Source organism: Hypomesus nipponensis, chromosome 9 (genome assembly GCF_054491055.1).
Source record: "Hypomesus nipponensis isolate SF chromosome 9, ASM5449105v1, whole genome shotgun sequence".
Taxonomy (NCBI): Eukaryota; Metazoa; Chordata; class Actinopteri; order Osmeriformes; family Osmeridae; genus Hypomesus; species Hypomesus nipponensis.
The window spans coordinates 11,809,281-12,035,354 of NC_140369.1; the positions used below are offsets into that span (position 1 = coordinate 11,809,281).

At 40.9% G+C, this 226,074-nt stretch overlaps 11 protein-coding genes and 1 long non-coding RNA gene across 21 annotated transcripts; 7 read left to right on the forward strand and 5 right to left on the reverse strand.

The window, feature by feature from the left end:
- Nucleotides 1–5,567: 5,567 nt before the first annotated feature.
- acot8 (acyl-CoA thioesterase 8) lies at nucleotides 5,568–7,785 on the forward strand. Its single transcript, XM_084705413.1, has 6 exons — nucleotides 5,568–5,758; nucleotides 6,215–6,351; nucleotides 6,450–6,675; nucleotides 6,763–6,920; nucleotides 7,072–7,263; nucleotides 7,354–7,785. The coding sequence occupies exons 1-6, from the start codon at nucleotides 5,595–5,597 to the stop codon at nucleotides 7,467–7,469; spliced, it is 993 nt and encodes a 330-aa protein (XP_084561539.1). The 5' UTR covers nucleotides 5,568–5,594; the 3' UTR covers nucleotides 7,470–7,785.
- An 824-nt stretch (nucleotides 7,786–8,609) lies between these two features.
- On the forward strand, nucleotides 8,610–12,229 carry ift52 (intraflagellar transport 52 homolog (Chlamydomonas)). The gene is made up of 15 exons (XM_084705604.1): nucleotides 8,610–8,739; nucleotides 8,837–8,958; nucleotides 9,264–9,413; nucleotides 9,497–9,584; nucleotides 9,664–9,793; nucleotides 9,916–9,991; nucleotides 10,104–10,175; nucleotides 10,281–10,407; nucleotides 10,505–10,588; nucleotides 10,739–10,807; nucleotides 10,885–11,039; nucleotides 11,149–11,236; nucleotides 11,512–11,620; nucleotides 11,732–11,877; nucleotides 11,961–12,229. Exons 3-15 carry the CDS (start codon nucleotides 9,295–9,297, stop codon nucleotides 12,003–12,005), a joined length of 1,308 nt encoding a protein of 435 aa, XP_084561730.1. The 5' UTR covers nucleotides 8,610–8,739; nucleotides 8,837–8,958; nucleotides 9,264–9,294; the 3' UTR covers nucleotides 12,006–12,229.
- Nucleotides 12,230–13,272: 1,043 nt separating this feature from the next.
- mybl2b (MYB proto-oncogene like 2b) lies at nucleotides 13,273–18,594 on the forward strand. 2 transcript variants are annotated; one of them, XM_084705602.1, is made up of 16 exons: nucleotides 13,273–13,543; nucleotides 13,723–13,772; nucleotides 14,446–14,542; nucleotides 14,628–14,699; nucleotides 14,788–14,880; nucleotides 14,980–15,200; nucleotides 15,387–15,519; nucleotides 15,602–15,664; nucleotides 15,823–16,032; nucleotides 16,174–16,446; nucleotides 16,524–16,666; nucleotides 16,781–16,880; nucleotides 16,988–17,098; nucleotides 17,250–17,366; nucleotides 17,460–17,591; nucleotides 17,692–18,594. In XM_084705602.1, the coding sequence occupies exons 2-16, from the start codon at nucleotides 13,753–13,755 to the stop codon at nucleotides 17,818–17,820; spliced, it is 1,914 nt and encodes a 637-aa protein (XP_084561728.1). In that variant the 5' UTR covers nucleotides 13,273–13,543; nucleotides 13,723–13,752; the 3' UTR covers nucleotides 17,821–18,594. The 2 variants fall into 2 exon arrangements, with proteins under 2 accessions (XP_084561728.1, XP_084561729.1); XM_084705603.1 differs by lacking the exon at nucleotides 13,273–13,543 and having other exon boundaries at nucleotides 13,550–13,772.
- Nucleotides 18,595–19,222: 628 nt separating this feature from the next.
- Nucleotides 19,223–25,733, forward strand: rpn2 (ribophorin II). Its single transcript, XM_084706153.1, has 17 exons — nucleotides 19,223–19,288; nucleotides 19,810–19,997; nucleotides 20,151–20,246; nucleotides 20,409–20,584; nucleotides 20,705–20,780; nucleotides 20,947–21,081; nucleotides 21,217–21,393; nucleotides 21,505–21,623; nucleotides 21,715–21,820; nucleotides 22,231–22,322; nucleotides 22,412–22,526; nucleotides 22,636–22,830; nucleotides 22,931–23,017; nucleotides 23,104–23,199; nucleotides 23,537–23,612; nucleotides 23,731–23,860; nucleotides 25,163–25,733. Exons 1-17 carry the CDS (start codon nucleotides 19,276–19,278, stop codon nucleotides 25,176–25,178), a joined length of 1,893 nt encoding a protein of 630 aa, XP_084562279.1. The 5' UTR covers nucleotides 19,223–19,275; the 3' UTR covers nucleotides 25,179–25,733.
- A 311-nt stretch (nucleotides 25,734–26,044) lies between these two features.
- Nucleotides 26,045–27,990, reverse strand: ghrh (growth hormone releasing hormone). The gene is made up of 5 exons (XM_084705562.1): nucleotides 27,908–27,990; nucleotides 26,670–26,771; nucleotides 26,418–26,522; nucleotides 26,157–26,279; nucleotides 26,045–26,078 (listed from the first exon to the last, which is right to left on the reverse strand). The coding sequence occupies exons 1-5, from the start codon at nucleotides 27,988–27,990 to the stop codon at nucleotides 26,045–26,047; spliced, it is 447 nt and encodes a 148-aa protein (XP_084561688.1).
- Nucleotides 27,991–28,750: 760 nt separating this feature from the next.
- Nucleotides 28,751–33,494, forward strand: cdk5rap1 (CDK5 regulatory subunit associated protein 1). Its single transcript, XM_084704151.1, has 13 exons — nucleotides 28,751–29,279; nucleotides 29,399–29,502; nucleotides 29,593–29,627; nucleotides 29,716–29,816; nucleotides 29,899–30,109; nucleotides 30,245–30,365; nucleotides 30,472–30,702; nucleotides 30,818–30,915; nucleotides 31,016–31,071; nucleotides 31,226–31,356; nucleotides 32,624–32,773; nucleotides 32,917–33,057; nucleotides 33,217–33,494. Exons 1-13 carry the CDS (start codon nucleotides 29,000–29,002, stop codon nucleotides 33,331–33,333), a joined length of 1,776 nt encoding a protein of 591 aa, XP_084560277.1. The 5' UTR covers nucleotides 28,751–28,999; the 3' UTR covers nucleotides 33,334–33,494.
- Nucleotides 33,478–37,721, reverse strand: LOC146272956 (bactericidal permeability-increasing protein-like). The gene is made up of 16 exons (XM_084704153.1): nucleotides 37,559–37,721; nucleotides 37,369–37,480; nucleotides 37,182–37,296; nucleotides 36,964–37,092; nucleotides 36,700–36,855; nucleotides 36,505–36,568; nucleotides 36,355–36,415; nucleotides 36,158–36,249; nucleotides 35,790–35,966; nucleotides 35,646–35,705; nucleotides 35,384–35,551; nucleotides 34,409–34,476; nucleotides 34,108–34,150; nucleotides 33,947–34,010; nucleotides 33,747–33,823; nucleotides 33,478–33,637 (listed from the first exon to the last, which is right to left on the reverse strand). The coding sequence occupies exons 2-16, from the start codon at nucleotides 37,463–37,465 to the stop codon at nucleotides 33,596–33,598; spliced, it is 1,413 nt and encodes a 470-aa protein (XP_084560279.1). The 5' UTR covers nucleotides 37,466–37,480; nucleotides 37,559–37,721; the 3' UTR covers nucleotides 33,478–33,595.
- Nucleotides 37,722–38,399: 678 nt separating this feature from the next.
- LOC146272957 (uncharacterized) lies at nucleotides 38,400–38,848 on the forward strand. Its single transcript, XR_014766446.1, has 3 exons — nucleotides 38,400–38,503; nucleotides 38,585–38,660; nucleotides 38,790–38,848. It is a non-coding gene; the product is annotated as an uncharacterized LOC146272957 (long non-coding RNA).
- Nucleotides 38,849–39,108: 260 nt separating this feature from the next.
- Nucleotides 39,109–45,760, reverse strand: LOC146272958 (bactericidal permeability-increasing protein-like). The gene is made up of 16 exons (XM_084704152.1): nucleotides 45,709–45,760; nucleotides 44,350–44,461; nucleotides 44,163–44,277; nucleotides 43,941–44,072; nucleotides 43,676–43,831; nucleotides 43,481–43,544; nucleotides 42,993–43,053; nucleotides 42,790–42,881; nucleotides 42,383–42,559; nucleotides 42,239–42,298; nucleotides 41,978–42,145; nucleotides 41,829–41,896; nucleotides 41,567–41,609; nucleotides 41,406–41,469; nucleotides 41,220–41,296; nucleotides 39,109–41,074 (listed from the first exon to the last, which is right to left on the reverse strand). The coding sequence occupies exons 2-16, from the start codon at nucleotides 44,444–44,446 to the stop codon at nucleotides 41,033–41,035; spliced, it is 1,416 nt and encodes a 471-aa protein (XP_084560278.1). The 5' UTR covers nucleotides 44,447–44,461; nucleotides 45,709–45,760; the 3' UTR covers nucleotides 39,109–41,032.
- A 6,920-nt stretch (nucleotides 45,761–52,680) lies between these two features.
- On the forward strand, nucleotides 52,681–97,611 carry LOC146272959 (uncharacterized). 9 transcript variants are annotated; one of them, XM_084704924.1, is made up of 27 exons: nucleotides 52,681–52,826; nucleotides 74,844–74,976; nucleotides 75,300–75,467; nucleotides 78,109–78,213; nucleotides 79,866–79,908; nucleotides 80,294–80,369; nucleotides 80,540–80,758; nucleotides 81,187–81,274; nucleotides 81,375–81,527; nucleotides 82,306–82,403; nucleotides 82,886–83,061; nucleotides 83,179–83,420; nucleotides 83,875–83,910; nucleotides 84,463–84,507; nucleotides 85,455–85,609; nucleotides 85,998–86,001; nucleotides 86,928–86,999; nucleotides 87,358–88,968; nucleotides 90,637–90,687; nucleotides 91,298–91,657; nucleotides 92,138–92,266; nucleotides 92,859–92,936; nucleotides 93,640–93,693; nucleotides 94,158–94,253; nucleotides 94,398–94,478; nucleotides 94,625–94,741; nucleotides 94,867–97,611. In XM_084704924.1, exons 2-27 carry the CDS (start codon nucleotides 74,938–74,940, stop codon nucleotides 94,870–94,872), a joined length of 4,302 nt encoding a protein of 1,433 aa, XP_084561050.1. In that variant the 5' UTR covers nucleotides 52,681–52,826; nucleotides 74,844–74,937; the 3' UTR covers nucleotides 94,873–97,611. The 9 variants fall into 9 exon arrangements, 8 of the variants coding, with proteins under 8 accessions (XP_084561050.1, XP_084561042.1, XP_084561046.1 ...); XR_014766574.1 differs by lacking the exons at nucleotides 83,875–83,910; nucleotides 84,463–84,507; nucleotides 85,998–86,001; nucleotides 86,928–86,999; nucleotides 91,298–91,657 and having other exon boundaries at nucleotides 85,455–85,598; nucleotides 94,867–94,948; nucleotides 95,763–97,611; XM_084704916.1 differs by lacking the exons at nucleotides 83,875–83,910; nucleotides 84,463–84,507; nucleotides 85,998–86,001; nucleotides 86,928–86,999; nucleotides 91,298–91,657 and having other exon boundaries at nucleotides 85,455–85,598.
- A 350-nt stretch (nucleotides 97,612–97,961) lies between these two features.
- cntn4 (contactin 4) lies at nucleotides 97,962–148,450 on the reverse strand. The gene is made up of 23 exons (XM_084705775.1): nucleotides 148,422–148,450; nucleotides 147,982–147,989; nucleotides 147,753–147,885; nucleotides 144,103–144,278; nucleotides 137,929–138,024; nucleotides 130,981–131,184; nucleotides 129,341–129,443; nucleotides 128,816–129,000; nucleotides 125,139–125,278; nucleotides 122,305–122,434; nucleotides 121,153–121,303; nucleotides 106,551–106,624; nucleotides 106,069–106,244; nucleotides 104,795–104,915; nucleotides 104,019–104,177; nucleotides 103,245–103,394; nucleotides 102,962–103,032; nucleotides 101,934–102,168; nucleotides 101,571–101,686; nucleotides 100,485–100,671; nucleotides 100,287–100,399; nucleotides 100,021–100,189; nucleotides 97,962–99,622 (listed from the first exon to the last, which is right to left on the reverse strand). Exons 1-23 carry the CDS (start codon nucleotides 148,448–148,450, stop codon nucleotides 99,531–99,533), a joined length of 3,018 nt encoding a protein of 1,005 aa, XP_084561901.1. The 3' UTR covers nucleotides 97,962–99,530.
- A 40,192-nt stretch (nucleotides 148,451–188,642) lies between these two features.
- On the reverse strand, nucleotides 188,643–207,802 carry cntn6 (contactin 6). Its single transcript, XM_084704686.1, has 22 exons — nucleotides 207,742–207,802; nucleotides 205,597–205,723; nucleotides 204,051–204,226; nucleotides 203,010–203,105; nucleotides 201,083–201,286; nucleotides 200,359–200,461; nucleotides 199,984–200,168; nucleotides 199,317–199,459; nucleotides 198,789–198,918; nucleotides 198,345–198,495; nucleotides 196,191–196,318; nucleotides 194,679–194,851; nucleotides 194,167–194,284; nucleotides 193,382–193,540; nucleotides 192,975–193,124; nucleotides 192,129–192,199; nucleotides 191,538–191,772; nucleotides 191,299–191,414; nucleotides 190,645–190,825; nucleotides 190,049–190,161; nucleotides 189,115–189,286; nucleotides 188,643–188,958 (listed from the first exon to the last, which is right to left on the reverse strand). The coding sequence occupies exons 1-22, from the start codon at nucleotides 207,800–207,802 to the stop codon at nucleotides 188,870–188,872; spliced, it is 3,081 nt and encodes a 1,026-aa protein (XP_084560812.1). The 3' UTR covers nucleotides 188,643–188,869.
- Nucleotides 207,803–226,074: the final 18,272 nt, after the last annotated feature.

A 226,074-nucleotide genomic window follows, 5' to 3' on the forward strand; every position in this document is an offset into this window, starting at 1 on the left:
GACTGGAAAAGCAGAATGTGGATGTCAAAGGGATCAGCCGGCTTCTCAGACATGTTCTTATAGGCAACATATTGGTTCTATTGAGCTCTGAAAAGATTTAGGTCAAAGCATGAAACAGCTATGAAAAATACATTATGAGTAAATGGCTGACGGCTCTTTTCAACTGTCCTCGCCAAGGAGCAGACGTGTCCACTCCCCCGTAAACCGGTAAAACCCTCCCTCTTCTTGCCGTCACGACACAAACACACTCAGACATGCACAAATACAATATGTATCTGGTCTATGAACACATGTCATTTGTATCTAGCAGATTTCTATTCTAACAAAACAATACAGAAACATTGGATTGTAGGATAATGGGATAGTAAATACGCACAGAAATGAATACATGTATGTATCCAGGCAAAAATTGAGGAAATCAAGGACACTGTGGATAAAACAAAGCCCAACACGGTGCACAGTATGTAGGCCATGAAACACAAACCAGTGATATCATTGTGAGACAAAATGCTATTTTTTGTGTGTGATGTGCCATTGAAGCATTTGTAACCATTAGTGCCCTAACAATAGTATTGATGCTCTACAGTCTAGTATTTTAACTGTCCTTCTCTGCAGCCTTATTTTGGGGGAATCTTGTGCTGTATGACTTTGCTGAAATTCTGCTGCCAGGCACTGAGAAAAGCAGGCTGCTTAATGAACTGTACGACTAGACTGGCTGTCTCAATTCATTCTTTTTATGTGCTCTCAAGCCTGCCTTTGCAAGCTGACCAATCTCTTATCCTTGATGCATAAGACTGGCTGTCCCCGTCCAATTCAGTCCTTAATCAGCACTGAAGCATGGTCTCCAGTCAACTAAACCAGCTTGGCCAATGGGAGTTACAGATGCCTTGTCATTTATGTGTCCGTTAATTTGATTGGAGGACAATTACATCATGGTTCCCCCTGTTTTTTGGTGTTGCTGTCTATGGTCCTGAAGTCAGTTGATTCCAGGGACAAGATTGGCTCAGAAACATGGGGTAGAGGACAAAAAGGTGGCCTTTCTTTAGTACTAAATGCTGAGCCACTGACTCTGCATTTAAAATCAATAACAAACACAAAACACAGGGGAAAACTCACAAAAAAAAGATCAGGTATTTATTAAAATCCTCTAAATAACCTGCACTATAAATAGCCCTGGTATGGTAGCATTATTGCTGCAATGCCCCACATAAATCACTTTCATTCTTCTCAAGCAAAGCTAATCAACACAGCTTTTAGATGTTCCTCATTTTTTAAGTATGTAATTTTTTCTCCGTAATTTTAATTTATTTACATATTTGCTCAAAATAACCTTCAAACAAAGGGGCATAATGAGCTACCAAGCTTTTCTTGTGAAAGGTGTTGAGAAAATAGACTAAACTCAAGAAGGAAGCTCTCATCTCATCTAAGATCTTTTACCCATCCCCAGCTATCCTCTGTTAAAATAAAATCACCCCTTAAACGTTTAAATTCAATTCAAACTAAAATTGGCTATTGATGCACATTTCTAACTTTAACAGCATAACATTTTACCACTGTTGCTGAACTAATGACAAAGACCATGGCTTCAGATTTCGTTCTCTTCTGATTTAAAATAAGTTGAGTTTTAGTGTCCAGAAGAAACTGGTCTGTGACGTACAAATGACCTTCAAAGCTTTAGGTCTACCTGACAGAAAATCCCAGATGCAGCAGATGCAGCAAGTGCCTACCTGCTCTAACCTCAGTTTTATTTATGCAACACCTCTGTCTGCCAGATTCTTGTGACTTAAGTCTTGTGAAACAGATTTCCATGCTTTACTCTTTTGACCTCACACATTTATCTCTCTCTCTCTCTCTCTCTCTCTCTCTCACTCTCTCTCTCTCTCTCTCACTCTTGGGGGACAGCTAATACGGTGGCCACTGTCACCGAGACTTTTTGTCTCTCTGACAGCTCCTATACACATGCCAACCATTTACTATTTTTGAGAACTTACTACAAATAGACGCACACGTTTTAACCAAGAAGATATAGGTTAGGTATTCACTCACTGTCCCTTTATGTAGGTCTATGTGGCCTGTTATAAATTGTAGATGTACAATTGATGGACACTGGGTCTCTGTCTCACCCCAGCTGTGTCAGCCTAGCCAGAGCTCCACAAGGCCAAAACTGTTAAGAAGATGATGACAGCAATGCTGACAGGGAGATGTCAGTTTGTCAGGAACACTAGTCTGTTAGGGACATTTACCCTCACAGCACAATTTCCCTGAAGCACCCATATGCACACATATATGGATGGTAAATACCATCTATACTTGAACATCATTTAGATGCACATATGTTTTCTCCATAGTCCTCTGTAGGTGCAATGTTTTGAGAAAATAACCCACTCGTTTAGCTGGAACCGGGGCTTAGCTTCTGCTCAGCTTCTCGGCTGAGCAGAAACACTGTCTCTCATCATCCTGTGGAAGATGTGGGAGGATACTGCCAGGTACCGTTTGCTATTCTCTTTGTGTTGCCTTCCCCTATAAATGCTCAGACTTAATCATAACCCTGAATATTCACTGCAGGAAAGGCACACCAGCTATATATAGGGCGTCTGATTAAGAAAACATGAAGCATGTCGATTCAAACACAAGGGGTCCTATAATCTCCCTCATCAGGCCCTCCTGCCTACACTGGAAGAGAGCAGGAAAAGGAGACAGAGCAAAAAGTGGCTTGAGGATCAATGAATGGAAGACGGATGGACAGAGTCCAGTAAGGGAGAGCCTTTGATGTGACAGCAGCATGTCAGATTAGAGCTTCAGGATCAGCTCACATGGGGACAGCTGAATTGACAACACACCCACAGACTCAGTCAATGCCTGAGGATTGTAACATCGTACTTCCATCATATAACACATATATAACCCTACATATAGCATCATAGTACACACACACTGACTGTCTACATTCCATGCTATGAAATAAATTAGTTTGGTACACAATCGGCTTAGTGAGACCGTTGATTCAGAGATGATTTTACTTAAATCAGGCCCTACAGAAAGAACATAATATGTTCTCATAATGGGTGAAAGTGAGCAACATGGAGGTTTGACATTGCAGTTGCCTCATTCTACGCATTGATCTGACGACATATGCATGTGAAGTTATTATGTCACAGCTGAATATTTACATTACAATGCTTTTCATTATTGCAGTATATTAATATTCCCAGGGAACTAACAGAGGTTATAGTTCTGCTCAAGTAGTACAAAGCAATTTTTGTACATTAAGACAATTATTTTTCAACAAGAAATATTAGTGACAATGGTATCTTCTTTGAGGACTCTCTCATGTCTCTTACTTAAGCCAATATTAAGAAAAACACTATTCTTCAAGTGCATGATCAAGTGGCAGGATCACAGCTGCAGTAAGGGGGCCAGGGGGATGAAAGGGTTAGCAGCAAGCAAAGGAGATGGAGAGATGGGAAGGGCAGGTTCTTACTGCTGCATTGCCCTTTTAGCTGGTCATGCCAGGGAAGAAGCCTGCTAACACTGGAAATATGCTGTGCTGCAATCAAGCTGTGCTCCTCAGAAGATGAGCATGCAGAATGGTAACCGATGACATGTGACTGGTCCAACCCATCTAAACTCCAGACTAATGAGTTACAGAAATTGAATAGTGTTACAAGCTTTTTATTTGTACATATGCAGCAACTGTGCAGTATCAGCTTCACAGTACAAATATTCACTGAGATATTTTTTCAATAACAGTATTGCTTTTCTGTTTGTTTTGGCTGGCACATGAGAAGCAGTATTACGGATCAATTTTCGAAGAAAAATCAAAACAGTAGCTGCTTATGGTCATGTATTGATCTTTTGGTTGCCCAGCACTCTCTTAACATTGGGGTTTGATTATTGCTTTAGCAACAATGTTAAAGAAGAAATAATAATGCCAAATTTGTAATCACTCTGCATAACCACTTTGCTCTCATGCAGAATATTACCATGGAAATGAAAAGCCAATGAACATGAACTCACATTGTGTAATGTTTACATGTTCAAAGTTGACATACTCAAGACTACATAGGACACAAGTGTAAAGGGGAAAGATTCACCACTGAAGTAGCCAGATAAACACTATCTCATCTTACAGTGGGGGTTCCAAGTGCTGGGCTCAGCCCTTTCTGTCACCATAGAAACAACTAAATACACAACGAGCACTGTCATCAGCTTCTCTTCACTACACTCAATTCAGTGTGATGACACATTTAAGGCACTCATTTGTCCATCAGAGTGTAATATGTTCTCAAGGGTGTGTTCTCAAAAAGGATGCAGGGCAGTGAGTGAGCATATGGTTGATGATTATGAAAGAAAAAATATAGACTTAACCTTCCGTTTCAGTAATGCAATATTGTCTGCAAATTATGTCAATCAATTGACTGAACACTGATGGGTTTTTTGTACACTCAAATTGAGAAATTAGTGGCACCATTTTTGCCAACTTTACAGAGCAAAAGACATGGGAGATGTACATTATGTTTTTCTTTGATAGTATAATCATTTTGCCTAATGTGTCATCTCAGGTTCATCTGAGATGCTATGCAGACCAGCATATGCAATCATTTCCATGTCGCTTCAGCCTGTATTATGTGTACAAAATAAATGTATGTCATTATTAACGATTTTTAGCTTTTTGCATCTATTTTTTTTTTTTTTTTTACGGGGGTGGCCTTTTCAGTGTGGTCAAGTGGTACACTACGTTTGATGCATGACAATCCGTGAACTAAGCGCGTGACAGCTATAACCCAGAAGAAACATAGCATTAATAGGCTAACACCAATTTCAGACAACATAAATTGAACAGTAATAATAGATCATTCAATGAGGTTTACCTGCTCTGTGCGCCTCACTGATACGAGCCTCCGTGATGATGCTTGGGTCACTTTGAGATCTACCCCTCTGCAACACACAATCCTCATCCGATGTAGCCATGTAGATATAATACAATTATTTCTAAATGAAATATTGATAACGTTTCCAGCGTCAGCCAAGGTTACGTGTATCCAGTAGTAGTACAGATTGAATTAGGTTGGACTGCTGCAGCTCATGGTACCCAAGAGGGAATGCTCGGGAAAACCCATTGGAAGTGCGCGCTCCTCTCTGCATTGGTGGTGTGCATTCAAAAGCGCGCTCACGAATTGTGTCGATGTATTGCGGACAGCTGCTTCATATTTAGCAATAGAAGCCCTTATAAGGTTGTTGGATGGCTCTATGTCGCCCGTGACTGTTGTTTTGTATTCCTACACATTTCTAATTTTTCAATCAAGACATGTTCTTTGTTCACTGATGATGCGTCAAACCACAAGGTTGATGGGGATTTGCTTTATCAGTTCCCGACCCAGTACAAAATGTTAATGACAAACATCCTTCTGCTATTTCATTTAAACCATTTTTGCCAATTAACCATTGAAGTAGTGATTGTCTTTCCAAGCACATTCAACTCACACTCCCAAACAGAAGGTGGCAATGATGCACCCCTTAGTTGAAATCTGACATAATTTCAACAATCAGAAGACATCAGAAGAAGTTCGAAAAGAACTTCACTGACTATAAACATGACTACGGACACAGAAAGCAAAGATTCAAAAAGTGATACAATTGCGACTAATATTGAAAATAGTATGATTGTTTCTGATGATGACAAAGTAACGCAAGATCTCAGAAGTGTGTTGGTCACTAGCGTTTTAAATTTGGAAAAGCTTGACACAGACCTTTACAGGTGCGTAAATAGCTAGCCAGCTAGGCTACCCACCTGTCGAGACTTCAGTAATAATACAGTAAGACCAAAGAGTAAAGAAGTCTTCTTCTTTCACTAATAGTAGGTCGCTAGAGCCAGAGCCATTTCTCTCTATGGCTCTGGCTAGAGCTAGCTTATTGACGTAGGTAGCTAGTATAGCTGCCCAAAACCCTACATGCATTTCAGTAGTCTTTGTTCAGTTTACAACCTTGATACCATGTGGAAATATACTGTGCGCATTTTTTGCTGTTAAATTCACTAGCTAGCTAACACTAGAGACACAATTAAGATCAGCAGATGAAATTCAAGGCATAACACCACTACACATCTTTACAGTAACAGGGTAGTTAAAGAAATTCATTCTGATACACTAAGTGTATCATATAAAAATGTAATTAAGTCTAACAATAACAATATACATGTGGGTATTATCTGCAGAGGAAAGCACCATTGGGTACCCCGCACCCTTCGTCTATTTGGGGGACAGATTATTGGTCAAGCCCTTGTGGCAGCTGCTGAATCTGTCAGTGAAAATGTCTTTGCACATTCCCTTCACTGCTACTTTGTACGAGCAGGTGAGGTTTCACCCTTACTTGATTACAGCTCATTTGAGCTCCCAATAATCATAAAGCAATTAGTAACACGGATCTGTAATTGTTTTGTGATTTTGTAGGAGACCCTAAGATTCCGGTGTTGTACCAGGTAGAACGTACACGAGATGGTCGAAGTTTCTCTGTGCGATCTGTGAAGGCAATCCAGCATGGGAAACCTATTTTGATCTGCCAGGCCTCCTTTCACATGCAACAGCCTAGTCCCGTAGAACACCAGTTTACCATGCCCACCGTTCCCCAGCCTGAAGAGTTGCTCACAATGGAGGAACTCATTCAGCATTACCTCAGGTAATGTATCATACTATTCACAAAGCCAGAGCTTTTCTTTTTTTAATGATTTGACAAAAAATAAAAGAGCTGAATGGTACTTTACAGTAATCCAGACCTGGCTGAGAATGCAAAACAAGGACTCAACAAACTATTGGCTGATGAGGTCCCAATTGAAATAAAACCTGTCAACCCACCAGACTTGTACCGACGTTTAGCCATGGAACCAAAGAAGCTGTTCTGGGTGCGGGCACGAGGACATATTGGTAAAATGGAGTTGGTGTTTGTGTGCGCTGTGCTGTGCATCCTAAATGTAATATGAGATGATGTCACCAAGCATCATGCAAGGGGAAACTGTGAAGGAGGTTTGGCTGACTTAATGAACACTGGACTCATATTGTTCTTATTTTTCTCTAGGTAAAGGCAACATGAAGCTGCACTGCTGTGTTGCTGCATATGTATCAGACTACTCTTTTCTGGGCACCGCACTGATGCCTTACCCACAACACAAGGCCCAGTTCTCTGCCTCTCTGGACCATGCCATGTGGTTCCATAGCACCTTCCGGGCAGATGAGTGGATGTTGTATGAGTGTGAGAGTCCATGGGCAGGTGGGTTTACAGTATGTTTACGTCAAGATCTGTCCATTGCTAAACTTTTCTTTCACAGATTGTCCTATAATAGAATGTTTTATCCTACAGGGGGCAGCAGAGGACTAGTTCAGGGACGTCTGTGGAGGAGAGATGGGGTGTTGGCTGCCTCCTGTGCACAGGAAGGGGTTCTACGAGTAAAATCAGCTCCACAGAGTCAACTCTGAGTTTTTAAGACAAGAACATTTTAATTGTAGATAATATTTATGCATTTCAGCTTGATAAAGTGATGTAATTTATAATAATGTAATAATTATAGTTTTGAGGACTAATTTTGACTGTGCTCGTAGTCACGCCAGTGGTAGCTGATGTATCATTCATGAGATTATGTAATTGGGTATATTGTAAGAGCTCTTCCATGCAAAATCCAGTAATCTTCAGACAAACACTGGTCCAAACGCTGGTCCTTATGTTATGTTGTCATTCTATTGTGTCTGAATTCTAATCCAGTAGGATTATCAATAAATAAAGAATTTATATTGAGGTTCTTCTAATACTCTTCAGTAAATGACAAAGTCCTTAGCAGTTAGGGCAGCACCAGAGAATGTCTAATATAGAGAGAACTGCCACTCTCGGGAAACTTCCGGGTTCTGAACTGGTTGAAGTTCCATGTGAGGGCGCTAACGAGCGAGTGCAGAATGAATGGAGGTCTATGGAGCGGTACCCCTCAAAATCCACTTTTCTCAGGATGTAATTTTTGTCTAGTTATTTGAATTCTGAATTCGAAAGGGGAGGCAAAAATAATACACACTGCTGGCTTTTAGATTGTTTTAAAGTTGCCTTTCTGTTCTAAAAAGCTTTTGAAAATGTCATTGACGTCATACACATCGTACGGCCAGAGCTACTGCTTTACGGCAAGCTCTGGTCACTTACTTTTTTCTCTCAGGGCATCGACAACACAGCTGACAGGTTAGGCTCTCCCTGTCAATACACATGCTAGAAAGAGTTTTGGCTTGCTAATGTTGTTGCTAATGTTGCTAATGCTCTGACATTCTGATTCCGCTTCGGATGCCATCAAGCGGGAGCTCTGGTCGTATCAGTCCTTCACTAACCAATCAGCATTCATTAGCAGAATGCTAGCGTTTTATGGGCAACAACGACTCACCCTGTAACAAATCAAAAGGACATAAGTAATCGTTCATTCAACTTTCGACCTATAATCCATGTTGAACATGCAAAAACTACAATCAAATCGGAGATTTCTCAACGACAATCAGGCGAAAGAGACAAATTTAGCCGTTTAGCTCCATAGACTCTCATTCAACATGCACTCGCTCGCGATCACCCCTAGTGGAACTTTGGTGGAACTGCAGCCAAATTCGGTACAATGGGGCTTAATAGGGAGTGGCAAGGCTCTCCTTAAACAGGCTCTGGCAGCACCGTGATTATAATGAAATATACTGCCTAATACATTTTCCACAAACGTCGTGATTTGAGGTGTTTCAAGTTCTTTATTTGTGTAAAATACATTGGACTAATAATTGTGGTCGATGTGTCCTTACTTGTACGTATTATAAATCTTTCAAATGTGTAGGCTAAACAACGGCGTAGAGTCTGTATTCGTACAAGACAGTTTCTACCGTTGCTATGGGAGAGAAATGTATACCCACAATGCACCCCAATGTGCTAGTGAACAGAAGCTAAGAATCTTCAGAGGTAATGTAGTTTAGTTAGCTAGCGCATTTTAAGCAAAACTAATGTATAACAATATCTGATAGTCTAAGAAAATCTCAATTTTAACGCAACACAACTGAGCCATATATTGTCCATGTTGCATCAAGTAGCATTAATTGTGTAGGCCAAATGTGCGCTGGCTAGCTATACTTTCTAGTTAGCCTAGCTAGTCTACTTAGCGTTATACAGTACATCACTCAGTAGTAGTAGCTATAGATAACCACGTAAAGTTAACCGACAACATAGGATTGTGCTGCTGTACAGTTATAGCCTTGTCTGTTTTCCAGGTTTAAATGTGGTAAAACAAATAAAGCGTAAATGGACAGTGAGCAGCGCAACAGTGTTGTTTTCAATGCATCCAAGAGAGAGTTGTTCACCATCAACAATGGATACAAGTCAGTGCAGAAGCGTCTGAGGGCGCAGTGGAAGATTCATAGGTAGGCACCATGTCCCTATTATATTGTTACTCTGGTGTGCTGCTGTTAAATCCGTTAAGCATTTCCCCTTTTATCATGTTAAGTATAAAGGAGGAGTTGTCTTTGGAGAAATTAAATGGTGTGAAGTTGTGGATCACGGCAGGACCAAGGGAAAAGTTCACAGCTTCCGAGGTAGGCTACCTGTTCCACTTAAACCATCAGTACAGTTATGTTTTCTCGTATGAGACACTGTATATCGATATAATTTCAGTTGGAGGTTCTTAAGCAATTCTTGGATGGAGGAGGAAATGTTCTTGTGATGCTTGGTGAAGGGGGGGAGATGAAGTATGACACTAATATTAACTTCCTGCTCGAAGAATTCGGGATACTGGTCAACAATGGTACGTATAGTATACTGGATAAAGTTAAACTGTTATTTATCCTAATAATCACCTCTTAATATTGTTTTTATTGAGGGTTGTAACAGCTGTATAATTTAATATTTCCTTTATAAATAATGCAGATGCTGTGGTAAGAAATGTATATTACAAGTATTTCCACCCAAAAGAAGCACTTGTGTCCAATGGTGTGCTTAACAGGTTAGTTACAACTAGCTATTGTTAATCTAGATGAAATACTAGGTTGTGTAACCAGTCACTTACAAAATATGGATGGATGTTTTCAGCCTTTCTGTAACTATGTTTTCTTTAGAGAGATCAGTCGGGCTGCAGGCAAAGTGGTAACTGGAGTCATTGATGATGAAAGTGCTGGCAACAATGCACAGTAAGTTCCCCTCCTATATATGATCATGCTCAAGTTTCTGTTCTGTTTGGGTTCAACTAATTCTACCCATTACACCCTTATAATAGTACTTGTGTCCTTGTACAGGGCTCTGACTTTTGTGTACCCATACGGCGCTACCCTGGCTGTGATGAAGCCTGCTGTTGCTGTTCTATCCACAGGCTCTGTGTGCTTTCCTCTCAACAGGCCTGTCCTGGCCTTCCATCAAGTCAAAGTGAGGACACAATCCAATTTGTCTTTCACTTCTGAACAGTAAGACTATAGTATACATTATTGTACATTAAAATTAAAATGTTTCTTTCATTATGAAGGAGGCGGGCAAGTTGGCAGTGCTGGGGTCCTGCCACATGTTCAGTGACCAGTACCTGGATAAGGAGGAGAACAGTAAAATAATGGTTAGTGCTGGTTAAGAAACATAGGAGTGCACACTTATAGATATAAAACTGGGATCCTTTTGAGGCTGATAAAACCTGAAATGTATCTGCTTTGCTCTATGCAAGTCTTTAGTATTATTTTTAATTCACAATGCTTTTTGCATCATGCAGGATGTGGTGTTCCAGTGGCTCATGACTGACAACATTCAACTGAACCAGATAGATGCAGAGGACCCTGAGGTACGCAGGCACACATTTGGAACGGCAGTTTTAGTATTTCCATTTCAATTAAACAGACCCTACTGTGGTTTGTCTAGATTACAGATTACACCATGCTACCAGACACTGGCTGCCTGTCAGAGAGACTCAGAGTGTGCTTGCAAGAGGGAGATGAAAACCCCAGAGACTTCACCTCCCTTTTCGATATGTCACTGCTCCAGTTATCCACAAACACTTTGCCCCAAGTAATTGGGTGAGAGACATTCACATACCACTTTGTGAATAAACCCAGTTTCATTCCATGTTTTCGAGAACAAACTACCAGTTGCAGACATGTTCTTGTGTGCTTCTCATCCCTGCAGTGCTTATAAGCAGCTGAATGTGAAACACGAGCCACTCCAGTTAATTCAGCCTCAGTTTGAGACTCCTCTTCCCCAGCTGCAGCCTGCTGTAAGTTCTACCTCTGCCTCCTAAGCTTAATTCCTAAATGAAAAAAGCCTGGGAGTAAATGTAAAAACAGTGTAAGTATCAGTGGTGTCATAAACAGGATGCATGTCTTTTTCAAATGCTGTCCAAACTGTCTCTTTTGCGAGATAGTCTGTTTACTGCCTAATTTGTTTGTGCAAGTATTCATCTCTCTACACTTCTTAAGTGATTTTAGATGTTCTTCAAACACTTGTAAGACTTGTTGATCTTTGTGTGCACATATTGGTTTCATTGAGCAGGTTTTCCCACCTGCATTCAGAGACCTTCCACCTCCAATGCTCGACTTGTTTGACCTTGACGAAACATTCTCCTCTGAGAAAGTGCGTTTGGCACAGCTCTCAAATAAATGTAAGTGTTTGACTGTCTTCCATCACATCCCATTTCTATAACGTGTTGTATTTGTCACAACACTTGATACAAACTAGCTATGTTAATAGACGATGTGTAATGTTCCCTTAGGCACAGATGATGACCTAGAGTTCTATGTGCGAAAATGTGGAGACATCCTGGGTGTGACTGCAAAGTTGGACAAAGAGCAGAGAGATGCCAAACATATTTTGGAGCACATCTTTTTCCAGGTTGTGGAGTTCAAGAAACTCAATCAGGCAAGTTAAACCAACGAAACAAAACTTAATGGTTGGTTTTACCAAGTTTAATTGTTTTAAAAATGGTTGTCCTTTCTTTACAGGAACATGATATTGACACAACAGAAACAAGATTCTCCCCATATTGATTGGCCACTTCAAGTCAGTGCGTTTTGTACAATGTATTTATTTCTAGATTTGTATTTACATCATTCCATTGAACTCGTTATATGAGAGTTGTGTTTGCAATCAATTTGTGTTTAAGACTACCATCTTATAAAAGGCCTTTCACATCTTTGTAAAGTATGTCATCATTACAGAAATGTACACATTTGTAATAAAAGTGATTATCTAATGAAAATATTCCAGACACATTATTTTCACAGTAAAAAAACTTTATTTGTCAAGTTAATTAAATGTTTATAAAATACAGTTCAGAGTGGCGGTCTTCTGGCTTGTCCCATGTCTGCAAAAGTTAAATAAAAACTTATATTGAAAGCCAATGGCAAAGCCCCAAAAGGGAGATATAAAAAGGGTACTATAGACAACTCAATTTGAGAACCATACCTTAGTTATTCCTGCAGTCACATGTCCGTTTTGTCTTTATTATCCACACAAGCAGGGCTGGAGGTTTGTTTCTGCCAACATTCCTCAGCTACTGGTGCAGACCCACATGATGTCTGGCTGGAACCCACAGAGTCCTCGCTCCATGACTTCTGATACTCATCTGTGCCATTAATGTGCTGTGATGTGCCAGACCATATCAGGGAGGGAAGTTCAGCGAGAGAGGTGGAAGCAGAGCCAGATATATATTTGGGACTCCAGGTGGATTCCAGTGTGCTAGACCCCAAGGTGAGTTGAGGGTTGTTGATGTCTGTTTTGATAAAAGAAAACTCCCAGGATACATTTGAAGCTGTGGAGCCAACACACAATTTGTCAGGTGAACTTGTTTTTTGGAGGAACATACAGGGAGTAGAGGACTGTGCAGGTATAGTTATCGGGGTTCGGGTTTCCTCCATCGACATTGTGTTCGTGTTGGATGCCTGAGAAGGTGACATAGTATTGAATGGATCACGGATGGTAGTTAATGAGGGTTTGGTCTCAGAGTATTCACACACGATTTCATGGGAAGGTATGGATACTGAACCCTCCAGTGATAGATCATACACAGATGAACTTTGATTAACACAGAAACCTCGGTCAAGTTCTGATGGCGATGCCAACTGAAAGCTGGATATATCTGTGAAATTAAAAATCAAACATTAAAACCCCATCATCGTGTAGTTTCGTAGTTGCTACAGAGGAAATTCATTTGAGTTTCTTACCAGCACTGACTAACTCCCTGTCCATATTTTCTGTGATTAGTTATTTCAATTAACACAGCTGATTTATGGAGCTTGCTAATGATCACACCTGTCAATAGGCGGCGTTGCCAATTAAATTACTCCTGATGTGACGCATGGTTGAAGAGGAGCATATTTGCGGAATGGAATTTAGCGAGGCGGGAGGGCATGAGACGGGAGGCTGTAGGCTGCAGCCATACACTCTTGAGGCTGCCACTGCTTACGCACTCTTACGTCATCACGGGACTCACTGCGAGACTGTGAGAAGAGAAGCGCGCGAGATAGAAACTTGAGCGGGGACTCTTAACAACAACGCAAGCTCCAGTCCAGATAGACAGAAGCTGGTTTGTACTTTGTAGCATCTTAAACGCATGCATGTTTTTTTTTATACAACCAGTCAGATAACAAACGTACTATTGGCGGTTTTGTTGTATTGAAGTTACATGCCAGGGGAAATATTTGTCTGACTAATTTAGTATTCAACTAGCTAGATTGCAAACGATATCATCATCGTCTCTTCCAGGTAAAACTGTATCACAGACTAGGGAGGGAAATGTCTTGGTGGTCGCGCGGGTAAGTTGATAGTCATGCCTTACGCTCTTTATTTCGCATCAACTAATTTGATTGTATTTATACAGTGGTTGGTGTCTAGATATTATGTTTAGTGTCTGCTGGCAGCAATCATTTAACTCGACTATTGGCTGGTTAGCTTGCTGGCTACATGTCTCAAGACTGCCGCCTTTTTAGCAAAGCTGTTGACTTGTAAAACTCAACTAGATGGCTTCTAATGTTGAATTTAATATTATTTTAGAAACATAGCAAGCTTAGTTCCATGTGCATATTGTCTGCAAAGCTAGCAAAATAATATAACTATTTAATAATAAGCCCACTTTGCATGGTTAGCCGGTTGAATAGCTCTAAACTGGCTAATACTAGCTCAACTTGAATGTAGTGACAAGCCCTAGCTTACTCGTCCAAATCCAGTTTTTCGTGCAGTCTAGGCAATCTAATGATGTGCTATAATTGTACATTGCTGTATCATACACACAGCTACAACATTGAATTGCCTAAAATGCAAATACAACTTAAGCCAAGTACTTTCCAAGTATTTTTCTTGTGATTGTTAATAAGTCATGTATGTATTTAGCAGCCTCTTTATCTAAAGCTACATATGGAGGGGGAATTGAATCTGCGTCTTGTTCTGCACTCGTGCTCTCCACTTAACCCGTTCATCTTCTCTGAACAGAGATGATGGGGAGGAAGCTATGTGTCAGGATACAGACTCTGATGTGGCAGAACAGAGAGACTATGGGAAAGTGAAGGTGAAATGGACACAGGAGGAGGTGAGTTTCAATAATATTTGCAATAGTTATTAGTTGTCCACGATCCACTAGCCAAACATTAAAATGTCTCTTGTGTTTTGCTCAGGATGATAATCTGAAAGCTTTAGTTCAAAGCCGGGGTCCAAATGACTGGAAATATATAGCCAGCTTTTTACCGGTGAGTTCCTCTAGTCCTTCTCTGCAATATCTTTTCAAAATTAAATTGCAACTGTTTTTTGTTAAAAAGCATATGTACTCCTTCTCAGAATCGCACAGAACATCAGTGTCAGCTCCGCTGGTTCAAAGTTCTGGATCCAGATCTGGTCAAAGGGCCTTGGACCAAAGAAGAAGATGACAAGGTGCTTTCCATTTGACCCATCATTTGTGCTAGCATCTATCTAGTCAGTTTTCCCAGTTATCCAGATGCATTGATAAACCTTCTGAATACTTCCACACAGGTCATCGAACTAGTGAACATGTATGGGAACAAGCAGTGGGCTATAGTGGCCAAACATCTTAAGGGCAGGCTAGGGAAACAGTGCAGAGAGCGCTGGCACAACCACCTCAACCCTGACGTGAAGAAGTCCTCTTGGACAGCCGAGGAAGACCTCATCATCTACAAGGCCCACTGCACACTGGGGAACCGCTGGGCTGAGATAGCCAAGCTGCTTCCAGGAAGGTAGATGCTTTAACTGGTGCTGGAGTATCACTCAAAATATGTTATCTTTGTTGTTGGTGCGATTAGAATGGGGCTTTGGGTTACAACATGTATATATTTGATGAATATACTCTGGTCCTATTGTTCCAACCCCAGACATATGACTTAGTCAGCTGTAATGTGAAAACTGAACACATATCTCTACAGAACCGATAATGCTGTGAAGAACCACTGGAACTCTACCATCAAGCGCAAAGTGGAGATGGGCTTCTATTCTGGGGTTGTGTGTCATCCTAAGGAACATGAAGAGTTCATTGCTTGTACCAGTAAAGACATACAGGTACGTTGATATTGCATGCATGTTGTCCTCACCAAAGACCACTGACAATTGTTGTCAAGTTTTTAATGCAAGCTATATACAGATGGATCACAGCAGTGACGGCTGCATGATGGACAGGGACTCGGGTCAAGAAACGACACTGCAGGTGAGAAGGCAGTCAGTGTGGACATAGTTGGAGTGTAACGTCTCCTGTTTGGCATTAAGTGTTATGTGATGGGCATTTGGGTCCAACATTTCAGCAAGGGCCTTACGTTTGTTGACCTGTACATTTCCAAATTGATTTGTTTTTCTCACGTCCAACAGGAGATTTCTGACTCAGCTGCTGTAACAGATTTGCCAAGAGAAGCAGGTTCCCTCAGGATTTTTTCTCCCCAGCAGTCAAAGGATGGAGGTGGCCCCAAAAGTGACTCTGATTCCACGGGAGAGATGAATACCACCTGGGTGGTGGATAGTTCAGGCTTCCTCTCTCCTACAGGCCCTGCCTTAAAGGAGGTCATGGATATGCTGGATGGGGTAAGAACTCTGAATACGATCATTCTTCAGCCTATAGGAAAGGCAATTGAATGTCATTTTAATTTGCATGTGGTACTTTCATACACGTGTTTGCAGACCCTCCATGATATTAAATACTCGATGTTTTCTGTTTCTCGTCAGGACCCGGATGTGTGGTGTAACCTGGCAGCCTTTGATCTCGCTGAGGAGAGTCAGAGCCCAGAGAGACACCAGTTCCGTTTGGAAGGTAGTGCACTTCAAGAGTTAAGTAAGGGAAATCGTGGAGAACTGATTCCTATCTCGCCTGGTGGTGTGACACCCCCCTCCATACTGACCCGCCGAAGTCGCCGTCGCATTGCCCTATCTCCTGACTCCACTAACTCCATGACCCCCAAAAACACACCGGTCAAGATCCTTCCCTTCTCTCCCTCACAGGTAACAGTTCTTAAAATACACTATAGAAGACAGTGAATTTTATTTTCTTCATTATCTAAAGACTGTGCATTTTTTAGTTCTTCAACATGTGGACCAAGCAAGACACCTTTGACCTGGAGAATCCGTCACTCACGTCCACACCAGTATGCAGTCAGAAGGCCACGGTTACTACACCATTGCACCGTGACAAGACTCCACTTACCCAGAAAGAGAACTCTGTGTACGTGTTCTCATTTGACCCATTAGTCCTCAAATTCCTCTTTATTATAGGGAACAAACTGTTTTCCTATTATTTCTTCTAATAATTTTATATAATAATATATTTTTGTACCAGGTTTGTCACACCGAACCATAAGTCTGATCTATACACTACTCCTCGAACTCCAACACCATTCAAAAATGCCATGGAAAAGTATGGTCCCTTGCAACCTTTGGTAGGTCCCTCTATACCATTGCCAGGATATCTGGAGGGTCAGAACATTTGACTGTGATATGTACACCTTCCTTCTGATGGTGTTTTTCTTTCTAATCGTGTCCCTAGCCCCAGACTCCTAATTTAGAAGAGGATTTGAAGGAGGTCCTTCTCAGAGAGGCTGGCATTACACTGACTGTGGTGGGTGACACACCCCCTGAGCAGAGACGGAAACAGGTGGTGAGTGACAACAGAAGCAAGTCCCCATCAAAATCAGGAGCATTATTTCTTTGCTTCGGATTGCAATTTAGGAAAAGATCACGGGCAACACAAATAACTTAACTTTTAGGTAATTCAATGTGATTGCTGTAACGCAGTTTCTCATATTTAGCATCGACCTCCAATGAAGAAAGTGCGCAAATCACTTGCCCTTGATGTCATTGGCTGCAATGAGACTCTCCCTGCCAGACACAAGTCCATACTGTTTGAGGCTAAACCCTGTGTTAAGGTACATAACGCACATTACACAAGTACTGTAATGCTACTAGTACTAGTATTTGTTATGCATGTTGATTTTGTGTCTCTTTTGTTGTTTTTCCAGGCAGAGTCCCTCTCTGACTCTCTAAACTCGTCATCGTTCTGCAGTAAGCGAGAGGAGAACGTGTTGGACCAGGGCTTCATTGTGGATCCCTCTGAGAGCAGCATGCATCCCAGTCCAGCTCCGCCAACCCCAGTAAGCATCAAGAGCCAATAAAGTGCCTTCTGCATTCGGATAGACATTTAGTATGTGGGATTTCATTATGATGCGTTCTTTTTTTTTTTTTCTCTCTCAGATGTCTCAGGCGTGGGAAGCTGTTGTGTGTGGACGGACTAAAGACCAGATTATAATGACAGAGAAAGCAAGACGCTACCTTAGCTCACTAAAGTCCCATGCACCCAACAGAGCCCTCATCTTATCCTGAGCCGATGGTCACTACTCTACACTACTGTGATGTTTCTGTTGTCTTAGAATGTGTTATAATCTTCACTTTAAAAAAAAAGTTTTAACATTTTGGATTTGTTAGAAAAAAAGTTCAAGAATGTATATAAATGTAGTACAACAGATGCTCAGCTGTGCTTCTGAATGTCTCAAAATTAGGCAACCTTCCCCTGATATTTAGATACCCTGATATTTAGAACAAAGTGGTTATAGTCAAAATGCGAATGTAAGACTTTTCACTCTGTTAACATTTGGAAAGGAAATTGAGGGCCATAAGAATAAGTCAACTATTGCTTACGTAGTTGTGCAAGTCTAGCTTTTCTTATAAAATGTGTTATTCGTTAAAACTTGATAATATTGTAACAGTTTATGTAGTACCACATGATTTAACTACCTGTTAAACTGATAATGAATGGGACTGAAAAGATAGGGGTTCTCCAATTCTCATCCTTTTCTATCACAAAACTTATAGTGCACATATGTTTTTTCACTCCTACAAATTATAGATTTAAGATACATTTTGAAATGATCTATGTATAGCAAGAACAGAATTAGTGACTGCTGGTCATATTTGTATAGTGTGATGTATATAATAATTATGGAGGGTCTGTCTATCAAAACTTAAATATCTAAGTTTTTTTTTATTCATGATTGATAAAATGTACAAAAATAAATAATTGTTCTCCATCCTTGCAAGGGTAAGTTATATGAATTCAAAGGACACATTACTGTACATGCATGATGCACATGTATTAAACAAATAACTTATTGTTTAGTGTAATTTTGTAGTTTCTTTGTTTCGTCAAACAGCTATCTGGAAATGACTGATTTGTTGGTTGTAGAATGATTAGGTGTGTTCACCTTCATGCTGCGCCTGCAGCCGGCTGACTCAAAGCAGCCAATGGCATGAAGTCGAACACACCTATTATCAGCAGAAGATGTTGGGGACCAATGAGAAACGAACACAGAGTCTGAAAGCGCCTTCCCATTTCTGATGACTGAATTTCCGGTAAAGAAGAACCCGGCAATGTTTGAAATAAAATACATTTTTTATTTTTGCACCATATAGCGAAGAAAGACTATCAAGCGAATATTCATCGAGTTGAATTGTGTACATAAGTCTATATCAACTACAAAGGTGCTCCAAATTTCCTTATTTACCAATGTTGGTTGATGTCAATTCAAAATCGTAGGGAAGTCAAATTTAAACGGTGAGGTTAGACATGACATTATGCCAAACCTTTAGAATAGTAAGCATTTTTATGTTGTTGTTTGTTTTAATCTTTGAGAATGAGAAATATGTATTAGAATATAATCAGGTTTCCATCATTGAGTAATAATGATAGTTTACGACTATTCCACCCCTCCCCTTCCCCACTGTATAGAACCCGGAAATCGTCGCCGGTTTTTGGTGACGCTGCATTAGAAACGGCAAGACATGGCACAGCATCGTAAGTATTTTTGTCTGGTAGGTTTTAAATATGAAATTGATCCGCTTCCAAGGAATGGTTTCTAGCAATAATTTTTTAAATAATATAATTCACACGTTAAGGACGAAAAAAATGCGTAAAAAAGACGTGCAGGCAGCTAGCAATGCAATGTAGCTTTAAAGCTAGCCAGTCTGCTAGTTCACGCTAACTATCTGTCAACCTCTGCTGCTGAAATGCCATCTATTGTAAAATAGTTTGCCCGTTATTTAGACAGGTACCTAATATAGAACGTTTATGCAGACGTGTCTGTTGAAAGGTAACGCTTGTAAGTGTACTCGTGTGTACCAGAGGTGTAGCCACTCATGACGTATAGCTTGCTAGTCAAAGTCAGTGATAAGCAGGGCAATTTTCCTCTACCAGACTAACGTTTAAAAACGAACATTTCCGAGTTGATTTGTCAAAGTAAGCCTGTGGTATACACCTGAGATTAACATGCATCGCCGATTATTTCATTTTATATGATACTGTTTCTGAATCAACAGGATTGTTCAGCTTGGTCTTTCTTACCCTGGCTCTTGGAGCCCAGGCTTTGACCCCATCCCATTATCTTTCTCGCTCTGATGTGGAGAGACTTCAAGCCCTAATGAGGCAGCCCTTTACGGATCTTGAATCTGCATACTACTCCATTGTTGGTCTTGGTAAACTTGGGTCTTCTATTGCTGATGAAAGTGTAAGTATAAAGAAGGTCAATGTTCTTATGCAGCTACAATTGCAATTGGTCTTCTTGTATACATTTTGTTTAGTGGGTAATACAATTATCACAAGGATGTCAACCTTGTTTTTTGTGGACAGTTGTAAATGTTTTTTTTGTTTTTTTTTGCAGGATGCCTGCCAGTTCTTGAAGTCCAAGCTTGACCCCACCAGTGTTGATTCCCTCTTCTTTGCTGCCGAGTCCAGTCAGGCTATTTCAGGATGTGAGGTAGCTGCAGATTGAGAGTTGTTTTTTAATGCATTTGAAACAATGTATCTTGTGTAAAAACAGTTTGAGCACTGGATTGCAGTCCCATTTCTCAGTTGTTCGTCTTATTGAATGCATCCAGTCTCAAAATGTACGTTTTATAATCTTCTCCCCTTGTTTCAGATTCCGGTGTCAAACGAGACTCGTGACCTTCTACTAGCAGCAGTCAGTGAAGACTCCAGTGTGACTCAGATCCATCGGGCTGTGAGTGCTATCAGTTCTCTGGGGCTGCCTCTTGCCTCACAGGAGGTTGTCAGTGCCCTTGCTGCCCGGATTACCAAGGAGGACAACGTTTTGGCGTGAGTACTTATGCTGAAGGTGGAGTGTTCCCCTCAATCTTTTAAACATGATCACCTGGAATGGCATGTTTATTCATTATGGGAGTTCTATTGGTTTATTTAGTGAATGTCTTTTGGCAGGATCACACAGGCTCTTCTGACCGCCGCTCGGCTCTCCCAGCAGGCAGAGCTTGGGGGGATCCTGGAGGAGATTGAGGTGAGTTTCACAATTCCATCAGGTTTGTCAGATCTAAGGATTCCCTATTTGTCTGTAAAGTATGCAGCTTCAGTGGATATATTTGATTAATTATTGTTATTATTATCATTATTGCATTTGTATTATACTTGCTTGCAAACAGGTTGTCCCTTACTTTCCCTTTCAGGATCTTGCTGCGCGCCTGGATGATTTGGGTGGAGTATATCTGCAGTTTGAGGAGGGACTTGAGGCAACTGCCTTGTTTGTGACTGCAGCCTATTCTCTGTCAGACCATGTGGACATGGAGCCCCCTTTGAAGGAGGTACACTATCACGTTGATGTCAGGAATAGGAAAGGGATGGAGATATCTCTTTGTGATTCAGTAATTTTAAAACAAAATGATGCACCTACCAAATGTATTATGCATTAACACTAATCAGATATAATGTCAACACAGGACCAGGTCATCCAGCTGGTGAACTCTGTTTTTAGCAAGAAGTCCTGGGATTCGCTGTCTGAAGCCTTCAGTGTTGCCAGTGCTGCTGTTGCCTTGTCCAACAACCGTTTCCATGTGCCAGTCATTGTCAGTGCCCAAGGGCCTGCGACTGTGTCTCACAGCCAGCCTACCCTCCAGGTACACCCCAGATAGTCTGTTCCTAGGCAATGTTTTTAGTATTATTGTTGTTTTTGCACCGCTATTGAAACCATGTCTATAACTGACTATGTATTTCTGTTTGATCCATAGCTTCTAGTTACTAATGTGCTTTCCCAGCCCCTGGCCTCAGCCAGTGTGGTGGTGGAGTCTGCTAATGCCCTGGCTTCCAAGAGCGTCATCCTCAGCCAGGCACCTTTCACCTTAAGAGAGTAAGCACTTTCCAGAAGAAAATGTATTTATTACGATTTTTGAGCAGTTTTTAAAGATGTGCTTTAATAATAATGTGGATCTGATTTGTAGTGGTGTTTTTGAGCTGAACTTCATGGCTAGCCAGCCAGCTAGTGGATATTACCAGTTCACTGTAGCTGTGACAGGGGACAGCAGATTTGTTGCCAATCAAGTTGAGGTAAGCTGGCTTGGCTGGTTTTGTAAACATTTTATAACTTAAATACAAGCTAATTTTGTTTTGGAGTTGGAGTGGAGTTATAGCATTAATTGACTGTTCTAACGTTAGCACAGTGAATCATTTGTTTCTTTGGCCTTTGGCTTTTGGGTTAACAGGTCATGATGAAGTCTTGATCCTGATGAAGACTATTAAACTATTATGTAGCTTTTATCCTTTTTGTAGCAAATTAGACATAGGAACGTTGGTAGTGGTCTAATGATTACCACAGATGAAGTCCATTAGATTCGGCAGCATGTCAGAATTTTAATCGCTATAAATGTGACAGTAATCACACCACTTTGTTGGAATTAGCATGTGAATGTTAAACCTGAACTGTTTTGTTAAATTTATCTCACCCATCTTCTTTTTAGATGAAAGTGAAGGTCTCTACTGAAGTTGCCATCACTAACATGGATTTGTCTGTGGTGGATAAGGACCAGAGCATTGGCACTAAGACAACCAGGTCAGTCTCCAGGCTATTTCCCCTGAAGACCATTTGTGTCCCAAACACCAAAATAGATGACTCGATGTTTGTTTGTTTTTCTCTTCCAGGGTGGAATACCCCTTCAAGGCCAAGACCTCCTTTACCGCTGATGGCCACCAGAACTTTGCCATGTCCTTCCAGTTAGTGGATGTCAACACTGGAGTGGAGCTCACCCCCCACCAGGTTTGTAGTTATCCTACTTCATCTTCATTTCAGTATAATGGAACAATTCTGTTTACCTTCCTTACCTTCCAGATTGGAGTCAGTAGTTTTCTTTCTCTTGACTCCTCAGACATTTGTCAGGCTGCACAATCCGAAAACAGGCCAAGAGGTTGTGTTTGTGGCAGAGCCAGACAGTAAGAACCTTTACAAGTTTGAGCTGGACACCGCAGAGAGAAAGTCTGAGTTTGACTCCATGTCTGGCACCTATGCTCTCCACCTCATGGTTGGAGATGCTACCCTGGAGAACCCCATTTTGTGGAGCGTGGTAAGTTTCTAGGATTGTATGGATTAACTATCAAATAAAATGATCTAAGTGTTCCTTTGCTTGTGAGTTCAGTATCAATAGAGGTTTCTGTTTTTGTAAGGCGGATGTAGTTCTCAAGTTTCTCGATGAGGAGGCTCCAGCCACCATCCAGTCTAAGACCCTGTATGTGCCAAAACCAGATATTCAGGTAAACAAGATAGTCGGTCAGAGACAGGTTTCACACTGGAACATCCCATTGTATAGACGTTGATTCATGTTCTTCTGCTGCTGCAGCATCTGTTCCGTGAACCAGAGAAGAAGCCTCCCACGGTGGTGTCCAACACCTTCACCGGCCTGATCCTGTCCCCGTTCCTCCTTCTGCTGGTGCTGGTGAGAGACACCCTCGGTTTACAATCAGTATTCTTTTCAGAAATGATTTTTATTTGTTTTTATTTGTATTTTTGTTTTTTGGATGTCGAGAATAGCTCTTTAAATGGGACCATGGATTTTCAGTAACAATGCATGTTTTGATTAAAAATAACAAAAGCAATGGTAAGTACAGAACATCTGTTAGTCACAAAGGGCATTTGAAGTGTTAAGTGATGGCCACACTCAGGAAGGCTCAGTTCATATCAGTGTTTTACAGTGAAAACCGTTGAGTTTTTATGACATCATGAGGCCTTTCATTTACAAATAGCATTCTCTTGTTCTCATCCTGTCTCTTCAGTGGTTGAAACTAGGGGCCAACATCTCCAACTTCAGCCTATCTCCCAGCTCAGTTCTTTTCCATATTGGCCATGCAGGTTGGTACTGAGGGTGGAGCCCTGCATTTGAAAAGGCACCGTGTGTCACATCATGCTTGTTTCCATGGTTCATTAAAAATGTGCTTTTAACCATCTCAACGATGTTGTTGCATTTCAGCCATGCTAGGTCTGATGTATGTCTACTGGACGCACCTCAACATGTTCCAGACTCTGAAGTACTTGGCCATCATCGGCAGTCTCACTTTCTTGGCTGGGAATCGCATGCTGGCCCAAAAAGCAGTAAAGAGGTAAGCCTTCTGTTAGCAGTACCTGACAACCAGATGGTTCCTAGAGAGCTGTTGACTGCAGAGAGGAAAATGCCCCTTTCTGGATGAGGACCATTGTGGTGCTATGGGTGGCCTCTTGGCAGTTCATGTCCCTGTGGTTGACTGGTGCCTCCATCGTTGTGGCACTTCAGAGGGCTCTGCCGGCCCTCAGTTATTCTCCAGAGGCCCATGTCTGTGCAGGGCTGCCAGAGGAGTGGAGACCCTGCTGCACAGCTCCAGTCTGACGGGCCCTCTAGTGGGTCTTACCAGTCAAATCTGTGTGGGTGAGGAGCTGAGTGGGCAAATCCCTCAAGGCCATCAATATGAAAAGCTCTTGATAGGCCAGAGAGGCAGACCATTCAGAGTGTGTCACTGCCTAAAGACGTCAGGGTGTGATCGCTCAGTTTCACTGTGGAGGTACCCTGCTTGCACTTTCCTGTCTGTTCTACACTGCCTTAGCCTTGTTCTGTACTTTATCACAAGTCAACATGATTATGTTGTGGGTGTGATTATAAGCAACGATGGAATAGTCTTGCTTATAGGTTTTCTTCTTGCTAAATTGTTTACACTTCAGCTAGCCACAGTCTCCTCTAGCTAGTGCCTGTCTCCTTAACCCTCCTTCCTCTCCCTGCTGTATTTCTGTCTTTACTCCTCTTTCAGGATTGCTGCAGAGCAAAGTAGTAGATTGGCAAAATATAGGAGCCTGCGGTAAAGGCCTCTATTCATATACAAAATGGCCAGTCGTCCGGGTTAAAGTAAGGGCTTCCCTATGGTTTGCATCTCAGTGCCTCCCCATTGGCCTGTCTAATGCATGACTTTGTGGTGGTGCTCATTCAAAGTGAACTTCCCCATGTGATACCGATTTTAAACCAGCCCCTTTCTCATCTCACCATCATCTGACCACATATAATCCACCTTTTACTTTCCTTACCTCCATGTTAGTCCTTTAACCTGCTCAGATGGAGGTGGATCATGATACTGGCCATACCGTATCATTGTGTTGTGCATGAAGTGATGTCACTGAATGATCCTCACGCCAACTACCCCATGCTTGGGCATTTCTCATAATCATCCTTGTTGTTAAACAGTCCATGTGAGTTTGATAGTCTGATTCTAGCATATTTAAACTGAAGATCTGAATCCTCACATGACTCTTATCCACTCTGAGATGATTCATGGATCCAGGATATATGGATGCATTTAATAGGCTTTTGTGTTAAGAAATCATTGCTTGCTTTTCTCTGTCTGATGACTGGAAAAAATAACAAGCCTTTTTTTTTGCAGAATTGAAAGTAAATGAAGACAAAACATAAAAGAAGATTGAAGATGCTTAAACATTTGTTTCCAAGAATTGAAGGACACAAAGTCAAAAGGGCATATTACGTGAATTCAGTTTTTTTTGTTTGTTAATGTGTTATCAGTGTGTCTTGAAATGTCAGAACTGAAGCTCACTGATATGACATTCTCTCACTGCAGGCTTTAAAGCTATCACTTCTTGCACTTCATCTTGTGATTTTTTTGACAGTGGGCTATGGTCGTTTTTATGGTTTCTTTATGGAATTTGGATGGATTGGGGTTTTTGTACATTCTTGTTTTCTATTTCTGAATGTCTGTCTCACCACTGAAGTTGGCACCCAGTTTTACAACATGTTTAAGTGCATTGAAAGTATCATTACTGGCATGGTCAACATCAAGAACCTTTCATGGAGCCATATAAGATTAGCTTGTACAAGTACTGAATTCAATGTTTTTCCCTTTGATAAAAACAATTCCATGTGGAGAAGAGAAGAACTGATGGTTAATTCCAGAAAATCAGATGTTTTGTAATGAAAGGAAATAAAGAAAATGAGAATTATTCTGTCACTTTCTTGAGTCTAATTCAACTACTGTATAAGCATGGGTCTTCATATCTTTGGATCTACAAAACAATAGCGTTTGTGAAATAAACACTTTGGGAAAAAAAGTTAATTGAAACACATTGACCCGTATAAAATCTCCTTGCTTTATTGTGAAAACATAGCACTTGCATAATGTCTTGAAAACAAGTATTGTATAATGTGGTAAACTGGATGTGTTTTTCATAGGCTTATAGGTGCTGTAAAGAAACTGTTGAGATGAATGGCAGGGATGCTCAGGGCCCCCTGTTCCCACAGACACACCTGCTGTTTATGCCCAGCCCTTGCTGACGCAACATAGAAGTCTGTAAAGAACAAACATAGATTTAGTCTCTTGTATGTCTTATGTCTTTTAAGTCTTATGCAATCAAAGTCAAAGTTACCTGGATTTCTTGACATTATGTTGTCCCCTAAAACTCTGTTGTCTTTGAATGGAAGTTAGATCATGTTTGTAGGTTCCCTCATAGATGTCAGATTGACGTTTTACATAGCTTTCTGTGTCCTCTCTGAGTTAAATAGATTAGAATGAATACACATAGTTACACATGTTTACAGCATATTCCTTGTGATACATAACTATAACCAACAAACATTTGTTTAAGATTAGACGACAATGACGTGTCGGTGTCTGTGGGACTATTTACCTAAGCCGTTTTCCCATGATTGTCTGAAGAAACTTTCGGGCAGAAATTTGACCCAGGACTTTCCTGTAGCTGTTTGTGAATATGGCATCAGCATGTCTTTCTGACCTGAACAATAGATAGTTATGAGCACATCAGGAACAAAGTGATCGAAACCAAAACATTTTTTATCAGAACTTTTAAATCAGATACTCTGCACAGCTTCTAGTAAGAACTGCAATAGTGAACAATAAGAGAACTGGCTGTGGCACTAACCTTATCTCAGATTGAGTAAGGGGGGTGTTGTCCACTTGCTCCTCTGGTATTTGATTTTCTATGGAGGAGGTCATCAGGATGGATGTGTCCCTCTGTCCAAACCTGGCAACATACAGCAAACCAACCATGACAACTATCTGTAAACTATCCATACCAAACCATTTGTTTTTAAAGTGATCAAATATGCAAAAATATGAAAACCACAAGATTCAATCTTTCAGATGCATCTCTGTTTTGTCATGAATTATCAAATGTGTTAATTACAGGGTCTGTCCGAGGTAGTGTCACTTCTAAAACAAATAATCACATGCCAGTATTTCAGATGTATTCAGGTCACATGAATGCCCAGTGCCTCATCTGCATAGTAATTCTCTGTTTCTTTGTCCGCTAAAGCTGTGATACTGTGCAAATGTTACACCTTTTAGTGACTAATACAGACAAGTTGACCCTTGTTAGCATAACAAGAGCACAGGGCACATTATGACAAGCAGAGTGACCCATGAGAAATATAATGCATCATATTCATAGACAGTTTTCTGGCCGTGGTGATTTCTTTCTCCCTCATGATAGCAGAGTCTTTGTCAAACACATCTCATGTTCATCAGTCTATTGTTATATGATCATTGCACACAACCATTGCTCATCAAGACAGAACATTCAATAATTAAAAACAGAGTATAGAGTGTAGGCTGCAGTTTACAAAAAAAGTGAAAGGTTGACCATTGTAAAAGTATAAACCATACTACTACTAATGCTTTCAAAAAATCTTGCAGCAATTTGACAAGATGCAAATAAAACATATATTTTTTGTCTGTTTCATAAAGATATGCAAATGAAAAAAAAAAAAACATATTGCTCTTAGTCAGTTTGTCAATTAGCTTTGTGCCTGAATAATAACTCACAAGGTTGCCATGAGGAACTCCGCAATTTCTACTGATTCACTGAATAATTTTTGATGCAGTTCATAGATGGTTTATAGATGATTGTTGTAGCTCTATTGACAATAATACTGACTGGGTTTTTCCACTGTTTCATTGATGTCCTTCAAGAACATAATTTAAGTCATTTTGGATATGTCAATATTAAGGTTTTATTGTAGCAGAACACAAAACCAAAATTCAAAGGCAACTTCAAAAATACATTGAAAAAATAATAATTTTCTGGAATTTCCCAAATTAGTTCACTATTTTCACATCAATTATGATTATCCAAAGTCCTGTGGAAGTCCTTTGACTTACCTTATTGATGGGTAGACTGGGGAGCCTGATAAAGACATGACCAGGCAGCAAAACACCAGCAGTGCAGCTCTTTCCATCATCATGGCAAGGTCTGGGGAAAGTGGACTGCAAGAAGAAATGACAGTGTTAAAATTACATTACAAAAAACGCTGAAACCACAGTTTGCCTCACTTGGCCTCATATCTTTGCAGTGGACATTGGGTTCCATAAAAGTACACAGAAAACACCCAGCAATAATGCTTTCATTCTGTCATCATAATTGGGTTTACCTTAAGAGTTTAATTATAAGTGTGACATACCCAACAATTGTCAAGCGTAGTATAAATGTACTAAATATGTTACCTGGATTAATCCTTTGTCTGAGTTTGAAAGCTTGTTACCTTGCTATCCTATCAATTCTTTGTGTAGGATTTTTTAATCATCTCTACCTTTGTAAAGTGTGAGGTTCCAACCACAGGACAAAGACTGGATTTCTAGCACTCTCCTCTGAATAAACCTTTTTAACCAAGCCAATAGTAGAGCACAGTGACATCATTTATGGTAATATTCCCTTTCTCTCTCTCTCATACACACTCTGTCGAAGTTGAGGTCAATTATCTCAGCACCCGCCTCTCTGATTACACAGTAATCTGAAAAGGAAAAAGAAAACTAATCATCACATCAACTGTAACTACATATATTTTAATTAATATTCAAACCATTAATTCAAACCATTTAAACATACTAAATATAGTTTACAACTAAAATAATGAATTGTTATATTTATGTGTGGTGTTTGTCCCAGGGAATGGAACGTTTTGGATGGAACGTTTCAAAGGGAAGTTTTTCTAGACGGACGCAAAACATGTTACGTACCAGAGGATAATTTGGACAAATGAAAGCTAAAGAAGTGTTATTTGTGTTTTAAATGTGCAGACTATAAAACATTAGAACATCTGATTGCCATGCTTCGCCATATGAACAATGAGAAGCCAAGGTTGTAGCGCTAGTTGTTGGTTGTGACTTGCTTACTGTTGTATTTAAGGGCAAGCTGCTGACTAGACACCAACACTACTTGCTTTTATCGATAGATAAATTAGTTGAATAACAAGGATGAAATGCACCACGGGATTAAGATTAATTGTACCATTTCTACAACATTGGTCACCTAAAGGTGACAAGGTTAATCACAGGTTTTGTTCAAAGTTAATTAGTATTCCGTCAAAAGAGAAAAGCAGGGTAGATCAATTCAAGACACAGTTATCTACTGGTCCAAGTTTTAAGGATTTTGTTAAAGGAGTTTCTGGCTACCCAAAGCCTGTTGGTGATTTTGATGACAGATATGAAGCAGACGGGCACGCCAATCAAGCCGAAAAGGGAAATTCAAGGAAAGGTGTGTGTGTTATCTTTTTTTCAGGGATGGGAAAATGTATTTTCAACAACAGTCTTCCCTCAGATTTCTAATTTGTTTGCATTTCTAATATAAAATGTTTGCTTTACACTGTATTACAGTGTGTTTTGAAACATATGGCTGTCAGATGAATGTAAATGACACAGAAATCGCCTGGTCCATATTGCAGAAAAAGGGTTATGAACGCACAAGTGATTTTACTGAGGTATGGAGCAACATTTAACTAAGTTAGATTAATGGGTACTAGTCAGCATTTTTCATTTTTGAGACTCATTGATTCTCTAATCTTTTCTAGGCTGATGTTATTCTCCTTGTGACATGCTCTATAAGGTAAATTACATATACTATGGGAAAAGAGTAGTGTGATTCTTAACCATTTTTAATGAGCATATCTTTTTTTGTTATACTGCATTTGCAGAGAGAAAGCTGAACAAACAATATGGAACAGACTACAGCAACTCACAGCCCTCAAGAAGAGACGGTCAAAGAGTCGCACACCAATGAAAATTGGGGTTTTAGGTATATAATCATTTACTTGTAAATTGATGCAGGTGAAACATTGGATGTCATAGTGTCTCTTTTCCTCTGTGTGTTTGGTCAGGTTGCATGGCAGAGAGGCTAAAAACGGAGCTACTGGAGAGGGAGAAGCTGGTGGATGTCCTCGCTGGCCCAGATGCATATCGAGACCTTCCCCGTCTCCTCTCTGTTGTCCATGGTGGCCAGCAGGCAAGCAACGTGCTGCTCTCTCTAGAGGAGACCTATGCTGACATCATGCCAATCCACCACACCCCTCAGGGATACAGTGCTTTTGTGTAAGTGTCACTCTCTGGCTGTCTCTGATGTAGACCTGCATACAACCTAGTCTGTAGGCCGTGTACTGTAAGATGATTTTTTAGATGAACCTTAACGTTTTCTTTCTTTCTTGGTCATAAAAAAAATGGTCATAGGTCTATCATGCGAGGATGTGATAACATGTGCAGTTACTGTATAGTCCCGTTTACACGAGGCAGAGAGAGGAGTCGACCAGTGGCCTCGATCTTAGAGGAAGTTCGCATCCTGTCTGATCAGGTTAGTTCCAGCCTCTCTCAGACCCATGTAATACTACAGCTGTAGCTGTCTCTATGTATCTCTCCTCTCTATGTCCCTCAGTGGATACGGTTGTGTTTTTTCTCAGGGAGTGAAGGAGGTGACACTGCTAGGTCAGAATGTCAACAGCTACAGGGACACATCGGAGGAGCAATTCTGTGGTCCGCAGCCGCAGCAGCTGAGTCGAGGATTCAGCACTGTGTACCGGACACGGAAGGGAGGCCTGCGCTTCGCTGACTTGCTTGACAGAGTGTCCCTGATCAACCCTGATATGAGAGTCCGGTTCACTTCCCCTCACCCCAAGGACTTCCCTGATGAGGTATGAGGAAGACCACAGGCTGTCTATGTTGGTTATACTGTCATTCTGTTCAGGGTGTCACCTGGTATGTGTTATCTCACAGTGTACTGGATGTTTCCTTGCTTCGTCTGAGCAGGTGTTACATCTGATTGAGGAGAGGGCAAACATCTGTAAACAGATTCATCTTCCTGCCCAGAGTGGCAGCAGCACAGTCCTACAGGCCATGCGCAGGGGGTAAGAGGTTGTCCATTTGTATGAAATTAATTAATTAAAAACTCATACTAAACTGTTTATTAAAGTGAACAGATGTGTGTGGCCATTTTTTAAATTACAGTTACACAAGAGAAACCTACCTGGAACTTGTAAAGAACATCCGGAAGATAATACCAGGTAGACACTGAGTAAGAGGTCTTGAGAATAGCTCACTAATCTAAACATGTCTGTGTCACAAGTTACATCCACTTTCAAGGTTATAAAGGCTGAATCAGTTGTACAGCCAGTCAAACAGGCTTATTGTTTTTCTCTATTTGTGTCTGGGTCCCAGGAGTGAGCCTTAGCAGTGACTTCATAGCAGGGTTCTGTGGTGAGACAGAGGAGGACCATCAGCAGACTTTGTCTCTACTCAGGGAGGTGGGCTACAATGTAGGATTCCTCTTCGCCTACAGCATGAGGAAGGTGAGCAGACTGATCTAAACCTCTCTCTTTACGGTTCTTATTAGCGATGCTTCTGCCTCTAACTGTTTTTTCCAATTGCTTAAGCACAATTTTGAAAACAGGGCTCACTTTGTCAAAACACAACACATGATTCACACAACTAGACCCACAAGTAGCAGAACACCTCCATTTTTTTTGCTAAATGAAACACTTGTTCAAAACGATACAATCATGTATAAAAAACAATTTCTGTCACCGTATGCCACACACATGGTTCATAAGATTGGACTCTGTTTGAACCAGTTACACACTGCTGTGCAAAATTGGAAATAATTTTACACTAACTATTCTTTTCTAATGATATAACCTGCTTGTCAGAGATATTGTTCCAGTAGAATATGTACAAGTACATAAATATGTTTCAAATTGAGTAGGCTACATACTGTAAACACAGCAAATACATTTGTGGAGACAAATGAAAGTACTCAGCAAATGAAATACAGTACATTGTTTCAATCAGGGACTGCGTGAATGTGTACAACGGACTGATGTAGTGCATATTGTAGGCTACATTTTACTGTACTGTAGACAGTAGAGAATAGTAGTTTTCACCTTCGCTCTTGTCAAAATGTCCAAATTACCGTTGCAACAGTGTATCTGCTGAGGTTGGGAGGAACTTTCTGTCCAGCCTCTCTCAATGTTGCCCCATGGTTCACAATGTGGTCAACCATGTTGTTCGAATTTCATTAGATACTCTAAATTTGGCCCTATTCTTCCACGACCTCAGGTCTACCTCTCCCTCTCCCTACCACTCTTCCTCCATGGACCCTCTCATCCTCCCTCTCCCTCTTTCTCTTTCTGCAACATTGGCTTCCATTTTTGATAAGGACAGGTACACTGACCTGTTGCCTTTTTATAGTGCTTACACCTGATTGGTATATTTACAGTTAAGAACTTTAGTGCTTTTACACCTGATGCTGTGTTTGATCCATTTGTTCACATTTGTGACATTTTACGTGGCAGTGTCTAAAAAAGGCAATTAAGTGACATAATCTTACATTTCTGTCTAATGTAGAAGTGTGTTTAGTGATTCGTAAAGCACTGTGTGTAGTATTTTGCAAATAGTGTGAGGATGAGAATGTGCTTATAGCTGTGCAGGTCTGGGCTTCTGTTTTGCTCCTTGAGAGTCAGGTTTCACTAACTGTGTGTTTGACATTTTTGTGTCTAAGCAATCGAAAACAAAAACTGTAACACTGACACGGATCTTGTGTTCTTGGGTCTCCCCTAGAAAACCCATGCATTCCACCGTCTTCAGGACGATGTCCAGGGGGAGGTGAAACAGAGGCGGTTGGAGGAGCTCATCCGTGTGTTCAGAGAAGAGGCTGTCAAGGTTAACACTGCCCTTATTGGCAGTACACAGCTCATCCTAGTGGAGGGAGTGAGTACTGCAACTGGATCTCACCTGCACTATTTGTTGTTCTGTACTGTATCTGATTTGGTATACCTGATCATGCTCTCTTTAGGTTTTATAACACACATGAATGAAATATTAGATTTTTATAACATGTTTCCTGTTTTCAGGAGAGTAAAAGGTCTGCCCAAGACCTGTGTGGGAGGAATGATGGGAATTTGAAGGTGATCTTCCCCAGGCAGGATGTGGCCATTCAACCAGCCAGCACTTCCACTGCTCCCATAACCCCTGGGGACTATGTCCTGGTCAAGGTATGATGTCCCAAGTTTCACATCAAGGCACCACTCTCATTTTTGTCAACTCATCTGAAAAGATCATTATTGAGTTTGAACTGAAATTAATTCAAATGATTCAGAAATATAAATTCAATAATAGTAATAGGGTGTTGTTCTGTTTTATTTTTTATACAGATTATATCAGCCAACTCCCAGAGTTTGCGAGGCCACGCTCTAAACCACACATCCTTGAGTGAGACTGAAAGATGTTTGTCTGACCCCTGTCATGATGGACAAATGGCTGCAGCTTGAAGCAGACATGCTCTAAGTCTTACCCTAACTCTAATGTTAACCAATGTCCTAATGTGCACATAATGGACTGTCAAAATGTGCTTTGATGAACTGTACCATGGTCACCTACTGAACTGAAAATGGTAGATAAATAATCTAAATAAATATTGATCGAAAACATTTATTGTGTTCAAAGAGGCATACATATGAACATACTGATTAAGTATTGGTTTTTCAAGATGAAATTGGGGCAATGAGGGCCTGTAATTTATTAAAATACCATTTATCCTGTGAACAGAACATCTGTCCCAATCAGCATATAGTCCTGGAGAGAGAAAAATACAATTCTTTGAAATGTACTACAGATATGTTTTTGACAGTAAATGGGTCATAAACTCAAAATACCAACACACACACACAGTATATCACTGTACCTTAAGGACCTGCAGCTGAGTGTTCACAAGGTTCATCTTTCCCAAGGATGGAAGTGGATACCCCCTCTCCAGTTGAACTAGAGAGATGAATATTAGATTATCCTGTGTCCAAAACTAAACTATACTGTACAGACAGTGGCATCACAGTACAAACCAGATTGTGAATTTGCAAACCCACAAAACCCACAAAACCCACTCACCATTAACGATGGGTATCACTGCCAACTTCAAGACAATCGTGAAGATGTTGTCCAGAGTTTTCACCTGTTTGATGAAAGATGACATAGCTCTTCACATCCAAATGTATGAATCTAGAATTACTTTAGGCTTGTTTTGGATGTCTGGCTTTATTGTTGTTTACCTGAAAGTCTCCCACATTACTTGTTCCCAGTGTCATCTGAATCCTGTGGAAAGTAAACATTTATTTTGTTTGTAAAGATTTGTTTTGTTTGTTGTTGTTTTTCACGTAACACAATCATACAAATGCATCCTTGCCCTCCTCCCATCCCCACAGCAGAGAGAAACAAGACAGAAAGAGAAAAATATATAAAACATCGAATACAAAAATATGTGGGGGAAACCGTGTGTGTTTGTGTGCATGTATGCATCCATAAGCTTTTAAGCACTTAATTTTAGCACTTGAATGGACTCTTAACACTCACTTGTTCAGGGTCAGAGTTCCTGCCAGTTTCATGCCTGTCACATACATTCGAGCACTGACACTGGCCTCCTGTGGAAACAAAATAACCTGATGAGTTCATTATAGTGCTGTCAAACGATTAAAATATTTAATTGCGATTAATCGCATTAATGTCATAGTTGGCTCGCGATTAATCATAATTAATTGCACAATTTAAAGTATTCTAAATGTCCCCTTTTTCATTTTAATGCTCTTATTTACATGGAAAAGTGGATCGGATTGCTTGGTGCAAATGTTTTTTTTTTTTTGAAAACAACAATTGGTGCGTTCGACTTCATGCAGCGCCGGCGTCGCCTGCTGCCCGGCTGACTTGAAGCAGCCAATGGCATTCTCAGCTTCAAGGCAGCCGTCTGAAGCCGGCTGTCGGCGCCGCTGGTGCTGCATGAAGTCGAATACACCTATCGCAATAGCCTGGCTTTAACGAGGGGGCGGAGAATTCGCATCAGCTGTGTGCTTGATGGTAATTCAGACTGGACGTGCTGATAAAGCGATGATAGCTCAGTTCACAACGACAAAACACACAGATCACTTTGGTCTTGTCAATGGAACCATTTGGCAACTTTTTTAAAGTTAACTTTCCATTCAGAATCTTATTGGCACCCATTTCGGCGTCTCGCGCTCGCCATCCAGTCAAAACGTAACGTTCGCCTCCTACTCTTTAGCCGGCTAGCAAGCCCAAACAAGTGTGCGGCGTGCCTGTTGTTTTGTTTCCGGTCTAGCTAGATCCGGTGTGGTGATGTAGTTTTTAATAACGTCAGTAGGCCTAGTTGTTGCAACCTTTACAACTGCATGTGAAAAAACTACAAAGTTTGCTCGGCCAAAAAGAACGTTAATCTCGCGATAAAGAATGCCGTTAATAACGCGTTAAACTGACAGCACTAGTTCATTACTATCAATGCTTGAGTGACTGCATTCCACCTCCTTGTCCGCAACTGACCATGTTCAGGACAAAGAGAGGGGACAGTGTGGTGTTGGGCTGGATGGCGTAGGCCGTCACAGTTCCAGTGGCCTGCAGTGTCACGTTGTTAGGTTCAAAAGTGATGATGGGCTCCTTTGCCGTCTTAACCAGCAGTTTCATCATCAGACCAGGAAAACGCTTTGCAATCTGAAAATAAAGAGCCACATTTCTACTGTAAGGAAAAGCTGGCAACCTCAGTCAGACACATTTGACTTCATGCCATCAAACTGAAGGAGATCACCTGTGGAATGAACACTCCAAACGTCCTCGTATTCAGCCGGATGGGAGAGATGGAGGGGATCTAGCAGAGGAAAAGTATGGTCACCTTTCACTGAATGAGTGCCCCTAAACATTAAATGATTAGAACGATGAGAATGAAGCTCACCATGTCATCCGTGACGTACAGACTGAGAGCTCCGGCTTTGTTGTACACAAAGCCAGCAGAGTTGGTAGTGAAGGAAGAAATCCCAATGTACAACATGTTGTTGATCTGAGGAGGCAGGGAGAATGGTGGGGCGGAGAAAGGAGGTTCCTGGTGGGCTCCAATGTTGTAAAACTCCCCCTTCATAGGAAGAAGGAGTATGTGACAAAGAGGAAGGAAGGAATAGATATTCAAACACGTCAGACAAACTGATTTGGTGTAATCTTGCAAAATACTATGTGTCTTATAAGCTGTCTGTATTTCTTTCCATCTAAACCAAATGGCACCTGCAATTCATGAATAAAGATTTATGGACAGAAAATATAGCTCACCTTTAAGCTGAAATCAATGCAGGATTTTGAAATAGCTGGTGATTCCACCATGGAATATTCAATCTCAGCATCCTTGTCCACTTTGGCTAGAACTGTAATATAAGACAAAATCCACATTATAAATGCAACCAGGACATCCATAGTAGTACAGCTAACATCATCATTTACAGTTGTTGGGGACTTTAACAATATTTTACCATTGAGAGTTTTCAGTTGAGGGTTCATGTCAGTAACAGCATCAGCCACCAGGGGGCAGATCTGGAATTAAAACATCACAACAATGGTGAAGTAGTAACAAGGCTCCAGAGGTAACATATCCTAAGACTGTCCATGAATACACACTACACCTGTTTCTGTATTGCATTGCGCAGGGCCTTGTTGATGTAGGAACGGAAGAGGTTGTACAGCCAGCTAGAAAACAGGAACCACAGCATTTTCAGAAGAAGAGAAACAATCAACTGAAACACATTACAGTAATTTTAGAGTGGTTTTACTTTCAAGTAGACAAGCCAAGACAGTATTTGCCTCTGAAGTGGATTTACCTGGCTCCGCCATGAAATTTGACTTTGGCGCTGCCCAGTTCTGTCACACAGTTGACACTGCTAACTGCAGGCCGACCTTTCTCATCGCTCTTGATGGCAATGCTTGTAGTAATGCTTAATCCATTAATTCCCAGGTCAAAAGAACCACTGTCTTTTCTGTGTTGTAAGAAAACTTGGGATGAGAACCATCTGCAACAATGTATGTCCCCCCCCCCCCCTCCCCCCCTAACTCTTGAGGTATAATTTCCCCTTACACACACTTACATGAACTTATATCGAACCCTCCAGTTACCATGAAGGTTGAGGAAGGCGTTTCCTATGGACAGGCTGACACCTGTTCCTGGCACCAGTCCCAGTCCAGACTCTGGTAATCCCAGACTCACTATCCGTATTCTGTAGCATGCAAGGGGACAACATCTATGTACTTTCCACGCTACTATAAAAATGAATGTATATTACAGCATCAGACTGTTTTTTCTTACCCGGTCAAACTGTACTTGACCTTGCCAATGGGAGACACTCTCTGTGACCCTGAGAGGTCTGGGACCGTGATAGTGTTGAGTTTTTCCTGTAGAGATGCCATGCCAATTTTTCTGCCTAGGAAAAGGAAAACGGAGGGTAAGAAACAGTCAAAACTGAATGACTTACCTTGATACTTATGAAACCTACCATATTCAAGGCCTTTCTCAGTGAGTTTCACCTTGACTCCAGGGTTGATAGCAAGTGTCAAGGGGAGGAGAGCCAAAAGAGTCAGCCATGCGGACATCTTCACTGCAGTCAACTCTAGACAGACACAATCAATATTGTACTCTTTGTTATGTTGTTAGGTTAATAATAACATAAATCAAAATAAACTTACTGTACTCCTGGAAAGATGAGTAACCTACAAGTATAAGGTGTGTCACTCGGCTTTTTCTTCAGAAGGATTTTAGTAAAATATAGAGTCGGAGACGTAATATCTTTAAAAGTCAACGTGGCTTGATGATTTATTCAGTAATGCAGCACTGGTTCAGGAAGACACAAAAAGCACTTACACACAAGTGACAACCCATTATATAGCCTGATATGAGGAAAATCTCCAGCCTTGCATAATATTGTTTCCCAATGTTCAAGATTTTCCATCTCACGTTGGCCAAGGCCTCTTACAGTTTTTCTCAGTTGTTCACACACAAAAAGCAAACATTTGGCACAATTGCATAACCTTCACTTCATGTACCAATTGCTCAACCCAATTTAGCACTACTTCACACTCCCTTATCTACTTTAGACTCTGACTTCCCTTCTTTACACTCAGATGTCAATAACACATCACCTTGTTGTCAAAACACTATACACAATGTTCAGTTGTTGCACACACTTCTCAAGTAAAATCTCAAAGCATCAACCTACAATACACCTATATTCAAATCTCTAAACATTCAGGTCAGTTGAGCAATTTGCAATCAGGACTGTAGCATAAAAGTGCCTTGAGCCTCTGTTTTGTTTGGTGAACAATGGAGAACATAGAACATATCGACAACCAGAGAAGGAGAGGGGTAAGAGTCAGAGGAGGAGGACAAGAAAGAGGGGGACAAGGAGGAGGAAGAGTAGGAGGTCAGAGAGAATGAAGAGGACAAGGAGAATAAGGAGGAGGAGGAGGAGAAAGAAGAAAGAGTACTGTCATCTCTAATGAGATTCGGGCCACTGTGGTAGACCATGTGCTCAACCATGGTGTGAGCATGAGGGAGGCTGGCCAGAGGGTCCAATCAAATCTCAGCCACTTCACAGTTGCTGCCATCATTAGAATCTTCAGGATGGAGAACAGGTACGAAATCTATTTGCCTTGTGTACTGTAATACTGCGTATCAATAGAATGAAGTGTGCTCACAGTATTTGTATTTTGCAGGACTGAAAGAGAACCACACCCTGGAGGAAGAACATGCACTTTCACAACCGAACATGAAACTGACATTATGAAAATGGTTTGTGAAAACAACCCTATCACACTCTGTAATCTAATATTGTTCCTTTTCTACAGTCTCACTGTAGCCCACTGTGTTGACCTATCTGTGTCCATACTATAACTTGCATTATCATGCTGTCTGTTTCAGTGGATCCAGGAGCATGACACAGCTAATGTGCTAATGTGAATACAAAAAATGTTTGCTGCATATGTGTGCTGTTTTAGGTTTGACTATGAAAAAATAAGGCTTTACACTGAGACATTTTACAAAAGGAGAAATGGCTCATCCTCCAGAATCATTGTCATTCATATGGTGTGTTCCATTTCTATAATTGTGTTTTAAATTTTGCACTACAGTGTGCTGTGAATGCTTGGTAGCGTACAGCAAATGCTTATTGTGTGTACTGTTATGAATGGTATATGTGTGTGTTAGGATAATTTCTTAAGTAATGCACAGAGTCGTCAAATTCAAAGAAAGTACAATAGTTTAATGCTTGCCAGCAAGGAGACAAAGTCTGATCGCAATACAAAGTTTGTATGTTAGCAACTTGTGCTAGCTAGCTATTTAAGCACAAGCGCTCTTTACAGTCATTGGTTAAGACAAAGTCATGCAAATGTTCCATGGCTCTTCTTCATTGGCTCCTTGCGTAGACCTGGCGAACATGTGTGCAGTTTTGAGAAAACCATTATTGTTCTGAGAAACGTGTGTTAACAATTGTGAAAACGGTAACAATTGTGAAACTGTATACCGACATGCGTGCTCACTCATTATGTACGCTCAAAACCTCAGACACTAGTTCACACCTTCTACTCATCCAATGTGTGCCCCTCCTGACTTACACTATCTGGCAAGGTATTCCAGAAGGCAGGGTTAGTAAAAACCCTGCGTTGGGTAATCCTAAAATGAGGCAACCTCTCTGGGTTTTCCGTTCCAGAAAGAGAGCTAACGAAAACATGTGGTCAGTCCATGGTAACTTAGGCCTACTCTGTGGACCTAACCTACTCGCTTGTTTCCCATGACAAACTCGGCATTTCTACCTATCCCACACAGTTGGCAGACATGGGGTGGCCAAACAACTAAAACTAATTCCCATATGGTTTGAAAGAAGATAGGAAACTGAACAGCGTATTAACATTAACCAAATAATGCCAATACTTTATTTGACTATGAGTTAAATGAGAGCAATTTGACCGTTCCCCAGGTCACGCCCCCTTAGTTATTGTTGTTACGTCCGACACAATGCCCGGAACTGTCAACCCAAAAGCTATGGCGAGGACGGGGATAAGCGACAGCTGTCAGTGTGAGTGAGGATTTTTGGAGTAATACCTTTGCGATATCTTCCAGATCCAGGCAGGAGGGACTGCAATATGCAGTGGAAGGATATATTCAAAATATTAAAGTTAGTAACGAAGGGGAAACAACAAAAATCGAAGCCAAAGCATACAGGTCTCAAGTAGCCTTGTCTGGCCAGGCACTTGAACAGCAAGCACAGGGTTGGGATACAGTACAGTACTCAGGAATAGGTTGCCTACTCACAACATTCTACGAAGATTCAAATAAAATACGATAATATTTTCAACATTGATACAGTATTTTGAGCTCCTGGCAACTTGCTGGCGTTCGTTGACTAGCTCAGATTGCAATTTTACAAACGTTAACATTAACATTTTGATTTTAACATTAACAAATTTGTTGGAGTCACTAGTTATGCACTAGTAGTGGTAATAATACTAGTTTACATGAACCATAACAGTTTGGGGATGTTCTCTCAAACATGGCTGTCAGATGAATGCTAACGACACAGAAAATCGCCTGGTCCAGAAAAAGGGGGAAGTTGATCTTCCCCAGGGAGGATGTGGCCATTCAACCAGCCAACACTTCCACTGCTCCCATAACCCCTGGGGTCTGTCCTGGTAAAGGTATGATTTCCCAAGTTTCACATCAAGGCAACACTCCCATTTTTGTAAAGGATTTAGAAATAGAAATTCAATAATAGTAATAGGGTGTTGTTCTGTTTTTTTAATACAGATTATATCATCCAAATCCCACAGTTTGTGGGCCACATTCTAAATGATTCCTCCTTGAGTGAGACTGAAAGATGTTTGTCTGACCCCTGTCATGATGGACACATTTCTGCAGCTTGAAGCAGACATGCTCTAGCTCTAACCAATGTCCTAGTGTGCACATAATGGACTGTCAAAATGTGCTATATAATGAACTGTACCATGGTCACCTACTGAACTGAAAATGATAGCTAAATTATCAAAATAAATATTTATAGAAAACATTTACTGTGTTCAAAGAGGCATACTTATGAACATACTGATTAAGTATTGGTTTTTCAAGATGAAATTGGGGCAATGAGGGCCTGTAATTTATTAAAATACCCTTTATCCTGTGAACAGAATATCTGTCCCAATCAGCATATAGTCCTGAAAAGAGAAAAATGAAATAATTTGAAATGTATTGTTTTAGACAGTAAATGGGCCATAAACTCAAAATACCAACACACACACACACACACACACACACACACACACACACACACACACACACACACACAGTATATCCCTGTACCTTAAGGACCTGCAGCTGAGTGTTCACAAGATTCATTTTCCCCAAGGATGGAAGTGGATACCCCCTCTCCAACCGAGCTAGAGAGACGAACACTAGATTATCCTGTGTTCAAAACTAAACTGTACAGACAGTGACATTACAGTACAAACCAGATTGTGGATTTGCAAACCCACAGAACGCACTCACCATTAACCTTGGGTATCACTGCCACTTTCAAGACCATCAAGAAAATGTTGTCCAGAGATTTCACCTGTTTGATGAAAAATGACATAGCTTTTCAAATTCAAATGTATGAATGCAGAATTACTTTAGGCTTGTTTTGGATGTCTGGTTTTATTGTTGTTTACCTGAAAGTCTCCCACATAACTTGTTCCCAGTGTCATCTGAATCCTGTGGAAAGTAAACATTTATTTTGTTTGTAAACATTTGTTTTGTTTGTTGTGACACATAATCATAATATTTGCCCTCCTCCCATCACCACAGCAGAGAGAAACAAGAAACAAAGAAAAAATGTATAAAACAAAATCAAATACAAAAATATGGGGAAAACAGTGTGTTTTGTGTGCATCCATAAGCTTTTAAGCACTTGAATGGACTCTTAACACTCACTTGTTCAGGGTCATAGCTCCAGCCAGTTTCACACCTGTCACGTACACTCGAGCACTGACACTGGCCTCCTGTGGAAACAAAATAACCTGATTAGTTCATTACTATCAGTGCTTGAGTGACTGCATTCCACCTCCTTGTCCACAACTGACCATGTTCAGGACAAAGAGAGGGGACAGTGTGGTGTTGGGCTGGATGGCGTAGGCCGTCACAGTTCCAGTGGCCTGCAGTGTCACGTTGTTAGGTTCAAAAGTGATGATGGGCTCCTTTGCCGTCTTAACCAGCAGTTTCATCATCAGACCAGGAAAACGCTTTGCAATCTGAAAACAGAGCCACATTTCTACTATAAGGAAAAAGCTGGCAACCTCAGTCAGACACATTTGACTTCATGCCATCAAATGGAAGGAGATCACCTGTGGAATGAATGCTCCAAACGTCCTCGTATTCAGCCGGATGGGAGAACTGGGGGGGATCTAGCAGAGGAAAAGTATGGTCACCTTTCACTGAATGAGTGCCCCTAAACATTAAATGATTAGAACAATGAAAATGAAGCTCACCATGTCATCCGTGACGTACAGACTGAGAGCTCCGGCTTTGTTGTACACAAAGCCAGCAGAGTTGGTAGTGAAGGAAGAAATCCCAATGTACAACATGTTGTTGATCTGAGGAGGCAGGGAGAATGGTGGGGCGGAGAAAGGAGGCTCCTGGTGGGCTCCAATGTTGTAAAACTCCCCCTTCATAGGAAGAAGGAGTATGTGACAAAGAGGAAGGGAGATAGAGAAAAAGATGGGAGAAGGAATAGATATTCAAACACGTCAGAAAAATAAACTAATATTTTGCTAAATACTATATGTAGTATACTTTAATACTGTGAAATACTACACACAATATGTATTTCTTTCCATCTAAACCAAATGGTATCTTCAATTCATGAATAAAAATGTATGGACAGAATATTACTCACCTTTAAGCCGAAATCAATGCAAGATTTTGAAATAGCTGGTGATTCCACCATGGAATATTCAATCTCAGCATACTTGTCCACTTTGGCTAGAACTGTAAAATAAGACAAAATCCACATTATAAATGCAACCAGGACATCCATAGTAGTACAGCTATCATCTTAATAATCATTCACAGTTGCTGGGGACTTTAACAATATTTTACCATTGAGAGTTTTCAGGTGGGGGTTCATGTCAGTAATAGCGTCAGCCACCAGGGGGCAGATCTGGAATGAAAACATCACAACAATGGGGAGGTAGTAACAAGGCACCAGAGGCATGGCAGGACTTACGGCTGTGGGGGCCCCTGGGCTTGAGTCATTTTCGGGCCCTACCTTCTATAGATGACTTTAAATAGAACTAAATGATATTTACACAAGCTATGTATTAGAGCAACACAACTCTGGATAAATTGAGAATACAATACAGATCACAATTATGAACAAACAACTAAACAAAATAACATAATTTATGTTAATTGCTGAAGTCTATTTAACATTTTAATTAATCTGAATTATTTTTTAAAACGTTTATGGGCGGGGCCCCAAACTGGGCGGGGCCCATTGGCTGGAGCTCAGACAAGCCCAATGGTAAGTCCGGCCTTGACCAGAGGTAACTACAAATCCTACGGCTATCCATGAAAACACACTTCACCTGTTTCTGTAGTGTGTTGCGCAGGGCCTTGTCAATGTAGGAACTGAAGAGGTTGTACAGCCAGCTAGAAAACAGGAACCACAGCATTTACAGAAGTAGAGAAACAATCAACTGAAACACATTACAGTAATTTAAGAGTGATTTTACTTTCAAGTAGACAAGCCAAGACAACATTTGCCTCTGAAGTGGATTTACCTGGCTCCGCCATGAAATTTGATGGTGGCGCTGCCCAGTTCTGTCACACAGTTGACACTGCTAACTGCAGGCCGACCTGTCTCATCGCTCTTGATGGCAATGCTTGTAGTAATGCTTAATCCATTTATTCCCAGGTCAAAAGAGCCACTGTCTTTTCTGTGTTGTAAGAAAATTGGGATGAGAACCATCTGCAACAATGTATGTACCCTCGCCCCCTTCCCCCTTTAACACTTGATGTATAATTTCCCCTTACACACACACTTACATGAACTTGAGATATCGAACCCTCCAGTTACCATGAAGGTTGAGGAAGGCGTTTCCTATGGACAGGCTGACACCTGTTCCTGGCACCAGTCCCAGCACAGACTTTGGTAATCCCAGATTCACAATCTGCATTCTGTAGCATGCAATAGGAAACCAATTTATGTACTTTCCACGCTGCTATAAAAATGAATGTATATCACAGCATCAGGCTGTTTTTTCTTACCCGGTCAAACTGTACTTGACCCTGCCAATGGGAGCCACTCTCTCTGACCCTGAGAGGTCTGGGACCCTGATAGTCTTGAGTTTTTTCTGTAGAGATGCCATGCCAATCTCTCTGCCTGGGAAGACAAAAACGGAGGGTAAGAAACAGTCAAAACTGAATTACTTACCCTAATACTTATGAAACCTACCATATTCAAGGCCTTTCTCGGTGAGTTTCACCTTGACTCCTGGGTTGATAGCAAGTGTCAAGGGGAGGAGAGCCAAAAGAGTCAGCCATGCGGACATCTTCACTGCAGTCAACTGTAGACGGACAACATCAAGTTGTTAGGCAAACAATAACATAAATCAAAATAAACTTACTGTCCTCATGGAGATACGTGTACAAGTATAAGGAGTGTCACTCGGCTTTATTAAACTCCTGTTCCTTAAGAATGACAAAGAGTATACGAAGAGAACCCAGCTAACACATGACTTTGCCGCAACGTTTGATCACCCGCGATATTACATTTCTGGCAACGTTGCCGCGACGTCGTACCTTAGTCGGCTGGATACGTTATTTTTCATCTGCCGATCATATACCGCTCATTTTGACTAGCTGCTTCCCTTGTTCCCTAAAATTGACCAATTAGTTTTGCCACACCATTTGCTACAAGAACAATCCTAAGAGGAAATTGTGGTGTGGACTAGTACTTCATTTTCTGTCGAACAGAGAACAGAAACATTCCTCTTGCACAATAAAAAAAAAATATATAAACTTTGAATGTGGCATAAATCACACCTATAAACGGAATATTTCTTGATTCTATTAGGTAAAGTTTTTCAGGTCAACAACTGTTTTACATGTTGAAAATCAACATGAATCAAAGGTTACTTTATTCTGTTGATGAGAGGTAAACCCATTCACAAACAGCAGTCTCAGTCTGTATGGTGGCCCTGGGGGATGGGACAGAAGGCCATATGATACCATCCGAACTTGATTCACTTTAGGCCCTTGAAAGAGCTGTGTGTCTGTCAGAGCTGAAGATAAAGCCACAAGACTCGTGATGAATTAGCCACTGAGCTACATTTTTATTAAATTATGCCAGGACTGTGAAAAGTGAAAAGAGCAAGGCGGAAGATTGACTTGTAACTTTGAATGTCTGAGTTGGATATCTTTATGGAAAGTTGGTTGTTTGTTTGTGCCAATTGCACATATTTTCTTTTTTGGTGTTCTCACAGAGAATACTAAAACAAACGAAACTAAAACAAAAGATTGTATGCCTACTCAAGTTGCAGCCTTTGCTGAGTAGCCTATCTAGTATTAATGTTCACCTTGTGACATAAGATTGTGACCCAAATATCTGCACTACTATTAGGTTGACTGATAAACCGCTTGAAAATCTTTTATGCAGCATTATATAGTATATTCCTATTAAACCCTTTACCATGTTCACAAATGTGCTACAATCAGTTTACTGCCTATTTTGTATTTCATATTCAAATTGTGTAAAACACACAACTCATACTGTATATTGGTTGAAAAAGAGTATTATATTAAAAGTACTTACCTTAAGCAGAAATCAAACAGAAGCAAATCTGTTCTCTCCTTCGGGTATAGCCTGCTGGCTAGCTGCAGGGCTGACTAAAACTAGTAAGACGTAAGAAGTAAGACACATGACCTTTAATTCAGTCTGCTGAACCAGGAAGAGCTAATAGATGGGGACCAACCAGACAATAGGGAAATGTGAGCCAAACAATTTACAACCAGATTCATGAGCTGGAATGTGTCCACTTTTGTTTTGCATTCCAGAAAGCAAGCAAAACTCAATGAATGTATATTTTGTGCCAATAATCAATCATCATATTTAGGGCCAATAGAGGCTGACTAAGTCCATTCATGTCTGTCAGATTTGATGTCTGTAATAAAGTTGAATGACTATGGTGTGTCGAAAATGTATGTACAAAATGCACAGATTTTTCTCAATAAAAACAAACAAAACTGTAGTTCTTAGGATGTCCTATAGATGACAGTATTGTAGTATGTGTTTTGTTGTACAAATTAACGTTCCATTTGTCATTACATTTACATTACATTTATGCATTAAGCAGATGCTTTTATCCAAAGCGACTTCCATAAGAGAGTTTTACAAAAGTGCATAGGTTACTGATCATAACAACGAAATACCCCAAACATTGCGGGGAGCCAAACATGAACCATACATTGTGAAACCAAATAAGTCTCAAAGGGAAGAACAATAAGAGCATGTAGTTAGACAAGTTACAATTAAACAGCAAGAACCTCAAAAGTGCAAGAGGGTACCTGTGGAAAAAGCAAGCAACAATAATATATTTCACAGCCACTACAATAATTTTAAGACAGTTACAACAAACCAAAAAGAGCAACAAGTCTCTCAATAAGAGTCATTGTGACCCTGGGGGAAACTAACATCAGGTCCAGCCAATCATTCCTAAGTGCCGTTGTACTCCCGGAACAAGTGCGTCTTGAGCCTTTTCTTGAAGGCGGGGAGACAGTCAGTGTCCCTGATGGAGGTGGGGAGTTTTTTTTACCATTGGGGGGCCAGACAGGAGAAGAGCTTGTGTTGGGACCGGGCGCTCTTGAGCGGTGGGACCACCAGACGGTTGTCGGAAGAAGACCGTAGGTGGCGGGTGGGGGTGTAAGGCTGGAGGAGAGACTTGGTGTAGTCGGGTGCAGTCCCATTCACCGATCGGAAAGTCAGTACCAGAGTCTTGAATCTGATACAGGCCGTGATGGGTTAATCCCACATTAGATTAATAAATACAGTGCCTTGGTCTTCTATCAATAATCATAACAGATGATCTTTAGAAATGGGACACAGGAAGTATTATTTGCAAACAAAACATTATTTGTGAGTTTGGACTTAATATCAGATTGTATAACATATTATTAGCTCCGTGTTCAAAATAGGACTGTTTACTGTTGTTGTTTACCATTGAGAGTTGTTGAATATTTGTAATATAGTTTAAATAACATACATTTAGGGTTGCTAGGGCAACGGATAGCCTTGGCTCAATCCAATGTGTATACCATATGCTTGATAATGAAAATTGAATTCTATAACAGCTGTTGCTCACTGTCCCTTTGTCATTGGATCCATTCATTATTTTCGATTAGCACACATATATTTGGATGGGCCTGCATGTGATAGGTTAAACAAACAAAATTGTTTTACCGATACAATAATACATAATGGTCATAGTGATTGTCTCTGTCTATATCTAAATAAGTAATCACGAAGATTCCTGGCGAAAATAAAGGGCATCTGCCTCCTTGGAAACCGGAAATTTGGGAATGGTTTGGCAGTTCTGTAATGGGGTGGCACAGATGGCACAAACTCCCTGTGGTCAAACTGCAGGGAGAATTAATTCATCTGTATTCTGTAGAGTGGCCCAAATATGTCCTTCCATACACAACTGGTGCACAACTTTCCTGAGAAGATGATGTTGACTTTGCAATGTATGGCAGAAAAGAAAAAAAAGCTGTATTCTGCATGGCTCTGAGGAGACTCTCAGCCTTGCCTTGCCTTCATCACTCTAAGCGTGTGAGCCGGGCAGTGCATCAGCCACAGGAGAGCTGCAGAGAATGGCAAACAGGCAGTAGTGGGCTGGTGGAAGAGCTGGAAGTGGCCGCACTTCACTTTCACTCTTTATGCCTGTCATAATATTGCACTAGTGTCTCTCCATCACACAACAACACAGTCAATCCATTGTAAGTTTTGTCACAGTTGGGAGCATGGCCTGTTGATGGAGAGTGTCCAAACCCAACAGGCCTGGGACCAGAGTAAAGCAGGGAACTTCCTCTCGTAAGTTGCCAAGTGTTTGTGGACTTCAGAACTGTGAGCTGAATTTATTTTCTCACAATATCTGTTCACATTATGCTGAGATACATCCCTCTGTAATACACATAATAACTTGAGGATCATGTCATTCATGCAAACATGTTTCGTGAGGTGTCCCTATATCAAGGCGCTTCTACGGCCTGTAGACCGAGGCTGGGTCTGAGCAGTGGGGATGGGCATCAATGCTCCAGTGTGTATGAGGCATAAAAGGAGCAATGTGCCCTGAGAGAAGGCCTGTCTGTGCCCCAGCTCCATGCAGCTGGAGGACTGGGCACAGCTCCACCAACCTGCTCCATGCCTTCACTGCATCTACTAACTGCCCCACTGCTACACCCACTACTGCAATTCAGCTACATCAAGGCTAATTTATCATATTGCTATCCTTGCAACCTTATAGCTTAATTGGGTATGGCATGTATGTGTGTGTTAATGCATGTGTTTATATTTTTTTACTGTAATCAGTACATTTAAAAAAGTATTTCAACATGTATATGTAGAAAGTATTGGGTGAATTTTCTTGCTCAAAGGAATATATAAAAAGTGTGATTGTCAGCAGAGAGAAGAACTGCTTCCTGGGCACTTTGAAGCCCTTCTACTATACATCTACAAAGCTGTACTGTATACGAAAACATCAAAGAACTGTCTATTCTGTTTCAATAAAAAAGGATCAGATTCTCTGGTCCTGATATCCTTCAAGTATTGTGTGTTTCTTGCCCAGCACAGCGAAGCACAGCCTACTTTCTTTATTTTGAGTAGATGTTGAAAACTGGAATGTGGTCTCCTCACAACGGTTGACCGTTCGCATGAATGAAGGAGAAAAGGACACGGTGTATTACCTTCTAAAATAGGTTAAATAAAGAATACCTGCTCAGAGCTCTGTCAGACAAGAAGTTGAATGTATATGTGATTGGTGACACCCAGTGCAACTTAAACCTGTACATATCACAGTTATACAGACAATATCTACTGGGAAATGCCTCGGGGAACCTCGGGGTGACCATGGATGACGAGCTCTCCCTCACAGGCCACATTGCTGCGGTCTCCTGGTCATGTACATTCACCCTCTACAACATCCGGAAGATCAGGAGATACCTGTCTGGCATTCCACCCAGCTGCTAGTCCAAGTCCACTTGTCCTCTCAAAGTTGGACTACTGCAACTCGCTGCTCGCCGGTCTCCCAGCATGCGCAACCCGCCCTCTCAAGAGGATTCAGAATGCGGCAACCAGTCTGGTCTTCAATCCACCCAGACCAAATGTTACCCAGCTCCTCATCTCCCTACACTGGCTTCCCATCACAGCCCGTATCAGATTTAAGACTCTGGTACTGACCTTCCGAGCAGTGAGTGGGACTGCACCCGACTACATCAAGTCTCTCCTCCAGCCTTACCCCCACCCGCCACCTACGGTCTTCTTCTGACAACTGTCTGGTGGTCCCACCGCTCAAGAGCGCCCAGTCCCAACACAAGCTCTTCTACTGTCTGGCCCCCCAATGGTAGAATCAACTCCCCACCTCCATTTGAGATACTGACTGTCTCCCCACCTTCAAGAAAAGGCTCAAAACGCACTTGTTCCGGGAGTACAACGGCACTTAGGAATGATTGGCTGGACCTGATGTTTCCTCCAGGATCCCAATGACTCTTATTGAGAGACTTGTTGCTCTTGTTGGTTTGTTTTAACTGTCTTAAAGTTATTGTACTCGCTGTGAAATACATTATTGTTGCTTGCTTTTTCTACAGGTACACTCTTGCACTTTTGAGGTTCTTTCTGTTAATTGTTAATTGTAACTTGTGTAATTACAAGCTCTTATTGTCTTTCCCTTTGGGACTTATTTGGTTTCACAATGTATGCTTCATGTTTGGCGACCCGCAATATTTGGGGCTATCTCGTTGTTATGATCAGTGACCGATGCACCTTTGTAAAACTCTCTCTTGGAAGTCGCTTTGAATAAAAGCGTCTGAAAAATACATAAATAAATGTAAATGTAAATGCAGGCTTCTCAAAAGGAAAGTATAGGAAAAATAGCTTGGATCATTTAAGCTATTTTGATTATGTAGTTAAATAAAAAGACCTGTTTTTATTTTACATGATAGCTCATAAAGAATAATCCTATCCATGTTCAACTCCCTGAACAGGAACAGGGATTATAAATGTTACAAATTAATGCTACAATATTTAAACAAGAGAACAGGGCCTGCAGCTGTCAGTTTAGAGCAGAACTTAATGACCCAGTGTGTGTGTTGTTGTTGTCATGGTCCAGATGTGGGCTGATACAGGCAGGGCACAAGGTTCAGCAGAATGCCATGGCTGATTTCCTGTGCAGCTGTGAGAGAGCAGCTCTGTCATGTGCAACCAGGCCGGACACACAGGGTGTGGTATAGCATGACAGGGTGTGCCCCCTATGACTCTGGTTCCTGTAATGGCCACCTGGGGCGTAGACTAAGGACCATGCCTTGGTAAATACTCTTCTCACTATAAAGCATCCAAAATACTCAAGACTCATGAGAGCTGTCACAGTCATCATGAAACAGACTGAGAGAGTCACGTTTTTTGTTTCATCTTCAGAGTTCCTGCTTGTCTGGGGAGAACATAATGTGGAGATTGAACCAATAAGGAGAAGAAAAGGATGTAGTCTGGCCTGAGGGAGTAGAGCCGAGTGTGTTTTGGGAGGGGTGATTTGAACCAGGGGTTCAGACATTGAGGAGACAGTATGCTAGAGTTTTCTTTTGAGTCTTTTCAAAACAGTGCAGATGATTTGGCATACCCATGCATGACATTTTACACCAGGCACTGTCAGTGAGTGACAAAATTACTTGTGGGTGGGATCTACTTTACATAAGCAGAGTAGCTTACGTCTTACACTAGTTTTACAGTTTGGATATTTCCTAAAGGTCACACAGTAGGTTTCTGCTGGATCAAGCAGTGTGCAGTACAGTGTGGAGTACTACACTCTCCTGTGTAATTTCATCTGAAGAATCATGATTACTTGAAAATCAATTCATTGTGATGTTCCTTATTATTATTATTAGCCACACTATTCAGTGATAGTGAGTTATTAACCCCTTCGAAATCCAATTTATATACTTCCAGTACGAAGAGAAACTTTGTGGAAATGTGGAACCAACTACTGCTTCCAAATCCTACCAGAATATTAAAATAATCTTCTGAAGGATCTCTCATGGATTATCTATCTAGTCTCATTTAGCGAGTCATCAGTTGACAGAGTATTGGCACAGTCTCAAGGAGATGCATTAAAGGTGTAATAACACAGAGGACAGTGTCTAATTTGAATTTATGTGGTTTCAGCACTTCTGTGCACCGCAGTGCGCCCACCTGCCTGCCAAATAGGTCCTTTCCTTCAGGCAGCATGAGTCCTGCTGCTTCCAGGCAGGAGGTCATTTCTAAGTGTGAAACTGATGACTGGAGGTCTGTGCTCCAGCCTGACCAGGGCTGCTGCTCTGGACTTCACCAGGAGTACAGAGAAAGAGAGTTATGTTGGTGACCTACAGAGAGCTGACTACACCATCTGAAGGAGTGGGCTGGTGGTCAAAGACATGTCAACATCTTGCGGCAATGATGAATGACAATACAAAATGGTATTGTTAGTCTGATCATTGACTGTGTTCCATGTCAATAGGGGAATAAACCACTTATTTGCATTTAAAGTGCATTTAAAATGAGAGATACACACTCATATTACAATCTACTATTCTTGTACTTGGTACAACATACAGTCCTACCAAGGAATATATACCTAGTATCTCTGTGTATGTGCACGTGTCATTATTTATGAAGATAATTTTGAAGTTATGATTGATTTGCTATAACAGTCTGCCGTACCAAAACAACATGCTCTATTGAGAACTAGGAGGCCCTTCAAAGCAGACAAATGTTGGCATAAAAGTATCAAATGAGTATAAAATGAGTTTCAGACATAACTTGATTTGAAAAGATCAAGAAAATACAAATTTATGGTAGGAAAACCAGAAGATAATGTTAGAAATCCTTTAGGGTTTGAATTTGATTATTTGTCCCAGAAAATAAAGTCACAGGTTATTCCTGACTGCAGCACTAAAAGAAACTGACAACAGTAGACTGGATTCAGTATTTTTCCACAGAGGAATTGCCTGAAGGTAAATACACTTTGTGAGGCAGCCTTATTAGCGAAAAGACCTGTGGTTCTAAAAACTCCAGTAGTAAATCATTACTTTATCTCTGGAAAACACACATAACACTGGAAATTGTATACTACCTTGTCTCACACTAGGCTGCAATGTCAGTTCAAATTAACGATCGATTAAAAAATATTCACATCATTTTAATTGATCTAATCATACATGACAGAAAACATTTCAGAATTGACCTAATATGCATACTCAATTGACAATGTATGAAGTCTTAACAAATATTTAGAGACCGGCCTTATCTTTTCTTAAGTGATGATAACAGGCTACTCGTCATGGGCTATTTTTAAAGAAGCTAACTCTCTGTACTTGTAGGCTCAAAGCAAGCAGTAACCAATGGTGAAACGTGTTAGTAAATAGGCTGGCTTGTTAAGAAGCGCTGAACAAAATCCATGGGATGCTTTGACTTCTTCGTCTATGTCCCTCCCTCTTTTACTCTCTCCTCATCGCCCTCCCCGGAATAGGCTAGTCATCTAAAGCTCGCAGCAACGCACTTACACGGATCCTTCAGATCAAGACGAAAAGACTGGGCTCGTGCAATTGGATTGATTAGTTCGTAGCGCGCAACGCCATCCTCACCTGGATGAGTGTTTGACAGAAAGGTAGGGAAGGAACCTTCGCCAGACGGTAAATTGTTTACGGTTTTATGTATTGTATTGTATGTGACAGTATAATGATTGTCTTTAAACGAATATGTGAGTGTATATGTATGGTGATTTCCTGTCTACCGAGTTTATACAATTCCCCCCACATATTATAGTCAACAAAGGAAGAATGTAGGTGTTTTTCTGTCAGTGATCAACATGCCAACACTCCCCGTTAATAAGATGCCTGTCGACATGACCGAACCTGATTTAAGCACTGCTAGTCGGACACTGTCACATGAACCCGCATTTGTTTACTGCAGCCTGTGCATTTGCGGCATGATTTAGCACAACGAATGAGAGAGACAGAGAGAGACAGAGAGAGAGAGAGAGAGAGAGAGAGAGAGAGAGAGAGAGAGAGAGAGAGAGAGAAAGAAAGAAAGAAAGAAAGAAAGAAAGAAAAAACAGAAATGTTAGGAGAAAACATCAAATTGAATGGCACCTAAAAGAACCCTGGTGCACAACTTGTAGTGGTGGCTGAATGTCCCTCACAATAACAAAGCCTATATGCTACTGTAAATGTCGACACACCAACCTCCACACAGTTCGGATAAACCGTCCCACTGAGTGTTATGAAAGCTGATAGCTGATGTAGAAACACACATTTATTGACTAATACCTATACCTTAAGCAACTCTTAATGCAAAGTGTAATGTATAGTGCAAAATACAATTCAGTCAGCAGGTGTATGGAGTTTCTATGGCAAAAGTTGACATGTCTAGTAAGTAGTTCCTTATCAATGTATCCTATATTCACCCCCCCCCCTCCCCTTACACTTGGACACAGAATGTCACAAACTATTATTTTCTAATAAATTGCAGTTTCACAGTATTCTGTTGGTTAACAAGTGTTTCATACCATCTCTTATGACAGCTATAGATCAATTTGTTTTTGTTCAATTGTGCAGTTGTCAAGGCCTGATTCGCCTCCGACACACCCAGTTTTCATAATACACAAATAAACTCTCTCTCTCTCTCTCTCTCTCTCTCTCTCTCTCTCTCTCTCTCTCTCTCTCTTTCACACACACACACACACACATTTTGCACTTTTGCATTTGCTGATACCTATCCCTGGATGGAGCTGCCTTCATCCAAAAGGTAGCCTAAACACACTAAAGAAAGGCTGTCGACAGAAACACATTGAGAGACAACATTAGCAGTGTCTGGTAGGAGTGGAATGAACATCCAGAGGTGGAGTGTGTGTGTGTGTTCTCTGCTTGTCTGCTCGCTGCTCTGGCAGGGCCATGTATGGAGGTGGTCTCACCTCTGGGCTGTTTAGCAAAGAGGCCTGTGGTTCTTTGACACGTGTAAATTCATCTGTCTATGTAAATATTTGTGGTTCACAGTTTAATTATGGTTCAGGTGGGCATCTCTTTGGAATACATATTACATCATGAGTGATGTCATGAATGCATTTTCCTCTGGCTCAGTCTCTCTTTATGCTGTTCAGTGGTGACCTCTTCATTGGAACTCTCCATGGTTACGGCTGCTAAAATTGGTCATACATCCTGGTGAACAACAGAGCCATTCAATGCTTGTATTCCAGGATACTTATTTCTAAGTGTCCTTTTAGATCCGTATTTGTCGGCAAGATTGTTTGAAATCTCAGTAAGACAGAACAATGATAATTAGCTACAAGAGTCTAGTCTTGTGTTTTGGTAACTTGATAATGTTCACATGCTCTTTCCCAAGCCATGTGGGTTGTTATGACATGGTGAATGATGCAACATAACCTCTGATACAGTAGTTTCATGTGTAATTAGATGATTTCTACGACACTGTGATTTAGCAATGAACAACATGCCCGTGAAAATTAACATGGCGTTTAAATGGTATAAAATGACAATCTGCTAAGAATAAAAAAGTATATTTGTCCAGCCTTGTAAAGCAGCTTGACTTGCATATTTGTTATGTGTACAGATGTTTAGCTTCACTTCACCCGTCTTCTTATTTAGGATTTGAATTGGGATTTGGCTGGCTGGGATTCTCACTCTATAGAGCTTTTCCTTCAAAACACAGACTGGCAGCCTTACTTGGTGGAGCTGTCAAGTAAGCGTAGTGGGGTTAACGGTGGACACACCCTCATGGCAGCTGTGCCAGGCTCACTGTGAGCATAACCTGATGCTCTCCTGACAGCATGCCTGTCCTCGTGCTCGCCCCGGTCTTCTCTTCTTTCCAAGTGTCATTCTGCTCTTCCTGCCTTTGAAATGCAGAGAAAACATCTGTGTCACACACAGGAGTCATGATATATACAGATGGTTGCATCATATACTGTTGCTGTTTGTTTGTGTGTGTCCATGTGTGGGTGTGTGTGGGGGTTAGGAGGCTTGAGGGGTTGCTGCTGGGATTTCATAACACAGCATGCCGCTTACCCTCATTTGCAATTCAAATGAATAAATAGGAGGCATCCGGTGTGGATGAAGCAGTCCATCTTTCTCTCTCTCTCTCTCTCTCTCTCTCTCTCTCTCTCTCTCTCTCTCTCTCTCTCTCTCTCTCTCTCTCTCTCTGTCCCTTTATTTGTCTTCTTCATGCCTTCAAGACTTCATGTCTTTCCCCCCCCCACCACCTTTCCCTCTGTGTTATTGGAGACAATCATCTCCTGAACACGGAAGATAACCTGTACATTACTCATCCTCAAAAATCGTATACCCAAAGGTTGCACCAACAGATGTCATTTAGCCTACAATGACAATGCACAACACCAGTACCACTGTAACTGCACACAAGAAATCTGGTTCATGAACAGTACAGAGGCTAGTGCAGACTGTGTTGAAATTAGAGGCTGTGCTTCAGCCAGTGCCTCTGCCAGTCTGTCATAGCTGCTGGCCCTTCTGGAATGTTCCCTGGCTGTCGGTGTTGTTGTAGCAGGGGGAATCTGCTCACGTCTCCGACAGCACTGCAGTGCCCTTTCCTAAAACCCAGGCCAGAGTCAGCCTCGCGTCCCTCACACACTCAGGTGTGGACTTTACACTTCTCTCTGAACTTGGCACGGTAAGCTCCAGAATGGGGGTTCTGATATGGTTGTTGAATGCGCATTATGTGCCTTGTGTCATTCTGAAGTCTTATTGTTTGGAATATGGTTCTCATTCTAGATGTGGGAGTTTGATCTGGTTTAGAGGACGAGCAGAAAGGTTTAGAGATTGGGAATATGATGGAGAAGGCAAGAAATGTAATAACGTATCCGTCTTCATAGAAAACAGCAATAAAACAAAAAAGTATCTGGTCTACAGAAAAACCAGAGAGATATTGCATTGTGCACACCCTTCTCAAAAAACTTGCTATGGGGCCACATACAGACTCATTAGATGTATTGTGGTTGGAGCTTATCCCTTGTGTTCCCCCATGGAACTGGACCTTTTAGTGTTTGTAAACATTTTGAAAGATTGGTATGAAGAATCAGTCGGCGGCATCTCTGTGGCTGACATCCCCACCCCTGACCCAGGGCCTGTGTGCTGTCTGGCCCTGCTTCATGTCCTCTCCTCACCCCTGACCCAGGGCCTGTGTGCTGTCTGGCCCTGCTTCATGTCCTCTCCTCACCCCGGTGTGGCCCTTTCCACTCTTCAGGACTTCTCATGTGCTCACGGTTGTATTTACGTTCCATGTTCTTTGTCAAAAAGCGTAGGGATTTCATCTATTTTATTTTCCTTTGCGCTTACAGCGCGATGTTGGAGCGTCCTGTGTGATGTGGGAAGTGTCACTTTGTCCTTCTGAAGGGGAACCAGGGAGTGCTGGCCAGCCTCAGTTGCAGCTCTGCCTGATTCCAGTGAGTCAGCAGGTTAGGGGATGCAGACTGGCTGTTTCTCCTTTTACGTCCCTCCTCTCCCACCCTCCCCATCCAACACACACTCCCCTCTGCTTTCATTCTTTGAACACCCCCTCTTCCCCATCGTCTTCTCAGGGCTAAGCCCTGCCATGTTGGTAGCCCCCATTGATCTGGTGTAACGATTCTGTGTGGATCTTTCATGCCTCATTATTCTTCCCATCTCCCAGGAAATGTGTTCCCCCTTGACTCTGTTCTCACTGCCAGTAACTGGGAACGACATGAAAGCATGATGTAGCTGGTGGCACAGAATACGTTCAGCGAGTAGGGTAGCTGCTTCACTGTAGAGGGTTAACTGCACCTTGACTGGGTGACTTTTCCTGGTGTCATCTATTGGTGTACATTTTAACATACGTTGACTGCTCAACCCATGACTGGAGCTCTGGTTCAGCCATACTCTGCTAAAAACATCCAAGATGTAATTACCCTGTCAAGAGATAAAATGAGATGGGTGAGTGTAATCAGAGATCTCGTAAACTGGGACATCTGATTAAAGCCATGTTTGTCTTTATTTAAGAAGACAGAGTTCCCACAAGACTGAGGCCTCACTGGTGTGGCCCTGTGATCTTCTTATGCTGCATGCACACAAGATACGTGATCATCATGTTGCAATACAGCACCCAACTGGATATCAAAGGGGGGCCAAAACATAGATCTGTTTTCTCTTTGAATTCCCCGTGAGCATGCTCTGTTGATGGTAGGAGCTGCAGCAGTAGGCTGTGAGTGAGGCAGCTGGGAGTGAGGAGGATCTGGCTTCCTGTCCCTCTGGGCCTGGCCTGGGGCTAACAAACCTGTCCTACTGGTTTCAGCAGACGCTCTATTCGGTCTGTGAGGCAATAGCAAGCGTAGACGTTGGCAATATGATTGCGTAATCTTGTAGGAAGACACATATTGAGCTGGAGGTTTATGCTCAGATATCTCCGCAGAATTTCGAATGGCATGTCTAGCGTGCTGTTGTCTGAGTTCATGCCACAGTGTTGCATTTCGCCCTTATATAACATAGCTGACACATTTGCCTGCCCCAACGGCATCGTGTGGAAAAGGATGCTCACCATCTCTCGATATTGTTCCACCCTATACCCTTTTCTCCACCTGCATGCAGCAGCGGCTGGTCTATCACCTCATGAAAATGCATGTGTCCTCCCTGATTTACCATGAGAGCAGATATCCACACCCAGACGGGTTTTCATGGTCACCTTCTGTTCCCCATAAACGGAGATATTTTACTGCAGCAATTAAAGAAGTAAGGTTAAGCGCCACGACGAGGCAAAGCCCCAGGGGGCATCTGACCAGGCCCATTATGTCCTGCTGTTTCACTAAGCACTGTGGCTGTCTGTCCTATCAACCAAGCTGATAACATACCCAACTGTCTTTGGTTGAGAAAATGCCTTCCGGAACCTTTCCTCAAAGGTCTGTCTCCTGAGAGGGATGCGGTTGTTGCTCATGCGATGGTGTGCACTTTTAACAGCTATAACATCATTTTTGTGGCTTTGAACACAGGGGCTACTTTTTGACCTGACCTGAAGTTTACGAGGGCACATAAGGGCAGTTTGAAGGACTGTCCTTACAATCATAATCTGATCTGTTTCTATTCACTGATCTGTTCCCATTGTTATCAGCAGTGGAGAACAATGCTATCGTTGTTCCCCAACACCTAACACATAGATCTCTGAAATCTATTCTCTTTAGCACTTACTCGCCACTCTATCTGCTCTAGCCCTCTCGATCACATGGCTTGGTAGTTATCAACCACACTTTGTTCCACAGTTTGAGAGCTTAGCCGGCCAACATCATTAGTACCCCACAGTACACACAAATCCCTCGTTGATTCACTGTAGTACATTGATTGATTATAGCTTGACAAATCACACGCTCTTCTATAATTCATGGCATTATGGATGCTAAAGCACATAATGCTCCAGTGTACGTTTTCCAGTTGCATCCCTTTTGTACACGAGGTGAACTTCAGCTCACAGCAACTTCTCTTCAATGCACTGATAAAGAAGCTTGGGGTTGGTTTCTTAGAAAGCACTCAATACTGTACGCTGTGTGTGGTACACAATATTCTTAGGCAACCGATTCAGTTGGACTGAAAATGTCGGAACTCTGGAAAGCACTGTTTGTAAGGCACTAATATGGGATCACAATCAAGTTAGTCCTTTTGTTACTGGCCCTGTCTACTAGTACCACTAAGGTCTCTATTCGGCCTCTTAACAGCTCCCTGTCACCGACACCAATAACACAGAGTCCCTTCAGCTCCCTTTCAACCAAGCACTGATCCTAATAAGGAGATGAATGGCTCTATACAAACAGGAGAGTGAGCAGAGCTGTGACTGGACCTATGCCCATTGCCTCTCCCTCTGAAGCCCTGTCTGTCCCAGACCTCCATGTCCTCAGCTGTCTGGGTGAAATGGCATGGACTCCTGAGGGAGGCCTCCTGGACCAGCGCTATGCAAGTGGTCAGCAGTGGCAGTCGGGCGGGCAGAAAGGGCAGGAGGATAGGGATTCCACTAATATTGCCATGACCAGCAGCCCCCACCAGCCTTCCTGTGAGAGACCTTTCCCCAAGCCAGTCCCCAAAGCTTGCTGAGTGGGTACCAGCTGACAGAAAAAAGAGCGGAGACATTTTTTTCCAATCAAATGTCTCTTAAGTGCCTGTCAGGGAATGACAGGCTCCATATAAGAACTCATTGTTTTCGTGTTTTTAGAAAAATGGGATAGAATTCACAGTGACAGTATCTCCACTTGGCAATTGAGCGTGTGCCAATCAGGGATAGGGTGTCCCACGGCATGCTTTTAAATGCTTTCATTCATACAACACAGCTTCCATAGCAACTCTGCATCTGTCACACTTTCAGAGAAGGGAGGGCTCCTATTTGGTTAAAACTGGCTCTCTGAAGAACCCCTTGTATCAGACATTATTTGTGATGGATTTTGTCTACAAATGCTTTATAAACAATGGAATATTGTTTGAATTAAGTTCTAATTGTTCAATGTGTAAAATCTCAGGTATTCTAACAAGGTAACATTTGTTTTCAACTGGTTTTTGAGGGGTTTTGCTCCATGTACAGGAATGTCCTTACTTGTGTAAGTAGACGGGTCTTCCATTCAGTCCCCAGCATGAGTAAAGGGCAGTATGAATGTTTAAGTTTGTTTTTTAGGACTGAATCTTTTCCCTCGAGGTAAGGCTCAAACACCTAGCCAGGATACAAATGGGTGAATCAACACCTGTCGTCACTGCCTTTACCTAAGCACACATGCTAGGCTGTGACAACAATGGAGTAACCTAGTCGAACCAATGCAAATGGTTCCCTGCAATTCTACAATGTGCACCATTCAGATGTGTAAAGTCAGGTTATACTCCGGTTTCATGGGGCAGATGCAGACATGGTTGACTGACAAGCCTTTTAAGTCTCACTGACATGAGGGATGTTCTGTGGCATGTTCATCATCATCATTTCATAACATATCTATGTGAGAGGAATTAAAAGTTATCTACAACTGTTTCCACAGCAACCAAAATGAGCAGCCTATGGTCAGTAGTATGCTATTCACATCCCAGCCTTGTGCCCGTGACAGACCCACCAACAGCTGCCAAGCATTGTTCTCACACATCCTATGGCCTAATGCAGAATATCTCCCATCCTAGGGTCACAGTTGAGTCACAGTTTAGGCATAGTTAAGCGTAGTAAAACCCCCATCAATAATGGATCATATTCTTTTGATGATAGCACGAGTTTTGCTTGAAGGATCGATGGAGAAGAATGGATGGCTTGTTGCTATGAGCTTTCCTTGAAATTGTATTACGGGAGATAGATGACCTCAGCAGAGAATCCCTATTCATCCCTCTCTCTGTGTTGGCCAGTGTCCATCCAGATGCCTTGCTGATCTGTCTTTCCCTCAATATTCACTCCCTTCCCCATCTCTCCCTCTCTGTATTCCAATCCATAACTCTGCTTCCGTGAGCAGTATTACTCGCTGTACTGTACCCTGTGCTGTCAATGACAGTCTGCTGACCCCGTGTGAATCTGGTATTTACATAGTGTAGAAGCGGTGGCCACACTAGAGGACAACACTGATTGATCTGGTAGCAGACGACTAGATTTCCTTTTGTTTACCCTGCAGACGACTGCACGCCTCAAGAACAAGCCCAGCAGCAGATCAATGTCAGTGTCAGGGAGATGGCACCAAGTAGAAAAACAGCTCAGTTACAATCGTTCATCCTTGACTGTCACAAGTGTTCGACATTGACTGTCTCCCAGTCATGGCTTAGAGTGTTTGCATTGCTGTACTGTGTGGGCTGGATAAAAAAAAAGTCTAATGTATCTTCCTTCCTCCAGGGCTCTAGGTAATACCTACAGTTACATTTACATTTAACAGACACTCTTATCCAGAGCGACTTACAGTAAGTACAGGGACATTCCCCCCAAGGCAAGTAGGGTGAAGTGCCTTGCCCAAAGACACATCGTCATTTTGCACGGCCGGGAATTAAACCAACAACCTTCTGATTAATCGTCCGACTCCCTAACCGCTCGGCCATCTGATCCCCGAACTAGAAGAAGACAAAATGCTGACAGTTTTTGATCTATCCTCTCCAGACCTGCTGCAGTCCTCCTGTGATTATAAACTCTGATGCCACACAGGCTTCCCCTCCACAAGCTTGACAGCCAATCGGGGGGAAGGATGATGGACAGGATGGCTGAAAAATGGGCCGAACGCCAACCCTGTCCCACGTCACCTCTCTCAGTAAGACCTCTGATCTCAGTGGGATCTACGCCCTGTCGTTGCCAGGCAACAGAGCCCTTCTTGACGGGTAGGGATGACCATTGCAATGACCTTTGAGTGGCATGTGTGAGACCTCACCACAACGCTGCCTTCACTTTGGGATAGCCTCTGCTTCAGGACTGTGCTTACGTATGGAGGAACTCTGCCATGACGCTGTTTGGCTTTCTACTCCACGTCCACTGTCACATGCAATGAGACGATCTCATTCGACAACCAATTACCAAACTGCTGTAGATGCAAATATCGTTCGCTGGAGCGCCGACTCGCTCATCCATAAGATCTCCCATTAGAAACGCCTGGCGTTTCGAGATGCTTGATTCCTTTGAGACGGCTCCCAGACCGCCTCCTACGTGTCGTCGTCTCCAGTAGCAGCGGGGGGACGGAGGGGGGGGGGGCGGGGGACGGGGGGGGGGTTGGTTCTGTGTCAGCAATACCGCCACACGGCAGCGATCCGTAGCTGCTCTTCTCTCTGCCATGGGTGCGCTATGCTATGATCGTGGCTGCCATAGAGCTGAGGCACGGTGAGTCTCAACACACAGAGATGCTGTCCTGGGCTTCTTATCTCCTGGCCGTGTGCTGATCAGATGGTATCTACGCTCCAGAGCTGCTTTCTGTGGCTACGGGAAAGGCTAGGAGATTTTCCAGGTCAATTTCAGCTGTGTGTGCTTGTGTGTGTGTGTGTGTGTGTGGGTGGGTGGGTGGGTGTGTCTGCCGGCCCTCTATTACCTCCACGGACAAGGCCAACAGGACAAACAGCCTTTTTACCGGATTTGTCGTGTCAGCACCACCCCGCCTCTTTCATCCTTAGGGACTGGAGGAGAAGAAAGCGAGAACGAAATGGCTGAGAGGCGTGTTGTTTTGGTTGATTGTTGCCCCCTCTCGCTCCCTGTGTTCCAGCGTGTCACAGTAAGGCACAATAGGCCTTTGTGCAGAAGTGTTCTTTGCGCTGCCTCTGTGTTTGAAGAGCTGTGCCTGGGTTTTGGAGGACTGACTGAAGCCGAGGTCATGTTGACAGCCGGCCCTGCTAGGCGTTCTCCTCTTATCATCCCACAATGATGAACGCATCTCTGCCAAGAGCTGCCACGCCACCCTCACCTGACGCTGAACAGGGCATCAACACTCCACACCAACATTTCACAGCGCTCCACTTGACAGGCACATTGGGTTATTGCAGTGCAGTTCATGAGTCGTGTCATTAGTGTTGCAGTGGGCAGGACACTTATTCCGGTATGGCTTAATAAAGGCTCCTCCAGGTTCGCTCACCGGCGGCACTCTGGCAAGGAGGCCACAGTGGTGTGAGGGAAGGCTCTCTGTTGCCATTGTTGAACATGTCTGCCATGATTAAAGGAGACAGAAAGTCTTGACTGCTAAGCAGAAGGGATGGATTATTCATGATGCTGCAGAGCAGCATGAGGAGGGGAATCATAGCCACCACAGAAGAAGCTCATCCACTTGCAGCTCCCGTATTTGAATGCCAATCAATATCAATGTCGTGCGCCGACACGCGACCCAGAATATGAGAGACTGACACGCACGGCGCTCCTGAGGAACAGTTTGCTATGTGTCTTCCACTCACGGTCTCCAATCATTTAGTCAAGGCCTCGGCTGAGGGGCATTGTGGGTGTGATGCTGGCCGTGACTTCACCCCTTCCCTCCCCCTTCCCTCCCCCTTCCCTCCCCGTTCTTCCCTCCTCCTCAGGGCTCCTGCTCGTCCCTCATGCACCTCACATTGATGGAATTGAGAACTAGCAGCTTTTTTGTTAGGGTTCCAATGACCTCAGAATCAGGGCCAGCATGCTAAACAGGCTGGTTTGTGTGAGAGGCCCGCTGCCATCGATCCCCTCGGATCTGCTCTGACATGCAGCCTGTGGTGAGATCTGCCATGCCCACCCTGATGTGCAGTGTCAGGCAGAGTTTTCAGCTGTGTTGTCTGTGTGTGTTGAAATGGAGCGGGATCCTCCCCTGGGTGAGTTCACCTAAATGGGGTTCATTGTGTCTGGTCAATAGGTGTTGGTCAGGAGTGTTTGTCTATGGCTTATACACAGAGCTGCATTTGTGTGTGCGGCTTACTGAGTTAGTCTCCACCTTTGTGCTTGGGCCAAATAAGGTGGATTGACGTTTGGAGGTCTAGTGGTCACCGAGCGTTAGTGATGTCCTTGTGGGGTATCTGAGTTACTAAGGTATCTGGATCTGTATTTACATTTACTCATTTAGCATTTCTGTCACTCGGTGTCCATCTCTGTCTTTTCAACTATGGGCCTATATTTCTATCTCTCTTCCTGTGTCTCTCCTACACTCTCTCTCTCTTTCTCTCTCTCTCTCTTTCACACACACACACACACACACACACACACCAACATGCTGTTGTACGCCCTCCCTGTGCCGCAGTGACGCATGCCCTCAGTGGGAGGAGAGGTACAGACGAAGAGATGAAATAAGCCCCCGCTCTCTCTCTCTCTCTCTCTCTCTCTCTCTCTCTCTCTCTCTCTCTCTCTCTCTCACAAGTGAATACACTGCAACAGTGTGTGTGTGTGTGTATAGAACTTTGAGAGGAAGTTTGTGTAAGCATATGCTTTTGACATGGATGATTTCTGTAGTGGCGCTGCTCTATGTGTACTCATGGGAGTGTTCATATTCCCTGCCCCACTTGGGAAGCTGTGGTAGGTGTGTGTCCTCTAAGAGGCTGGTACGGCTCTCCAGGGAGTCCCAGTGTGAACTGTGAGTCAGTCCAAGTGAGTGCCTGTGTTATGGAACAGTGTCGACTTGCCGTATGGCCTTTTTTCCACTGTGTCTTTTGCACCTGGATCTGTTCTTGTACGCAGTGCTCTCACTGTTTTGATGGCCTTGACACTGCAATGTAGATCCTAAACACATGAAGATGATGAGGCAGTGTACTGGAATGCTGTTACTTATGTGCGTGAGTGTGTGGTGCAACAGAAAGACTCCTAATCTGTTTCTCAAGCAGTGTGTGATTATCAGGAGAGAATTGGCTGGCACTGAAATACAATTTGTGTGTTAGGCTGGTCTCAGCTGTGTGCGTGCAAGGGGACTTTGGTACACCTGCAAATCCCTGTGGTTGTGTAGGGTCTCGCTGAGGAGGATGGACTTGTTCAGCCTTTACTCATGGTCGAGCCTCCAAACCCAGTGGAGGAATTAGCTGGCGTAGTGTGCAAAGGATGATCGTCTGTTAAAACACAATCACTTCCCTTGATACTGTACCACAGCTAGCTCAGGGACACCTTTCTTATTTCAGAAGGCTGCTCTCCCGTGATGGATTTTCATGTTTGGGATGTGAGATGCTATACGCTAGGCCCATGCCCTTAAAGGGTCAAAAAAAAAATAATTACATGGAAGCTTTGTGCTAGTTTTGAGGATTTTATCGGAGGTGCAAGTGAATGTATTAGGCTTCACTGAGATTTGTGAGGTTGTTTGTATGGTTCACCCTTCCATGGAAATCTTGAATTTTTAGTAGTTTCATCACAGTGGCTCATCTGTAACACAAATAATGAAACAGAATTAACAAATTATTTATATCTATACATAAAAATAGCACACCAGTATCAGATACAGAATAATGACAACTGTGGTACTGTGTGCCTTAGTTGCTGCTTGTAGGGGAGTTTGCTAGCTGGCCATAGCACATCTTTATATACCGAGTCAAGTGCTGTTGACCTTGTTTTTCAAGGTGGTTTCTTTGAAATGTGCACATGTTTCCATAATGAGTCAGTCCAGTGGCTGCAGGCTTATTATGTGAGGTTCCAACTTCTCTAAGGATCACATTTGTGTCACGAGGAGAATGGAGTGCATCCACACACAAGCCTCTTGTTCAACACAAAAGAGAGAAGACAGTTCTTATGCATATAGCAGACATTCTCTCCAGAGATGCAAGTCGCAACTAAAGTATGAACCATGCGTACTCTCTCCTATACTCATTTCACACGGCCCTTGTGAATACCACCCCTGGGTGCAAGCACTGCATCGCCCAGTATGAACCTTGCAAAGATTCCGGAATTCACAAGGGGTTATGACAGTGCCACAGTCAAGTATGGACAGCAGACTGTGAAAGACTCCCCTTTTCAGTAGTGTCCATGACTGGGAATGCAGTCTGAGTGCAACTGTAAATTATTGAGTGAGACTGGCTCTGCTCCAGAAGCGTGCTGTATGAATGTGATTACACGCAGATTCTGAATGAGGACAGAAATACAGAATGATATTTGCTGATGAACAGAAACTGAACTAAACAGGGAGCATAGTAATGAGATTAGGTGCTGTTCTCTCTGTGTCTTGGCTCAGGCTTTCTCCTCTGCTTACAACAGCCATTGTCTCAGTGGCTTAGTGGTCCTGTCTAGTGTGCTATCTCCCAGGATGGAGCTTGTTAGATGAAAAAACACAATGACATAAGCCTGTTTGAATCTTCTTAAATATCCCATGTCTTACCAGCACATAACTCATATGTCAGATGAAAATATAATTCAATTGCCTTAAATTATAATAACTATTTGAAAGGTCCAAAAATATTTGCCTGTCTTCATACTTGTATTCTTAGATAGATCCAAACCTGTTTGGGAACTTTTGTGAGTTGTTAAGATACAGGTTCTGTTTGTTTCATTTGCTGTGTCACTATGAAGTCACCTTGTGTTACTTCACTGAAAACCTCACTGAAACAAGGGACATCTGAAATGCCATTTTACTGGATATATTATCCTTGTTGCAACTGATATAGTGAAAAAGATAATACTACTGTAGCTGCTGTCCATTTGTAAACATATTCTTTACCTACAACAATAGTTTCTGAATCTTATGCTTCTCAGTAATACCCCCCCCAACCCCCCCTTCTCCCACCATGTCAGTGTGACCTTGTGTCATACATGCTTGATTCTACCAACAGACTGGGCCACAGATGTCTCACTGCCCTGCGGACTGAAGAGATTTGCTAACCATGTTTCTGTGAAGTGGGAGTGGGAAGTGAGAAATACTATAGGGGGTAACCTTGTGGTGTGGCAAATGACATCCAGGTGTATGTTACTTTTTATTAGCATTTACTGAGTTGATACACTTTGTTCATGGTGGGACCTTGTCGCAGTATTGTTACTCACTGCAACCAGTTTGTCTCCTGGATAAAATAAATCACTTCCACTCCATGTGTGCCAGGTGGAGTGCTATATACTAACTCATCGTATTGATGTTTAAGGACACCATACCTAATCATACCAAACTAAAGTTGTGAGGCATCCTCTGGAAATGATGGATTGTCTATGTAACTACAGGGTACAGTGAGCACAGTGTGTTTATATACAGTGTGTATGTGTGTGTGTGTGCATTAATGTGTGTGTGACTGTAATTAACATCAGAACAGCCTTGTGTCCCTGGCTGATAAACGCCAAGGTAATTTAAATGCTAAGTATGAGGAGGCTGTTTTCAGTGCCTCCTGCTGTGGTGATGTCTCATTGTTCAGTGTCTTGGCTGCTTTCTTCCATGTCAGCACGTGATCATTACAATGTCACCCTGACATGGTTCACTGCTATTATTTGTAGTGTGATGCAGCTGCTTCGAATCGACCATCTTTATGTGACAGTGGGAATGGAAGCTCAGACAGATAGCTAACTGCTTATTATTTCTCACTGATCAGATCGTAAAAGGGCATCAAAGAGGGCGAGGGAGAGAAGTTCTCCAGCAGGACCACACTTCTCCATCTGTACCACATTCATTTATTGTGCTCATGTGCTCACAAATGGATTGGATCTCCAACCCACATCTAAGACAACTTCCAGAATCACACAGACTTCCTTGAGTAGACAAGTTGTAGACAAGTTCCTTCCTCTCCTCAGCCCAGCTCCTTCACCATGCTGAGTGGCTGTGTGCCACGCCCCTCCCCCCCCACAAACACACACAAACTGCCCATATGGCATGGCCCTCTGCCACCCTATCCATGGGCACTGGGGGATGTGCTCCAAACGAGCTGTATGGGTGATGCTGGTTAGGGCTAAAGGCTCTGCTGTCATAGTGTGGGTAGGGTCAACATTCAGACACAGTGTAAACTTGTGATTGGTCGAGAATCCCTCTCTCCTGATGGAAACGCTCTCACGTGGTGGTCTCCTTCGTCACTGCTGAGTAGCGGATGTTGACTTGGGCCTCCAGGGCCCTGCAGTGGCTCACATGCTTGTTGAAATGCTGCTTAGCAAGTTGAATCCCAGATACATTCTCTGGCACTGTACAGACATATCATTTGGTAAAAATAAAAGATAAAACTATATATATATATATGTATATATATATATATGTCATTCAGTCAGTCATTCATTCAGTCATTCAGTCATTCAGTCAATCAGTCATTCTGTCTGTCAGTCTGTCAGTCACCATCAATACTTCCATTGCTGTGTTGATGTCTTACTGTGTGGCAGCATCAGTGGCAGCCCCATGCCAGTCTGTAATGAGGCAGCCCATGGTTCCTGTTCCTCCATCAGCCCTCCATCACCCACACGGAGCAGAGGGGAGGCTGTCTCGCTCTAGCTTGCTGGGTGACAGCAGGCCTGGTTTGGCTGGCAGAGAGGGGTGCCGATGGGCACCAGCAGGATGCTAGTTTTGCCTAGATGGCTCTCCTCTGCCAGCCGTCTCACGGTCCAGCTCAGCATATTTCCTTATCGGAGCATTCTGCATTGTCATTCTGATGGGCTACTTATGCAAATCTCATCCCATTATCTTTTATAGAAATTGTTTCGATCCCAGTGTTTAGAGTTGAATGAGCACAGCAGTGATGCTCTTTGAATTGAAAAAGTGGTCTGAAAAAAGTCCACATTTCTAACAAACTCTATGATTCGGTTTCTGTATAATTGAGCCATACAGATCGTACTGCAACATAAGTGTGAATCAAAATATAATTCTGTAATCTTTGGTAATAGGAGTATGTTGTCAAATAATCCTTCTGTTTCCCTTGTTTTATACTAAAGCTGTGATGGGGGTGATAAATGGTACTAATCTTACACTGATCCCATAACCAAATACACCAGGTCTCTTCCATGCTTGACCTCCTTGAGGGCACTGCAGCAATCTCTCAATAACTCCTGTTGTATGGCCTCCTGATCCATCTTGATCCCTGGAGATAAATACAGTGAAAACATGTCGCCATAATTCAGGCCGGCCACGGGGGAGATGGAATGTGCTGTGAGGGCTCGGACGCCCGCCGCTCTCATCGTGATTTATGCCCCTTTCTACGTCTTGCAGGGTTGAAAGGAAATTGGAAAAGCTTTGTTGGAGGTGACCGTGTGTTCGCAGCGTGGACCTGGACGCTCCTCTAAAGGACACCATGGTCCCCCTGAGTGTCAGTAGACTGCCAGGGCTTCTCCTGCTTCACTCTGTCCTCGTGTGCAGCCCGGGCCTCCTCAAAGCCCAGTTTGAACTTTCACAAGGGCAGGTATTTATGTCCAGTGATTAGCATAAATACATGCAGGGAAGCAGAAGGTGCAATGACCTTCCTGGAGAGTAGAAGAATGGTCTTTCGCAGTCACCAGTCTCTCAGTGACGTTATGAAGGAACATCACACCCTCGTTGTGTGTGTGAGGGTGGAGGTCTAATATGCAGCTGGGCAATGACAAAATGGCTATGTCCCCTGAATGAAAAAAACTAAAATCTTTGTATGCTTACCAGACTGTGAAATGCAAATGAATCATCAGGACAGGGAAGACTCATATGGAACACTGTCTCTCAGCATGTGAATAAAGCTATTCTTATCTTCAAAAGGAATCCGAGTAGTCAACTAACCACACTCACCACGTTGGAGACAAATATTGCAAATATTGTTTTTCAGTTAACTCTCAACAGGGTGATGGGAGGAGCTTTTTGTGAAGCTGTATTTAACTCTTCACTTGATTTATTGGTTGCACAGAGAAATATGGTTGGTTGAAGTGTGTGAATAGTCTCCCTTTGTCGAAGTGCTACAGCCTGATTCAAACAACCAAACAACATCATCTTTATTATCTGTATTTGGCCTATTGCTTTTTCAGTAGCCTTTCCATTTTTCTTTTCTTTTGATAGACTCATTATATAGCACTGTTAAGTTCTTCAGATGCACCATTGTGCTAATGTACTTTGCAAAACTAAACAAAACAAGCCCATTCGACTGTAAATGTGTTTCTTTATCAGCAGTTCTCTCGGTTGAGTACAACAGGAGTAATTGTGCTGTTTTTAAAAGGGTGAGGCACGGAAACCGATTCTGCTGCTCCTTGATAATAGCGGTATGTAATCCACCATAAGCTCTCTGGAAAGAGCACCCTTCCTGACAGTCTCTTATTAACTGGTGCATTGTGGAGTCTGAGAAGAGGACAGGGCCTCTGAAGAATGTGGCCAAGCTTTTGGTTATGATGAGAGAGGTTCATGTTGTTATGCTTGTGGCTTGTGACAGGAGCATGACATCCAACATCAGAATGTTTTAAAAGTACTTTTTTAAAGAATCTGAGAAATTCTGCCCTCTCACACATTGTTGCACAGGCAAAGACATTTGACAGGGAGCAATTATGACGTTGTTATTGGAAGGAAATGGATGAGGTAGAAAAAGAGAAACTCATTCCGTTAATGGAAGATTAGCCCGGTAATAAAAGGGTTGAACAAATGCCAGCAGTTTTTCCCATTACTTTCAAAGAAGCAGTTGCTGACTGGAATCTGTATATACATCTGAAGGGTAATATCCCAGAACTGTGTGCTTCCTTGTAATTTGTTCCACTATACCTTGAAATAGAAAAAACCTCTTAAGAAGTAATGGACAAATGGATTCATATGTGTGGTCAATAGACACAGGCATTGATCAATAAAGCCCTCGTCTTCCAGTCGGTTGATAAAACACAGCCATGGAGGCCGGCCCCTCAGTGCCATGAGGTGTGTGCTCCCACACGCTATACTGAACACCAGCACAGCGTGGAATAGGTCACATGCCGTTTGATGCAGTATCACAGAGTTTTGCAGCGTTGCAGTGAAACATTCATTTGAAGCATCTCACCGTGCCACAATCCTGCTCTGCGCTTGATGCCATTGATATCCCCTGCGAGCCGCTTCAGTTTCGGAGCGAGCTAAATTGTGAATGTCCCTTATATGTCTCTGAGAGTCTGTCAAATGCTGGTAGAAAGCTGAGCGAGGGCTGCCAATACCCAGGCTCGCTTCTCTCTTCCTCCCTGGGTCAGTCCAGGTGTACCAGGCAGGGATCCAGGAATGTGGAGAGTGGGAGCTGTGAAACTCCTTGTAAGTAGTAGTCCTTTTCTCTCCTTGGATACCAGAGACCACACGGCCTGGGGCTAGGCCTTCTCTGTCAGCATCCATCAGCTCACACTAAACACAGGAAGTGTTAGGAAAGACCTAGGGCATATGTGGGGAATGGAGACCAAGTAGGATTCCTCAAAAACACACTGCACCTTGTGTATGTGTTTTGAGGCATGTGGATTGTGCTTCAGGCAAAGCTTGAATGCTCCATTGGCATAACGTTGAGATTGTCAGTGTGTATAACAACCTGGACGGATTTGTTGCGTGGTTGAATGAGAGTGGTGATAGCAGATGTCATTGTGAAACTCCTTTTTTCCGGTGACTGGCTGCTTGACCTGACAGTGACACTGTTGGTCAGGGCTGCAGAGACAGAGTGGAAGAAACCAGTTCCAACAGGACCTTTAGAAGATGAATGGTCTCATTTCCTTTCAGACAAGCCGTGTTGTCTGAAATGTCATTCCACTTCATGTACTGTATTCACATTGCCTTCTGCAGGTGAGGTGAAAGGTTGTAAGGCAGAGCACTAGTCTGACTTTCAACTGACTTTAACAGTAACTGACACCTGGCACATGACATTTATGGGACCAGACGTTTAGGCCCTGTAGCCAGATCTTCAGACTGTGCAACCTGCTCTACTCGCCCATACAAACACAGTCATTGTGCAAAACTGAAAGCTCTCCAGTAAAGGACTTCCCTGCCACCTGAGTGGCTGTCTACACAAAGCAAAATAGATGTCTCTATTGCTGTATGGTAAAGTGGGAGCAATAGTTTAGACATACAATTTGTTTCCCTATTTCCCAAGAGCCCACCTAAAGACAGAAATCAAGCCACATGCCATACTCTGCAGAACTACCCAGTCAGCAAAGGCACACAGCACCAACAAAGAGGATTACAGCCTGAGTACCAATGAGCAGAATGGATTTGGGATTGGAGTGGAGACTTGGCCAGACACTGCTGTAGTAAACCCCCCTGTCAGAGACGACTGTGTGTTGGCAGGTCCCACAGGTAGTCAAGACAAACATCAAAGGCAGGAGAAGGTTATCAGAGCCAGTGAACGGCCCCCCGCGGCTGGCACAGGGATGTCCGTGACTGGGCCCGGATCCCACTCCGTTGTCTAGACAAAGCAGCTTGGACTGGGGCATGTGCTCTGACTGGTCAGGGGAGCTGTGTGGTCCTTGTAATGCTTGGCATTCCTTGAGTCGTAATCCACCCTTTCCCTTCGTAGCCCTTAAAGCAGCCCTCCCCCCCCCCCTTTTAACAATTTCTGATCTTTCTCTTGCTTGATCCCTCCATCCTCGCCTCTTGTTGTGGCCTGCCATCTTTCATTCTTCCTCCCTCTCTCTTCCCTTCTCCTTCAGCCCGCTGTCACATGTGCCGCTCCGGAGGAGGGGAAAAAATGGGTTCAGAACAGTTACCATGGCAACTGAATCTCCGAGCTGAGCCAGTACTCTTACGTGCTCTCTCTCAATTCTCTCTCTCAATTCTCTCTCTCTCTCTCTCTCTCTCTCTCTCTCTCTCTCTCTCTCTCTCTCTCTCTCTCTCTCTCTCTCTTTCTCTGTCTCAGTTCTCTCTCTCTCTCTCTCTCTCTCTTTCTCTCTCCTCACTCTACTCTCAGATTAAAGCCACTTCTTTGTGATCAGAACAATGAGAAAGGAAGGGAAATGCAAGTAATGGACAGTGGTACACTAAAAAGAACGTGTTCCAAAATGTCATTACAGGGCTTCTTTTCTTTGTTCTACTTGTGCTGTGCTGGACTAAACCATAAAGCATTAGATCAATAGAGCACAGTGTGTTGTGATAGAAACATCTTAGCAGGTCTGCTTATAGAGAATGGTGCTAGACGGCTTGCAGCTGTAAGCTGTAATTTCTCCTCTGCAGAGGTGATGACTGTGTGTCGATGGTGGGGGCTGTTATAGGTAATGGCGTGTGACTGGAATTTGAATGTATTCCTTAGGGTTCATCTCATTCCTGTGACATCAGTCCATACTAATTTTGTAATTAATCTGGATCCATTAAAGATCTCAGTATTAGACCTAAGGTATGGGTGAGTGTTTGAGTGAGAGAGTGACAGAGAAAGAGAGAAAGGGGGAGAGGGGAAATGGGGAGAGTGTGCTTGCCTGTGTATTAAACATCCCACTCTAATAAGAGCAGTACTGTGCAATATTGACTTACATAGCACTTTAAATCATGGATAGCTAAATCATTCACAGCCAATACGTGCTCTTCTATCGATCCAGGAGAAAGTGAAAGTTATGAAAGATGTGAGTCATTATTTACTGACTGGGTGTGAAACAGAAGGATTGGCTGTTTTATCTTCAAGCAAGGGGCAAGTTTGCCTGGACAATGTTTTCAAACCTGTGATATTGCTGGCAGAGGAACGTGATCCACCCCATAGCTATTACAGGCACACTCATATGGTTGTCATCTCAGCGGATGATGCCAATGACTGTGTACTTGCTGGGTCTTTCAATCATACAGATTAAAGAGGTGTACAAACATGAACGACGCCGGGTCATTGAGAGACGCCTCAAGTGAGACTGAGGCTGTCGAAGAGACAGAGAGGATAGGAGAGAGGTGCACGTGTCTCCTTACTAAGACTCGTGGGAGAGCGCTGCACAATAGGAGGGTATGCCTGGCGGTCATTGACTTGATTCAGCCGCTGACGGAAAATTGATTTAGCACCATACAGCCCAGAGCTCAGCTGGAACAGACAGCCGGGGAAGACGAGGCCCACAGCAGCTGACACACTGCTTCCCCCTGCTCTTTTTGTCCCAGAGGAGAGAGATTCATTTGGTTAATTCTGTGTGATTTGAAGTAATGAGACAGGCGAGTATGTGACGGCACTGAGGAGGATGGAGGGCTCTCTTCATGCAGAGTCGCACACTCGGTGTCGGACCCTCTCAGGGTGGCTGAGCCCCCCTCCCCCCTCCCCTCGAAGAGACCCAGACCCCCAGAGGAGCACCCCTCCTCTCGCCCCCTGCATTAGGGTGATATGATTTGTGTTGCGAGGGCAGAAGGAGCTTCAGGGTCAGACGGAGGATTGGATTACAAGCTCCCAAGACATTGCATCTGATGCTCTGTACTGGTGTCTTCCATGGAGGGAGGGCTGAACGGATCTGACTGCGTTGAGGGTAATGCCATCTGAGAGTCCATCTCCAGTCATTTACCCCTTGTACGGAGAACAACAGTGGCTTGTCAATGGATGACGAAACCACTGTAAGATGACCCAGCCTGACGGTCTCTAAACTAGCCTTGGAGCCCCTCCCCTCCATGGATGGGTTCACACATCCTCCCACACCGTAGCTGTTTTGTTCACACCACCAGCTGTGGCCCTACTGAATGCAGATTGTACTAATACTAATAGGACTCATTTTGAGTAATAACTAGGCAAATACTGGTACTCCATCTCTACATATGCATATTCATCATTTTCAGACCCACTATCTTGCCTAGGGCAAAATGAATTAGCTTGCATTTTCTGTGATTATAGTCTTAGCGACAGAGATTGTCGAAATTAAAGACTTGTCGAGGGATTTTCTTTATCGACATGGATGTCTTTGATGAAAAGGTGCTTTCAGTAATGCTGAGTGGTCACTAAAACAAGTTGACAAGTTGACCACAGAAAGTGTTTTGTGACGATTTATTTTCCTTATTTGGTGGCATGGAAGTTGAGTAGCTGTATAAGGATCATCCACTGACTGTGTTGAAGAAATTAGATGTGCTTCTGTTAACCACAATCAGTTGATCAGCTAGTGCCTTATTGTCTGGGCATGGATTATATGCTTTTCATTCACATATTGTATTGAGTGTCTCTGTCACTGCCTATACCAAACGTTAATTGGCTGTACGTTATCTTTGTTTTGTCATTTCACGATGAACACCATCCTCTGACCTGGCTTTACTTGTACCCATGTGTGTGAACTGGTCATATTTATGTCAAGGTGTTAAATAAACTCTCATTCCAATCAGCTGGCTGTCTAATACTTATAAGCCCAGAACCTAAACTGGTCACACTATTCTAGTGGAGATGGACAGAACTTTCTTCCACAACTGCTTCCTTGTTTTTTTTTGCACAATTGCAATTGTGGAAACAACACAACACCAGTAAGTAAGGTTTTACAAGTTCTGTGTATTTCTTTTTCCCTCTCAGGTTTGAGCTGATTTGCTTTGGCTGCAGAGCAAGGCCCTGAGTCTGGTACAGAAGGCTGTAGAGAGTCCTCCCACCTGAGGGGGCAGTAGTAGTCATGCAGGACTCTGCCTCGGATGGCAAGATGGCCAAACATGTAAGAGACATTTCTTCAGAATAACCAGAATAGCATGCTGGCTTGCATACTGCAAAAAGTAAACATTTGCATAGACTTAGTTTGTATTGGGACATATTAAATATTTTCCTGGCATACTAAATATGATTGTAGTATGGATATTGGGATGCACCCATTATCTCCCGTGGTATTTCTGCAACCTTTTGTCATGATGAACACTGCAAAACATTTATGCACTTCATGCTATCACCCTCCATTTGACACATATACAAACATTTTGTAATGATTAAGATAATATGGTTTGCTGAAGTTTGAGCTGTGATTGTTTGATCCTTTGCCCTTAGGATCAAGACTCCAAACCTCTAGATGACTACAGGGACACAGATGATCTGTCAGAGAAGACCACCCCCAACAAGATGCCCAAATCACCACAGAAGTCCTCCAAGCGGCCAAAGACTGCCCCTTTCAAGGTCACCCTTCTTGATACCACCGAATATGAGGCAGCAATCGAGGTAGGCATCTGAGGATCACTATGATCTCCGATAGAGTACCGTGTTTTTCATTCACAGGATTACATGGACCTGTTCTGCTTTGAATTTTACAAGAAACTATATTAATCACTGCCCAATATGACATTCCTACAAATGTATTTTCTTTGTTGTTGTTCGCCCTGCAGCAGATGCAACTAGTTTCACGACGAGGTGGCGGTGTGGTGTTAGCTGCAGAGAACAGATAAGGCTGTCACACAGAGGATGATAGAGGGAGAGATTCACGCAGGGGGCTTGGGCAAGGCCCAATCAAGGTTGCACATTCTAGTGAACACACCCACATAACAGGCGTGTAGAGGAGTAGTGGAGCATGTTAGCACATGTGCAGTACGAGGATTCGTCATCCTCCACAATTATTCCCATTGTTTCAATTGACTATGCTGCACATTACAGTTGGGGCATTCTTTTTTGACATGCTGGTTGGGAGCATTTGTATGAAGAAATACAATATGTTGACAGTGAAAGTGTGTTGGGATAGGAGAAGTGAGTAGTCATATGTTCAGCAAATATGTGTTTCTGCTAGACCAGTGGAGCATGTATCTAGCCAATAGTGGCAACCACAGTATCAACGTTGAACAGTGCTGGCCCTCTCCTGCTCTCCTACCCCCCTTTGGCATGACGTTGAGAGAATATCGTCCCATTGGAAGAGTTATGTTAGAGTTATTCCCATCAGCTTGTCAGTGAAATTAAAATGAACTTTTGGGCAAAGAGAAGCTGTTCAATCGGCATGGCATGTCTCTGTGTTGAACTATCATGCGCCTGTTTTGGCAGGGGCATTTGGCATTAGGCTGTTAGTGGCTAGGGATCCATATGGCATGTGCCCTCTCTCTGCACCTCCTCCCCCACATCCTTCTCCTTGATACAAACATGGCAGAGTGAAATGACCTGGTCAGATGAAATCCACCCTTGCATTACAACCTGGGAAAGAATTATGGGAAATCCATAGTCATTAAAAGTTGCTGTCCAGGTGCAACCGAGGAGAAACCAGGATAGTGTTATTGGTGGGGTGTTAATGACAGCAGCCCTTTACTTATGGTAATAGGTGTAACCCCTTACAAACATACGGTAGAGTGATTGTTTGTGAGTGTGATGAAGGCACCTTGTGTGGGTAGTCTTTAAAAGATCAGTGGAAAACACACATTCACTATATGATGATCCAGGCTTTTGCCTTGTACCCTCCTTGAATCTCTTAATATAGCAGTCTGCTTCTAGATGTACAATTGAATCTCTCTCCATGCGCCCTGTTTACATAGCCAGCTGCTGTACAGCATTTCAGAAGTCTCTCACCTCATTCCTAGAAAGGCGTGCTCCTTCCTGTGCTTAATTGCTGAGTTGGAATTTCAGGCCTGCCCTATCAACCTCCTACACGCTTCAGGGGTTAATAATAATAGCACTGAGCGAAGGCAGGCACCACTTTGTGACAACTTTCATGGGAAGAGCTGCAACATTTAGGGGTTAATTAGCCCATCTCGTCATGGCTGCTTGGCCCCCCTGGGCACCGGGCCCCCCTGCACACCTCTGGTAGCCTCTCTGTCCACTGGGGCATCGCACCACCAGCCCACGCATGGAGAAGCCACACTGTGCTGGGGTGTGCACTAGCAACATCTTTTTGGTGATGGGCTAGGAAGTGCGGGAAATGACTGTGCAATTCGGTTTTGTTCTGGACAACAATGACAGGGATTTGCTTGGGCTTGGAGAGTGGAGTTAAAGGAATTGCTTTGAATCAAAGGTGTGTCCATGGAGAAAGACTTCTCTGTCTGACTGATGTGCCCACGTATTTCTACCAGCTCTCCAATAACATACAGCCACCCTCCCCTGTACATCCACCACCGACAACATTGCTGTGGGGACCTGTAGTGGGTGACATAGTCAATACTCTTCAGAGCTTTTCATGCGGTACCCACATTTCCATCACACACACCGAGGCAAAAGCAGACTTAAGAGGACTCATCTTTACGCCCCGGCCTTGAGATATTAAGGAGTGAGATAGAGAAAGAAGCAAACTGCATGTTGTTTCCCTGGCAACAGCTTGCTCTGTTTAACTGTCACTGCCAAAACGTGTCTCTGGGGAAGACAGGCGTTCAAGTCGCCCAGATGCTCACAACCCACAGAGCCACACACAGTTCTCTGGTAAAACCGCCCAGGGAAAAGTGCACTCAAATGTGTGTGTATATGTGTGTTTGTGTAGTTCTATGACGTGCTATATCAACTGGTCTTTTGGGTATAGTAATGGTTGGCTTAATGGGACAGGATATTACCTGTCGCTGTCCTAGAAATAAAAAAAGTAGACACATACCACATTGAAGTTCAGTAGCAGCATCTGCTTATCTGATTTGAATGTGTTGCGTTTGTTCTAGTGCTAGCTTGCCATGTTGACAGCTTTATTCTGAGATCCTTTTTGTCAACTATTTTAAGCACCATGAATATAATACAGCACTCAAGAGCTCAACTATTACATTGTGTTAACAAAACCAGAAGCTGTCTTGTTGTTGGCCAATGCTAACATATACAGCATGGTTGAAATCTCAACACTCATTACAGCTAATAGCAAATAAGGTTCCAAAATGTACTGTATGAATACCTCCCGCTATTTTTGTCTTTGCAGAAGCACACCAAAGGACAGGTGCTGATGGACATGGTGTTTGAACATCTCAACCTGCTTGAGAAAGACTACTATGGCCTGACATTCAGTGATGCAGACAGTCAAAAGGTCAGTGGCTATATCACCTCTGACTTGCTGTCGTGTGAAATACTGTTTTCAGAAGAATGTGCAGAGTTTCATCTATCAAATGTGGAAAAAACAAACAAAGCTGAGGCAAACAAAAGAAAAAAGTGGAAATTTTCCAGGCAGAGTAAGCTAATTATACAGTAATTGTAATTATGGCTTTTGTGTCACAGGTTAAGGTTGGGCTCTAAGAATCCTCTCAATAGTCCTAACTGTCAGGCTGTTTGAGGACATCCTGTGTTGTGGGCAGAGTGGGTTCACCCTGTTGCGCCTTCCCCTGGGGCAGGTATCTGGTAACATGCTGAACAGGAGGAGAAATCCACCCACTGCACACCCAACATAAGGACTGTCTCCAGTCACTACAGTATATGCCACTTGTGGGTGTCCAGACTTAGATAATGGCATGTTGGGACTTGTATCGTGTAATGGAAGTAGTTGAATAAAACAGAGCCTCGGCTCTAGGGGGACAAAGAGGTACATTGGATACAAACTGAATGCTTATCTCTTATAGAGAACAGGTGAGAGCTGGAAGGCTGGCTCTTAAAGAGTTATCTCAGGGCAGCTGGAGCTTTGGGTCAGGGGTCCTCGCTGACTTAAAGCCAAACAAGATGTGAAATGTGCTTTCAGACCCTCCTATTTGCCACTCTATGAGGTTATAATCCTCCCCCCTTTCTGTGAGAACGTCTAATGTGTGTATGATTGCTTTGTGAACTATGACTGCAGCACTCCTGAGCTGAGCAGTGAACAGTGAACAACGGGAATCCTGCTGGAGCTCTATAGAGAGGAGACAAAGAACACAAAACGCTTTAGTAATTTAGTGCTCTTTGGCCCGGGCAGAAGTCAGATAAATTCAGAATGATAATAAATGCTCGGAGCCCATTAAGGTGTCGAACAAACTAATTAAGAACAATAGGGACTCACCCCTTGTGTATGTCCATGTATGTGTGTGTCCGTGTATGTTTGTGTTTGTGTTTCTTTCTGGAATGTGTATAACAACTTGGCAGCACTCCTCACAGTTTGTGAAGGATGGCCACAGTGTTGCTGTCTGCTGTGCAGTTTTAAACGTTCACGCTTCTGACCTCCCACTGGCAGATGTGATACTGTCTGCCAAAAATACTCTCAGCAGTAATAAGCAGTTGGCAAGTGCCATTCAGCCGTGGAAAGCTTACTATCAGCTTTCTGCAACATTCTGCATAGCATGGCAGCATTTACCATGCAGTAGACACACTCATGCTTAAATCACCCGTCTTGAGTTTGCAAGGAGGAGCTGGTCGGCGCTGAATGTCGTCGCTTTACTCGTGTGAGATTGTGTGGGGGTATATTTTATTCCAGAAACAGCGCCTCGTGTGGTGATTTACATCATTACACTGATGAGGCTTGAAAGAGCTGACGAAATAAGCGGCCCAGTGGCAATTTAGTATCACAATAGGCAAACAGATGTTGGAATAGACGCTCCACTCCCTCTGTCGAACAGCACAGTGGGGGAAGGCGTACTTCCTGTCATTTAAACATATGGGGAGGCTTTCACCAACAACCTCTTCTGCAATTATAGCCAGGGAGTGGACCAGAGTGTGGCAACAGAATGTGCAGTTGCCCTTTTTCCTGCAGCCCCCTTGTGACTCCTTCCTGTGTTTCAGAACTGGCTGGATCCATCCAAGGAGATCAAGAAGCAGATGCGCAGTGAGTATCTGCTCAGTCACGTAGCACGTGCACGCCAGCTGCTCTCAAATGTCACATAGTCATTTACATGAATTCTATAGTATAGTCTGAGTATAGAAATATATAGTTAGCAGTTAGTGGTGAGTACTTTATTGATTCCCAATGGGAAATTGAGGTGTTGCAGCAGGCAAGACGAAGAAACAAAGAATGTAAAATGTAAACCAAATACAAAATGTATAAAATACAAAATATTCATAGTTTTTTTTTAAATATATCTCAAATGTATTATTCTGTGGGCTGGTTTAGGCTCCTATTGAGACACGTGAATACTGTATGTAGTTCACCGTACGTGTCTTCATTTTTAAGCAGCAGTTACTCATCCCATTGTGTTCATGTCTGTCCTCAGCTGCTCCCTGGAACTTTGTCTTTGCTGTCAAATTCTACCCTCCAGATCCCTCCCAGCTTACAGAGGACATTACCAGGTAAGGAATGGGATGGGCACAAACGTGCACTTTGTTTGAAAGCAGTAGTAAACCCCCCTTAAAGGATTGGAAATTCCACAGACTTCGATGTCTTGTCCTTCCTGTTGGAGCTTGCCTACACACTTGGCCAGTTCTGTCTAACGTCCTCCTTCTTGTTTGTCCCCTGGCAGGTACTACCTGTGTCTGCAACTAAGGGATGACATGCTATCAGGTCGCCTGCCCTGCTCCTTCGTCACCCACGCCCTCCTGGGCTCCTATGCCGTCCAGGCCGAGCTGGGAGACTACGACCACGATGACCATGGCACCGACTACGTCAACGACTTCCGCTTCGCCCCCAACCAGACTCGCGAGCTGGAGGAGAGAGTGATGGAGCTGCACCGCACCTACAAGTACGTACATTCCACGTGTTTCCGTTGTGTCTTGTTGTGCCATATATACTGTACAACGCTGTGTCTCTGTTTCTCGAGTGGAGCCATTGGATCCTGCTGGTAAGCTGTTACTCACATAGTGTCAAATGGCCCGCCACACATATGTTGATAAATTACACCACATTTCCCCAGCATCTGTCATTTCTGTCTCCGCACAGTGCCTCGCCAATATGTCGCCACTTCCCCGGTCTCAGGGTCCACTCCCTGCTTTAGACTGGCACTGGCGGTTGGCATGATCCCATTGAGATTTAGTGTTGTGGTGGGTGGAAGTGGTAACATGGAAAAAATACCAGGCTTATTACTAAAAACAATTTAGCACATTTTATGTGGTTGTGCACTGTTGAAACATGTGTGGTGGTCTTGGTGGTTATTCTTTTACTTTGTTTCAGGGGTATGACTCCAGCTGAAGCAGAAATCAACTTCCTGGAGAATGCAAAGAAGCTGTCCATGTATGGAGTAGACCTCCATCATGCCAAGGTCAACTCTAGAACAGATTATCATTATGTTCATTTTTGTCCCCTACAAAGGTATTCCTTTATCATGCTGATGTGTTGTCTTCACGTCCTGTCTTCTCTAGGATTCAGAAGGGATAGATATCATGCTGGGGGTTTGTGCCAATGGACTGCTGATCTACAGGGACCGTCTGAGGATCAATCGCTTTGCCTGGCCCAAGATCCTCAAGATATCCTACAAGAGGAGCAACTTCTACATCAAGATCCGCCCTGGAGAGGTACTGGAATGCCCTCATTTATGTCCTGATAAAAAAGATTTCTCTAATTTCTTTTCATTTTTCGGTCCGTTTATAATCATTTTCAAATCAACGCAAGACAATAACACAGTTAACGTTTTCCCAGCCTTGGCGCCATTTCTTTCATGGTTGGAACGTAGCGGTGCAGACTAGAATGTGAGATAAGTGACGATCAGTCAAGCCGATGGACCAGACACTGTAGTTGGAAAATCTCATGAGTTCCTCCCTCAGGGTGGAAGTGGATGCAGTCTGTCTGGGTTAGTGCTGCTGCACAGCAACCTATCCACCATGCTGAGTGCCAGTTTGACAGGCTGTCTGGCCAGGCCCCAGTCAAGGCCCACTGTGAGCCTCTGAAAGAGACGGATAAAGAGAGCCTTTATTTGCTCAATGCAGCTGCAGAACTAACCAGAATGAGAGGTTGGGAGTATAAATATAGAGCCATGAATGCCACCCTCATGCTGATTCCCAATCCCCAACTCGGTATGTCAGATAGTCGGTCAGCATGCTTGACAAAGTGTCATTCCTTATCATGATTCCTTTACATTGACGAGCGTAGGGACCTACGCGGCTGTCCCACTGTCACACTGCTGACAGTATCATCCAGAACACATTGTGTTAGTGTCCTGCTGGACGTGTTTCTGTTCATTAAGTGCATCTGTACGAGACTGTCTTCAACCATTCACTAGGAGAACACACATACACACCTGCCACTTCTTCCTCCTAACAACTCTCCTTTTCTCACTCCCCTCTTTAAACCCAGTATGAACAGTTTGAGAGCACTATTGGTTTCAAGCTCCCCAACCACCGAGCAGCCAAGAGACTGTGGAAAGTCTGCATTGAGCACCACACCTTCTTCAGGTAAGCTTTCATCTGCTTTCTCAGGAGAGTTTATGAAGCACCTGTACAAGATGGCCTACTAGGTTATGGTCCTGTGCACCCTTGGATTTGATCAGTTTCCCAAACTTGTCTCCACACCTCGCTGTGCTTAGGCATCACTGTGCTTAGGCATCAGAACTGCAGGATATCTTGCAGAAAGAGCTTAGGTGTGATTCCACCACAGCTTTGATCACAGCGCTCTCACACCCAAGGCATTTGCCTCATCTAGGTTCACATCTACACCATGACTCAGGCTGTTTTTCGTCTTCACAGTTTTGTCTCTTAGCCCTCGTGTATTAACTTGTTTCTCTTCTCTGCTTCATTGCGTGATTTGCCTTGGGCCTTTGGAAAGGATTCACCCTAACATAACTGTGGGAAACATGTTGATATGATATTGTGGATATATATATATACCTTTCATTTTCAAGGTGTAAGTCTTTGGGCTTGGTATGTGTGACCCTCAGGCTGGTGTCCCCGGAGCCTCCACCCAAGGGGTTCCTGGTGATGGGCTCTAAGTTCCGTTACAGTGGGAGGACCCAGGCCCAGACCCGGCAGGCCAGCGCCCTCATAGACCGGCCTGCCCCTCACTTTGAACGCTCCGCCAGCAAGAGGTACTTGCTATCTCGCAGCTTGGACGGAGGTAAGCACCGTGTTCTGAACCCGTTCTCTCTCACCTCTGTCGACGTCTGTGAACCGTGTCTGTGGCGTTCTAACCCTGACCCTGCTCTGGTTTTTCAACCATCCTCCATGTCCTCAGCAGAGTTCTCCCGACCGGTCTCAGCAATGTGTGGGAACCAAGACGAGCTGTTTCAGCGCAGTGTCAGTGGACACCCCCATGTACACAGCCCCTCTGGGGATGAGCAGGACACTGAGCTGGAACCCAGTCTGGACCAGGACCAGGACCAGGACCAGGACGATGAAAACGACCTGGACCAGAAGGAGGAAGACGTGGAGGACCAGGAAGAGGTGACCACTCCCAGCAGAAAGAGGGAAATTAAGGTACAGTTGTGTAGATGATGGAACTAAATCATTACTGTTTGCATGTTGGCTTTGAGCCTGGTCTGACTTCTGCCATCCGTTCTCTAGATCCACAATTTACGTGTATACTGTAGTGATGAATGTGTACCCCTACAGTCGGAGTAATGACAGAGCCCAACACAGTGTCCAAACCGGTACTGGCCCTTAACTGTTCAATGAAAGCTTGGTCAGGCATGTACATCAGTCACATCTTCTGCAATCATTTATTGCAGTGGGGACTCGAGGATTTGTCACACTAACTGTACTACTTAGCAGCTTATGCTTACCAGTACACACACGCTGTTCCTGCTAACTGCTGTGTTGAATGTTTTCCACTTCTCTCTCATGGTGGTGATCCTCCTACCACTGCAGCTCATTCTGGCTCCCTCTGCCTGTCACTAACGTGCTCTCTCTCTTTAACCCTTGCTGGCTAAAGGAGGATGCTGAGTCACATCTTGAGAGTAAACAGGAGGTATTTGGTTTACCTGGTACCCTCTGTCTGTCTGTCTGTCTGTCTGTCTGTCTGTCTGTCTGTCTACCTGTCTGTCTGTCTGTCTGTCTGTCTGTCTGTAGGTCTGTCATTCCAGACTGGATTTGTGTCACCCTCAGTAGTTGCATATGTAATAGTAGAGGTAGCAAACAGGAGGACATCTGTAGTACAGTACTATATGGCCCTTGGAACCATGTTGTTGTGTTTCACCCATAGTATGGTATCAAGTTGCAAAATGTGATGGAAATGCAGTTAATACAAAGAAAGTTGTAGTTTCTTGGAAGCCTGTTTGGCCATCTTTATTTATTTATGTCTGTCTTCGTGTCAGTCTGTGGACTTGTCTGTCTGTCTATGGGTTTGTCTGTTTGTCTGTCTATGGGTTTGTATGTCCATCCGTCCATCGTTTGTGCCTTCCTGCCTGCGTGCCTTCCTCCCTGACTTAACGGCTCCGGCCTCCCTCTCTGTCTCTGCATCCCCCCCCCTCCAACACCCCCCCTGTCCCCATGCTGTCACCTGTGCCATGCCCTAACTAAGCCCCCTCAGTTGGACCAGGAGACCACCCCTCGGCACAAGCAGGAGGTACAGCCCAGCTCACTGTGTTCAATCACTATGCTTAGTGGCCAGCTTCTCTGTTTGTGTCTCTCTACGGCCCTGCTGAGAAGTAGGAGGCCCCAGACATCAAGCCAGGCAGGAAGTGATTCTGCTCCTGTCCTGTGTCCAGTGTCCAGTTCTAACACGCAGAGTCACATGAGGAGCTATAAATACGGTGATACAGTATCTAAACATTGCATTTCATTGCAACAGAATCGGTTATACAATACAATATGTTACATAATATCAAAGTAAAGTAACTCTATGTGATTGAGTTTTTTTAAAGAGAAAATAAACTTCTTAGTTCTTATTGAAAATACATTTGTCATCTAAATAAATGTCTGAAGTTGATAATGTTTTACTACACTTATTTTTGGAATCCAAGTGTTCCTTTTGTATTTTTTACCACTGTTCAGGCCTCATTTGATTAAATGCATCATTGACTTTAGACAGTAGATACAAAGCTACATGGGAAAACTGAGTTGGTTTTATTTGTGTCATCTCAATGAACAATGTATGCAGTCACTTTAATTTCACATTTCACCGTTTTTTATAAGGTCTGAGCCATTTTTATACCTCGATAGACTATTGCAAAAAGAATGCAATCACTGCTGCTGAAGTACTTGATCCATGTGGTGAAACCTCATCATTAGGCAACATTAGTGAAACCTCATCATTAAGCGACATTAGTGAAACCAAGGCATTATGTTTGTGTCTTTCTGGTGTTTCTGTGGAACTTAGTTGGCAGTGTGTGATGCATCATTTAAATCATGTTTCAGTCACTAATGCACAGCAAATTGTAATTAAATTGAATTTAATGTGTCAATTTGATTACTGTGGTTGTAATTTATATATCAATGTATTTCTAATAGATTTCTGTTCCGGCTCCCCTCTTTTTCTCTCTTTCTGCCTATATCCATTTTGTGTCTCTGTAGTTTTTGGATAAGCCTGAGGACATGTTGCTGAAGCACCAGGCCAGCATCAACGAGCTGAAGAGAGCGCTGAGGGAGCCCAAGTTGATGAACCGTGAGAAGCGTCTGTCAGGGTCCTCCCCAGGCGGCACCCCAGAGAAGAAGGCTGTGAGTGGGGGGTGAGGGTGGGAGGACCGGGGGTGGGAGGACCAGGGGTGGGAGGACCGGGGGTGGTCCTTTGGAGAGATCCATAGCCTCTACTCTATTACTAGTAGTCCTACTGTCTATGTGACTTGAGGCTGATAATGCAACACTGCCTGTCATTAATATTCCGTTTGTTATTTATGCTCAGATTACTTAGCACTCGAATAGGCTTACTTATCACTGGTGCTGAGAGTGCCTGGAGATTGAGGCAGCAGAACATGCTTTGGTCCATTCTTTGTAAAAGAGGCATGACTTTATCCATTCCAAGTTATTCAAACTTGAAGATCTATTATGTTAAAACAAAAAATTGAATCTAGAACAATAGATGTTGAGGTTCGAATTTGTGTGTGCCTTTACTGTTAGAGCTGTCAGAGAGTTGAATGATGCATCTCTTTTCTGAAGAGGAGGCTTCATAATAAAGAGCATACAAGAAAATTGAACTTGTTGTTGTAAAGAGGTGCCTGGCTGTATACTTAAGTATACTAACAATATAACTGCAGTGATATGTCAAGTTTCCAAATACTAGAAGAAAGGAACTTGAATGCAACATGAATAGCAGACAGCAGTAGATTTTAGTTTTATGGAATGTGAGGTACTCAGAACAATCATATGTGTTGTTATTGTGCTGTCACCTTGATTGTCTGGTAGTGAGATGCTCTTTTTGTGTCAAAGCACCCTGTCTCCAGCATCTTTTATCTCTCTCTTTGTGATTGTTCACAACACTGTACCTAGATTGCGCTCTCAAAAAGGACTTCCGTGACAAGAGCTATCTATGTTTTCTACTGACAATTTCTCATCTCCTGTCTGAAAACAATCTGATTATAGTGCCGGGGTGTCAGACACCCTTCAGGGCAAAAAGCTCAATAGATTTTGGTCCTGAATCTGAGGAAAAAATGTAATCCTTTGGACTGAATGCTGACAAAGTTTATCTCAGAATCCTAGAGGGTAATACTTACCAAAGATATTCAGGAAATCAACGCTTTGATGTTGTTGCAAATGTTATTTGCATTGCAAATGGCCCCTTATTTGGTTATGTAGTTGGCAACCACACAATGTAGGTAATGAGGATTGGTAGACTCTCCCAACTCTTTTCTCTTCTTAACTTGCGTTTCCTTTAAACTATTGCATGTAAACACCAAGAGTACTATGGAAAGGCAATACAAATGAGCTGCCTCTTCGGAGTTAACATAGTACAGTACATGGGTAACAGGGTTAGGGCTCTAATATTTGTTCTGCACTTTCTCCTCTGCCCTCTCCTGGTGGGGTTTAACTCTGCCACCGGCCCCCCAGGAGGGAGGACTGGACCCTGTAAACAGTATATCTGTTGAGGGCTTCACCCAGAAGACTGTGGTCACTTCCCCAGAGGTTGCACTTCACTCTTCTACCTCACAAAATACTATAAATTACAATAGATTTTATATATAGGATGTGGCACTATTGCATTCTGTACATTCAAATGCCTCTATTATCCCTTTCTACTGCTACTGTGTATAATATATTCATGTAATTACTTAGTTTTATGTACTGTACTGTAGAAATCTGTGATTGCAGAATAATACCTTAAAAACCTTTACGTTGCTGAAGGTACCCAATATATTTCACAAAGTTAAGTTCATACATTCGATGTGCAACTGTATTTCTTTGTTTGTAAAACATGATTGTAGCTCTGAAGCGATGTTACAGTTGGCAACTCTAACTGTGTTTAATCTATACCAACATGTAGGGCTCTGAGGAGTGGGTATTGATTGAGAAACAAGACACTTATCAGGACCCTGACTGGAAGGCAGAGAAGGAAAAGAACAAAACTCGCACCTCACCTCCTCCATTAATGTCTGACTCCTCCTGGGAGAGAAAGAAAAAACCTGAGAAAGAAAGAGATAAAGCCAAGATGATACATATTGAGGTTACAGGAGAGGATGGGAAAGAAACGAGAACCTGTATAGATGACTTTACCTCGTCCATATCTAAGGAAGCCTGTGAACATCCTGAACAAAGGTTGAGTAACAGCAGTCGTTTTGTGGTGGCATTAGCAGACACCCCTGAATCTCCCAAAAGGGATTCTCAACGTAAAATACCCCCGGCTTCCGATCCCTCTCCAAAGAATGACATGGTTCCTGACCCACACAGAGGAAAGGAGCAGGAGCCCCACAGAAACAGAAAAAAGCGGAGACCTCAAAGTTTAAACCTGGGAATGTCCACAGAATTTATCTATGAGAAAGAGGGGGATGGCTCCAATGAAGAGGACCAGGCGTCTGACGGGGAGGAGAGGTCTTCAGAGCTAGAGGGACCAGTCTTTCATCCTGAGAGGCGAACAGCAGGATCAGAACAAAGAGAACTCGGCCCTCTTCAAGATGACCAAAGATCAAGCGAGACAAAGCAGAAGGCCGGCCCTGTGTTTGATGACTACCAGCTAGACCATAGCACATCGCTAGGCAAGGACAGGGACACTTCTCCTCATGAGATAATAAATCCTGACACAAGAATGGACCCAAAGAGTCCATTTAGTGAAAGCCAGTCAGCAGACCAAGGACTAGGACCAGTGAATGGCCCGGGAAAGGCTGAGCCTGACAGTTTGCCTGCACAGTTTAAAGATGAGTCACAGGTCAAACAGAAAGGCATGGCTGACAGTAGAGACTCCACAGTGTCACAGGTGAGACAGGTCAGGATACATGAGAGAAAGGCCAGCAGCTCTGGAGGAGAGGATATTGAAGGTCTTGCATCAGACAAGGGTCAGAGAAGGTCCTTTCAGAGACTGTCGGGCAGCAGTCAGTCAGAAATAACCAGGATTGTTCCTCTCAAGCCTGAGAGATCAAAGAGTGTTGCCTGCAAGGATGAGAAAGACATAGAGACAGAATGTGAGAGTTTTAAGGAGAGGATTTTGAAACGAGAGTATCGTTGGTCAGTTGGTTCTCCAGAGGGATCCGAGTGGACGGACATTCCCGCGTTTCATCCTGCGTTTACCCTGCCGTCTTCCAGCTCCATTGCCACTAGCGCTTATCCAGGACAACAGGTCCACTCGCTAACCTCCATTCAGAGAGACATGCAGCAGCACCCAGAGGAATGGGGCCTCGCTGATGTGGCAGGTCAAGTGGAGGATAAAACGGAACAGTTGGTTCAGTCGCAAAGCAGAGCTGCTTGGGAGGATGCGTACCAGCCAGCGAGGGGACCCACAGAGAGTCATCTGCTCAGCTCAAAGGCTTCAGCGCTCTCGAAAACGGCTCCTCCTGCCCCGCCAGTGAAAACACAGAAGGCCAGGGAGTCTGGACTCATACTCCGGAACAGCCGCAATGCCAGCAGGGAGCCTGGCCAGGATGCTGCCAAGAAGAGACACTCGGTAACTCTGCTTGGCATCTGCTTTTCAGTCATTGGAAGCAAAAGCATCGCATGAGCTTCAGACAGACTCGCACACCCATTTTCTTTTTTTGTTTTTGTTTTCAGTGACTTGAAATAATATACATACATGTAACTTATACGTGCCTGTATATGAAGAAGGGGGTGGAGTGCTACTTATTACACAACTTATTTTGATACCGTCTCATTGGCTGATGCAGTAACAATACCATTGGTGTATTCATGTCTTTTGAGTTTGGACTCTAACCCTTTTGGCTTCCCCATGTAGTCCCGTCTCCTTGCCTCCACCCTGAGCTTTCCCTCTCTGCACACCTGTTGCAAAAAAATGAAAACTAAAATGACAAACATTTAGAAAAATGTCATACTGGCTTTTAGATCAATCCCCCCTCTCAACCCGAATTTCCTTTCAACTCACTGGATAGTCTTAGCTTTGTAAGAGGGTTGCAAGGAAACAAGGGCTCTTGCATCTTGTGATAGCTCTGATGATTTATCTACATGCTGTTTCCAAGCTGAAATGCAGAGGAAATAATTGATCTTCTGAGATGGTTTTAGACATTGTTTAGCACTGAATTAGAGGAAGAAAAATGAGAACAGAATATTATGCACCTAAAAGGCGCTCTATATGGCACACATAATTTCACACAATGTTGAAGCATCATACCAGAAAACAATATCCCAAACATACTAAGTAATTTCAATGCCATCTTTCAACTATTTGATTATACATCAAACATTTCATGTAGCACCTTAGAGGGTGATCATAATCCATCGAATACAAGCTTTACAAGGATCTCAAGTATAGAATGCCTTATGCTGTCTTATAAAGTGCATAGCATTATATAACTGAGCCAGGCAATGAACAGTCATAGTGCAGCTGCACCAAAGCTCCTCTTGCCCAGCACTAGCACACTGTGTCGCCATTTCACAGTTGGTGTCATTAGTAGTGGGAGCCTGTTTGGCAGTTGGATGAAAGGAATAAGATATTAGGCCAATAACTAACACCATTTCCACACTTTCATTTAAATTAAGGTCCTGGACACATTGGCATGGAGAGAGATGTGAGATCATTGTATGAGCTGCCTTGCCAGAAAGTTAAATGCATAGTAGGGAAACATTGTTTTCTGAAAGACATGAACTAAGAGGGCTTCCAAACATGTCATGAAATTTAAATTATCCTCCTTTTCATGCCCGGGCTGGCTTTGAAAGCACATTGATGGCACGGCAATCAAACACAATAATGTGGTGATTGGCATGCTCAACTCAAAATTCTCAACTCTCTAAATTATCTGTGTGGTTTGGCATCACTCACTAAGTCTGTCATTAGCCAATGAGTGATATTTCTATGCTGCAAATACTAACTAGACCATACAAAACTATACTTGAAATACATTCATTATACATATGGTATGAAACAACAGCAATTCCAATGGTTCGTCTGTAGATAGTCATTTCATGTATAGTGTTGATGTAAGTTGTCTGACCTCATGAATTGGTAAGGGGGTGAACTGTCGTACGAACCTCATGTATTTCTGAGCATGGCTCCTTCAGTAGTTCAGTGTGTTGGTAGGAAGCCTTGCCTGCCTCTCTCCTCTGGTGGTCAGAGCAGCTAACCACTGGTGGCTCTCCCTCTCCCTCTGCTCTCCCTTCACAGGAGCCTCTCTCCACCACTGCCATTTACGAAGAGCAGCTAGCTGATATCAAGGTCACTACCTTTTTATAAACCTGCCCTGAGTGGTCCTTTCATTCTTCCCCTTGCTCTCGATGTGCGGATGAGCCCGCTTTCACTCCCTCATCCTCTCCTACCATCATCCATGAGGAATGCATGCTGCCACTGAGTGACGTCAGACTGTATTCGCTTCTCCACTGCTCTCTTCATTTCCATGAGCACTGTATTCAGGTAGAATTATTCATAGATGGAGTGCTCGTGACATGAAAGTTGGAAGTAGAAATGTGAAACGGTACAACCGCTGAGTGGATGAGTTAGCCTCTTTGAATACATCGGAAAAACCCAGGACTTTCATCTGAGGACATTGCCTGCTGTCCTCTCAATATTGTTCATCTCTCCACACTCATGTTGTTCTAGTGCGGGTGACAAAATGCATGTCTAGAAAAGCTAACCTTGCTGTGGTTGTGATATACTGTATTACTCTGGTCCAAATGCTTCATAACAAACAACAGAAAGTTGTTGAGTCCCCCCCAACCAGGGGAATGTCATCCCATTAGCCCCTGGCATGGTCACCTCCGGAGTAGCAATCAGGCTGCCGCTTTGTGACACAGGCGTGGCGCTCCTCTTTGTCATCTGTCTCACCCAGAGAGAACCCTGGGAGAGGAGGCCTCGGCCAGGCTCTGTTTCCGAGGAGGACCAGGAGCGTGACACTAGCGTCTGCATGAAGGAGACCCACTTGGGCATCGAGCGTAAATGCTCCAGCATGACGGTCAGCTCCACGTCCAGCCTGGAGGCGGAGGTGGACTTCACTGTGATCATGGACCTCCACTCAGAGGTGGGGCAGTTCTCCGAGGGTATGTCAGAGCTAGGAGCCAAGGAACACCAGCCGGAGGTGGGCCGGGAGGACTTTGAAGAAACCTCCAAGTTCTACTCGGCCCGTCTCATGGGCTCCCATGACAAGTTCCCTGTGGAGCAGAGGGCCCCAGAGGAGCGTGTGCACCATGAGGTAGAAGCACACACGCATCGCTTCCACCCCACCGCCATCTTTCAGAAACACCACGCGCCCTGTGACAGACTGTCACCTCGACTCATGCTTTAAACCACCACTTCCTCAGTTGGACCACTTTCAGTTTGGACTTTTTTTTATCCTTTTTCATTGTTTCATTGTGCTTGTTGTTGTGAAATTCTTTGTAAAGTTTATTTTGTTACTTGCTTTTTTTTTCCTCTGTTGTTAAAATGTCTTCCTATGTAATTTATTAAATTCATTTGTTTTATGGTTTCTGTCATTGACATACACTTTTATTAAAGTTTATTCTCATAGCATTTACTCAACCATTATCAGCTTTTCTGGATTTTAACAATTCTTTTGACAGTCTTAATCACACAGTAGTGATTGGATTGTGGCTGTGCTCCGCAAAAGGATAATGCTAATAAGATGATATTATTACAATGTCTTTAACGTTATCATCTACGTTTTCCGTCACAGCCCCCCGTGGCCAGGAAAGACGCCAGTGCTGTGAATGTTGCCCACATGCTGAGGAAGGCCGACTCCAGGACTGAGACACACACTAATGGCTCTGAGCCCACCAGCCACAGCATGGATGGCTCTCGTCAGGTAGGTCTGCAACCCCCAATCTGCCTCCTCACACTGACACTGTTACACTCACACCACTGGCCCTTGCAATTATAAAAATAGTCTGAAGCGGGAAGATCATATGTGAATAGCTTGTGCGGCAGAGGACAAATTATCCATATTTTTTGTGAACAACATAGACATCGCCATTTTGTAAAAGTAGAACGTGCGGATTACTCTATGCTCTTCTATTGCTTGTGATTGGATTTAGTCCCATAATCTCTGGACTTGAAGCATTATCAGGCCTAATTGTATAGTTATGAGGCGATTAAAGTATTGACAGAAAATTAATGAGAATTATGAAAGTAAGCAGGAGTTCCATTCATCTCCAGAGTCAGAGCATGGATCTGAGGCTGCCCCACAGGTGCCTGATTAAAATGTAATTACTGCCTCTCCCTCATGCCATTCATCTGTTGATGAGGATGAGATGTGGCAGTAGTCTTGAGAGGATGCCTTTGAAGTGCGAACACCTCACTCAAGTCCCTGTAGGTGAGAGCAGTTTTGTGGCTGTGCTTGTCATGTGGGATACCATAAGCCACAGTATATGTGTGTGTGTGTGTGTGTGTGTCTGCAGCAAATGGAGGATGACATCACCTGTTTGGAGACAAAAGCCTCCTTCACTGACGTTGCTGAGCCACTAGAGGGTGATGTGGTACGTGTTTCTTGACAATAGCAGAAGGGCATTGCTTTTACTGTAACGGCAGGATTTGCATGTGTCATAAATAAACTTTTGGAAAATAGCTTATGCTGTTTTGAATAAGGGCATGCATTCTCACTAATGCTTTGACACTCCCTCATCATATGTAGGCTGCACCAAATGTAATGGGTGCCTTCATCAGAGAAAGGATTAATGTGAAACATTCAATAAATGTTTGATCTCATGGTCTTTTTTGCATAAACCCTGATACAACTTTGTCCATAATAATGGCAACCCTGATTTTATGTTACAAATATTGTCATTAACTAAATCATTTGCTTGTGTTTTTGCACTACACTCATAGCTCCTGACACTGTATCACAACAGCAGCAGAAATGGCTAGAACGATCTATGTTAGGTTGATGCAATGTTGGTGCATCATTCGGTTATATTACAGTAATGTATCACTGCTGGTCTACTTATTGACCAACTGCTGGCTCCATATGGTCACATGCGTTGATGCCTCATCAAATCATTGCTGCTTTGCATGATCCAACCTACTGTTCTCCTCTATAAGACTTGTAGCTCTGTTTGACCTATCCCCTGCTTCTCTCTCTCTCTTTTCTCTCTCTCTCTTTTCTCTCTCTCTCTCTCTCTCTCTCTCTCTCTCTCTCTCTCTCTCTCTCTCTCTCTCTCTCTCTCTCTCTCTCTCTCGCAGGCAATGTTAGGCAGAAAGGAGACAGCAGCTGCAAGTAAAGAGAACGGATCCCCTGTAAGTGGTTAAAATTAAATGGATTCCTACGCAAAGTTTTGTGTGTAGAATAGGTACATTACAAATTCTTAATTCCAGCATACATTATGTGTCCTTTCACTACACTATGCTAGTTGCAGCACTGCATCTGTCTGCGGGGGTTAAATAATACTGTTATTGCAGACTTATAGCCCAAAGTAGAGTTGTACATGCTGTTGATTTATTGTCTCTGACAAGGTAATAATGGTTACCTTAAAACAAAGCCCCTGGCTGCGGAACTGAAGTAGCATGTGAAGCATGTGTGTTTGGGGGCCAACACTAGTCACACAACAGCCAAACGCACAAACAGTGTTTTGGTTGTGTGATAGCACGTTTTGGTGTGTCTGTGAACAGTTTGTGTGTCTTTGCCTTTGGGGCTGTTATAGCAGTTATTCTGCCGGAGCTGCTGCTAGGTTAATAGTATGTGTTTGCTGGCTGTGCTGCAGGTGAAAGCAGCTCCCCTGGGGAGAGAATCTTTAGTGTCCCCGCTGACTGTCACTGCTGAAAATGTCACCTCAGCGACCACCACTCAAGTTACCAAGGTAACCTTTCTTTTGTCCCCGGCACCGCTGTAAGTGGTGGTGAAGGGAGGGAGAGAGCCTCTGGCTTGACCATGTCTTGCACATCTTGCTGTAATCAGTGTTTTTCTGTGGTCTCTTCAGCCCGGTGTGTTTGTTTTGTATCAGACAGTGAAAGGGGGCTACTCAGAGACCAGGATTGAGAAACGGATCATCATCACGGGAGACGATGATGTGGACCAGCATCAGGTGAGCGTTCCAAAATCACAACATAGTGTACACTTGTCCAATAAGTATGCTAGATTTTTGGGTAGAAGTGTTTCTAGTTAGAAACTATTATTAATGCATGACATGTACAAATTGTGTGCGTGTGGCTGTGTATGTCACTTCTCCAGGCCCTTGCCATGGCCATACAGGAAGCCAAGCAGCAGCACCCTGACATGCTGGTGACAAAAGCAGTGGTTGTCAGGGAAACAGAATCGCCAACTGAGGAGAAACACAGAAAATCTGAGGTAGGTGTTCCCGATTTTGAATGTACTGTAAGTCTTTACCAGTCTGTCTTTTAATGGACAATATGCCATGATCAGCCATGTGTAATGCTGAGTGAGGCTGAAGGGAATATTGCTTTCTGTTTCAGTCCTGATTGCTCCTGGTGGCTCCTGGGACTGGGGACAGGAGTTGGGCCTTGTCGTCAGTAGCCTGACCCACCCTACAGTACTGTAAGCCACCACTGCAAGAGGACTACCTGCCCTACAGTGTATACAACACAACAGGCCGTGCTACAACACAACACACCTCCTCTTTCCGTCCCTTTAGCCCAAACCGACTGTGATTTTGCCTCCAACCCAACATGGCCTCCCCTATCCTCCCCAGACCTAACCCTCCTCCTCTGGAACATGTTTATTGCACCAAAAACGTGTACATGACAAAGATATTGCTATTGTTTGCATTCTCACAAGTGGGAGGTCTGTCTTACTTTGATTGACATGGTGGTTCATGGTAGTTCAAATATTATTTGGCCCTTGATTTGTACAGATTTATTTAAGATCCGTTAGAATACAACTGGCCATGCCACGATGTTACCCACCTTGAGTTAAAGCGAATTGACTCCACCCCCCCGGCAAACATTGATTTACTTGTAATACCCGATCATAAATGTTACAGGAAGTCAATACCCCCCCACTTACATATTGCTCTCACATATGGTTACCATGGAGATGCTACATGCTGACAACATGTATTTAGCATGAAAGAGGGGGTTTAGTTGATAAGAGGGATGGGGGGAGGGGACAGGCAGGATGCATTATGGGGCCAGTGGTGATGGTCAGCCTTTAACGCTTGTTGTTACAAAAGTGACACATATATTCAACAGCTCTCTTATTAGCTTTTTACATTTTTAATAACAATAGAAGATCAAATTTATGCCCTGTGTTTGCTTGTTTATGAAATGAATTAGATTATCATAATCACTTGCATGATTCAAATAGTGTTGGGAATGAGAAATACAACATGGAAGGTGTCTGATGTCCATAGGAAGAGCCCAGATGACTTAACATTGAGACACACATACCTGAAAGACCATGTGGATTACTGGTGATGTGCATGCCAGCCGATGCTGATGAAACTGAAGGACATTAGGACAACTCAACACAAGTGGACTAAATCAGCACGGACGAGGGGCTTGGCTTACAGAGTGTAGCAGTAGTTTTCAGTCTCCCCCTGAAACAAACTGAATTACCTCTGTTGTTCTTACCCCATACTACCCTTGCAGTAAATCTTCCATTCTGTTTGTCACAAAATGCTGGTCATGTAGTCCATTCACGGTTATGACTTTTAAAGCCAATGAGTGGTTTCATATAATGTTTTATCTAAGAAAATAAAATGTATGTTTTTTAATTTTTTATTACTTGAGTTGTTTTTAAGTTATGGGTAGGAGTTTAACATTTGTATTTATAAGAGTGGTGAATGTGAGAGTGTTTTTTTTTCCTTTCAAAAAAAGTGTATCCTCTTTTGTCCCAGACAAAGCCTGGATTTATATTGTGATATGTTGAAGCCCCAAGCTCATCTATATGAAAAGACAAGAAGCTGAACTGTAGAACTGTTACAACTGGGATTCCCTTTCTGGTCCATGTTCCCATTGTTGAGGTGTCAGCCTCTAAATGGCCACTTGTATAGAGGGTTGCTAATGCCCTTAAAATCACGTCTATTATCCTTAGCTTTCTGTACATCAGCCAATTTGAGACATTGCACAAAGAGTGATGTGAAAGGTACATTTTTAATAACACTATGCATCTAACTAACTAATGGAAAGGTCTCGTAGGGATCTTGATTCACATTTGCAGTGTTGCTTTCATAGTCGTCTTGTGCTACTCTTAATCAAAGCGGTATATCCCACTGCTTGTGAGACTTGCAATAACTGTCTCCTGTAGTCACCTTGCTAATCTATTATTCGTCTACTAAGAGGAGAAAACTGTGAACTGTCATGCAGTATTACCAAATCATACCTGATGGAGTTAGTTATGAGTGGAGCTCCACTACACAGTGTATCCATGGCTTTGTCACCCTGCCTGTCTAAATTAGTCTACTCTCACTTTTTCTTGTTGTGACTGTGTGGAAGCTTTGGACTCGTCTTACCTGCTGTTAACTTAAATCTCTGTGAATTCTCTATGTTAAGTCTCCTTAACAATGAATTTGTATATTTTACTCTATTTTATTTGATCTTATTCTATTTTATCTGGTCAAATGACACTGGATTGTTGTGAAGGCAATTGCTTACAGTGATAGCAGCAGTTATTTGAGAGAGATCTCTGTTTTTGGTTTATTCTCTCTGAACAAGATGGTTTACTTGCTATAAGCAGTGGGAACAAAGTTGCTATGTATAGCTGATGTGGTGGGTTGAAGAGTGGAATGCATATTATTTATAAACATTTTCTATATCATTTCTTATGTTTGTGGATAAATTACAGTATACTATTCGTGGGATTTGGCTGGGTGCATTTTATAACAAACACGTTAGAAAGTGAAGCAGTGCAATATTGTTGTCATACTGATAATGGGTGTAATACTGTTTTAGGAATTGCCACATACTGGACTACTTACTGTACAACTGTACATGAGGCTCTGAGGTCTTTGGTTTCTTCTGAGGTGACCTTTACCCCTGAGGCCTAAGGAAGATACAGAATTAAAAGTCCTGGTCAAGCACTGGGCACTTTGACTTCAAGTGTTTCACTTGAAACCACTCTTCCAATAGCTTCCACCTTACAACCCACCACAGCCTTTTGCTCTAAATTCCCCTAGTGCTTGGTGGTGTGTGTTTGCTGTATTTGCATTCAGTCTAAATGGAAAACATACATGCATAAATAAATGTCTCAGTGCACTTCAACCTGTCTCCAAATGACTGAGAATTATCTGTATTGTGTTGGAAAGACACCAGAGTGCTCACACCACAATACTCATGCTACAATGTTATATTATTATTTAAGACTATATTGCAACATTGACATAAGTGAATTTTACACCTTCAAAAGATGAAAAGCTAATATTAAATTTAGTTTAAAAAAAATTGTGACTATGTGGCAAAATGAGTTACAATTCAGTTACTTGCCCTGCCATCAAGTGGTGTTTTAAAGCGTTGCAAGTGGAAAAACTGGACCTCTAGCACAACCAAGTGGATCAACAATAAATTGCACCGTTATAAAACAGCATAACTACTGGGTATATGCAAGTAGACAATTTCTTATATAAATCAATAAACTTTATTAACAGTATATAAACAACCAACAACAGCAAAAACAAATAAGGGGCATCATGTGGAGTATATGGATGGAAGGACCAGTAAATCTCAGAGGGAACAGGAAAACACCTGCTTTTGACAGAATAACAGACATGAATCTAGACATATTGGATCTGATAGACAGACCTGTTTTCTCTTGCATGTTGACAAGCCATTCGGTCACTTTGCAAATGGACAGTAAAGGAGGTGAAATAGTCATGCTGAGCAACAATTATTTACTGTATGAAATATTTGAGTTTTCACATAAAAACCAAGTAGTTCGGCTCTTTAGAAAGGTTCTCTTTTGATATAAATGATCTTGAGTGTACAAAAACGTATATTACACATTTTGATGTATGATTCTAAGTCAGAACCAATAGTCTACACATCCCTTTTACTACGAACTACCTGCACTTCACTGGATTACAAGCTACATACGGGCTGTAGCAATCGCACATGGCGCTGAAGACTATGGGAAAGGAAAATAACAGCAGCATTTACCTTTTGTAAGAATGCAGACCCAAAACAATGTCTCAGGCATCACATGTTACTTCTCAACCATGCTTGACAGCAAAAAGCTGTGGAAACACACATCCTTATATGGAATGAGCATAGCATTAAACAAGCTTATCTGCACCCAACACCCTGTCAATTAATGCGGTGAGCACACATACAGCAGCTGCTCAATAGACTAAGTCAATATGTTTCTAATGTTCTTTTTTCTCCATATACATAGTTTAAGGCTCTTTAAGGACCTGAGGATTTTGAACATATGATGAGGCACACACAAGGCAAAGAATAGCTCTAGAGTAGACACAGGGCTTGCTGACAGGATGATGGGGGGTGAGAGGGGATCCGATGGCCGTGGGGGTCCAGTCACCGGTTCAAAACAGTGGTCAAGGCAGAGGGACCAGCGGGAGATCAACTCCAAACCCAATAAGGACCATATAACCTCCTTGTTGAGTACTGCTTTTCTTTAAACATGGACCTGCTTGTGTTTTGAGTCTCACTAATGTCACACAAATAGCTTCAGTGCTTCATGTTTTGTGAAGTTTGTTATGAAACCACAGATCATTCAGACTTTCTTTTCCATAGATCCAAAACAATCAGCTGCAATTCACTTCTGATGATTCACCTGTTCTGATGTTTCAGTGTCAAAAGAACCTCTATATTTTCGCCATGCAATTTACGCCTTTTACACCCGTGCCCTTTAGAAAAAGCCCAAACCAATTACACTTGGCCCAACAAAAATCTATAAAAGCCAGACATACAAAAGATGCATATAAGACATTTTTTTCGGTTTTCCATGAAAGCTGCTTTGGTAACAACAGAGTCAAGACATTGGTCGATTTCCTGTTCTTGCCAGGGTGCTGAAGCGGGCTATTCCCCCTCATTTCAATAACATGTTTTTCAGCCTTGTCTGCCTGCCTTGAGAACTAAATGAATGGAGCTAGTTACACCAGACTGAGCTGTATTTCTGCGGCTGCGTCGACTCCACATCAGAGGCAATGTTTGCTGGGAGCACTTTGTCATAACGATGTCCGTGCTGTGAAAGACAGTGCTATTGTACTGAGGGCAGATAGAGTAGAAACCTTGGATGCCGAGCCAATTGCATTGGGACCTGAAAAAATGTATAAAAAATGAATGAGTCTGTATACTCTGTGTCATTTCAATCCTTTAAGCTGGTGCAACTGCATGCTTTGCTAATCAAAGCTTAAGCATATATTTCTGAATACATCAGCTATTACAGAGGCTTCAAGTGAAACTGTGAAAAAACCCAATATACCCAATTCAAACTGGGATTTTTATAGTGTATACCCTTGTAAAGGGTTATTTTAGTAAGTAATATACACATGTTGTAACTAACTATAAATAATATACAAACATTCAACAAATCCAGTTATTCTTGCTCCTTCCAATCTTACTCTTCAGGGAACATTAATAGGCATAAAAGCTTTCTCTGTGGCCAAAGACAAAAGTCTTGGACTATTCTCCCTGAGGGTATAGTTCACTACTGACCTGGTATTCTGGGAATGGTTATCTGCCTGCTACTGCTCCCCTCTCCTCCCTCTCCAAATGGTTTAATCTGGATGATGTACTCCTCATCAATGGGCAGAGAGAGCTCCACTGAAGTGGTGTTGGTTTCCATGACACGAGGCCGGCTGTGTCTATTCCGCTTGTAGAGCACCTGAGCAATACGGACGGAACACACAGGTCAGAGATCACACAGTGGAGACCATCACAACAAGCACCATTTCCGGCTAATCTTTGCAGGGCTCTCTAACCTTGTACCCGGTGACCTCAGACTCGTTCTCAAGTGCTTTGACCTGCTCCCAGTTCAGAATTATCTTGGAATTCGATGTGTTCCACATGACTTTTACCGGCGGCTGGCTGGGGGCTGGGAAACAGAAATACACGACCATCAGAATCAAAAGGTTAGAACGTAATAGCTCACCCTGGCCATAATCAGATTCCATGCTTACGTGGTTTCTTGGTGGTGACATTGACAGTGGTGCTAGGAGGCCCCGCCCCTGCAGTGTTGTACGCCCTGACTGTGACGTAATACACACTGCTTCCTTTTACCCCACGAATAATGGCCGATGTCTGGTTCCCCACTGTCCTCTGCACGCTAGCTGTGTCTTCCTTTTCTTGAGTCTCCCAGTATCTCAACTGAGACAAAGGGACACAGAACCACCACAAAGATGAATGCTGGACAGGACATTGCAAAGTCAATTTTCCTTCTACAGTACACACTCTCAATGGACTGTAACTGCAGGGAGTTCACTTGCACCGTAAATTGGTATAAAATAAGCTTTACTTCCAGATGCTGTCGCCTCGTGTACCCTCAGCTTATCACGGCTAAGATACTTTGGTTCTGGTTACTTAGCCCTAGAAATAAGGCTGACTTTAAATTGCATGGTCAAAGCCATATCAGTATGTGCTACATTTCCCAGCTGTCAGGTTGTCTGAGAACAGACTTCCATTGTCACCCCTATGTCCTGTCTGAAACAGCCTCCATGCTTGACAGCACAAATATAATATGTGTTTCCTCATAGGAAATATTTGCTCAGGCATGGTTCTACTGTTTACACTTTGAATGGTCAACAAATCATAATTCTATCACTTTAGGCATTCTGTGGATGAAAATGAGATCTGTGTTCTTAATATTGAATTTAAATGACCACAGAATGAAAACGACAATGAACCAACCAAGCACAAAGACACATTCTTTGAACCAACTTTGAGAAATGGATGATGGCCTACATTATGCACTATTTTCTCCAGAGCATTTCATAAGCAGATCAATCAGAGTAGTCACAGTAACAGTTAGCACTTAAACTAAACTAAACTAAACACAAAGACGTGACCAGGCTACATCTGCATTATTATAATTATATGCAGAAAGCTATTACAGTAGATGTTTTATGCTTATGGCGCAAGGGTTGGCAACAGCCATAAAAGTACACAATATGTATGTGTTTATAATCGCATATGCACACACATGCACACACTACATACACACACACTCAAATAGATGGAGAAAAAAATAAAAATAGTTATTTGCTTACTTCATAACCGAGGACTCTTCTCTTGCTGGTGTTCCAGGGCAGGGCTTTCCATGAAACTTCAATCTCCGAGGCAGACAAGCTCCTGGCACGGATTCTGGTAGGTGCTCGGCCAGGTTCTGGAGTGAAAGTAAAAAGACTTAGAGGGACTTAAAAGTAAAAGACTGCTTTGATGACCCTTAAAGTGAGTCCATCGCTTTCATGAAAGCTTCAGAGGAAGAGCCATCTGCAGATGCAGATAGGAGTGCACGGGCTGGAGAGTTTCTGTGACAGACACTCTGCAGAGACAACTCTTCAGTAGTAATCCATGCTGGAGACTGACATGACAGTGCTACAATATGACTGCCATGACATCATTTGACCCACCTTCTTCTGCAGAATAGATAGTTGTGACGGGTCCAAATGGGCCTTCCCCTTCGTTGTTGTAAACTCCAACCTTCACCTGGAAGGGGGAGAAGGGCTGGATGCTCTCGTTTTTGAAGACATATTTTGATGCCTCTGGAGAGGGCACTGCAGCTTGCATCCAGCCAGTGGCCCCATATGGTCTGAAGGCCACCACATAGCCAAACCCTCCCCCATTCTGTTGCTCTTCAGGAACAGGCTGTAGGGAACAAACACACACACACACACGCAAACACATACAATGGGGGTGCATGAATGCACACGCTCATCAATAATACAACTCCCTCAGCATGATACCTCTATTCAGCTATTGTTAAGGCTAAAAGTACATCATACATCACATATTTATTGTGACTTTTATTCTATAAACCAACGGTCCCTGAAGATAAATGGCCCAGAAAGGGGTTTTTTAAACCAGGGAAAGTGGTGCAGGGTCATTGCTCGTAAATGGGAGACATTTTAAACAAACAACATTTGTAGCGTCTCTATGTAATCAGCAATAAAAACCACACTGACATTGTAGCTATCTGCTGGCACATCAAACATAACATAGTCTGAGGTAACTTCAGATTCAAGGCTAAATGAACACTTTGTTGAGCAAAAGTTATTCTTTAACTGAACCCTTCAATTAGAACACCAACATGTACTCAGCAAAACTTTCACAACAGTCAATAATTTCAAGCACACAGAGAAAATATTTTGATGAAATAGGCTTTACAGAAGAAAAGAATATCAGGGAAAAGACCATCTTTGAAAAGTTGCTTGTGACTTTGGAAGAACCATTCTGTTTAATTATCTTATTAAAACCTCAAAGGCATTTTTCTTTCCCCAGGGTGACAGCAGCAGTTATTGCCTCTCTGTTCTTAAAAATGAAAATGCCATACATTAAGCCAGTCTGCTGTTATTAATGAAACTAGGGCCCAGATCCTCTGAGAATAATGGCGTCTAGCTTCTGCGGCTGAGGGACTATTGCACTGTAACGGCTTGCTTACCTCCCAAGTGATGACTAATTCAGAGCGACTGCCACCACCTCCGCTCACATTGGCTGGTGTGACCTTCGGAGCTGGGGAAGGAGAGGATCACCTTAATCATGCTGAACTCCACAGCTCCATCACAACTGACATTACACATTCGACAGAAAGGACATTGAAAACAAATTCAATACCAGGTCCATCTTGGCTTCATATTATTATGACAAACACTATTGATTAGCAAATCGTACTAATCAAGCATTGATGGGGAGATACATGGGGTAATGTGCTCATGAATACGTACAGGTCTCTTTAGTCCTTGCTTGCTTGGATGGCTTGCTTGGCTCTCCAGTCCCAACGGCGTTGCATGCCAGGACTCTAAACTCATATTCCACCCAGGGGTTCAAGTCTATTACAGTCGCTGTCAGACGACGGCCCCCCACCACCTCAGGAACTGGCAGAAAACACACACAGCAAGCCGCCCCACCACTCAGTATGAGCCCACAGTATTCAGCAGAGTGTCCTCCAGGCTGACAGCCCAGGTGAGCCCCCTCCACAGGTACACAGGACTAATCACTCACTAGGACACAGTGTACTCAAACACCAAAGACAAAACACACACCTCAAGGGTGGGCCACATAGTCCAGAGTAGTTTATGTGTGATGACATCAGTTCTGATAGAGAGATTATGCTTATAGTACAAAAGGAATAACACAGCAATTTTAAATAGAAGGGCATGTAACTTTAATGTATATAAGAATTTGAGACGCCATTGATGACCACACACTCCCCTATTACAGACGAGTTACTGAAAAATCACCCTTTCAGCTGTATCAAAAGCTCTTTTCTATGCTATCAAATGACAGACGTCCCTTTACAGCCCATAAGTGGGCCTCTAATTTTAAAAGTCCCACGGGTCAGATGTAACATCGGCCAATGGTCACGGAACAATTGAGTGCCATTTGGCATTGCGGCAAAATCACATATTATTCTCACCGGGGAAGAGAGTGGAACACTGTCCCCTCCTCCATGTGATTTGCTAAAGCCATGGCTGGTTGGACAGAGAGCTGGAGCCTACCTGTGGTGACAGCCTGCCAGCCCAAGGAGAATGGTGTCCTGGCCTGGATGGTGTAGCTGGTAATTGGACTGTGATTATCTGGGCCAGGCGTCCAGGAGAGGGCGGCTGTGGTATCAGTGATTTCTTCTACATGGATGCTGGTGGGGGGCCCTGGGGGCCCTGAAACATAGTACAGCCAAGTGAGCCGGGAGAGAAGGAGAGGGAGAGGACGGAAGAGATGGGGATGAAGCGGGGGGGGGGGGGGGGGGGAGATGACCAGAGAGAAGAGAAAGTTGGTGTTAAGGAGGAGGGTATTAAAAGCTGAGCAGTGGTACCCTTATCAAAGTTACCTTTCAGTGCTGCAGCAGCTGAGGGGATTTTTGTGTAAAACCTGGGGGAGTTATGTTATCTAATGAGATTAGACATTTTATTTTTCTTTGTAAGGGAGACACTACTCATCTTTTCAAAAGATTTTTAAAAAGTGTGAGCTTGATCAAAGTCCACTAAAATGACATTTGACACTTTTCCAATTTTAGGTTGCATAGACTTGTATAAATGCTATATCTCAAATATTATTTTACATGGATGATGTAACCATGATGACCACTCAAACCATGCCGACCGTGGCATTCAATGACCTTTACAGACAGACAGTTGTTCACAAAATGAAAATGTCATGCCCATTAGATAGAATCCCTAAAAGAATCATTGGTATTAAGGGATGATTAAATTTATTAATTTGCTAGTAGGTGAATGAAGTCTTGCCTCAATATTTAGACTGTGAGAGAAGTACATACCTCTGACAACCAGGTCTGCAGCAATGGAGATACTGTCCACTTTGGTCTGCACTGCACATGTGTACTTTCCGGCATGTCGTAGTTGGATGTTTCGAACCATGATGTCTCCAGCTGAATGCTGCTATCAACACACACACATAGGTACACACACACAGACACGCATTCACACACACACAGACACGCATTCACACACACACATACACACACACACACACACACACAGTTCATTTTTGTAATACAAAAAAACAACATAAGAGCAGGAATGTGTTTCTTATCATTATTGTTAGTATTGTATCTGCTGCTCTGTCTTGCAAAGGTAACAGAAATCCAACAGGTTTACAAAAAAATATCTACACTAACGTATTGATGTACTGAATATGTCCTGGTTTCAGACAAGGAGTAGAGATTTTGGTAATTAAATAATCAAGCAACGCTTACTGTATATTCAACATACCGGTAATGTGTTATTTCTTTCTGTAATTACCATCTCTCTTCTACACTATGAGTTGATCAGCATAGTAATAAGTGCCTTCAAGATAAGGGATAAATTGGACTTAACAACAGCTTTGGCACAATTACTGTGAACTTTTTGGAGGTTTATATGGAATATCCAGTAAATGCATGTCTTTCTATTAGACTCTTATGCCTTAGTGATAATTATGGGATTTAAAATAAAACAGCACTCTCATATTTTGAAGCACGATATTTCAACTCAAATATACACAGTAAATGAGCTGTTTTAGTTCAAACACATCACAGAAGGTGAGCTTTCCAAAAGGACTCCTACTGTAACTCTGCTTAAGGAGAGGAAGTGTGGGATACACTGCTAGATGTACATTGGAGTTTAAAATAAATCTCCGCCAGCACTTTTCTGCCCATAAATACAAAGCCTACACTGCAGCTGTATCTATTATGACCTCACTTACACTAAAAGAAGAGAAGTACATTATTGATGTACCAATGTTTCACCAACATCACCTATTGACCTCTTCCAATGTAATTTCTGAAGAGGTTGAAAAATCAATGTCTCTTTAATGACATATTTTCAAGAGAGTGCAGTAACATAAATAAAATATAAGCAATCTTCAATACTCTGTAGTACATTCGTGTTTCTAACTATTCATTATGCATTGCAGTCCCTCTGACAAGCATGGTGTAAAACCGTGGTAATACAGCACCATTTCTCAGACATGACACTTTGATTATAAATGGGAGGCTTGATAGCCCGGCAGGTTCCTGGAACGGTGAAAATATTCAGGAGCTTATGCACTTACACCGCCCACTTTTTCAAAATATCCGCCGTGGCTGCCAAAGTGGATCAGCTGCTCGTTGAAGAACCAGGTGAACTTGAGCTCCAGGGACGGGTCATGAGACACCTGACACGGCAAGACAATGCTCTCTCCCACGGTGACGTCCAGGGTGGAGGGGAGTGTTGTTATGATGGTGGGCTCTGGAAGACAAAATACATTAGTGATTGGCAATTACCTGATAAAACACAAAGTTCAACAGTTCAGTGGTATTCCCAATGCATTAGCAGGCTTTGCTAATGGCTTTGGGGAGGGACCTTCCTGATGATTCTTACTGTTCCTATTATGATCTAAGCATCAGTCTTATACAGTAATTGTGTCCGGTCCTGCTAAGGAGAATGGTCCATGAACAATACCTGGACGAGAACTACTTTACTCCATTGTACCAGGGGATGGCTTCTTCCTTAGCTGTTCTCTGTGGAGACCCTATTTGGCTTTCCTTCCTATACCTAGAGAGATGCTCCATGTGTCACTGTCAACTAAATCTTCAGCCTGCAACTCCCAAATCTGCTGTTGAAACTCCCTGAACGAGCGTTGAGGAAAACAATCCACAGGAGTGTCTGCTCTTCCTCTTCTTAAGTCTCTGCTGCAGCATTACTTGTTGTTTCACCTGGGACTGAAGCCAGGTCCCTCGCCTCCTGCTCAGAGGGAGCAGCAGTGCAGGAAGAGGAAGGGAGGGAAAGATGAGAGACGAAGGAGAAGAAGAACACGAGCTGCTTTGTTTGGATGCTGCGTGGTGCTCTTCCCCCTCTTGGGGGTGCTGCAAGTTCTCTGTTGAAATATCCACTCTGAGCACAGAGTAAATTACCCATGGCAAATGATCCCTGGACAGGCATGGATTCATGCAGAAAGTGCCGGCAGTGCAGTCTTCAACCAGAGTGAATTCGATACCTGCATTGTATGCCCCCAACTCAGAATGTGATTTATCTAGTCTGTTTTTGATATCAGAGGAGTGCTATCAGCTGGTAGATATTGCTGTATCCAGAATGAAAAGATGCCTTAAAGCTTTAGTCCGTTTTGCTAGGATGAATGGTGAGCTACAGTAGATAGAATCCATAAATTATTATAAAAAGGCACATGCAGGAACTGTAGATGGTATAAAAGTGTATGGATCTGGAAGTACCTTGGAAAAGGTGAGTGCAAAAGCCGTGTTTTCATCAGGTTGAGAGAGAGAGAAAAAAAGAACTATTCAATGTCCAGTTGTTAGGCAACTGGTTTCATAGAATGTATGAATTTCCATTTGGTTCAACCTTCATGGCTCCTTCAATTGAATTTTTAGCCCCTCACAATGAAATATTCAAATGACATTTCACATGCTGTGTTTGTTCTCAGATTCCAGTCTACCAATAATATTCTTCATCATTTATTTCGACTTACATTCTGAGACTGACAAAAGGGACCTATTGTAAAAAGAAAGGGAATATAACTCTTATTATTGTACTCCATCATCTGTGACAGATTGTATGGATAGCTAAGGCTGGTTACACAACCCCCAAAGAGCAAGTCAGCATAATTTGATTGATATCTATCATGTATAATGCCTTGTTATGTACCGTCATTGTAAAGAGAGAAGAGCCAGGCTCGCACTAAGCAGGGTCAATCATAGACAAGATAGAGAGCACATAACCGTGCTGACAGACTGCACGGCATAGCAGGCACTGCTGGGAGGTTGGGCAGGCCAGAAGTAGAATAACAAGAGAAATTGCATAGTAATCACAATAAAGTGAGAGGTCAGTGACGAGGCTGTTTGTTTGAATGAATGTGGATCTTTTGCTTTGCTCTCTGCGGAGAGAGCACTGACACGCCTCACTCTGCCAGCACTGCGGCTCATCCCACAAACAGCAGCCATCATGAATAATGCTCGCACAGCCAGTCGAGGACGAAGACGCCCTGCCCACACCCACTGAGACTCCCTCCCAAGTTTAATGGCCCTAGGTGGGATGTGTAAATGTGTACTCTTCTCTGGTGTACATACTCTGTGGGCTTCTGCTCAAGGGTGGCTGTGTGCACTTGAATAATGCATATTGTATTGAGGAGTCTTAAGGTTCAGGAATTTCACAGAGCTGAACATTTTAACCCTTACAGCTCAGATCCACAGACCGGGTTGTTGGCCACCAGGGTTAAGGGAAACACAAGCAGTTCAAAAAGGCTTCACTGGAAAGTCAAAAGCAATGTCATTACAGTAACCAGTGACAGTACAGTAATTGCAGTCATAATTGTATAACATTGTAGTAGGACATTCAAACCACTGTTGGGAAAAAATGATTGAAGATGATTGTCTCCATCTTCAATCTTTGAATATAAAGTGACTGTCAAAATAGTCTACTAGTTATAAGATGGGTTTAGAGATAAACTCATTAAAAACCCGTTTATCAACTCAGAGCAAAACAAGTCCCTTCAAAGGAAATCCACATATTCATCAAAGGACACAAATATATTTCAAGGTCAAACCTCAAAGGAATCTTTTTGAAAAACCTTGTGTACACATGCATACTTTTTCAGCTGCTCCGTGCTCTATTATTCTCAATAAAACCAGCCACCTGCTGCTCAAATCATTGACCAAACGATGTTTCATAGATTTGAATTCTATCTAGGAAGATGAAAAGCTAATGCTGAAAAAACTGTGCTTTAGTGGTCAATATCTTCATTTCAGAACATTAGTAAAAGGACACCACACAAATGATTCTGACAAATTCTGTTCAACAGCCATGACAAATCACACAAAGGTAGTGACCAATGCCACCTTGCTGCATTGAGTTTCAGAGTTATGTTTGTCCTGCTGAGGCCAGCCCAAGAACGCCAATATGAGATTTAATAGGAAAGTTGACAGAATGACTACTTCCAACAGAAAATGTAACGTTATAATTAAATAGACAAAAATGTATACTGATATTTCTCAGACAGTGTGGCAAGATGTATTGCATCAAATACTCTGACGAAGATGGAACTCAATATGGAGCCAATGGGAGGTTTGAGCCCATTGATCAGATGTAATAGTAGGAATTAGGAAGCAATTCTAAATTAATAAATTTCACCTCCACTGCAGGCTACTCAACATCCAGAGAGTACATTTCTAATCAAGAGTGATTAATCTGCTAATATCCCCTCAGTGTTGGAATAATGGGGACATTAGCAGGACTCATCTGTTGTGACTGCTCCTCTACTGTTTGCTAGGTGGTTTATTCATGTCTAGGGTAACTGAATGCATTGTGACAGGTATTTTTCAGTATTCATATCACCACAGTCAATTTAAATAAACTCCTGTCATCTTCCATAAGGGTGACTCTCGCCTCGGAAATTCCTCCAACTGAACAGGTTTCCAGCCCTCAATGAAATACTGCATGTAAATTACCCTATCCCATTTTCAAAACACTATCAATTGTGACAGAGTAGCAGAGGATCATATACAGAATAGTTGAAGAATGCAGTTTTCATATATTAAGATGGAACGGACACCATTCAGAGATAATGTCAAATAAAACCCCAATTCCTTTTCCCAAGAATAATGAAAGGATAACTGTGAGGCTATTAACAAGCAGTAGATACACAAGACCCATTTTCTTCAAATCTAGATTGGACATGTATACGTTGGGCATCATACTAAACCTAGCATGTCATCTGCAGGCTTTCAATAACCATTGTTTGCAAACTGAGATGCTGGGGTATTGAAATGTTTTGAAAAACTGTTGTGTAAACTGTTCACAGCACACTGTGTGATGAATGGTCAAAGGAACCCAGTTAGGTACTCTACTCCCTGCCTATAATATAACACTCATTTTGTCTGAAAGTCAAATACTGTTCTTCATTTCCAAACGATTAACTGCTCATTTCCCTTAATGCTATTCAGTTACACATTTCAATCTATTTTCCTTAGTTTGGGCCACTCCCTGTACTAGCAGAGAGATGGCAATGAGATCGAGTCATAAGCAGAAAACCATGGTTACTAAAGATGCACAGAAAGCTCTCTCCTCTTCATTGACTGCTGACTTTCAGGCATCTATAATACATGGAATACATGATTCATTATTAATCAGGATACGGAAATGCAGTTAATGATGATTTACAGAAAAGAGAACTTGCACGGACAAAACAATGGCAAGCTATTATGTCTAATATTATGTAGGCTACCATCATTTCAAAGTGTATTTCCTCTATTCAATCGTCAATTAATCAATATTGCTTTATTATTTCACAAAAGGCAAATGCTGGTTTCCAAGGCAACCGCTTTGGAATTCAAAAATATGAAGATATTTCAAAAGTTGTTTTAGCAGAGTTGTTTGCTCTTTGTTTCAAAGAGCTTTAGAGATTGCTAACTTTGAGTGAAGTGAACTTAATGGATTGAACTTTTGAACAAACATGACAGAATACAATACAACAGCAGTTTGTCTTCTTGGCTATGTGAGACATTTCATTAAAATTTAAAGGGATAACAAAAACATATAGCATTTGTATTCCTCTGTTCTAAACTCTGCTTAGTTTGATCAATTGAGTCATCTTCCACTCTTTCCCAGTGTATTAAATCGTTCTATTTACTGTAGCATCTCTACTACATTTTTGTTTTCGACTTACACCAGTTATACTCCTTTAAATAATGGATACTAACTTTACAGTGTTTGCCACGTTGCTGACTAGACGTCAAGATGGTTTCAAGGTTTGAATATACAGCGCTAGTGTATATGCAGTGAAACTGTAAGCATGGGGTGCACACAAATAATGCTTCCCTGTAAGCAAAAAACAATACTGTTTTTCAGGCTATTAAAAAAACAGACACAAAACTGCGGGACTGACATTTAGTAGGAGTACATTATTATCTCCAATAATTCATTGCTCTATAAAAATGAATTCCTAAGGCTCACAACAGTTCTATACTATGCATTCATAGAACAGCAATAGTGTGTAAGAATACAATAGATGTGCCCATACCAAGTAAGAAAAACAACCTTTCTTTTTAACATGAATGAATACCCGGACCTCAGAGAATAAGAGGCTGAGGAAAGTTTGAAGTTCTTAGAACATGTCAGCAAATTCACCCGGGGTGAGCCAAGGATAAGACTTCCTTCCTTAACAGCAGAGGGAACAGAAAAACAGCTACATGCACAGAACAAAGCCACCCAATACACTGCACCTTACACCTGCCTTTCATTTATATTTAATGAAGTATAATAAGTCACAGCAACAGAGCAGAAATGTGATACAGAGTCCCTAAGGGTGACTCCAACAGATGATCTAACATGCCTTGCTTTCTCATGCCTTTTACACAGCACTTACGTCTACTCATGTGGGCCAGTTGGCTGAGTACAGAGAGCACAGGCTTCTCTCCAGTCTATAGACAGAGAGGCCATCAGGGCAGCTTCCCTCAGAGCTTAATGAGTGTTCAGGGCAAAAGACACTGTCACTATTCTCCATGATTTATTACATGGGCAACACTGTATACTCCGTGGGTAGGGCTTCAGTTTGGCATAATAATGATGAACATTCTTATAATAGAAAATTGTATATTGCATTTATGATCAATTTAATTAAACATAGAAATATAAGGCAATGTCTATATAAATGAAAAATAATTACCTTTAACAATGATAGTCCCCGAACTACTTGCCACTCCAAACTGATTTCTAGCGACACACGTGTAGAGGCCAGCATCCTGCTGGGTTGCATTCCATATTCGAAGGTTCCCATTTTTTAGAATTGTAATCCTGCAGATAGAAATGCAAACATTTTGTTTATTGGACCATTATTACATATCAATACCATATCAATCTACAATTGGAGCTAATACATAATCAATTGTCACCTTGTTCCATTGGCCTCAAAATCAGTTGTTATGTCTTTGCACAAGGTGATCCTTTAATGACACCCCTTGCTACTGTCTAGAAACTATTTGGAAATCACATGAAGACAGCATTCTTTTGATATTTCTAATTATGCTTTGAGGGTTTACAAATGTGACAAACATCAACTTTAATTCCTTCCCCACATGACTGCAAGACATCCAGGACAACCATTCTTTCATCTCAACATGGCCTTTACACAGTGGCCACTAGTACTGTGAAAGGTCAATGGTCCTTAAGCAAACTCGACATTTCCTTTACAACAAGCAAAAATGGAAATAGTAACCTTGAAAGCAGGACATTGTGGGAAATAAGTGGAGGACCAACTCATTAAAGCATGGTGGATTCCAATTATCTGAAGCGCTCTGCTGAATCTGCAATGTGTAAATATGCGAAAGCCCCCGGCACCATAGAATTAGTTTCACTGTATAGCCACTTATAAGATGTGTCCTGACCACACAACCTGTTCAAGTGAACACTGGCATGCACGGCTAATTTGGATTAGAATTACAAGACTTTCTCATGAAAGTTGCCCTTATCAATCACAATTTATGAATTGGAAATTTGTATCTGAGTTTCATATAGTAAAGCAGTTGTCGGGCTGAATTGGGGGTAGTTCACTGGCCCATGGGATTCCCTAACTTCATCCTGAGACATGAATTAAAGTAGTAATACTGTATGACAAAAACCTAGGAAGAAGGATTCTGTAAAAAAACTAAGACTTTATTTACACTAAAGTACCATTATAAAGAAGATACGTGAATATACAACATTTTAAGTATTGTACTTCCAATTGTATATAAACATTTAAATATAGTACAAATGTTTTAAGCTCTGATTTGTTACATTCAAATTCAATTTAAGTTAACAGTTTTTCTGCGAGCACATACATATTTTACATGTGTATTCTGTGAATATATACTGAATATGTCTGAAAATATTTATATCCAGAATGTTTCATGGAAAACAGAAGCTATACATAGGTTATTAGCTATACATAGGTTGGTTAATTTTAGTCACAAGGAGGCCAAAACTACATTTCATCCAAGGAGACTTTTACACATAGCCCAAACTGACAACAAATAGGGCACAACATTGTTTTAACTAGAACAAGCCATGACCTGAATTATTACTACCTTTAGTACCTAGTATAGAACAGTATCCAGCACTCAATTGACAACAATGCCTGTTTATAACTATCTAATACCTGCACCTGAATGCTGTGCTACACATACAGTATATCCCCAATCCCCTGATCCACAGCACAACGGGCCTATCACGTGACTGATATGCTATGTGTCTTGTAAAAGAAGCACTGTAGAGGGAGTAAAAGAGGTGCTGTAAAGAAACACAATGGGTCCTACTGGGGGTCAAGATTCTTGCAAAGCAAGATTGTCCTTGGACATCCACTAAACGTAAGCATTCTACCTTTTATAGAGAGATATTAGTGGGATATTCTTCTTAGTGACATGATACAAAGAAAAAAGAGGGATTACTGGTACTTGGCTTCCAGTTTGAAGATAATGGAAGAAGAGCTGAGGTGAAATAAAAGTCAGCTCAAGAAAGGCACGACATGACACTGAGGTAAACGTCTTACAGTTCATCTCCTCCTCCTGTGCCTCCTCCCTGGCAAGTCCAAACTGTCTGATCTGCCCACTACCTCAGGAGAGTCTTCCCACCTCAGTCCCTGAGAGACATTGCGGAGGAGGATGTATCAATAATTCACAGGTGAGATGAACACAAGTGCCACTCTTTTCATCTCAGCCTCACAAGTTTAATGGCCACAGCAATAAACCTCTAAAGGAGAGACGATTATTTCCCACACAAGAGGGGAAAGCCCAAACCCACTCATGTAATCCAAAAAACACAGAAAATGTATCTGGACAAGATCATGCCCAAGAGAAAGGGAGTGGACGCTGTTGATCTTCTGTGTCCTGCGACAAGATGAAAGACACAAATAACATCTGTCACAAAGCAGCCATTGCTGCCACTGTGAAGTGCAAATTGAGAATGTACATTGGATAAAGAAGACACATTTTTTTCCTTCATTTTTTCTGTTTCTCTGAGACACACCATGTGCAGTTTGTGTTACATTATTTTGGTTTACTTTCTCATAATTCAAAGACACAAGAACTGTCTTGATCTTTAATGTCTGTAAAATGTTTGATGTGCCAAATTGTTATGTTTTTTGATGGGGAAATGACATATGACATATGGGCAAATAAAATAGGAGAAACCTTTCAAAACCAAACTTTGATGTATATTGCATTTCATTCGAAGTAAAGGCCTCAGCATAAATTGTGTGATTGCAACTAATGGTGTCTCATATAAACATATCTGAAAATAGCCTACCTATTCATACTTGTGAATTAATGCATATCGGGTCATCTGAAATCATACCACCTATTCTGATTTGCATTCATAAATGACACCATTCTCAATTCTAGTCCACACGGCTCTCACCCCTGGCCTGACTGATGGTGTGACTGCAGGCTTTAAGGTGTGTGCTCTTCGCGGTGGAAATAAGGGTTAAGATTCTATCAGCAGAACTACTCAGCTATGAGGCTGTGTGGAAAAAGGCCATCCCGTGCTTACGGTGATTTTGCTAAATAATTACCATCGGCTTAGGAGAGCTACACACACAGCCCACTGCATCTCTGCACATAATTCTTTCTCCCTGCAACCCTCCCTCCGTGTCTAGCCCTCCTCAATGTAAAGCCAGGCAAAGTCAGATCCAAGTCTAAAACGACAGCATTCCCAGTGCCTGATAACCTATTCCACAGCTTGTGCTAGGCCGCGTGTGAGCGGGCCGTGTGCTCCCTTCATGTTAAACTCAAAGATAAGGCAAGGTAGGCGTTAAACAATGCTGCTTTTTCTACTCCACGCTGACCATCGTTGACCTACCTCCAGGTGGTTTTTCTAATCATAATTGTATCAAAGTGTTGCTGTTCCTAACACTGCTGGAGGGGAGAGGGGGGAGAGGCTGGGATGAAGCGTCTTCAGGGGGAGAGGCTAGGTCACCATATCCTCTGAGCAGGACAAGAGGTGGGACCTAACTTCAAGTGTTGATCTATGCCTCTTGACTGCTTTAAAACCCTGAAGTGTATAGTGGGAAATGTCTGGCATCACAAGATAAATTGAAAGGCTGTCTTTCCAAAGGTTCCCCACAGAGCTCTGTGTTGGAGAGAAACGGCTCTGTCAGCCGCGTAAATCAAGCCCAACTGCACAGCCGGGCTCCGTGAAGCCCAACCTACAGCATGGGATGCAGGTAGCTCAACTCTAAAATAGCTGAGGAATCTATTTTTGAAACATCAGGGCAAATCCTGAGTGCATGCCTTTGTTGGTAAAGTTGTCAAGGTTAACGGGCAATTACGAGGCACAATAATAGATGGCAATGAGTTGACTTTTTTATCACTTAGACAACAAACCCGATGGCTGACGATGGTGAAATAAGGACACCTGGGCATTTACCTCTGACAATTCTCCAATATAGCTGTAATTGATATAGATTTTTCCTTCATACAGACTTGTACTAATACTTCTTAGCTTGTCACACGCATTATTAGTTCTACCTAATGATTCAAGAAATTATTCCTATATGATTAGGAATGATCTACCTTAGGGTGCTGTCAATCGTAAAATGAGATGCAGCTAAACTCAAATGCCATGTCATCTGATGGTGTTAGACTCATTACCCCCCAACCGAAAAGTCGTTCAAACGTCTTTGAGGAGTTTAATTGTGAATAAATTACTTTAAAGTACAGGAGAAACAAATGTTGAACACTGGAGTTTAGCATAAAACTCCTAAACCACATAAAACAAACCTGACAATACTGTACAGTATGTTCTGAAAGCACCTTCTGCAACTGTGAAAAGGAATTTCCTTATTATATCACATGCCTCTGTCAATCAGACTTCAAAACCAAAGTGAGCAGGTATTGAAAGTCAGTGTTCAACAGTGGTAGAGCTTCCACAGAGCAAGTGACGAGGATGATTGACAGTAAGGCCTTAGTTTGTTCTTGCCTCTGAACAGGAAGCGTATCATAATAGGCAGCCAGGTAGTGGTTTTTAGTACATTCTTTTTTTTAAATCATTTTCAGTTATATTAACATGAGGGAAAGAGTCCGTTTCAGGCTATCCCAAAGTGACATTTTCTTTCAGTTGACTGTGGGTTGACCATTGTCCCTAGGGCACTCGGTAGCATTATGGTTTCCATTGTGAACCAGTGTTATAAAACACAGCCAAAGGGCAGGTATGCTTCCAAAGTAAGTATTAATATACTGAATGCTTAGTTTGGGAAACAAACACATTCTAGTACACAACATATGGTACAGTACTGTAAATAGAAAAAAGAAAGTGCTATGCATTTTCAACTAGGCCAGCATGTAAAATATGTACTGTGAAAGTACTTTCTACAACAATCTCAATTAACAGTCTCAGTAAAACGTCATTGCAGACCTTGATCAAGAACATTATGTCCTCCGGCATGAAAAGACTGCTAAATTGTTACTTGCTTCTTACCCATAACAACGCAACAAATGCAATCTGTTCATAAACACAAAAATTCCAATTGTCTAAGGACTTCCTGCACAAATACATGTCTTTGAATTCATTTTCGCAGTGAGCACACAGCTTATTACAGGTAGCTGTCTTCATCAAGCACGTTGATTTAGATTGTCTTAATGCCCGGCTGTAGAACAGGATGAGATTGTGTTGGTAATTGCATTGGGAGGAGTGAGGGTTTATCTGCCTGGGCCACAGAGGGATGGATCCTCTGCTACAGGATTCCTTTAATCACAAATTGCGCTCTCAGTTTATTCTCTTCAACTGTTATTCATCTCTTCCTCATGTGCTGAGGTATCCTTCAGGAATAAAGAGCACACACGTGTTCCAAAGAAATTGTCAGGGTAACCAAGATGGATTACTCGTGCTGTGCTGGCGGATTCTCAGTTTGAAAAATGATATCAGCAGGAGTCTCCCAGATAAAAATAATCCCATAGAGCAGTACATCGGACGTGGCTGGGTAAAGAGGTTTCTGACCTAATCTCAGCAAACATCTTGAAATTTACTTTTGCTCCAGGTTGAGATGTATTTGGTTTTAGTCAATGTAACATTTGCTCTGTATAGTAACACATTTTCTAGACAGAGTAGGATTCATGAAACTACAGACACATTTGGTGTGGATGCATATCTCAAGACATTGTATTCCCTCCAAAAAATGAAATGATTGAGGACAGGACAATAGAAGCAAAGAAAGTCATGAATCAAATGTTTTGACTGGAACAGTATCTTAGAACTATATCAGCCACTGTACAGAGCCACAGTACATCTGAATCATTAATGTTTTGACTTGGAGAAAGCTATCCAGCTGTTGCAGCACTTTCAACATTTTAGGAGTAACAACATAATTATCATTGCAATGCTGCACTTGGCTGTGTCTGTGTGTTTGTGTGTGTGTGCCTGCCTTTGAACGTGTTGTGGTTGTCTAGAGATGCCAGGGTACTCTGGTCTGGCTCTGATCCGGGGCCGGAACACTCATCCGGCACTCTCATCCTCAGGTGGGAGGGAGGGCCGTGCCTCTACATCTGAAATTTCAGCTACTGCCAACACCAAATCCCAGGGAAGCAGGGGGCAAAATCTAAATGAACCGCCTCAGCCTGCAACATGAACCTATCAGGTGGTGGTCCTCTCCTCAAGGTGAGTTAATGAGATAAGTCTCTTTGGCTGCTCAACCTCTCAATATTCCAATCTGCTATTTCACAGCACCCACACAAGCAGATGTTCCAATAGAATCAAATCAGGAAATTAGAGATGCAACGCGGAAAAATGTGAAGTGACATTTATACATGATAAACAATGTTCTTTTATAAGCGCAACAGCATGTATCCTTGAAATGATGAAACAAAAATAGTCTTCAGGCCTCCCATTGATGAGAATTACAACTGCTTTGATAGCACACCTGTTTCTGCACGTTATGAACATTTGGACACAAATAATTAAATTAAACAAAAGACGTGTACGATGTAAGATCTGATATAGGTAAGCAAACATATGTTTTCTACTATGCCCCACACACATCTATTTTTAGTTCCTTTCCAACAAAATGTCTCCTTGTGATGGGGCTGGCGGAGTTTGGCCTTTATATGGAGTTCACTCTGTGACACCACTTCATTTATGTAAGAGCTATCCTCATTTCTTCTGCTTTTGCAGGAGAGATACCGATGGGCCATAAGCATAGCTAGAACTGGAACTGGGGCAATCTTACCTTGGGCCTTGTTGCCCTAAATTCAGCTGCAGAGCCAACAAAACAGCCCAGACACAAGACCTGCTGGGCCAATTTATAGCATTTTCACCATCAACTCATGAGGTGATAACAATATTTCACTGGCCATCTTGATGTATGTTAGACGTCAGAGAAGTATGGGACAAAAGGTACAACTTCAAGCAAGTCTAAGTAAGCAGGTCAGAGCTGTATTCTTTAAATGAAATGTGAGCACATAATTACATTACATGAGGAGAATTATTCTATTTACCCTTTGGTTCAAAAGCCCAAAAGCCTAAATGGATTCATAAAAAAATATTTTAAGTGAACTCATTTGGACATAATATATATTATATTGTTGGTTCATGACACATTTTGTAATGCAAATTAACTTGGTTTTATGTTCTTATTTCCTAACTATGTTCTACATAGCTGTACAAGAATGTGGCTCTATGCTGTTATATTTGAGATATTTTAAGAGAACATACCATAAGTTGTGTCTAAACATTAAACTACAGGCAATCTTTCTCTACCCCATAGAGCGAAAAGCTAAACAAAGAGCCAAATAATGGTTCTCTTACCATGACAGCTAAGTTATGCATTCCATTTTCATAACGGGTATTTATTCTTAAGGGGTAAAGTTTGCAATACTTAACACCTCTGGCAGATTGTGTTTAATTCACAGAAAATTAAAGGAGGTCAGCAACACATCCAGTGGCTACTCATAAGGAGACAGTTGATTATGTGGCTCTGCTGTGGTGGGGCCAGCAGTGACATATTGAAACGGCATGTTTTTCGGCTGCCGTCCATGTCTGACATGGCCCACTTATACACTCATCAGCAAGACCTGCTCTGCTCTCTCAGCTGCTTTGTTCCAGCTGATGTCATCTAAACCTTGTCCCTGCAGGCTTGTCTGGGGGAGATAAGACACCCCCCCTCCTCTGGTCTCCTGCAGAAAAAAGAGCTGCTGCTATGAAGATGGATTACCCAGCTGGTGACACGGTCTCCCCTCCCTCTAAAGCCACTGTAGAGCGCTAACGCAATTAAGGCAATTAATCTTCTACAAAAGGGGTTCAAAGCTTCCACCCATCCTTCCCTTTGATTAGACACACTCCGGAACAGGTGTACCGCCTTACTCACACACACATATTTACATAAAACAACAATAATTGTTTTATTGATTACTCTCCAGTAGAGTCATCGTGCTAATGGTATAGTCAAACTTTTTGGACGATATAGACTGTGCAGATGTGAATTTTGAAACGGAGGTGAGAATTATTTCCCACTTGAAAGGAGGCTGTATTGTTCTGAAGACAACAATAAAGGATACTTCCTGTGATTACAAGGCAAGACAATCTGCAAAATGTTCATGTTCATTCATGCATTTGTGTAAAGAGGGAGATAGATTTAGAGAGATAGAGAAAAAAATAGATAAGTCATAGTCAGCACAATTCATGTATGTTCAGTTCTTCGAAAAGTTGTTTGGCAGGGTTCTGACTATTGACAATGCACTCCAGCATTATGACAAGTTTTCATCTATACAATACAACCTGGGACAAATGAGCCGCAATCCTGATCTGCACATTTTTCTTTTTAATTACCTCTGTGTCAAAGGCGGCCAGGTGGTTTGAACTGAATATCATTTGCAAAGTAAAGGCACAGTGATTTATTTCAAACTTCCAATAGGCCCAGGGCTCCACTTCAAAACCGATATTGAGGTATTTAGAAATATTTCCTCTCTGAAGGATTTTTATAATAGATTATGTTTGGGAGAGCATGAAGACTCAACACAATCTGGATCTCAACAAATGCTGTTTTCATTATAAAAAAGAAATACTGTTCAGCTACCTAGAAATAAACTAATAGGCAGAAACAAGTCACTAAAACACTAACAGGTAGGAAACAACAAAAAAGAAACTGAATATCAAAGAAGCAGAGCCACGGCCATCTATCCAGCATGATTTCAGCATGCACTTCCATGGTATCCATCAACCAACAGACATAAACCAGTGTTGCAGCAGAGAAACATAGGAAATCACTCAGTGCAACAACAAAACCCTCACTGCATTTTTATCACAATGATTGGAGCGCTTGATAAATATCTGTATAGAAGACAGCATCATCTGGGCAGACAGGGAAGGTGAAGGGCACCTGCAGCGTAACCACTATGCAAATGTACCACCAGTTTGTTTGACAAGCAACACTTCTTTGTGTATATGTAAACCCTGACAAGACAGTGAGTACGCAGGCCTTCTGTCAGACTAGCTGCTTCACTGGTGACTCCCTGTGGGTGACCCCTGCCTGTAGAAAGGCTGTCTCTCTACAAACACACACACACACACACACACACACACGCGCGCAAACACTCAGAGATGGGTTCACACTCAGTCCCTGAGAAGCTTGGACATATGTCAGCAGACAGTGACTGGTCTGGTGGCCCTACAACCCCTACAGAGGGCGAAAAGTGCTTGATTAGCACCCTGACAGGTAGGCTGTCTGCCTGGACACTTGAACAGACTGACCGAACCACGGCCAAGCCAATTACCAGAACCCACAGGTCAGTTCTCCAACTGACTGAACAGTTTTTTTGTTTGTTGTGCAATGCAGGTAGACTCTAAATATAATCCTTATAGTGTATGTCATGAGATACAGTGGCTCTTTATAAAGGCTGCAGATGTTTGCAGATCATTCACACTGCCAAAGCTGAGAGATAAATACCAACCGTCAAAAAGTGGTTGTGGTAACACTGACAAAAGGAATCAATATGATACAGCCCCAAATAAAGGACCATGTAAACATAATCTCAGCTTGGGGTGTCTCGTGTTGGCTTGTTATCAATACTACATGAACATAGCCTCAAGGGTACAGTGCCTGACCAAAACCTATGATACCTCAGGGCAAAATAAACCAAACCCTTCCAGAGAGCATCAGTGATTCAGAGATAGATGACAGCTGTACCTGTTGCTCTCCTGTAGAGCCTCATTGCCCTTCTTCCAGGAGATTACACCCCAAGGAGACATCTTGGGCCTGCATTCGATGAGCAGGTCTCCTCCCTCCCTCACCAGGGTTTGAGTCCTCAGCTGGTTGTGGGAGAAATCTGGGGCGACAGCTGAAACAGAGCGTGCGTGTAAAAAAAACGGTATCCATACACCTCTCTCTTTAATGTACATAGTAAATCTTCATTGTTGTTCTGTGTTGTTCTGTTTTGTGTGCCGAGTGATCTCATGCAGCAAGATCTGGGCGGTGTGGTTCAGGGTATGGAGGGGGAGAGGGGGAAATATTAAGGGTTTACATTTACTTGTAGAGAATCAGGCAGTACAAGGCATATTGTACAACAAAAATAGTTAAGAAATGGGACTGTATCTATGTAACCCCTGCAGGTTTTAATTACAGAACAGAGCAACTGAATAAACCACAGTTATTTTAAAGACAGCCACACTTAACACTCCACTTCAAAGTGAGCCACGTATGGGTGATGCTCAGCCAAAATGGCATGAACGAAGAGGAACAAAGGAACGTCTCTTCTTAATTAACAGCGACTGTTTTTTTCTTTCTGCAGAGAAACTAAGGGAAAATGTCACATCCTTTAGTATTTCAGCCGAAATTAATGTAGATTTCATCACGATAATTTCCACCGCTTCGGGTTCCTCCTCCCTTACTTTTATAAAGCACTTCAATTAGCATCTCTCTGCAAGGGACTGTCAATGACATTTTTACCTCCACGTTCAATTTAACCCTGGTACTCTGGCTGTGTAGAGTCTAATTCCAATCAATGCCAAAACAATCAGAGGGTTTGCAGTGGGATGGATGGGGAGTGAGAGCTTGAGGCCAGCCCTATGCAGAGAGTGACAGGCCAGACAGGGCAGATGGGTGAAACTGGTGAGCAGAGCTGCCTTGGCATACATCATCGGCTCGCCAGCACATTCATCTTATAATTAATGCTTTTCAATTAGAGAGCAATTATTAAGAGACTCTAGGTCATTTTTCTGGTGGGGAAAAATGAAGGAACTGTAGCACAAACTTGGAAACAAACAGCGCAGCCACTATAATGAAGCCTACTCGTGGATATACACACATACACACATGCAAATTGTGTTTGGTTTGCCTTACCTATTACTCTGAGCTCTGCATTTGAGTAGACTTCTCCATGCTTGTTTCCAGCCACACACTGGTACATCCCCACGTCGGCCAGGGTCAACCGACTGATTGACAATGCCCCATTTCCCACCTGTACGCGCTCCTGCAAATACAGAGATGTACAGTAAGACTTATTCCCATTTCTAATTTGCATAAAAGCACCCAGCCAGCATACCAGTGAATTATGGTTTGGATGTGACGGACATGGCAATAAATCTAGGTTTTCATCCCTAATGGAGGAAAAGGGCTGGGTGGAGGGAGGCAGGCGAGCAGAAAATGACCCTAATCAATCTGCATGTTTATGAGAGTGAAATAAAACCATGGCCTATTTATATCTCTGGTTGCACCACGGGGTCCGTTTCCCCCTAGGAAGCCGAAGGAGGGGATGAGAATGAAAGGAATATTTTAACATCAGAGGTATACTGCATCGTGAAAATTGGTTTCTTGATATGTATGCCGTATACATACCAAGCACTTAATGCTGTAAGGTACACAGTAAAACCCCAGTGTAGCAAACGTGTCTCTGGATGGAACCCTCTACCTGGCTCAGGGAACAGTCTCTGTTGTGACTGCCCATCAAAGCTATCACAGCCTAGATGGGGAGCATGCACTAAAAGCTTAGCACTTACTGCAGCCATTTCATCCTTGAGGGAAGTAATTTTTCTAAATTAAGGCACGTTAGGGTATCCCGTCTTCTCAGTGCACATGGAAATCAGAAACGGCTCATAGCATTGGTGTACATTTTTGCCCCAGGTTGCCCTTGATCTCCTGTGTTTTCTACATGCTCCCCCTTAATGTCATTAGAGCACATTTCCATAAGTTTTTTTTTCCATTGCTCCAGACCGAGGGGATTAAGGTACTGTCACATGAAAAGAGAGGCTTTTCGCATTGAAACATCACCAGCTAATCCTATGTTTGAGCAGGTTGCTTCTAAACGTCCATAATGCTCAGTGGCTTTGGATGAGCAGGGTGAATATGCCTTCTGGCACTAAGAGGCAAATGATGGCGTATATCTGTCCGTGTGGAGAAAGGACTCAGTTTATGGCTGCTATTAATTAAGCATGACGTTCCTCTTTAATCAGCAGTTTCTCATGTGGGTACCTAGGGGGACCATCTGTACGCCTTATGCTGAATGAAAATGATTGGCAATGTCACTGCCAACAAGACCAGGTCCCTTTATTTGATATATGTAGCAGGGCATCATGAAGTTCAACAATTGATGTTGTAAACAAACAACTGATGTAATGGTTTCAAACACACACTCTACTGTGTTTGGTTACTACGCTGCTAGCATTGCAGCTGTGAGAAGTACAAAATTACTTCTATACTCTGCATGCTGTAGTGCGGAGTTAGACTATCACTCTCAATATAATGCATGCACAAAACTAAACTCTTCAATTAACCTGCGGTAATATCATAGCCTTAATGAGAAAAGTCTATTGATTTCCTGTAATTTATTTTTATACGCCTGACCTTTACTCATCAGACTGATGGAGCTACACTGGTTAATGGTGACATTTCATACAGTTTAACACCTCTGCAGATTAATCTGCTTATTCAAGTGTATTAATTATTCTTAATTCTTCGTGTCTCATTTATAGAAATTCTAGTTCACAAGACATTACATCAATAACATTTCCGACCTTTTATCACAGGAACTCTCTAGGGCATCACACACAGATGGCCGAATGATCTGTGCAGTGAAACTATAGATGTAAACTATGGTGTTAAAAAGTTTGGAAATAAAGCATTTTTGGGAGATAAACACATGGGTTGACTTTGTTCTCTCAGAGAGTTCTTTCACCAACCAGCAAAACAAACTATTAGGCAGAACTTGTAAAGATTTTTACAATAAAATGTGGTTCTATGGCTAGACAGGTTGTTAATTATGCGCAGCTGAAAGCAACCCTAATCTGACTTTATGGGCAAAGGAGACCCTGCTGTTTGGAGCATTGCCTGTGGTACCAATAAAACAGGCTTCGCTCATTTCCACTCCATATATAACATCCAAGGTTTGATCGATACCCTCTGTTTTGTTTGTGGCCATTTTGTATAATGAAAAAAATTTACATAAAGTCTGTTTATTTATTACGTCCAAGCTGTGCCTGAGTGCTTACCATCAATCTCTTACAAATAACCTGGCCACGTAGCACCAGGGATCACTCTAAGCTATGTCGAATCCTATTTCCCAAATACCATAATGAATACTTTCTTCCAACCACAGAACTTGTATCGCTAATAAAATGAGTTGAACAAATAAGTAGATTGTAGACTGAAACTCCTTCGTCAATGCAAAATACTGTAAGTGGTGTTGAGCTCCTGTTGGTGTCGCAGGTATGGGGAATCAGAGAAGGGGAATACATAGTTTGTTTTTAAGGCTCTCCCTTTTCCTCTTTGGTGGTACAGGATTAATGGCTGCACTCTAAAAGAGAGATTCACGAGAAGATTATAGTGGCTCTTACATCATCCAGCTTTCAAGACTTGCATAAAATTGTTGCCTTGTTTGCAACTTAAGTCTTTTAACAAGCCAACACAAAGCATACATTTGAGGATGTTCAGGATCCTTTAAGAGATCCTTTAAAAACAGTTGTAAAGTTATTGTAGACTATTGGAGCCTTATAAAACAGTCTGAAGTACATAATATCCATATCACACTTATTACAGCCACAAACCCAATTCTGTAACATTTTGAGTGAACCTTATATAAATGAGTACTTCACAGCAATTTTGTACCTGTGGCATGCATTTTGCCACGTAAACTTACTTTTGGAGAGCCCCACTTTCACAATCCTTTGTAAGAAACTCACCTCAACAGGCTCTATATTTTCTCCATTCTTCATCCACCTATAGGAGGGCTTGGGTTTCCCAGTTGCTTTACACTCCCACACCAAGGAGTCGTCAATAGGCTTCTGCACGTCCTGGGGTTTCTCAATGAGGTGGGGAGGGGCTGCACAATGAACAACAATCACAGTTAGTTGAGCGTGAGCATGAAGTGTATGTGAACCAGGGGCGGACTGGCCATTGGTGAATTGCATTATAACATTTAATCTTTGTACAGGGTGAGATTTTTTAGCTCTCCAGTAACTCAAGCTTAACAGAGGTGGTCCATAAATATAGAAAACCCTTACCCCGCTGCAGCGGAGAGAGAATATGCCTAGTAACTGGTCACTACCCCTAAACTATCATGGGACGTTTTGACAATCACACATCATGACCTTATCTACCTTGGTCTCAAGACGACAGGATTTTATGGCGGGACAGGATAATAAGGGTTAGTTTGCCTCAAACGAGTTCAGTCAACGACTTTCAAGAGAGCGACTAGGCAGTTCTTCAATCGAAAGCCTTAACATACAACACATTTAGCCTAAAAGGATGACATTGACTCTGACACTTATTTGTGTAACGTGAATGTGTCAACGACTTTAAGGTGGATGTTTTCACCCATCAGGCTTTACACAATGTTAGTAAAGGGCTCATTTAGAGAGGGGATGATTAACTGTTAACACTTTGACATGGGGCACTCAGCCATTGCATAAAATGCAACAAGAAAACGTGATGCTAACAGGGGTGTGGTGGCTTCTAGCCATAAGGCACATCATCATTTAAACAAAAAATGAGTGTTGTTCAGCATACAGTTTCTCATGCATAGGGCACTTGATTTATTCCCACTGAATTTAGTCACACCCCAGTTGTTGGCGCTCTGTTTATCAATACAACTAGTGAGATTTACAATCTGAAAAGCTATATATGCTCTGGATGATGTGTAGGTCAATCTACTATCATCTTATATCACACAAGGCTATTGTCAGGACAAGAGTAATGGCAGACTGTGCATTTCCATTACACAGGCCAAACTGATACCGCACTCAAGGACTGACCTTTGAGGTGACTTCTCTGTAATAGTACATACAAATCCTGATCTAATTGGCTTCTGCATCAGCTTTACCTCCACATGATATAAGATGAAACAGTGGGAAATCCAATAGAAATTGCAAATGTATCCCTATAGCACCTCTGTGAACCAAATCCGATGAGATGTGTGTTTTGTGTATTTCTGTGCATATGTGTATGTGATACAGTAAGAAAGGGAGCCTTCCTCCCTTTCTTACTCTATGGGAGAGAGGGAAAGAAGCGGGGGGGGGGGGGGGGGGGGCGGCTTGTGTTTGTGTGTTTGTATGCGTATCTGTCTAGGTATTACTAATGCCTGTGTGTGCGTGTGTGTGTGTGTGTGTGATGGAAGTGCCACCAGAGGAGATAGGTGAGATGTCCTCCATTATCACCAGTCATTTAGCATCACATCCATTCCACTGCAATCTTCCAGAAGAGCCTAGTGGGCCTGCTCCACCTCTCAGGACCCTATTGTTGTTGTTTCCTCGCCCCACTGTCGAGGCCGCTCCCTTCATCCCTCACCCACTGTGAACGTATCGACTCTCAGTCACCACTCACCAAATGAGACCGGGCAGCCCATCTCTGGCTGCATCTCAGGTCTCTCAAATCAGCCAGAGCTGATGCTAAGAGGTAGATGGATGTGATGGGATAGAGGAACAGACCTGCATTATAAATGCACTGATAAGTTAAGCAGATGCATTTGTATCCCTTGTGTAGTCTTAACATTCTGTATGCTCTCCCTTGTTTGTAGGAGACATTACAATAATCCCATTTCAAAAAATTATTTAGTGGGTTGTCTCTGCTGTAAAATATAGTCATACAGTCTGCATGCATATGCCTAAACCAAAAGCAGTATCAAAACAATATCCTCTTTTTAGAAGATAAAAGCTAATGCATTGCATTTGTTGCTTTTAGTCATATACAAGTGTGATTATTATTCACACCTTGATGCCTTAAAAAATACAAAATGCCACTAAAAACATTAGCATATACGTGATAATGATTGCGATACATGAAATAGCAGTGTAAAATAATATTTTCTTTCTCTAATTAACAGGAAGGCCAGTCTTCAAAGTTTTATGCCTGCAGGTTGCAGTGATGTACACCAGATACACTTATCGATTTACTTATTTCCACACACTGCTGACAAATGTCTCAAAGGCTTAATTCCAAGGGACTTCAAAATAAGATTACAGATTTTTATCGCTTGGCAGACAGAGAGAGAGGAAGGGGGGTGAAGCCACATCAAAAGAGACTAGAACAGCAGCTAATACAGACAAACCAGCCCCTGTGGCTCACAGGACGAGCAACATGGCTGCTGGGTTTTATGACGTTAAGGTGCCGTGAGCGTTATAAATAATGGCAAATTGTTTAATACACAGAATGAGTTACTTGTGACAGCTGTCAGAGTCTGACTTATTCACCGCAGGGCAGAAAACCAATTGAGGGAAAAAGCGGTTAAAGTTTGAAAAAATAAATAAAGAGATCATAAATATTTATCTGCAGAAATAGTTGTGTACTGTATGTAAATATGTCTGTTTGAATGAATCACTTGAGTCCTGACTAACCTTATCAACTAGTTAGCTACAATATATTCTTCCCCTCTGTATTTCATGTATATATACAAAACATTTCACCTCAAATTTCAACAAGGGAACAGGTTCCTTCTATCAATGCAGAAAATAAACAATGAAACAACAAGTCTAATAAAACATTCAGGGAGCCCAATGAGCTATTCTTGTAAATGGGTCATTAGGTATACAGCAGAGAAAAATTCCAGAAGGGAGAAATAAATCCCTGTGGTACGAATAGCCTACAGGTACTTACTTGGAGGATGTCTTGTATGAACAATGCCAGCACATGACTACCACCAGAACAACAGAGGGTCAGGACCCTCCTTTTGAAAGTCCAGAATAAATGTAACTACAGAAATAGAAATCCCCCAGAGTGGCTCTCATAGAGCTTCTACCCCCTGTGCATGCTTCCATCATAACCCCAAAACATTCCACCACTGGAATAACAACAAACAATGAAAGCAGAACTGTCCAGAACTGGGAAGACAAAGGATCTGAATTACCAAGGCGTGATTTGGGGAAAGTCTTATCAAGCACAAGGCAAAGTTCAAAATCAGACTTAAGTGAAGTTATCAACAGTAGCATTGACTGAATAGACTGTCCTTATTCCAGTCCATCCAGATACTGTACTGGAGGTCTGCGGCATATGTGCCTCTGGTCTAAGTATAGTACATTTAACAGCTTTGATCTCCAGTCAAGTTGGATGTCAATCATTGTGCCATCTGGTGAAACCCAATACAAGGCTCATGAACAAGGTCACATCCAAGGGCTCTGCCTCATCCACATCATTCCTTTAATCTGGATCAAAATATCAGTGGCCTCGTGCCTGACAGCCTCTAATCGCTCAGATGTGCTCTTAAAACAAGGCTCCTCATGCGAAGTGAGGGAGTCCCTGTTCATTAACATGGACTATGTTTTAAGACCAGTTACTGTAGGTCTGCCTTTGATGTCTCTCAGTCTGAGCAACTCTGGCACATGTAGCTTTCTCTGGTCAAATATTAATGTACTCCTCGATCACCTACCGTAGAAAGAGAGCTTTCCTCTCACACTGTTCCTCCCCCTGGGGTTTTCCGCCTCGCACTCATATGTTCCTGCATCTTCCTGCTGGAAATATGGGATTTCCAAGACACCGCTGGCTTTCCTCACGTCTACTTTTCTGGAAAAGGGAACTCCGTCTACTCTCCTCCAGTTTATAGTGGGGGCAGGGCTGGTTGGAAGAAAATCAACAAACAAGACAAGATAATTAGTACTGTATATGAAGTATATACTATGTCTCGGTTATTTGAATATACTTGGAATAACTGGTTCATCTGCTGAACTAGCAATGATCTCTGAGAACCTCAGCGCACACTCTGTAATGAGATTCTCAGATGAACATCCCAGCCTGAAACTAAGAAGGGTTTGAGGCAAAAATGTAAACATGAAAAGTATCCCGCTGTTTATTCTAAACAGCGTGTTTAGAATAAACGCGTTTATTTTTCACGTTTCATGTCTTTGAGTCCCTGTTAAGTCAAACACAGATGCTTAAATCTCAACAGCATACTTACTTTCCAAGAGCAAAACACTCCAGCTTTACAGTAGAACCCTTGGCTACATGGACTACTTCTGGAAACTGAACTTCAATCTTTGGCTCATATTCACCCATCACACCTAAGAAGGGAAAGCCACAGTATAGAATGAGATGAAATCCAATAAAAAATGTGATGTACATTATGCCTACTGTCGAGTCCTGTACTGTAATTGATAACAGTGACACAGCTAACAAGTTGCTCCATGCAAACGCGAGTCTCTGGTTCAACTCAGTTCACTCATTCCATAGGCTCTGCTCACACACTGCTGTTGCTTTAATCTGATATCCAGTCTTGAGGTTTCCTTACACAACCAGCTTTTCAGGTGTAAGAAATAGACAGATTTTGTCTTGTTTCATTTGGTGGTGAGATGTGTTCTAGGGATGATCCCCACTGTCTGATAGCTAAATCAGATCTTATCGCCATGGGCTAGTGCTTTTGGATACCCAATGGCACTAAAGCCCATGGTACATGAGACAGGTGTAAGACCATAACCTTTTATAGAGGACATGAGCTAAATGTGACCAGTGACAACGGGGTTGGTAATTAGAGTTTACATGTCACATTGATGTCTGGTTGTAGATATCTGGTTTGATTGTTTTGGTTGAAAACGGAACCATCTAAAAATAAGACATATTCTTTTTGATTTGTTGAAAAGCATCAAAAACATTTATATTGTGCACATTGTAACTTACTAAATAGAGATGTGTTTTAGGGACACATCTCTATGAGGATTAATCTCCTAAAACCCTAAGCCACTAGCATCTGTTGTGCATAACTGACTACATAACCAATAGCATCTCAGACTGATTGGGACATCTGGAAAATTGGTACGCCTGGAAAAATATTTAAAATATTTAGCAATACCACCAGTGGCAACAGTCCTCTTAGCTCCCACTTCACACATGAGGGAGTTGACTGTGGCCATTCTATAAAGGGATAAATCATTTATGCACATCACAGTTCAATGTCCATAATGTTGGGAGCAGCAGGGAAAGCTTGAAAAAAATAAAAAATAATTAGTGAACGAATATCCATCTTTCTGGGACAAGAATGCTAACATGTAGATCACAGAGAGACATGTGACCTTTCCATAGAGGCTTTGATAAGGCCAGCCTAAAGCATAAAAAACTGGAGTTACTGAAATTAGCAAAGAAAAAAACATTTGCATTTCATTGGTATTCTTTAAAAACACTTGGCCCACTTCAACTGTTTAATTTACAAATACGTATTTTTCATGGGCCTAAAGCCACCATTTCATTCTGGTTGTTCATACCTAATTTCTATTAATAAGTCTAACCTTTATCGAATGCCATATGTACGATGAGCTACAAAATGCCATTTGTAAAATTTCTTACAAAGTGTCCTCCATCTTTTGCAAGAAATACTGGGACATGGAAAAACATGTTCGTTACTGAACAGGCTCCCTTCAGAGTGACCCCTTTTTGCCAGCAGCTAGTGTGTTCTTTGTTTCATCCAACTGTTACCAACCCAACCAAATTAAAGACACATTGACTAATAGGCATTAAAAAGCAAATACACAAACACACACAGACACATACATACACACACAGACACATACATACACACACACAGGACCACATTGAACCAGGTCTCACCATCACTGCGTAGCACTAGTGGGGCGGGTGGGCCCTGCACGCGGGTCTTTGTGACAGTATTGGTAACCACACAGGTGTAGTTTCCCACATCAGAAGGTTCCACTTTAGCGATGTACAGATTCCCTGTTTCCTGGGAGATGAAGCGTCGTGTGTCCTGCTCCACAAATGATGGGTACTCATTAAAAATCCAGGAAAACATCAGATCTGGAAAAAAAGGAGAAGTGTCTCAGATCAAATAAACACCAGACTACATGCATGTTAAAGGTCAGTAAGATTATGTACATCATCAATATATCATTAGGCCATAACCAGGTTTTGGCAGGTGGGTTTGTGAGGATTGGGTCGTGGGTTGAAAGCATTTGTTAGTGTTGCAGTTATGTGGTGTTTTGTGTACCCTCCTTCTTCTAAGGGTAGCAGAACTACCACAGAGTTTCGTGCCAAGGTGAAAATTAATGATGGCCAGAGTCTGTGATAGGTTACAAAGCTGTGTAATTATCTGAACAAATTTCAGCACAATATTATTCATGCGAAAGAACATTAGGACATTTACCAGAATATGATGTTCCTCTATTACATCTATTACAACTCGCATGGCAGGGATTGGAGAACACTCTATACAATCTTATGATTTTAATAACCATAAACCAAAAACGTTTTACAAAACAGAATAAGGAACGTAAGTTGAAGTCATACCACACAGTCCTTTTAAAGACATTGGATGCTGTTATTCAGATCTCCAGTCCTTTCCACTGACAGACACATGCTATTTCCCTGCTGAGTCTAATCAAACCCATTCTCTTGTTAGCAGGCTGGTAATTAAACAAAACCGGTCTTGGAGGATTCTTAACCTAGCCTCTCTAACTGCCTGGTCATTTATCACAGCGTGTTTCCATCCATGCCGCAGCTTGTTCCCTGATACAAGCATGTACATGACACATTACAGTCGGCCAATCAGCAATCTCAGAGGTTTCTGTGTGTGTGTCTGTGTGTGTTGAGTGTAGATGGGGTTGGCTCAGGAGCAGACCAGAGGGAGACGGAACACTCCACAGCAGGACAAGACATGTTTGTGCCTGTTTCCTCCCCAATGCTTTTGAGCTGTGACTGTCCCTGCCCATGTTTACAACTGACACACCTCTACATGGTGACTGACTATGTTGACAGTGGAATAAAATTGAAGAATTTATTTGTAAAGAAAGATTTTAGACATCCAGTCCACACATTTGGCACACTGTTTTGTTCGTGCAACAGCAGCATTGCAACAGTATCATTCAGTTTATAGTGTTTGAATTAATCCACACAATGTCTAACACTACATGTATTACTAGCGTTAGAATTTTATTAAGCAGATTTCATATAACGTGATTTAAAAAAAATCCAAAATATACAAACAGAGAGCATAAGGAGTCATACAAAAATTAAACCCTTTCTTTACTCAACCGTTTTTATAGTCCAAAATTCCTGTTATAATAAGGTGAGATTAGATATGTTAGCAAACTAATACATCCTCCATAGTGTGGACAAATCTTTAAGGCCATTGCTAAAGATGATAACGTTTGACGGGAGAGGAGTTTTCACTTTGAAGTGTCCCTGGAGAGGAATGTCAGATGCTGAAAAAATATAGCCCAGTGTGCGCTTAGACTGCTGGGGTTGCAAAATGCTTCTGAGAAGTCGCCATGAAATGAAAAGATCTGCAAAACATAGAGACCTGTAAGTGTATCCTCAACTATTTGTGATGATACAAAAAACATGTATCAAGAGAATGACACAAGTAACTCTGTTGATAAATATACTTTCTAACTAAATGTTTTTCCCATCACAAAGATAGTCAACATTCAGAATTCAGAGTGCAAGGACTTTCTGTATTGTCCCATTCAAATACATCCAGTTTAAGGGAGTAGGACATTCAATTTCTACACATAATTACCCTAAAAAGATTCATTTGTATCCGTTTTAAAGTTGATTATTAATAATAGTATTACCCTCAATGCATATCACAGAATGGTGATGGTGACAACTGTTTGAAATTGCTTACACAAGCATTCCCCATGTGCTGTATCTATTAGAGTCATTGTTGGGAGGCAACAATTAAAAGCCAGCCTCTTGGCTTGTTCAAGGCTGCAAACATGATTAATTTCTACACACTGTTGGATGGCAATTTCTTCTTCAGAGCTAACCCAGTGGCTGAATCCCTTGGGATTCACAGGGAATAATTATGACAATGGTGAACAACAAGAGCAAAGTAGGTCTGCTTCAGCACACTAAACAAGCTATCCATCAATAGTAAAGGGAGCACCATATTAGTGAATTCCTTACTACAGTAGCCTATATGGGATTCATAATATGCAGGGCTGGGAAGGGTGGCATATTAACACACTGTCAGTGTACTGCTTCCCATTAATATTATGTGTCTGTCTGATCATCTGGTGTTAATAATACATGTAATGCTCTCTCTGACAACAATATGCATTTTTAATTACAAAGCTACAAAGCAAAAGTACCAAGGCATGCTGAGAACGATAAACAAACATAAAACAAAAAGGTTCCTAATTGTCCTCTTCAACGTGTAATAATGATCAGATGACTGAGCTAGCAGAGTTGCATTTTAAGGGATGAGGAGGATATGTTGCTGGCCAAAGGCATGGGAGGGGTTGAGGGTCAGTTTCAAGATCTTATCTCTCTCTCTCTCTGCCTCTTCTCTTACAGTTTGTTTCCGTTTAGAGAGGATGGCCCATGAGACCAAGCTGAGTGTCAAGATGCAAAATGAGTCACATTACAAATCATATTGAGAGAACTAGTGTCACCTCCAGTTAAACTCAATCATAATCTGCAGACTAGTTCAACTAGCAGCATTCAAGACACTGCCTCTCTGTGCTGAAAAAACGAAATTCCACACAGCCTCCCTCAGAAAACACCACCCTCAGAAAACACCACTCTCTCAATACTGCCACTCCAATTGTGCTACAACGGGAAGCGTTCCCAAGTCTGCTTCGGGCTCTGAGAATCCTCCTCCTGTTACTTTACAGGACCAGACATAATGCACATGCTCTGTGTTCTCAAAGCCTGGGGTCATAGAAAATAAAAACAGAAAGGACACACTATACTTTTCTATTTTTGGTGGGTATGTACTCAAGTGACTTCAGTCTTGAGTGCCCTTAAAACATCCCTCTCCATTATAAAATGGAGGTCAGCTGCATTAGGACTAAACACAATAATTGAGTAATACAAAGACTAATGGTAGGTCACATAGACAGCCTATTAATGCGGTGGGGTTTGAAGGAGAGCAATAGTGACAACCTCTCAGCTCTTCTGGCTTCTCTGTGTGAGATTGTAGTGGAAGCTATACATTTCTGGAAACAGAACCAACACATTTTTCAAACCAAGGGTATTGGAATCCCCTTTCTAAAATATAATTTTAACACTAATGTTAGCAGGTCATGGGTGTGTGCCTTCTCCATCTAATGTATTCTGTTATAATTACCTACAGCCCCGTCAAGCTCGCGAACCAGGAGCAGTGGCCTGTCACATCTAAGCTGCATGGGTGGAGGCAGCTCCTTGCTTCTAGCCCGGCCTGTGTGTCTGCGTCTGGCATGGCAGTGTGTGTCATCCCTGATCTGCACTCAGCCCTGTCTCCTCATTCTGTTTGCCCACTGTAAGCAGGGGAGGGACGGGGACTCTGGCTACACTGGTACAAGAATAAATACAAACATTTTGCACCTTTCAGATATAGTGAATCCGTTGCCTTTATGGCTTTACAGGAGTTGCTCAAATCAACAGTCGGTTTATGTGAACCTCTGGGCATAACACATGCTTCTACTGCTGAATGCTGTTGTGTAACTGTACGTACTGTATGAAGTAAGGATTTGTGCTAAATACACCTTAATCCTCACTCTGTACTGTACTTCCAACATGTGGCTCACTTCCTCACCCAATAAGGCTGAAAACAAATCAAGCGAAAGGGATTGAGGCATGCAGAACCTAACTATGTGTTTATGCCCAAGGGACAAAAAAAACGTGTATTCAGGTTGCAACCTCGCTTTATTGTCTGCCACCTCAGAGCGACTACAAGGAGGCAATCACTGGAACAGCGGAAAATGTGTCCACAAGCCCTTTACTTTCAATGTATGATTAAGATTTTGACTCTTCCAGTCTCCTTTTTGTAAGAACTAATTTAGGCTACCTTGTCAACATCTCCTTTCACCGCAGACACACAAGGTCAAGCTATTGAAACTAGAAGGGTTCTGAGTTCAAAAGCACATTATGAAAGCGTAGAGAGTTAATAAAAAATAAAACATTACAGTGAAATATCCATTCAATGGTTATATTGTGCCATACCAACATAGCCAGACAGCTAAATCTATACCAATAATTTTGCCTTTGTAGCTGACCCATTATTACACAGTAAAAAAAAACTGTTAAAATTCCTCTCCAGCTATATTGCAATTATTTTGGGGGAAATTGTTTATGATCGCTCACACACAAAACAAAATGACAAATGAAGTGATGGTTTAAAAGTAAGGGTATATAGATGTCCTTGTGCAAATAACAGTTCTACCACTCCTAACACTACATATGAGTATAATTATCTTAAACATTTAATTTAGTCAACTATGGTGTAACTATGCTGCATCAAGAATTACAGTGAGGGGTCCAGGCTGCTTCTTGTGTATTGAGTTAGGAAGCTGTCTTGTTTTTTTAGATTGTTATTTTCTCTTTGCACAGCCGGTGACAGTATATTCCTCCAGGGATGAAATCCCAACTGGCATTGAGGGATTTGTGTTTATGTACTGGGGCAAGGGAGCCTGGGGGACATGACGTGTGACTGAGGTCCAGCAGAGAGGAACGAGGTGCTTACACACTGCCAACTAGATGGCAGGAGAAAGAACCTGGCATTACACTAGCACACACGCACAGCACGCAAGCATGTAGAACACACACACCAAACCTCACACTCAACATAGAACATGAGATGCTTTATAAGCATCTGTCATTTAAGTTCTTTGCTAGCCTGATTAATGTGTGTATCATTTCAAGAATGTACTATTTGCGTTCCCACCTGCACAATCACCCACGCACCCTTTCATGGCAGTGATCTGCATGTGTTTCTTGTTCATGATAGTTCAGTTTCTTGGAAGCCACAAATCTGGTGTTGTTTATCCTCATATTGGTTTTCACTTAGAGAACATGTTTTCAATATAACACATTATAAAAGTGTGTTCTATGTACTTCTTCGTAAATGTACGTATGCGTTTTGGTGGAAATGTCAAAGTGTGTGTCCTCTATAATGTAGCCATTTGGAGTATAAAATATGTCTGAGTACAGTATTAAGTGAACAACTCTGAGGTTATTTATGGAGATTATAAAAATCTGCCATCCACTAATCAGATTATAACAGTAAAACCCCTGACAGCAATATTTTTTGTCCCACCATGAACACTATTGGTAAACATTCTGTTGGTATTCGTCTGAATATCATCATACTCTTTTTCTCTTTACACTCACTCACTCACACACACATCCACACACATACACACACATACCACAAATGACCTTTTATTTCAACACACTATTATTATTAATATTATTAACAATATTATTATAATTGGACACATACACCCCCAATCACCACACACTATTCCTTGCTTTTGTAGGCCATGTACATCTCAATCTGCATGCTTATGCACACTGTTCATGCATCAGGCAGCAGGGGGAACTTCTGGACAGCTGTCTGCTCTATATTATGTGTCCCTTGACAGTCACTCCTGCACAGAGTGTCCTCAACTCCACCGTCCATCGTTAGGCCCACCAACATATGGTAATGAATAAGGATGTGCTGGGTGGTTCATCTAACATAGCACCACCCACATGCATCTTCTGATTGAGATACAGTACTTGTGAGGTAGGTGTCTAGGGTGGCATAGCAGATTGTTGCTATCAGTGGTTGTCATTGGGGGATACCATCATTAGATAGCGGGACACCATCTAATGATGACAGGACAGCAATTGAGAGACACCTTTTATAATGGCTAAGTAATGACACAAAAACATTTTGATCATATTTCGTGAAGTTATTTCTAGGTGTTGATGCCTTGCAGATGCATTGTCCAGATCTATTCATAGGCTATATCTGCATGACTTGACACTACCTAGTGTTGGAAATAAGGGCATTGAATGAATCTTCAGTAGCTCTGTGCCTGTAGAACTTAGGACAAGAATGTCTACTCTTAACAGACAGTACTCACAGTAGGCAGTAGCTTTTACATCAAGTGATAGGGGAAGCAGAATGATATGAATTGTGTGTAATAAAGCTACATATTTTGTGCAGTGGTAAGTTTGGTAGTTTTGGAGTGAAGAGGTACAGTTGCCTTGAAGTCCATGTATCCATGGTTCCAAACTAGCTAAAATAAATTACGTATTTTCAACCCAACGACTGTTCCAGGTAACCCTAGATGTGTGTGTAAAAAACCCAGATGCAATCAAGCAAACACTGACAAGGTGACAAGACAACTTCTGACAAAGTACCATGCTTCAAATTGGTGCTATCCATCTGGTTAGATGCAACCCAATGGATCATTTTATCCTGTACTGTATATCTGTCTGACCCTATCTTGGTTTATTACTACTAAGACATGAGCTGCAAAACTACACACCATGTGCCACAATACTTTCTGTTCCTGTATAGGTATTTGTCCCAAACCAACCAGAAGTAAAATCCAGATAGACCACAAATCTTTTGCAAGGGAATTTATCATGGTTGAGGTGCTACTGTATAAAGTGAACAAGATAAAACAGGTGTTACATTTAAGAACTCCTCAACAAGAGATGGAAATAATGTACCACATGGGATGCATCTGCCATACAAACCTAAAGTGAGAAGCTGGAGGGAAGTCTGAGGGAAAGTTGAATGTATGAACAGATTTGTAGAAAGATATTCATGAAGGGTTTTCTTACCTCCGGAGTGCGATGGAGGTCCACACAGGAGGACCACACCCTGTCCCTCACGCACTAACACAGAGCTTCTTCTGTGCATCTTGAAATTTTCCAAGTCTGAAAAAGAATACACCCAATGTAAACTCCCGACAGATATGGCACTAGGCCCTTTTGATAAAAGGTAAAACCAGAGCAGTGCCAAAAAAACGATGTCAATGCATTACAGACAACTCAAGACAATAACACTTAAACATTATTGATAACAAAATCTCAAATGTGAAAAAGAATACATTTTTGAAGATGTGGGATCTTAGACATATAAAGATTGATTCTCAGGATGGTCATCATTGCTGGAGGTGAACAGACCTTGGTAATGCCTCAGGCCAAATTAACACCTTGTACGCTTCTTTTGACTGTCAGAGAGACATAAATACCTATTGCATTTAATGAAACAAAACTGTATAAAAACTGATCTCTGAAAGTATAGGCCATGTTGTAAGATATTCAAATAAGATCAAGTGTGGATGAAAGTGTTGCATCAGCAACTTCAAATAAGTTATTCCAGTGAACAACGTTATACTTGTGGAAGGTTGTTAAAATACAAACAAAATATGTAAATATATGCTACAACAGTTCAGTAAAGAATATTATAGTATATTAGGTACTATAGTTTTAGATGTAATGTATTGGGATTAAAACAGATTTGGCCTAAATCAATAGGGACTTACAAACTATAAGTTCTTTGTTATATAGAGTATTTTGCTGGGCTGGGTCACACTTGAACAATTTGAATGGCCCCAGTGGTTTTCAGATTTCCATTGTATTTTATTTATCACACTCACCATTACAAAGCCATTCAAAAATAGTTTAGAAACTGAAATGAGCCTTTTATTGAAACTAATGTACAAATGTCTGCTTTGCAATCCCCTTTGCTACTGTAGCCAGATGAATCTTTGTATAGGTATTTCAGAAAACACATAAGAGTCTTCATGGATGAGCTTACTGAGATACCGCAGGTATCAGCAGAGGTGGATGAATACATTGCCAACATTTCCATGCTTTTTTTATGATTCGTTTTTCGGTAATTTGATTTACATAATAAAAGACAATTAAAAAATATATGCGTTTGATCACATTCTGCACATGGCACAAACGAGAAAAGCAAACTTGCTTAATTCTTCCTCTCCAAGGTCTCTGAAGTGTTTTGTCAGAAGGGTCAGAAACGAAAGAAAAACAACCAAAAAGAATAACATTAAGTACAGTTGAATGCAATGTTAATTTGATTAGATTGATATAGCTGATTTTAGAGCACAAATGAAATCATTTAAAGGATTAATTAACTTCCCTCACTAATTTCCCTTGATGTGTAAAATGCTCCATATTGTCAAGTCACCTCAATAAAGATGGGGGAATGGCAGCTCTCATTGCAGGGCGGCTCAATATGAAGTCTAAAGCAGAGCAGAAACCAACTCACTTTGAAACTAGATTGCTGATTAGTTCTGCTCCAAGAGCAGATTTAAATGCAACATTACTGGGCTCACTGATTTATGAAGAAGACTATAAGGTCAGCTAATATATGTCATATTGGCTGTGGGACAAGTCTATTATGAGGCAAGCTTTAATTATTCCTTAAAACATAAATCTCCTCTTAACCCAGGAGCACTCTTTTACTAATATCTTTTGGATTTTCTTAAGCTCTGTTAAGAAAAGTAAATCTTAGAATTTTCCCTTAAATTACTATGAGATTTGCCAGTTGAGAGTCAATTACATGAACAAGTATCTACTGCACCTTTGCAAATTGAGAGATAGCAGTGAAACCAAAAACCAAAAAAGGATATACTATACTCTTATGTCATAAAAAGTAAAAAAGCATGAACATGTAGAGGTAGTAAACTGCTGCAGTAGTGGCAGTAGTGGCAGTAGTGTAGTATTCTGTGGGTTAACATCATTATTGTCAGTCGGTAAGGGCTGAATTTGAGCAGTGTAGACTACTGACGGTCAGGTAATCAAATACAGCTTGAATCAAGGACTTGCAAATGTCCTAGCCACACAGGCCCATGGGTGTGCTTTTGAGTTTTGGTCCAATACAGGAACCATGGCATAGCAACAAAAGCTTTTGAGTGGAATCATCCCTCACTTTCATCTCAAGGCAGGATAGTAGGTGAGATAAAAGCCCTAGAGAGACCCAGAAATTGTGAGTCTGAAGGAACAAAGTGAACTAGGCATTGGACATCTAAGGTCCTAAATTAATTCTAAAGTGTCTTTTTGCCATCATTTTGGATTTAGATTAAAGCTGTTGTGATAACAAGACACACTGATCCAACTAAGTTATATTTGTGTCTCTGTTTTGATATTTGAATCAATTGCCAACACACATAAATACACATCCACGCACACACACACACACACACACAAACACACACATACACGCACACACATCTCAGTACACCACTCTCAGTAGTCAAAAAAGAGCAAAAGAAGCATTGTTGAAAAACAGCCAGAGGAGCCCAACTGCATGTTTAGTACAGTATTGTAGCAGGGACAAAGATAAGGACTTGACCAAGAGCATGCTCCTCTGAGCACACACAGCTGTGCTTTTTTGGTTCAAAAGAAAGCATGAAAGCATGCAGTCAGCCTTTAAGAGGAATCTCAAATAATTTCACATCAAACTTGTGACAAAGAGAACAGCCTTGTGTGGTTTGGCATTGAATTGCAAAATAAAAGTCTTCAAACTGAAAAAGATCTTTAGAACAGGTAGCTACTGTAACAAAAGAAAGGAGATCAGACTACACACTGCATAAGTCAATCGTAACCATGATTCATGATCATTTGGATAAGTAACTGATGATCTATCCAGAACCATTAGCATCCATTATTTTAAAACTGGGATGACACAGCAAACAATGATCCAGATTACCCTGATGATCACATCCAAGACATATGAGCATTTTAAATGCCAGCATGACTTATCATACTTCAACAAGTCTGCCCAACCATAACTATGTGATTCATTGCACCCACAGTCTCCCTTTGTCTTGCTGAGCTGAAAGGGTGGCAGAAAGAATTGGGGAAAAATAGGCTAAATGATAAACTGTAGTACAGTTCTAATTGTTTCTCGTTTTTTTAATAAATGTATTTGAATCTTTCTTTTTTGGCAATAGGCTCCTATTTTGTACTGTACTAATACTACTGTACTACATTGGACTACTGAGAACCTTCTTCCTTAACATCAGGCTGTGCATGATACTGTAGTTATCCTTGACGGTCACATTGAGATTTGTTTGAAGATTTCCAACAAGGGGTTCACTTTAATTCCCTTGAACTCCAAAGAGGATGTTTCTTGACTGTTGCCTACAGAAGAGGCTCTTTTTTATACACTAAAGTTGACCTGTTAACTATGTACGTGCATTCCTAAGTTCAAATCAAAATGTAATATTTGAAAACCCTGTCCATGGTATTTGTTCTATAAGAATCTATTTAGTGACTAAATATTATTTATTTAACACATTCTACATGATTAGTAATTTTTTCAAATATTATTTCTGCTGTACCATTTATAAAGAGCTATAGCTAGAAAAATATTGATTAGCTATTGTTTATTGACATAAACTTACATAAAGCTATTTACATAAACTAAAGTTACTGTTCACTATACTGTTGCTACACACAATCCCAGCAGCTAGAGAAGAGTCTTCTAGAAGTATTCATGTTCATATTCTAGGTCTCAATTTATACCCAATAAATACTAACATGTTCATGGGGCACAAATCTAGACCTTTGAAAGGAAATCAACAAAACATCATTCTTTTGACATGCTTAGAAAACCCGGGAAACATTCTGCAGGTCTACTAACTATATGCTTTTATTGACACCGATTTTCATTTCCAACGTCAGCATAGTAACAAACCCCACTGTACCCGTGATTCAGATATTGAATATACAACCTATTCATCAGTATGAATCATGGGTGACCATATTTGACATAATCACATATACAGAATCAATACAAATACTGATCAAGGGCAGCCTTTATTGAATGAGGAGGCCCTCTATCCATCAGTTATCCTTGCCTCAGGAAGTGGGCTGGACAGCAGCAAACTCCTCACAAGAAGAGGCACCATCCATCAAAAGTTAGGTAGAGGGAGGGGAATGCTGGATTATCTGGAACATTGCCACTCATGCAGTAACCTTGAAGACCCTGCTGACTACATAGAGTAACGCTCACAGAGAAATACAATTGTTACTCTGAGGAAATGCTAAATAAGGTGATATCCCTGGCTATCCCCCATGGCAACATTTCTCAAGACCAAAACATTGTAAATCTACTTAAACATGTTTTGATATCAACCCTGGTAATAATGCTCTTTCCATCACCATTGACACATGCAGTATCATACACATACGACTGAAATTAATTTAATGCAGCTACAGTTGGAAAATCTGTGTGGTACAGTCAGGATAGACAATCCTAAAATCTAAATGGCTCATGGAACTAATGATTAATCCACAAAACTAACATAGGATAAAATAAAAATGATAGTTCCAGCACAAAATATAACAGTATTGGTGAAGGAAGGACAGATATATCTTTCTAATTTTGACAAACACACCATGTCACACATTTAATACAGTTGTTGATTAAAACATGAAAATATATATTGTATAACACCAATGTGCTCTGGAAAGATTATGAATGAGGAACATGATTAAGACACTATCAATATCTCTTTAATTAAAACGCTCACAACAGCCAGAACTCAATTACCGAACTAGAATGCCGCTTTTGTCAGAGAACAGCAATTATTTGCATATTCAAATTACTCTAATTTCCTATAGGCCTAGATCTACTGACAAGACTTACCTTATCAATGCAATTATTTAACTTCATTCAGGAGAAATTGTAAAAACATACATTTTCAAAGTACATTCTTTGTCCCTGCGGTGTTATCTTTAGTTGCAAGGTCACTAGCACAGGGCATTTGCAATCACTATACAGCCAATTTTCATTAGTTTTTTTTTATCATTAGAAAATGAAATTGATTGTTATAGAGTGTATTGTGATAGAGTAGCAATAAAGTACTTCATGAATTCAACCTGAACATGGGTAGAATGTATTACTGATTCAGTTGTATGTGCTTCTGTAGATATATATTTATTAGTCCTTTCAGAAATTCATGTGTCCATTCAGCAAACGTCAAACAAACTACAGCACCAACAACAACAAACAACAGAGCACCTCAACAGAATCACAGATCTACAAAGAATCACTAAAGTGCTTTACATATTATAAGAAAGTGCAGCATCCTCACGCAAAATAATATGTAGTCTTACATCCTTTAACAAGTACATTGGCAAAGAAGTATGAAGTAGTATGATGTCAAATAACATGGCCACAAAATTGACAAGAATCAAAGAGCCATGTTGTAATCTGCATGACACATTCTAATAATATCATCTGCCCTCTAAATTATTCTCTTGAACCTGTACCATTCAATCAGTGAGTGGAGTTCATTAAGCTATAGCAAGAGTAATAAAGACGATGGATGACACCCGGTCACAGAAGCATGCCCTCAGTATGTGACGACAACTGAAGACCGGTAAGGTCAGACCAAGACAATTGATGGAACTGTCACTGTGTCGGCCTATATTGACAGTGGAGTTCCCCCACAGAATCGGATTGTTCATACCTAGGGGTGACTCTGCTGTGCATGGCCTGGAGACAAAACAAATGGCCTGGGAGAGAGGCTACGGCCTTGCTCCAAACATCAGGAACCAGTATTCAATTTGCAGCAGCCACCTCTTTTTCACTGTCAATTTTGTTACTTTTTTAAACATTAAATCCAAGAAAACCACTGAACGAACCCCAGAAAATAAGCAACAGTATATGTTTGAAAGTCTTCAAGAAGTCATCGAAGAAGATTTGTTTGAATCTGTAGGTGATGTTAGTTATTTTAAAGAAATCTTGGGTAAACTGCTAGTGAATAGTACTAGGTGTTGTTTTTGATGTTTCGTGACTCAGGCATAATATCAGTGGTTAACGTCTAGCTCCTTGAGTCTCAGCACTGGGAGCATCAGGTCCCCAGAACGTTACTATCACAAGTTCCACTGAAATATCTTTAATACCACATCCTTTCACGTTGGTGGCTGGTAGAGTTTGATCAGAATGGGAATAAAACATTGGTGTTAGTGACTTACATGAAAAGGTTAGGCTGGCCTCTCGGCTGACGATGGTCCCGAAAGAATTGGTGGCGAGGCACTGATATGTTCCAGCATCTTGGTCTTTGTTCAGCTGGCTGATTCTGAGATTTCCTCCAGACAGGCTGTAGTGAGAGCCTGATTTTGGATTGATTACAGTGCCATTCAGTTTCCACCTTAGAAACAAAACAACAATAAATAAGAAGTTTGTTTTTTTGTTTTCACAACAAACTAAAAAAATGTACGCTTGTGGTCTGTACTTCAAAATTCAAGATTTTATCTAACAAAAGTACTCAGCATGTAAATGTATTGACACAGCATGGACAAAAAGGAAGAACTTTAATAACTTCATTAAATACAATTTTGCAAGAGGATTAAGAGCCAAAAGGGGTCCCCAATCATGGCCCCCAGTTTAGTGATGGACTACATAATGAACTACATTGAAGCCCAGCGCACCCTGGAGAAAAACACATCATTTTAGGCCATCCTTCTAGTAAGACACCCAGTCAAACAGCATAAAAACGAAGCTGGATCATTGTAAAGCAATTCAAACTAATGGGTGCTCCCTGCTTTTTGTACTTTGCATTCTATACCACGCTACATGATTATTCATGGTGTTCCAAGTAATCAGCAAGGTTTATAATTCACTTATGATGCTGGTGGATCCTCCGTCCATACACTTAAAGCAGAGCGTATTACAGAAAACACGCGTGGGAAGAAAATCAATAGCAGTAAATTCCAGTTATAGAGGTATTAACCCATAACTCAAACCTAACACCCTGACACACAGAAACACCAGCATACAGTTAACTAGTTATCTGTGATGTCCAGCCCTGTTAAAACAAAAAGAAGAAAGGCATTTCACAGATGAGTATGCATGATAATTCCTAATCACTTTATTGGAAAATGACCAATGCAAATAATGATTAAGCTCCAGAGGGATTAGCCCTTGATTATATCTTTGGAGGGAAGAGAATAATTGATTGTGCATATGGATTACAAACAGGACTGATGTATTAAAAGGTTTCCTAAAATATCTCCATCTATTTGTTACACCTTTGATTAAAGTCTGAGTTTGCTACACAGCCATCACACAATAATGTATACATTATTGATCTAGAGGAAATAGGAATAAAGGCTTTAACAGTTTGCTAAGTATATACTGCATACAATGTGTAATGTCTGAACTTATTTAGCTTTGGTAATCTTTAAAGTCATACTAGTTCATACAATAAATAACTGACTCTAGAGCTGTGAAGAATTTGTTTAAATGTGATACAGCCTTTTTTGTACAGTCTATATAGAAATTGTTCAGGACTGTCACAAGCCTGTTGACGTGAGTCCCTTCCATCGAGAGTGTTGTTATCAAACACCATAGAGGAGGTCCACAGTTTCTTTAGACTACTCAGACAATGTATATACTGTTGAGGCAAACAAGAACAAACATTAATATTTAACTGCACAGTGTGAACAACTGTTTAGATTTTTCAGAGAACAATGATAGAATGACAGGAGCCTCCAGATGATTCAAACCTCCTCGTGAGCTCTCACAACAGTCTGTGATGTATGTTTTTATTTTTTTATAGGGTTTCATGTTCACATTTGAACACACTGTTGAATGTGTCGCCCAATACAAATGAAAGGACAATCAGTTTAGGACAATAATGACATACTGAAATGAGAATGTGACAGCTATCTTTGACTCAAATGATGATTGTGATAGAGGACATTTTTCCACCAGACTTTAGGTCCACTAGCCTCCAACTCAACAGAGAGTGTACTAATGTGAGTGAAAAAGGTTGGCACATATTCCATTATTGCGCCAGTAAAAATACCTTTAACAATGATTATTGTATGCTAATTATTGCATTGCTGAGTTAATGTAACAACTTTGATATTAGCTTTGACATTTTGATGAATTCAGCAATAGATTAAGCCAAGTACATGTAAAAGTTACATATAATGTGATTATCTTACTTCCTACCAATCATGTTAGAAGGGGACACGAGAACAGCAGTTCATTTTTCTGAGCACATGCTTTATGCAATCATGTACAAAGGGCAGTGCATACAGTGGCATCGTACTATGCCATCTGGTTTATGAGTTTGTGGAAGGTGGTCTGTTCCTTTCCTTAATCCTTCTGTGTGTCTGCTTTTAATTCAGAAACACCCAAATACACTGGGTATCCACAGTGTTCTGTCAGAATCGTACATTTAGCTTTAAAACATGTAATGTGGGTAGATGCAGTTTAATGCTAATCTCTAAGGTCAACCAGTCACAAGATGCAATTGTGTGATGTGCAGATAATGAATTTTGAACATGATTTAGCCTACAGCTGCCAGTGAGAAGAAATCCCTGGTAGACAGCTTGGGCAGTAACCCGGCTAGAAGACAGGCATATACAGCAACCTTGACAGGAAACAGCTGATTAGGTCATCCTCTAAGCTGGCTCAAGCTCAAGTATTAAATGCACCAATGTTTCTAAATCTCATCCTAGCAATGTCAATGAACACATGTTTAATTTGACCTCATAGTTGCTAGAGATACAACATGCTAAACTTTCAATAGACTAATAGACTATGCAGGGAGGAAATGGAAGAGTGAAGGTGGGTATGTTGTTAGCTCATATGCTTGTGCCATATGCTGCTACATTAACAGTCACTACTGCACAGTCCCCATGATGCAGTCAGTGATTAAGATGTCGGTGAGATACACACACAACGATTCCTGGAACTATAGCTGGTGCACAGTGCCTGTGGTGAAGTTGGTGACACACAGACACACACATTAGCTATATCTATGCCTAAGGAAACCGACCAACCAACTTTGACTGTGGAATTTGATTTGGCTGGTGTAAAGTCCAGTGGCTTGAAAACCTGTAGTTTCTGTACTTTTGTGGAGTCCGCTTGTCTTTAATTAGTTTGTCATAAAAAGCAGTGCACTTTGTGGGGCTATTTAATTTTCACGAACCACACATCAGAACATTCATGAACCACCTACACAGCATTTGAACTTCATAGTGTCGTGTGAGATTAGTGGCTCAAGCGTTCAGTGGAGCTCAACTCAACGCTGTGATATTTATTTATTGCGAGATCCATAGTGACAGCTCAACATGGCTGAAAGGGATCCATCGCGAAACATGGTGGCAAATTATAATTTTCGATCGTGAAGCGCTCATAAACAACATAAACCGCAGCACTGGGTCCTGAAACAGACACCTGCAACATCACAACTTTTTGAGCTAATTGTTCCACTAAAATCCCCCTAAAATCCCACTATGAAACTTGCACAGACAGACACACAGACAAAGATTTCTTGCATTGAAGTATAGATTCTGGATGTCCAAAAAACTGATTAAAGTATGATGATGGTTGGACCGTCACCTAACACCTAACACTTTCTGTGAAAAGACTGTAGTGTTTAGGTATAGTCAATAAGAAAAATAACCAAATTGAACATCTGAACCTGTTAAATGGTATGAGCCACAACCCAACTACTATATTTGTGAATGTATTTTTATACACAAGCATCTCCAACTAGACATACATTTTTTAATGCTGAGTCCATCCTTCTTAGAGTCTCTTTCAGCTCTGCACATACCCTATGTACTGTTTGTGGCCGTGGAAAAGGTGTTTACTCCAGTGTACTCACCTATATAGAGTAGGTGGACTTCCCTGGGCCTCACAGCTGAAAACCACCTCCCGGTTCTTTTCCAGGGAGTCAACAGGGAATACTATGCTGCCGGGCTGCTTGGTGAATACAGGGCTCTGCAGGACACCACTTCCTACAGGACAGAAGGGAAAGACAACACATCCACTTACACTTAGACACCAAACCTTGTGAAACAGGCAATTAGTCATACAGGCCAAACAGACTAGACCTTGTAAACTGGAGGGAGCAAACCACAAGCAGACAAAACATATCAATTAATTCAGCTTGTCACTGCACCACGGCACAGGAACGACTTATTTGAGGTGGGATGTGTCTTCAAAAGCCATTTAGTTGGTAATAGGATAGCTCCTGATTTATACAGAACATCCGACAGGGAAGGTTTCTCATTTGCCTTTTGTCAACGTGCATCCTATTTTACCAAGGAGCTATCGGAGTAGTTCTGTCCCCACAGACGTTCAAGCAATTAGTTGTGTGGTTAGAATTCCTCGTTTGTGGTTTGTATTCTCTTTGAGGAATGACACACACAGCGGAAGTCTCCATTACTGCATGGAAAGCTGAGAATCCAATGGACTGCATGTGTCTGTTGACTTGGTGTCAGTAAGCCATGGGAATAATGGATAAGAGACACCATTAAAATCATAATTTTACCTTTGGCCCAGACTGTAATCAGATGCCATCTTAGTGATACATGTATACACCACATAACTCCACAGACATCACATCATTTTTACTTTGTAAAACAACCCAGACTTCACCGACAAAAACTGTGCAATGTTGCCAGGCTGGACTACGACTATAATTGTACAAATGATCCGGATGTCTGATAATTGAACAACAAATATTAATACAAATGAGCAGTGCACTGTCAACGCTGTATATGGTGGATATGGTGCACTGTTGACCTCGACGGGGGACGTCCTGGATCGGTGGAAGGAATACTTTGAAGACCTTGTTAATTCCACCAACACGCTTTCCGACGTGAAGGCAGAGTCTGGGGACATCGGGGGGCGGGGGGGGTGGCCTTCCATCTCTGGGGCTGAGGTTGCCGAGGTGGTTAAAAAGCTCCGCGGTGGCAGGGCCCCTGGGGTGGATGAGGTCCGCCCGGAGTTCCTTAAGGCTCTGGATGTTGTAGGGCTGTCTTGGTTGACACGACTCTGCAACATCGCGGGGACATCGGGGACAGTGCCTCTGGATTGGCAGACCGGGGTGGTGTTTCCCCTCTTTAAAAAGGGGGACCGAAGTTGGGGGACCAACTTTAGGGGGATCACACTCCTCAGCCTCCCTGGGAAAGTCTATTCAGGGGTCCTGTAGAGGAGGGTCCGTCGGATTGTCGAACCCTGGATTCGGGAGGAGCAATGTGGTTTTTGTCTGGGCCGTGGAACTGTGGACCAGCTCTACACCCTCGACAGGGTCCTGGAGGGTGCATGGGAGTTCGCCCAACCAGTCTACACGTGTTTTGGATTTGGAAAAGGCATTCAACCGTGTCCCTAGGGGGCTCATGTGGGGGGTGCTCCGAGAGTACAGTTTCCCTGATCGAGGCTGTTCGGTCCCTGTACGGTGCCAGAGTTTGGTCCACATTGCCGGCAGTAAGTCGAACTTGTTCCCAGTGACGGTTGGACTCCGCCAGGGCTGCCCTTTGTCACCTATTCTGTTCATAACTTATATGGACAGAATTTCTAGGCGCAGCCAGGGCGTTGAGGGGTACGGTTTGTTGACCTCAGGATCAGGTCGCTGCTTTTTGTAGATGATGTGGTCCTGTTGGCTTCATCGGCCCGTGACCTTCAGCTCTCACTGGAGAGGTTCGCAACCAAATGCAAAGCGGCTGGGATGGGAATCAGGACCTCTAAATCTGAGGCCATGGTTATTGACCGGAAAAGGGTGGAGTGCAATCTTTGGGTCGGGGAGGAAATCTTGACCCAAGCGGAAGAGTTCAAGTATCTCAGGGTCTTGTTCATGAGTGAGGGAAGAATGGCGCGCGAGATGATGCGGGCTCTGCATTGGTCCGTCGTGGTAAAGAAAGAGCTGAGTCGAAAGGCAAAGCTCTGTATTTACCAGTCAATCTACGTTGCTACCCTCACTTATGGTCACAAACTGTGGGTAGTGACAGAAAGAACGAGATCGCGAAAACAAGCGGCCGATTGAGTTTTCTCCGCAGGGTGTCCGGGCTCTCCCTTAGAGATAGGGTGAGAAGTTCGGTCATCCGGGAGAGGCTCAGAGTAGAACCACTGCTCCTTTACGTCGAGAGGAGACTGTCTCTCGGCTGGCCTGGGAACGCTTCGGGGTCCCCCAGGAAGAGCTGGTGGAAGTGGCCAGGGAGAGGGAAGTCTGGGACTTCCTGCTTACGTTGCTGCCCCCACGACCTGACCCCCGGACAAGCGGCAGATGACGGACGGACGGAATATCGAATCAGCAAAGCATTAGTGAATTACAAATTATTTCAAATCTGTGTAGCAATATTTTGCAATCTGCTAATGAACTATGTATAAATGGCTTACGAGTTTAACAATTATAATCAATATAATATTTCCAAAAAGGACACCTAAATGCAAAACTAGTGTGGGTGGTTAATGCTTGAATTTATTCAAGAGTAATGAATTATGGCAAACAAATCAATCTGACTGATATGACTGAAGTAATTTTCAAACCAAAGCTAACAGTGCATTTATGTGCAACCTGCTCTGCATAACTAAGAATAGTTCACATGATTCTGGAATGGCTAGGGTCAGAGGTCTTACTGATGGCCAGCAGCAATGCACTCTGTCACTGCAATGGAAATCCAGGCCATTTATTTTCCATTCCAAAACAGAAAAGCTTTTCTAGCAGCACGCATACAGATGACATGTGCAGTAAATAACAAGGCTGTTGAAAACAATTTGCATCATTCAATGCATTGTCTAAGTGATTTCATAAAAAGAGAGATTTGTGTAGAGAACATTCCCAGTGATCTATTGTTTTTACCCTGACAAATAGTCCAGTGTCATGGGTACTATGTGCTGTGAGAAGTTAGACTGGTAGTCTGGTGAAAATGTAAGGTGTGCTGTGTAAAAATCAACACATCTGTTGACTTGGGGTTGTGTGTTTGGGGATCCTCAGGTTTCCCTTGAGAAGAGTAGATAAATAACAGGCAGACTCTAGGGGTGACATGAGACAGACAAGATAATAAATACACATCCTGTACACACACAAAAAATACCTGAAATACTATAAATTGATGTATGTGTAATTATGCAGTGTGTTGCAGTGAGTTACAGTACAATCATGTACAACTTGGCAGTCTTTGCAGATAAGAATGATTTCAAGTTGGATGACAGTAGTCTTCCAAGTATATGTGGGCCTATATGTACTCCGACACAGAGCAACAATACATTTGTCTTTTATTTCAATAGTTTTAGTTAGTTCTTCTGGGCAGCATTTCTGCTTTATTTGTTTTGACAATGACGGATAGGAAAGTATGACATGCAGGAAGTGGCCCATGCTGGAATCAACCCCAGGCCCCTGCAGCAAGGCCTCAGCCTATGCGGTACATGCTCTCCCTGGTGAGCCCACGGGACACCCCACAACTATCTTAGTTAACTGCAGTATGGCAGCATTAGTTAACTATGCAGCATGGATATATGGGAGGTGAAAGCAATGTGGTGCCACTGCTGGAAGGGAGTCCCAGCCCCCCCAAAAAATCAACATTTTGAATTGTTCTCACAAATTCGAGAGGGGATACATTTAAAGTGAAATATATTAACTAAACTGTCATATATTAGCGCAACTGTAGACGGATTCTTTTAAGGAAATTATCAGATTTAATTTAGGTTTGAGTGTAGTAATCTGTATTTAAATAAGAATACGCATTAAGGAACACATTTATGTAAAAATGTCCCTTCAATGTTATTGCACTTGAGCTGGCTTAATGAGGCTTGTTTTGTTTCCATTTAGACAAACACGTCAGCTAAGGCCTCACAGGGAAGACTAAACTCCCCAGTGAAGTGACAGGTAAGTATTCAAGACTAAGGATGTATGATGAAACAAGACCACAGAATATTGCCATGCAAGGACTTTACAGTACACGACCGATTGTCCTTTTACTGCAACTGCGTTATAAATGCAGTGATAATATATTTAAATCAAGTGGTTGCACTCATATTCGTATTTTAAATACATGTCTAGACAGGTCAGCTCAGCTCTTATACGCACTTTTTACACTACACTGGCAAAGTTTGAATTGGATTGCATCATAAGCCACACATACACAAACGCACACACACACAGTACTCCCAAAAGCACTCATACCACTAATATGAGTCACAGTGGCTTGCTGTTTATAAAGATGGCATATTTTGTCTCAAGCCTAATGAGATTTCATAAACATTTACATGATTGTAGTAAAGACAAATCTTGATTAAACTTCAAGCTGGTGGATTTCTTATTAAATAAAATAAAATAAAAAGGTGAATTTGTCCTTGGGGGACAGAAACCACAAACCAGTGCAATAGAACCCATCTTGCCTGGTTTCTCTCTGCCAAAATCTGTGAAAATCAATGAACCCCCTCCTCTCAGCCTCTCAATTAGCCCTCACATACTCATTAAAAAGTCTACAATTTGTCAGAAAACAATGCTAAAGTTGTGACGATGTACAGCTTTTCAGTGCTTTTCTCAGACTGACAATGGCATTAATCATTCATTTCTCAAGCTTGTGTGACTCAAGCACCATTGCAAAATTGCCTTTGAAAACTGTGTACCCACACATGGTGAATCATGGTGGAGAATACTGAAGAGCCATGAGGCTAACAAGCCTGATTTCCTAGATTGCATGAATAAAACATTTATTGATATGCATATCAAAAGAAAAGTGTTGACAAAGCAAAATAAAACCATAGCGAAAAAGCTAAGCAGCCAATGAGAGGGAAGGAGAGGAGGGAAAAGTAGAAGAGAAGAGAGGAGAGGAGAGATCAGCTCCTTGCATTTGGTCTGAATCACTAACATCCTCAATTAGCAAGGGCTTGGCTCTGTGTGGTTGTCAGGGGACACCCCCTCCTTCATCCTGCCATACAAAGAATAATTGCTTCTCCTGAGAAGCAGGTGAGAGCACCTGGAGAGCCAGGCTCCAGGTTACCAAGACAGTGTTAGATGTCTCTGACAATAGCTGAGTTCTCTGTAAGTCTGTCATCAAACAGACATATGCACTAATGAAACCCTTGATGGAATGGAGACCCAGAGAGAATCTATCTGGTTGTGGAGGTATTTGATCTAATACTCAAAATGCAACTATACAGTATAAAGTGTATGATTGTATAATACGTTGCTCGATATAAGTTCAAAAAAAAAAGGCGAGATGGCATCATCCTTAAAAAGCACACGCCTACTGGTTGTCTCCTTTGACAGGGCAGGGATAAAGCTAACACACCTTACACAGTAATCTACTTGTAATCAACACAATTTAATGAAGTGGGGACAGCTGTGCTGCTCAGGAGGTCCACATGGACAGAGCCCTGTGGGGGCACTGGGCCACGAAGCACACCCAGGAGCACTGGCTCAGCTGGCCAGACACCAGCAGGGACACCTCAAGCTGCTCAGCCACTGGAAGGACAGAGGTCAATGTTCACCCTTCCATTGACACAATGCCTGAAGAGAGATCATCTCTATTAGAACCACAGCTTAACATCAAATCAGACCATCTGACATGCACGACAACCTAGGTCTGACTATTCAATGTCCTTCATGGCCACAGTACACAAACGTTGAGAGGGGCATAGAGATTTAACATTGTTAACCAATGTCACAATGATTTTAAGATATTCTGTACATATTTACAATTGCATTTCAAGTCTATACATTCTCTACAGTCTACATTTCCCCACCATTTTACAGCATTTATGTCAGAAGAAGTCATGTTAAATGTAGTCTTTATTTGACAAACTTGTCATAGGACAATTTAACAAGGTTTCAGGTAGATGATTTTACATATATGTTTGGTGACTGTTCTGTTTTGTGTGGACGTCCCACAATTCCATATTAAGATAACCATAATTGATATGAATTATGAAAAGATCGTACAGAATTCTTTGCAGCTGGATTAGTCATAAATAGCCTATACTATAGCCTATACTATAGCAGGTGTTAAATACGTTTTTTGAAGGAATACATTCATTATTTTCACCTTATTGAAGACATTTATGTACAGTAAATGCTCAGTAGACCTAACAGGGCATGCTATTTATTGATGCATCACAAGAGTTGTTCACAATAGCAGCAGTAGGACTGAGAAATCTCAGAATATGAAAAAGACCAAATGTAAAGTAACAGTTCTGCTGTTTGTCCAGTGTATCCAAACCAATACAACTAAACCATAAAATGTTTGATAACCTGGTGCAACAACATTTTTGCATGTTTGCAACAGTCTATCTATTGTCCATTTGTTTGCTTAATGGGATTTTTTACATGCCTTTGATTGCCCATACTAATTAACTTTACAGACTATTTATTATATTTTGATAAATAAAATGTCCTTTCTTTACATTAGATTGCTTTCCTATGTATGTCCTTCATTATGTTCTGCTATTGCCATTTCAAAAAGGTGCTCATTAAACATAAAATCTCATTGCTTTTCAGAGAACAATTCAACATCAAAGGTTTCATACCGCTATAATTTGACCACACTTGGAAAAGCATTTGAGTCAATGCATATTGCCAACTGAGACATTCTAATTGTGAGGGGTATATATTTCAGCCATGCTTTAAGCTGGGCAAGTAGAGACCCTGGGACAGCATTAGTGATGTAACATTCTGTGTCCATGATGTCTTGTCACCCAACAGGTCCAAAGACAGGTTAGAACAACTATAGTAATGTCTCTAGAGATTTCAAGGTCACCTCATGTTCAAATGGGAAATTACTCAGCATTTAGCCACCAAGTCTAAGGGTGAGGAAAGCCTTTCTAAGGTCCTCTTTCACATGCATGACAAGACTAGTGTATAATGTTGATCTCTTGTGTAGGGAGATACTTCAATTCTCCATATCCATGGCATATCAGGTGTGGCAAATCAAGTTCTCAGGTGCCAAAATGGCATCCAGCAGGAATGTGTGTAAGCTCCTGTTAAAGGCTCATGAAAGTGTGCAAATGATGAATACAATTACTGGAATGGCATAGCCATTGTCACAGAATAAGCAGGAGTAACATGTAAGGAATCAGAATTGTATGCATGTCCAGTGGAGGACGGCAATACTGCGGTAATCAGACGCCAACAGCGAGGCTTAGAGTGACAGTGGGAATGGGAGGCTAGCCTGTCATGCAGAACAAAGGTTTACTGTTGGAGTAGCAGAGGACACACAACTTCACAGTCCCCGTTTCACATACGCTACGGCTTGCAATATGACAAGTTATTGTTGTGTTTTTTTGTTAATTTGATCAATTATTTGCAATTTGACAAGTTCTGTGACCTTTTCCATCAGTTAACCATCTTTCCATCGATTAACCACACTCTGACTGAGGAGCTACTCACCTCCAGAGAAAAGTTTAAATCTTTATCAGAGAACTCAAATAAATACAAAAACTAGTTAACTGTATTGTAAGATGAATGAATGAGTTTAATATTATCATTATGAATCAAACAATTAGACTATTCTGTTATGGTAAAGCAGGTAAAGTACAGCTTTCATCTGAAGATTGGATAATATTGTAATGTCATTTGAGATAGACCTCAAAGGGAGTAGACATCAAGGCCAAGCAGAGTTAGCTGTTAATTCACAGAACCAGAATGTCCCACAGTGGCAGCAGCTGTTCTGCTGGCTAGACTGTGAGAGCAGCAACAAGTAAACTCAACACCATGCTTATCAGAGCTTGTCAATCAGCACTGAACCTCCTGCTATGTGTCACCAAGAGTGACTGATTGCCACTAAGCCCAGGGTGATTGAACGTTGGAAAAATGCATATCCCTGAGGAAGCCACACTTATGCTGACTTGGTTGCAAAAAGTAAAATCTCAACATTTTCATGAAACATAAAGTCTAAAACAAGTCTGGTGTGAGTTGAGTAATAAGTGGACGGGTTTAGAGGGCAGTGCTTCTTCATTAGAGCCTTTTCCTCATCTTGATTAGGATAATGATTCTTGATTAAACACTTTGTGAAATCCAACTGATGTTCTCTGTTGACCCCACCAATTTGTAAGAAAGACAAATTAAAGTCCTCCATCAAAATGTGATCAATGCCAAAGAGCCCTTGGGTGAAACGGGGACCACAGTAATGAAGCAATAATTCAGCTTTACTGTACAGTAAAGGAGTGACGGATAAAAAACTCACGTATGCCCCCCTGTAAGTCAGCTTTATACTGTATCAATTGGAGGCATCACCTTAAGCCTTATTTCTTTTATGACAGTTTTATAGACAGAATGGGAGAATATAACCACGAGTCTCAATTTCCCACTTCAACAGTGTCTATGATCCCATGACCAGAGATGGCCTAATTGAGTGGGAAGTGCTACAACAAAACTAGCTGTGGTTATTCAATATTTTGTACATAATTAAATTCAAACTAAAACAAAAATAGTATTGGAAAGGGTTCTTCTCACGTTTAAAGTCTCTGTCAACCACCATCATTCACTAACGTCTTAACTGTGAGTCAGCATGAAAGACATTTCTACAGTGCGGCTGAGGAAAGCTATCATATCACTCAGGTCCGCAGTCACGTGTACGCATGCAAAAAATGCCACCTTCATTAACGCCTTGTCACGGCCATGACCCAGCCTACGTTTGCATGCCCTCGTGTGTCCCTGTGGTCTGTGTTTATTAGTTTCACCTGTGTCATGTTGACTGTATTTCAGTGGTCTTGTTAGTGTTGTTGCATTCACCTGTGTCTTGTTTAGTTTGGTATTTAAGTCCTTGTTATTTGTTCAATCTTGGTCAGTCATTGAGTTTTTTCTTGCTGTTTATCTGAAATCTTTCTCTTACAGTACACCAATGTCTAAAGTCAGCTCTACCCTTGCACAGTATAGTTAAGTATGGACATGGAGTATTTGATTACGACAGATCCAAGGTCATTGCCTTTTTTCTCAGGTGATGTAATCTCACACTTATTTGCAATCAATAGATTCAATTTAATATTTGTATTTTTCGTTTCATATCTGTAACTTTAATCTCCTCATATAAAATCATGAAGACAATCCCAACTGCAGTCAACCTTTGCTGAGTGCCACCCCCACAACACTTATTTACTTTGACAATTCCTTTCTTATTAAATAAATCTTTCCACATTATAATTTGTAACTTAATGGAAAAAAAGTCATTAATGTTTGCCTGTGGCAGGTGTATTTGAGTTACCTCCATTCTAAACTATGCCTTTCATACTTCAACCCGCCCTAAATACATATGAATAAGGACACAAACATCCCAAAGAAGGCTCTTGCGAGCATCAAAAGTTCTTAATAAGGTACTTTACCTGCAAGGCACCTCGTGAGTGATGGCAGCACCAGCAGTTTCCATAGCAACATCATATTCAGTTTTGTAGGGTTAAAGTAGACTCACATCCAATCACAAATGTACGGTATCCTTTGTGTTCCTTTCTAGGAATTCAATCTGCATGAAAAGAGACAGGTGAAATTAATAAATAAATAATAATGAACTGTGATAAGTAAGAAAAGACAGATCATTAGCACTCTTACTGTGGAATAAAACAGACCAGTCATTTGAAATGTGCATGAAGTGAAGTAAACTTACCAATTAAATTAAACAGAAAGGTTTGACTGTTGGTGCACAAAAACAGTGTAAATATAATTAACTATAAACACTAATGTTTAACAAAATGGTATACAATAAGCCTAAATTAAGAGTAGTCTAGAATAAGTGGTAACTTTACACGTGATTATCAAACATTTAGTAGACAGAAACCCACTGACAAAACTGACAGTCCCACTTGTGTCAATATTATTTATTCTAGTATTTAAATCCTCTACAGAAATACCAAGGATATTGCCATGGTTTAAGTAAATAAACATAAACGTCTGCATTGTGTCAGTGGGATAGTAATTCTCTCTGCTCCAGGCCTTAAATGTACAGAGCAGAAGGACGGATCATGGATGGGATGTGGCGTGTGAAGGCACCAGAGGAAAGAATTCCATCAAGACACTGTCTTATAGTAGAACTTTCAATTAGTATTAGATGCTACTGAATAGTAATTTATGATTTATCTGTAAGATACAATCCCTGCCTTCTGAAAATATATACAGTTGTGATCCGAAGCATTCTTTAAAGGAATGCCAATCCTGTAGCATGGATTCGCCAGTCAGCATTCGTTTTTTTTGTTGTTTTTTTTTACCAATTTACCACATAGTGCCTTGGCCCTTTTTTGGCCCTTTTTTTCTTTCCAATGGAGTGGTACAGTGTTTTGAGAAATAGACATGGGAAGGGTGGGCTAAATGGGACACAGTGGGGGTAGGTACTGAGATTTATGCAGCTTTCCAGAGTCTAAGGGTAGAATACAGAATATGTCTGCAGAGAATGTCACAAGCTGCCTCTGGAAAAGATACGTACTAATGTTGAAAATGTATTAAAGCAATGTGACGAGCTAAGTAATGAAATGTACCATTTACAAAGCTTCTCTATACAACAAGCTACAACAATCCAATGTCCCTTGGGTAAATATATGTTTATTCATAGAGATCAGTCTAGCACAACTCTAACATGTCCCAGACATACTGTACCAGAAGTGTTTAGAACTTAATGTGGTTGAAACCACTTTTTACTTGAAATGTTATGCCACACTTAAAATGTTCTTCTGAGTAATGCAATTTTAAAATGTAAAACAATGGATGGAGAAATTCTATAAGTGACAAGATCATATATCCTCCATTTGGATAAAAGCATATGCTAAATTGATAACATTTGAAATATCGTCTTAGAAAATGTTTATGAGACTTAAATCTTGGTTTGTCTAAGTGGGTTTGTCTCTTTTTCATCTTTTTCAAGACTTTCAAGGCACTGTCTTCTACTACTGGCAGGGAATATATTAGTATTTGTTATTGTTATTTCTTATTATTAGTTTGTTTTATTTGTTGTTGTTTGTATTTTTATAAGTTAGTTACAAATCCAGCTATGTCTTGAGACAGCGATCATGGGCCAACTTTTCCCACTTGTGGCTGAAATCAAGTGCATTCAGAGTATTCAGTAAGAGGACAAGGATGCTTGCAAGCAAATAAAAATAAATGAATAAATAATGTATTGCTAAAATGAAGCAAAAATCTATGCCCTCACCAGGGAACCTTATTAAAGTACACAAGGCATGTGGACAATCAATTGTGGTCTAACACTGAATAAAAGCAATTCATTGTTAGACCACATGGAATTCATTTAAACAACTTGGTTTCTTTTGCTATCCTCTTTTCCTAAGCTCCTAAGTGGTGAGTTAGCATCTGTGGTACAGTCCAGAACTTGTCCTTTTGAATGTTAGTCTTGTCTCTCAATTGGGTGAAAACGAAATGAAGATCCAAACGTGCTAGTTTTGACTGAAACTTGGTACTAACTTGTTGTATCAAAGACTGACATTTTGCTGATTGATTCTACACTGTGTCAATATGACTATCCCACAATAGGTGTAGTCCTGATTAAATTCTCAGCTTTAAATATAGCTCTACACCTACAATTACCCTGAATACATTTAATATAGAATAAATGTTCATTTATTAAATAAAACTAGTATGTTCAAGGAGTGAGACAACTGGGATATAAGATCAAAATAAAGGAAAGAAAATGAGGAAATGTGTATATTGTATTTGTATTATTAAATGGTCCCGAGTATTGTATGTAGAACAGTAACAACAGTGGATGCCAGTTTGACATATAACAATGACAGTTATGGCTCGTAGAGCATCCAAGGAAGGGTTGTTACAGGCTCCATTACGCTTACATAAGCATCTGTCTACCCTACATTGGTGATACAAGTTAGTAGGCTTCTACATAATGTCCCATAAATATAATATCTAATTGCTTGGTTCATGTGCAGTTACTCCATCTTCATATAATGAGGTCAGAAAAAACTAAGGTTTTGAATGACATGTGTTTTGAAAACAGATCATGTTTTTATACCTGAGAAGAACTTTTAAAACTGTGTTCACTATCTAGGCCTCTAGCTCTCCACAAGTCCTTCTTCCAGCTGGTCACTTGATTGAACTCCCAGAGGATCACTCTACTATCTAAAGCTAAATACAATAAGTGCTTCAATAAAATGTCAAGTATATCTACTATTTAGCATATCTAAATGCATGTATAAAATATTACTCCTTAGGAAAACAGAAAATGTGTCAACACAACTGATTAAATCAAGCCATTCCAATAGCCATTTCTTAGGCAGTGTTACACCTTTGTTGGGTGAATTATGTATAGTAGAGTCTAACAAACTAGGTTGCTTGAATGCTTTCTGTCATCAAATGCTCTCTACACTTCTAATTTGTCTTTTATTCAAAGGATGAGAGAAGGAAATAACACCACATGGGCCATACGGTTATTTATTGTGTTTGTATTGCAATAAATGAAGTAGGAAAGACTGCTCAGACATCATGACCACACCCAATGGAGTACTATACATTTCAAAACACTTGCGCAATCAGATAATGTCCCACTGCAATAATGCAGTAACAAAGTGCTGAAAGATAAAAATAATTCCCATGTCATGTCGTCAACTGAAACACATTCTAGAAGAAACACAGACCTGACCTCTTGCTGTGATTACTTGGAAATCTGTTGTTAGCAGTCCACATATAAAGCATATTTAATAATGCAACAGTCCCAATGCTTGTATTTATCCTCAAGCTAGTTGTATGGTGGTGTTGTTGTTATTGAGCCCTCTATTAAAGCCAGTCCCAAGAAGTTGCAATGCTGACCATGTTTAAAGAAAACGATGCAAGCAAACCATAAAACTGAATTTTTAAAATAGAATACATTTAAGCATCTATTTTAGGCAGTATAAAGGACTTTACACATAGGGTTGCATATACAGTACTGTATTTACTATTTTAATTCAGATATTTTTCTGAATTCTACTTCATAAATTATGAACGAGGAGATCAGGGTTAAAAAAAACCCTGAGGGAATAAGAGATTGTTTAATTGAAATCCAATCCATAGTCTGTGCAGAGACCACAATATTTCAGACAGAGAACTAATCACTTGGGGCAGACTAAATCCCTTTCAATGAAAAAAAGCATTTATACTAAGTGACATATTTTGCCTTTGCCCTTTTTAATGTAGAACTGGTAAGGTTTGAAGACTTGAGTTACTTTTTGTCCAAATTGTAGATCATTGAGTAGATGCACAAATTGAGACCACAAATGCATTTATTAACAGACATGGCTCCCTAAGTCTTAGTGGGATTACCGGTACCTTAACTTTAAAAGGGAAAAAGTATGAGTCTCTATGGTAATTTTCAACAAAACCAACTGGGGTGTTGAGTGCTGTTTTATGCACGTAGAAACATGTTGTTATGGGAGGATACGGGATTGTCAGACAATGTGTCCCCTCTAAAGAAAAAGGAAACACTCTAGGTATATATAGGTAACCCAAAAGAATAGACTAGTATGGTTGTTATTAAAACAACACCTGTGGATGATCCCTTATGTGACAAAGCAGAACCGTGACAACTTAAATATAATCAGGGCTTTCCCAGTTAGAGGTGTTGAGGTACAATAAATCCTTAAGGTGCTGGTAGGTGGAAAAATTACCTTAGGACATCAGACTTTTTAGGGGAATGTTGTTGAACTAAATGTGTTGCATGTTGCTAGCCTTGAGTGTCTATGCCGTAAGATCTTTCATTTGGATTTTCGGCTGACTGAGGTTGGGTTCTATAATAAGTTATTTAACATAATGACACTAACTCCAATAAACAATCAACATGTAACTTCTCAGCCGTGTACAGTACACCTCAGTATGACATAGCAGACATAAACCACTCCCTGTTCAATTGCAAAGTAGTATTAGGGGCCTGTAGCATCCTAACTATATAAAGGATGTTCTGAAAAATCTCACAGTACTGTTTACTTTTAAAAACTAGCAGAGTGCAGCAAAAAAAAATGTTTTTTTTTGCAGAGGTGCTAAACTACTAACACTGAACATTTGTCTTTATTTGCTGCTCTTGGCCCCATATGTCTTTCCAGCTTGTATGAGGAGGACAGTCTCCACAGCAAGACAGTCTCCACTATGTCTACTCATAAAATATATTCATTCTGTTGGAGTGATCCATAGTAGCAATCTCATCCAGAGACTGCTACAGGTCTACGGCATGCTACAACATCATTATGCAGACCTTCAGAATGTAGCAATGTACTGACTGATGGCCAACTAGGTGTATAGTATGGGTAAAGTGGATAAAGTAACTAATAGATCAATTACAATGTACACAGAGGTACTTACTTTATCGACATTGGAAGCGTGAGCAAATTTTTTGGGCCTTAAAGACATCCTGTGTTGATACTATGCCCCCAACAAAGTGTGTTATCAAGTGTGAAAAAGTAAGACACTTTTTATCCCAATGTGCAGACTGATACAGTGCCTGTAAACCCCTCTGATACAGTTGAGTGGTGAGGGGATTTTGGTTGGCCAAGCTGCAGGACAACTGGTTACGGGGTGTGCACATTTGGTTGTGCCCTACTGAATATTACAACTAGAAAACTAGTTAATGTGAATAGTAAGGCTTAGAAGTGTAGCAGGGATATATAGTTAAACAACTGAAAAGCTTCAACTTCCAGGCTTCAATGAAATTGTAAATTGTAAAACATTAGGACTGTTACTTACTGTACAGGAGCTTAAACCCCAGTAGATAGTACAGTAAACACAGAATGTTCTGTTTTCTTAGAGAGAAACAATAATTCTATACATAAAATGAAAATACCCCTGATGATAGTTTTTCAATACTTTTACCACAGGAAACCGTCCAATAAAATTTTCATGGTGTCTCTAAATGTATCTAACCCAGAATCTTTTTAATGTCACTTCTGCCTTACATCACTTCTGACAGGCTGTTGGGTTGCAGCACGCTACCCATTAAAGGCATGTTTTCAACTTCCTGCAAAGCTGCATGTGGCTGGGCACTCTCAGTCCTTCATGGAAGCACCAGCAAAGATAGTTAATTATATTTACAATAATTTGTGTAAAGTTACACACCATGGTTGACTCTGAGACTGTCCATGAAGCTGCTATTGCATTTTCATAAAAACAATTATAAAACAATAATAATAAAGATATTTGTGTACCTGTTAATACAAATATGACTGCTTTTCATTTTCCTAATAAACTGTTTTAATTCATATCATACAGCTTCTATCGACTCTTATTACACGTGAAGGTGCACTTTTTGGCTAATGTGAACTTTAACAAGCATGGGGAAATAATTTAATTTGGACAACAAGTAATTATTTAGAATGGGAGAGGCAAATTGAACAGATGCTCAAATATCTATAATGCATATTAAAGACTGGTTTTAGTTCTGACTGGATGCGTTAACGCATCTGCGTGTGCGCGTCAAGATCAGATAGGGACAGCCAGAAACCATAGCAGAGTATGTTACCATGATCTGATTAACAGATGTTCACATTTGCTTTATGTAGATCATGCAATCATATGATGATGGGGAGGTGCTGGGGAATGCAATGATGTCTTTTTACTGTATACATAGCTGTTGCTGACAAAAGTTTGTCTATGAAACGTGAGAAGTTGAGTATGTTCACATATGAGATTTATTTATTTCATTTTCTGCCTGTTTAATCTAGTTGGCTAGACAGATACCATGGCCACAGTTGGTGGTCAACGACATAATCGGCAAATCCGCAGAGATTATGATAGGGAGTCAGCGCATGAGATTATCAAACATCTGCACAGATCAGAGTGGCACAGCTGACTCACAGGTACATGACAAAATCAACATTCTGAGGCAAATCACATAATCAAAGTTTCACCTCATGTCTATAAATTCATATAATCCTGACATGCAAATAACTTCTAGAAGGCACGCTACTTCTCAGTGTAGGGAGTTAAGGCACATCATACTGAAAGCGTAGTTTCCGTCCAGGCTATATCGTACACTCACAGACTAAAATACAATTGTGAATGGATCAAACCAATGGTAACTAGGCTCAGTTACGAATACAAATAATATAACATTGATGACAACACCAAGTAAACATTAATAGTAGGCTACTACTGCATTTAATTCAAGAAAAATAGTCATAACAATGTAGCCTATCAGTAGGATAAAAATAATAATCTTACCGTGTACGTTTTCGTCCAACTGTTATTTATATTAATCCGCGTTTCGATACTCCAAACAAAATTCTGCTCACAGGCATCCCTGTTAGTGATTCAGTCGGCAGCTCCACACTACGCGTCCCTTAACCTAGCCTACTTCAGAGAGCATTGCAAAAGCTATATCGTCAAACCTAATTAATTCACATTATGCTAAATTGTGCATGTTCTGGTAGTTATGATAAACCTACTGTATGTAAAGCATGCACAGTTTGGCAGATTGCTTAAAATGCCATTTCCCGCGACTACGAACTGAAAGACGTCGCTACTTACTGTGATGCATCAGTTTCCCTCCACTCCCCAACCAGGAGCAGAGCAGACACGAGTACGAGCTGTCTCTCGACGAGGCACTCACTCACCGCACCAACCATTCAAGCGGAACAGACCCTTCTGGGCAGTCTAAGCGGTCGGGATATAATAGCCCAATTCTTTTATCTGGGATGTAATACCAAACAGCTACGTGATCAGTAAAGCAGTCCAGAGAATCAACTAGTCTAGGAGGTGATAGGCTATAACCACTTCTCCCATTGATTAGGAACGTAGTCTTTTGCTACAGTATAACCCTATGAATCATTTTCACTCTACTGAATATGCTATGGCAAGGGGAAGGACACCTCCCACAAGGATCGGTTACACTTAACTTTGAAGCATTCAAGAAAGCAGAGGGTTTGCATTTAAATAAGGAAAGGCTACATTTCAAGTATCCCATTCTATAGGCCTAACAGACCTCGTTCAAGGGTTGACAGATCACAGCACAACAAATAAAAATGGCAAATGATAGTACTAACAACCTAAAAAAAATCAGACCCAAAACGACTGAGTGGCGTTTACCCATTCCTAATGTAGGAAATCATCCCTTCAAAGACTACAGCAGGATGCATTAACTAATCAAATATTTATTTGCTCTTAATGAGAGCACATGTATTGGTAAAGATATTGCTTTTTTTCATTTAAGGCCATTAAAGTCAGTCAATTAAGCAAAATTGGCTAATGAAATCAATATTTTCCATTGACAACAACGGGGCGGTCTGAATGATGTAGGGCAGGTACCCTGGGAGCGGGGGTTCACAGGGTCATATGGAGAACTGTAAGCCTCTGAATCTAGATTTTAATCAATGAGCTGATTCTATTGACACCTGTGACTCCCAGTGGCATGCAATATCTTTAAAAGGAACAGCTGTGATTTGTTTTTCTGTTTAGTCTGAGTTTATATGTGAAATCACACATATTTGCATATGGTGTCAAGGCAGAATGTCAGCTGTGCATGGCTGCAATAACAATATCTCAAGTCAAAGAGAGTTCAACTCTCTCTGACACAACATTAAGAGTGGTGTGTCTGTATGTTTGTGTATGAGAGAACATGTCAAGAGACAAAAACATGTCCTGTGGGAACAGACAACAATCCACTAGGTGGCAACAGGCTTTAACTGAGTTGTCAAATGGTTACTATCGGTACACATTTAAAGACTAAAAGCTATACCCCTTTATAAGTGACTACATACGTCCACAACAACATTGAAAAAATAGTGTCTAAGGAATCTTCCTACTAATTGAAAAATGCATTAACTTTTGATGTTGTGTGGTCTGTGAATCCCTCCTTGTAAATTACATGTAGGAGTCAATTCTAGAAAAGGTTATTTTGGGATCTTTTAGTCAGCTTTCACTTTGAGGTTCCCAATTTACTTTATGTGCCAAGATTTGGAAACCCCAGACTGTCAGTAAACTAGCAACATATACATTTAGTCATTTAGCAGACGCTCTTATCCAGAGCGACTTACAGTAAGTACAGGGACATTCCCCCCGAGGCAAGTAGGGTGAAGTGCCTTGCCTAAGGACACAACGTCATTTGGCACAGCTGGAAATCAAACCAACAACCTTCTGATTAATAGCCCGACTCCCTAACCGCTCAGCCATCTAACACCCAAATAGGAAATGCTATTTACCCGTAGTCCATGGGTGTAGTATTTTTCATTGCAGTAGAATATACCTTAGCTGACGTCAACAAGTTGATATCATTGCAATTGGTAATAGTGACATAGGTGACAGTGACATGGATGCACCACATCCTATGGATGGTCAATGAAAACAATCGTTGGTGTATGCTGGCGAGGTCCCCTCTTACTGTGATACATTGATATGCTTTAAGTGCACCTCACATACAGAGCAAGGTTTCTTATTGTCACTAAATATGACTGTGGTAGAACTGAATGCAATAAAAGGTAAATAGAAAAAACTTTGGTGAAAATGGCTTCTTGTATTACAGTCACCAGGATATCTTTAGCTATTCTCTCTGAGAGATCACATCCACATTGTGTGAAAGTCTAAATTGAACAAGCAACCTCTCGCTGTGGTTTCAAAGAAAGGATAAAAGCCTTCCTTGCAGCCTCTGAACCACAGAGCAGCACATGATATAGAGCATTGCTGTCATCTTCAGCAGCCAGGGTCTCATTAGTCAGGCTGTATTTATCCATCCACACTCGGAAGGAAGTCTACGTCTATCAAGCCTTTTTATCGATGGATATGGGGTCATTACTAGAAACGGACAACATTTCCTGTCCAATCATAATGAAGTCATAGTGCTGCAGTCATTCATCAGTAAGGTTATATTATGACTGACGAAGTTGGCAAAACCGTAACGGAAAGTGCTTCAAGGTGATGGTTAGGAACATTATTATTCAAGATATTTTGTTATCTTATAAACTTATCTTGTTTATTATGTCATGTCCAGATGGGCATGTTTAATGAGACTGTGAGGTGTTAAACACTGTTCTGTAAAATGTGATACTACACAATTACAGCACCATGCAACCCTGAAACTGTATAGTAATTAGCTAAACCTTACAATACTCTTACTGAACATATTTGATTATTCTGTCTTCTTGCATCCCTGAGTCATCCTGTATCCCACTTCTGGTGTGTGGGTGAGCATTGTGGCAGTGATGACATGGGGGGATTAGTTGCATGGAGGGTGCATGGGGGGTGCATGTGTAATGATAACTGTCACCAGGAGCTCAGACTTTTACATTTTGTCTGCCTGGTATGCTGTCACCATGTTTTGGTCATTAAAAAGCTAGGCCAACATAAGCAGCGCTGTAGTATATTTAATATAAAATCTGAATAAATGTGAATTAATGTGAAGAGGAGACATTTTCACAAAACATAGTTGAAGGGGTCCTATGTTGACATCTTTAGTACAAACACTTTAATTTGTGTTGGGATGCACACTGAATACTATTAACATTTGTAAGATGCAAGTCAAAATGTAAAAGAGGCCCATAGAGACTGTCTCCTAAATGTCTGCGTGTGCTCAACACATAAATGCTGCTGTTGACGATAATAAACAGAAAAGACAGTAAAATCTCTATTTATCCCTTGATGGAAGAAATAACCTTGTTTTATGGGCTGTGCCTCAATGCAGAAAATTAGTTCCTGAAAAAGTCATTAGTATCTTACTTGCTTTAGAGGGTGACATGCCCCCTTGTGACCAATACTGCACACTTGCACACACTGGGTAGTATACCTTTTATTAGATCAGTAGATCTAATTGCAGACACCCAAACAGAATGTCAGGAAAGGGAATACTTCCCACTTCACAATTCTTAGTCAAATTAGGTAGAAACTTAACGTAAACACTGTTGCCATTGTGTTATCAGTTGGAGAAAAACATATTTGTGCAAATACTTTCTTAGAGCATGTAACTTCATGTCTTATACAAACACAATATTATACACCCATTAATACTTTTTGACCTTCCATATCAGGTAACTAATCTGGAGCCTCTGTTATTGACCTGATCTGTATCCAAGCCTCACTTTAGTTAAAACTTTTGATGTTATAGGCTCAAGAAACAAATAGGGATTCATCTAAATGTATATTATTGTATAAATGTTGCTTCTCCAGATTCTTCAAGAATCAAATTTAAACATTAAGCTGTAACATACAGAATATTTATACACATTTCAAATTTAACTCATACAGGACGCCACACTAGTTACGGTTTCAGTTGTCATAGATGTTCATATTTTCCTAATAACTTAATGAAAGCCACGTGATCTGGAATATTTCTTTGCCTCTTCCTAATAAACACATTTGAACAGGATGTCTAAGCCTGAGAAGCTTTCAAAATTATATGAAACCATCAATCCTTAACGCTTATAGGAACGTAGGAGAAATAGCCAGAAATGATAGACACATAGTTTACAGCAGTGGTTCTCAAAGTGGGGTCCGCGAACCATAACCAGGGGGTCCGCGAAAATATTTGCAATAAATTATAATATTGTAAAATTGTACTTTATCATTGAAAAGTGAAAACATATATAATAATATACATATTGCAGCAATAAAACAAGCATATTATGTCAATTTAAGAACACAAAGGGTATGCTGAATGGGTGTTATGATTATGGGGGGTCCTTGAAAAATGTTAACCCCTGTAAGGGGTCCCTGCCCCCCAACAGTTTGAGAACCCCTGGTTTAAAGTACTTATACAGACACTGCACTGGGCAAAGAGTAACACATAACTACCACTGTTTCATGTGAAATTAAACATGAACATTTATTGCAAGGGAAGCATAGTTACATAAGCTGTGCCTCATTCCTATAATAAAAATAATTTACAAATAAAAACATCCGAAGGTTTTTTGAAAAGATTAAAGCTCCCAACCTATGATGTAGGAGAAAAGACAGCAGGATATTTCCCGGGATAAACCCATGTCGCTCCAATGAATAAAGTGATGTTTTTTTTTTTCCAGATTGAAAAGATCATAAACAGCAGTAGAGAGTAGGTGGTAGGAAAAGTGTACTGTGTTAAGGCGTGCTACCCCATCACCCTCGAGTGACGCGCTGATCTTCATTTCCCTGCTCACTGTAGCACATCTCATCTCATCAGGCCTTTCCAGGTGAAGCCACTTGAGCAGTCCCTCCTTGCCGTCAATGGCTATGGCCCACCGGCACTGTTGGAGGACATGCTAACAAGGGTATGTGGAGGGTATGTGTGCTAATGCTCAGGGAACACACTGGGGATATACTGTGATACAAGACCTGAGGAATTCTACTGAAGTGCACACCATCGAACCAGCTTTGTTCACACCCATACTGTTTGTCAACACACATCCATATTGTTATTGAACAGTGTGGCTTTGGTCAACAACAGCAGTATGACAGTCAACTGTTGGCAGCCTGGCATAAAGTGTCAATAAAATGATAACTCTAATTAGAAAACAGAGAAAATATAGTGATGTGTCCCTTACTTTTTTGATGAGTGTGTAATATGCCATTGAACATGCAGAAGGTAGCAACATAGGAGAGCATTATTTGACTGTGTGCCACAAGGCTTCATTAAAAGGTAATTGGGCACACAGAACAACCTTGTAAACCTCTGTTATCGGTGTTCAGGGAAACTTCTCCTGCTGTCATAAGGATTGAGTCCCCTCCTCAATATTAATGAACACAGTACACCAAATTAAATGATAATGTGAAATGACGTAGCGTAATATAGCTTTGGATTCCAAAGCATGACATTACATAAAATGCAATACTTTAGTAAAAGGTATGAAAGCCAGGACTTCCAAAGAACACAATGTCTACAGAGTAAAAAAGGATACCCTTGTTGAATAATAAATGATAATAACAGTCATTTAGATACAAAATTCCACAATAATTCAATTATCTTTTAAGTTTATTACAGGTTACTGTTAATTTGTCTCAGATTGACAGCTCTACGGCAGTGTCTACCACAATACTGCTTCTTTCATGTACTGCGACACAAAGGACTTTGAGAAGTTACAGTGTGTTGAGCAATATTCATACACATGTACAGTACCAGTCAAAAGTTTGGACAATGGAAAATGTGTCCAAACTTTTGACTGGTACTGTATATATATATACATTTACATATAATGTATATAGCTTATACATCACAGACTAATACAAATCATGCAGGGTGCCTATAACAGCAGCTCTTACAGTATAACAGCCTTTATTTTGAGTTAAGTAGTTGGATGGGCTTACCACAATTGTTGTGTGTTGCTGAAAGTCTCCTTAGCTAAATGCTAACTTCAGGCCCCATACCTCTCGTTTTCTTGTTTATCAGTTGTCTCTAAGGAGCAGAAAATAGACTGTTTTGAGCCTCAGCACAAAATGATCCTAATGGTCTTAGATCATGTTTCCTGCTCTGACACACCATTAAGTGCTAAATGTTAGGAATTGCATTACTACAGCTCCTAAGATTAAGAGTGATAAGGTAAAGCTGTTATTTCTATCCTCATGGCTCACTAGCAGAGGCCATGACTTTCTGCTGATGAATAATTCACACTGCCAAATCATCAGCCGCCAAAGATAAAAGCCCTCCAACCACCCCTCAAGTCTATTGATTTTTGCACACTTCTTATTTTGGATTGAATAGTGTCAGATGGACAAAATAAACTGAAACTGCAAAATTAGTCACAATTTTATGTTGATTCAAAGACAACTGAAATGTCAAGAACAGAAAAATGATGATTTAAAAGTAACATAGGTTCTTTATTGAAATTGTTATAATTGTTATCAAAAGATTGTAGAGAGATTATATTTATTCTTTATTATTGACTTTTTAAAGGGATAATGATACAGCATTGATGTGTTCTAGTAACATGTAGCCTATCTCCATGTAAGGGGTGGCAGTCCACCCACAGAGGCAACTCCACCTAACCTATAGACTAGCGATTATGTAATTTATCTAAACTCCTCAAAATAAGTTTGGGAACGTTATTTCGCTATGCTAACCGTGTGGGTAGTTGATACCAACAGAATACCAACAGAAAAATAGTGCAGGGGATTTTGGCAATTTTTTTGGGGCCGTTACCCAAACATTTAGCTGTGTTGCTCATTTCACAAATGCACGATCCTTACAAGTTGTACCGCGTTGTAAAGGTGACTAATCAGGCTTTCCAACTATATCAAACACAATACCTATCTGGTATTATTGAAGGGGAGGAATGATCGACCAAAATGACGTTTCTGAACTTTTGTTGAGGAGTTTAATACATTTTTTACTTACAGTAATGAAACAAATACCTAACAATAACTAAATTGAATTTTAAGGTTTAGTCTATTATCTAAAAAATAGTCAACTTTCAGGGAGGTTTATCTCAGCATCCAAATAAGGGATTTTAAAGTGTTATTAGTCTTTTCATTTGGAAAATGTCAAGGTTGTAGTCTCTACCTTAAAACATTTAAATACTGTACAGTGATGGGGGTGATCTATTCATTTTTGACCTCTTTGAGCATTTCAATATCAAAAGTTCATGTATTCATATAAATGAGGGATGCTCTAGAGTGTGTGAAGTTGAGATGGTGACCAGCTGAAACAGTTTTTACTGCAGAGTGGTCCGACAAAAAGGGGACAGGGTTTTCAGAAAATACATTAATGACTGTATCAAACAGGACCGAGAGACTATATTGTAGGTTACTCTGTTGCCTCCACTGTATGTGGAAGGCGCTAAGAACAGAAGCTGTAGTAAATCCACTTACTGCTGTTTAATAAGTCATGAAATGAACATCTCCTTGGGCATCCTCCAGGTTCTCGCAGCCTCTGCATTTACACAGTTATTACATCATGTTCTAGCTTTCAAAGAATAACAATGGGGAAGCATCTTGATCTTGATAAATACTATAAGACATTTACTTTCATCAATTTCGCTCTTGAATTTTTCATATTTTCCACTTGGTTGTAGGTCCATAACAATGTCTATATTTTGGTTGTTATCATGTCAAATGGATTCCGCTGTGCATATATTGGTACTGATGTTATTAAAATCCATGAATCCATCATTATGTTTTTAATGAGACATTCCCCTTAATCTTTCTTAGGGGATAGAGTATAGTGAAGATGCCTCAGAACAGTGGAGATAAGCAGACTACTTGTTCCCCTACCAAGATGACATGTTACAGCTCTCAGTGTTGTGCTATAGTTAAACAATGCACAATCATCTTGAAGCAGACAGTAGTCATACAGCTTGTGTCTCAAAGGACTGAAATCGACAAATGATATATGATGCATCAATTTGTTGTTTCAGGCATATTGGTAGAATCTTGTTCTCCAACTTCTTAGGTTACACAGGTAGGCATAAGTTAATTGTTACCATTGTAGTCAATTAGTACTAGAATGACAGGTCACGTTAGAAGCGAATTGGATGACATCTACTGATGTGCATCTGGTCTTCACAGGGATTAATGATTCTCAGAGTTTTCACTTTACTGGGGTCAAGTGTCAGAAGTCACACGCTTAAAAAGGCTTTCAAAACATGCAGAACAGCACACTGAGCGCAGAAAAGTGCAATATGCCCTCACCTACTTTTACTCTGATACTGATGTTGACTAGGATGGTAAACATACACAGGTGGGTGGAAGACCACCAGAAGTGCACATTTACAAGGCTACTTCTAAATTGCGGCAATGATAATTGTTGTCCTCTATTTGAAGTCGCAGCAGTTTTTTTTATATCGTTAACGTTGCGCAGCTCAGCAACAACAACATTTACTACTGCCATCATTTCTTGACGTTCAAGTTTCTTGCACTTGTTTGTGACCCTACTTCTAAGAACAAGAGACAAGAAATTAATACCTCTCATTTCTGTACGTATATGATTTTCTCTTATGATTTTCTCTCTTTCACGTGTTGTTGCCTTTGCCATTTATCTTCACATCACAAGAATCATTAATTGTTCAGAACGGGTTTATTGAGAAATATGGGGAAGCCAGACTACTTATGGGCCTTTCAACAGCGATGTAAGGTAAATGAGTCGAGGGGGTGTGGACAAGGAGTTCAGATGGCATTACCAATAGTCAATTAGGATATGCTGTATGAAGGCAAAATTTACAGTCTGAGCTTTCTAAGTTTCTCCATACTTATTATTTTACGGATGAATTTACACAGTCTTTGGTTCAAATGTATTTTTGCTTCTGAATCCACAAAGACAAGGAGTATAGGAATATCAAGAGTGAAGATAAGGAAAGGTTGAATAAATTAATATTTATAGCACTGTAGAGAAAGATAAAACACATTTTAAGCTGTCCTTAATGTCACCAGTAGAGTAAAAGACGGAGGCATTTACACTGTGGATTGTTTCAGGACTTCCAATTCTGTAACATGTGACATGATCTCACATGATACTGTACTACACTGTATACTGGTCTACATTCTTTCATACTGAAGGAAAAAAGATAAACCCCTACAGCATTAGTAAATACAATTTTACCTAATATGTTGGCAGGTATAGGTATGTAACATGGGGCACTACAACATGCCCCTAACACTGCCTTGAACAAACATTAGGAGCACCTATAGACACACAACAGCTAATTTGGATGTACATCGTTAAGATATGTAGTTGAAAGATGAAATATATTTGTTTGTGTTGTTAAATTACATTTTGGATCTCACTTGAAGACAATATATACTTGATTTTATATATTGAGATGGATATTTTCTTTAGTCCAGAGCTTGCCTTCTAGACCACACCACAGGGGAGATTTTAGCTCTCCAACTACCCTTCCTGTCAAGCTCAGGAAAAAGGCCTCTAACAATAGTTTGGCAATAGTCTCTTGCACCGAGTGGACAGCATATCCGAATCAACACACTGCCAAACATAGGAAAGCAGGCGAAAACTGGTGGTACAAGACACAATCCCACCTCTGAGCTATAGTTCCTCTATGCTTCAGCGTGGACATTTTCATTTTTTTCTGAAAATCTCATCTTAATTCAGTTATAGGATTCAATTGAATTATTAAGGTATTGGAATCTAGAATGACTGTCAGAACATGAAAAGTTGTTGTTTTTTCTATTCACATATGTTATGTAAACATTATTAAGTCTAGCTTCGACAATATTTAGATTTCTGTAATAAATGTAATACAGTATCCAACGTTGTGTGGCAAATTTTAAGCCACCCAAAGTGCTTACACAGATATGAGACACACACCCATTGACTCCCTGTTCTAAAGTCATCAGACATATGACTGCTGAGTATGAAAAGTGAGGATCATCAGGGTCCATTAAACTTAAGCCAGCAAATGCTTAGAGTACACCAAGCAATTTAATGTATTAGTTCCACAAACAAACCAAGGCACTATTTTTACACTACATCTCCATACCAGCCTGTTTCACGTTTGTAAGAAAAAATAGGACATGCTTTTCCAATAAAGAGAAGCGTTACCTGAGCAATAGCATTGCAGGCATTGTTTAAAGAAACACTTTGCTAAGCATTTTATGAGGAGGCACAGTGTTAGTAATGAGAAAGAATGCCACACATAGAGGCAGGGGAGGTGAAGGATTAAACCCGAATCAAGCCCCAACCATAACCCTAAACACAACTTCATATTTATCTCACTCCAACCCTAACCACATCAATGGCATGCTTAGCTGTAAACTTACCCTAAGCTTACTCTAATGTTGTGCCTTCTGTCATTGAAGGCAAACATTTTAGAGGACCTGGTCAACAACCTAACAACCGGCTGCACATGTTCACACATCATTTAGGATTTCTTTAAACATAAACTAAATTGATGACAACACAGATATCCAACATTTTTGTTTGTGTAAACTGAACTCTTAAAATGTCTGTCAACATCAAAACATGTCGCTTGAAGGAAGCAGTGACAGGTGAGATTAGAATAGAGTCTATTTCAGATTTACCCAAAGGTACTCTCTCTCTTTTAATCTGATGGGGTTCTCATTCGTTCTCTCCCTCATCTTATCGCCTTACTGCTACGGGCAGCAGGTGCTGTCAACCTAGTTTCCGCTCTCCAGTGTTAAACATCATTTTCGGGTAGGTGTCCATTTCTGTTGGATATCAGTTAGAGCCTACAGCACAGCTATATAAATACAATTTGGATACGACTCCACAAGGCTAGATGTCCAAAGTTGATGGTCCATTTTATCACATTTGACCTTGGTTAACCTCTTCCTTTTAATTACTGTATAGTGTGTTACTTCAAAGGCACGTATTACAAAATAAAGGAAGTTATTCTCTCTGTCTCTATCTCACTCCGAGATTTTAAACATTGTCCTGTTTTTTCCAGATGTTTCTGACTGTAATATAGACATGTCAAAGAAATAACATTAAAAAATAATTGGTGATATATTACTGAATTGTTTGGTTATCAGATACTGAATAATTGTTTATTTGCCGAGGTTAAATGTCAAGTCACTGCAAAGCAAAACCAAGCAATAATTATATTTCTGTGAAATTTTTGGGTTGGTAATATCAACAAGTAAAGCAATATAACAAGTATGTCTGGTACAACAGTGGAACCTTAAACATACATGAATGAAAGAGGCTCTCTGGAACATATGCTCATCTCTCTTGAACAGGTACCAATTGCTTGATACCATCTGCACTGTAACTGTTGAACTTGCCTGTGGTGTTATTGTATTTCATTTCTGATTCAATCTGGAACACAGATGGATGATTATTCCAAATCCCATGTTTCTACAACTAGTGTACACACATGGTTGAACTTTATGCTTTTGGGTATTCCTTTGGGTTTTTTCAGGCCAATCAAAGAAGCTATATTGTTTTAACTTAATCCCATGTGTGCATTGTGTTACTAATGTACTGAATGGATCCGTAAAATGGAGGAATATTTAATGCGAATAAAGGAGTTCAGCATTTAATTCACTAAAGTGCTCTGATTCTTTATATAAATCACATAAAAGTCTGTGCTATTTAGAAGATGGGATTCAGTTGTGAGTTGTGAGTGTATAAGACAATAGAGTCTACAAGATTCATTTCACCTGATAATACATATTTTGAATGGATTCAGTTGGTTCAACGCAGGAATATGAGGGCAAAATACTTCATAAATGTTGTTTTTGTGTACAGACAGAATCTACATTTTTCTCTTTTTACTGAGATTCAATGAATTGCTGCAGACAAGACATCTTTCACCTGGTTCCATGTAGGTTAAATTACCTGTGTATCTGCTGTGTGGAGATAGGCTCTTATCTCACATTGAATATGTTGGCAGGAAGCAACGTGGGTCTAGGCAGCTGGTGTCCAATGGCGTGGTGAATCTTGAAGCCAGTGGCTCACTGCACCACTGGCAATCCCCATGGACTACAGTGTCTATGTACCTCACCAGAATTTTGGTCTACTGCTGTTCATGGCTTGCTCCAAAAAGGTTTAGGGAAAATCAACATTGCTCCTTATCATTCATACCACATATCAAAATAGTATAATTGTGAGAATTAGACACTCATGAATAATGCATTCAATAGTACACTTCAACATATTTTCCAATGATGCTACGCACTGTATCATTTATCTAATTCATAATCACAACATATCAAATAAACCACATCAAATGTACATACTTTTATCATCAATGGGAACTTTTCATTGAATTAGAACCTCTATCTCTCTTAGAAGAAAAAAAAAGTCAACTGAAACCATTAGGAAGGTCAATAGCAATCTACTGCCTTGTGCTTATTGATTGGCATTCTATCTAGAGGGAAATTGCTCCTTGATAAAAATTAATCTGGTGAAGATGTAAGACACTAACTTAATTAATAAGATGTCTGAAATTGATTTTGACAGACATCAGACATTGCTATTAAAATAACCCTTGTTGAGAGCATATGAAGTTTGAAAGATTAAGTCGTGTCAGATAAGCATGAGGGAAACTGCAATATCCTATTCATCCTCAATGATTTGTACTTTACATGTAACACTGTCACAGCACACTGAACATGGTGCTTGGTATAGTTCCTCAGTTCTTCATTTTTACTAGTTATTTTATGGACACACATTATTAAGTGAACACATTGACTGTTTTGACAGTAACTAAAACCAGTAAATCTAAGCTTGCAGATAAATACACACATACACACATTCCTTTTGTGAATTAAGATCATTGTTAACATACTTTTTCTTTTAAAAGTAGTAAGAGTAAATAAAAAAAAAGAGTAAATAGAAACAACCACTATGTGTCATAAGATATTGACATTAAAAATAAAACATAATGGTTAGGTTGATAAATGAAATTAACTATAAACATAGTATATTGTAAGTATCATATGAAATGACATACCATTTTTGCTTTACATAACAGTCTTGAATTAACTCTTAGTGCCTAGTCAAGAAAGTTCTAAATCATTATTGTCCAAGTTATAGCAAGAACTGTTGAAAATGTGCTAGAGGAAGAGATTGTGCAGTAAGATGCAATTTTCTCAATATGATATTTACGTAGATTATGACATCTTAATCATGTGTACCTTAGTTGTCATACAGGCAAACAATGTAGAGCAGACATCATTCTTGTTGGATCATAAGCAGTTATTACTGATCTCAATATGAGGAATGACGAGGAATTAATCTTGCTTGCATTACCTGTATTTGTACCTAAATAAGGTTGCGGCAACTGAACAGTCACATGTCACAGATATCTTGCCACACTTCCTAAAACAGTGGTGGGGTTAATAACAGGTCAATGCCACAGTGACATGTTCTGGCTGAACTGTAGATTGCCTATGAGATTAGCACAAGGCGACAGGGCCAGATCCCTCTGGGGGAACAGGAGCTGAAGTCCATGATGGAGGCCTTGTCAGGGCAGACAAGGGGATTCATAATGATGATCCTAACGATAGACTGAGAGACAGTCAATGAACCAGAGCCTGTCAGAGGAGCACCACAGGAGTGGCTCAATGCAGGAGCTGCTTCTTTGTTTCATCACTGAAAACAATAAGATAAGACTTTATCTCAGATAGTAAATAAATACTTTAAGTGGTGATAGTATGATCTTGTTCTGCTTGTAGCTCTTTCTTGATTCATTCAAGAAAGAGCAACATCACACCCAATCCATAGAGGGTAATTTATGGTGCTTCATGGCTATGGTTCATGGTCTAGATTCAAAGTTTTAAATAAGCTGTCAGCATTGTTGCCATTTATTTTATTCAACTTTAATATTTTGAACATGCTCCAATATATTGTCAATCCAGTATGGATACGATACTAACAACAATTGCCAGGAGAAGGTATCACATTCTCCTTTCTTTTACATTTTCAAGACATGCTAGTCATTCATTTCTGTCTTGCTTGTGAAACTGCACCCTGGGTTTACATAGGATTTGTCTAGCTTTTCTTTCTACTGTGCCAAACTGAAAGAAAGCATCTCAGGAGATAGATGTGACATTCAAATGCAGTATCCTGTTCGCCTCTCTCTCATTATGGCTTGTGCAAGTGAGTTCCCACCTGGTGAACATTCTTTTTCTCTCACTTAATCAGGTCTCTTGAGAGTGGTGCTATTGTATGGACATCATTAGAGCCTCTACACTGACAGATACTGATGTCTTTGGGTAAAGCCAAGTGACATATTCAAGATGGTAGTAATATCACCCCAAGTAAAGATTAAAGTCAAACAATGCAGAGATATGGTACTTTTTGACTGTATCCTTTACTGAATACTATATGGGCTCTTGAACGGATATCCTTTTAGACCTCTGAAGTGGTATGAGATTGCACTGAGGCACCATCACAGTTGTTTGAGTTATTGACTGAGTTTAAACTAAAGTGCTCTTGTTCCTTATTTATATCACAATGATGTATTTTAACAACACATCGTATATAGTTTCCCTTTTTATGGTTTTATAGAATGACAATCATATCCATTTAATTGTCTTGAATGCATGCTGTGGTTTTTAAGTGGCTTAATGCCATAACACAAATCCAAATGGCAAAAGCTTATATTTACCCAGAATTCTGTAAGTAATTGTTTGTTGTTTATGGAGATTCCACTTCCAAAAGCAGCCAAATGTGTTATTCAAATGCAAAATAATACTACTGAGGGAGTTACTGGTGCATGTCCATGTAGCAGAATGAAAGAATAGGTGGGCTATGACAAGATGTACTAACTATCCAGATAGAGAGCTTGGTGTGAAGGCCTCGTCACACCATAACGTTCTGATCGACGTTCTATGACGTTAGAGGAAACGCTGCATGGACGTTGTCCATGGTCGCTGGTATAACGCTGAAGAACGTTTGTGGAACGTTTGACTAACGTTAAACGCCTTGGCTATCGTTAGTCAGTCGTTACACTAGCGTTACTTGGTTGTTATTCATCGTTTACTTTCGTCACACGTCGTCGCGACCCAGTGACACGTCATCATACGCTAATAGTTTTCAGGGGTGTCTTACTTGGTCGCTGTTACACACTCCTTATGCATGAGTCCCACACTAGTCATACTTTATTGTCACACTTTAGTCATATGCCAGATGTGTCCACCTCGCCCTAGAACGCTCGAGATTGAACGATTAGAACTTTCAGAGAACGTTGACCAAAACTTTATGTTGTGACAGGGCCTTAAGCAGAGAAAGAAATGGGTTATATGTGGCATTCTATGTTTTTAAATCATTGGAAGACAAAGGGACAAGGGTGCACAAATCTATCTGGATGTAATGCAATGTTTTGAGCACTCATGCCAGGTTGCTTTGCGTTGTCTTTTCCTAAGAATTTCAGTGCCCAGTCTGTGCATCTGACAATAAAAGACTTGAACTTGAAGAAGGTTCAAAAGGTGAAACTGGAACACTAAAACATGCACCTCATAATATGTTTCAAATGTACTGCTCTAGAAGAGAGAGTGTGTGTGTGTGTATGCAGGTCTAACTGTCTGTCTGTTTGTATGCATGTGACCACGGAGCTGAAGGGCAAAGAGTGTAAGTAATCCTAACGATAGTGAACCACATCTGATGAACCACATAGATGTCTCATCTACATTGCCTAAAAAATGTCAATAACAGAACAGCAAAGGTAAGTCTTAAATTTAAAACAAAGGTTAAACTCCATTGTGTTCTTAGTTAATGCATTTTAGATTGATCTCTCTGGAGCCATCTCTACATACAGCAAGTGTGGCACCAAGGGTGAAGCTGGCACAGGCAGCTGTATCTGTCTCCCAAGCACAAAAATGTGCACCACCAGCAGATTCATGCAGCACTTGATCACACAAACACACAAACATTTCAGACAGGGTCTCAAGGTGATATCAGATTTGATAAGTATTGATTGACCCAAGTAATTTTCACCACTCTTACTGTACATCAAGAATCTTTGACACCCCTGTTATTTGTTTGAGATAAGGTTATCCATCATGGTCATCCATCAGTATACAATGTGGGTGCAAAAAAACCTGGAGGTTCCTTAATAATGTCTTCTTCTTTTTATAAGTCTTTTTACATAAAAACTTGTTGAACAATGCAAATACATGGAATTTAAAAAAAGAAAATCCAACCTGTGGCATGGTTTTCCATTTAGAGCAGGTATTCTGAAGATGGCCTCTGGCCTCAGGTAACAACATCAACACTGTCCAGCATCCAGCTTAATTCTGATGATGCCATGTGTTGCCTTTCCTCCCGCCACCCCCCGTTTTGACATGTACTGCACAAAACATGTAAACCCACAGACTGCTTCTCCAAAGGGACTACCCTTTCCATATTTATATCCAGTGACGAGGCTATGTAGTCTGCTACGCCTTTGAGCAAGAGATTTCCCTGGCCTCACACAAACGCACTGCCAGCCCTTAAACATTCCAGTCATGGTTCAGCAAGGTGCCTGCTGTCAATTTTATTTATAAACCTCCCTGCCCTAGTCTTTCATTCAGACAGGCGCTCCCCAACCCCCATCCACTTCTCATACAGAGCCATACATAGAGGGTAGCAGTCACCACCCACAACACATCCTCAGAGGTAAAGGGTAAACATAGCTCAAACCAAGCTTAATGCAATCACAGTGCAAAGAAACACACACATCAGCAATAACATAGGAAAATGCAAGACACTGTGCTAAGGTCTATAAAAATGACACAATACATCCCAAAAGCCCACTGCATGAGATTCATACATTCTTTCAGTGAGCCATGCTCTAGAAATTACCTCTTGTTTCTATTGGCCCTTCTTCACCACTCATGCAACAGACACTCAGGCTGTGAGGGCTTGATGGCTCCCCAGGCACGAGTCACAGTCTCTGACAATAGGCTCTGATAGTCACAAGCACAAATGATGGTTCCCTGTATTATAGTGTCGACAGAGAAACCCTGATAAAACAGTTGCCCTGAAGAATGCCAGAGGAGCACTCGCACACTTTTGGGTTACACTGACATAATAAGGACAATTGTATGTAATGTATGTATCAGATATTAATTTACATATCCCAAGAAATATAGACAAAGATTCTGATATTTAGAAGTTAATGTTATTTTAATATACATTAGCCCTGCATGAAATAACCCAATTGTTTATTCTATTAATTGAGAACCACTGGGACCACACTATGTTGCATTGCAGCACAATGCACTGTACATCCGTTTGAAACAATGTGTTGCCTGGGTCGGTGGATTGTGATGTCTGGGTTCCAGACTCAGACCAACTCATCCTGCTGACAAGTCTGAAGTACTGAAAACCCTGGAAGATGCACATGAACTGACCTACTCTGACTTGGGACTCTGCTTTGGGTGCTGCTTGGCGTTCCTGTAAACTATTTCAAAAAATAAATTGGACTTCTTTTCTACAGAGACATTGCTGGCATCACAAATCCAATTTTAGCCAACCCTTCTTTCTGATTTGTCACTGGACCGCAGATTGTATTTCCTTGAACAAAACAGCCGTGACTTGGTTGGATGTGTTTGCTCAGTGATGCTTCAACAACATTTACTGCCATCCCACACGACTGCTCTCCTTTAACCTGGAGAAAGATTGTCATACAAAACTGGCTCTTGCTGTAAACCAACATGTTAGCTATTGTTGTAATGGTGTCACACAAGGATTGCTTATTTCATGATGCCAAGTACATTCAAATACCAATGGAATAAAAGTCTACAGCAGTGGTACTGTTCATAAAATATGATTCAGACAATCTCTCAAATAATTGCCTATCAATGCCCCAGTGTCTTCGCATGTCAATTAGAAATGAAAGACCATTTATATCTTTTTCTGTCCTATTTCCAGGGAAGTCAGGAAGTGCAGTCATGTAGCAAAAGTCATGCAGTTCTCTGTATGTGTGATGATGAGACTAATCCAGAACTATTCAATCAAATCAAACTTTTCGGTCAAGCCATTTTTCAGTGTCACATTTCTTTATGTTTGATCCATGAGGTGAGCATGTCCCATTGGCATCATCTATCATCATCAAGTCAGGCAACAGGGCTCCCCTGTACACTGAGCTGTCTCTCCTCAGGAGACGTATGACTCTGAGGAACATCTGTCAATCACTTATATAGAGGTCTCACTGCTTTTCCAACCTCAATTAACCAACAAGAAATGTAAAAATGTAACACATTCTGACACATATTCAAAAGCTGTCATCTGTTTGCAGGCACCTCTCACAGTAACTCATACACACCTTCATACCCCCAATACAAACATACACACGGCAGATTGTCAATAGATGTAATGAATATGCTTGAACAATAAATGGTCTATGGTTTCCATCATTTCTTCTTCTAAAGTGAGGCAGAACAAGACATGCAACAGATTTGAGGATGTTTGCGGTCACCAAGGGTTGAACACTACTCAGACACTGAGGATGAAACATTAATTGAGGTCATAGCACTGGGGCGTACACTCCATTAGACACCATTTTCTTGAGAACAAGACTTGCCCGCAGGAGAGGAGAAGAAATTGGAACAAATGAGCCCACTTTTCAGTAGAGAGTTAACCATGATTTGAGAAAACTGGGAACATTTTTTAACCCAGATTTGTGTTTACGCGCTGTGTGCGTACCATTCCCCTCTTGCCAGCAATAACAATGAATTGTTGCCAAGTTGCAAAAAAAGGTATCACTAGTCTCTTGGTGGATTGCACTCAATTACTCAATAATCTCTTAGGAGTAACAGACTAGGATGTGGCTATAATTAGACAATAACTGAAACAATCATACCTGCATTAATAAATACATGATTTGACAAAAGCATTTTGTCAAGGCTAATATTCAATTATATTATCTAGAAACTGACACATGTTCTATAGGGACTTGGGAAGGATGACTCCCTCACTTTTAAGCCACATGTTCTGTATCTGGTGAAAAACATGAGGCTAAAGCTGGGTTTTTATTTTCAAAATAAGTTGTGTTTTTCTTTTAATGTAAAAAAGCAACTTGTTGCCGCCCACGTTTTTATCTGTACTGGACTATGGAGATCTGTTGTATATGCACTCCTCTGCTCAGTGTCTTCATAAGGTTGACACAGCATACCATGCTTCCTTGAGGTTCATTACAAACTGCAAAGCTCTCATTCACCACTGTGAGTTATACTCGCGGGTAGGATGGCCTGCTCTGACCACCCGTTGGCTATGTCATTGGTATGCCTTTATATATAAGGCCATTCTTGGTCTGCACCCATACTATTTGTGTGTCCTTATAAAGCAGAAGAGTAACGGGAAATACTCTCTGCGTTCGCAGGACTGCGTCATGCTATCTGTACCTTATGCCCGTACGGAAATTGGAAAGAGGGCTTTTCTGTACTCCGCACCCTCGGCATGGAATATGTTGCAAAATGTCTTGAAACTAAAGGAATTAATCTTGCTTAATGCTCTTAAATTAAAAATGAAAGAGCTAGAGACAATTCCTTAAAATGTTAATGTTTTTAATGTACCTGGCTATGACACTAACTCCTATATTTTGTCTCCTTTTGTATTTTTGTAACTATATTTGTATGTATGCTGCTGGCTATCTTGGCCAGGTCTCCCTTGAAAAAGAGATTCTTAATCTCAATGGGTCTCTCCTGGTTAAATAAAGGTTATAATAATAAAAACATTTTGACAGTTTCTTCACAAGTGTTTTTACAAAATATTTTGAAGTAAGAAAATGTTCCCATGTTGATTAATTGGGACAGAAGAATTAAACACAGTGAGTAGCTATCGTGCAATTCATTTCTAAATGTTATCTCAGTCGATGGTTTGTCTTGGGGAACATTCCTTAAATTCAGGGACAGATACAGTAACAAACCCTCTGTACTTTCCCCCGTACATTTGGTGTGGAGGTGATAATTTATTTTTCATCTCTCACGATGAACTAACGCTAGAAAGTGCAAAAGGCAGGTTATTTTAAATGACCAGACATACATCCTCATGTGCCTTAATCAATAATTTACAGTGAAGTGAATACTCCTGATCGACATGGCCGTGTGCAAAGACCCTGGGGTATTATAGGGTTATTGGTGTCAAAACACTAATGGGCTGAAATGCAAGAGGACATTTGACAGGGTAGAAAAGATAAGGAACCATTATCACCCTCCCAGATTGCTTCAGGGACTTAGCCATATTGGAAGAAAAAAAAATATATACATAAAAAAACTTTTAAATATGAAATATATTGACTTTGTAAATGTATGACTTACAAAAGCTCATCACATTCATAACAAAAAATAATAATAGATAAACAATCAGAAGTAAAATGTTTCTTTATAAATCAAAGTATGAGCAGGCATGTTTTAATTTCTGTCACCTCCTTGGTCAATCACCATGCCCTCGTTTGAATTTGTTACATGCTGTAACAAGTATACACAAAACCAAAAGTCATGTTTGAGAGCATACTGTCAATAACCCACAATAGAATACTGCGATTCATTCTGATAGGTTGACCCACAATGTATTTTCTTCCTATCCTAATTTCTCTCGGGAAATGTATGACTTGAAAGTAAAATGAAAGGCTCATGCTGGTTTAAGCTAAAAATGTGAAAACTAGTTTATGCAAGCAGAAAAACAGCAACCAACATGCCCATGTCTGCAGTATCCTAAATCATTTAGAGCACCTGTGTTGTCAATACTACATGTGTCCTACACTGCAAGGGACTGGAAAACAACCTGGCCCTTTCTCCACAGTTCTTTCCATTCAGCTTTTCATTTTATTTATTTTATTTTATCACACTATGATACTCTGTGCAGTAGTCATTTCATAATAATAAAAAAAAATTGATCTGTACATACTACTATTGATCTGTACAGTATCTGTAGTAGTCTAGTAGTATCTGTCTAGGAATGGAACAATGTTGGCTTGTTACAAATTGCTTTTCGGACCAAAATGGTTTTGAGACATTTCTAAGATCAGATATTTGTTACAATCTACAACCACCGACAATCTGTCATTCGAAAAGTGTCTCTGAAACACATGTTGTTGACATTCTGTCACCATTGACTTTAAGGGCTACCTTCATGCCAGTGTCTACAGAGGCTTAAGAGAACTATAGTAAAGCAAGGGTTAAAAAACAGACACTATGAAACTAAGACATTTTGTTAGACACCTACAGGTCACCCTGTAGAATGAGAAAGATGACTTCAATATTTATCAGTCCAAGCGCTCAGCAGTGGTCTTCCACAGTAGATTTCTTCCATGTGAATCTGGGGAGAGAGCTGTTCAGGCTGTCAGTTGTCCTGTGGTGCTTGGAGAAGGCTCATAGTCTTTTTAATTCTCACCCAATCTTCTGTCCATCACACTACTTTATCCCTACTTTGTAGCTCAGATCAGGTCCACACACTGTCACTTTCTGACATGTCTCAGAGCCTACACCTCTGAAAAAAAGGGATATATACTGTAGTGCCAGTGTAACCTCCCCAGCTAGATTCAATACATACTCTAGAAGACAATTGCATTCCAGAAAATAAATGCATTTTAAAAATACGATGCACTTTTTGTATACGTAACATAAAACACGATGACAATTTTAACATTGTGAACATTCCTAAAACACTTCAAAAATCTGATAATAGATTAACATGCACTTTCATATGTAACTGTAATAGTTGGCTGTTGTATTATCGTGCTGTAGGTAAAGGATTAATTTCCTACTTAAATAATCCTGTCCAAGATTTTATTAACGTTCCATTAACATGGAAAGAGTTACAATCTGTGAATTAGGTTTACATTTACAGTTGTGTAAATCTGTTAAACGTATACTAGATTTCAACATTTTCTATCAGTTGACCTCACAATAAAATATATGTTGGATGCATTACAATAATTAAAATAAGGATTAAAACTATAGTTGTTTCAGCTTCTCTATCTATTCCCCCTTAAACTACAGATATGTATGTGTATGTTTACATTACATTACAATGGCACTCAAACCGAAAGCATAATTTGACATTTGATATTAGATATGACTGTTATTTGCACTCATCTTGGTTTAGCATATTTTAATTACTGCAAATGTCAAGCTAGGCCCTGGAAGTGATCCCAACAGGCTCAGCTCTAAATAGTCTGATTTCAGGAGGCCAATAACATAATGTTTGGAGCATGAAATTTGACGTCTTCAAGAGAGCAGAATACTAAACCCCAATTTATCAGTAATGTATGATAACATCTCTCAATTATTCGTTTGATTATATTCATAATTTTTTTCAGCATTATTTGAATTCAAATAAATGCTACAGTACAGCTAAGTATTGCAGATAAGCATATTGGATGGTACTGTAAACCCCAGGAGAATCAATTCTGTCATAATGCACTCTTCCCATTTTAGACTCTCCATACTATTTGTGTGACATTTGATCACATGTATGAAGACACAAACTCACACATGTTAAGGCATGCTTTTGATTGTTGTACAGTACAACATATATGTACTATTGGAAGACTTCCTACACATACTCAAGAGTATGTTACCATGTTACAAGGTGACATTTTCTCTTTAGTAATAATCCTTTTTACTAAGATTATGTACAGTATCTGCCATAACTCTCCGTTAAGAGACATTCTCTGTATCAGCACACAACCTTGAGGATTCACTGCAATTTGCAGAGCAAGATGCTCAAGGTGCTTCTTTTCAGATTAATAACAGCATAAACTCAGATTTGACTATCTCCAGTCGTTTTTTTTCCTGTGATTTTTTTTAATACATTGAAGCAGTTACAATGCTTAATGTCTTGGTTAGTGGACAGGAAAGTGACAGAATTAGAATAAGATTTTTTAATCCTAAAATACAGAGCATCCGGAAAGTATTCACAGCACTTTACTTTTTCCACATTTTGTTATGTTACAGCCTTTGTCCCAAAATGAATTCAATGTCATGAATTAGTTAAAGTGAAGGTTATAAATATTTATGTACATGTGATAATAAAATATGTAAATAGATTTTCAAAATTAAAAAACGTAAACGTTTTCCACGTTAGCATTATGTTTGTAGAATATTGAGGGAAAAAATGCTGTAACACAATAACGTGGAAAAGTGAAGCCCTGTGAATACTAATGTCATGTTTTAGTCGATTATGGTCCAAAACAGATACATATTTTTAAAACGTTAACTAGTTACAATCTGGAAACATTACCATTATAAATCCAAATAGCTTTCAGTTATTCCTTTGGTGTGTATACTTAGTTATAGCAGTCCTCAAATTCATGTCCATATTCAAACTCTTACCTGTCAGAAAATCTGACATGAGTAATCTGACATGAGTATGAAAAAAACACCAACTTTACAGTGGTGGAGCACAATCTCCATTTCATGCCCTGCCAGTTTTATGTTCTGGGTCCACATTTTACTTGTCATTATGCCAGCTTCATCACCACGATACACAGTCAATGATCCACAATGCAAATTTAAAGAACATTTTCAACAAGAAATTTTATTTAGTTGCAATTACGTCTCACAGAGACTGTTGTATATCAATACAATAGTATTTAGTAATGTAAGCAACAGCTATGAGTAAAATAAAATATTTTCTGAAGTACACATAAACACAAAACAATAGACACATACATGGAAACAAAGGATCAATATGAGGTACATGTCCAGGTACATAAAGATTTGAACGAATGCTCTTAATAGTAACACAAGTAAGGCCACTGTGTCCTGTACCCAAAGACGGATATTGTGTGACACCATGTTGACCATAACTACTTTTAATAGATGACACTGTAGCATGCACACAATGGACCAATCATAAACTAAGCAATGTAATTGAATTACCTTTTTCTACTACTTTAAGTGATAACCGTGCCAAACATGCCCTGGGATGTGAAATTGCACAAAAAAAAATCTGTATATAAAATAATTTTGTTAGAATGCACTAACCTTGTACTAAATTCCTGTACTGTCTGCAGACATCTAAAGAGCATCCCCCTTGTAATAGAAACATTTGTTACACTAAGGATTTTCCTCACAAAAAAGAATGTCACGAGGCACAAATAGGTGAGGTTAGAATCATACTGCATTTTGAAAAATGTATTCTTAATATTGCAAAGATAATACATTTAAAAAGAAGATCTGAAGATAGTTCATATGAAGGTAGCAAAGTGGGTTCCTTCTGTACTTTGACATGTATGATTGATGTTTAATAATTAGAAATTATGACTGAATACATTCTAGAAGGGGAACGTGAAAATCAAAATGTTGCCAATGTCTTGTCATTTTAGGAACTTTTTGTACAATCCTACTGTATGCAGTTACTGACATGAATGTTTTTTTTTGCACTATACAACCACATATGACTTACCCCAAACCAGATTCATGGTATGACATTTAAGTTACAAATGAAGAACACTGCTGTTGTAGGTTAGTGTGACCGTTCAGGCTGTAAGAGACTATATGTTTTTGATTGTTTGCATTCAATATTGCTGTTCACATTCTGCATCTGAAAAACCTTCCCATTTTGCATCATATGTATTGATTAAAATGCTTCACAAGTTAAACATTTAAAGTATTCTACATTGTAAGGCAACCCAGGTTTATATAATCATTTCACAACCTGTTGATGACATGTTCTTAAGATGTGAAAACATTGCATGAATCAAAAATCTATAAAAGTATTAACTTATTCCGGATCTTAATGAGCATTTGCAGTAAATACCTACAGTACAGTTATTGAAGGCGTTTTATAGAGTAAATATAAACAACAAGTACATGAAACATAACTGCACGAGTCGTTCTGAATCCTGGCAGAAATTACCTTTAGAGTTCAGACCTGTGAGACAGGAAAATAAAGATATCAATGAATTGACATAACATTGGCAAAACATACTTTTCAAACACACAGAAATCATTAAACCTTTGTTTATACCAAACATTTGAAAAAAATGAAAAATAATAAACCGTGTGGAATATGAAAGTTAAGTCTTACTAGACATCTTTGGTATCCTGATTGGGCCACTGCTGTTGCCATCCCCTCCATCACTTGACGTCTTGATCTCAATAAGATAGATTCCCTCTCCAGAGGGGATCTGCAGCTCCACACTGGTCCTGTTGGTCTCTACCACACTGGTTCTTCCATGCCAGTTATGACGGTACACAACCTGGTGAGGGGTCATAATGTGGGCACTTTCTAAGGATCAATTTCTCATTTCATAATAATTCCACTAAGCCAAAACAACTTGGAAATCCCTTTTGATAATAGTAACATACAATTGAAAAATGCACAGTACTATTGATATTCTGCAGTTAGATATTTACAAGGACTATTATAAATGTTAAATGATGGTGTACTGATGTAATGCTAATGCTAGTTTGGTAGTATGTGGTCGTCTGTGGCACTGCATGGCCTCTGGATGTGAGACTTCACAGACATAATGCTGCTGCTAGAATCATACATTCGGCCTCTTTAGAAAACATCCTTCCAATAGATCAAAAGTATTTTTGGGGACTTACGGTACCATAAACCATAGACAAACAGTGAGATAATTCATGTATCAATATAGATCAATGGTAAAAAAATAATAAAAAGTGTTTGCATGTCCATTATAACCGTACATTTTCAAGCAGACTTGTTTGCTATATGACATATCACAAATATAGCAAAGAGAGAAAAAATGAATAGCACTGACATACAAACAAACAGCAGTACAACAAATCACTTGTAAAGAGTCTAACACATGTCTCTTATCTCTAGAAACAGATCGATTAATTTTGAAGGGTCAGACATTTCCAATCTAAAATGGGACACTGGAGGTTTGAGGTCTATATTTCAACTGGTATGGAAGACTCATTTATTGAGCTGATAGCTTCAAAGGCTAAATTTGTTTCTGTAGTTTCATATTTTGTTACACTGACAAACTCACCTTGTATCCTGTCACTGCTGATTCATTTTCCATTGCCTTGACATGCTCCCAATTTAGAAAGATCTTGGAGTTGGTCAAGTTCCACTCAATTTTCCCTGGAGGCTGGCTGGGTGCTGAAAAACATGCATTATTTTGCCATTTGATTATCACAAGTCCATCATAATTCATTTAGTCAACATTTGCAGTTACAGCTGAATCACAGGGTCTTTAAAATCCCCTCTCCTTTGACAAGAATGTGAAGGTCTGACTGATATCAGTCAAATGTAATAGAGACTCAACCAATACTATGGAAATAGGGGTTCTGTGTTAAGACTCCATATGATTTGGGGTAAGATGAAACCTTGCAATATTTCTTCTGTAAGAACAAGTCATTGTATACCACACAATTGGATTGAATATAAACTTATAGTCTTGAATTTAGTCTTGAAAGCTGCCTTCACAGACTTGATATTGCTCAAACCTTGCTCTGTATCACATGGTCTACGCCAGACAAACACTCAACAGCCGTTGCTCTAATGAATATTCTGGTCCCTCTTGAGAAACAAGAATAGCAAGGGAGGAAAATGTGAAAATTGGTCTCTGAAAGTTGTACTCACGTGGCTTCTTGGTGGTGACGTTGACAGCAATACTTGAGGGTCCTACTCCTGCACTGTTCTGGGCCCTGACTGAGATCAGATACATGGTAGTGCCTTTAAGCCCAGAGAGGAGGGCTACAGGTTCAGTGGCCCTCAGTCTGTCTGCATCACTCTCCTGTGTCCCCTCCTCCCAAAAAAGCACCTAGAACAAAGGTATGAAGGCTATTTGAGACCTCCAGCTGCATTGGAGACACCTCCAGCACTGTTGTTGTTGATTTCATTCTAGACCTAAGGACCAGAGATGGGAATGACCTTAAAAATTCTCTGTAGAGGTCAGGCAACCTGGGCCGTTTGGGGGTTAAGGAACAAATGTCCTGGATCCACTGGGATTTTTGCATTGAGGACGGGTGTTTGTTGGGAAGAAAATTGATATATGATGTTCACACTTTTGAGAGTTTTTTTTTTTATAGAACAGCACAAATGCAGCCAGGGTATTAGGGTCCTTGGGAGACTGGAACAGCTGTGAACAGAATTTTCATTCCATTTTTCGACTTTTGCCGGCGGCCGTTATATTCAAATCAACAACAGCTCCTTGTAGTGTCAATCATTATGAAGTGAAATCATATGAATTTGGTAGTTTTCCATCTAAATGTTGGTGCAGTGTTTTTTCTTTACCTCATATCCAATGACCCTGCTACTGCTGGCCCCATTGGGAATTGGTTCCCAATACACCTCCACTTCGGAGGCAGACAGGGTCCGTGCCCACACTTTGGATGGGGCCTCCGAAGGCTCTGAACACGGAGATATGATATAAAGTTAACATATGAGAAATGTTCACACTGGATGGTTCTATTTTGATTTCAACAATTGAAGAAAAACTATTTAATTTAGATCTTGACTAGGAGTAGACTAACCGTTTTCAGCAGAATACACTGATATTGTCTGGCTATATGGACCTTCTCCTCTGTTGTTGTAGACCCCAACTTTGACCTCAAACTGAGACAGGGGTGGGATTGTGTCATTCCTGTAGATGTATTTGGAGACGTCGGGTGAAGCTACCACTGTCTGGATCCAGGTGGTGGTGCCAAGTGGACGAAAAGCCACAACATATCCAAACCCCTCTCCATTCTGTAGCTCCTCTGGTATGGGCTGAGAGAGGGAGAAAATAGGCTGCAATGTTTTGCTTGCAATTATAAGGAGTAAAGACAATTATAATCTTTGCTGTGTCTATCAGGGTGTTAAGATGATAACATTAAAACAGACTTTTTGTGGTTGTTAGCATACATATGTCAGACACATACAACACCATTTTGTCCACCTCTGGCTTTTCATTTTGATTCAAACACCAACTATTTACGGAGGCAATTAGTGAAGCAAAACAGTTCTGACTTTAATTAAACCCTCTTTAATTGAAGCCGTGTCACCGTGGATAATTCTGTCAAAGTCTTATGCATGTTCAAATGACAGATTGGAAGGAAAACATGTCACAATGAAGTCCTTCTTACCTCCCAGACTATGACAAGTTCTCCTCTGCTTCCTCCACCTCCACTGACATTAGCTGGTGCAACTTCAGGAACTAGATGGGTAAAAACACATTCAAAGTGTGAAACACATGGAACACGACATGGTGGAGCATGTACATCCTGGAGGGAATGGAATTCTGAACACAACAGAGCTCTAATTCCAATGTATTTCGAATGAGAATTGCAGAAGACTGACTTCCTGATCAAATTGAATCTAGCTTGACACTGGCATGGCCTGGTGTGTACATTGTTGCTGCCAGTACAGTATGTCACCTCCACATGTGAGGCACTGCAGGAGCCCTACTCCCTTGTGATTTACTCAGCAAGGCAGAAGCACTCTGCTAACCCGCTCAAAATAGACACTTTCAAGTCATGGCCTTGTGGCATGCGTGGGTATTTCACATGGTTCCTGTTGATGCATATATAAATGAATTACAGTAGCCTAGGGTTCCTGAGTGCTGGTGTTCTCAGCATCTTAAGGTATTATGTGTTTTGCTCTGGTAATTCTAATCTGACACTCATTAGCATATCCAATCACTTAAACTCATCATTGAAATACAATTATCACACTCACTCTCTTCTAGAATCTTTATTCTATAATTAACCTTTGAAGTGGTGTCAGTTATATTCAAATACATTTGATATTGGTTTTATCAAATGTAATAATTGATATTGTACTGTATGTATAGCCAGTGGATGAGTGGAAGGTTTTATTTTGGTGCCATCCATATGGAAGATTGATCATGTAGATGACACTTATCACAAACTGAAATTACAATTTAATCCACAACACAGGATAAGGAAGGACAGGAGTGTCCTGAACCGTACCTGCTGCTTTAGTTTGAATTAGTTTGGATGGTGAGCTGGGCTCTCCGACACCCATACTGTTGATTGCCACCACCCTGAATTCGTAATCCACCCAGGGGTTCAAATCTATTACTGTTGCATGCAACATCTGTCCAGGCACATAATCTGGAGCTAGGATAAAAATAATTTAGAATTGAAATACACATTGATTTTCATCCCCAAAAAGTTACATTCACACTGCATGACAAATTTCAGCATACATTCGTATACATTTTCGCCGTTGTTGTACAATTCTCCACATTAACATATAACAATTACTACACATTTCCGAAATCAACATTTTATGACTATTGTATTGTAAATAAAGTTAAGGCACTTCTATTAGAATACATTTCTGACTTTCTGTCTTTCTGTTAATGCTTTAGCACCTGTCTTGACAGCTTGCCAGCCTATGGAGAAGTGGGCCCTGGCTTGTACAGTGTACATAGTGATTGGGCTGTGGTTGTCAGGCCCACACTCCCAGGTGAGTGAGGCAGTGGTGTCAGTAATTTCACCCACACGCAGGCCTAGTGGGGCACCAGGGGGCCCTGAAAGACCAAGATGCAAAGAGAAAGAAGGACACGCACTTTCATCAGCTCTATTGTATAAACCGAATACAAGGTTATAATGTTACATGCAATGCAGGAAAGTCTGTGTGAAGCTGTTTCCCAGCAGCATATCTTAGAATGAGTGAATAACAAATATGAAAAAAGAAGTGTATTACAGTGAGTTTATTAGAAACATAAAATAGAAAATGTTTAGTTCAAAATGTTTTTGTTCCCTGTAAATATTAAGTGTTACAGTAGTGAAGGACACCCTTCTGGGAGTTATATAGCAACACAGATAGCTCAGTGCCAGTGGAATGTCTATTTCAAATTTTGGAGCAGCCCGCTACTTTTCAGCCAAGCCATGTTATAGCAATCCTGATCCGGCCAATCGCCTTTGGCGAGGGGGACCTTCCTCTTTGGCGTATTTTGTGAAAACACTGTCAATCAAACTGGAGCTGGAGGAAATCATGGATGTTCTTACAAGAATTAAGGGAACTGTTTCTCAAATTGGAATTTCTTTTGTAATGACTGAACAAAAATGTGAACAGAGACAGATAAAGAGTAAGGTTTTCAAATATTTCTTCGGGTAAAGGGCTAGAGCTGGCCTGTAAGGTTGAGACGTGTACCTCGCACAATCAAGTCTGCTGCTGCTGAGACACTGTCTACCACGGTGTGGACCATGCACACATACTTCCCAGAGTGCTTCAGCTGAATGTTCCTCACCATCAGGTCACCTGCTGTAACCTGCATAGAAAGAAAACAACTTTTCTATCCAGCAAGTAGGCAATATGCACGCCTTCAACTTTTGAACCCTCATCAAAATAATGGTAGGAGTTAAGAAGTCTACAGTACAGTTGAGAGACAGGACCAGACAGCAATTCGGACCTGATGCTCTCCCACTGAAATGTCAGTCTTACAGAAGTAACTTTAGTGAGTTTTGCGTGCTCAAGAAACTCTGGGAATAAATACTGTAATCACACAGATTTGTACATTTTATTCACCAGGCTACTGGGTGATTTACTCTATGTGCTCCAGTTTCACCTCCATGGCAACATTTGAAAATGTTTGAAAAATGTTTACATGCTTTGTGAGAGGTTTGAAAAACAAGTATCCAATGCTGTACTGCAACTATACATACCCCTCCAATCATCTCAAAGTGGTCCTGTCTGTTGAAATCGATGAGTTTGCCATTGAAGAACCACTTGAAGGTAGGATCCAGTGAGGAGTCCATGGACACTTCGCATGGCAGAACAATGCTTTCACCCACAGTGGCGTCCAAATTCAGGGGTGGAACAGTGATCTTGGTTGGCTCTGTTACAGAACATAGGGGTGGAACAGTGATCTTGGTTGTCTTTGTTACAGAACACAGGGGAACAGTGATTTTGGTTGGCTCTGTTATAGAACACAGGGGTGGAACAGTGATCTTGGTTGGCTCTGTTACAGAACACAGGGGTGGAACAGCAATCTTGGTTGGCTCTGTTTCAGAACACAGCGGTGGAACAGTGATCTTGGTTGGCTCTGTTACAGAACACAGGGGTGGGAACAGTGATCTTGGTTGGCTCTGTTTCAGAACACAGGGGTGGAACAGTGATCTTGGTTGGCTCTGTTTCAGAACACAGGGTAACAGTGATTTTGGTTGGCTTTGTTACAGAACACAGGGGAACAGTGATTTTGGTTGGCTCTGTTATAGAACACAGGGGTGGAACAGTGATCTTGGTTGGCTCTGTTACAGAACACAGGGGTGGAACAGCGATCTTGGTTGGCTCTGTTTCAGAACACAGGGGAACAGTGATTTTGGTTGGCTCTGTTATAGAACACAGGGGTGGAACAGTGATCTTGGTTGGCTCTGTTATAGAACACAGGGGTGGAACAGCGATCTTGGTTGGCTCTGTTTCAGAACACAGGGGAACAGTGATTTTGGTTGGCTCTGTTATAGAACACAGGGGTGGAACAGTGATCTTGGTTGGCTCTGTTACAGAACACAGGGGTGGGAACAGTGAGCTTGGTTGGCTCTGTTTCAGAACACAGGGGTGGAACAGTGATCTTGGTTGGCTCTGTTTCAGAACACAGGAAGACATTGTGCAGTGGAGCATTGGAGTTTTTCTGTTTATGTATGGAAGCACAGATATAATGTAGTCCTGAAAAATAAAATGAAAGTAAACATTTTCTAAGAAGAAACTTTCTTGATGTGATTAATTGACATTTAAAGTCTTTCCCAAATTTTTTTTTGAAAATGGTTGTTGAGAAATTGAGACTAAATAATTAAACAGACAGTACTGCAATCACTATGTCAAATTAGAAAGAAAGAAAAAACTTTCTGAACACTTGGTTATTAAAACTGAGCCAGATTGTGAAAATGCAACAGTAGCATATTCTTAAATTAACATGCAATGACTTACTCAGGAAGTAAAGAAAATTATTGAGCCAGTCCTATACATGTAGATGCCAAGGATTTGTTTCACTCTGCTGTGCGAAGAATAACTCACAGCTGACAAAACCAAGGATGACTTATGCCTTTGTCAAATCAGCAGGAACATAAAACAACTATATATTTCATTATCAATTTCATGCTTGGCTTGTTTTTTCCCCCGAAAACACAGCTTTAAACCATCTGTTTAACAGGTAATGAAATCTGTGGCTGGGAAAATACCTTTTACCACCAGTGTGCCAGTACTGCTTGACATGCCAAAGGGGTTTCTAGCGACACACGTATACCTCCCTCCATCAGATATGCTTATGTTAGAGATTCGTAGAGTGCCATCTTCCATAATGGTTCGTCTAGGAAAGAAATAACAGAAAACTACTGTTATCATATGGATTAAATATAAATGACAGGGCTTCCTTATAATAAATACCCATGCCCCACTGTTAAACATTTGATGAATCCCGATAAGTGTTGAAGTACCTGAACAGGTATGACCTCATTTTATATATATTTATGTAATTATGTTTTTGTCATATCAAATAGCAACTGGCTTTGCCAGGAAACTGAATTCCACATTTTGGAACAGAGCAATTATCTTAGTTCAAGCAGAACAGATTTGCTGTAGGGTTGGTGTGATATTAAAAGCACAGAAGATTGAATGTGTATATTAATAGGATACACAGTGGGATACTAAGGCCAATGAGGATGACAAAAGAGGAAGAGTAATACATCGTAAAGAGATGATTCCATTCAAATGAAATCTCTACCTACAGCCTCATCATTGTGCAATGTGTGGGAGATGTTATCAACACAATGAAAGCCATTTCCAAAATGTAATGAAAGAAGATATGAATATAGAACCATCAGACTTGAAACATGCTGTCAGGACTGAGTGAAGAACCAAGGAATGTGGAGGCACAATACTAGGCAGGCACGTGACTAAGATACTAAGTAGAGAAGACAGCTCTTTGTTATTATTTTATTGTCAACACTATTGATTTGCAGCATTTCCCTGTTAGTTCTGCCAGTGGGTTCTGTTTTGTGAATCCGCCAGTGGAAGTTTGTAAACAGGCTGAATTAGAAAAGGGCCTTGTATTTTTATGAAAAAGTAACATATTGAAAATCGTCACACCAAAAATTTGAGGGAATTTGTAAATGTTGGAGGCCCTAGTACAAGCAAATATAAGCACATTCATAAATTATGTTAACAACATGACCTTCTGATTTGGTAAACCAAAAAAAAAAATCTAACAGTTACAATATAGCTGCAAATAATAAATACATTCACTTTGCTTGAGCTTATACCCAGGGGCCAAGTCTGACTTCAGTGTTGTGTGCAGATTTATTGACAAATGATCAAACACTGAGTGATGGAAGCACGCTGAGAACATGACTTGAAGGGGCAATGAGCTGAAAAACATAAAGAACTATCTGCTTTGCGAACAAAGTCTGTTCCATGGCATGCATTTCTTTTCTCGTCATGAGCACTGCCTGTGTAATCACTTCTTTCTCCTTCTCCCAGTGACCGTAGTGTGAAACATGATAACTAATCAATTTCACCGCTTACATGTTGAGGCAGGTCCAGTGAGTTACAGAAAGACTATGAAAATGTGGCAGCACGTATTGATGTGAACTAAAGCCCTAAAACACATATCTCCCCAAGAGTTCTGTTTACACTTCACGTCACACAATCATTTAACCAAATTCATAGATGCAAAATTAAAACAACATATGGCACAGTGTTGCAGAAATATTGTACATTAATAGACAAGTTCCCAGCTTCTCTCTCTATCCTTCACACGTCCTCTCCCTGGTCTGTTGTCAGAGTAAAACTTGCTATTCTGACGCCTATGCATGTACAAAATTGTACAGAACTAAAAATTCTGGACAAGGGAAGGCGAGGGGATCAAATGTTTTTTACTGGAAAATCATGGGTCAAATGGAAACCAACCTGGTTCAACCCCTTTTGTTATACAACTGCTCTTTCTCTAACTGACCATTGAACAATTCAAACTATGTACTAACTTGGCAATGCATTTGTATTGTGTAGATCTGAGGCATTAACCTCAGAATAGTTAATTTTATCACTGATAGTAACTATATTTATCATTGATGCTATGTTGCTCTCTCACTCGTTGTCCTTCTACTGATTTATCTCTATCTCTCTTTTCTTCTATTATACACAGATACAGCAACGGTAGAACCAAAGGCCTACAAAAACACTTGCACCGAAAAATTGCAACCTTCCCATGACATCTAAAGTCCCCTTGAGTAGAGATATAAATAATGATGAGCCCAGGAGAGTAACTTGGCCACAGGAGGAGGCCCCTTTAACATGTACTATCAATGGCATGAGCAGTGATGCGTAACACACTGTACCTCTCGCTGTCCTTCAGGAACTCGCCTCCTCTCCGCCAGGAGATGGCCGCCCTGGGGGACGCACGAGGATGACACTCGATGATCACCTCGCCCCCTCTCCGGATCAGCAGGGACTTCTTTACAGGACTCTTGGAGAAGTCCGGGGGAGAGGCTGACAAACAAACCTTGGCTAAGTCATTTGGTCCCAAACAGGAAGTTACATCAGCTCTCAGCCAAATGATCTTACACATTGTCAGTAGTAATTTTTTTATATACCTTTCTTAACAAGGTGGTCATGTAACATGTATGCGTGCTCAATGTGCTTTCTTCTTGCTTTTACAGACTACATTTTCTGGACATTCGTTCCTATTACAGTTATCTGAAGTTGTATGTCTTGGCCTCTTCTATGCCTTGACCTCTGGCTTCATCTTTTGTAAAGAAGAGAAAACAAACACACATGCTTACCTACAACCTTCAGCTCAGCACTAGCATAAATGACCCCGTGGCCATTCTCTGCCAGACACTGATACATTCCAGAGTCTGTGAGGCTGATCCTGGATATGGACAATCTTCCTTCTTCTACAAGTATTCTGCCCTAGTGACAAAACCATACATGATGTGACAAATGAGTGATAAAGCTATAAAGTAGCTTTTCCGGCTGCAATTCGAAACCTAGGAGAATCCATTTCAAAACTAATGTAGAAGAAGCTTTCACTTTTTCAAGTGTACATTTACCCAAACAAAAATCCATCTGTCAGTGTATGCCTAAGTAAAATGGATATCATCTTTCTGATGATTATAACCTTTCCAGGAAAGATTGTTTGGGGTAGCCTTTTTTTACCAATAATAAATGGCTTAGTGTTTGATCTTGTGTCTTTGATCTGATATCAAAAAGGGTCTTGAGATGTGTAAAACAGTTTTTTTTATAAGAAATGTCCCACAATGTATAATATTCCACATTTGACATCTTAATACAATGTCAGTCCCTTTCACCTCTGTTGCAATGGCACTCCCATTCTTCAGCCATCTGTACTTAGGTTTAGGTTTTCCACTGGCCCTGCACTCCCACAGTAGATTAGCCTCTATGGCCATATGAGCATCTCTCAACGTTTGCATCCAGTGTAGATGGTCAACATCTGGGGAGTTAGAAATATTGGTCTTTATTGAAAAGGATTAGAAACACTTTGTTTATACAGATTGTGTCCACAAAATTGTCTTGGCTTACATCAGTCTGGCCTAAATGTTTGGATAGCACAAGGGAGCTTAATGGGCAGGCATAGAAATAGTCTTATTCTACTTCCATCACAAACTAAAATCAGCATTCAAAATGACAAGGGATAACTTCAATGTAATAATAACAAATAGATATGATAATACTTTCTTCCAAATACTTCTTTTTTTACCCAAAGACATGACTTTACACATAAACTTTGTAATCATTTATAAGCATTTTATAAAAATTGTGTGAAATGTAAACTGAATGGCAGAATCTTTGAGTTAAAATTTTTATTTTTTATTTTTTATTATATGCACATATTATATAATATGCATAATATTTGCATATATAAGGTTTTGTTGCAGTCAATATAAAGACTAGCCCCAAATATAACCAAAAGAAGAACATGGAATGTCAGTATTTTAGTAAAGGTGAAGACCTTACTTTGGAACACAAGTTGTCCTTTGGCAACACTTCTTCCTCTAGAGTTCTCTGCTGTGCACTCGTATAGACCAGCATCCTCTGGGCGGAAATATGGAATTTCCAGAACCCCGTTGGAATGGTTAATTTTGATCTTGCCGGGGAGGGGATTCCCATCGGCTCTCCTCCATGTAATGGAAGGCACTGGGCTGCGGAGGTAGGACACGGGCGGTCACATAAACCACATGCTCTCACTGATTCTTATTAAGACATTGGTTGTCAGACTGCTCTGAGGCATGGGGGATGCCTGGCCAATTTACTGACAGTTCACAGATCGCATACATTATATTCCGTTATGCAGAGAAGAGCACAAAGTTAAGTTACCAAGCCAAAACTTACTTTCCTAAGGCAAAGCATTCCAGTTTTACTGATGACCCTTTGGTAACATGTAGAGTTTCTGGGAACTGAACCTCAATTTTTGGTTCATATTCTCCCATAATAGCTGCAAAAGGAGACATATGTAAAACACAAGACAGGGATTTGTATTGTCATATAAATCATGTAAATGCAAGAGCTCTGGCATAGTGCTGGTACAAAGTGTGACTATCCTGCATGATGATGTAGCTTACAACATCACTTAGTTAAGAGGTTCAGTGAGTTTGAATCACATTCAATCTCTGTTTCAACTTCAATTGTAAGTAGTACACATAGTGTAACGTGGTAAAAACATGTTAAGCAAACATCCTGGAGAAAGAAACTGTATACATGTGTGCTTCTGTGTGTGCGTGTGTGAGAGTGTGTGTGAGTGAATATATATATATATATATATATATATATATATATATATATATTGTGTGTGTGTGTGCTTGTGTGTTCATAGTATTGTGTGAGTACACTTAGCAATTGTGGATATGCAAATATATTCCTTCATGCGGAGAGAGAGGGCTTTTCAGACACACAGTGTTGAGATTGTAGAAACTGCAGAGCCGGGCTCCTGAGCAGAAGCAAAACAAATAGTGTCACACCCAAGACAACTGATTTATCTCCTTAGCACTCCGTGCCTGCTGCAACAGAAGCTAGTTTAGCACCCGGGGAAAAATAAGAAGCAGCCGAGCATGCTCACCATCCAGGCGCAGCACGACGGGGGTTGGCGAGCTGTACACGGTGGAGTTGGTCATCATGTTCCTCACCACACAAGTGTAGTTCCCCACGTCTGAGGCCTCCACCTTGGCTATGTACAAGTTCCCTGTACGCTGGGAGACGAAACGACGAGTGTCCTGCTGCAGGAAGCTGGGCCGTCCGTTGAAAATCCAAGAATATTTGATCTCTGTGAAAGAGTAGAGCAGCAGAAAACTACCAGTAAGTTACAACTATAGTATAATAGATTTCAGCAATGAAAAAAGCAGGAACACAGCATTGGCTTCTGTCTCTTTGTTTTAATATATTTCATTTTGAGGGCATCTGACGTAAAATAATACCATATCAAAAATAATAAGTAACAAATCTCCCTCCCACTCACATTAAAAAGGGTCAATGCAAGAAGGTTTTGCTGATGACATAGACAGTGGAGTAATTTCTTACTTGAAAAACCTTTTGTCCAGATTATTGTGACAACGCTTTACTCCTAATGAAAAAGAGAGAGAGAGAGAGAGAGTAAAGTGGAGAGAGAAGGAAAGAAAGAGAGAGAGAGAGAGAGAGAGAGAGAGAGAGAGAGAGAGAGAGAGAGAGAGAGAGAGAGAGAGAGAGAGAGAGAGAGAGAGAGGCAGAGAGCAATGTCTAAAGACATCAATGTCAAATTAAGATCTACTTATTAAAGGGGCAGGCCGAGGGAGGGAAGGAGAGGCTAGAGTATTACCCTCTGTGATCAGGAACACATTACATCCTGCAGTCAGCCTTTTGACTAGGTAGTCAGTTAAAAAGTCCCACTTGCTTCCTTTAGGGAAACAGTGAATAAAAATCATTATAGTGAAAGTCAGGGCAGACACTGACAGACCTTTCATGATTAGGGACTATTACTGAGTGGTTCTGCTTGAGGGTAGCGGTCTCACAGCAACAGAGGACAAGTAGGCACAGAATTTAACACTGAACACTGAATTTTTGAGCACCTACCTACTGATTTCTTAAAGTGGCCTCCCATATCAGGTCTTCAATGTAACTACACAGTATTTTACCTTTTCTTTAGGCATCATCAAGTACCAACATCAGAAAAAGTGAGCTGAGTTATGTCTAATCCCCCCCCCCCAGAAAAAGTCCAATGGATTTTCTTTGAAATATACGTTCAGAAAGCTGTATTGTGTAACCAAACTCTCATCAAATGAGTCACGTCGATTTGGAGAAAAAAGTTAAATAAAGACTTGGAAGCATTTGGGGGGAAAGTGGGCAAAAGTGTGCAGTTTGAATCCCTTGTGGACATTGGTTCAGTTAGAAACAGTGAGCGGAGGAATGGTAGTGCGCTGGCGTGAAATTGTGCTGGTGGCGCAGAGTGGCTGCAGGAGTATGGGGCACTTTGAGGGTCTGCTAATCAGCTGCACACAGACACACGCAGACTCACAGTTGTGCCATGGGATAAACGCCCTCCTTCCCCCCGCCCCACCAGGCACCAGGAGCCTTTATTACCCACCGATAGGCTGCCCACATAGAGAGGAGAGGAATGTAGAGCACTGAAGGCTTAACAGATGACAGCGTGGTCACAGGTCACATGCAGGGAAAAGTAAGCTTCGAGCCATTAAGAGTGTGGCTATGAACTATGGATGTGAATGAGGAAGGGGGGGGGGTTCAGGTGTGGGGGTAATGGGGAGGGATCCAATAGGCACCATCATAGATGAGTACCATATCCCACAGGCAGGGGGGAGGGAATAAAAGGAGGAGAGGGAAAATAATGCGTCAATGTGTGGGACTAAAGAGTGCTGAGTGGAAGAGGAAGGTATGAAAACAAAGAAGTGTGCCGCTGTTGTAGAGAGATAACGATTATGAGAGTAAAGAACAATAGCTAGAGGGCGATAGTGAAGCTGCAGACAATGTGAGAAAGGTAAGATACTTTTGTAGTGTACCTCCATTATGAGGTGGTGGGCCACATAGCAGAACTACAGCTTGCCCATTTCTCACTGACACTGTATTCCTTGGCTTCCTGCTGAAATTCTGTAGATCTGTGGGGATGTAAAAACAACAGAGAACTTCAAGGTTCCAATAGTTAATCTGACTCTGCTGAAAGGTAAGGTTCAGCAGGGTGCATTTCATTTTGCATGCTATTTTCCTCAGTTTAAAATGCCAAAACATTAAAGTTCCTCACTGACAGAACAGACACACATGTGAACTGAGAACAGGTGAGCATTGAATGCCGCTCACCGATCAAGGGCACTTCCACTTTCATTAAATGCTGCTGCTGTTCAAACAGCACCAGATATCCATCCCGTTGGAAATACCAAGCAAATCCCAAGAGAGGGCAGGCAAATATCTAATCTAATTGAAAAGCTTAGGACCTTCCCAAGTATATAATCCTATAATATTAAGTGGTCAGCAGTGAAGTAAATGCACAATAATAAATAATACAATAAAAAAGAATACTATTTGTAATAGAAATCTCTTGATTTATCAATCACAAAAATGAAGTGGTAAACAATTCAAAATATTTTGCGATAAACAGTTCTCTAACAGTCCTCTTTCATGTGGAAGCCTCTACATATGGGGCTCCATTAACATGACTGAAATTGCATAATAATAGAGGCAGAAAATGTGTTTCACAGTCTATCTGAATAAAACCCAGCTGGTGTTGATGTTCTCTAGATTATGTGATTTCATCAGTGTACACTGTGTAAGTGCAAAATGATTCTAAGATGCAGAATTACAATACACTAATCACTAATGCTTTATCAAATCTATTGTGAACCCACTTAATGCTTATTGCCAAGATGATAATTACCCACACTAACGTCTGTCGCCAAATGAAAACATGCCTAAAAAAAGAAAAAAAGAAAAAAATACCTTTTCTTGAACTGCAATCAATTATTTATCAAATCACAGACACAAAATCTCAGTTGCAGTATCCTGCAACATACTTCATCCCGTGAACTGAATTGAAATGAGAGACTCACATGCAAACTGTACATTGGCCTCCCTGCTGAGGATGGTTCCAAATGTGTTTGTAGCTATACACTGGTAAACACCACCATGATGGGCAGCATGAGGGCTAGTGATCAACAAGTTGCCTTCCACCAGTTTATAGTTGGAGTTCCCATCGGTGTTGATGTCTCTGCCATCAACTCTCCACCTGTTGAGTGATATACAAACCATATATCATTCAGAAAGCATGCAGAAGGATATTAATATTGTACCTCCCCTCTGTTGACACATTCTGAGCCACCTTAAGAAAGTTAAAAGGAATATAGAAATATGTTCTGAAAGAAGGGAAGTTGAAGCCTCCTGCTATGTTAGAAATGTAAAGATACTGTCACACATGACATTGTGCCCACTGAGACCTTGGATCAAGTCTACAACAATTCTAATGCCCTCGTTCCTCTCATGGGCACTACCAGCTGGCTTTCTTGTGTAAACATGTACATTCCAGGCTTAACTGGTGACATGACACCCATATTTATATTGACTGAAAGCATAGGGGCCTTTGAACGTGACCAGCCATTTATCCACAGTATCTTCAGACTCATGATCAAACTAATTGGGCAAACATTTCACCTGCAAGTAACACATATCCCTAAAGACTGCAAGTTTGTCCCTCTCGCGAAATGCTGGGCGTATGTCACAGTTATGAAAGCAAACTTTCCTAGAGAATAATGAAAAATATTGTGTGACAGGGAGTCAGACAGCTGAGTGGTGAGTGAGTCGGGCTGGTAATCAGAAGGTTGCTGGATCGATTCCCCGCCATGCCAAAAAAAAAAATGACGATGTGTCCTTGGGCAAGGCACTTCACCCTACTTGCCCTCGGGGGTAATGTCCCTGTACTTACCGTAAATCGCTCTGGATAAGAGCGTCTGCTAAATGACTAAATATAAATGACAGGCTTACATGAAATATACCTTGGCCTTTCTCTTTGTCCCACAAATTCATTTCTGGACTTGTATGCCATATGAGTCCATCTAGAATCAACAGTCCCATGTATGCATACAAATGTGTCTCATTTGTATTCTGCCACTTGTCTCCAAACACAAGTTTCCCTTCCAAGTTTGACATCTCAAGTATGATTTTCTCTATGGACCATGGTATGAATATTTCAAATACAGACTTGATCTCCTGGGCGTGTGAAATTTGGACAGGGTTCCAGGCAAGCCCTACCATACTACCAGCAAAATAATGTTATGAAAATTTCCCGCCCATCCCACAAACTCTCCTATGATAACATTCATTGATGTGCTTGATAAAGCTACATCTGTGTTCCAGACCTACAGTCATTACTTTTGATTCTTTGTGGAAAAAGAAAGAAACGATGCAACTTCTGTACTCTTAACAGTTATTTTATAGAGTAAAAAATATATATTTCCAACTTGGTCTTTTTTGGTTTTATAGATTCATGCACCCAATGTTGATGATATCATGAAATGCATTGCTGAAACAGTTAAATTGTCATTCAGAGTTATCAGAGTCTGAATCGGGTCAAAAAAGACCCTAACAACAGAGGGCACTTACTGATATACTGGAGATGGGTTTCCTTTGGCTTTGCAATTGAGGAACACCTTGTTGTCTTCAGATCTCAAAGGAAAAATAATGTCACTTGGTTCTTGAGTAAAGACAGGGCCATGACGTGTATTTCTCTCTGTAAAAGAGCACAGTCACCTTTTTTTGTAGTGCACTGTAGCTCTGTATTTCACCAAAAAAATATGTAATTGAAATTGTGTAAAATTAACATTTCAGGCATTGCACTCTACTATAATCAATACATTATTTTAAGACTGTAGGTGAGGTATTGAGATGTTATAATTGTACTGCAGTATTATTATGTTTGTACACCATATATCAATCAGCTACAACTGTGATCTAAATGTTTTTTTTTATATATATATTTAAGCGATTGCAAAGCAATTTTGTTTTTTATTCACCACACCTGTTAGCTGAGAAGTGGTTACTTTGAGATGTAGCTAGTAAATACAGACTGTTTCTTGATTTGGGTTTGCAAAATACTGTATAACTATGCACTTCTGATCATTGATTTTCTGCTTTTTTATATATATATATATGTTAAAAACCATTGACTATGTCTAATGCCACTATGTAGAGTACAGAAGCTTTTCCAATACATACTTTGTATCCAATACATACTTTGCACACCCAATTCACAACAAACTTGGATAATCAAATACGGATGTTTTCTAACTCTGAACTGAACCAGATGCTTGTTTTGGCATGTCCATGATATGCATGGCAGCACTATCAGGTCTGTTGTTTTAGTTCTTTCCTGCCAAAATACCAATACTCCAGAGTAATTACTCAATGTTGCACTAATTACTTATCTGAAATGTAGCATTTCTTCAATGAGAGTCCCCTCCTTCCTGTTCCCTGAGCTAATTGCAAGCCTTGTTGAGACTTGTTGGTCCTCAATGGCTTCAATCGGTTTAATTTTCCCTTTGAAAATCACCTACGTTTTTTTTTACTCTGAGGATGAAATTCATTTTTACAGGTCTCTCACCTTGACGAGGACAAAGAGAGGCACTCCCCCTCGTATCATCATCATTCTAATGAGAGTGGGAGATCTCTTAGCCTCAGGTGAGGGCCTCCTTTCGCGGCCTCTAAGGGAGGTGCTTCATTTTTTACCCTCATCTCAATGTCCTTTAGATTAAACAAATTAATGAACCTTTTATAGCTGGGCTATTCAGCCTGGGAGATGCAAAGGGCTACAGAGAAGCAATATGCAGTCAAACCTCCCTCCCTCTCAACATACAACATGGCCATATAGGTCCTCCTTATGCTCCACCCAGTAAACTTAAAAGGTGTTTACACATGTAGATGTAATTTTCCTCCACAGATAGAGCTACAACTAAAGTCAAATTCATTGGTTTATTTTATTAATGTTTTTGCAGAGATAAATGCCCTAGAGAAACTGCTGACTTAAGCTGAAATACTAAATCAATGGAAATGGAACCGTAAATAACACTACAATGGACGTCTACTCCATATACTGTATACATTTAAATACATTTGTCTGATGGCTTGTAAACATTGGGCCGGAGAATAATTTATACATGTCAACTTTAAATTCCAAGTTTAAATGCATAGGCTATAATATCCAAAAGAAACATACAGTAGGCTAAGGATAGTCTTTAAGTACAGCACTAGCATTAGAGTCAGTAAGGTGTAAAGAATGGATTATGTCCTTATTCAGGGTAGATATTATTATGTGCTGGTGTGTGAAGTGAATTTGCTTTCCTATAATAATCGGAGAGATGATATTTGATGGGGACTGTTTCCCAATGTAGGAATTTGAAAGATTTAGAAAGTGCCATGTCATGGTGTACATGTTTAGTTTTAAGTGAGATTACACAAACCTGTATGTCACATTATAAAACGTGTTTTTCTATACCTATATAGAGAAGTTTGATGAAGTTGAATATGTGATGGTGCATGTGACGGCTTCATGGTGATACAGAGCGGTGGATGACTCACATATCGTAGTGCTGCTGGTTACCCTTAGCAGCATGATACCTGTCTTAAAATGGCATAATCCTCTTTGAGGAGAAAATCATAAAACAGACATGCATAAAAGAGAGCTGAACTCTCCTCGATAGTGGAGTATGCAGATCAGGTGTGTTATCAAAGGCAACTTTGGGGACATCTTACCAGCCAGGCACTCTTTGAGTGACAGAAGGATTAACAGTTCCCATGGCAACAACATCTTCATTTTTCAAGGTCAACCACTTTCTTTTTGCCCATCCAATTTTCTGAGAAGAGAAACTATTTCTTGTGTAAATTTTCCGCCTTTGACTCTAGAAAGAGAGAGAGCTAAAAAGAGGGAGGGAGAGAGAAAAAAAATACTGGGAGAGAGAGACAGAGTAAGAGAGATTACAAGAAAGAGAGAACAATCATTTGCTGTGTATACCAAGCCAGAACAAAATAAACAACAAAACTGGGCTGGAACTTGAACAAAATCAGTGAGACATTAATAATTCATTCACCCAAATAAGCTGAGCTGAGATCCCCAGCCTGAGGGGCAGCTACCAGCTGATCCAGAGGAGCTGATATTTAGTGTACATTCTGCTGCTACAATATCTCCCAGGAGAAAGTCAGGAGAGGAGGAGAGTTAAAAGAGACTCCCCGCCTACAACAGCAACAGATGAGCACAGTCTTGTGCCAAAGGCAATGTTTAGATATAGCTAAAACTATTGGTTCAAGACATTTAAACAGGGAAAACGTGTGATGCCTTTGCAAATCTGTTCACTCTTCCCTCCACATATTTCATTGAGCAAGATAACAGAAGACATATGATGGGAGACAGATTTTTTGAAGGGCAGAGGATATAGCAGCTTGGTAAGACAAACTGTATGCAATTAACCTGGCACATATAGAGAACCAGAGTGAGCAATTCATTTGCTAGTGAGGCATTCAATCCACTTCAAATCAGAACAGACATCCCAACTGCAGTATGAATCATGAGAGGAAACCATTAGTGCTATGAATTCTAAAAGCTAAGACATCAAGCTCCATAGAGGTCATGTGCAGTAATCTTTATTCACTGTTACTGTAGGATTCATGAACCTATGAGCATCCTTCACTTTAGTAGAGTTATGTTGAACTCACACGAATAATGTTATCCCTCTCGATTACGTTACATCCTATTCTCAATTAAAACTTGCTATTCCAAACTTAACAGATGGGGATGTATGCTTCCTCCCAGACAGGCAAAAATGTCCCCATTAACAGATTTTACTCAATATATTACAAAAGATTAAGTTAAAAGAAAACCCCATTAATGTCCATTCTTAGGAACATCCTTGTACATTCTTATTTTTACTATAAGTAATATTACTTTGCTGGCATCTGTTTGAAAGTTGAAATACTGTTGAGTACTAATCAAAATAGGAAGGATATTATTTTACAGATGAAATGGGAGATTGAATGAGATAAGATTTATATACTTTCTATTATCTACTCTGTGGGAAAAAGAATCCTGACCTTCAGCACTTTATCTTCTCAGTCATCTATTGATTTGGTTTCCGTTTTTTAACCTTCTGCCTTTTTGTTTGTCATTCTGCCTATAAAGTGAGGGTTAGAGTCTCTATCAAGTATGGAAGGATAAGTCAATAACGGGACATTTGGTTGATGTTTTCCCTTATGAGACTTACAGGGTTGATATATTTGTGTCATGGATGGAAAACTGATGCTGAAACAATATCCATCTAACAATAGATGGAACTCTCTTCTGACCTATTCTAACACCCCTGGGATGGTGACAATTGAAGGGTTTTCTTCTAAATCCACACTCTAGCGGCAGTCATTTGAAATGGTTCAGTATACAACATTTGCCACTTAACAAGGCATTCAAATCAAACATATAATTAAAAGTTCAATGATTATAAGTCTTGTCTAAGTCAGGTTGTGAATAAATCCACAACGATTTTGAGGGCACAAGAAATAATAATTTATGGAAAAACACATAATACTTGCAAGACAGATATTTAAATGATTCCTGATCTTAAAATAGACTGTGAGAGCTTCTCACTTTGCGATGACTGTTGCACAATGTTGTGACGTGTTATGAATGAGATTCAACACTTTAGCTGCACATACTGCATGCTAGGCACTGCAGAAGTGCTTAGAAGGTTGTGTGTCAGATTTACCAGAAAAGCAACATACAGTAGGATGTAGGAAGTTCTCTTGACATTTTAGACTTACTGTATTACACACAGGGCTCTGAAGTCCATAGGGACACCACAGAAATCATGGAAGGTAAGCTCATCTGAAGTGTTTGTTCTACATGTTCACATTCCAAACTATTTTGTAATGAAAAAAAGTGAAAAAATATGTAAAAGATAGCAAGATAGTACTTTTTTACAAAAGAGTCATAGGTCCTTTTGAACCCTTATCAGATGTACTATGTAACTAATAATTGATCTAATTTGTAAAAGCAGATGTAATACAGTAAAAGTCAAAGAAGTATGTATGTGAGTTGTGGCATTAATCTCACAATACCTATGGCATTAACACTCACTGAGGAATCATGGCTATTTATGGATACTTAGTAGATTACAAAGACTGGGGAACTATTGCAGTCCATTGCAGAGGTTGTCTTACAAGCCCCTGAAGCCTTAAGTCATTAGTGTCCCTGTTCAGTCAGATGATCGATGCTAATTTATGGTCGCTGCAGTCAGCTGTCCAGTTTTACTTTCAAGCTTATCAACTTAGTTGTGTCTCCCAACTGTACCATGTCCACTCCCTCTGTCATTCAAAATCAGACTTGTGAAGGACTGTTTGCATTTGCCCACAGACAGTACTTTGATTATGCTCAGTGTCAACCCCACATTCCCGTAAGGTATGGGTGAGATAACTGGCGCTGTTCCTTTATCAGATAGCACTGCTCTGTTTTAATGATGCATAGGTCCTGGGCATCCTTGGGGACAATGTGTTTCTTGGTCACAGTCCAGAAATTTAAAGTAGTTGCTCATGATCCCCATGATTAATTTATATACCCCAGAAAAAATACAATGGTAATAATTCTTGTGCCCAGCGGACAGTGGTCACAGGTGTTGGAAATACCAAGTGGGATGAAACCGAGCTAATGGTGCCTGGAAGGGAAACGATCTGTCAGGGATAATCCCTAATAACACTGTGGCATAGATAATGCTCTTCCCCCTCTCGATGGTCTATGATATTGAGATAGCTGCAGAGGAATGATTATATGAGTTATGGATATTGACACAAATAAACGTATGCATCTTGACTATTTACTGGTGTAATGTTTATTAGTGATTAACAGCCCACAGTGGAATATCAGAACTAGGAGAACCAGCAGACTTACTGATCTCTGGTGAGCAGTGTTCTACTTCATTAGTTTCTGAGTAATTGGCTAAGCATGTGACCAATGAAATTAACATTGACAGCCTGCCGAGAGTTAATTAAGGCATGTTTTGGAGCACACCATGGTATATACAACCAGTAAACTGCATCAGATAGTCTTTCTTAGGGCAAAGTTTGATGCAGAGGTTAAAATACAAAAAAATCCAGACCAGCTATGTATTCTGACTTTGTCTTTATGGAGTTGTAACTAATATACCTTTTACGGTAGATGTAAATCAGTATACTTATCAAATATAAACAAGTGGTGTCTGTTCCCTTGCATACATTCATGATCTAATCACAGCTCGCTTCTCTCAACATTCCTGTAAGTCGAGTGATCTCAGGTTACAGGCCCTCCGTATCCAGTCCTGAGGGAACGAGACCCACACTAACACTAATGTCTCTGGCTGCCGCCTTCTGCCGTGTGAAACAGGCACTATGAGAGGAGGGGAGGATATTGGTTTGGAATATTGACATGCTATTGCTCCTCTTGAATTTGAAAAGTACAGCTGAACCAATGTGGGAGACTGAAAAGGGAACATACCGCAATATCAAGCAAAAGAGGTTCACATCAGGAATTAGGTTGTTGAAACAAGCCAGAATTCATTTTTGCTCTGTACTGATCAGATCAGTCTGCAGGTCATACCCATTCGATTTGTTGAGTGAGACATTGCTAATCAGTTTCAGGACAGTAAATTCATGTTATCACAGAGCACTTGAGACAGCACTCAAGGGCATCTAGTTATTATAACTCACAACAAGCCGTCATCAATAATATCCTAAACCAGTACTGCAGCTGTTTTGCCTGGTTTCAGCACCGTGAGCAGCACACACACACACACACAAATGTGCAACACACGTCAGGGGAAAATGGGATTACTGCAGAAGCAAGTCGAGCTCCTGTACCTGAAGTAACAGGCACAGTTGCACTCATTTACAGTACGCAATAAATCATGAAGCCCAACAGACAACCGTAGTTCCCACTGATTGAGTGCTCACAGAGTAAGTGGAGTGAGCGCGCTTCTCTCCCAGCAGCTGGTACACAGTCAGCCTCTTCCTTCTTCCCTGGGTCTGCCGAGAGAGAGAAGGAGAAAAGGAGTGATACTTAGATAATAGAAAGTCAGATAGATTGATTGAGGTTAAGAAATCGATAGATATGAGTGACAATGAGAGAGAGATATATACAGAGAGAGAACAGAAAGGTGGGAGGGATAGGAAGAGGAAGGGCGAGAGACGGTTCACTGTGTTTGTTGAATCTGAAATCAAGAGCTACTGCAATGGTCTCAGCTTGGTAAACAAGGTACTATGTCTCTGCTACCGGTGCGTAACACAGAGTCTACAGTCTCTGTGGTCACCAGATCCAGCCTCAGTGAGGATTTAACAAAACACTGGAGGCTTCTTACAGTATAAATTCTAAGACAAAGGTTGATGCCAATACACATGGTCAATACACAGCACGTCCAAATCAAGTAAATTATGCAATATAACGTTACATAATATGTCAGACCTACCTCAGTGAAAATAGATGCTTTGTAAGACACATACAAATACATACAATACTTCTGAGCTATTATCTATGACATTTTCATTTCGATGTACATTTTGCCCTTTGGGTAAACTGCTGTAAGTGGTGTGATGCTATATTTTGGATAGAATAGAGAGGGGTAGAGTTAGATATAATAAATATGCATTTACAGATAAGCAAAAACCCAAATGACCTGAATGTCTGTGTTGGCACCACACAGGCCATTTCCTCAAGCCGAGCTGTTTCACAAAAATACTGCAGGTAGATAGACCATGCATACAGTGGTTTTAAAGAAAAACACTCTGCATACTTGACAGTGCAACAAGGCTTTTCCTCTCCAGAGAGAGGCCAATGGCTGGCAATTTCACGACAAGAGTCCTAAAGTGAATTACTGAACGAGTATGAATTAATGTGAAATTATATAATTACTTTGGATCTGTTTGTTTAGATCGATGGAAAGAGCCCCCACAATAGATGCTTAACAGTGTGCTGAATGTACTTTTATGTTTTGTATGCACATGTGCTTTGTTCTGCGTATGTGTGTAAGTGCATGTGTTTTTGCATGTGATTGTGTGTGGTATGTGTACAAGTGCAAAGGTAAGAAGGATCTTTTTCTAACATTCATAAACATAGGCTATTGTATATCTAAATCCTCAACTTAGTGAAAGATGGTGTAAGTATATCAGGTCCATATACTGTTAGTAAATCACCAGCAAGCCAATAAAACACAGACACTTTCATCCTAGTGGAGATGAAGGAATTTCACAAGCATATTTTAACGAGGAAATGTGTTTACTGGTCCGGAGGAAATCTGGGATTTCTCATGCGCTTATGTTAGTCATGATAATTACATCAACTATCCCTTTCAATTCAAAAAGCGTTATTTATCCCAGCAAGGGGATCCTTGGAGGGTGGTAGTAGTATCCATGTTTGTGGTAGTAATCATTTAAATAGAACAGGGAAGATTATTTATAATATGGTATATCAAAAAAGTATTTTGTCAAGCATCATTTTTCTTTTTTAACAGCCTCAACACCTCAACTTAAATTTTAAAAAGCTCACAAAAACTTACTAAAGGTAAAAAAAAAACGCTTTATTGACCCCCTTCTCCTTACAGTAGGTGCTCAGGTATCAAGTTTTTTGGAAACAGCACTAAGTGCCCAAAGCAAGGGAGTCCGATTTCTGCAGCTCCGGAGATTATGAATGATAGGGAAACTCTTTTTACATTCATTACAGAGTCAACCATAAATAATTAATTGACTCAAATTACAGATCCCGAAAAATTCAACTGTGTTGTATCAGGACTTTCTTTTTCAATTGATCAAATCGACAGGAAGTGATGTATTGTATTGCCAGCAAAAATGATGTACACCTCACACAATTAAAACAATATGCTTTTTCTGTAATGGTAAGAAAATTACAATAAACATTTGAGATAAATGTAAATAAAATATAATAGTCTATGTTCAATCACACACAATTGTCTGCAGCTACTACATGTCATTTGTTAGATTGCATAATGTAAAAAGTAACTTTTGTACATTTTCCTCAAATTTGGACTTTCTTTGAGAAACTAAACTGAGGGAAAAAAGCATCACAAACTGCTGATACTGTAACACAAGCATCATTGCACTGTGCAATATAATGGAAGCCCCTCAGAGTTCTGTCGACACAGGCGGGTTGTCGGCTTCAAAGGGGAATTGCAGCTGTCATTCACCTGAATAATGTGGGAGACAGCAGTGGTATTTCAGAGAGGAAAAGGAGTCCATCATTTCTGCTAGGTCACAGATTGAGTGACTAATTCTGCTAAAGGTTAGGCATGAACTGTGACCACTCCCCTTGACAGGGGTTTGACTGAGCACCCACATCCAACAATACAGGTCAATACCCCTACTTTTATTCCTCCTACATCCATAGATTGAGGACAGATGATGTAGTTGAGGGTGGGCTTGGAGTTTGAGAAAAGCATCGAAAAGAAATTCTGCAAGATTTGAAAAGAGATCACACAATGCAGATACATTTATCCATTGTGTTTTTCTTTTGCAAGAATCTGCTTAGAAATGTCACTAGTGCCCTCTGGGAGACATTCATAATGAAGTTCTCAAGAGCTTTCAAAGACAAGATGTACCTGACCTGTAAAACCTTGTGAGATTACTAAATGAACATCCTCAAACGACATTTGTCTCATCTTATATCACCACTCCAATCATGCTTTGCTCGTGTAATAGCTCAGCCATAAAATAACAAAAAGACTGGGTTCAATAACATTATGATCTACTGAACATAACCATTAATTTCCTCATCACTATGGCATTACGTGAAACAACCTGGTAAAGTATGTAAAACATGACAAGATCAAAAATCTCATATATCTAATATCAAAAAGCAATTTGTAAAGGTTAAGGATGATGAGATTACAGCTGGATGGTAAAAAAAAAAAAAAAAAAAAAATTGAAGGTCAAGAGTTGAGACCAGTGAGGAGAATATAATAAAGTGGATTTAATTTGAACTCGGTCTACTAAGATTACAAAGGCTTGGTCAGTGGTAGAACTACTGATATCAATATTTACATGTCAGCGTAGTTTCAACTTTTGTGTGATTAATTAATTCATTTTATTTCCTACTTGGGTTCATGCATATAATGGAGCTTTATGACCTACTGTCTTTGACAAGTTCGTAAACTGATGACTATCCATGCTTAAAACTGCAATTACAAACATGCCCTTCTATGGTATGCTAGAGTACTACTGGAAAAATACTTTCTGCAATAGTTGTCAATTTATATACAACAACGCTGGCAAATACTGCACCATGTCACAGGTCAAAAGTTATATGTGAAGCAATATATTATATAGAATATAAATTACCTAACCTACAATATTAATAACTGACAGAGAGACAAGAGAAGATCTGCAGTGTGTACCTACCGTACTGTAATGGGGCACTGCTAGCTTCTGTATAGCTAAATCAAAGTGTGAAGTGCTGAGTCAGTAGTGTTTTTGAGCATGCAGATTGTGTGTGGGTGAATAGAATGGATTGTCTCAGTGACAACAGAAGGGTGCCACCCCCTCAAATCCTAATGTTTGACGCTTCTCTAGGTCTCTGCCGTGAACTCTACTGTGCCAAAATGATCACAGCTTTGCCCTTTTTCAGTGTAAAAGTCCTTTAACTTTGATCTCCCTGTCATCAATTAAAGCCAGGATTACTCTGACTAAGTCTATTTGAAGCCTGCGGCACTGCAAGCCTAACCAGTTTGAAGGAGTGCTGAGTCCTTAACAACGATGGCCTCCACAGATTTTTCACGTTGTCGCCCCATTACACAGGCCCTCTCTTAATTGCGGTGGCACTATCTAGCGTGTACAGGGTGATGGTGTTGCTGCAGTCAGCAGTCCACATGGCTCATTTTCACTTCCCTGTGCTTCAGCAGTGTGAGACAGAGACTTCCTCTGGAGACACATCGCACATCCTCATGTCACTTTAATTGATGGCAAAATTGTCATTGGTGATCATTACCAACATGAAGCAGCTATCACTGCAGGTGTGCGTATGTTCACCTCATTTGTCAACCAGTAGTCTCTTCTTTAGGCTTGTCAGATTTCCTAAATGCAAAATAGACTACCAGTTATTCACATGATATACTAATTACATTCTTACATGACCGAAGCAGGGGTCTGCCTTGTAAAAAAAAATCTATTTTTGTTATTGAAATGAAAATGTTCAACAGCATGGAAAAAAACCCTGAAATACAGTAAACCTATGCTGGCTCTTGGATTATGCCAGAATACAATAATTTCCCTCTGGAATAACATACATTTGTAGTCAGTATCTTGATGATGAATGGTTTTTTGTTAAAGTAGGCAGATTACTTTAATGTACATGTGAGAAATCAAGACAGAGATACAATAGAGTGACAAGTTCATAGAAGACCCCATCATAGAGAATGCTGTTGCAGACATCTTCAGTTAAAGATAGTTATGCCTCGAATGAATATGTGATCGTAAAGCCTTAAAAAAGTGAAACCTGTTCCGGAAGACAGGGAACAACAGACTCTGTCAATTTGCCCATCATCTTTCAAATAAAAAAAGAGTGGCAGCTAGAGCAAATACTTCAGTCAATTAAATTCATGCCTGAGAGTTTGGACAGTGACCTCGTCCATACATATAGAGTGGAATATGCAACTGCAACAATCACTGCGTTGCCTTGCCTGTCAGAGCCTGCTGAACAATTTGAGCATGCACTACGGCCAATTAGTTTAGAGGCAGGTTCATTGAAATGGAACAGCTGAGATGCAGAACAAGAGCCAAAGCATTTTCAAAAGCATGTCCCACTTTGTCTGGAAGGAAGTGAAACAAGAGTGACTCTCACCATTGTTTACTTCACCCTCACACACTGATGAAAATTAATAGTATATGGAAAGGGCCTGATTGGCCATTAATGCATACTCAAGCCTACACACACAGTAAGACACAAAAAAGAATCAAGCAAAGCATACAGGCAGTATTAATACCACATTATTTCAATCAATCCAAAAATAAATTTGACAAGACATTCATTTGAGGTAGTAAGCTACAAGTATATCTAAACCATTTGAGACACAATCTTACGACTGTCTTATTCATGCAATAAGATTGAATGTGACAGTACATTATCGAATATATGTATGAAAATACAAACAAAAAATATTTTATTTAGCAATAAACTCTCAATCAACAATGTTCTAATGTGTTCTCTGTTAAATAAGATTGTTTTGCAGGATACATATTTTAAGTACCGGCACCAGTGGAGGTACTTATAAAGTATCAAGCTTCTAGCCGAGACTTGTTATTGGTGCTGGTATCACTGGGGCCCTCAGTGTTCTCTGACCTCTGTTTACAACCTCTGTTGTAAGGTTGAAGAGAAGCTTGTTTTAACCTGAGATCTTTCAACCCCCTTTTTCACAAACTAACCAAGTAAAATCCACATAGGTAAAGCAAAGGCCAGTCCACCGACAGTAAGAATAACAGATTTGTAGACCAACGTAAAGGAATGTTAGAATTGACAGCCTAAAATTCCAAACTTCAAATCACAATGTTACAACAGTGTATCATTCCTGAGTGTTATGACTGCATGATTCATCCCTATTGAAAGTAGTTTTTTATGTTCACAGAAAGCTCACATTCATTTATTGGGTCAGCCTTTACACTAAAGCCCAGGATCCTTAAATTACCAGCCTAGCACTTGAAAGATATATATTGTATTTATAATGAATATTTTGAGAGAGATATATCCAAATTCGATCCAAGTTTTAGTTACCTAAGATATCCTCATGTTAGTACATCTACAAATATACAGTGTACTGTAAAGCTAAGCAGAACACAGGCGCACATTACGTGTTAATATTAAATTATTAAATGATCATAGTCTTGTTTGGGCGTACTGTATGCTAACACTGTTTAGTATTTAACATCACATGCTCAATTATTTGTCAACATACTGTTTACAAATCTGCTCGTGATAGAAAATAATGACACTGTGAATTATAATGTAAATGATAGAACTATGAATCTTGATGGTTTTGGAAATGCTAACAGAAGGCCATCCATCCTTATTATTATAAGCATGGGTTAGGACTGCGGAGCTTAGGGGAGCCATTCATTGGGCTGCTGATTTGAATATGATTAATGAAGGGCCAGGTCTTGGAGTTGCATCCAGCACCCACAGCCAGTCAGCTGCTGATAGGCCACAACACAAAGTTGTCTCTGCCATCACACAAGCACAGCTTCTGTTTACCCAGTGCTCAGGAGGGCTCCTGCTCTCCATCTAAGCCCAGTCCACACTGTTACACACATTAAGACTGCAAGGAGTCTGTCCAGCTGGATAAGGGCTTGGGACGACTGCCATCAGTGCCACAGCTCAGTCAATAGGACACCACTTTTCTCATTCAGTGGGAAGGCAATAAGGTATTGTAACTGTGGCATCCTTCACTCTAGTTCACAACACATATAATATATAAAATGAAAAGCAATGTCAGGCACAAACGTGTCATCTCAGGAGCTCTGTAGGCATCAAGGTCACCTTTGACAAAGTCTCCATTCTTCATCCACGAAAGTGACACATGCAACAAACACAAGTTTAGAAAAAGCGACCAAGACCTGCTCACCCTATAGTACTTGAACATGTATCAGTCACTGTTAAAACATATGGGGTGATATGTTTCATTCTGAAAGCTTGTGGGAATAAAAAAAGACTGGTTCTCAATGTCAAATCCTAAAAACCCAAAGGTAATTGCCGTGCTTTATTTCACTACCGCAAAAAAAAAAAAATCCCTGTCCTCTAATATATCATTCCACTGTTGCCGGGTCTACGGCACCATGTGGACAAGGTCTCAAAATGCTCTGACCCTCCGTGTGTTTATTTCACTTAACCATCTGGCAGTTTGAGACCAACAAGGTCAGTTCCCTTTCCTACTTACAGCTCCAACCTTCAATCTGGCAGTACCATAGTACATAATCTCTAAGTATTTCTGATAAACTCTACAAAGACAGAGTACAGACATCAATGCAGTAATTGGTCATTAACAAATACTTGCTAATTGGTAATTGGAAAATAATAATTGGCCTTGTTTTTAAGATACAAAGTGTATCTTAAACGTACACACAATCTACCAATCTGCATGGGTTAGTGTTTCAGTGACTTTAGTGATTCAGTAAATTCAGGGCTGTATATTTAATGTTAACACTACCTAAAGATATCAAAATGGAACCTAAAGCTATGATACGTAAATAAGTGAGCCATTGGGTTTTTATAGACATCTATTGATGGGCAGTTAAGGCAAACCTTTTAGCTCATGGGAATTTTATACACATCATAAAATATGTAGTGCATGTTTATACAAAAATGTGTGAATGTGAAATATAAGTAAATAACAAAAGCTATAAAAACAAAGCAACGTAATTGTGCTCATAAAAGTCGATAGTGTATGGGTTATTATTAAGAATCCTGAACCCATGGTGGTATAAAGTGATAAATCTTTCAGTGGACAGGAGAGATAAGATGTTTTGCATCAAAAGGCTGTTAGAGGGGCTACTATAATGACTTCCATTTCATTTCCATGCAGGATCCATTTTCTATCCTTATTTAAACTATATCCCCTCCACATGTATACCTTGAGTAGAGATTGTAATCTACAGTCCAAAGCATTTTTCCAAATGCACACACAGCATCACAATTTGCAAACATGAGATATTGATGGCATGTGGAAAATGTCAGTAAAGAGACAGGATAAAGTGTTTGTCAAGAACTATATAACTAATTCATATTTCAACCCCTCTAAAAATCGTTGTGAGTGTACCGGCATGTGAACAGCTAAAGGGGAAAGAGAACCTTAAACCGTTTTCCGTAATCATCTTGTAACTTATATGATGGACAAACAAACAGCAGAGAGGCGTGTAATGTCTCTCAAAAGAAATCTCTGATAGGATCCAGGCATGCAGCTGGATAGTTCTCATTGCTGGGACTGTCCACTAGCAGAAAGTAATGAGATCATCCTGAGTGAAGTGATGCTGAAAATGAATCATCTCCTTTCTATCCCCCAACGGCACACTGTCCACATATCTCCAGGAGCTTGAGCACAGAGCCCATCCATCCTCTAACAGTACACAGGCCCCAGTCATCAGTGGAGCAGTCCAACCAACAAAACAGTATTTGATCCCCCAAAAAAAATCTAGGAGAAATTAAATAAACTAATCTGTGGTCTATGTCAGAAATATTGAATCCTCAGTCTCCAACACTATACATTGCTCTCTCTGTCTTTTTTATAGTATAAACGTAGAGAACTCAAGCCCTGATCAACACTTATTGATATAGAAATGGCAACATTGAAGGTTGACAGTAATACCTCTGTATTTTCAGGACATGTTTTCTATTAGTAAGCCAACATGAAGAAATGGGAATTTCCGGTGAAAGCTATTTTGCTTTTGGCATTTCTGTGGGTAATGAAATCACAATGCACAATCAGTGGTAGGGGTTGAAAAAATGGCAGTGGTCCTTATCCATTAGACCTTGCAGCCATTAGAGGCTGACAAAAGCCATTTTAATGCTGCCCCAATATTTGGGGACATGTAATTGATGAATCCCTGCAAACAGTGTCTTTTTTGACACACACAAACATAAACTCAAAAAAGAAAATAAAAAAAGACCACAATGTGGCCCTGAAGATAAAGAAAAATCTATCACAGCCCAGTAAGTATGATGGGAAAGTTTAAATGTCTAGAATAAACATAGAAGTCAGGAGCTCTTTTTCACTGCATGAGGATGTAAATAGTCCAGGAAAAATGGAGTTGACTAACTGTAAGGTGCTGTGATGTCTGTGAAAGGCTTGTTGATGGATTGGCTGGGGCAGCACCCACTGTCTCTTCACTAAGGCAGAGTGAAATGGCATAGGGCATAGGGCAAAATGACAGACACTGACACAGGCAGACAAAATCACCAGAGCTACAGGGACAGACACACAGCTACAGACAAATAGGCCTTTGAACTCCAAGCCTGCCCCAGAGAGTTAGAACCACAATGGTCAATGCCACGGTCTCAGAACTGAGAAGAGACACAACCCAAGGCCATTATCTCTGACAAATGACTCACTCAGCACACACAGACCCATTCACAGGCATGGACATGGAGCACTGTAGTTGTTTGGTTTGCAAATTCCAAGATAAGAGGCTAGGAGGACCTGCAGTAGCAGCATGTACAGGTTTATTGCAAGTGTAAGCAGCTCATCAGAAGATGGTTCATTGCAAATCCATTTAGTGTGCAATACATTAATTATCCTGCAGACTGCAGAGGCTCACTTTTTATGTTGGTCCTGAGTTACTCAATAAGGACTGCTAGGAATTCTGCCCAACTATCACAACATATTACTTGTGTTTTTTATATAATTCTTTGTACCGGTTAATTTGGTTACATGTTCTGATATACAGCTGTGTATTAGACCAAAAATATATTAAATAAAATATCATCATATTCATCAAATATCATTAACCCAAATATCAATATCAAAATATAATTTTGAGGCATTTGAGTCGACAGTACTGTATAGAAGTTACCCAGAGTATTATTGATATCAGCCAAACACTAATAGCACTGACCCCTTTGAAATCATTATATGCATTCCACACCACACCAATTCATACAATGTCAATTTTTTCAACTCTAGGAAAGACACCACCAGAAGGAGCTAAAAGAGCCTTGCAATTTCCCAACAAAGTCCTATGGGATGTTCCTCAATTACATCCTCCCCAACAGCACTGTAGAGTGTGGCACTGACATTACGTTCACAGTTAATGTGATGCTAATACATCCACCAAATAAAAATGCATTACAAAAAGGTTATTAACCTACAGATGAAAATAATGTGCTGACACCTCTCTCTTTCTATAGCTTGGTGTTTCTAGACTTGTTGAGAGTAATAGTCTGCAGTTGAAAAGCATGTCTAAGTACATTTAATTTACTGTATGGGTATGGAGCATCTTAATGAGATGTGTTATCAAAAGCCAATGTTGAATTATCTTAATATTGTGTTGACATACATAGCTAATAGTTTGTATGTTTGTGTAAACATCACAATCTATTTGTATGGTCATAAAACATCCTTACACTGAGCTACACATTTACATTTAGTCATTTAGCAGACACTCTTATCCAGAGGGACTTACAGTAAGTACAGGGACATACCCCCAAGGCAAGTAGGATGAAGTGCCTTGCCCAAGGACACAACGTCAATTTGCACAGCAGGGAATCAAACCGGCATCCTTCTGATTAATATCCCAACATTCCTCAACAACATACTAAAACTGACTGCCTGGTCCATTCTAGTTGCAAAAGCTGCCAAATCCTGTGTTGTACACAGTTGGGGGGTGGAAAGTCACATACATTCACGCTCCCACTCCCACTCAGCTTGTAGTAAATGTGACTTACAATAAGGTTGCATTTGATGGATAAAAGGACCTCAGGGAAATAATTTTGAGTAACTTACCTGTTGTGAATAAAAATAGTGATGGTGAGATGATGAGAGCTCTCTTGTGAATGTAAACACTTGCATTACGGAAACTAATAACATACAGTATGTACAGCCCTGGGGGTAGAGGTCAGTGTTGGTCAACCACCCACTTTACAAACACAGCATGTCTGAATTCAGATAAAAGCAAATCTCATGTTCTTGAGATTTGTTTTTAGAGTCAGGCTGCTAGAGGAAGCACATAGAAACATTTATGAGTCTATGGTGTGACACTTGCATGGATGAGAGGTGTGCAACAACAAAAGGCAACTCTACTGCTATCAATACAAATGTATAAAATCATCTTACATTTAGCGCTCTTATCCAGAGCGACTTACAGTAAGTACAGGGACATTCCCCCGAGGCAAGTAGGGTGAAGTGCTTTGCCCAAGGACACACCGTCATTATGCACAGCCAGGAATCAAACCGGCAATCTTTTGATTACTAGCCCGATTCCCTAACCGCTCAGCCACCCGACACCCTCTTGACGCAGATGTTGAATAAGATAGCAAATAACTAGAATCTTGGAGAATGTTGAAGTGTAGATTTAAAGAAAACCATCAATTGTTTTTGTTGTAACTAGCAAAAACATGTCATTTCAGATATGCACATGTTTCTTTTACTACACTTTACATAACAATGATAAATACCTATTAAGTTCTGTGAGACAAAGTGACAGCAATGCAAACCACAATATCTAAGGTCCATTTCAAGGGTTTCAAATTTTTTTTTTATGTTGCAGCGCTATTGCTCAAATGCCACTCCCACACACCAGACAGTGGTAATTATTGATGTTGACCTACAGCAGGCAAAGAATAAAGCACACCAGTCAGAGCAATGTATATCTGTTCACAGAGGAAACTGTCCAATATCAACACACAAAAATGAGTCCTACTCTTTCTGGTTTAGTGCTTCCTAAGTAACACAGAACGGCACTGTGATTAGTTAACTCCTGATTTGACAGGATCATTTAAAGGATAGCAGCTGTGCTTGATCTCCAATGTAACCTACCAAAACTTATGATTCATGTTTTCTAGCACCAACATAAACTTAAACTTTTCCCAAGCATGATTTGGATTGTCATTGTAATGATCACCAGAAATTGCGCCTGTTCTGAAATTGTTTGTGAAGTATGATTGTGGTGTGACAGGCTTACATGACAGGCTCTCTATCAGCAGTGTGCAGGTGTCCCTGGACTCTGACAAGAGTTTGCAGACCGTGCATCTTCAGATTGTCTACCACCCCCTCCTCTACCTCTAAAGTGTTAGTGATGCCTTAGCGTCAAAGGATTTGTAAAACGTGGCTTAGCTCAGCTCCCACCTTATTCCTAGGGTATTATCCACAGGCATCTTTCCCTCAAACCCCCGAGCCTGCCTCCAAATCTGCTTGTAAGTTCTGTTGGAACCACCAGTGCAGATAGTCAAACCTAGTTGTGAAATAGGGTATGATTTTTCCAAGAAACGTTTGGTCCTGTCTATGGATGGTTTGAATTATATATACTCAAATAATACAAAGCCGTGGCACAGTTGTTTGTGGGGTGGAATTGAAAAACTTGAGCTAAACGTCATTCTGCCATAACATAATTATTCTGACAACCTCACGTAGGTACTGTACGATACTCCAATTTTCCAACAAAGGTCAATAATAAAAATCTCATGAAAGATAATCCGTCCATTTGGAAAATTCTTGAAATAAATATAATCTGCATCCATCGATAAATATTGCCAATTGCTAAGAAGATTATAACCATGACTGACCAGAGTGGAGGTAGCACTCTTACATAAGGGATAAGTATTGAGAATATTTGCATTAAAGCCTTACACAGAGGCTTGTGGGTTCACAGTCAGGCTTAGATAAATTATTTATTGGGAACACTGTAGTTGTAAAAATAATAAACACAGACAGAAATGATTTCTGTGAGCACAACTTTAGTGATGGAATGTATAGACAGTACTTTGAAGGGTCTGGATATTTTTAGCTTAGGAGGAGCAGAAAAGATGAAAGAAGTTACAGTTCAGAATGGAACAGTACTGTACATGATAATTCCATTCCCTTTTCCTCAAAGCACTGACAGTGAGGGTTTTGATTTATTCATGAGCCTGGCTCCTGCTGCCAAGGAGCATTAAATGAAGCTTCATGACTGAAAAGTAAAAAAAAACTGCTGAGAAAAGCAAATTACAAGTCAAAACAAATCAACTTAGGTGTGGACAATGCATGTATCACTCTCCAATTGACTTTACAGAGTAGCTGTTTGCCAGAACAGTGAACACTTTTCCCTGAGACACTTGAAGGTAGATGAGATTGCCAATCCCACTTCTTTTTTCCATGGAGAAAGTTTCATTGAAATTGAGACTTCTCATCATACAATAGGTTATGTTATCCTAAATGTCTAGAGTGAAGCTAGTGTCAAGTTTTACGTTTTATTTTGTGGTACAGTACATTGTTTTCTAAAAATCAACACGATTTGTGACTCAAGTTTCAGCCACCACCAAAACCCAACCAGTCTCCATCAAATCAAAACAAATGTTATTTGTAAAGCCCTTTTTACAAGCAATGTCACAGAGGGCTTTACATACGCCATCAGCAGGTGAAGGTACTGTGTCCAGATTCCTTTGATGCTTACCTGGCCCCCAACAGCCTTATCAAACCACTAACTCTATTCACCTTCAAATGTCCTCTCAATATCACACACAGAAATAACACTCGTTTAGCACGTGGGCTTCCCTGGACATAAAAAACAGGTGGACTAATTAAGATCCAATGACTCATCAGACATACCTGAGAACTGAGCTAGCTCTTATGGATTCAAGGTCATTTGAACAAGAGAGCAAGAAGATGAGTAATTATTTAGGATTTCTTACAAAACATACATCACCAAACATACCTTCTTTATATTGCATGTAGACTTGACTGTTTACCTCTTTTCAGTTTCATGATTATTAGACTTTTCTTCAACTATTGTCTCACGGCATCACTTGTAGCACATCAACAGCAATACAGTGCCTGCCTTACTGGAGGCTATAGGGAATCTTTTCACGTTAAGTGTGCAGGGGACTGACAGACTCTCAAGCAGCAACACAGGACTCATCCATGCATTTTGTGTGAATACAGAATCAGCTGCACCCCTCACACACCTGCAGCTATTAACACAGCCAATGCTAGGCAGGATTAGGAGCAGGACTGAGAGTGGAGATGGCTGAACTGGTGCTCTGATATCAGAAACATGACCCAACATGCTAAACCATACCATCCGCTCCATTCATCACTCTTATCTCTATCTCCTCAGTGAAGAGTACACCTCAGCTAGCTACCTGCTTGTGGCTTTCTGCATCGAAGCCTCACAGCCAACCACAGAATGGTCTCAGAATGTAAGGGTAAAAAACAAGCCTTTGAAAGTTATGAATATACTGTGGTATACAATCTGCTTTTAATGTGTCCACATATCATAACGTAATGTAATCAACAAATGTATTACTTTAATTCATTTTCTCAGAATTGGGGAGTCATTGGATCTATTGCAGTTTAAGTAAAGATGAAAGTGATGGAGATGGCCAGCCTGCTCCTG

Excerpts from the sequence above, each read along its gene's own strand:
- LOC146272956 (XM_084704153.1), bottom strand. The coding sequence starts at position 37,465 with ATGTCCGCATGGCTGACTCTTTTGGCTCTCCTCCCCTTGACACTTGCT. Across the intron at positions 36,569-36,699 it reads AAATTTCATGGCGGAGCCAG|CTGGCTGTACAACCTCTTCC; the intron begins GTAAATCCACTT and ends CCTGTTTTCTAG. Across the intron at positions 36,250-36,354 it reads TCAACTGAAAACTCTCAATG|TTCTAGCCAAAGTGGACAAG; the intron begins GTAAAATATTGT and ends CTTATATTACAG.
- ift52 (XM_084705604.1), top strand. The coding sequence starts at position 9,295 with ATGGACAGTGAGCAGCGCAACAGTGTTGTTTTCAATGCATCCAAGAGA. Across the intron at positions 9,992-10,103 it reads TCCAATGGTGTGCTTAACAG|AGAGATCAGTCGGGCTGCAG; the intron begins GTTAGTTACAAC and ends TGTTTTCTTTAG. Across the intron at positions 11,040-11,148 it reads ACTTTGCCCCAAGTAATTGG|TGCTTATAAGCAGCTGAATG; the intron begins GTGAGAGACATT and ends TCATCCCTGCAG.
- acot8 (XM_084705413.1), top strand. The coding sequence starts at position 5,595 with ATGACTACGGACACAGAAAGCAAAGATTCAAAAAGTGATACAATTGCG. Across the intron at positions 6,676-6,762 it reads CTCATTCAGCATTACCTCAG|TAATCCAGACCTGGCTGAGA; the intron begins GTAATGTATCAT and ends GGTACTTTACAG. Across the intron at positions 6,921-7,071 it reads GCGGGCACGAGGACATATTG|GTAAAGGCAACATGAAGCTG; the intron begins GTAAAATGGAGT and ends ATTTTTCTCTAG.
- mybl2b (XM_084705602.1), top strand. The coding sequence starts at position 13,753 with ATGTCTTGGTGGTCGCGCGG. Across the intron at positions 13,773-14,445 it reads ATGTCTTGGTGGTCGCGCGG|AGATGATGGGGAGGAAGCTA; the intron begins GTAAGTTGATAG and ends TTCTCTGAACAG. Across the intron at positions 15,665-15,822 it reads GTCAAGAAACGACACTGCAG|GAGATTTCTGACTCAGCTGC; the intron begins GTGAGAAGGCAG and ends CACGTCCAACAG.
- cntn6 (XM_084704686.1), bottom strand. The coding sequence starts at position 207,802 with ATGAAGATGTTGTTGCCATGGGAACTGTTAATCCTTCTGTCACTCAAA. Across the intron at positions 191,415-191,537 it reads AGTGTATTCTGCTGAAAACG|AGCCTTCGGAGGCCCCATCC; the intron begins GTTAGTCTACTC and ends CTCCGTGTTCAG. Across the intron at positions 190,826-191,298 it reads GCAGGGTCATTGGATATGAG|GTGCTTTTTTGGGAGGAGGG; the intron begins GTAAAGAAAAAA and ends CCTTTGTTCTAG.
- cntn4 (XM_084705775.1), bottom strand. The coding sequence starts at position 148,450 with ATGGCATCTGATTACAGTCTGGGCCAAAG. Across the intron at positions 106,245-106,550 it reads CACATGGAGCATCTCTCTAG|AGCCCACCATCATAACAACA; the intron begins GTATAGGAAGGA and ends TTTGTCTTCCAG. Across the intron at positions 100,190-100,286 it reads CTGAGGTCACCGGGTACAAG|GTGCTCTACAAGCGGAATAG; the intron begins GTTAGAGAGCCC and ends CGTATTGCTCAG.
- rpn2 (XM_084706153.1), top strand. Across the intron at positions 20,781-20,946 it reads GGATCCTGGAGGAGATTGAG|GATCTTGCTGCGCGCCTGGA; the intron begins GTGAGTTTCACA and ends TTTCCCTTTCAG. Across the intron at positions 21,821-22,230 it reads TTGTTGCCAATCAAGTTGAG|ATGAAAGTGAAGGTCTCTAC; the intron begins GTAAGCTGGCTT and ends TCTTCTTTTTAG.
- cdk5rap1 (XM_084704151.1), top strand. The coding sequence starts at position 29,000 with ATGAAATGCACCACGGGATTAAGATTAATTGTACCATTTCTACAACAT. Across the intron at positions 29,280-29,398 it reads AAAGGGAAATTCAAGGAAAG|TGTGTTTTGAAACATATGGC; the intron begins GTGTGTGTGTTA and ends ACTGTATTACAG. Across the intron at positions 31,357-32,623 it reads TCGCCTACAGCATGAGGAAG|AAAACCCATGCATTCCACCG; the intron begins GTGAGCAGACTG and ends GGTCTCCCCTAG.
- ghrh (XM_084705562.1), bottom strand. The coding sequence starts at position 27,990 with ATGATGATGGAAAGAGCTGCACTGCTGGTGTTTTGCTGCCTGGTCATG. Across the intron at positions 26,772-27,907 it reads CCAGTCTACCCATCAATAAG|GTTTGGACAGAGGGACACAT; the intron begins GTAAGTCAAAGG and ends GTATGTTGCCAG. Across the intron at positions 26,079-26,156 it reads CATAATGTCAAGAAATCCAG|ACTTCTATGTTGCGTCAGCA; the intron begins GTAACTTTGACT and ends TGTTCTTTACAG.
- LOC146272959 (XM_084704924.1), top strand. The coding sequence starts at position 74,938 with ATGCAGGACTCTGCCTCGGATGGCAAGATGGCCAAACAT. Across the intron at positions 80,759-81,186 it reads GAGCTGCACCGCACCTACAA|GGGTATGACTCCAGCTGAAG; the intron begins GTACGTACATTC and ends ACTTTGTTTCAG. Across the intron at positions 91,658-92,137 it reads AGGAGCGTGTGCACCATGAG|CCCCCCGTGGCCAGGAAAGA; the intron begins GTAGAAGCACAC and ends TTTCCGTCACAG.
- LOC146272958 (XM_084704152.1), bottom strand. The coding sequence starts at position 44,446 with ATGTCCGCATGGCTGACTCTTTTGGCTCTCCTCCCCTTGACACTTGCT. Across the intron at positions 44,073-44,162 it reads GTCAAGTACAGTTTGACCGG|AATGCAGATTGTGAATCTGG; the intron begins GTAAGAAAAAAC and ends TGCATGCTACAG. Across the intron at positions 43,545-43,675 it reads AAATTTCATGGCGGAGCCAG|CTGGCTGTACAACCTCTTCA; the intron begins GTAAATCCACTT and ends CCTGTTTTCTAG.